The sequence below is a fragment of the Lonchura striata genome, chromosome 19 (assembly GCF_046129695.1).
Source record: "Lonchura striata isolate bLonStr1 chromosome 19, bLonStr1.mat, whole genome shotgun sequence".
In the NCBI taxonomy this organism is placed as follows: Eukaryota; Metazoa; Chordata; class Aves; order Passeriformes; family Estrildidae; genus Lonchura; species Lonchura striata.
The window spans coordinates 6,342,956-6,631,313 of record NC_134621.1 but is presented as its reverse complement, the minus strand read 5'-3'; the positions used below and the strand labels follow the sequence as shown (position 1 = coordinate 6,631,313).

At 39.3% G+C, this 288,358-nt stretch overlaps 1 protein-coding gene across 1 annotated transcript; it reads left to right on the top strand.

The window, feature by feature from the left end:
• Positions 1–76,925: 76,925 nt before the first annotated feature.
• CA10 (carbonic anhydrase 10) lies at positions 76,926–261,364 on the top strand. Its single transcript, XM_021555308.2, has 10 exons — positions 76,926–77,172; positions 77,725–78,228; positions 115,213–115,287; positions 156,089–156,231; positions 222,402–222,587; positions 249,326–249,421; positions 250,978–251,050; positions 256,707–256,861; positions 259,113–259,287; positions 260,165–261,364. The coding sequence occupies exons 2-10, from the start codon at positions 78,168–78,170 to the stop codon at positions 260,185–260,187; spliced, it is 987 nt and encodes a 328-aa protein (XP_021410983.1). The 5' UTR covers positions 76,926–77,172; positions 77,725–78,167; the 3' UTR covers positions 260,188–261,364.
• The last annotated feature ends 26,994 nt before the right edge of the window (positions 261,365–288,358 follow it).

Below are 288,358 nucleotides of genomic sequence, written 5' to 3'. Positions count from 1 at the left end.
AGCTTTGTATAATGAATTACAAGCCACAAGGGTTTGAGCAGTGTGATATTTGAACTGATACAGGGTGGAAAAGTAGAATTTGGGGATTTTTAGAATGGGGTTCAAGGGGGTAAGATGGAGGAATCTGGGTGTGTCCTAGCCTTATTCTCCTTTGTCTTGTCCTCCATGTCTTAGTGTGATGGTGGCACTTTTCTATTGGTTTAGGATATGGACACGCTGTCCAACATAGGTGTTAGATATTGGTGCATTGTTATAAACAGACTGTATGTAACTTTTGATATAAAAGGAAAACACCGCCCAAGAGGGTGTGGCAGCATGTTATGGCTTCCTTGCTAGCCAGAGCTCGGCAGGTCAGAGAAAGAATGTTTAGATAAGAAGAAATAAACCACCTTGAAAGCACAATCAGAAGCATTCCAGGCTCTTTCTTTGGCTGAGTTTGGACTAAGGGAAGCAAAGACTCTTTTTGCTCTCTTGGGGTCATCCTGACCTACAGAACCCCGAGAGAAATGAACACAGTCAGACCCTGACTCAACACTCACCACAGCTGGCTCAGCGATAGAGGCAAGAAAGGCTCTTTTGGCAGGGTTTTATTGCAGTGGAGGATATCAGATGTGGCTGAAGGGAACCCAGTGAGGTAAAAAAGCCAAACTGACCACATGGAGGAGACAGCTTGAGAAGGGGAAGGAGTGGGGGCAGAGCTAAGGGCTGGGCAGGGGGATTTGGTCTCCAGGGAAAGGAGGGTGGCCACCAGGGATACCGATCCAGTGAGAGGACAGGGAAAGGAGAAACCAGGGGAAGTTACACAGGGGAAGTTGCGGCACAGAAGTTCCAAAGAAGTCCAAAGAACTTCCACAGAAGTCCAAATGGGAGACATTTTCCCCCCAGGGGGACTGGCTCTGTGGTAAGTAGTTACTGCTGTTGCCAGGGCCGAGAACTTGAGAATTGACCGAGGTGGGAGAGTTCATGGGATGCTGCATTAACCAACTTCCCAAGGGAGCAGCCCTCCTGTAATGAAAGGCTCATCAGGATTCCTTGGGCTGTTTTGGTCATCAAATCTCACAAAGAGACAAATTTCAGAACACCAGCCTGTTCTCGCTATTTAGAATATAATCCTACCTACATTATCACACCTGCTTTCTCCCTGCTCCAAGTGTCGGTGAACAAATAACTACGCCAGAGTTTACAACAGACAAATAAAAACAAATAATGCTGCCCTCACACCATTACAGTCCCCAAAAGAGTCACAGCCAGGCAAAGAAATGGAAGGGAAATTTTCTGTGCACATTATGATCTGCAACAGGACCTCTTTGGGGTTTATTTATTTTTAAAGGACAAAGGATTCTGAGTACACAGAACGTGTTGGGACACCTTGGATGGGTTTCAGAGAAGCCAGCTTTACCCTGGCCATACCCCTGGGCTCTCCCTGAGGCAGTGAAAAAGCAGTTTATCCTGAAAGAAACTTGGAACAGGAATCCCTGGTCCCCAAATCCTGAAAGGTTCAGGATACTCTAGCTAAACCATATGCTGTTGTTTACCTGTGATTCCAGCACACCTACCCACACCAACTGTGCTGAAATGCTCAGCTTTCTTGGAAATGATCCCTCACTCTTTGCAACGTGCAAATCCATCGCTGGATGCCTTTACCCAGCAAGCAGAACCTGGATCCCTGGAGCCTGGGACATGACAAACGGCACAGAGCACATGTCACTGCCTCGTCTGCCCCAACAGCACAGCTGCTTTCTGGCTTGCAAGAAAAATAAATATTTGCTCCTTTCATTTGTCCCAGTAGGACTGGGAATGTGAAATATTTGCTGTAAGATTTATGATGGTGGCACAATTTTCTCTCCATCAAAAGAGAAAGGCTGATGCATGAATAATCTATAGCCACCACAAACTGAACTCCTGATTAGAACAATTCGGCACAAAATCAAGTCTCTTACATAATTAAAGGAGGGGGGAGTGGTTCTTTGTGGTTCATACAGTAGAAGATGTCAAATCACTACTCAAAATAAACCTTATTCTCCTGGAAATTATCCAATTAAACATCTGACAGACACTGACAAATGTTGTATCCCACTTCCACAGCAGCTGAATCTTATGAAGAAACTGTGTACTGGAGATTTGTACTTTTAAATGGTCTAGCAGAGACCTGAAATTCATCCTCATCACATTTCTTTCCACTCACAAGTCTATAACCTAAGGCCACAAATAAAGCTATAAACCAAAATATACTTTCTAACATTTTTTTTCTTCTTAATTTAAGTGTTGCATCTCATCCTCAGAACTGTACCAATTCACAGGGATGAAGATAAACCAATACTGGTACTGTACTACACACTAAGAGTCTTAACCCACATCATTCCTACATAAGCAATTCTAACCTAATTTTGGGCACAGCAAGGAACAGAGAGAGCAGGGCAGGGCAGGGCATGTATCCAGAACCTCCATGTACACAGGGTGTGTCCATCTGTCCTTTTCCTAGCACAGGATCCAGCCATGAAAGCAGATTAAGGAAAAAGCTCCATACCTGCTCCACATTTTGAGCTACGATTCATGTTCTACTGCTGGAAGCATTCTCTTGGCCCATGGTATTTGTTGTAATTAATATTCCTTTTCTGAGGGCCAGCCACTGACCATCAGTGACCATCACTGTCCTGCAGTCCTGGGGCTGGCTACAGGGCACAGTAAGATCCTAATACAAATTTTTGATACATATCTTTTGTACTAAGCAAAATCTCGGCACAAATTGAAAACATATATCCTTCAAGGCATTTAATTTCGGTCATGGAGCCCATGTTATTCCTAAATGTACTCATAAAACTCAGAAAGTGAATTGCACTGAAATGTGACGATCCCCCCTGAGTTCTGAAGCTGTAAAGAGCACCCAGTTTTCCATCAAGCTCTTCCATGATCATCCCAGTAAAGACCAGACCCTCAGGGAACTTCTTCTATGAGTTGTGGCTCCTGAGGAAATACTTAATTTTGAACAGTACAGATAAGAAGGAAGTGGGAACTCCTGTAAGCAGCAGGTGTTAATTATTCTACTTGTATAAAATAGCAGTAAATTAATCAAGTCTCTGGGTACTTCAGCAAAGTAGTGGCCAGCTCTAACAAGACTTTATGTGCCCTGAAAGCTCTCAATGCATAATGTTAACCTGAATTTGAAACTGCCAGTTCAAAAGGCAGCCAGATTGAAAAAGCAGCTTCCTGCCATTTTCCAGTTTCATTAAAATCTTTGTCTTTGGAATGAGACATTAGAAATGAAATGCTTTATATATTCATGAAATACAGCCCAGCTGTTTGCCATGGTGACCTTTTCAGCATTCTGTGTTTCATATTTTGATAAGCCATGTACTGGTAAGAAATCTCTCCCACAGCTTTTGTCAGCAGCCCTGACTCTGAGCCCTCCATGCTCCCATATAAAGAAAAATAATGCAAGAATGTCAACAAGCAGCTATTTCAAAGCAGTAGGATCTCATAGGATCTCACATTTCCTTAAACTCTGCAGAAGGCTAGTGTGCAGGTTTTGCAGTACACAGGGAGTCTTGACTCCTGCAGTTTTATTAAAAACTACTCCACCAAAGGCAGTATCAAAAAATGGATCAAAAATAAATTTATTGGGAAAACTAAAGGTACAATGCACCATGTTTTTATGCTCTTACAAGGGATTTTGAACTTGGGAATGTTTGTACCCACTACAGCCTCCTCTACATGCACAGGCAGAAAAGTAAGTGGATTAGGTAAAATTTAAGGACTGATACAAAAGCAGGAAGTGTACCTTCAAAAAAATCAATAGATTCTGACTAAAAAAATGTTCCAAAAGCTTTTGGTGTAGACCACTGTGATTATTGAGAACAGATAATTGCTTTAAGCTCACATAATGGCATTATGTCTCAAAGAATTGTTAAATCTTTTGCAGATGATTATAGGAAATTGAGGTGTAATCTGGACTGTGGCTATTCTGTTTCACTATCCATTCTATTTTTCAGTTAAATGCTTATTTTTAAAAACAAACAAACAAACAAAATCCAAACAACAACAACAACAACAACAAAATCCTAGGAAAAAAATCAGTATTTTTAAGACATTTATATCAAATGCAAAATTTAATCACTGAAATAACCAGAAACATTGAAAAGAATATAACAGCTATTTCACAAATTGACAGAAGACATTGAAATCACATTCAAAACCAACTTTGTTACTGATGGTGACTTTAAAAGGCTCTGCCAGTTCAAAAAATTGCTATTCTAAGCCTGTTGAAGAATAAAGAATTACAAACACACTCTGGCCTTAAAGTTAAATATTTGACAATATTGCTCCTTATTTACAAGCCAAGAATCTGAGCCCAGAGCTGCACCCGAAGGGCTGAGCCTTTTCTTGGCCTAGCAAGAGGCACCCAGACCAGGTTACCCCCAACAAGAGCTGGGGTTAACACAAGGTCAGGAAAGGAGAATTTTTGTTTAGGTGCAAGTAATGGGCAACTGAAGTAATCTGAAAATGAGTAGTCCTGCTCAGTTAGAAGACAGATTTTTAAATCCTCAGTTTCAGAATCCATCACTCCTACTGATATCCCATTCTTAAAATTCTGTTTTCATCTCCACTTTATGGGGACATGTTCAAAAGACTATTCTGTATTGCATTAAATATGTGAATTTCTATTCATAAATTTACATTTCCTCAACATGGGCTACATCAGCCCAATACAGAAATTATTATTGCAAAGTTGGGTTGTCCTACTCACTCCATGTGGGATACATGCAGTTTTGGTTGGGGTTTTTTGGTGTCTTTATCCTTTCCTTTTAAAATAAATCTCAATTTCTAAACCTGTGTGCATTTAAATTCATACCCTCATTATTTGCATCAGCAAAAGTGTTTCATATTTAATTATATGTCATAGGCTGTCAAATATACAGACCCCTTTGTAGTGTCACTACTTAAACATATAGATGGCAACCAAACTAAACTACCACTGGAAGAAATTCTAATATTGAATAAAAGACTTTCTTATCTAACACAAGACTACATTATGAAGCCACAATTTTATTATTTGGTTTATTGTTTTAAATTAAATAGAACAAAGTGGCTACTTCATCTTGCTGATTTAATAAGTTAATAAAGTCTTCTGGCAAACATATACTTGATGTATTGTGGAACACAAAAGCTCCTTCTCATGTTGAGGAAAGTATTAAAAAAAAAATCTTCCAGGGTGATGCTGCACTCTGCACTGCACTTTATGAAGCCAATATTTACCAAGAAGAGGAACTTAAGTCATTCTCTGACACAGCCTTTTCTCTTGCTTTACTTGTGTTTTTACTGTAATATGATAAAATCTCTGCATCCTTACAAATATCTTCCTGCCTATCCCATTTTCAGGTGGGGCAGGGATTGTTTTTAAGCATTCCATTTGATCAGCAGTCAGGAAAAAACTGTAAGTACAGCATCCCATGAGGAATGAGAGACATTTCCTACTCTCAGGTGGCAAAGGGACCAAAGTGCCCAGTTCAGGTCTCTGCCAGCTCCACCCTCAAACTTTTTCCTTCCCTTACAGTCCTACAAACACACTGATAATTAAGGTAATTAAAAGAGTTGAGCTTATCAGATGCATCTGTGAAGCTGTTACGGTTTTGGTTTGGGGGTTTTGTTTTGGATTTTTTTGGTTTGGTCATCAAAACATGCAATAATTCAGAATGTCTACCAGGCTATTAACACAGCCAAAAAACAGGATAAAATTTTGGGAGAGAGTCTGTTAAGTGGCACTGGGTGATCAAATTATTGTCAGTGTGGATCTGATAAAGTTTTAATATAAATAAACTATGTCTTGGTATTCTCGCAGTTAACTAAACATTTCATAGATGTGCTCCTCCTCACCAGGGAGCTGAACTTCTCTGGTATTGTAGCTGAAACCAGTAAAAACATCTAGAATTATATTTATTTAATTCAAAAATGACATCAAATTAAAAATGGTCTCTCTTAAAGACTGCTCAAAAATGAGAGGCTGTCTGTCCCCAGACTCCAGCAATGTACATGGTGCCTGTGAAATCTGAAAACTGGAAAATAACCTTGAGCAGCCTCTGTACCAGCTGGTGTTTGGGGAAATACTGAGAATTTCTCAAAAAAGCAAAGCCCACCTTGACTAGGACTTTTTCATATGTAGTCCTTAGGGTCTTCATTATGCACAGCCCTTAGTATGTGGTGGAAACTAATCAAAGTGAGACAATATTAGGCCAGAAATGTAAAGCTAGGCAAAAGGGAAGAAAAATAGAAACAGACAGCATTATATGTCCATATGAGGAAATTAAAACGTGACTGGAAAAGAGCAAAAGTCGATTAAAGGGAAGATAATCAGAAAGAGAATTTGAAACAAGGGCTTTCATTTTCTCTGACATTGATTCTAAAATCTTGAAGAAATGAGCACAGTTCTAATGAATGTTATTTTAAAATAATTAATATATCACAACCATGCATGTCAGAGAAAGATGAACATTACAGCCTTAGAAGTATTTTTTTTTCACTACCTGCAGAGAAGTGCCTCATATAAAGGAAACTAGAGCTGGAGGAAATTGTAAATATGTTTGCGATATATGTAATAAAACAAGACTATAAACTCCTAAGTTTAGGTGAGATAAGGCAATACAAACATTTGCCTTTACAGAGCAATGACATAGAATTATATCTGCTCAGTCATCTCAGGAAGAAATGCAATGTGCTTAGGCTATTTTTTGCATAAATGAGAATTAATTTCTTTAATGACTTCAAAGAGAGGAAAAAATTAAGATGTCCTATGTACTACTCAGCCAATCAACAAAAAAAAACTCACCTGGTTTGGTTCTTCAAGTCATAGGATTGGATGATGGTTGAATGAAAACAAACCCCAAAATACCCTGAAAGGAAAGGAAGGAGAGGAGGCTGAGGAAGATACTTCCCACTAAGTTCACTTTGAAAATCTTTTCAGCTGCCATCGGACACCAAAGCAAGAAACACCCTGGGAAGATTTGGATTAGTCACAGAGCTCATGGGAAATTTGCCACAAATCACAAGAGATCCAAAAGTTCAGCCCCCATGAAAGGATAAATGAACTGGGAGGGGGCAAGGAGTGTAGGAGTGGGCATTTCAGAGAGCTGAGAATGACTATTTAAATATTAAAGCCCAGGAAAGCAGTTCTTACAAATTAAAAACCTCACACAAGTCCAATAACCACACTGTGAGAGGGCCAGTAGATCAGAGCTACAGATAAGCAAGTTAAGAATGCTGTGAAGACCACATCTAATAAAAGTACACTGGAAAACATATACTCTTATCACACACAAGTTGAAATCATGATTTCTGAAATGAGCCTAAAAACACAAAACTAAGATTTTTGTATGGGTTTCCATAGGCAAGGGATTAGGTCTATTTTGGGAAGGCAGGAGTGTGGTAGGGGGATGGTGGGAAGGGAGTGTTTTAAAATTTTAATTTAATTTAATTTAATTTTACTTTATTTTATTTAATTTCTACTTTTTTTTTTTTTGCATTTCCATCATGGCTGCCTGATTTGGTTCCATATAAGTAATTATGGAAATGGGCTGAGGAGGTGACATCTGAGATTTCAGAATTAACCTAAAATATGCACCAAACCTTCCACTTCCCAGAGCAGACAGCATGGGAGGCTCCCCACAGAGTTCCTGTGAGGCATGAAGATACCAGAGGACGAATAAAAAGTACATTTGTAGCAGCTATTGCAGCCCCTTTCCATGTCAGAGGGAAAAATCATCCCTGTGCAAAGGACCAGCACAGGACCTTGGCAATCCACCTGAGCTTTTGAGCGTGGTGCTCATGGGGCTTCTCCAGAGGCAACAGCACCAAGGGCTGGCACACAGCTCACATTTACTTTACAAAAGCCAGACTAATTTCTCCCCCTCCTCCTCTTCAAATCATGTTGGTTTTTTTTGTTTTGGTTTGGGTTTTTTTTTTTTTTTTTTTTTTTTGGGGGGGGGGGGTTGGGGGTTGTTTTTTTGTGTGCGTGTGTGTTTTTTGTGGTTTTTTGGGGTTTTTTTCTGGGTAACTACAGAAAAACCAAGCAGCGCAAACAGAATTACACAAGGCAGAACCACCAGCTGTAAGCAGGAGCAATGTCTCTGTACTTAGGTGCCAACACAAAGTTCCTCACACCCTGTATTGCACAGAGACACCTGAAATGTGGAACCACCAGCAGATCACAAACACTATAAAAATAACTTGTCAGTATTTATAAGTGACCGTATGGGATGCAGTCCATATCTCCTTTTGCAAGGAATTTTTGCATGGGCAAACAGTGACAGGACGAGGGGGAAAGGCATTAAGGTGCAAGAGATTACTTTTAGATTATGTACAATAAGGAATTCTTTACTGCAAGGATGGTGAATCCTAGAACAGGTTATCCACAGAGGTTGTGGACTCCCCATCCCTGGAAGTGTCCAAGGCCAGGTTGGAGCACCTGGGATGGTGGAAGGTGTCCCTGTCCATGGCAGGGGTTGGAACTGGATGGACTTTAAGGTCCCTCCAAACCCAAAGCATTCCACAATTCTATGATTTCCTATTTCACAGAGTTCTACTGTGTCCATAGCAAGTCCCTAATTCAAAATATTATCGTTGCATAAAGCAGCTCCTCTTCCACAGCAACTCCAGTTCAGAGCCAGAAAAAAAAAAATCCTTAAAATGCTTGTCTTGAAGGAAAAGAGAAACCCAAATATTTTAAGTGGGGCCAGGATTAGTGGACCCATAACTATGAAGAACTATGTCATATAATCCTACACTCCTTCCAGTGTTTTCCTAAATTAAGGTCTCAGTGAGTGTGAAAACACTCAAGTTTCACATTAGATGTCACAGTAAATAATACTGAAATATATCAGATTTTTTTGTTATTCTCGAAACACTGTAATAATCTTACAGCTAGAAATACTGAAACTTCAGTAAGAAATTAAAATCAAATATCACAGTACTCATTAAAATAAAACGAGAAAGTGATTGAAACTAAACCACAGTAGTTTCAGAAATAAGAAAACTGTTGGAGAATGAAATAATACAAAGGAAATTGTGATGTTAATTCAGTAACAGAAGGGAATGGTTCAAATTATCACCTGTTGTGTCAGATTTGGTGCTTGAAAAGGTAAATGTTGATGAGCCAGACCCAGACTGTGCTGGGAACACAGAGGACAGCCATTCTGACCATTTTAAATGGTCACTTAAGAAACGGGCTGGGCTGTGTCTGACATATGGGGGATTCAAGTATATAAAATAAAATATATCATAATAAGGAATTATTTAGGATGACCATATCAGCTGCAGCAAAATCTGATGTAAGCCATTAAATCAATAACTTCCCAGCACTTCTCTTTTTTGGAGAGCACATCTTTGACCTTTCCTTCCCTGATGTGAAAAAACATTACTTGTGACATCCTGAATGTATCATTTTTAATACATGAGAGTAGTTTTGCTGCTTTTCTGCTGACCTCAAAAAGCACAAATATTTTTCAAGTAATTTGAATTTAATCAGCAAATTTCCCATTTTAAAGGCTCTTTCTAAATATTTTTGTGTTATGTCAGTTATTTTTCACTCATCAAGTCCTGTAGCTACTTCTGGATTAGTGTGTGTTTGTGGAAGTATCCTCTTGCAGACAAATTAAATTGCATCACTCATTGCACCAAATACAGGAAACCAAAACATAAAATATCCAGAAAGGAGACCAAATATTTTATCACTGAAAGCACACACACACACACACAGAGATATAGTTGTCTTCTTCTAGACATTTGCAGAACTCAGATAAAGACCTTATTACCATTTTTTAGGAAAAAAGGTAATTTTACTGATGAAGGACAGAACAGGTGTTCAGATCTCACACAAAGAGAGAAGAAAGAGCCTGAAGTGAGAAACAGGACAGAAAGAAAATTACTATGATTAACAGGAGCACATTCTCTAAAAAATAGATTTTAATCATATCTATTAGTTTATGTGAGCTTATTTGAGTCTGAGATAAAGCCCCTGAAAATTTAAGTCCTGTCACAAGTCTTGAAGGTTTCCATTTTTTCATCTGACTAATTGCTAGATGGCAGAACTTTTTTTGTGTGTTAATCTCAAACTGAGTAACAAAGTCACTTGGCTCAGTGGAAGGAAAACGTTTATTTGGAGTCTAATGAGAAAGGAAAGCTGTCTCTCAGAGGAAATGCCAAAAAAGTGCCAAATTGGAACATTAAAAATATTTCAGGAAGGATACAAAAAATCATCTATCCTTTCCTTTTACATGTGTTCAGTATTTCTAACCACAGTTACACGCTTAGGTGGGATAATTATCTAAGTATCTCGTTCTGATGAATTCCAAAGGTGCAGGGCAATGACTCTCCTAACCTGCATATTGAGTCCAACACACCAGGGATGGACCAAAATCACCCCACCTGCAGCTGGAGACAGCCCTGCATAGTGACACATCCAGGATTTGCCAATAATTGTAGAAAATGCACCCAGGAAAAGCAGCAGGGCCCCGTATTTCTTCTCCACACACTGCCACCCACAGAGTTTAGTCAAGGCATCAAAACTCCCTCAGGCTTAACAAAGACATTACTGGGCTCAGGATCTTCTCATCACTAAAACTATGTTTTCCTGGATTGGAATTGTGAAATTTAAGTCATCATTTCTTGGAACAGCTTGGCTAAAAGGAACCAGAGACTCAGAAAACCCAGACTTTGAACTCGTGTTGGTGCCATCCAACCCCAAATTCTCCCTCACTTACAACAGGTGAGGGCTCTCCAGAGCAGCTCAGGTTCCTCAGGTGTTGGAACTCAAAATGTCCCTCAGACATTTTTGGAGGTTCTGGGTCCAGGTCAGAAGCATTTGAGACCCTGGCAGGCAGCTGCAAACAGCTGTGATTTTGGGTTTGAACCATAGAATGATTTACCAACCTTGCAGGAAGAGCAAGAAGTCACAAAAGTTTAGATATTATAGTAGAAGTAGCCACAAAGTAGAGGGAAGAATTTTTGAGTGCTGTACAGGGGGGTTTTGGTTTTGTACATAGGGTCAGAGGTTTTAAAATGGATTTGAGATTTGGGCCTGCCCTGTCCTCCTTCTTTCTCCTTCCTGCCCTCCATGTTCTTGGTGATGTTGGCACTCACAGCTTGATTTAGAGTAAAAAAGCACCATTTAATATAGGTAATAGGCAGTGGGGAAAAACTGTAAACATGTAATATGTAATGTACCATATATAAGATAGAAAAGCACCATTAAATATAGGTAATAGGCATTGGGGAAAAACTGTAAACATGTAACACATAATGTCCCATATAAAAGATAGAAAAGCACCATTTAATATAGGTAATAGGCATTGGGAAAAACCTGCAAACATGTAACACATAATGTACCATACAAAAGACAGCAGCAGCCCTGGGCGGGGAGAGAAGAAGCAGTCGGGGTCAGAGAGGATGTCAGGGTGTGTGTGTGCCTCTGCCTGAGCTCTGAGCAAACCACAGCAGCCCCAGAAGAAAATCTTTTAGATAACTTGCAATAAACTGCCTTGAGACTGGACGACTGAAACTTCTGAGCTTTTTTTTGGAAGCAGAGGTTGGAGGAGAGACTTTTCCACCACACGGAGCCCCCCTGACCTAGGGTGAGCTCCAGCACTCAGGCACTGCAGGAGCATCAGGGTCACCCAGGGCTTTCCAGGGCTGCATTTCCTCAGGGGAGATTAAGAATGACTCACAACACAGCCTGTCCAGATTACCCACAGACATTTTTAGCAAGATAGCCAAATTCAGTTTGATATCACTTGAAGGGAGATTGAGCTGCTTGCGCAAAATTTTGTCTGCTCACACCTACCAAGTGAACCCACAAGTCAGGGTGTTACAAACAACTGAGATCTTGAGTCTAATACCTTAATATTCTGCTCAATTCAAGAAGAATTTGGGATAGTTTGAGCCTGAAGTTTCTCCTTTGCTCACATAAAGAGATTGTGAAAACCAGTTGTCAGAACAGAGCAGCCAAATATTTCTGCAAGCTTTGGGGATTTTCCTCCTTTTTGTGGATGATTTTATTGGGGGTTTTTAAATAACCACAGCTCACTGATCAGTAGTAGGTAATTTACACTGTTAAACATTTAATTCTCAAATGCACTCTGGTTTGTGTTTTGTTTGGTTTCCCCCCCGCCCAGGGAAAGCTTGGTTTTCACAAAGATTATTGCTACAAATTTAGATTTGAGACAGGTTCTGCAGCCAGCTCTTCTGCCGGGTAAATTTGAATAATGAATATCTGCCTTCTAAGGGAAAACTGGACAGGACATTTTGTTTGCTAGGAAAGTGACAAAAGGGCAAATCTATCTGCTGGACCAAATGGCCTTCAGTGGAAGCACAGTACCTCCAAAAAGAGAGCAGTGAGCAGATCTGAGCTTATTAGATACTTGTCAATACTGGGGAGCTGCACCTGGTGCAGGTGACAGCAGGGAAAAGGATGACTTTAATATCGCTGCCATCCCAGCAGCAATCCAGTCTGGCAGGGAGCAGAGACATCAGAACTGCTGCACACTCAGCTGGCCTTCAGCTCTCCAGTTTTCCTACAGAGTGCAGAGTTTTTCATATTTTGGCCACATAAATATCATGTGGTACAGGCGAGATACCCCTCCAACCCCCACAAATGTGCTTTTTGTACATGAAGTTCCTTTAGTCTAATAGGAGCCCCTAAAAAGAAGCTGTATTCATTTTGCGTTGGCATTTGTCAGAATAAGCAATTAAAACTATAGATGAAAGAAGATATTTTAAGGCCATTATTATTGTGGAGTTCTTTGGCAGTTACTTTTCCCAAAAATTTTACCCTCTGTCTTGAGCTACTGGAGTTTTTCCACTCTTGTCTCTATAAAAGCACAAACCACACTTTTTTTTCAGTAATTTGTTACAGAATTTCCTCCTCTATAAATGGTCATTCAGGCCCAGTCTCTCCTGTACCTTTTTAACTAATTCAAACATTTTTGTACTGTTCCATTAGTTTAACAGGGTTTACCAAAACCCACAAAACATCAGCCATTAGGGAACACTAATTTATGAGCAAAATTCACACGAAATGTTGAAGAGAAAAATAAAATACTCAGAAGCAGCAGATTTCCTGGTTTTGATTTATGTAATTTAAAAATACAGATATTTATAAATCTTATAACTGTTTATAAGTATTAGTGATAAGCTGTTAGATTATAAAGGGCACATTACCAATAAAAATCAATATTTGAGTCTTTCATTTCCAAAAGCATAAAACTAGGGACAACCAGACTGGTGTTGCTGAGTTACTCAGCACATTGGTCTGGTATTTACTGGAGGTAAAGACAATGAAACCACCCAGAAAACAGGGTAATAATCAAACAAGCTAGAAAAATAGATTTTATACTTAATTACGCCCATCTAATATTAATTGTGAAAGGCATTTTCAGCTTAATCAACTTGAATGATTAATCTTCATCTCTCAGCAATGATGCTACTTATTTTTGTTCTTTTTTTCCATTGATAGGAAGATTTTACTATGAAGGAACATGAGCTTTTCTGAATGAGTGACACAGGAATGGCATTTAGAGTTGATGCTTAGAGAAGAAAAAATGATGACAAATATTTCTTTAAACTTCACTACATTTCTGCCTTTCATGTAAGTGAACTGCCTTTCTTTCTCATTGTCAGAAATCTACATTTGGAATTGTGCAGCGACTGCTTTCTTAATTATGATCTCGCTCAAACTCAATTGAGTTTCTCTCTGTCTCTATTTCTTCCTTTTCCTCCTGCTGCTGCTAATTAAGATAAATATATCAGAAGTGCTATTGCTGAAGGGAAAGCTGGAGCAAGTGTCATTGGTCCCCGTGATATTTCCCATTTTGCCATGAGCTGTCAGCAATGATTTAGGACCAAGTGCCAAGGATTGTATTAATCTTGATAAAATTAGCAAATGCTCTGTGATGTTGACGTCCTTTGGTGCTAAATGACATTCCCCTGGCTGGAACATTACCACTGAGGAAAAAATATTCTTTTTTCCTCTGAGGACAGCAAATGAGGGCAAAAGGTGAACATGTATTTTTTTCCCTAGAAAGGCTGAAGGACAAATTCAAGTGTTACTTGCTCTAAACATTTAGCCTTTGTTTCAGTATCATTGGTGAAAATCTGTGACAGACTCTTAAAGGATATAAAAAAGCTCTTCTGAAGCCAAGGGATAAAGGAGGAAAGAATTCTATTCTATTTCTGATTGCTGAAGGAAACTGTTACACAAGGAGGAAGATTATCTTCGTACACAATGTACAAGAAATTAAAACTTTTTTTCTATAAAAACACAACCCTTCCTGCAAACAGACATATGCAAATGTCCACCTCTTGTACATCTTCCTGGACACAGGATTTTCCTAAGACTTTCCAAGCCTGGCTCTGTGCAGCAGCCACAAACAAAAAATCACCTCCAGAACAAACAACTGTGTCAGCCTGAGCAGGGCTGTCCCATTCCTTCCCTCTTTTTCCACATCACCCAAGGCATCTGTACATCTTTTTTTCAGTTTGAGGGAGAAAATCTTTTTTTAAGTCTCTGTGTACAACTTACCCCAGCCCAGGAGACACAGTAAATAAGAGTTTTGTTGTGCTTATATTAAAAGCTTCATTAACCAGCTATTAAAATCTGGGTTTTTTGCATCCCTGGGCAAGCAAGAGGTCAGCTTGTGAGATTTGTTCATGTGTGTGATCATCCACACTCATCATGGACATTTCCACTCCTCACAAGGGCTTTTTTTTGACCTTACACATGACCAGAACCACTTCTTACAGGACCAGAAACACCAATGCTGGCACAAGGTGCTAAAAACTTATCACACACTTCCAAAACTGACCTGAAACCTTACAGTGTGGCTCATATCTGACCTGACAGCTGAATTAAGCTCCAATGAGCAGCAGATCTTGACTCTCTTTGAATAAATATGCTGATATTTTAGGAGGGATAATGCTCAGGCTCTGTCTTCACAAGAACCTGGTCCCTGCTCCAGAGCTCCAGCCTGAGCGTGGGCATTTGTAGGATCAGAGTTTGCCATGGCTGTGCTAATGCATCTTAATGCTGAAGCGACCCTCAGTAAATTCTAGAGTTTATGGATTTGCTGCCACTGCAATTTAAAAGTAGACAGTTCTCAGCAAGGTTGAATTAACACGTGTCAGCACAGATTTACACAAGCTTAGCTGATAACTTCCTGGAGGAAAAGGAGGAAAAAGTTATTTTTAAATGAAAGTCTGGAAGCTGTAAGGAAAATGTGGAATGAAGGGAGAGGTGCAGATACCTTCTCAAAAGGAACCCAGCTCCAAGTGTCATTTTTACACATCTGATTTTCATCTGGAAGGATTCTCTCTGGAGCTTTAGACTTTTAAACATACATAAAATAATTGCTATATAAATGCTACAGAATGTGATAATGAAAACATTAAAGGAGATCCATTATGTTTGGTAAAAAGTGTCAGACATGATTCCATACTCTCACTGAAACTGTTGAATTAGACTACATATGGTGTATGAAATCATTCGACAAGTTAAAAGCCCCATGACTTTGCCTATAAAATTTATGTAGTCGACTGACTGGCTGTTCCTTGTTTAACTTTCACTTTAAAAATAGAGAATGTGAAATAGAATCTCTCTCACCCTATTTAACGCTGGCTGCTATGACTGATTAAGGATACTATGTTTGCTTCCTGAGTACATTAAAGCCAGGGATGATAATTCTTGCAATACTGATTTTTTAAAGCTTTACATTTGCATGGAAGAGAAATCTGTTAAAAAAACCAAACCAACAAGTGTTCAGGGACATTCACAGACCGACAAAAATGTGCACATCAGTATTTAAACTTGAAGTAAACTTATGGATGGCTTAATACATATGCAGGAATGTTTAATAATATAATTATCCTATTGTCACACTTCTTATTTTCACTGGAAAAATGTGTGCATATAGTTTTTATAATCCCTGGTCAAATAGGAATTAATGGATCATTTAAGATTCAGATTTTGAGAGCAAGATGCTGTTGGAATAAAATTTCTGCCTAAGAAAAATAATCTCCACAGAAAAGCAAATATCTAAAAAGAGCTTATCAGTGAGGGAGGGGATGTAGGAGCTGGCTGTTCATACAGAATATCTCCACCAAATCCCATAAAATGATGATCATAGGCTCTCCTATGATTTCCATCCATTGGATAAGGCCACACTCTACTAAATAATATTCAGAAGACAAGTTGTCTCCTGTTTTATGGTGGCAAATTTAAAGACTGTAACCCATGGCCAGGGTGTTGCCCTGATTCTTAAGATTTTCTAAAGCCTCCTAAGCTTACATTCTTGTAGAGAACTTTCTCACACAACTTTCTGTAAACAATCTATTGTTTTGCATTCCTCCATAGAGGCAGAGAAATTTAATGTACTAGTAGTTTGTCCAATGTCATTGGAGAACTAACTCATTCACCCTCCAATCCACTGTCACTTTTAAAAAAGTATAAATACTAAAGTCAAAAAATAAACTTCCTTTTTTTCACCTTTACAATAACAGCAACTCACATCGTGTTTTCACATATCCTATAGTAACACCATGGCCTTTAATGTTGACTATTGAGAAACTCTTCTGTAAAGCCAAATTCACTCTAGCAGAGTTTTCTGAGCAGAGAACTTTGGGAATTGCAGCTTCAATCCTTAGCCACTTTGGAAAAAAACTGCTATAAATTTGTCTTCTCTTCAAACTATTGATGATACTTATTTACTTCAATCCAGGACTATTTCTGCTCCAGTGCAGAGATTATAAGAGATACTTATGGGACAAGTTACTTTTTTTTTCCAATTTTTTTTAAGCATAATAATTTCTTCCTTGTTCTTGCATAGGACTTAGAGGCAGCTAGAGGTTTCTTACCAGGAAATTGTTTCAATCACCCAGCACAATCTTTGCAATAAATAGCACATTTTTATAGAAAGGACAATGGATTCTGAAGCAGGATGAGAGAATACTAAAGAAAAAATTTTCAGTATAGGAAGTTGCCCTAATATCTACAAGTGACACAGAGTGTCAACTGTTACTCAAGAGGATTTTAAAGACATTTAAAATGTGCTTAACACTTTCTAGCAACATAACAAAAGCTAAATGCTTTTAAAATCTAAGCTATTTCTTCTGAACTACAATTCCTGTTGTCAGTTCTCAACAAGACATTTCCTCAATCATTCTACTAGAAGGAAACTCTGAGTTTGAAAACACTACTGAAATAAGTGTCTCATGTTTCATTCATAACATTAATATTTATACTAAAGCTCTTCTTGTAACCGTGACAAGCAATTAAAGAAACTAAAAGGTATTAAGAAATCCAGTTTAAAAGAGAAAGTTTGTCAGCTTCTATTATCTGTGCAAGAGTGCAGCTGTCATGGAGCAATTCAGCTCTCACAGCTCTCAGTCCCATCCTGGAGTCTGCAAGTCCACAGGGGAGGCAAAGGGAGAAAGGAATAGGGACAGGAATGTGCATCACCTTTTCTCACCCATTACAGGATGTAGTGCAGGCTCTACCATCAAAACAACAAGTAAAAAATTGTAATGATGCTGGAACACTGATGAAGTGCTCACCACTATCAAGGGCAACTTGCATTTCTTGTTAATTAAGAACAGCAAAATCACCTCACATGCCTGCCTAGTCTGGATCCATTCATGGCAGGAGAATGCAAAATCTTTCACACAGGTTTGGGATCATCCAGCTGTCAACAAGAACACAGAAATATTTAAACAGTTCTCAACCACAGTCCAAACCCAAACTTTGGAAAGCTGAGTGCACTTGAACATGAAATCTGGACTGTTCTACTGTAAGGAGAAACAGCAGGAAAAAAGAATCACTGAGACCAGAAGCGAAATTCAAAGTCTTCAATTTGAGTCAAATAGACTGTTCATTTCACCAAAGAATAAAATGAAATATTGAACTATTTTGATTAATAAGGTCATAAAATCAAACCTGTGTTCCACAGGTAATCCAGTCATTTCAAAATTCAAATCAGTATGAAAAGCCTGAACTAGAATTAAGAAGTCCTATGGACAGTTTCTTGGTTTATCTTAATAACTGTAACAAGAAAGGAATTCTGAAGGTATTATTTTAACTTCACTCTGCTAAAAAAAATAATTCAGACTTTCTGAAAACATTCTGTATTTGATGAAATTGCTATTTGTGATCAAAAACAGTTGTTGAAATTTCCATCCAGCTCCAACAAAGATGTTTTCAAATATGTTCTCTATATTAAGCTCATTACTTTGATTTTATGAAATGTCAGACGGTAAAATTTAGCACAGATAATAATGTAAATGAGAAAGCCTGTAAAGCCTAAATTGACATGCTATCTTGGAGTTGGAAGAGTACTTTAAGCTTATTCTATGATAATACCATCCATTTTTGAATACCATCCATTTTTCCACTCAGTTTAATGTAACTATCAAGCAATTAACAAACCAGTCAGAATATTCTGAATTTCAAGTCATTCTACCAGATCTCCACTGAAATGTTCAATTAATTTAGTTTACAGATTACTATGGGCTTAGAAGCCCACTCTGATACCCATGTTTCTGTTTAGCCAGGAGGAACTGGCTAACAAAGAGGAATGGGAATGATGAAACAAGCCCAGAAAATAAAAACTTGAATAACAAAAATAACAAATGTGTTGCAGGTACAGAGACTAGATTCCAATGACCCCTGGGTGAGACAAAGCAGCCAGGTAGAGGGGCACAGGTCTAATCACAATGTGAATTCAGGATATTACATTTGAACTAGGATGAAGCCAATTGGAAACAAGAAACTTGACCAAATATAGGATGGTTCTATTAGCAAACTGGCTGCCAAGTATTGTAAATGCAGGTGAACATGGTGGGAAGAAATGACAATGTCTGACTCAGTTCAGAAGGCTGAATGATTTCTTTATTATAACTATGCTATAATACATTAATATACTATATAAAGGAGATACTAAAATTACAAACCTACTTTTTCTAACTACCATATCTAACTCACAATTCATGACTTTCTGTCGCGACTCCAGCCCCAGGTGGGTTGGATTGGCCATCAGGCTCAATCCTCACCAGAATCCAATCAAGCAACCACCCCAGGTAAACAATTCTCCAAGCACATTCCACATGAGAAAAACGAGGAGCAGAAATAGAAATTGTTTTCTCTTTCTTTCCTCTGTGCTCCTCTATGAAAAAATCCTGAGAGAAGAATGTGCCTGTCACACCCAAAAATCACAAAAACCACTGGTTCCCACTGTGACCCCACTAGGTGCCCCCCTCAGTATACTGTCTGCCACAGTCTGTAGCCAAAGCTCTCTATAAAAGCATCTGTGGTAAAGATCTCAGCAGGACAAGACTCCACAGATTAATATTAAAAAGCCATTACATTTACCATGGGAAAGACTAGTAGAGAACAATTCATATATTGAGAACACCATCAAAGTTCAAAAAAATGCAACTAATTACTCTATTTTATCAAGAGTAATTACTATTTGCAACCACTGTGATGGGTTTCATAAAATTATTGATTTCTACTATTTTAAGAATAATTGTACTTCATCCATTAGACATCACATATGACCAGTGAGTCATTTGGTTCTTTCCCAACTGCATGTTCTTAGCAAAGTTCCAGTCTGTTTTCTTCCAATCATGTAATTGTCCAGTTTGTACAGCTTGAATGACTGAAAGAAACACCAAATTCTTTCCTACATCTCCTCATGTGGCAGCAGCTCTCTGGCCACAGAGAGAAATACAACTTTTGTGGGAAAGGCTGTGAGAAGATCAGAGAAAAGAATGAGAAATGATTCTTATCTTAACTTGCTGCACTTGGTATTGTAAACATGTGGAATGTTATGGAGGCTTGTTTACCAAAAGGTGATATCTTAATTAGCCAATGGTGATGTTGTTTTGATTGGAGGACCAATTAGGTCCAGCTGTATCGTAACTGTCTCTAAAAGTATGAGTTTCTTAATAAAGATAATTATTCAGCCTTCTCTAAATGCATGGAGTCTGTGTAACTTCTTGCCCGATCCTGGCTCGTTGCTTGGGTTTACAGCAAATGTAAGTGCCCAAAGTATGCAATTATGAGTTAATGAGAGAGACTTGTACTTTATGCACACAGTCATCAAACCCCCAGTCGATACTAAAGACAGGAATTCTTGGAGGAGATAAGGATTTGGAACACACAGATGAGCTTTACAGATAAACCAGGAGATAGCTGAACCACTCATTGATTTGACCTTCTCGCCCTGCCCTATTTAAAACGTGATACAAACATGATTTTCAGAGAACCATCATGCCAGAGAGGCACTGCTGCCATCCCACAGCTCCCAGCACAGGATTCCTGCTGGGAATTTCAGAGGTGACAACACTCAGAGGGGGAATGTTGCTCTCCAATCAATATTTCCTTGTGAACAAGGAAATATTTCCTTTCCTGCTTCCCCTACATATGCACAAAGACTTTTCACTGCAAAAATGTAATTGTCAATGCACACGTAACGCCTCTGGGGAAAGTAACTTCTTCCCCTCTAAATAAGAAACACTTAAACAAATACAAGTTGCTTCACAGGGAATTTGAGAGACTTCAGAATAATGTGTGTGGAACAAATGAAATATCAAAACATTTATTTATGTGAAATCAGTGGGATCTGGCATCAGGCTTAATTTTTTTTTTCTTCTCTATTCTTTCATTCTTAAACATCACCTGAAAAAGCAAAGAACTGTCCATTTCCCATTTCCTACATGAGGCAGCTAGAATGCTTTCTTATTCACAATTAAGACACATGAGCAATGCACTTTTACTCCATTTTTATTAGGATAGAAAAGAGTGAGAGAATTGCCTGTAGGAATACTGACTGGAGAAGAAAAGAAGGTGGTGTTAAATCAAAACCAGTTTTTAAAAATTCAAATCTTCCTTTTTTCTTTTTTTTTTCTGACTTGCAAATTTCTTTACAAAAACCCAAGCATATTGCTACACTCCCAGGTTATGGTACACTGTGGTTTTACTTTTGAGACCCAGATTGTCATTGCTCTAGGAAAAGAACAAAAAACCTAATTTTCAGAAGGAGTGAACACACAGAATTTTTGCTGGAGTCAAGTATAGCTGTAGGCATTCGAGATCTCTTGAAACAAAGTGTATCATTGTTCAGAGTTTTGTGCCTGTTTATGTATAAACAAAAAAGAAAAAGGGTTATTCCCTTAGGTTGGACTAGATTTCTTTTTAATTATTTTATGCCAAGCATAGATATTTTGCCAAATTCCAAAGAAAAGTCAAAATTCCCTTGAGCACAGGTTCTCAGGTATCCTTTCAGCATCAGGTATTATTTGAGAATCTCTTTAGTAATTCCAGGTGTGTCTCACACTAATTAGGAGAGAAGTGAGGTGTGAACGCTACATTTTTATGATTATTAATTTTTGGGAAGATGCTCCAAGGGCTGAGCTCCTCTGCTTTGGAGCCAGGCTGGCAGAGCTGGGGGTGTCCAGCTGGAGAAGAGAAGGCTCCAGGGAGAGCTCAGAGCCCCTTCCAGGGGCTAAAGGGGCTCCAGGAGAGCTGGAGAGAGACTTTTGGACTAGGGATGGAGGGGCAGGACAAGGGGGAATGCAAAGTTGAATAAAACAGAACATTTAGATTTTAGATAAAAGTGGACACAGAATCACTAAAATCAGAAAACAATTAATGGGTCAGTGACTATTTCTTGAAAGTTCACCCAATATAATACAAAATATTTTTCTGGCCATTAAAAGAAATAATAGAAAATCACCTGGAATATTTTTCAAGGCAATAAAAGAGGACTTGGTGAACATGATTTGTATTCATCTTCAGCTGCTTGAAGTATGAGGAACACGTGCCTTACTTTTCTGCAGGAATGTAACATGTTCTGTTGGGGATAGGGGAGATATGAACACCCTGAGCCCCTTCAGTAGGACTGCTCAGGGTGGGGCAAAGCATCACAAACTGGGCGAGATATAAGGTGACAGACTGGAGCAAGAGGGATTTTCCACCTGCCTCTGCTTTCCTTCCCCCCCTCTCCCTTCACCCTCAGTTCAATCCACAGTGGGATGCCAAGGCCATTGTTGATCCCAGCATCATCCCAGGTTGGCAGCAGCAAACAATGAGATCTTTTTAGAGTTTTGTTTGTCTGTTCAGTTGGCATTAAATGATGATATAAAGTAGAGGTGTTGAGAGAGACAGGCACGAAGAGTGCAGGTTCTGTTGTGCTGCAAGCTCCTGGCTGGAGGAGGGAATGAGGTGCTGCCCTCCCAGCACCCCTGTGCACATCACTCAGCACTGGAAGGACACAGGGGGACAAGCAGGGCAAGCTTGTCTCCCTCACAGCCACACCAAGGAGACCCTACCAATGATCCCATTGTAGAATTATTTCTATTCCCTTGAAATAACAGTTTATAAAATAAGTAAAGAAGCCTTTCAGAAGCTTTTCACCATCCATCATTCACACACATCATCCACAACAGCTGAAAGAGGAAAAAGGTAGGCCAGACTTTCATACATGCAGGATCACATTTCAGTAGTTTGTCATTTCAAACAGTTCAGTAATTTATGGGAAAAGCCTTCCAGGAATCTGTGCCTTCCCTACAATGTGGCTACTGCATCATCACCACATCTCTGCTCCCCATTGTCATAATTGCACTTCCTTTGCTAATGAACCTCCGAATTTAAGCCATCCTGAGATCCAAAATAAAGGTTGAATTAGTTAAAAATAAAAGAAGAGCTGTTAACTTAAATTAATGGAGAACAATCACTGAGCCAAACAGATTTCACTACAAGCAGAAATTGCAGGGGGTTTATTATATGTTTTAAAGCTACTTTCAGAAGAATCTGGGTCACTAAAAATTAGGAATTAATATGGAATGGGTGTGAAATGCAAGTGGGAAATCAAAATATTCAAAATAGAAAAATAGAAGTTAGTACTTGTCTTATATGATGGAATTCCTAGTGGATTGCAGAAATTCATTGTATTTTCACTTTCTATCTTTAGCCAATTTTTCTTTGAGCTTTGGAATCCTAAAATCTCACTATTAGAAACTCGTGGAACTTTCTTTTATTTGCTTTCCTCCTTTTGCCATTAAGTGTGGGTGACAACTTCCTGTCCACAGAACCAGAAGGTGTAATCTCTGCTGATTGCTTGGCTTTGATGACCATTAATTACACTGTCCCTCAGCCACCTGTCACACAGCTGCCATGTACAGAGGGTGCCATACACTGAAAGATTAGGATCCTTTGCAAGGAGTAAGAAAGATGAACAAAAATAGTTCTTGTAACCAAGGGCTTGCAAAGGAAACCCTGAATTTTGCAGCCAGAAGTTCCCATATGATATGTATTAATGGAAACTGCCACCTCAGTATATATGCTCTGTTTTCTTTCATAATGGGACATTTTTTGCACCTTGACCCTCTCTGGAGTGTCAGCTTTTCTCTCTGAATATTAATAAACATGGTAAACTGAGCTGGAATTCACTCTGAAAGGTGCAAAATTAACAAAAAAAAAAAAAAGCCAGGGCATGTGTTTGGATGAGGACAGAATGTGCCATGCTTGTACCCTCAGCAAGGCTGGTGGGAGCCCAGTGCACACAGAGCACTCTGATGGGTGTGGAGAGCTTCCCCCGTGCTAATCCTGGAAATCTTTGCCTTCCAACCCATCCCCTACAATCATTAGTTTGTGTTTTGTGTGTGTACAACTCCTAATTGAAAGAGCAGCTTACTGGAACTTTGAAAACACAAACATCAGGATTTCAATCCGATCAAGCGAGCTCTGAGCTCTGATAGACTCTTGCCTGGGGCAACTCTGATTTCCAATGATTAACAAACAATTGCAGTGATTTCTATAGTTCAGCATTTGCCAGGAAATGAGGGAGCAAATATTTGTCACTGTACCGTGCATAGGCAAAAGGAGGTCTTGTAATTCCAGCATCCATCTCCCTTACACCTTGGATTGTATCCTCCTCAAAAGGCACAAATGCTTGCAAGCAATGGTGCAGATAGGAGCTAATATAAAACATTAACAAAGGTGTAGTTTTATCTTGCCCTTCTCTGTGAAGACTTGCAGAATTTCATTTCCAAAGGGACTGAGACAGTAATCAACTCGTGTCCATTTACGCTGCCCAGTTATGAACACTCTTACTGTACCCTGTTGAGAGAGGATAATTTAGCAGACTCCAGGTCACTGCTTCAGAGGACTCTTATTTAATGCTGGCACTCAAAAATACATTTGTGTTGAACATCTCTGTTGGATTGAAGAGTCTAAGAGTGTGGTCCTGCTGGCAAGATCCTTCCAGACTTAAAATGATTTTTCAGATATATGTGCCTCAGCTAATTTATACTTTTCTGCCTGGCTTGCTTAAGGGGTTTATTTCAGTGACTGTGCAGTGTGCTCCAGAAGTGCTGTTTGAGGCTCTACAACTGCATCATGTTGAGGAGATAATTTTCTCTCCAGCTCCCTGCTCTGCTGGGAGCTGTTTTACACTGTTAGTACCAGGAGCTCTCCCCACTTTGCTCCCAGGCTCTTCAGTACATTAAGCCCACCTGCTAGTTAGGGCAGAAGGTCCAAGGTGTCACAGGGATTAATTGGATAAACCATGTGAAATTAAGATTTGCCTAGACAACTGCCAGCTCCTGCCCTCTCAGACTGAAGCCCTAAGCATCCTGATTGTAAATTGTGATTGTGACTTCAGCTGTTTGCTGCTGGAGAGCTGTGTTAACTCTGGCTCTCTAATCTAGCTGAAAGAGCCAAGCTAATCTCCCAGTCTGGTGCAGGGTGATTCCCACACATGGATGATTTGATTTTTGGAGCTTGAGGTCCTAAAAATTGGACAGCATTTTCTTTGCAAGTTCAGCTGTTAGGCCAGATCTGTACTGTCAGCATCAGAAAGCACAGCCCCATGGTGTACTGCAGTTGCTGACCTCAATATTTGCCAATCCAAAAAAAAAAAAAACCAAACCCAGCAGTTGTGCTATAAGCACAGGAGCTCCTGGAGGTAAATGTCAGTATTTCCATTTACAACCCAGAGAAGTACTGATGTGAAATCAGCTCATTTTGGTCACAGTGCCAGTTGCTGTCCCTCACCACCCAGCATCAGCAGAAGCACATTGGACTCAATAGGTTTAAGGATTTACCTTCAAAAACCCAACCAGAGCCAAGCTCCAAGCCCAGCAGGCTCTGCTGAGTTCTGTCCAGCTTGTTGAAAGCCTACAGGAGCCAGAAACATCACACCAAGCTGTTCTAAAAGCCCTGGCTTTGCACTTTGAATATTATCAATATTTGGCAGCAAATGTCACTTAATTAACAATCTCCTACTTTAAAAGCAGATATATTCTTTTAACAACACTCCTGCTGCTTTGAAGAATTCAGAGAAAGATGAAGCTGGGACCTGATGATAATTCCAAGCTGCCTCATTGCACCTTCTTGGCAAAACTGTTCAAAAGCCCTGTTTCACTCCTGCACTGATCAGTGGATTGGGTGCTGCTTTCAAGCTATAATACACATTTTGCTTTTTCATGATGCAATAGAGAGGCTGATGTAAATAAATAAAAGAGGATGTCTTTAGAAACCAAACTTTTGAGGAAAGAGGATAAGATCACTTTGTAGCAAGCTGGAAAGCATCTGAACTATATCACAACACACTCATAATGAAATCTAAGATATACATAGAGTGTCAGATATTCAGATTTCAAAGGGGAAAAAGTTATTAGAATTATTAAAATGTTTTTAAGAGATTATGCAGCAATGTTACAATGTTTTTGCTCTCATCAAGGTGTCATTAAGACATACAAACTATTCCTTAGTCCATCCATCAGCACTGATACCTCCAGCATGGCAGGAGCCTTGGAAGGGATGAAAAAACAGCTCTGAGGTACTGGAAAATCTCAAAGACACACAACAAAACCAACAAACCACCAAAACCCAAATACCAAACAGCTACCATCACAAAAATAAAACAAGTCTGGGTTTAAGAAATGCAACTCATGAGATGCTGGTGAGCAGGGACACATCCAGCTCTAACATCCAGCTTTCAATATGGGTGAAAATTCACTAGTCTAATCTCTTTAGGAAACTAAATTATCACAGCTTGCTCTCATCAATGTGGCAGATGGCTTGGTTTTCCTAGATAAATGACAGCATTAGAAACATTTTGAGACTCATATATTCACACATGAAGCTAGCACATATATTCACACATGTAGCATTCTTTATCTAAAGAAGTTTACATTTCCTCTACAAGCTGCTAATAGCTTCTCATAAAATTAAAGACATTAATTATTAGCAACTGATCGCTAAAGGTAAATTACCTAAAGTAATTTCACTTTGATCCACATTAAATCCTCCACCGTGCTATTGATTTCTCTTAGGCTCCACTTACAGAATTTATGTTTAAAAAATGAGGAAGGAATGATTGGTAATGGGTTGGCATTACACTGAAATGGCTTAAATTCTCATCACCACCCACAAAGTTTTTCCATACATTATAAATATAGTGATTCCAAGAGATTCTAAGAGTCAGTAATACACACTGCAAACCTCCCTCCATCCCCTCAAGGAATTACAGCTGTGGCACCAAAGGTTTGAGGGAAAGGATTTGGTGTGAGATGGGGAAAAAGGGTTAACTAGCACCCTGTCAGTTTGACAAAGAGTTGGAAATTGCTTTTCACCTCCTCAAGTTAAAGAGTCTCAGAATTAATACAAGAGATTTGCATAGACACAATTATATGAGAGTTTAATTTTCAGCTTTTGCTAGAAAATTTGATAATTCACTATAGTTTCTTCTCATGGGTATTTGCTTTATAGTTCAATAATGTCAGGGCACAGGTCAGTCACTAATGCTCTCCAGAACATTTACCATGAGACTGCTAATTAAATTAAACAATTTACATCATCTCACTTTCCAGTCCTCAACCCGAGCACAAAGGCAAGGCAAAGAGAAAAAAGTGCCACATAAATAAACTTGAATTTTCATAAACATGGAGAAAGTTAATGGCACCCACTATCCCAAAGTAAGAAGTCAGTCTACTGCCTTTGTGCACCCTTGCTCATTAGCCATTAAAATTTAATGCAGCAGTAGCAGCTCTCATATGCAAGATCTCTAATCCTCCCTCCAAAATCACCTGCTCCAACATGACACTGTCTACCACCAGTCAGCAAGGTTTGTGCACCCGTTGCACTTGAGGAAAAGAGGGAAGTGAAAAATTAAAATTTAATAAAGCTCAGTTAAGTTGAGCAGAGATAAAACACACCATTATTCTCAAGCGTTAATTCGAATTAAGAGCCAGGCTGCATCAAACACAGTGATTTGCATTTCTTGCTTCCTGCACACAGTTTTGTAAGTAGGTTGCTTACAGGAAAGTTGCTGAATGACAGGAACAGGAAAGCATCTCTGCAAACTGCAATAGCACAGTGTAAAATTCAACAGGGTCCCTCAGCCTTGGACATCAAGTCCTGCCTGTGGAAATGCCTGCTGCCAGAGCAAGATATTCTCTAGTCCAAACACAGTCCTCAAAGCACTGTTCAACTCCCCACTGCAGGTAAAAGTTTGGAGCATCACCTGCCTAATCAACCAGCTCATGAGAGGATGAGAAGAGACTAAATACACCAGATGCAGTTTTCTAGAAGGGCAGCTCTACTAATATGCTCACCCACTGTAACTCTCCAAATCAATAAAAGCAGCCAGACAGAAAGCTTTTTGCTGCAGAGAGAGACTTTCCTTGCAGGTCAGAGCCATGAGCGTGGCACAGAAGTGAAATACCAAAGAGCAGAGAAGCAGACCTGTGCAGAAACATTTATCTTGTTGAATACCATCAAGCTACACTCCAACGGTGCAGCTCTGTCAAAGTTACTGGCTCTGTCAAGCCCGTTTGCCCAAGCAGAAAAAGTCAGATCAATTAAGCCACAACTTTTACTGCCCTCAGTTTACAAACGTGTAAACGTGGACTAGAGCTCCCCGGAGTTTTGAAATCCTCAGAGCATTCCTTTATTGATACAGGAATGGGAAAATGAAATCTAAAACCAGTTATAAAATTCCAGTGCTTTTTTTGTGTGTGTGGGATTAGGAGATGAACTGAGAACTCCCTTAGTTTTGTACAGAACTCAGAACTCTCTCACTGCTGGCTATATTGACATTAGGCTGCCATGAGACTCAGTAAGGATTAAAGCAGTAGGAGAGCATTTTTAGCAGTTTGATTATTTTTTTTGATTACAAAAAATTAGAAGTACTGCTCCACTTCACTAAGGAAAAAATAATTTCAGGCCAAAACAGCAGAACAAGTCCACCAGGAAAAGCTGTAACAAAGGTCAAAATAATTCCATCATTAAATATTTTGAGATTTTTTTTTTATGCAAGAATCATACAACAAGTAATTCCATAAAACCTGAAATAAAATTTATTTCACTTATTTATTGCACTTCTTTCAATGGTTCAAATATTTGGTTTTTTTTTCTTTCCAATTAATTCCATTAGGACGATTTGAAATTATGGTTAATAATGTGCTGCAACCCTTGGGGATGCCCAGTTATGTATTAGGAAATTATGGTGTAATGTTCTCTGCTGTAGACTCCTGCAGCAGAGGAGCAGTCCTCAGCCTTTTTTGTTGCCCTTATCTATTGCATAACTACAGCTCCCATAGAATTCTGCATGAGTCCTTGTTAAAAAATAGCAGCAATAAATTTTCCTCCAAAATGCAGGTAGGATTCCAGAGTCAGCTGTTTTAAAATTTATGAAAAGAAACAGTAATTTAAACACAAGATGGGAGCAATTTTATTTCCATTTCAACTAATGCTAATGTTCAGATTTTAGTGATTAAAATTAATTTGCTTCAATTATATTAAAATCAGTGGAATTGTGTGCCACCGTATTGATGGATAATAGCAATAAGCACTAAGTATCACTAAGTATGATGTTTGGCACATCTACTCACTGTCAGCAGGAAGCATAAATGCAGCCACAAAGGCAATAGAAAATGGAAAAGAAAACTCATCCCTTTCATAAGACAAAAGCAGAAAACTATACACAAAAAAAAATTGCTATCCAAAACCTAAACATCTGCCTGTATTTTAGGTGAATCTTACTTTGATACTGATCCCATATTTGTGGACTCACTGAAGCCTGGACAGCTCTCAAAATTCATCTCTACAAAGTGCTCCTGTGTTCCCCGTATGACACACAGTTTATCAAATTCTCCTGTGCACTTCCTTTACATCAGGTAAAGCCAAAGACTCTGGTTTTCCCTCCATCTCTGCCAAAATCAGAGATTTTCCTTCCCAGTAAAATGTATGGGTAGGGCTGCAGAGCAACGCTTGGAAAAAATATCTTCATCGTCTTTGTAATCTTTAAAGGAGCTTTGATTGATCTTATTTACAAAAGGTTCACATGGATCTAGTTTTACTTAAGATGGAGAGCATGTAATAGAAGACCATAAGGCTAATGGAAGTAAAATTCTTCAATATTGCGATCAATTACCAGCTACCTTACATTTATCACAAGTGACTGTTTTTCTTTGAGCTGATTCTAACCCCTTTATCTTCTAGATTTCCCTTCTTGCTTTCTTCTTTTTTTTTTTTTTTTTTAATGAGCTTATTGCATGTTTAGAAAACCTTCACTAGAACACAGAAAAGAAATGAGTTGGCAAAGTATCTGTGCATTCAGGCAAACCCAAATCCTCTTCTCATGGATGCAGTGATCCTTCTCAGCTCTAACATGGAGCAGAACAGAATATTAGGAAAGACCTGCCACAGACATAATATTCCTAAAAACACACTTAATGCAGTGACAGCTGGAATTCATCAGGGACAGCCTGTTTGAGGAGGATGATATTATGGGACAAGTACTCGTATCACCTGCAGCATTCCATCTTGCTCTTGTTTGAGCAGCAGCACCACAGAGATCCACAGTGCTGGGAGGTAGGAGCAGAACCCTTCCAGATTTCACTGGGATAATGATCCCAAACCTTACTAAAATACCTGCAATTTTGCTGTTGAACAGGGTTTTTTGTGATTTTTTTTTTTTACACAACCCAGAAAATCTCAGCTCTGTTGTCCCACGGTGCTGCACCAGAGGCACACCCGTGGTTTTGTGCATCCCCACGTCCATCACCCAGCCAGCCAAGCAGCAATTCCTCAGCCTTCCAGTGCTGCAGCCCCAGCAGTTCACTGAGCAGCTCCTCACTGTAGATTTTGCATAAAGGGAAGAACAAGCCCCAAGGCTGCTGGATTCAAGGCAGGAATTATTATTGTCTACAGCTCAAGAGACTCTGGAGCCGTAGAGACAGAACCAAATGGTGACAGCTCAGTTACCCAATTACTTACACAGCCTTGAAAGAAGTTGTGGTACTTAAAATACTCAGGGATGCCACCAGTTGGAAAATCTTGACTGGGAGACAGTAAAATAAAGATAGTCTGAATGATTGATAACTTGCTTTTGTATGTTTTCATATACTTCCAACAAAGACAGACTTTAGAAAAGACAGTAGTGTAGAAATTAGAGTTTCAGAGCTTGGCATTCATTAACTGGATTATGGCATTTTTGTTTAAAACAGTGTTTAAATATGCAGGTTGTTCCTAAGCAACAATATTCCCTTAGTCCCTAAAGCTGAGGAAAGATCTGCTGGATTGTAAAAGTCCCTTTTGAATGGATCATTCATTGCACCAGGGTTTTCAGGCATGATAAATTATTCCAGCCCAAAAGTTTGCATTTACCTCTGTTTTTTGTTGCCCTTTACTTCTCCATGGCAGCATTAGAAGAGTTCTTTTTAGGGTTTGGGTATTATATTGCAAACTAATGTGGACCTTTGCTAACATTTTGGTTTAATTGTAGTGTGAGTTACAGACCCCTTCAATGATACTGAATGGCCAAATGATGTGAGTTCAAACAGAATTTGCCAAAAGCTAATGCATCTCATACTAGACTGCATATGAAACTTGTCTGCTATCATTCTTCCACCATATTGTTATTGTTGTTGTTGTTGTTGCTACTGTTATTATATTTATCTTTTATCTTTAGAGAGGACAAGACAGTATGGGGATTCATCACACAATAGGCAGGACTTTTCCAAGCAAGGAGCTGGTTAATGGAAGTATTGCAGAATGGTCTGTACATTTTAATGGACCTTGAACAAAGATTTGAGCTTTTCTTTTTCATTTTTTTTACACACCGCATGAATTTTTATTAGTATATTACTCCAGACTTGTTTTGAATACTTAAGGGTCACCTTCCTTGTTGGAGCCTGCATAATGGCAGAGAGGGCAAAGTGGAGTGGAATGAATAAATAAGGAAAGATTGCACTGTACCTTTCAAGGACAGGAACTACAAACAAAGTTTGGGAGGTTGTTTGTTTTGGTTTTTTCTCCCCTTTCCCCCTACTCAATTTTAGTCTTTTTTTTTTTTTACCCTTTAAACTTGTCAACACCTCATACACTGTTAGGAATGACAAACATCTGTCATACTTTGGGACTGGTAATTAATTTTTAAAAAATAATATCATATTTTTCTGTCAACCAGAAGCAGTCTTGATAATTCAAGCTTCAAATTAGCTTTTGCCTAAGGGTACCAAACAAGAGCTAATGACAATGTCACTATAGATGTCATTAAACATTTAACCTGACCACATTAAGCAAAGCCCACCCCACATTCTGCAGTAAGCCAGGAGGAAAAAAAAAACTTTTTTGAGGATAAAACCTAATATATTTCAAAAAAATCTGGGGTTTATGCAAAGAGAAGTTAAGCTTCAGCATTGCTAGAGTGTAGAGTTGTAAGCCCTGTTCTTTGCACTGAAAGGAGAATGCAGAAACATGAATTGACCCCAAATACAAAAGCCTTGACCAGCACTAATGTGTGGATTAATGTCCAGAGCACCCTAGACATGAATTCCTGGGGACAAGGGCACATAAGGCTCAGACCTAAGCACTGGGGTGTGCCCAGACCTCAAAATTCCTCCAACAGAAAGGAGAATTTAAAAAGCCAATTCACTGCCAAGAGCAGGTTTCATGTTCCATGCCTGATGGGATCTCAGGATCAGGGAAGAGGAAGCAGGAAGCACACAAGGAAGTGGTTCAACTTTTTGGATAATAATCCAGATCACTAACATCCTGACTGTCTCCATGGCAACTAAACTGGATTGCTTTGGAATGAAAATTGTGAGTTGCCAGTTTTGAACCCTTGTGAATAAAGGGGCATCAGAGAAGCCTGCTCAGGTGTGTTTGAAACTGATATTCATCAAGGAACTGGTTTAATATACATATACTTTTTGCATAAAAATATTAAAATTATTTTTATTCATTGTTGGACTCAATAAATGTAGACGAAGTATTCCTAAAACTTTGAAATAAAATATTCTGCAGAACCATTGGCAGTGGAATGTGAAAGTTCCAGTAAATATGGGCTTAATTGTAACTTCCCCAAGAATTTTTAGAAAGTATTTTTGCAGCCACCTAAGGAAAATACTTTCTGCATGACAATAGACAACAGAACCAGATAAATATGTTCCCTCACCCAGCTGTGTTGAGTTATTCCCTAGATTTTATTATCGTATCAAAACATGGACTTCCAGAGGAACAGAATAAAATGCAGAGACATGCAGGGATCCACAGCCATTAATCAACAGAAAAACACTTTTAATTGTCATATTTGTTGCACAGCGAGTTAAATCAGAGACCTGTAACTCTTTTCAAGGTACGAGTAATGGAGCCAGAAAAAAACAGAAAACCCCCAAGGCTATGACACTGTAAACACTGCCAGTGCTCCTCTGGGTGTTCAGTCCAGAGCAGGTTATACAGGCCCAAAGGAAAAGAAAAAAACACAGTTCAGGGAACTTCTTCACCTCAGCTAGCTAAAACTAAGTAAAAATCAAAGGAGAGCTCTGTCCCACTGCCTGCTCATTCAGACAACACAGTCCAGCAGCAGGAATGTGGAGGAGTGAGTGCAGTTTTTGAAAACAAACTCCACATTTCTTCTCCCCCCTTCACTCCTGGAACAAGTCTTAAAGATGCAAAACTTATTATTCAGCATAAACAGAACAGACTGGGGATAAAAGCATCATACAGTCCACCCAGGACATTGCTGAATTGTGCATTTTACTGTTCCTTTGTTAAACATTGTATCACGGATTTCAGTAAATGCAGGTCAAATTCTGAAAGGTTCTGAGCACATTTGGTGACAAATTACTTATCCTTTGACACACTCAGCTGAAGAGGGCAGTAGATTCTTTATGAGATTCTCTGTGAATTTAGGTAAGATCAGAGTTATATCTGATATCCCACATGAGGGGTCCCTCACCTAAAACAAGATCTTCTAGCTTTGCCAGAAAGTTTGTTGTCTGTTTTCTCTTACTTCAGGGACTAAGCCAACGCATTCCTAAATTTCTGGTGGTGAGGAAATTGAGACCACTAGAAGAACATTTATTGTATTGTATTGTGGCAAGCAGAGCTCAGGCATATCTATACCAGAATGCAGCCCCAAGTCAGAGTAAATCTATCAGCAGCAGGCCAGGCTTTGCTTTGCTCTGGCCATGAGTTAGCTATTGGACACCTGCTCTGCAAATGAACATTTTCTCCTCGAGGAGAGAAAAGTAGTCTATTTTTATCCTTTTAACTGTCAAAAAGAACTAGGATCAAGTTTCTGATTTGCCAGATTTTTATTTTAGCAGTCCGCTGAGCGTCTCTCCACCTCAGTCTCGTGGAAATAGTCAGGATTTTTCTGACCCATGGACATAGTCAGGATTCATAGCTATCCATCTTCACTTGGTCTTGACATTGATGGGAATTGCCTGATTTTGCTCCACTCGAGTCAACATTTGTGCAGTCATTATAAAATCGTGTAGGGACCTGTCCTCAGGTGCAGTAACAGACTCCTGTTTTATTCCTGCAGTGTAAACCAGACTCATCTGAGTCCCTTATTCCACATCACAATTTATGAATTCATCAGTCTGAAAGGCCATTATCAGAAACTCCACAGAAATGCCGTGGGCTGTGGTACGTGTCAATGCTGAGGTAATTCTGCCATGATTATTTTATTAAGTGCTTATTAGCAATAGCCAAATTTGCCTCACAGTCAATCCTTTGGGCAAAAGGCAAGAATACAGCAAAAATGAGAACATGCTATAGGCATCTTGCCAATCTTAATGAACTGTCATTAGCAAAACTGCCTTTTCTTGCTTCAGAGGTGTCACAATTCATGCTTTATCCAGACACATTATTTGAGAAACAATGCCACTGCCACATGGCAGCCTCTCATTTTATAAAAGCAAAAACCTCCTTTAGCCTATGCTGAAGGATGGTCAGCTGTGAGGGTTTGTGCTGCTCTTGCATCTCTGCAACTTTACAAGAAGTCTATCTGTATTAAAAGATTTTAAAAATCAAGCCCACTTCATTGTTAGACTGAAAACAATTCTATTAGAAATAATTGAAGATGCCTCATATAATTATTTAAGGTTTTATTTCTCTTCCAATTATAGTTTGATAGATTATGACATCTATAGACAACCTTCCTTTTCATCAAATAACACCTTAATTATGTCACACATTACTTTTATTTATCTCCCAATTATAGTTTGATAGATTATGACATCTATGGACAGCCTTTCTTTTCATCAAGTAACACCTTAATTATGTCACACACCACATAGAACCTACTCTAGGATTACAGTCACCCCAAAACTGCACTTATTGCTGCCAGAAAAGGGCACACTTCTCTTAGGCTGCAACAACACTGTCAGCTCACAGCTGCTCTAGATTTCCCCATCATTTTTCTGGCAGCTTTGCATATTCATTTCTGCTACTGACTGTGCAGAGCACTGGGGTGTGTAAAGGTTTGCTTTGAAAGTGGAATCTATTCAAAATATTTAAGCAATACCCATCCCTTTTTAGCTTCTATTTTACTGTCCAAAGTTGAGCATTTCCCATCAATTTTTTAAGCTTCTCTTTTACAGTCCAGAGTTCTTGCTTATAATATTGATCATTCTGTGAGTTTCTGCTATGACTTATCCTTGCCGGTCTCTAAGACCCATGAAGCAGGATAGGATTCTATCCAATCCCACATAGCAACTTTCTAATGCCTGCCTTCAAGTCTTGCTCATCAAAAATTATAGATCTCAGGTAAAAATGCTTGTAAAATGTCATTCCCAATTATTTATTTGTTTTCAAGTGACTTTTAATTAAACATTGATGTGGGAAAAATGTCAAAACCACCTTTTCACAGATCCCTGAATGCAGATGTGATTAAGTTTTAAATAAATAAATAGTTGTCATTTTAATCAACAGCACAAACTCCCAAGAGCTGAGGCAGGAAACAGTGCAGGAACACATTCAGAACAAAATACAGGTTGTGTTACAGGTGTCCCAAAGATACTGCTGGCAGGCTCTTCTGCTCTTCAGGGGTAAAGAGATCAAGCATTATGAGAGCTAGAAATCAGCAGCCTAAGAAATGGTCTAAGTTGCTGGTTTTCCAGAAACTGTAATTCAGTAAAAATTTCATGGAATATCTAACATCTGCATATTCTTGTCAGAATCTAAACTGATTACAACTCAAGTCTGCCAGCAGCCTGAAACCACAGATATATATATATGATGGATGTGTGAATGTATATCATTTTAAAGCTGTCAAGAGGACACAGAGTTAAAGAACTGCTTTATTAGGTTTTCAGCAAATAAAGAAAAATAGCAATATCTAAACAGGAGTCTTGTGTTCTGTCGCGGGTGGGTGGAGCTTGACAACGTTCATCAAGCCCTCACAGCTAATTAGCAGAGATAATGAGCAACCCAGGGTGAAGGTGGCATGGGGGCAGACAGAGCTGCAGGAACAAATTCATCTCCTCCTCAAGTGTGTGCCTAGGACAGTGTCAGAGGCTCTTTTGCCCAGCTCTCATTTCCAGCCCTACAGCACAATACTGCAATAATCAGACAATCTTTCAGACCCAAATCCCCCGTCCCATCTCTCATTCCACTCATTATTCTACAAAAACCCTTAAACCAAGGAGCATTCAAGTCAGTCAGTTAAGTGTCCTCTACCAAAATACTGTATTGTAGCTTGAATACAGATATGCTGAAATTTACTCCAGTGGCATTTTGCTTTAATTCTACAGTGTCTTCTGAATTAATAAGTTCTTGACAACATGGGCTCTGTTCCAAATAGATCTCTTAATGCCACCCATATGAATGGCAGAGGTATTGCCAGTGATTACTGTTGATTGGTTTGCCAATTATGTTCATTTTGTTAACATGCAAGAACAACTGGCCTTATTAAAGTACCTGTTTGAGTCTCTAACTTCAGTTGGTAAATCAATATAGAGTATTTTCCAGCACTGAGAAGTCTGCAGTGTATCATACAGTTCTCATGCAAGCAAATTAACTTTAAATAAGCAATTAAAGAAGACTATCAATTAAATATATTAAAAATACCCTTCTTAAGCCCAGTTTTAATATTTTTTCATTTGGCTTGTATCCTAACATGCAGGTGATCAACAGCTCCATTAATAACACAAGTGCCATGCTTGCATTGGTACGATCCCACACAAGGAAAGCAAATATATTGTAGAATGATCTAAGAAAGGTGTTCAAAAGCACAACTTTGATAGTCAGAAATGAATTAATTGTTCCTACAGTATTTTAGAAAGCATCCCAAAATACTCAAGTTCAATTGAGCTGTGGTCCTGTGCAATAAGCAGAGCACTTTACATTTAAAATGACCACTGTCCCTTCCAATAGGAACTATTGCAACTAAAAAGGTGTTGAGAACAATCATGATCTGGTTCAGAATTAAATCCATCTTCACACTGTGGTTAAGGAATGTAAATTAAATAGAAGATAACTTCTCACCTCTGAAATTTGTAGCAGTATTTCTGATTAATATGAGCTCATTAATCCAAGTGAACTAGAAATGCCCTGAAATCCCCATCACCAGATATTTCCTGTAGGTGGGATGTTGCTCTGTTAGAATGAGAGGTGCAGTGCATCCCAGGGTTGCATACAGGCTACAGCAGCACTGCAGCAGAGCAAAATGGTCCAGAAACTTGCACCTAACTGCAGCTGAAGAGGTAAAAAGTTACAGAGGATGCAAAGGACACAGAGATGTCATTTTTTCCTGGGAAAATAAGATGTGGTCAAAATAAACATTAATTACTCAGTTTACAGGAGAGCAGAGTAGCCAGTCTGAATGTTCTCTTTGGCCCAGGATCTACACATTTTGTCATGCTTACATTCAGTTTCCTCTGGCTTATATTTAAGCTTTCAAATGGGTTTTCCTATGTCAGTGATCACACTGATCAATAGGTACAGGGCGCAGGATAAGGTCTAAAGCATATTTATTTATAAGAGTTCACAAGACTTGAGTTTGTGTAGCTGGAGATACTGAAATATCTACAAGACATTGTCAGAGATTCCTAGGATATTCACCTCTCTAATCAAAATGGAGCATAGGTGTCTTTACTAATTTTGATTATAATTCTTGAAAACCCAGCAAATCAACCATTCTTAGACATGGCCTGAGATTGTTTAATGCTATAAAATTGAAAGGATGGAAGCAGCCAGAGAGAAAATGGAACAGCAATTCTGAAGCCAGAGCAACACAAGGGCTCTGTATGGAAAAGCAAAGGAGCTCAGGGTATGCTCAGTGCAGTCAATGCCTTCTCAGAAATATTGGTTAGAGACAGGCAGAGTTTGCCTTTGGATCAATGATGGCTACAAAGCAGGGGAATGAGGAGAACATTTACTGAACCATAAGCAGCTGGAAAAAGCATTATCCTTTGTTTAAGCCTGCTTTATAATTTTCATGGAAGGGTTTGGATTGGAAGGGACCTTAAATCTCATCCAGTTCAACCCCCCTGCCATGGGCAGAAACACCTTCCACTGCAGCAGGCTGCTCAGAGACCCATCCAGCCTGGCCTGGAACACTTCCAGGGATGGGGAATCCAGAATTGCAGTGGTCAGCTTGTGCCACGGCCTCACCATCCTCACAGTAAAAATTTCCCCCTAAGAGCTAATAATAAATCTACCCTCTGTGAGTTTGAAGACATTCTCCCTTGTTCTATCAATGCATGCCCTTGTAATCTTTTTATCCATGGGGAGTAGCCTAATCTGCAGAGCACACTCATCAGACCAATTAAGACTCCATCAACATCACTCTGAGAAGGAGCCTCTCCCCAGTAAACATCCACTCTAATATCATCACATCTCAGTGCAGAGAGGGAGGTATGAAAAAGAATGCCCATGTTCGATACATTTATGAATTTACATTTTAAAGAACCCTGCTTAAAAGGCTGTAGCTCCACAAAGAATTTCAGCTGTAGGGAACAAACTGACATACAAAACCTTTCATCCCTGCATAGCTGGGGGTCATTAACACAGAGGCCTCAAGATAGGACATTAATTTCCCCAGCTATCTAAGAGTGAGATGCACAAAATAGCATTTCATTGCATATTTGAACAGTACTAGACTGTTAGACTGCACCAGGGCTGAGATTTGGAGTCTTGGCTCAGAGGGGTGTGTATGTGTTGTAGGTTTATTGTTGGTTTTGATTTTGTTTATTATAGTCTAGCTGGTTTTATCTAAGTGAATATGTCCTGCATTCTAAGTCACATGTGGATCTGAAATACAGACTGGAGTTTAAGTTATGCATCTTTTAAGAAACTTTAAGGATGATAAATTCTCCAAAGCATATTCCTAAATAATCCTTGCCCTTGTTAATTCCTCAGAAATACCTTCTGTGACAAAAGATTGTCAGATGAGCCAAAACTTGATACCAGACAGCTGTATATTCAAGTCATTTGACTTCCTATTGCCATCCATTCTGGATTTGCCCCACAAAGCCCACACAAATTTGGGGCATAGGCACTCCAATCATGCAAATGTAGACAGGAGCATCTATTGCATCTGGAAGGTAAAGGAGAAACCAGAGAGCTGAGTTCAAGCACCACGATCTCTGTCTCTAAGTGTTAGACCACCCATACCCTGATAAATATGGGTCTGACAGCCCTGAGTCATTGCCTCTCAGTCTACTTGGCTGAACCAGCTCATTATCACAGTTTATTTGAGCACCTAATAAAATCACATCATTTGTAAAAGGTACCCTGTGTCTGCATTTCTCACAGAAGGACATTTTTCAGTCCAAGAAAAGGCTATTTTATGAAACCTAATGATAACATGAATATGAAGAAATCCTTTACAATTTCAACAGGAGCAGGGAAAAAATGCGTAGGTGATTTTATCAGCTTAATTTTTCTTTTTTCCAAGACTCTCTCTGAGAGAAAGAAGTTGCAGTGATATTTTGAATGTGTTGGCCAATTGAGTGGGTTCACAAAATAAAGCCAGATGGCAATGGATTGCCCAAATGTTTCACTGTGGGAAGCCATTTGCTGTGCCTCCAACAGGATTGTTTCTCAGATCCCACCCAGCTCAAGGCTCCCACAGCTTACACACCACCTGCTGCCCTGCTGTGGGGTTTGTGGCATGAAGAGCAGCTGGCCAGTGGCCAGGTACAGGTGGCCACTGCTCCATCAGCTGTGGGACAGCAGAAAATGGAGTGGAGATTCTGCCACATACAGCTTTCAGTGCAAGGTGTGGGTACCAGTGGCCAGGTCCCACTTGCTTTGAAGAAGCTGGCATGACAGTGAAAGCATCAATTTGAAAAAAATTGGTGGTGCCCTGGGTAATCTATAATTTTTTGCAAGTGCATAAAGAATCAGGTAAACTCAGAACTGATTCTTCACTCACAAAGTGCTGCCAAGTGGATAGAGATTAAGCACAGGAAAGAACAAAACTATGGCCTGTGCCTGCCTAAGACAGAGCGCAGTGCAAATCACTGCAGTAATAAACTTTCCAGGATAATCATCACTCAAAAATGCACTCACTACCTGGACAAAGAAACTCCCAGGCAATAACATTCTGGGAAACCAAATTTTTGTTGCTCCTCTAAAGCAGCCTTTTAAAACAAAAGTATTTTCAAAATTAATCAATATTGGAACATCTGTTCATGTATCTGGTTCTCTTCCACTACAGCAAGAAATACCAGTACTCATGTATAATACTCAGTACCAAAAGGCTCATTTCCATGAATGATGGTGTAATTCAGATACAACTCTGGAGTGGACTGTTCTCTCCATCAGTCTTTCCTGTAAGTAGACAGACCAAAAGACAGTCAAAGTTCACAGTCTCTAAAGCCACATTTTATTACAAAATACAGAAATAATAAAGTAGAAGATAAGTCCTTAAATATGAAGAATTCCCAGGTTTGCTGAGGGAGACAAAGTAAATAAAAGGCTCAGAAACAACCCCCTTCAACAACACCAGGAAGGATGACTCGAGTTCTTCGTGCACCAAATTTGTGTATACCTTGTTCTGCAAATTTCTTCCTCTAACACAGCTCTTAACTTTGTCAGGCAATGCTTTTATTTTTTGAATGCAGTTAATCCATCCTCTCTCTGCTTTACACAGCCATTGCAGGTCACACTCAGGCACCTTAAATTTCTCCCCCATAACAGGAAATCATTCATATACATGCTTGAAAGCTTTGGGGCTACTTATATTTTTCAGTCCAAGCTGTGGACAAACCACATGGGACATTGATCCTCATGTCCCTGTCCTTTGCCACCACCAAATTACAGCAACCAGCTCATGGTGAGCCATGGGATGTTCAGGGCAGGTGGTACCAGTGCCCTGCAAGCCAGGGCTCTGTAAAACATCCCCAGGCATTCAACAGAGCTTCCTGGGAAAACAGCATTTTAGTACCTCTTAGTACAGATAAGCTGAAGCAGATTTTATCTTTTTCATAGTACTGGTATTTCATGCTGTCTGTAGCTTCAGACAAAATTCACACAAACTGTACCCCAATCTCTTCTTCCTTATATTCACACATAATAATGAGGGAGGAAAGGGGCTGTCAAATGGTATAGGAAATCAGGAAAAATAGCTTCACATTTCAATTACTTTTACATATCATTAGGACTGCTTTGCAAATGTCTCCTTTGCAATTTCAGGAAACCATTTTAATTCAGACATTCCTACAGCCAGGTAGCCCTAGAGTGACTATCTTTGCATTAAACCACTGAAACTCCGAGAGAGGAATTTAGAGCAGCTAAGTTATAATTCTCTTGTTGCATTAAAGGGTTTCTTGTTAAAAAAAGAAGAGGCTTGTTTCTCTCTTGTGACATGACTGAGCAGTGGAATCTTTTAGTTTAGGCCATTAACACACCAGTATAAATCTATTTCTTACCGTTCAGTGTCACTCATGATACCTGTGACAAAATAAGAAGATCAGGGATATTTAGATTAAAACTGTCAGCCAGTTCAAACAAACTCATGAAGAATTACGGAATAATAAGAATGCATAAAATGTTGGATTATAAAATTATTTTTTAAAGGAGTCCTGAAAGTGAAAACATTATTAAAAACAACAAATGTGCAGCTATTTTATGCAACATATAAAACATTTTGCCTTTGACAAGATTAATGCGAGGGCTGAGACTTTCACACAAGCCTCACTATAAAAATGTCTCCACTTCAATAACAACCAAGTATCTGAAATACTCTGTTTTTTGGGGAAGAACAGAACAAAATTGAAGATGCTGAATTAACCATGGTCAGTTTTAAATTAGATGGGAGTGAATGAAAAACCTTTCCCACAGTGCCTCAAACTTCTCTGCCTTGTGCCCTTGTGCTCTTGAACCACGAGGTCAAAGCCTCATTCAATGCCTTTGATCTTTACCAATGGTATGAGAGGCCACTATATTCTTACCCATTTGCAGTTAATCAGATTAAACCAAGAGGATCATTGGGTTAATTAGGTGAACAAGGCTCACTAATGGTAATAAGCAAGAGAATGAATAGAGCAGGCTTCAGTGGATAGAGTGTAATGGCAGCTACTGGCATGAGGCAGCAACAATTATTTAAATCAGTTTCTGTTGAAGAAAAAGTAAAGTCTGGTCTAGCAGAGCACAAAACCCACAGCCAGTCATCCTGGCCTCAGTACTCACATGACAAAGTCAGGTCTGAAACAAATTCTTGAAAAAAGAGTACAAATTGCAACCTTGTTCTGTGACTCTCTTCCTAACTTGGAGACATTTCCATTAAATTTCACAGGCAAAACTTATAGTCTGGATTTATGTCAAGGAGAAAGTAAAAGTTGCCTAATTTACCATGCACAGCTCAGCTTTGACTCAGATTCTATTCTTGAGCATTACATTATGCAAACTACTTCATAAAGCTCCATAATCTCCTTATTGCAGCCCACACTGGTTTAAAAATTTAAAATCACTATTGTTTCCATTATCCTTTTAATTGGATGATGGCATGACTAATATACAATATAAAAGTAAACTATTTAATCACACATAATCATCCTGTTTTACATTTTATTCATGCCAGGTATTTCTAAATTCAGATGTTATAATGCCAATCAATATAAAATTTATAGCCTTCAAGATTTTCCGACTCACATTACCTCTGCGTCAGTAAAATATTGAGGCATGACTGAAATGCATAGTAGGAATGCAGTGTAAAAATCAATAATTGCATAGCAGAGAGTGGATGTGCTAAACATTTCATGCCAGGTTGTTGGGATTCCTCTGTGCAGAGGGAGAGCACAAGGAGCATTAGCCCCAATAACAAGGCTTGGTGCATTGGCATCAGCTGCAGCTCCTGGGAAACCAGAAATTCCACTCTGCTTCTCTACCAGAGGATGAAGGATGAAAAGAATGAGGTGAGCACATAAGCCCCTGCCTTACTCAGCAATTTGATGAGCTGATTCCTATGCTAAATTGAGCACCATACAGGAAAAAAAAGCATCCAAAACTCCTCTAGCCATGCTCACTTTTCAAGAGAAATTCTTTCTCACTGAATCAATGCCCCATGCAGTGTTACATTGATACTGTAAAGATATCATCTGGTATTTTACAGTATTTAAGCAGCTGACTACCTAAGTTATTTGGTTAGAGGAAGGACTACACATGGATTGTGGCAGGCAATATCAAAACAACAAAAATATCCAAGATTAAGGTACACAAGCAGCTCTTTCTGATTGCCAACAGAGAGGCCAGACAGTACATTCTTAGTTAAGGATGGTCCAGTGGTGTTGTCCGAGTTATTTTCTAAAACATCTCCACTAGAACTGTTCATTATTTTAAAGTAATTCTTAATAAATAATGATTTGCTAATCATGTTTGTGGAAACAGTTAGGCCATTTTTAAAATTTATTTTCTTGTCATGCAGATGAACTTTCTCTTCTGGCAGAAAAAAAAAGCAAATAGAAAACTATTAAGTTGTTGAAAAGTCATGTTTTGACATTTTATAACCAATTTCTTCACACAGACTTCAGAATTACAGAATGTTTTGATGTTTTTAGGTTTTGTTCTAAATGTAGGACAATAACTCAATGAAGTGCCTGGATTAACTTAGCCCATACTTTTTTATATTCAGTTCACAAACCATTCTAAGGCTTGAACTTTACACTCCTGCCTCAGAAATATTTTTATAAAAGATCAGATGTTCATTAGACAGAAAAGCTTTTTATTATTCATTCCAGTTCCAGCCTGCATTCCCTCTTTAAAGATAGGCACATCTGTTTTCCTCATGGTGAAATATTAATGGATCATAATTTATACAAAGGAATTAAAGAGAATTCTTCTAAGTCTCCATAAAATGTGGCACCCACTTCAGTGGTGGAGAGCACACTGGATCTATAGGGGATGTTTTTTGGGGATGTCAGTGTATGAAACATCTGATACACTCCAGTACTTAATAAGAGAAAGTTGAGATTTAGGCATTAGAACAGAGTTCAGAGTAAAGGAAAGAAGGTAGTATTTTTCAAAATAAGGTAAGAATAAGTTACACATAATTTAAATTGCAAACCCATTACAGAAAGCAGGACTTCTTAATGACTATATAACAGTGCTATTACAAAAAATAATTAAAAAAAAAAAAAAAAAAAACAGTTTGCTGTTATTAGAAATAAATAGTAACTGGCTGAGCTGTACAATTCCAGAGCTGTCAGATGAAGTCACTCTCTTCCTGAATAAAATAGCTGCCACCTACAAAGCAGATACAAAACCACTTCAGATGTGCAGAATCAGTGTAATCTGAAACAAAACAAAGAACACCAAAAACACACTAGTGAGAAAGTAAGACTGCTGAAAACTAGAAATGCCAAGGCTCTGCAATATTTGCCTAACAGTTTCTAGAATTGTCTATCACAAAGAGGAATCAAGAAAGCTTAAATGTTACCAGATCTAAAAGACTCAAAATAAACGGAGCAACAATAAAATATTTGATTGGATTTGGGAGTTTTCTGAGGGCTGGGTAGGTTTTTCTAGCAAGAATTGCACATGTAGTTTGTTTTGGAAAGGTTTTTGAGAACTGCCTTGAAAATAAGAGATTTATCCTTCATCTGTAATGTATTACAGCTGGCAGTAAGTCTTGCAGAAACTATGAAAGTTGAAATTTATAGACTGATTCCAAAAATTCCTATATGGAATTTATGGCATGTGTTAGGCAGGAGGTCAGGCAAGATGATCACAGGGATGTCCTTGGTGCATAAACTCAGGAGGAGGTGTGCAGGGACACTGGACTCCAGGAGGGTTTGAGTGGATGGAGACCAGAGATCTCTGAAGGCTGCTTTCAGAAAATCTGGTTTATTAGAGAGGGTGGAAGGCCCTGCTTGGAGGCACCAGACTGACCCGTGGCAGCCCCAGGGCGTGGCGGGAGGAGAGGCAAGGGGCAGAGGGAGATAAGAGAGGATCCCAAGAGGATGTTCCAGGAGAGGGGCAGCTCCAAGAGAACAGAAGTTCCAAGAGGGTGTCTGGCTCCTCAGGGACTCCTTGCCAGGGGTTCAAGGTGGGCTGGAGCAAGACTTGGGCCAGTGGGGTCACAGACTCCTGATGTTCCAGGGGAGGGTTACAGGTGTGGGGTGAGCCACACACTGGGGTGAGATCCAACAGTCCATCTGACCCTTGGACCTCCCTGTAGGTAAGGGCATTGTTCAACCAGAAGGGGGATTGTCCTCACCCTGGCTGTACTATTGTCTTCTACTTGTGCAGTAACTGAGGTTTGGTATGTCACAACTTGTTACCATCTCAGTCTCTGTATTTTCTAAATCTTTGGCCACGCAATCATATTTATAAGGCTTTCTTGTTTCATCTTCCCCAGCAGAGGTGGGAATGGGAACAACCATGGGAGTGTCAGTGCTCAGCTTTTCCCCTGTCACAAACATGGAACAGAGCTTGTGTCCAACAGCACCAAGGCACAGCAGCCCCACTGAGACACCTGAAACAGGGCTCAGCTGAGGGGATTAAATTCCCCTGTTACACAGCAACAAGGCAGACCCAAAAGTCAGGATTCTCCTTCCTTTTTTATCCCAGCACAGAAGGTTTCAGATTTATGTGCCATAACAGAGCCCAGGCCCTGGTTCCAGGACAATGTCAGTGTGACTGGTCACAACTTCCCACAACAGAGAGATTACAAACAAGCAGATCTCCAACCCCCTTCTGCCCTGCCCTCCGCATGAAGGAAAAAAAGGAAATTTTCTGGTGCTTCTATCTACATGTTTATTTCTTCCTCAGCCTGGTGCACTCCCTTCTCCCCATGTTCCCCATGCACTTCTTTGATCATTTCTGTTAAGGGAGGTAGAATAATTGAACTTTTGAGCTTTTACCCAGATCAGCTGTTGAACAGGCCCCTGAGTATGTCCTCATCAATGCAAAGGCAAAAATACCTGCTCAAAATATTAAAAAAAAACAAACCCAAACCTGCTGCAACAGGATTACTGTCCTGAAGGTAAGCTATAGAAGCTTGGATGAAAAGTGTTACTGTGCCTAGGAAGGAAAAATTCTGGGGAGACCCAAGTCTTTATGAATACTCATTTTGATTTATTGCATGTACAAAACACATTAGCACTCTGAAAAGGACCATACCTACAAAAGTAGATGAGCAAACAGCAACTGTACACAAATGTACTTACAGATGCTGTGGGCCACTTTCCACTCACTTGAAAGAGAGGAAATACAAGCAAACAATTATGTCTTTTTCCTGCCATTGTGGCTCTGATACTCATTTGTTTCTGCCTCAGGAAAAGCAGACACAGTAAATATTCACGGCTCTTTAAGAAATTCCTTATTATGCCTAGCACCACTAATTGCATTACTCATCTTGCATCACCCTTGCTCACTTTCTAGATGCTTTTCCACTCATGAAGATGAGTGGAAATTCCCAAGATATTCCCAAGTCTGGTTTCAGTGCTAAGAAATCTCATTTCTTTATGCCTCCTTCTGAAAGTTTAATTTCACTGGCAATATTTGGCACTATTTCCCACAAAGCATCAGAAGATGAAAGCAAGTGAGTGTGGCAGGGTGGATTTAATCTCTGCTTCTATGTAAACTTCTGTGAAAGCCATAAAAATACCATCAGAAAAGCCAAAGTTTCAAAGGCCATGCTAAGATAGTTCTTCTGTTTCTACTGGAGAAAAAGGAAGGGAGAATCTGGGGTCATCTCTAAGACTAATATTTTCAAAAGGGCTTTTCTTCTTCTGAAAGCAAAAGACTCCTTTGGAAAGAACACATCTTGAAATTAATGTATGAGTTTTCAGAGCAACAAGGGTTAATTTTTCCATTGATTTTTCAAGCCAAACTGACCACTCCATGTATTTGGGATGAAGTCAACGATAGAAATAAATATTGTTAATGAAGCTTATTAGAAATACATTTAGACACCATTGTGCTGTACATATGGGGTAGAGAAGTAGTTCTGCCCTGAAAATATTTGGCAAGGTAGGAAAAATACAATGCATGAACTGATTCAAACAAACATTAAGACTTTTTCTATGCAAGGAGTTAGTAATGATTAGGTAAAGGAATGTGAAAAAAAAAAAAAAATCAAGAGAAGACTAAGTGAAACTTAGAACTGAAGAAAGAGCAGGTGGTATGAAGTGGAAAATATTAAGGAAATAGTCAAGCAAATTGAGAGGAGCATGGTAAAGTCCTGCCTGGTTGCTTCTGCTACTGCTCCTGGCAGCAGGAGTCTGGCTGGCTTTCCTACAAGGAAAAAAAAAATAAAAAACTGAAAGGAGCCCACACAGCCTCCTATCAAGGACGGATATTCCCAAATCAGCCTTAGGAAATCACAGAGCACTTACATGATAAAAATGCCACATATGGTCCTCTTGTTTATAAACTATCTTTACTAGTAAGAGACTCTGAGTAGCATGAGCAGATTTAAAAAAAAAAAGATTGGCTTGCTTTCCCACAGAACTGCAGTTGCACAAATATTCCTTCACAGAAAAAGAACAACTCAGAAAAAATAATTTAAAAATGAAGATATTAACCAAAATGATCCTCCTCCCTCAGTGGATCCCAAAGCATTGTACCCTGAGTGCAAACCCCTTTCTCCATTCCAAGGATGAGGTGTTTGCAGGCAGACGAGGGCTCAGTAACTTGCTGATGCAGTAAATTGTACAGTGCAGGGAAGTGACAGTGACAGCACCCAGCTGTGACACCAGGCACACAAAATGTAGGTAAACAGTTTAATTACCCAAACCTTGTCAGCTCCATAGAGAAACTGTGAAAGATTAAATTTCTTTTTTTATCCCCTTACATTTCCCCCACGTGAACATTCCCCTCCCAGAAGTACAAACCATCTGCTCAGTTAAATAAACACAAGCACAGCCTGACCATTCCTTCTCAGCCTCACTTCAAATCAACCTTGTACCACCCCTAGTCCTTCTCCTTGTCTCCTGGGTGAACAAATGTGTTTGTAGTAAATCAGATTTTCCTTTTCTTGGTATACAGTCAAGTCAAGGGGAAATCATTCTCTGTGGAAGACTTTTGCACCTCATAAATAGGAATTTAAGGCTTTAAATAATCACATATCCTACAAAACTTCAAAGTGGCACATGACCTATGGCAGCCACAGGCTCCAATTTGGGGTTTGGTTATGGTGGTAACAGCAAGGCTGCTAGAAACTTCAGCTGAAACACAACTGATCCACTGCCCCTCTGTCAGCATTCAGGAACACACAGAATCACAGGATGTGATTATCTGCAGGTGCTTTTATTGAGAGCTCTGGGAATCAGGGGTACAGACCCAAATCTGACTCCAACACGGCTTTCGAGCTGAACATATTTTATATTCTATCGTTATATAACTTACATATTAATTATTAAACTTATATTGTTCTATTGTATACATTGACATGAGTTTCTCATGATCTTTCTTAGGCCCCTGACCAAATTTTCTCATTATTATTCTTACAATTAAACAGTAATTATATTTAATTACTAAACAACCATTACATCTAACAATTATATCATTTATCATGTACTAGCTACCCAGGTGCAGTTCTAGCAAGGTACAAAGTCTTCATGTACTTAAGGTATTTATTTTTCTTTTCAGGGCCTACTAAGCTTAATTTTCCTTTTAACCCTAAATCCCCATGATTTTAAAACCCTTTTACTATCACCTCCAAAGCCACTGCCACCTCCAGGAGCTCTGTCCCTTGCTCACAGCTCCCAGCAAACAGCACCAGGTTGTGCACTGTGGGTGAGCAGAGCCAAGTGCTGGGAGCAAACCAGGCTTGTGGCAAAGTCTCTCCCAAGCTGAAGAAGCAGACTTTACTATGCAAATGGCAATTGCAGCAATCTTTACAGAGAAGCTGTTGACAAGCTCTAGGCAAGGTAAAAACAGACAGAAGAGAGCAATTAATTTATTATTTTCCTCAGTAAAGAACGGTGTGTCGGTAATGGCCCATTGTAAGCATGAATAATACTGAAGCTGGGAGCAACATGGTATAATTTTAACATTCTACAGCCTTTTTTAATCAATCTTATTGATGTTCATCACATCCATAAAGCTGAAAAGAATGGGTTTACTAAACTTAAGGAAAATGTAAGATCTCATTTTGCGCCTTTCAGTTTCTTCATTATGTTGCCATAATGTCATCTACATAATATATTTCACCCTTTGCCTCTGTTTTAGCTTTCATATTTTCATTCTGCTGTGATCATGCCTGGTTCTTTGAAGCAATGAAAGGAATTATTATATATTGCTTTTACTCCACTGCCACATCCAGGAAAGGAGCAGGATGTGCTGAGAGGAAAAAAATGTGCCCTGCTTTAGGACTGGGAAGTCAATACTAAAAACCAGGATATCTCCTGACCCTCCATACTGTGAGATCTACACCTGGCACCAGTAGAGCCACCTCCTTCTTTGCAGGAAGACTTTAGCCAAAGATTGGCCAGTTTAGGAACAAAATCACAGAATTGTCAAGGTTGGAAGATGTTGGAGTCCAGCACATCCCTCTGGCTGCCCTGGCTGGTTCAAGATCCTGGCAGGGAGCTCGGAGACCCTGGCATGAAGTCAAAAACATCTGTGGCTTTGATTTTAACCCATGGAAAACTGCTATCTGTGGATGAGGAATTACAAGTCTCAAGGGTTTTAGTAGTGTAATAGGTGAATTGACACAGGGTGGAAAAGTAGAATTTTGGTGTTTTTAAGATAAGGGGTTCAGGGGACAAAATGGAGGGATTTGGGCGTGTCCTGACCTTCTTCTTGTTCTTCTTGTCCTGCATGTCTTGGTGTGGTGCTGGCACTTTTCTATTGGTTTCAAGTAGAGATTCACTGTCTAACATAGGAGATGGGAATTGGTGAAATAATGTAAACATAGACACATAGGTTTGAGTATATAATGTGGGAGCTACCCAGGGCTCGAGGCCAGACTGCCATGGCTTCCCTTCTGGACAGACCACAGCAAGAGAGAGAAAAAATGTATTAGATAAGAGAAGAAATAAACAACCTTGAAAGCAACTGGAAGCATTCCAGGCTCCTTCTTTGGCTGCATTCGGGCCAGGGAAGCAAAGACTCTTTACAATCTCTCTTGGGGTCACCCTGACCTAGGAACCCTGAGAGAGAAATCATCAGGAAGAGACCTTCAAGATCATCTAATCCAACCATCAGCCCAGCAGCAGCCAGGGACACTGTGCTGAAGTCTGTGGTTTAAAATGAGATCCAGAGAACTGCATTATTCCCAGGGCAGGGAAGTCAAAGGCTCTGTTACCTCTTCCAACCTCAGACCCTGGGGCAGAGCTGTGGGACAGCCACATGGTCATTGCTGTCACAGTGTCCAGAGCCCTGCGACTACCCCTGGACAAAGACTGCAAGATGAGGTTTATTTAAGCCAGTTCTTCCACAGAAGATAGGCAATGTCCTAGTCTAACATGGTAGATCAGCAACCTGTAATGGGGAAGATCAACACTGCATATTCCTCTGGGCCAGCAACTCGCTCTGTACTTGATGGTTTTAATTAGATAATTCAAGATGAAAGCTCTGCTGGAGGCACAGAGGTATTTTGGTTATGAATGGCTCATGAAAAGTCCAAATAAGGCAGAAAAGGCATTTAAACTGAGACCCTTCAGCTACTGTGGCATAAGGCACTCTTGCCAAAGTCTTTCAGAGTTGACTGGGACAAAAAAAAAAAAAATTATTGTGCTAGGGCTCATCTCATGTTCTTAGGTTTTCTTTCCAAAGGCCACCGTCCTCTCACAAAACCAAGAGAGTTCACTGCACAAAGGCTGAGATTTAATTAAGAAAATAAACCAAATTTGAGAACTGAAATACATTGAATTTCTAAAAATTTTCTGCCTGAATGACATATCAGAATAATTTTAGACTTTTCTTGCAAGAGACAGAATAAAAAATGTAAAGACGCAAAACAAAATGAAGATGCACACACAGGGAATTGTTATCTGAAGGATTTTGCTTTACTCAAAAAGTTTGTTTTACTTGCAAAGTTTTCAAAGTCATTACTGAGCATCTTAAATTAAATTATTCAGAAGTTGTTTGTAACCACATGCTTGCCCTCAATCTGCCTCATCTTAGTTTGTAATTCCTTGGGGAGAATGACACTTTTTTTAAAAAACAAAAAAGCAGAAAACAATGTATTGGAATCTTGCCACTTAATAGAATGAGCATCTACACCCAACTTGTTGTGTGCAGACAAAAAGAAATCTCTGAATACATAATTTGCAGCACGACATCATGTAAATACATTCAACAATTCATTTTGCTTCAGAAGCCTGAGGAAAAAGGACACAAAACAAAAATGTGTGTGAAGCATTCCAAGTGCATCCTGCTGTTTGTAGTGATCCCTTAAAAACAAAAAGGGCAACGAATGGGAATTGGATCACCCATTTCATGATGAATCTGGAAAATGGTGATCCAAAGAGAATGAGGCCACAGTGAGATGTTCACCATCAGTCTGATTGCAACAGCTGGAGCAGCAGCTGCCCTGCCCTCTTCTCCAAAACCCCCTAAATTAAATCACCATGTCCCCTGAAAGGAGGGATGAACACCTCAGAGAAGGAAGGCTCGTTTAGCCTGACAAAGAAGTTCTACATATAACTATAGGCTAACAAACTACAAATAAAATATTAAACCTCTACATTCACATTTGAATATTTTAAGCCATCTAAATATTTAAATTAATTTACCTCCATCTATGTTTCAATTAATATGATTCACTAGTAGATTTCTAACATTGCTTAATGAGTTTTAAGGAAGCACCATGAAGCTCTGAAGTTTTATTTTGTTTGCTCAATCAGATATTTAGCCTACTTTTCAACTGATAATATAGTGAACTATGTAGAATTAGAAGCTTTCCAGGTAAGGCAAATAGTATTTTACAGATTAGCCTGCTCAGTACTGGAAGCACAACACTGAAACAGGCACAGTCCAGTATTTGTAGTGATTCACACACTTATCCAGACAACACCCCACAAATTTACACAATAGTAAATGCCAAAAACAGTGCCTAGCAAAGCTCAATTGAAAATCCAGCTTTGGACATAGCCTTTATACAAGTTTATATCCTGTTCAATCTTTCACTCGCTCTCAGGAATCCAATTATTGCATAACATTTATATATCTGTTTCCTTTAATAAATAACCAAGTCCTCAGGGACCTAGGCAGCAATGGTCAAATGTGCACTACATCCACAATCTTATCAGTGGGAAGGAAATCCCAAAATGACCAAAATCAGGGAACTCCTGTGTCTTACATTCCATATCCTGTGATCATATTTCATATGATAATGAAATGTTCCCCAAACTTTTATTATTTTGTAAAAATGAATCATACTGCTCAAGACTTAAACACCCAACCTATGCTTGCAAGAAATCTCTCCCACTTAAGGCAGATGTTTGTAAGAAGGTTTTTCATTTGGATAAAGGTGACTGACTACAACTGGACAGGTCTGTGCCACATGGCAAATTATTTCTTTGACTCAACATGAGATTTAATATCCTGTGAATCAAAGCAGAACATGTTTTTTGTTTGCTTACAAAGATGTTTATTACCACACACCAGCAACTGCTGGCAGAACAGAGTGTAACCAAAGAGACACACAAACCTCTCTGTCCTAAAAGCTCCAAGCACTGGGCAGCACTCAATAAGTGGTCACAGCACAGGGAAGAAAAGGGATGACTGACCATAACAGCAGGGTGGCCTTTCTCTGTTTCTCATAGCATCACTTTTGGCCCCCAAGATTTGTCACTTTTCCAAAGAGACAAAACCAGAAGCACTCAGCTTCCAGGGTGTGTTTGGACCAACATCTCCCTTGCCTTCACCAGTTCATGGCTCTAACCAGAGACTCATTCACAATTTCAGTGACATTGGGATAGCTGGCTCTGGAGGTGACACAGGTGAGGTAATCAGGCACAAGATGCTTCTGGAGTGCTTCACAACCTTGATGTATGATTTTAGTCAGCCCTGACAGCATGAAAGCATATCAAGTTAGTCCATAAAATGTAAATAGGTTTCTTGTATGCTTGGATATTTTCCAGTCTGAATTTAGGGTAAAAGATACATTTAATACTCCACAAAAACCTCTCTACTCTGAATTTTACTGTTGGGATTGAAGTAGAAGAGCTGCTGTGAACAAAGGAGAGTTTGTGCTGCTCTTCTACAATATCTCAACACCAGCATCTATTTTCATGATTTATCTCACTTTTCCTTATCTTTATTGAATGGTTACATGGAGGGTAAGATCTTTCTCTCCCATATCATCTATCTGAACAGCATGAAATGAATGAGTAAAACCCATGACAGTGACATTTGTGGTGTCAGAGAAAGTTCAGGACATGAGAGTTTTATGTAATAATAATGGCTGATTAAACGCTTGATCTCTCGATTATTTTTACAACTGATAGCAAATGAACACAAGAACATTGCAGAAGCAGAAGACTGAACTCATCCCCAGGTATTCTAGATCCAGTAAAAAGCTTCCACTATCTTTTACTGCCATTTTTTTTGTCCTGTTTCAGACTTCCACCCCCACCAATAACCCCTGTGCTGTGAGCCCACCTCATGAAAATTTCAGGGAAAGCACACCACTAGAAGAGGCTGAGTCTATCCATACAGAAAAGCCCCAAGCTTAGATATTTATTGTGAGGTGTTATCAAGCCTTTCAATGCATTAACATTTGGTTTAGATATTAGAAAAGACAAAAATATAACTGCAACAGAAGCTTTTCTAAAAACAGGCAATTAAATGCAGCAGGTCCTGCCTGTCAGCAGCTGCAAATCCCACATGTATGGCTGCATCTCCCACCACACTTCATTTGGGAGCCCAAAACTGTGAACATCAAGTGTCTGCTGTGAATCTGAAGGCACAGAGGTCTTCAAGAGCAGAAACCAGAGAGAAAACCCTTTCGACTACTGCCAGGTGCCCCAGGGTGGGAAACCATGGCAGCATCAAGACAAAGAGATGGTTTAGAGCAGGAGAGTCTTAGAGGATAATTAGCCATAAATCATTTAATCACAGAAAACACCCAGAGAACAAAGAGACTTATTTTGCAACAGTTTTTCAAAAGATTGTAATAATAATCCTATTATCCAATTAGCAATGCTTTTTAATGACCTTGTAGTTGGTTTCAAGGTCTTACATTCACAAAGTATCTTACGTTCAATCTTCCAACATTTCATCTCAGACATTTTACAAGCAATCACTGATCTAAATTCCACTTGAGTTATTCTTTACAGCATACTTAAAAGGTATCAAAGTACTAAACATAGTACAACAAACACTGGTTATTTAATTTGGTTATATAAAATATTTTCATCGCCATCCAAAAAGATAATGCAGATAGCAATTATGATAATAGTGCAGATTATAGACTACAGCACTCATGATTTACCTGCTACAATTTTACTAAGGCAAGCATTCTGTAGTTTCCATACTGCATGTCTATTTGCAAATTCACTGTTCAACCTGCTCTGGCCGATGTTATATGAATTCATACATATTCAAATGAAAACTGAGAAGAGTAAGTATATGACTGTGAAGTGCTTATTAGAATGCAGGTCTCCCAGCAGATATATTAACAAGTAGCTTTGGGTTATTAGCATTGCCAGGGCAGGGCTGCAAAAAGGAGCATTGTCAGCCTTGCTGCTCTGGACAGCTTCCAGGGCTGGTAATTGCTTTCTGCATGCTGGAATCATCCCTGCATTCAGAGTCAAGACCTCCAGTTCCCAAATACTGTAAGCTGAAGAAGACTTTGCACCAGCTGGCTGGAGGGACTATTGTGTTAAATGATTACAATATCACAACAGAAAGCAGTGTCACAAGCCACTGTAATGTACACTGCAGAGATCAGAAGCATCTAAGTGTAATTTAAAGGTGGCAGGCTAAAAGGAAAAAAAAAGTAAAAGGAGGAAAAGAAATAAGGCAAAAAGTCCCTTCAGATGTCACAAAGAGCTTCCTTAAAATCTGTACTATTAAACTAGAAGTAAACCACAGAGAAAAGGGATTGAAAAAAACAAATCCTTTCCATTCCTAATGACTTGGTGGACACTCATCATATTGGTCTTGTTGGCTCAGGTTCTTGATTAGCTTATCCTCAGCATGGTAGAGGAAAACTAACAAACCAGAGAAAGAGAAAGATTTCACACTTCTCTTTCAAGATCTCTTGTTAACCTCAGGATTTTGTGTTGGGTGTTTTGGGGATTTTTTGCCTCAGATGAAAAGAAACTAAGAACAAAGAAAATGTCCTTACTCCACATCATTGTGTAGGCAAGAGATTCTGTCAAAGTGATGTGCCTCTAGGATTTGTTACAGAAGCTGACACTTCAACAGGTTTTAAAATAAATTTTAAATAAAATGAGCTGGAAAAGGAAGAAAGAGATTGCCAGGAATGGTCCTCAGATAGATGAGCGAGAGCAGCAATGCTGAAGATTCCAGAAGAACTAAGTTTCATTCAAGCTAAAGATCTCACATATTTCTTTAAGGTAAGTGAAATTCACTGCTCAAAGGAAAAACTTTGTAAGACTATTTACAGCAGCCCATCTAAGCCATTTGCTTGCAGTGCAAGCAGCTCAATGCAGTGCATCTTTTCCAGGCTAATCCCAGAAGGCAGGACACCTCTTAAAAAGGAAAAGCAACACCACAACTTAATATACCTCATGCAATTATTAAGCCCTCTTTGTTTCCTGTCTTAAACTACTCCTTTTCCTCATTGGTATTTGCCATGGTATTTTTATTATTTCTCCCATCTTTTTGTTATCTCTAAGTTCAGTTGTATTGACCCACTGTGTTTACACATCAAACATCTCCTGCAGGTACCACAGCATCAGTTCAGCAGAAAACCCCTGTGACCTCCCTGTTTATCCTCCTGAGGCAGCCCCAGGAGGAGCAAATTAAAAACACTGAAGGAATTCAGTTCCCTTGGCTGTGAAAAGGAAGGGAACAACAGTGAAGGTGGACATTTTCTGGTAGTTTTTTTCCTTCAGAAAGATCTTCTCCTGCTCTTTTCCAAAGAATCTTGACTCTATCCCAGGCAAGGAAAGAACTGCAAATATAAAACTAAAAACTTAAGAAAAAAAAAAAAAAAAAAAGAAGACCCAACTGTTTTGTTTTTTTTTTTTTTTAATCAGTGTAAGACATGACCCTCATCTTTTAATTCTGTTTGGAGCAGCACCAATTTGGGAATAAAAATGAACAAAATAATCCCTTTTAGAGCAAGTATGTAAACATCTGCAGCCAGTTAAACAAATTGAGCAGGACCTGGTTTTGGGAGCTCTATCACAGAGCATTTAAATTTTAAATTTCTAAGGAAATGAAGCTGTTTTCTAGATACAGTCAATGGCAACCTGAAACTACACCTCTGAGTAAGAACAGAAGAAAATTCACCTAATTCTGGTTATATATAGGATGATTCAATGTGCATATTGACAACAACTATGCTAGATGCACGTCCCTTCCATTACTGGCAGAATGATTGATATATTTTTCTCTTAGTTTATTTCATTTTCTTCCAACTGTATTTAAAAAAAAAAACAAAAAATTATTATCCAAGTTAGACAGCTGCTGCTCAGAGCAGCAACTGGAAAAAAGCATCTAATTTCTTACTAAATATTCAGGATGATAACAATCACCCAGACAGCTGCAAAGGGAAAAAATCAAGTGTCAATATTATGGGAGAAAATGCACATACTCAGTGACTGCCAAAGTAGAACCTCTCTGTCCCCTTTCTGAGATTATTTTACTTTTATTTTCTACAGAAGAAGCTGTGGAGACCAAGCAGGGAGCACCATGGTGAGTTCCACACTTAGCAAAGCCTCCACAAGGACCAGCAAGGGCTTTCCCACAGAATCCACCACAGGACAACATGCACCTGGATGAAAAGAATACTGTGAAAGGAGAGTTTTACATTTCAGTTGTTATGACATGAGCCTGTACTTTTAACTTAGGTGTTGCTGAGCAGACAACAATTGAACCCTGAGCAATTTTCTCTCTTTTTGAAATGCAAAAAAAACCCTGTCAAACTATTAATTAGGATTTTAAATATCCAAAGAGTCTAAATTTCCTTCCAGCACAACCAAAATAAGTACCTAACAATTTCTTGAAGAGTAAATACTTATATTTTCTTCTCGAATACAAAGATTGAGCTATTCTAACTCATTATTGAAGTGGTTTTCACACTAGTAATGAAACAATGATGAACTGAATGTCTATTTCCTTGTGCCTCATGAAACAGCCAATTCCTCTTTCCAGGAGAAAACATCAGTTGAGGGATGCATAGTGAGAAGAATGGTTCCAGAGCTTATAATAAGTCCAGAAAATATCCAGAAAAACAACTCTAGTTTTATGGCCATGGAACTGGGCCTCTCCTGTAGGATTTGTACTTGCACTGAGTAACATTCACAGGCAGGAGTTGTTTGAACACACATCTCAGTGGAAAACTTCTAACAGCATATTCCAGGTGAAGTCGCAGTGCAGTATCACCCAACCATTCCTTTACCATGTCAGGGCTTCCAAATTTCTTCCAGTCATACTCAGAGCAGCTGCAGTGAAGCAAATCCCCTCCATCAGGAATAACAGTTTCTACAGCTGCCTGTGGGATCCAGGAGCTCTCATAGCCCTGGGAGAATCTACACCTGAGAAGCCAATCACTGTCTTGCTTCAATAGAACTCAATTCAAAAATAAAATGGGACTAATGTAAAAAAAAAAAAAAAAAAAAAAATATGAGGGCAACATTTTAATAAAGATTCATCCTAACATTTAGGATTGGAAACTATTTAAAAAATCTTACATTATAATGAGGGCCATACTGTAAAATGGCTTCACAATGATTTTAAAAGGGTTACTTTGTGTCTTAAGTATTGCAAATACTGAAGTTGAAGCTTAGACTGCAAGGGAAAATTGAACTCATAAGGATGTAGGTGGGCATTCACCAGGGACTGATGAAGCCACCTCAGCACATGAGATGCTTGACTCCACAGGGAGCAGATTCCCAAAGTATTTATGCAAATTGTATAAGGTACCTGCCTGCATCTTTTCCTGTTTTATAAACACCTCTGTGAATTTAGTCTTGCGTATGGTACAGGAAATAACCCCCCACATACTAAAAGATAACAACAAAGACAATTAAAATGAGGCTATCAAGTTGTATTTTACTTTTTTTTCCTTTCACATAAAAATAGGAGATATAACAATTTACATTCCTCAAAGGAACGTGTCCCAGAAGGGAAGGACAAAACATTATATCCTACACATTTATTGGGCTGGATCTCAGAACACCCTCCAACAATAATTAATGAACATTGCCTCACTCCTGCTCTTTAATCTAGATAAGCATCAGCAATATTTTACACAGCAGGGACTAGAGAAACACAGGTGTGAGGTGCCTTGCCCAAGGTCACAGAGCATGGCTGGACCAGAGTTAGACACCCATTCACCACTTTCAAAGATGCTGCTGAAGTGATGCTGCTGGTCTTCACTTACAAAGCCTCGCAAGTGCTCATGTGCAGCCTGTCAACATCCTTAAAATCCTTCTGCAGAGAAGACCCTTTATTTCTCTGTTGTGCTGCCTGAAGTGGGGAGCACAGCTCAAGGGCTGTACCTTCCCTTTTGCACCTAAGGGAGCAGCTGACTCGGCCCAGAGCTGTGCATGGGAAGAAGGGAAGGCCAGGGGGAATGAAGCGTGCTGAGGTGTTGCACCACTCAGTAATCCTTCAAAAACTAAGAATTCTGGACTGTATTAATCTTCCATCACCCATCTTGCTAGTTAGGCACCTTTCTTAAATGTCAAAATAACGACCACAGAGCAGTGAAGGGTCAGTGGATGTTATGGGGATGTGGCAGATTTGGGGGCTTTGTTCACATGTCTATTTATTGGGAATGGGAGAACAATCTACAGCAAAAGAAGGAAAAAAAACAAACCACCACCTGTATATTATATTTTTTCTCTCCTAGACAGCTTCATGATCTATATTGTTAATATAATGACATAGCTTGTTCCACTCTTCAATTGCTTGTCACCTGAACTTGGCAGACTTCGCAAGGCCAGAAATGGAGAGAAGGCAGCCAGTAATTACCCAGGGCAACCCTCTCATCTTACTGTAGGAGAGGAAGAAAACATTAATTATTGTATATCTATCTATCTATCGAAAGAAAGTGACTACAGTTTCATGACAATATGCTTCTGTTACTATGTCACATCAAAAGTTATCAAAACCATCAATTTCCATCAGTATTTTTTCAGCAAAAATATGGAGTAAGTGTATTTTTTATGGTCTTCCAGTCACATGCTTTCTTAGCTGCACTGTCTCCTGTTACCCAAACAATGCTGTATCAATATTGTGTGTACAGTTCAAATGGGATTAAAGCATTTTGTTGTACAAAGGCAAAGCAGTAGGATTTTGTTTTATCTGCTTCCCAGCTACTAAGAATTTTTGATACACAGATTTATCCTCCTTTTGCAGTTCCATAATATCTTCCCTTAGTTTATTAAAAAGTAACAAGACTAATTAAGCATCACTTTGCGAATTCATCATCTGCTAAGAGGAGAAATGTTTCCAAATATCATGGAATTACTCAGTTTTCCATATTAGAAGTGACAGTGCCTGACAGAGAGATGAGTTTTCAGGTCTTTTGACTGCTATAGCTGTAACCACACTGGAGCTGTTGGCATTATTTACCATTGTTTACCACAAGCTAATGCTTCATTCACAAGAATAGTTCTTCATAAATACAAGCAGAGACGCAAAAAAATTAGATTTAAGGCCCTATTACCTGTAACTGAGCTCTTTATGAATAAAGATTACTTGCAAGAGCAGAAGGTGCCCAAGGAGATCACTAAATCAAAACACAGACTCAACCCTGAAAAGGAATGTATTATAATGAGAACAGGAGAAAAGTAAACAGGGTAAACATTTGGAGCTGGAGGAGAGTGGTAACACAGAGTAAACTGCACCTCCCACATCCTCACTAGTGCAGAAAGAATCAATTTTGCCTGTTGCTCATAGCAAAGTGGGAATATTGCTCCATTAGCACTCTCCCATGGCCTCATGCCTTGTCCCCTCCAGACTTAACCCCTCTCCTCATCTTTTTAGAAACAGGGGAAAGGGTGGCTGCAAACAGCTTGCTGCAGCTTTCTGATGGAAAAGATTTTCTCTCAATCAAGAGGATTCCCCAGAACACTTCTCAGATCACTTAAAACAATCTTTGCACTGTGTGATTCCACTTGCACCACATAAATTTGCCTAGTAAACTTAAGAATTTGGTGCTGTATTATGAAAAGATGTGAATCATCAAAATGAAATCCTGAAAAGCCTTACAGGTATAGAAGACAATAAAAATTCACCTTGTCAGGCTATATTAGCCTATGTAACATGGCAAAATAAACAGAAAATAAATTGCAGGTGTTGAAAATGGGATCTCTAAGAGGATATTCTTTGACAAGCAGCAAGGGGATTAGAATAACAAATATGAGGTTAGGGTAGTTGCATTTCAAGCCTTCATAGTTTTGGTGAAAGGAAAAATCTACAAACTGACCCTGTGGCTGGATTACTGGGACAGGTAATGGATCTGAGGTATAATGATCACAAAATGGTTTTTACTGATTTTTACTCATTACCAAGACCCCTGGAATTTGATCATCCATGTTAAGAAACCTCAGGAAGTAGAAGTGTGGGAGAGAACAATGTGGAAAAAGTGGGATGCTGCTGGATTATCATTCTGGCTGACAATGTGTCATACCCATTCTTTAGTCAACACATCTTAATGACAAAAGGGCACCCTTCACAGTGAGAACAGCCTTCCCACAGCCAAGCTGGAACACTGGACTAAGTCCCAGCTCTTGCTCTATTTTTGTGTTATGATTTTCCCCTTCAAAAACAGGTTCATGGAATAGAACCCAAGTAGGAGAGTGGAGAAATGTGGCTGGACCTTTATATTATGAGTTATTCCCAGATCCTTCAGTTCAGGTGTAGTTTTTGATAATGCATCACAGGCCCCCAGCACTAAAAAAATGCATGTATGCCTTATGTCTGATAAAATATTTAATAGGACTGTACTAGAAATCCTAATTATGTGTGGAGAGTTTAAAGAGAACCATCCAGATTGGCTAGTGACAATTAACCAGCTGTGATGAGGAACAAAGGAAAAATAGCCTGGACTAAGGAGCAAACAGCAAAGGCATTTACATGATTTGCATACCTCCTGATCATTTGTAAATCAGGATTGGGAAATACCAAAGCTATTAGCCACACACAGGGTCAGCAGGCATTTGTGTTTCTATCCAACACTTGATGCTGAAGCAATATACACAGGTGTGGGTAGAAATGAAAGTCATCCAGAACTCAATGAACTCCAGATGTCATAAAAATAAAAGAAAGCAACCTTATATTTATGAGATTAAAAGTTTCCCTTCAATCTGTAACCACTCAGACACAGTATATAATTTATTTTGGTTATATCTTGAAAGGACTCTCTATTGATACTGAGTATTTCCTGAGAATTTTTTTTTTTTAATGGTCTCTTAGCTGTTTGATTACTTCCCACTGAGACAATTCAAAAATCATAGTTAGTAACAGCACAACAAACTTTGTCTGAAAGAGTAATCAGAGTGGAACCATTTACCCACTCCATATAAAGAATATTTCTTACCTCTCATTGACTGTCCAACATTTGATTTAAAGCAGGATTTTTTCCTCAATTTGATTGGCAATTGACAAGATCAAGAAAGAAATTTTTTATTCTTTTTTTTACTCCTATGTAAGATTTCTGCCTTTCTATTACCTTCAAATACAGGATCATATGCCTTTCATCAATTCATAATTCAAATAATGCACCCTTTCTTCTCTATAGGCTTACACTGCAACAATGCACATTAGTTAGAGATGTCAATGTATGCTTTATTACAAAAGTCAAACTAGGCTTTATCCATAATTTTCTAAATCTCATTAAAGGGTCTTTTATATTGCAGATAGGATAAAATAGCACTTCATAACTGGTGCAGAGAATCTATTGCCATCAGTAGTTCCAGCAGCTGACAAAGGAATGCCTTGGGGCTGAGCCTGCTCAAATGCAGATAAGGTGCCCTGCAGTGAATCACTGTCCTCTGCAAGGGACTGGCTTCTTAATAAAAGGTCAGGGATCACAGCAGCACTATTTTTCCAGAAGAAAGAGAAACAGGGACTGGATTTTCTTTATATTTTTTTTTTTCCTTTCCTCCTCACTGAAGTACTTTCAAGCATCCATTGGTGTTCCCACTGTCTCTGGTTTGCAGATGAGCTCTGCCTTTTGAGGCAGCACAATTGTGTGATGCATTTCTAAGCAGCCAGGGCTGCTACAGCCTTGGACTGCACATATCTCAGGCTGCTTTGCAGGGTGGGATTCAGCTCTACTTGTTAAAAACACACGTTTCTCAGTAACACAAAGCCTCCATTCTTAAAATTTGACTTATACTGAAAGCTATGCCTTGGAGGACACTTCTAATCAAGGATTATTATCTAGGCCTATCAATTATGGCATTTTTATTACTCTTGACTAATTCCAGAACATTTTTTGAATCAAAACATAATAATAAAGGTTTCTCTATGTAACTTACCAATCTATATCTGGCAGTCAAGGTGAAGTTTCAATTTGAAATTTCTTTAGCCACAGGCTATAATTCAGCAAAGAAGTTAATATCATGATCAAGTGCTTTGCAGCACCAGCATTTTGGTGGGTGCATCTTGGCTCCACAGTCATTTCACAACCTAAAATTCCATCAACACCAGTCACAGCTAGTTATTTCTTCTCATTTAAGTTTGCATTTGGCCAGAAGTCTGCCCAAATACCCCAATATGTTGTTATCATAGTAATTTACCTAGTGAAATTCGCAGTTAAAAACTCCAGGGCAGACATTCACATATTTAGACTGAAAAGATAATACTGGCATAAGAGCTTCAGCTAGCCAGGAAATATTTCCCAACAACATCATATATAGTTGGTAATCCTGTTTAAAATTATCAAATACACTCTAGGGAGCTTGCTCCCAGAATAAAGCAATCCAAAACACATAGACAATCAGGTCCCAGAGATAATCCTTTTTATTGCATTTTGCAGCAATTCTTTTTTGAAGCGATCCAAAAGCAGCAGGGCTGCAAAAGTCAACAGGATAAACAGGGAACCTTCCCTGAGAAACCTTCTTGACTGACAGATAGGAGTGAAGGGGAGATGCAGCAGAGCTGGGATTCCAAAGGAAGCATCTGGTCACTGCTAAATGGATTTTATCAAGAGTGGAGGATTAGATTTCATTAACCTATACAGATACACTGGGTACAATTCACCTGAGCAGAGCAGTACATTTTACACTGTAGCAGACTTGCAAGACTCTTGAAGTGTTGTGTGGGTCTTGTCCTGATATGAAATTCTGGGAAGAAAGGGAAATAATAAAGGAGAATCTTGAAAGGCAGCTTCCCTCACCTGCTTTTCAATTTTCTTGTTAGAAACTTACATTACAGCCCCAGCTCATCTGACCTCATCCTTCCCCTAGAGAAATCTCACCATTTCAAAAGGACATTTCTCGGCTAGCTATTTATTATGTAAGTAGAGAACACAGTCCACATGGTATTTCATGCCTTCTGATACCCAAGAATTGCCCCAGAATCCCAGCCTTGCAGTCTTGAAAGGAATGGCAGAGGGAGTCTCTCATTAAACCTCCTTTGGTCTCAGCACAATTGTTGGATTAATCACTTGGAATGGCAGTCGTAGACCCTAAACCAGACAAGAAGGGTTAAGACTTTTTTGAGGGCTGTGTTTGTCCTTTCTTTGCTTGGGACATTCCCCTGAATTGTTCTACACCAGGTAAGACAGCACAGTCTGACTCTCTCTTGCAGTCATAGATGACAAAAGTGGTACAAAATTTTAACAGAAAAACTTGACAGCATTTCCAGCACTCTTCTGTGGATGACCACACCTGTGGGAAGGGGAAAGGTATACAATGAAGTCCTGTGAAATTCCCCTAGATGCAAAATGTTGACTCTGAAATGCATGCATTTCCCACAGAAGGAGGGAGATATCCCTGCTACCTTCCCTACTTAAATTTTTAGAATGTACTGGAAATTCAGAGGAACAATCTACACCACACTGAACTCAATTCTCATTTATACAATGCTCCATTTACAGCAGTCTGTCAGCTCCGAGAACCTCTGCAGCAGGAGTAATTACAGATATGCACACTTCATGGCCCCATTATTCAACAAAGTGGCGTAAAGAACCTCTGATGCAGAAGTAAATCAGGCCTGCTTATTTTTTAATACAGTGACTTTAATATGGTTGTGTTTTATCTTCAATTCTGTCTATATATTTCAGTCCTCTTGTGCATTTGCATGGTATTGCTTGATGCTATAGGCAGTCTTCCTGGAGTACTGCATGTTCAATAAAATATCAGAACGCTACAGGTGAAGAGTAAGCTCCTAAGTCACATCCTGAGTGACAGGGGAATGAAAGCTCATGTGTTTTGAACTTGGGCCATTTTCATTCTTTCAGATATATTTGCAGTTCTGCTCTGACTTCAGCTCTACTCTCAGTACTTTATTCATCAACAGCAGCTCCACATTCACAGCATGGTGGAGATTTCTTAACTCAGCCCCTGTAACATCTCAAAGTTTTGAGCTGATTTGATTCTCCTTTCTGGTAATATTCTTTGCTCTTGTTTTCCCCAGCTTTAGTAGCTAGCAAACTAAAGGAAAAAAAAGTTATTTTCTCCCTTTTAAAAATCTTTCTACCATCAACCAATTACAGGGATCATCCTTGTACTTAATAGAAAAAATTCTGGACTTCTTTTGGCATTTATTACACCATGTTGCATTTTGGAAAGTTCCCTAAAACTGTAAGATAAAATACAGGTATGCTGGGACAGGCTGTAGCTAATCATACCAAGGGACTGAGATACCAAGGGACACTTTCTAGGTAACCCTCTCAGAAAAGCTCAAAGTGTCCTTGGGGTTTTACATAACATAGCAGGGATTCTGGGTAAACATGACAGGGATACATCTACCAGTTCTTGGAAAGCCTTTGGGATATCTCTGAAAAGCTTTACAAAATTCCTAGAAAAATTCTAGATCAGCAACATCCTTGAAAAAAAAATCTATAGAAATTATTAGAAAGCTCTGGAGAAATTCTAGAAAGGTTTTCAATTGGGAAGTTACCAGAAAGCATGAGGGATCTCCCCAAAAGGTTATACACTAAGGAATTCATGAAGGAAAAAAAAAAAAAAAAACAAAGAAAAAAAAAATTAATGGCAAATTCAAAGAAAGCATTAATTCAAAGAATTCAAAGAATTAATATATTTTTCATCTTCTGGAGTGCCATACGTCTGAGTTTAGGCATCTTTAAGGAAAAGGGAAAAGTTATGCAGCAATGAGAATAAGGGAAAAGTTATGCAGCAATGAGAATAAAGAATAAAAGCGGATAGAAGGGTAAATGATGCATTAAGAACAGTTAGTTAATAATGCTAATAAAGCATTCCTCATTGGTGTAAGATAAATCCATTACTTGCAATCATCTCCAACATGACTTTGAAGGATCTTTATCTCTTCTCACCACATAATCCCACTGTGTTGCTGTGTTTAATCCTGCTTTCCAGTCTCTTTGGGGGAAGCTTGCAAACCCAGTGAAGTGTTCCTAAATTTAACAGAAGTGTAGAGGGGCTTGAAAGTTCTCTGACCATCGAGTTTTTCATTTACACCACCTCTGTGCCAGATCTCGTTCATAATGAAGATCAATATTATGTGTTGTGTAACCATGTATAAGCCATGGTTTATAAAATCTTATCATGGTCTTGGTGATGATGTAGACAGAAAGGGACCTTTTATCAACAACTGTGCTGAGGAAAGAAAACTCAAAGGCGAGGAAGGGCCCTACTTGAAATATCTGAGTTGGCAGCATAAACTGTTTTAAAAATAAAATGTGAGGGCAAAGCATCTTGGAGAAAGGATCAAGAGGGAGGCAAGAAGAGCAGGTGGTCTGAATTAGCCTTGGGACATGGCAGCCCATGGATCCCTGCACACAGTGAGATTTCAGGAGTCTGAACTGCTGCTGAGTGAGGCCCTCTGCATGGCATGACCTGAAGATTGAATGATGGCACAAGGGAGAACTCCTGACCTGAAACAGAGGTCAATAAGAGGGTAAGCATCTCCAGGGGGAACAAATTTCCCCTTCTTGGAGGCCAGCATACTCCACCCAGGTGGTGAACAGGTGATTCACAAACTGGAGCACACCCGAATTATCACACACCTCAGTGAACCCCAGTCAGTGTCATCCACCCCTCTGGAGGGGAAGCTGCTCACACAAACACAGCTCATCTCTGCTTCCATGGGGAAATTCCATCAGTAAGACCTAACACTGCCAGGAGACAGAACATTCACCAAGTGTTTGTCAGGGAAAAACAGATCAAAGGCACAGGATCTCTGATTTCAGCAGTGGAAGCTGTATTTCCTACAGTGTCAAATGATTTGGGGTTCAGCTGTGCTGGACTTTTTCCTTCTGAACCCATTACCCCAGGGGATTTGGATGCAAGCAGAAGAAATAAAGCACAGGTGAAAGAACTGCCTCAGCCAAGCAGAGCAAAAATGCCCTGGCACCAAGGACCAGGTTAGTTCTGCAAAGCTGAGTTATTTTCTGGGTGGGGAAAAAAAAAAGAAAAAAGAGAAAGAACAGAGATCTTTTAAGATTTATTTTCCCATATAACAATAAGTCTTGTGCTAGAAGCCCATTAGTACCATCTGTGACTTAAATGTCTATAGGAAACAGATTCGAGAATGAAGGACTTGTATTCTACAAGGCATATTCATTGAAATCTTTTTCTGTGATGCAAATAGAATGCATGTGAAAGCTTTGCTTCCTGCAGCATCTAAAGCCTCATATTTGACAATTCTGCTAAAGAAAAAGGTAATTAATTGTCATACCAGAAAATACTGTAGTGGGGCTGCCCTTCTGCATCTCATCTATGCAGGCAGTTCCACACCAGTTGTTCCAGTTGTCCCTGTGCAATATTTGATTTTTTTTGAAAGCAGCCTCACAAATAAAATGAGTATTTCAGCTTAAAATTAAAACTTGAATGGAAATGTATTGTTGAAAGGCCACTGTTTAGAAGTGACTCCAGGGTAAAAAGCATTATGAAGGTTAACCTCATAGTATATGAAGAGATAAAGATATTTTTCCTGTGGCCTGGTCCACTATGGGTTCCCTTTTCCAAATCTTGCTAACTGCAACCTGGGAAATAATTTCCTGCATACATACACATATATAGATGTGTAAATATATTGCACTTTATGAGTAAAAATTCAGGTCTGTGCTCCCAGAACATCTCAGAAATCAGTTTTACATAGTAGTTCCTTGTTCTGATTTGCCTTAGGTCTCAATTACATTTAAGTATGTAAATGATCTATGACTTCATAGACATCTTCATTTACATCTTCTAATGTCCATCTCTGAAAGGACATCTATGAGGCAAAGTGGTGAGGAGTTAGCAAACAAAAAGAAGAGTAATAAAAAAATCCAGATTTACCTCTGTTAAAGCAAACATAAGTTCTATACACAGTACAGATATTTTACAAGTATATCTTAGGCAGACAGAAAAAATACACACTTCCTTGCACGTTTCATGTTCTCACATCTAGACTGTTTCTCAGTGAAGAAAAATCAGGAGCAATTACCTTGACTGTAGACATTTCAACAGGTTTGAGCTCCCAGTCATTCCTTTTAAAACTGATAAGAATTGATAGGAATTTGCAAGGAATTGCCATGACAATTCCAGAATTTCCTGTTGCACTTAGGAAGTCTCTCATCCTGAAGATGTTCCTAGTCCAGGCTTTGGTGCTCTGCTGTGCTGTACTACTGTGGACATGATCAACCAGCACAAGACAGGACGCAGATCAAAAGATTCATGTTTCAACTCTTTATAACTAATTTAGCAACAAAAATATGTTACCAATTCCCTTACAGAAGGCTGTCTAAAAGTATGACTTCACTGGTTGCTGGACCATGCATGACACATTAATAGGTGGGACAAAAAAACCACAGGAGTGTTGAACAAGAACCAGAGGATTTGGATGCATGAATCGCACTGAAAATGGTTGCTGTTATAAATCCTCTACTGCCTTTTTCTTTTTGTCCCCAAACAGACTAAATATAGAAATGTTTCACTTACTGGAGCACTATTAATACACATGGCTGGGATAACAAGACCTGCTTCCTTGCCCTGGTCTTCCAGTCCCCTTCTTTACCAATTCTTGTCACTACAGCTCAGTTAAATTGTTACAGAGCCTTCCCCACAATACTGTAATTTCAAAGTAATTCCCAACTACATCCATAAATTATGAAGCCCTCCACTTGCTCCTGGATCTCTGGGGGAAAGTAACCAGTGAGTCTATGTAAGAATGCCTTGCACAGGGGAAAACAACTGAAACAAATGGGTGTAACTTAAACTTGTTGGTCAATTCTTGTTTGTTTTATGTGTCTGAACTGTTCAGCTCAGACAGAACAGCAGCTGCAGGCAGAATTTTCAAGGAGAACTCTGCCTGACATCTTAAAGATATCCCTCCTAATCTCAACCTTTACTTTTGCATTGACATTGATATTGATGAAGTGACTTGTCCAGTGGTGGAAGTGCTAAAATGGATGATTTCTGTGTAACATGCCAGAAATATAGAATATATTCTCTTTGGTGTTTCACAGAGCAATACTGACACAGATTACAAAGCTGTTTCCTTCATGGTGGCAAGTAGTGTTTTAGGTGGAGAAATTCACACAATGGCAAGACCACAATACCAAGGAATTACTAATGAGGAACATGGGAAAAACAGATGATAAAGACTGGGAAATAAATGCAAAGATGGATTTATTGCAGTGTTAACAGATTGAATGAAATGTGGTGGAAAATACAACAAATTGGGAAAGAAATATTGAACTCCTAGATGCTCAGATAGATATGACTAATGTTTATAAATTGGGAATGTATGTAATTCCAGTCAGCTGACAGAAGATAAAATCCTATAAAATACAAGGCATTTAGTAACCTTTTCACCAGTTAGCAGGCTACTTATATCTGAGTTCTTTTGCCTTGATTTGTTAACTCACAAAATGCTGTGATTTAGGAATTTACTTCATTTTACTTTTTACTAGTGACATTTTACATTTTTGTACAGAAGAGCAAAGAGAGAGTTTAATGTGCTTTCACTACATGAATATAAAAATTTTAATAAACTAATTTATAAATTATTGTCTGTAATGCTACTGTACAGTGCATAAAGAAATCTAATTAACCACAGTGAGTCTAGTAGCACTTACACTGTCAGTCAACAGAGCTGCACTACATTATGAAGTTATTATGTGTCCTATTTGCTCTATACACAAATTAACATTTTGGATGGTTGCTACCATGATCCTTTTACAGGCTGAACTTCAGATAAAGTAAAATACATACCAAATGGAATTAAATCTAATTGAATAATGTGATCCTAGCCTCAGTCCATTTCTTCCCAATCAAAGACATAATAGCATTTGTAATACTAATTATTAATGACTTGCAACTTGTCAAACAGGTTTTTAATAGTTGAGTTAGGATACTCACCAGCCTATAATTTTAAAATTGTCTTTTATTTACTGGGATTACAGATTTTAATAAGTGATGAACGCCTAATGCACTTAGTAAATGTTGGCAAAAGATGTTTCCTGTATTCTGCACCTGCAGCTCAACTGAAAAATCATTATTATGATTCTATTTAATAGCAGAGCACTTAAACAGTACAAACATCTCTAACCCCAAATAAAAGCCTAATATATCTGCAGAAAAACCCATGCAAATTTACGTGAGCAAACCACACAAGAGCAGATTGGTTTTGGTAAAGGTAAGTGTATAAGAGGTGATTGAAGAAGTAATAAAGTCCAAAGATAGTGTGGATAGATAATTTAAAACTCCAAAATACTGCTTTTCTCCTCCCCAACCCCTGGGATTTACCTCGTGTACATAAACCAGGCAGCTCATTCTCCCTGTCCCACAGCAAGGGGCCGGTGTGGCAGGGACGGGCAGTGCCAGCAGCCAGAAACCCTTGGGCATCTCGAGCTCTGGGACCTCCAGCTCCCCAAAACCAGCCTGGCTGCAATCGTGACTGTCCTGGCACCACGAGGGACCACAGGGGAGGGCTAAGGGGTCAAAGGCTGTCTTGACATATCTGGTGATCCCAATAATGTAATTTTCATCTCTTTTCCTCTCAGCAAAGTGTTCTAAGTGGCCCAAGACATAATCAAATGCTTAATCATAATCATATGCTAAAGTATTTCACTGAATAAAGACTTCTATTGGCGCCAAATTAATCCATACATCTCCAACACTTAGTTTAGTTTACCATGTCTATTATTTTAATGAAGAGGAAAAAATTCATGCTATTGCTAATAGAGTGATTTACAATGTTATGCATGTTAGTTCCAAACATTTTCCAAGTATTTTTTTTTTCCTTGATGCAGATTATAACTGAAATTCTACCCTGTATATCCAGCTTATTCATGTTAAATGAGATTTTTTGTTTCGGTGATTAAAGGTACAAGGACAGAAAGCAAATTGTGGAGCATGAAATAACTTGCTCATGAAGAAGTTAAAAGTGTTCATCAAAAGAAGCACTTTGACAACACAGAAAATTCTGATTCATCACTTAGCTGTGGGCTTATGTGACATTTACAACAAGCATGTATATTTTGAGATAGTTGACAATGACATCTTTATGTTTTTGTTATCAAAGCTTCCATCTTACAATCCCCCTTGGTCCTGAGCATTGTAAAAAATGTGCCAGGGTTATGGCTGTTCATACCTTTCCACTTCTAAGTGGTACAATGATCAGAGAAGAGCAAAGTTTTATGATCCCTTCAAGGTATTTGAAAATGACATTAAATGATGTTTATGAAGATTTCTAAAAGTCAGAAGAGTCTTCTTTTCTTTTTGTGGGCTTGTTCTCATCCTTTTGAATTGTGATAGATGTCAATTCCTCCACTCTCCTTCTAGAAAAATACTAAGCATAAGTTTCACATGTCCCATAAATTCACTGGTAGCACCTGCAGATCAGTCATCATGGACTTCCTTCAAATAACAGCTTTTCTTAGGACTCACATGGTATTTATCACCAGAGCTTACTGCGAACATTATCTGCTGTATTTTTACATCTTTGTGAGGAGTAGCAGCATTTTACAGAGGAAAAGTGAGAGAGATGAAGCCGATTTAGAAGCAAACATCACCACAAGAAATTCATCTCAGAACCTGGAAGATTTAGAGGAAGGAGTTAGGAGAGAAATGTTTTCTTCTGCAAATGAACACACAAGTTCAGGTCACACAGGAGCTGAGGATGTGCCATTCCAGCTGCAGTTATTCCAGTTATTGACTATAAACTGCACTTGTGCTGTGTGAGACACTGTGCTTCTCAAAGACTTAAAAACCCCCCAAACCTGAATGCATGGTGCCTTTTAAGCACATGAATAATTCCATTTGCTCAATTACTTTTGTGATAAAAGTGATCCAGCCAAATTGAGGCTTAATTTCAAAGGAAATGTGCCAAAAATCAAAGGGTGAATCTCCCACTCACTTTAATGGGGAGAAGCTCAGGCCTATATTTGCTGCTTTATGGATGTTTGCAACGTGTAAGAAGTTGCATGGAACAATATTTAATGTTGAGCATGTTAATCTCTGGTTTCACAGCACTCATATTAACTGATTTTGCTTAAAAAAAGATACTGGAGATGTAAGGCATTTTCTTGCAGAATAAAAATCTGTTTAAAGAAAACCTTGACTACAAAATGTTAAAAAATCTAGAGACAAGAAGGATGCTAGCTGCTAAGCATGCTTCTCTTCCTTCTTAATTGCTATTTATAACTGCAGAAAAAGACAATGTATTTGCCAGAAAAAACCAAAATGCATTAATATAGAAAAATAGCAACTAGAAACAGGCAACAATTTCAACAGGATTGTGCCTCATTTTGCACATGTGTACAAACCAAACCTTCCACACAGAGAGAAGCCAAGGAAAGTGACTTTTTTCCTAAATGTTCCTCCTTTAGGTTCTAGAACAAAGCTCAGGAGAGAACAACTTTGAATGAGTTCATGCACCTCACTCTGGGCAGTCACACAGGAATCAATGTGTGCTCAGAGTTTACCTTTTTCCTGACAAATGTCCTGGTGGCAAATCTTAGCACAATGGGAAAAGTGGCAAAATACCTCTTACCTCATGTTCTAGTGGAACATAAGCATGCCATTCAACCCACCTCAAAAGCAACATCTACTTAAAATTTCCAGCACAGCTACCCTCACTCGCACATCCAGAATATTCCTATGATACCACAATCACAATTTCTAATTATGTTAAACAGGCACCAGGTGACAATTGGCTGTCAAAGTGTGTAATGTGGAACCAGTGAGACCCATTTCAGAAAATGTTTCAAGATGTGCGTTCTTTACTTTTATAGTGAGATGACAAAGGATTCTCAATATCAGAAAATGCATATTGCTTTTGATCTTTTAATTAATTCAAGCTTGTGAGAGATAAGGAGGAAGGCAGAGAAGCAGCAAGCAAAAAGTTCTCTTGTCTGTTTTGTAGCTACTGCAGGTGGTTGTCACACCAACAGAAGTTGCCTGAATGTGGCAGAAATGGTCTTGCACAGTTTCTGGGGCAAGGTGCCACACAAGCAGTGAGGGACACCAGGCACCTGTGACTGTTGGTAAAAGAAAAGGTCATAGAAGAGGCACCAAGACAGGCCAAATAGCCCTGATTGCCTCAATGACCCTGCTGGAACACTGGAGTTTGGCAAAACTTCCATGTGCCCATAATCTCTGACGTGAGTCAGCCAAAAGCTGGATTGCAAGAATGCCCCTTCTCATCATCCACCTCTCTTGGACTGTTCTGCAGTCAGTACAAAAAACAACTCAATCCCCAAACCCTATTTTTCCATCTTTTTAATTATTTTGTACAGGCAACTTTCCTCATCTACTCCCCAGCCGTGGAAAATAAGAAATATGATATGAAATATACTACAAGGATTGTAATCACTGTACCACCTAAACCCTAGGAAAAAAAAAAAAAAAAAAAAATCAGTTTCCCACTCTATGTGCCTACTCAGAAAAATCTGTGGGTGCTAAAGTGAAAAGAATCCCAGGTTTGTTGAGGAACTGCAGGATTGCATGACATTTTAAACACCTTTGTGACTGACTTCTCACAGAAAAACTAAATCACGGAATTTTACACATGACTTTTTGAATTTGAAGAATGTTATTTTACAAACACTTGATGTCTTAGCACTGTTTGCTGGAGTTCAGACATGAAAAAGGGGAGTTGGACTGAAAATAAGTCTTTATGATAATGAATAGACTGACTCAAAGGAAAAACACATTGATTGACCTCATAGTTAAGTGTCAGTCATCTACCTTCTTCCCCTGTTGGAGTTTTTTTAGTTTCAAATAAATTGCATCATTATCTCTACGAGCAAAATGGAAACAACATCTCAGTTTTGATAAGGACTATCAATACAAGAAAATAATAACTTTAATGCTCATTGAACAGATGGGTTCATAGGGGGCTGTATTTTTATAATCATATGTTAAATTTTTTATCAGTTTTCTTAGTGAGATCAGCATTATTTATAAGCACTGAAGACATCAGCAAATACAATCATGGCAGTAACAAAATGTGGAACAGAAGCACTAGAAATTATGTGGCAACATTCCCACTGAGTATAGCCACATTCTCAGCAATTTACCAGTGGCTTTTCAATAGTGACCTTCTTAACCTCTGAATGAAGAAGTTATTTAAGCATCTTTGTCATTTGAGTGGGGCTACCTAAAAGCTTAAAATGAGACAAGTGACTAAGAGGGCTGAGCTCAGACACAGACAGAAAACTCACAAGTTCTTCCATCACCCCTGCCATGGGGCCAGAAGCCCCTGGGACAGGGGGAAATCAAGAAAGAGTGGGAACTGCTCCAGCTCTGCCAGCTAACTGCTGGAAACATGCCAGACTCTTCAGCCAGCTTCAATGGAAGGCCCTTGCTGATGGGACTTATTTGAACAGCATTGAGCCAGGGAATGCACAGGAAAACTCCTGGACCTGACTGGGGGAACCTTCAGCAGGAGTGAGGAATGGCAGCAACCTCTTCCAGGACACAGGGAAGCCACAGCTGAACCTATCTTGCTCAGGAGCTCCCCAGTTCAGAACAATTTCTACAATTGATCTTTCCTGATCCAAACTAATTTTGAGTCAAATGAGTCAAGTGCTGGCTCCTCTGAGCAGCTATGCACCTATGTTGGTATAAAAAACCTTTCAGCATATGGAGTTAGTAAGTACCTTTCAAATTCTGTTTACAGAGCTAAAAAGCTGTTTCTTTGTAACTCTGGCCTGAAGAAACTTGGATGTCCAGCTTGTAGCTATATTGAATATATATTGAATTAGCTAAGCTACCAGAAGTCCCAGCCAAAAATATGATATAGTAAAATCTTCACAACTGAACTACACAAACATGCTTCAGAAACCTGTCTGAATCCACTTTTAACTTCCAGACATGAGTAGTCAGTCCTATGACTCCAGTACAGCTTAAAGGTTGCCAAGATTAAGTTTAAGAAGTTTAGCCTATTGTATAAATAAGAATGGAATTCAAATAAGGGCAGTAAATATCAACCCACTTCATTTTAGTGAGTTACGGAGTTTTGAATGGAAACACCCACAATAAAAAAAATGGGTGCTGCAGCCAGAATTTTCATCTGTTTGGAATGACCCTGCAATGTACACAGCAGAGTGATGTTCTGCTCCTGTCTCAAATGCACCCTAAGATATTAAACCATTTCCCTTGGGATCAAACAGACTGTGCCAAATTCTGCAGAGAAAGCCTGATCCAAACATCATCTCAGTCTGCAGAAATATTCCAATTGATTTCAGTGGGCTTTGGAACAGGCCCATATTGGCATCTATTCAACTTTATTGAACTAAGTTTTCCTGGGGAGTTGCAGGAGCCAATATGGGCATAATGACTTCAAAAGCAAACATGAAGGCCGTTGCCAGTCAAATCACATCACAGCGAGGAAATGACAGCAGAATCAATTCATTATTATTTATCTAGATTTAAAAAGACCTCAAGTTTCCAAGTTCACTACTATGTTTTCCAGGTGAAGGAAACTTCCAAGTTGCCTTTGATCCCTCACAGATTTTTCAGTCTGAGTCATGAACTACTTATTTATCACAAGTCACTGAAATAATTATAAGGTTTGCATGAGGATGATAAGCTTACTAAAAACATGCACAAAATTTAATATATTTGGGAATTTTGGCTATCTGCTAGCAGCCAACATCAACTACCTAATTTTTTTCTGCCATTAAACTTATATTAAAGTCCAACTGATCATGAGTAGGAATTAAACATGAGCTTGCCCTTAGCATCTGGCATTCTCTCATCATCAATTCAGTTCTTTGCTGACCTAGTGGTCAACACACCCTTTTACAACAGGTCATCTCACTTGCTTGAGACATTTATTTCCCCACAGGTAATGCCATAATTTCAAGGAGACTAGTTTGGGAACAGGGATGACTGTGTAAATATAAATAACAAGGTCTCTGTGGGGGTTTATTATGTTCTAGATTGGGATGGTATTGTAACAAATTATTTGGGAAAACCCAAAAGAGAATTCACAGGCAAATCCATGGAAAACATTAATCTGTTTGAGTAAAGGAGTTTAGTAAACATCAATGGAAATCTTTACTGATCATTTCCTAGGTGTGCTTACATACATCTAGACTAGAGATAGATCATGCCACTCGTACCTTCTATAATCCCAGAACAGGAGATATTAATCTGGGTTTTAATAAGGCCTAAAGAAGATAATTGCATAGAATACTTAAAACTTAAGTATTAAAATGATACTCAGCATTCTGCAAACCTGTCAGGAAAAGGATTCCCTCCTGCTGCACAGCCCCACTGCTTAACAAAAGTCCATCAATACATATGGGAATTCTTGTCCATAAGCCTTGAATGACAATGCTTCATATCCAGCCTCACTGTTCTCACTGGGCAGATAATAGCAATTAATTTGATAGAATCCTGAGTGTCTTTTTGAGCCATAAGAAGAGATGGAGTAAACATCAGCAGAGACTGCTGCAGTGCAAAGAGCACTTGCACTACCCTGGGAACCAGCAAAATGAACACAAGCATCACACTGACTATTAAGTGCCTACAGTCTATTTCTTCCTTTCAAAACAGTGATGATTTTGTCCCATCCATTTGCTCTGAAGCACTCAAGGGTTTCTTGATCTGCCACAATTAAATGCCATCAGGTATATTCGAAACCTGGGAGTTCCACACGTTTCTCAGAGAGTATGGAAATAACATAGCCCTGTAGTTTCTTCTCTTCAAGATGGTTTCCTTCCCCATTCAGAGATCAGACACCTTCCTTTTGCTAGGATCCACACAAAGGTGCATTTTACAAGTCTGCCCTTGTTTGCCCCAGGTATGCCCAGGTTTGAGAACGGTTTACAAACCAATCTGTTTTCAACCTATTCTGCACGCATCCCCCGCTGGCGGGTTTGTAATATGACCTCCGCACACCTGCCAGGAGCTGGGAGATCAGCTTGATATCCAAAGCATCTTTCTTCCTCCCCCTTGTCGTGATCATCGAAGGCATCCGCAGCCGAAGCGGCTGCACCTTCTCACACCTGCCCTGGGCCCCCGTCGCCTCCCTTCTCCCACGACATCCCGAGCATCTCGCCGGGCGCCGCGGCCCGGGGCCAGCGCTGCCTTGCTGTGCCCACTTCCCACATGCGCAGCCAGGGAACCAGGCTCTCCCCGCGCCAGGTGCGCCTCTTTTTAATTTTTTTTTCTTTAATTTTTTTTTTGTGCCCGGGGTAGCCGGGGAGAACAAAATCAAACCGGCCGCACATTTAAACCCGAGTGAGCATCATCCTCTGGAATGATGCAGGAGCGAGCCGGGCGCCCCGCGGGCGCTCGGTCGGGCGCGCCTCGCCGCGCTCCCGCTCCGGCCCGGCCCGGCGCGGCCCCGGCGCGGTCCCGGCGCGGCCCCGGCGCGGCCCCGGCCCCGCCGCCCGCGCAGGCACCGCCCCCGCGGCGGAGCGCGCCCCCGCCGCGCCCGTGCGCGCCGCCGCCCCAGCCCCGCCGTGCCCGCGGCTGCCGCTCGCGGCCCCGCAGCACCGGCGGCAGCCCGGGGACGTGGCGGAGGAGCCGCGGTCCGGGCGAGCAGGGCGAGCTCCGGGCAGCTATGGTACTTCCCGACAGCTGAGGTGGAGGCAGGCGGTGGCAGCCGGCGGCTCGCAGCTTGACCTCGATTTGTTTTTGGGACTGTAGGCTGGAGCGGCACGTCCGGTGAGCTGGGAGAGATAGAAACCAGGAGGATAATTGGGGGTAAGTGAGGGATTGCCCCAAAAACTCCGCTGCCTTTTTTTTTTTTTTTTTTTGGTTTGGCCGGGGGCGGCGGGAGTGGGAGCGATGCAGAACTGTTGTACCCGGGGAATGCCATCAGATACGCACTGCAGAGCGCGGGCGCTTGGCTAACTCTCGGTGGGAACCTCCCGGTGTGCCCTTCCTCCGCCGCCAACCCGACAGAAGTTCGGGTCTGAATTCTGAATCTCTTTTCCTTCTTGTTTAAATAAGTTTTATAAAAATACTGGCGTCCTCAGCCAAGCCGCCGGGCGGTGCGCACTTGATGCGGACGCCGCGCTGGGACGCGCACCCCCAGACCCACTCGCGCTGCTCCGCTGCCGTGCATCCCCGTGCTCTCCGCGGCGGCTGCGGAGCATCCGCGGGCCGGGGCGGTGCGCGGGGCAAGCCCGACCCCTGCAGTCGCGCGGCGGAGCGGCCGCGGCGCGCCGGGATTGCGGCGGGGCCGGAGCCGGGCTGCGCGCTCCGGGCGCGGCGGGGATGGCTTGGATTAATCTCTTTCCGCTCATTCCGTAGCAGCAGCAGCAGCAACAGGAGGGGGAATTCCCCCTCCCTCCGCCGCCTCCTTGCCCGGCATGCCGGCACTGCCCCGCTGAGACGTGCCAAGAGTTTTGGGGTTCATTTGCGCCTGGCCGCCTCTGGAATTGAGACTCTCCGGATATCGGATCGGTTGGGTTTGTTGTCTATGTCGTGTTGGGAAATCTGGTGGAATTTTTTCTCGCTCGAGGAGGAAGAGCCCGGTGTTGGCAGCTGGCTTCGTGGTCTTTTTTGGAGGGCGAAGGAAGGGAAGGGATCTCACTTCAGCCGTGTGGAGAGAGAGCTCGGACATGTGTTGTCAGCACATCTGGGGAGTACAGTCTGCAAGTCCGAAAGGAAATTTGCTGGGATCGTTCGAACTGCGATATTGATCTTTGTTATTTTTTTTCGCCGAGGGATGCACTTGGCATGAGAATCGGAGGATGGAAATTGTTTGGGAGGTGCTTTTTCTTCTGCAAGCGAATTTCATCGTCTGCATTTCAGGTATGCAGCAAGCACAGAAAGGGCGAGGGAGCGGGGGAGACACCGTACAGGGTTCTTGGGTGTCCCCTTATTAAGGGGCAAGGGGAACAGTTAAACAGATCAAAACTGTAGTTGAAAAATCCATGAATGATGTACTGTGAGTGGGTTGCGACAGAAACTGACTCTCATCACTTCCCTCTCCCCCTTAATTCCAATACGTGAGTCTTAATTATCATTCATTGGTTGCAATAGATAATACGGTATACTGATAAAAGAGATGCTTGTAATTCCCGGTGTACCTGCTTGTGATAATTTGCAACATTGCCGTGATCCCAGAATTTCATATCTCTTGAAGTTCTTAAACTTGGCTGATGTGCAGATCCTGAAGGGTTTGTGGTTTATTGATGGAGTTGTCATGTTCTGGTGCCACAGTGCAGTGTCTGCAAAGGGAGGGATAACAGTAAAATGTCTCTGCTTTTAAAATGAGCTTTATTGTGTCTATGCTCTGAAAATTAGTTTTTTTCTTAAAAAAAAAAGCCCGTTCAGGGAGCTCTGTGCTGGCTGGGATTTACAGCTTTATTTTAAGCTTGCAAAGATCGCTTTCCCTTCAATATGTAGAAAGTCAGGTCATTTCAGTTGTCACCAGAGCTTGTCCAGTTAATGAATAGGCATGGCTAGGTCTAGCGTAAAGGATTCAAATAATTTATTATTGAAGAAAACACTCTCTTTGACTGCAAAAGCCCTAGCTCCCTTGTTAATTTGTCCTGTTGGTCATGCTGGAATAATTATGTTGCAGGAGGCAGGTGGCCAGTTTTCTAGTTTGGGACACTTCAGGGAACCCCATGGGGGTGCAGGCTGCCTGCATCTCCCACTGCTCCACTTCCCGCAGGCTGCCTCTGCCCTCCAGCCATTGCATAAGTCCAGAATGGGAACAGAAGCAGCACAGGCATGGCACTGCTGGAGGGAGATCCAGGGTTCTGGTGGCCATCTCAGTGTTCAGCCTGGATGTCCGTAGGGAAAGGCAGCTCCAAAACTCTCCTGGGACCATGCAGGGCTTGGCCTGGGCTGTGTCCCACCACAGCCCCCAGGCAGTAGCACCTGCAGCATCCCCCTGGCAGCTGGGAGCCCCGCTGCACTTCCTGCAGCACCTCCCAGTTTATCCACCCTTCCAGCCCCTGGGCTGGGCACACAGGAACGCTGGGGGCTCAGCATCCCTGTTAATTTGTCCTGCCTGCACCTAGCCCAAAGCTCCTTTATTCCCGAGCAAATAGCATCGCTGTCAGCCACGGTGTGCGTCAGCCTTCCTTTGATCCCTGCAGACTGGCACCATCTGCCACCAGGCACCCGGTGACACTGCCAGCACCCCGGGCTGACCTTCCACTCCTGCCCATTGGTACCATCAGAAAAAATCGCTCTCTGGCTTTTTAGAACAGCAAAACTTGCTGCCTCTTGTCATTGAAATCTCACACTTGGCTATTTAGCCCAGTGTAATGTGCCACCTGTCCAGTGCTCCTCAAATCAGGTACATTTTAAAGTACCACAGTGAGAATAGCAAGCTGCAGCTCATTGCTCTCCTGGCCATGGTGACAGTAATATCCTGAGACAGAAAGAAGCTGTCCCGTTGTGTGCATTTAGCTGTCGGCGTTCCCTGAGCTCCTGCCCTCCTTTCCTCTTCAGACAGGGGAGCTCAGGCTCCTGAGCCAGTGGGATCAGTCCTGCAGGGGCTCCCATCGCTCTCCATCTCCCTCTAGCACTAATACCTGATACTGTGCACACTCACACCATGTCTGCTTGCTTTTTCTCTTTTTTATTCTTTTTTTTTTTTTTGGAGGGAATAAAGGGACTAAGTGAATGGTGAAATGCTTCTGCCTCATGGTTAAAGCTGTGGTTTCAGATAATTTTGACCACACAGAGGGTGTATACATGCTTCAGCCTTGTTTTCTTTCTTCTTTTTCCTGGGGGTTTTTGGTTTTTTTCAAGAATCCTCACTATCTGTCGTCTTAGTAAAAAGGATTAAGATCTGTAGATATCTGACTGGCACTAATGCTCTGTATGTTGCCTCTGCTATCCTTTTTACACTGGGTTTTGTAGCAAATTATCTAGCTGGAATGTCTGGATAACTGTGCAAGTAGGAGCTGTCATGAAGCCTGTTAGGGGATTGCCTCAGCACAGGATTGCAAATGTATTTTAGCACTTCAGCACTGGTCATTCATTCAACATGTTACTTTAAAAACCCACTAGTTGAGCAGTAGTGTTGCAAATTACTGGAATGTGAATTGAGGAGTGTGGCAGTATTTTCTATTTTTTTTCCCTTTCTTATTCATTCAGCTGTTTCAGCAGTGAAGACTCAAGACAGGTCTGCTGTACATGGATCTTTCCTGAACATTAGCAAATGCTTGAATTAGTGTCTATTTAAACCTGTGATCTTTCTCCTGCTAATTCCTGTGGTTATTTGGATTAGGACCTATTAGGGGCTGCTCTTCAAAGGGATAATGTCATTCACTGAATTGAACACTATTAAGTTTTTAATCATTATTAATAAACTTATTAAACACAGGTTCAGTGTTATGTATTTTGCTGTATATTTATATAATATTTAAGTATAAATTATGCTGAATGTAGCACTTGTGCTGGTTTTTTATTTAAAATAAGTAATGATGACGGTATACAGTTGACTTTTTGGTGTCATTAATTTCTTGGAGACTTAGTATATGGAAAGTAATTTAATCTATTAAAAAGAGGTGTATATATATATTTATAAATCAGTTACTTGTGTGTGTGAGAGATTGACTGTTTTGGAAGAAATGATACTGAGATTTAGAAATTGTGGGGTTTTTTTTTTTTCATTACTGGCTCTTCCATGTGTTTGGGAAATAAATTGTCTGTGAACTTTGGGAACAGAATATTTTTATTTTCTTGCCATACTGAATTAAGGCTTTTGCTACTTGGAATTGCTTGTTTCTGCAGATGCAAATGAGAAATGCAAACAGGCTGAAGGACCACAAAAACCATTTCTGTCCTTCAGACAGAAAGCCCTTGCTTTCCTTCAAAGTCATATTAAGTCCTTTGAGTTGTAGTTTCTGAGAAAAAGTCATTATTTTTGTTATGACTTTTGAGGTTTTGTCCTTTTAATGATAGTGTTCAGCATCGAAGGAGCACAGAGCAGAGGAAGTGAAGATGTCCTGCAGACAGAATGCTGGAATAAGCCCTCACTAGATGTTCTTCCTTTGAAGATGCAGATACTCCTGGCACAGGAATTAAATTGTTTTCATACAAAGAAAATAGTAGTTGCTGTATGATGTCCAGAATTTCCTTCCTGAGTAATAATACCACTGAATATGAATTAGCATCAGTGTTCTTCGGTGGCTGTCACCTCTGCTTACACAATCATTTGTATGAACCTTAAGGAAGATTTTTTGTGAATTTAAATATTAACAATTGATTTCAAGAAAAAAAAAAAGCTAGTAAGTTGTTTTCAAAACTTTGCTGGATTCTTGTATTAAATAAGAAAATGAAGTTGTTTTAAGTATTGATTAAGAAGGTTTCCATGTACATTTTTCTGTTAATGCATCAAGAAAATTATTTCTAAAACATGCATGGTCAACATATTTGTGCCTTCCTGTGAATTGATTTACTATCTCTTATTGGTTTGGCTTATGAAAGCTGTCTGTTATTTGGAAGTATTTCATCCTTTGCCATATTGTCAGGGCACATGGGGCCAAATCCCTTTTAAGTTGCAACTTCTGTGGCCTATTTGGCAACACACAAGTGCCATAAATCCTGTATGGTGAACAACTGAGATGGTGTAAAAACCTCCTCATCTGTCCAGGAATTTCACTATGTATTGAGCATCTGATATGGCATCTCTGGCACTGAGGACTAGAGCTGGATTTGGAGTACATTCGTGCTTGATTTTCTGTCTTGCAGCTTCTGCAATCTCTGAGCTCTTATTACCTGGCATAAACCAGAGATGCCCTATAGGAACTCTAAATTATGCCAGAACTGGGATTACATGGTCTGTAAGGTCTGATAACTTCTTTTCATAGCGTCACACAATCTGAGATAATTCAAACAGAAGTACTCTTGTAGACGAGAAGAATATCAAAGCTCTAATGTCCAACATTAGAACAGTGAATGGTTCATTATGTTAGGACAAAAATGTTGAAACTGTGTTAATTATCCTCATTTAGTGTCACAGAAATAGCTTTTTCTGTCACTTTTTAAAGTAAGATATGTAATATTCTAGGGGAAGGAATTATTCACAGCATGCATATATATATATATATATATATCAAAGCGGGCACTAGGCATATAGGAAGGTGTAACATATAGAGGGTTTCTGGTAACTTTTAAAAAATTCTGGTTAGAATTTTACCCATTACAGTATTTTTTCCTGCTTTAATACCAACTCCAGAGCCTCATATCTGTGGGCAAACCTTCATGCCTGCGTGGAGTTAGTAGATGTTATTGAAAAATTCATGTGGATTCAGTCTGTCTGCTCACATTCACAGAATGGAGGGACCATAGCTTTGATACAGAGACTCTCAGTTCTTCAGCTCTGGAATGCTTTCTCACTTTAGTAATTTTTTTCCACCTTCTTAAAAGGTCTAAAGATGTTTCTGCTTGAAAATTCTATGGAAATAGCCTTTGTAGTCTTTTGTAAATGTCTGCTTTTACCTTTTACTTTTTTTTTTGCATAGCTTGTATATTTTATAATTTTATTTATTTTCATTGTTAGTTTTACAACTAGAGCGTGACCAGATAAGCTAAAAATATGTGTGCTGTTCCAGCACTTTAGTGCCTATGTTAAGGTAGTAGAAGGGAAGGTTTATGAATACTTTTTGCACATATTATGCTGAGCTATTTTCCATCCAATAAACTGGTGGAAAGAAACTGGTTATTGCTGCTATTCTTTTCTAAATGTCAGTGATGTAGGTACCCAGTTTTCAAACCTCTTCACTTTGTTCATTGTAATCCAATTGAACTAGATACCAAGCCTCCAAGACAAAATTATTAAAACAAGGACTCAAACCCCACTCAAATTAAGCACTCTGAATTTAAGGGTGTTCTTTAAAATGCAACTGAGGCTATCAAGAAGTTTTGCCCTTGACATTTTTTGAAAGTTCTCCGTTTTTAATTCTACAGCAGCTAGATTTTAAATATAGCAAGGATTGAAATGGGTTTGCATTTGCATTTTGAATATTCCTTGCATATGAATGAACAAGGAATTCTTGCTTTCTCTAAAAGATTGTTTTTATCTCTGTTGCTGTTGGTCAAAGTATCACTTTCTTGGTTGAAAGGTGGTAATTCAGCTGAGGAGGAAGTTGCTGTTTTCATAGTTGCTGATTGTTTATGGCTAAACATGGCAAAGACTGAAGGGGATGATTGGCCCATCTGGGCTGTTGATAGAGAACTATATAAAACTGTTCCATCATTATCTCATTACCAGCTCAAGCAGCAGACAAAACTAGATAACAGTCAGTTATGGACAATACTGAAATACTGTGTTAAGTGTTATTTTGCTTCTGCCTTGCTTTTATCTTTACTGCACACCATATTGGGAGGAATAGGAAATAGGGATCAAATTGTAATTGACTTGTTTAAAGGCAGCACTGTGCAGTGGGACTGCATTTCCATTGTAATGTAATCAGAAAGTACAGTTAGCAAAAAAAATTGCACTGTGGTAAATGAATTGAAACATTATTAGTAAATAAATGGGAAATAATTTTTTTTAAAGGATAATAATCTGGCATTTGAGAGAGGGGAGGCTTTACAGCCAAACCGATTTACAGTTGAATTCAAAGCAATAGAGTATTTTATTGCTGGCTTTAACCATTGATAGTTAAAAAGCTGCCAAGGGTCTTTTAATGGAATTTCTTGGAGATAAAATAGCAAGTTATTATTATAATGAAAATAGAGGGCTGAGACATGGTAGACCTATATCCTGTGTAGTGCCTTTCTGATGATGTAGTGCCTCATTCATGCACGTGCACATGGGTATTCATAAATGCAAACTTCCAATTTGCCAATATGGCAAAATTTTATCATGTAGTGCTTAGCAGGTGACAGTTGAGGTAAAGGTAACCTATATTTGCACCCACCCTAAAAGTCCTTGTAACTCCCAAAAATGTTGTAAAGGGCTTTGGGGTAACTGGGACTTGGGCCTTAAAAATTGCAAAAATTGAACTGTCAACGATGAGAAAAGCTTTAGATGGCAGGTGTCTGTGCTCCTGTAGGCTGCCAGGTAAAGCCCTTCAGGATCACAGCCCTAAAATATTTAATTTACTTTAACTCATCTTGGAAAATGGAAGGTGATCAGTTTCCACATACATTGCATTCTGAAATCAGTGGTCAGAACTAAATTAAATAAATACTTTCATTGCCAGACGTATGTTTCCACATGAAAACATTCCTGTTTTGAATTCATGAATCTGTAGCATTTGTATTTCTGTAGTAAAAATAGCATTAAATTTAAATGCCCCACAGCTTTTAACTTTTCTGATATTGTTGCCAGAAAAATACCACAGCCAGCTGTAAGCCACAAATTACTAATTAGGATGTAACTTTTAGAAAAATAATAAAATAAACATTCAGTCTTTTTCTCTCCCTTTATCATTAGTCCTTAACTTGGTCAAACTTTAAGTATAGAATGGGAAGAATCGTGCACTGACTCAACCAAAGGAGCTTCTAAGCACATGCATGGAGGAGGCAGCTAAGCAATGTTATCCTTTTTTTTTTCCCTCTAAATGCATTGACATCTCTATGTTTTGGAAATAGCATTTGAGTAGATAAATTTAGAGGGAAATGTGGTTTCTGAAAAATCATCCTCTTGTCATTTTTGTGGGTTGTTTCCAATTTTAAGTTCCTTCCTGCTGTTAACTACTATACAGCCCTGTTCTGCTTCAGGAATAATCCTAAGAGGATTTTTTTGCTTTGCCAGCAGGACTCCTATGGATTATTAATGCTAAAAGAAAAAGATAATGAGTGCCAGTGGAGGATCTTTTGTATGTGTGACCATGAAAAACAAGTGTTTGAAGTGACTATGTCCTCCAGCAAACCCTACATTCCCAGTGGGATGGTGTTTGGGAAGCAGAGGGAGCAGGTTGGGAAGAGTTCCTGCTGCCACAGCTGAAGTTTATTTGGCAATATCACATTCTCATGCTGCTAGGAAGAGCATTAACTTGCATTTGCCATCATGGCAGAGTAAAGAAACTTCAGGAAAAAATAGTGCTGCAAATTTATACCTGCTGGTAAAAAAGGATCACAGTACTTCAGTAGTGTTCCTGGGAGTGAAATTTTATGCAGAACGAGCTGATTGTTTCTACATCACTGGAATGCCACAAGGCTTGGAGTTGATGCCTGCTATTTCCCACGTGGGAAGTGGCAATTTTGGAAGGGAAGCACTGCTGCTGGAAGGGAAAGGTGTTTGAGTGACCCTTTGATCGTCACCACTGCTGGAAAGGGAAGGATTTTTACTGACCCTATGCAGGTTTCACTCCTACTGCTGGGGCATGTGTAACCATTTACTGACAGGACAGTTCTCTGAATGGGACTGCTTGTCTTGATTTTTCTAAGAAAATGAATGAATGAAAGAGCTTTGCATTACATTTCAATTAAAAAAAAAACACATATAAAAAGAATTTTGGTGTCAGAACTTGGAGCAGTTTGCGGGGAATACACAGTGTTGGCCACGCTTTCACAGATTGAGAAGCTGAGGTAAAATGTCATGTGGAAACTCAGTCAGCAAGACTTCGAGTAGCTGCAGTCCATTTTCACTCTTATTTCTGCCTTGTAACACAAGCAGAAATGTGTTTTTGGTCAGGGTGTGGGGCTGGATCCCCTCAGTGAGTGCAGGCCCTGGTGTGTCCCTCATGACCTGCATCCTTCTTCTCTCTTTGCCTTTCTATTACAAGGTGTTTTTTCTCCTCATCCTACTTGCAGTGAGATACAGTTATGGTATGCATAAGAATTAAATCAATTAGAATTAAATTGGTTTCCAGGAGTTAGCATGATATTAAGGAAAAATTCAGATCCAGACAAGGTTCCTCCATAAATGCATGTTATTTAAATTCTGTTTAAATTACTAAGATTCACTCAGTTGGCCTTTTTCTGGTTCTATTTGGGCTGTGAGTAACGAGTGGGTTTCTCCAAATGCAGCACTTTGATGCCTCGTGTTTCACATCCCCTCAATGTGGGTGTAGGTGACAACACACAGTAAAGGGCACCATAGATTTTGGTCCTAAATTTTCTCTCTGAAATTTGCTCTCAGCAGCCCAACAGGTTCCTTTCGGTACTGCTGGAATTCTTGGATACACTGTGAACACAAATGTGAATTTGTTTTGCGGGTGAAACCTCACCCCAGGGCATTTTGTCCATCATGTCTAAACTCCTCCCATATTTTATTTTGCATTATAATCACCTGAATTCAACATTTGTGGTGTTCTGGGGTATTTTTTTGTTCACATTTATATTTATAAGCATTATCTTACTGTCATACTGTTTTTTGTACCTGCTAGAAAACAAAGAAATCTATAAGGACTCCGCTCTCCTCTTGCTTGCCCAGACAATTCTGAGGGTACTGTGTGGCAGTAATTCCAATTGGAATTTCAAGTTATCTGCAGATGCATAATTTTAATCTTCAGTAGCCCCCCTAGCACTCTCTCCAAGTTAACAATTCATCTTTGCCAGTCTGTAATTGTGCCTTTGCTCTTGAGTCACAGGTATTTAGCTCACTGTGAGACAGGATGAAAAATACAGTAATAAATAATATGATTTATTTTATTAGGTAGCGTAAGTATAAAAGCTAAAAACTGAGTCATCCTCTTTACATTTTATTTTGATATATAACAGCCAGATTCAGCAAAATGCAAAACTTTAAAGATATGTTTAAGTGTTCTGCTGAATCAGAGTCCTAACATGTAATTGTATAAAACAACTTAGATTAAGGATGTGCTGAAGTGCTTTGCTGGAGCAAAGAGTAGCAGTGGTATAATACATGAATAATACAAAATCTTAGGAAAAATCCAGCTAAGATGAGTGAAAGTTTTCATAATCTCTCTTTAAATTATACAGTTGTATAGAAAACAGGTTTTTATCTGGGTAAAATAATCTTTACCCAGTTCTTTATGTGGTAAGGCAAATATGCAGGCTTTTCTAGGGTGATGAACACGGCAAAAGAAACTGTACATGCAGATTTCATATAAAGTAGATTGTATTTTGCTAATTTTCACTGTATGGGTGCCCTGAAAGAAACAAACACCATCTTCCACAATAGTAAACACAACCAGAAGACTAAAAACTGAAATTACAATATGCAATGCTTTTTATATGTGAGTTTCTGTTCCACTTTCTTCCCAGCACAAATACTAATTTTCTCTTGATTTGACCTCAAGTCCTGATATAAAGAGGACGTTCAATGGAGTGGGGACTCACCTTTGGACCAGGTGGTGCCTGCAGAGATGGTTGGGACACTTCATGCTAGTTCTGTGCAAGCAGCTGGAAGGTTTTAGGTTGGATAAGCAGAGTTTAGTCCGACTGAGAGAAAACTCTTTGGGGTGGAAAAACAGAATATTTGAGGATCTGTTGCTCTGTGTTGGGACCAAGCAAGGCAAACACGTCCTCTCCACTGCTGGTGGCATATTCAGGCTGTGTCAGCAGAAAAATTCCTTAACATTTTAAATGAGGTAAGGCTCATTTATAGTAGTATGAATTCATTTCTACCACACACAAAAAAGTTTTGTACTATTTCTAAAAACAGCCGGGTGTCTCTGCAATGCATTGACATCATATTTATGTATTTGGATTATATCTACCAAAGGGCACACAGCTTGCAGACTTTCTCCTTTATCTCCTCCAGTCCTTGTCCTACTTTGGTGCTACTTAAAGCTTCAAAAACAGCAGCAAGTAACTCCCAGAACTCTCCCTTTTTTAGTACCCTGCTCTATGTAACTGGGACCTTCTGTGTCTGCTGTGTTTTTATGTTTTTAAATATTTATTTACTCTGCAGTAATAAAAGAGTGTTTCTGATTACAAGGTAGTCAGCATCTTTCTTTTAATGCTTCTGTAAAGGAACCTGTGGCTCAGACTTCAAGCCACAGGAAGCAACAGCTGAATTCAAATCCTTTTTGCAATGTGTCTCTTTCAATGGCTTCTTTACTGATATGCTGATAACTGTTGTGGAGGACTAAATGCTGAAATGTGTCTGGATTGCTTAATATCATCACATTGCTGGTCATTTAAGAATTTATTCTAGTCACTGAATACTCCAGAAGTTAATATCTTTGAAATAATGCATTCTTCTATTTAATACTAGTACATTATTTTTAAAATTCAAGTTTTTTGTATGTAACTTCTCCTGATATTATATAAACTGTACAGAAATAATCTCCTGGCATTTGCCTAGGATGACAGTCATCAATTCCTACATGTTATTTAAAATCTTATGTAGAAAATGAATATTTGTTTTTGACACCTTTGTTTTGGACATTTTTCCAGGAAAGAAAGAAAGCTTTGCTAATACAGGCTGAAATGAAATGCAAAATAAAATCTTTAAAATCAGCTGTTAATTCAGGGAGGTAGTGTGCAGAGGAATTACTCAGCCATAAATGTTGGCCTAGAGTTTAGTTAAACATGAAGCAGAGGTCCCTGGGTAAATAGTGCCATTAGAAAGGTGCCATGACCTCTGCAGTGGGGATTAAGGTATGGGAGAGGACCGTACTCAGGAGCTTTACAGTCACGTGTCAGAATGATTTTCAATCACTTTGGTTATTTCTGGATTAAAATTGAGGCTGCAGAGATTAATGGTCTGTTGTTACTAATCCACTAAACCCCTGTTCCTGGATCTTTTAAATTGACTGAACCTACAGATTGTTAAGTAACTGAGAGATATGGATTTGTAACGGTTTTAACTGTCTTTCTTCATGTTTGGTGTTAGCAGTATCTTATTATTTATTGCTTTTTGAGGCTGATCTTGGCTGTTCTTGAATGGAAGTGAACTTTATGCTTTTTTATTTCCCCTATTCTATAGCACACTGAGGGTGTGTACCATTTCTAATAAATGTGGATGAAGAAAGTGTTGCATTGTTTAGATATGAGCTGACAGTAGAAGCTAAAATAAGAAGTACAGAAATTAACTGTTGTTTTTACTTTGTGGTACAACTCTCCCTAACTGTTAAAACAGCCCCTATGTCCTTCCAGTCTGTCTGCCATTAACAGGGGTGGTTGTCACCCCAGGTGGGTTTTACTGACATTTGAGGATGTGGCCAAAGTCAAAATGGATGTTCAAGCTTTTGCAAATTACCTTTTTCTTAACTAGCAGAGTATTTGGAGTGTCAGGGCCCACAGCTTTTCGCAGAGATCTACCACAATGAGACAGAATGTCTGGACTTATTTTCAGTACTTAATTTCTGTGCAGGTATAAAAAAAAAAAAAAAAAATCTCCAGGTAAAAAACAATGTACAAATTTTAAAAACCTCAAAAACACAGAGGAAGAAAATAATGAAATGAGTAATCTGTCTACTGAGACATGAGGTAATTTTGGACACTACAGAGCAGTGGTTTGGGGTTTCAGCAGGGGTCTGTAAATAAGAGTTTTAATAGGTCTTCATCAGTACAGGTGAGACAAAAGTTAGGGCAGAGGGAATAGGCTGTGGAAGAAACCAGACTGTGGTTGTGGCTGGGAGAGTTTGGGGGGCATTTAATCTATAGGAATGTCTTTACATGGGGCAAGGAGAAGGATGGAGCACCTTGTGTGTGTGTTTTGGGCGCTATTTACCACCTCTATATGAAAAACTGTGAATTGGAATTTTTTTGGCTTTCTTGTGTTTGCAGCTTGGTGCCATGCCCCATACTAAAAGTCAAATTAAAGAAGAATTTTATTTTGAGCTCTAGAAAAATACAAAATACAATCTTTCAAAAATTATTTCCTTTGATGAAAGGGGCTGAATACCTGCTGCCTGCCAGAGTGATGTGGGTATACACAATGTCTCTATGACATACAGATGGGGTGTTTTATTTTTGTTTTGATTGAATAAATAATGTTAGTCTATCTCTAAACAATAAGGTTTGGTGTTTAAATGAACTTCAATGTGACTGTCTCCTTAATAGGAAACATGGTTGAATTATCACCTAATTATGTCTTGCTCTGAATGTAGTTTTGATTCTTGTCTTTCTGGATGAAACAAGCAGGGATTTTTTGCCTTTGTTTTCACTGCAGAAATTCTGAAACAGAATAAAGTATAATTTTGCGTTTTAACTTGACATAATGTGCTTAGAAAATGGAAGGAATCTCTCTTTGTAACTTGCATAAATTAATAACCCATTAAAATCACTGAAAAATAATGCATTTCTGATTCAAAGGGTCAATATTTAATAAAATTTGATGATTATTAAATTGCTACGAATGTATTCTACGTCTTTATACTAGCATACATCAAGGTAATGTGCCTTTAACACTATAATTGACTTAAACTCTGCCAGGGAATTCCTGGGATTAAAATAAACCCTTTATCTCATGCAACCATCTTTGTTTCTGAGCCCTGGTGACTTGGCTTATTCTTTTGCCTTCTGGTTAACTCAGATAATAGTATGTCTTGATTAAGGACTGCAAGGCGCTTTTACATCTGTTCTTGTCACAAAGCTTTGTAGGATAAAGTAGGCCAAAGATACCTCATCATGCAAACTATGGACCTCCAGTTATGTCTTTCCCTCCAGATTCAATATTGTGTTCAGATAAAACTGGGACCATGGAAGTAAACCCAAAGCATTTAAATGAATTTCTGGCAAGCTTTCTTGATAAAGAAATTAATAATAAAAGATTGAAATGTGTATTATTGGATGAAGAAAATGAAGTTTTTGTCCTATCAGCTATGAGAAAATATTGTCTTACTTTCTTGTATAGGCTATACTTTATGTTAATCAGCATAACTCAAAAAAGCTGTTCTAGTTCATGAACAAGGGAGTGAGCCCAGAGCTTGGATCCTGCAGGTTCAGGTCCTGAGATGTGGTATTTTTCCGGGCATTTTGGTGAGCTTGATGTGCTCACTAGCTTTGTTAACCTGAATGTTTATTGCCTGGTTAAATCCAGGTTCAAGGCTGACTTAAATATTGTAACTCTTGCAAAATAAAAATACAGTCTGCTCATTTTTGGGGATTTGTTTTTATAGCAGTCATACATAGAAAACCTGATTATCGATGGTCCATTTTTCTGAAGCTTCTGCCATCTCGTGCACTTTTGGTATTCCTGGCTTTTTTTCTCAGTTGCTCTTAGAGGCAGTATTAACAGATGGTAGGCATTGCTCATTAAATCTGCATCTACACCTCTCCAAGGACTGCAAAGATGTTGGGAAACAGATTATGTTACTGTAGTGATTGCTTAGAAGCCTGGAACTTACTGTGCTATTCCTATACAGTTTTCACTATCAGTGGATTTGGAGCTATCAATACTATAAATATATTGGTGAAAGGATTCTAACTTAGCCAGGTATGTATATCCATTTCCCTCGTTTTTCCTTCTGCATCTCAAATGAATTTACATTCTCCTAGTGGCCACTAGTAGTGAATCTGCTCTCAAATCAGCCCTTTCTGAGAAAGCCTTTTCTAGTTCTTTTTTCATTGGGATATTAACATGTCATTTTAAACACCTTGTCTAATTGTCTTCAACAATGCAGAAATATTGAGCCCCTAAATGTGGTTTGAGATCTATACTGCCACTTATAACTAAGCAATTCTGTAAAAGGGATTGTTAAACTCATCATAGACATCTTTTTAAAAAACCCTCTTTTGAGACTGATAAAAGAACAAAAGCAAATTCTCACAGATTGAGTAAAATGTCTTTGTTTCTTCCATACTTGCTGTATTTGTGCTTTGGTAGTGTCATAGTCAACAGCTCTTCCTTTTTACCTAAATGACTTCATGCTGGACATAAAACCTATATATCTGTAGCTTTTAGTGGCCCACCTCCATTTCCATGTCACCTGAGCTGCTTTTCTGTTGCCTTGAGGTCACTTTCTTTGTAATGCTGAGCTCTTCTTGCTGTTCTGTCCCCAGTTGTGACACTTTGAAGAGATGAAATACAGAGATGTTCCATTGAGGCTGTCTGACCCTGGATGTGTCTTTGCTGAAGAGGCTCACTCTGCTGAGTGAGTCAAAAGGGCTTCATGCCAGTGTGGAATTCACTTTCAATATGTTTCTAAATTGATGGGGAGAGATGCAGAAACCCAGCTAGCAGATAAGAATTCTCATTTTGTCTTCTTGTTTGCTCTGATTTGCAGCTAATGGGGTCTGACTGGAAATCCCAAACACATCAGTATAACCAGAAACTTGGTGCTCCCTTCTTGTTTCTCTGAAGCTTTTCTTTTCTTTACTAAAAGTGCTGGATCAGAAAGGTTAAGTTATTGTTGATTCCATGGTTCATGGAGAGGTAGGATTTAGTTCACATTCATTTAATAGCTGACCTGTATTAGGGATAAGGAAGCTCAAATGTAGTAGTGCATAAAGTGGGAATGAAATCTACCCCTGCCATTTTTACAGAACAAAAACAACCCTTCTGTGTTTGAACTACGCATAGCAAGGAGTAAAAATCAAGTAATCTATCATAGAATTCTGCATTTGTTGTTTATGTTTTTCTGTTTTCTAATGTTCTGAAAGCAAAGGCTGAACAAAAAGATATTTTTAATTAAATACCACTTTCAATAAAGGCCTACAAAATAGGCAGGCCTAGGATGAATTTAGCCTGGTTTGTATTAATTTAGTTTGTTTATTTGGAAGATGCTGAAGTGAATCCAATTAAACCAATCTAAATCTCTCCAGTAAAATTTCTGAGCATAGACAAGAGGATTGTCTACCTTATATGCACATTTTTTCCTGGCAATTTACAATATAGTCAGGGAGATTTGCAATATGAAGGAGCCATCTAAAGTAGCAACAAGAAAACGAGATTTTTTTTTAGGTCCCCAGCATTGATAAAATGAAGAATGGGATAGTAAAGAGTGGAATAAAGTGTTCCTTCATGAACAGTTAATAGAAATTGTGTCCCTAAGCAGGATTAATACAGAATTAGTTGATATTAATTGTTAATTATTGATATGCCAGTGATGAGGTTTTTGTCAGTACCACAGCAGGATTGATCCTGTTTCCTAAAGGTGCAGCATAGGAAATGTATCAGTGCTCCATAATTTCAAATAGTAAAAATCAGAATTGAAGGTGCTTCACTGAGTAACTGAAATATTTAAGCTGTGCTTAATTCTTCCAGGAGTCTTGCTTCTGATCCCAATAAAATCACTGAAGTTGTCACCACTAACTTTGACTCTACCAAAATTGGACTGTGAGGCAGCAAGTGACTTTCACCTAAGGTATTTCAAAGCTTGGGCAGTTTGAGGTCACTGACTTTCATTCCTGAGCATAATTTTCTCCTCACCCTTGTCTGTCATTGCTTGCAACCCAATCCTCAGTTCTGAGTTAGGAGAGAAGGAGGACATGGGGAGATCAGTGAGGGATCCCCCTTACTGAGAAATGAAGAATATTTGGTTGTGAAGGTTGGAGTAGAAGAGTGGAGAAATAGATAAAACAACAAGAGACAGATTAATAGAGAGAATGCAGGTAATGGAAGATAGCACTGAGATTGGGTGTTCCATATTGTACTTTGCCAGAAACAAATGAGAAAGAGCATTGATGACAGTCCACTTTCCTACTTGCTTTTGGTTCTGGTTCTAAATAGTTAGGAATTGGATTGGTAGCTCCCAAAGGAACAAGACAATATCTTTGCTGAAGAGTCACAAAAATAGAGATGTAGAGACCCTGACTGTTCAGTCATCAAATCTTGATTATTTTTTTAAAACCCTTAACTTAGAGCACAGAGGCTGCCAGAATCCTTCAAGACAGAATTGTTAATAACTTAAATGCTGAAGTTCTCCGCTGTGTTGCTGTTGACCTTTGGAGAGTCTGACTGCTTACTGAGATTATTTCATTAGTATTTGCACATTGACTTCCTGCCAAAAAGTCAATCTGCTTTTCCTTTGCATGGTTTTGTTATTTTGAAGGTCTTCAGCTGTGGAATAAAATGCACTATGTAACAAAGAGCTGGCAGAGTCGGATGCTTGCCAGTAAAAGCCTTCCCAGGTACAAGTTTGGTGAGGCTGAAATATTACAAGTGTTTTACGTGGCCTCCTTTCCCTTGTGCCTTACCTAACTAACATCTCTGTTCCTGAAGAAAGGCAACAGTTGGTTTTAGTTCCCACTGTCCCCAAGAGAATCATTTGCTTGTTATCTACAGGGTAGAATTTAGTAGAACTTGGGACTTTGAGTTTGCTTTTGTTCTTTTATCAGCCTCAAAACAGGTTTGTTTGGGGTTTTTTTAAATATGTCTATGATGAGTTTAATGATCCCTCTCATAGGGTTGTTTAGTTTTAAGTGGCATTATCGACCTCATGTCATATTTAGGTGCTCAGAATTTCTGCATTATTGAAGACAATTAGACAAGGTGTTTAAAATAATATGTTAATATCCCAATGAAAAAAGCATTAGAAAAGGCTATTTCAGAAAGGGCTGATTTCAGTTCATTTCAGATTCAGAACAAACAATGAGGAAGATGGATGTACGTCATATCTTCTTTTTATTCTTTTTCCGTGGTTTCCTCCCAAAAAGGAGAGAAAGGTCAGAATATCAAGAAAGATCTGGATGGAGCTATCAACTTCCCATAGGCAGTTCAAGATGTCTGAATCATGAATGTCCTGTTTATTGAGCCTGCAGGGCTGAGATCAATTTTTTTTTATGGTAGACAGAAATTGATGATCCTATCAAATATTTGGAGCCTGGAGGACAAAGGTATGTTTTATAACTTACCATTAGGCCTGGGTTCTATCCTTTAGTCTACTGGCAAGGCCTGCATTCCACAAGGGATGCACTATAGTAATTCTCATGTTCCAGTCCAGTGAAGTAAACAAACAGCTGCAATCTGCAAATGTTGCAGAATCGGGATGAGTTTCAAGGAGAGCCCAATTAGAAGCATATGAAGGCAGCCTGGCCTGTCTCCCTGGAATAGGGCATGCCTGACTGTGGATATTCATCTGGTGCTTGACAGGATGGAACTCTCCTCCTAATTGGAGCTTTTGGATGCTACTACAGCCTAAATGATATTCTGCACAGTAAGTCAGCATAGCTCCACTGATCTTTCTAAATATACACCTGAGTTGTCCTAGCTAGTGGCTGCCTCTTCCTAGAGGTGAGAGCAGTTAGGATTATTACTCTATTATTTCTAGGTTAATGCAATGGAACCTCTGGCTCCATTGCTAAACCTCTACCTGTTATGGCAAGAATGCTTAAAATAAAGGAACTCTCTTTGCTGCCTATTTTTGTGTTCTTTTTCCAACATTTTGCTGCTTACTAGTGCAGTTCCAAACTTGTTTCCACCTGAATCCAGGATGTGGGATAACTGGAGATGGAGTAGCTTTGAAGAAAAAAAGCTGAAAAAGCAGGTGCTCAGCTCAATACCTGTGTCCCCTGGTTCTGTCCATGCTCCTCAAGTGTCCTTTCATTGCTGTAACTGCTGGCCTAGGCACTCACTTTCCCAGGCATAGCCCCTCTCCTACTCCCAGGAGCTCTTCAGGAACCCACTCTTAAAGGAAGCACTCATGTCTCATCTCCTGGGTTTTTCCCAGGTTTCTTAATCTCATCTGCTGTTCTTTCATATAAATCAGATTCACATTATTATGGTTGCAAATATCATGCCCACAGATGCACACCACATCACACATATGCATAGATTTGCATATATGAGTGTGATAAAAATGGAGTCGGCATCTGAGGGAAACAGATTTCTTTGGTAAACTCAAAATAAGTTCCAAAGCCTACGTCTTATCAAATGAAGGGCTTTAGGCTAGATTTTGGGATTTGCTATAACTGGGAATGGCTGGGTGAGGACAATTGTGCTGGGGTGGGCAGATGAGCAGACATCTGCTGTGGAGGAGATTGTGCCCAAATAAGAAGCTATGGAATGGTAGAAGCAGAAAAACGGGAGAAAATTAGTTTGAGAAAGTTGTGAAGTGAGGGACAAATACTGGAAGGACTTCATTTTTTAATCACCTTGGTAGGTACTAAATCAGGCTATTTGATAAAGGGGTTTTTTTTAAGTTTTCTTTAAAAATGAGAGGAGAAGAAAGTGAGGAGTTTGTACATCTTCACAACTAAAGTTATCTTAACACTTTAAAAATTCCATTGCAAAGGTTGTGTGGGTAAAGACACTAATTGAGCACATTATTGTTTTAATGCAGAGGTTGGTGGGATGCAGTGAATAAGGCAACAGATTGCAGGAAGAGGAAAAGATAGTCACAAAGGAATTTAAGGCTTATCTAGAGAATAGAATTTTATCACTGTCTCTGGCAGAATTTGTGTTGCTTGGCAACACACTTTAACCAGGTTTTTTGATGGTGGTCACTAATTGTGTGTTCCTAGTTTCCTCCAAGGCCTGATTTGGAGAAGTGCTAAGTATTTACAGCTGAAACAGGTCAATGGGAGAAATATTTTATATGTATCAAATGACCTACCAGTCTAAATCCTGTAAAAATGTTTATTGGGGCTATCAGTTGTCTAGTTAAAGGTAGAGAATCTTTCTCTGACTCTGGCTTTCATTTGCACGTCTGAATAAAAGGGACACCACCTCTTCAGAAAGCACCTCTTTCATTCAGGGAATGAAACGGAAACATTTTGGGAGTTTGAGTCGTGTGCTAAAAATCCATTAAACTTGTAACTTGAAGTGCCAGGAAGTTTGGCTGACATGGCCTTTCATGGCACTGCTGGTTGGCTTCAATTAATGAGCCTTTGAGGGTTTTCTTCTGCACTGAGGGTCTCAGCAGCAGCCCTTTCTCTCTAAGCTCAGTCTGAGTGACAGGGTGAGGGGAAAAACCTCAAACAGCCATCTTAAGGAAAGCATAAAACAAAGCCAGTCCCCTCTTTTACTCAGCTTTTCTACTTCCAACTACAACCCTCAGCTGAAGTTCTAGCAGATCATCTGACCTAGGAATCATTAGGTTCTTTCATAATTGTTGGAAGCAGGTCTGGATTCAGATCATGTTCTGTTGAAGTCATTGTGGATTTGACCAGATGAAGTAGAGGAGAAAGAAGATCAGACCCTTAACAAGACAGCTTTTTTATCCTGCTCAGCAGAGATATCACAGCCTTGTAAGGAGAGCAGTCTTCTTGTTCACTGTGCTTTAGAATGAAGTTGGAAACCTTTTCCTTTATGAAGTCCAGACAGGTCTTTTTGAGACCTTTTTTAGAGGAAAGAACAAACACTAAAATTCATCTCATTTTCGTCATGTTACTGTAGGGTACTGTTAATGTGACTGTGGACCATAAGTAACTTAGGGGCTTCATCCAGCCCTTAAAGTGCTGATTAATTTGTGTATTGAGGATTACAGACCATCCAGCTCTACCCATGCATGGAAAAGTGTTAACAAATTTCTATATTAGCCTTTTATAAAAGGATAGCAGCATGTGTAGGAGGTAAGTAAAGCATCCATTAGGATGTTCTGTTCTCATCCATTTAGGAATGACTGTGTTTCTTATTTCAAAGCCTGGAGAAATGTAAGCTATTAAAGCAGGACTTTCTACTTTTACAATACCTTTTAGTCTAATATCTCCAAATATTTTCTGCTACTCATTATATAGAAATAAAGAGACACTGTTGCTCAGGGTGTATAAACCTCTCAGGGTAGGTCAGAGACGGCTGACTCACAGTTCACTGCCAAATCAGAATGGTCATGCTTTGCACTGCATTTCACAGAGATAATTGCCTAGACAAACTATAAAGTAATGAAAAAGCTGCCTTGAGGGTCTGGAGGCTCACAGGTCCAAATCTTGTATTATTCTTAATGCAGATTTATGCGAGGCAGGGCAGCTTAGAGCTAGCTGATACTCAAAATAGGGTAAATTACACCAGTTTTTATTACTTTATTTAAACTCAATACAGATGTCTCTGTTAACATTTTAAGTGGATTCTGACCTTATTTATGCTGATTTATGGTTGAAATTGTGTTTGGAGTTGTGACACCAACCCTGCTAGTACTGTACTATTTTCTATTGACTGACTTCACATGGATTGATTGCGCCCCTCTGGGTGTCCCCACAAGACTCTGACTTCATTGAGGAACAGTTCTGGGGAGAACGATGATGATGAATATCCAATGAATGATACAAAATGCCTGTTTAGGATGACAATTAACCTAAGGAAATAGACCATTTTATGCCCCTCATGTAATTTATTACTGTCTACCACATTTCAACACAGTACCAGTGCAGATGATGCCACATTAAATTCAAGAATGTTGCCGAATGCAGATGGACAGAAAATAATGCTATTATTAAGCAGGCTTTTGGAGTCTAGGGTTAATTTCTTTTTCTTAGTTAGTCTGTCTTTAGCATTTCTTGTCACTTTTTGTATAGCTGAGGTGAATGAAAAGTTGTTCAGGGGAGAGCAGGAAGACTGGCACTTGAGATCGGCAGGGGTAGGATTTTAAAATTGTCGTGCTTTTTGAGACAGTTGAAATTTGCTGACCTTCCAGAACACCTTGACATTTATTCAAATTCCAGCAGAGTTATCTGTGGATTCCTGCTGTGTTTAATAGCAACAGGATGGGGAATGCCTAACATTTTAATGTGTGCTTAGCCTCTGATCTGTGACATGTCTATAATTGTATATTGAAAATTCTTTAAAGATGTCTGATGAAAAGTGATTAGTGACCACTTTTAGATTATCAATTTAATTTCCAAAATGGAATGTCTAATCTTTGGGAGTTTGTTTTAATACTCAGTAATGTAGCTTGATGGCCCACAAAACCTTACTTTTTTTTTTTTTTTTTCCCTTTTACTCTTTGATGTAAAATAGCTACTTAAGGAATTAGAGGAAAGACTATATTGACATGCTTATGTGGTAAAGGTAGAGTTTGCTAAATGCCAGTCAGGCCAAAGTGTCATTTTACTTATGCCAAATACGCTAAAAAGTTGAGCAATTGAATTAAATACTGCCCAAAGAAGAAAAATTGTTCTTTTGCTGTGAGCTGTTTCTGGGATAGGGGAGAGGGAAGTGCGTAGATCTATTTTCCACTCAAATCCAATCTACTGTTATCCCTGCAAAGACTGTTAGAATAAATATTGCCTTACAACTGCTAGGATAAATATTGAGCATTACCAGATTGCCATTGAAGAAAAGCATCTTTTAAGAAAGCCTGAGCCCAAAGTTTATTATTTTGGGGTAGTCTCCTGGTTCTTTGGGAGTAAACAGATACTACTTATTTCATTACTACCTGAGTTTGCTTTGTGCACTGTCCTGACATCTCCCACTCACTCAGGCTGTCTTTCTAAGGACAGAAAATAATGAGATAGAGTAAATATCATTACCATTGTGTGAATGTGCTCCTGGCATAGCCTTGCATCCAACCAGCAGAGCTGGGCAGCAGAAGCACAAATCCAGTGCCACATTCTTCAGATCTTCTTCCACCCAGTTGAGGGTTGAGAAAATCACAGTTAAAGAAATCCCTCCTCCTCAGAAAGATTCTGATGCAGATGGGTCATGAAAAACCTTGTGTTTGTTCTGTACTGGTACTCAGTGCATATTTGAAATCATCAGGAGAATTCCTTACAGTCTGAGTGCTTTGGAATGCCCCTGGTGTAAGCTGCTGTGAGAGCAGCATTTATCAAAGTGTCGTGTTCGGCAGAGTGCTGCATCAGTCTTGTTAAATCTGATTAATCATCACTTGGACAAGAAAACTCTGGGAGTTATACTGGTTGCTGGCATTACTGAGAGTTATAGACTCAAGTTCCTTATGCTGTGCCAATAAGAAGACCATAAAAACACATGAATTGGAGAGCCAGGGAAAGAGGACATTATCTAACTTTGGGAGCTGGAGACAGGCACAGAAGGGATTTGGCCAAAAGTCTGACAATAGTTTGAAGTAGCTGCAGCCTTGGTTAAACTGTTTGTTCTCCAGTACAATAATGGGGTCTCCCAAGTCACCTGTATTTTAAACTTGCTCTACCCTATGACAACAACAACTTCCTGGGGGCTAAAAACTAAAAAACCACACAGTCTTATCAACGTATTGCTGCACAAAGTTGTGTTGGGAAAAAAACAAACAGATGCCACATACACAGCAATATAAGGGTTTAAGAAAACACGATTCCTTTTAGGTACATGGCTGGACCAAATCCAATCATGTGTGCAATGGTGGGGATGACTGAGCAGTGTAAAGTCAGTTGGCATCTTCTGGTACTGTGCTGAGTTTCCTGTGCAGCTGGGGGAAAACCTGGCTTTGCCTCCTGCTGGTTGCAGTGAAACTGTCCTAAAGTTGAAAACTGGATAAATGACCCTAGTGTGAGATCCTTGCCAGTTCTGTCATTCAGGTTTGACCCTAAGAATCTGCCTAACAGGTCTCAAACTAAAATTTACAGAATCAATAGTAATGTTTGTTGCATAATTGTATAATCACCCAGCCAGGGATGATGGACTTTGCTTGTGTGCAGGATTCATCAGCCCTCACTGGGTTTCCCTGGTGGTCACTGTAGAGTTTCCTGAACAGCTCAGCAGATATTTGTGCCAAGGACAGAACCAAAATGAATTAGTTCAGTGTCTCCTGACAATTTTAATATCTGTTTTAATGTCAAACTTTCCTATTTTGTGTTGACAGAAACAATATTTTATTATAGATTAATTTCAGTATTCCGAATACTTTTTTAGAAACTGCTAATCTCCTGAGTAGTTTGCCTAGCATTCAGGAGGTTATTTCAAGTGGACTTGAAGATTTCTGAGGCTGGCTGAGATATTATGCATAAAATTCAGTATATTCTAATTTGAAGATTAAAGGACTGGAAGTAACTGGAGTCAGACTTCTCCTGTCAGCATAATTACTGACTTCTGCGTGCCTTTCCACCCTTTCTTTGGCTTTTTAATTTGTACCTCCAACCTTTTCTTCATCTGTAAATCTAAGGCATGAGTGGGAAAGGCTGAAAAATGGGGAAGGAGGCGAGTACAGGATACACTGTGTTTAGGAAGTAGACCTGTAGATATGCATTGTTCTGTGTTCTCATCCACAGTGTTCAGCAGATGAGGGAGACTCAGCAGGCATTTTTTTATGGATAATCAGGTATGGGTTGGCTGCGTCTCCAGGGTTTGCTGTGTGTCCTGCAGGCAGCTGCACAGCCATGAATTTGCCAGGGTTATTATCCTGCTTTGTTCATTGAAGCATTTTCTGATCAGAAGTGAATACAGTAAGAATCTTAACTGAAAGAAACAAAGCTACTCTGAATTAGCCTCAATTCAAGGACATTTCCCTCTGTTTCTGGTGTTTTGAAAGCTGGTGTACTGGGCCTTTAAGAGTTACTGCTGTTAGAGTATATTGTTTTGTACTGTTGCATTGTGGTTCTGGTTTTTAAGGTTAAAATCTATTTCTATTAATAGATGGACAAGTGTTTAGTATTTTTATAAATTAAATGAGGTAGCCAGGGAGTATTATTGATGGGCAGGTGTCAGAAACTTGAACAAGGGGTATAAACCTCTCTGTTTTTCAAAGGACCTTGAAAACTGCTTGGTGTCTCTGCTTTAGATACACCACACTCATAAAAAAGGAAACATATACATTTAAAATCTGTGGCTTCTATTTCCAGTTCTTGGTTTTGCCCTCACAAAAAAAAAAAAAAAAAAATCTTTTTTCTTGCTACTGTAAGAATAAAAGATTGCCTGAAACTTTAGTGGATTTTGACTTGGAAGAAAAAGGACCAAACAGATGAAGAGAGGGAAAGCTTGGAAACCCCTGATGATATCTCTACAGTGGCATATTTCTCCTTACAGTTCTTTTGAAATAGATACATTTTTTAAATTCCTACATTTGGTAGCTTCTAAATTTTTTTCTTTTATCTGTATCCAAAGTCTCATCTCTCAAAAGACAGGTAGACAAAGCCATGAACAACAGGTACTTAAATGAAAGTGGGGTTTTTTTTTCTTCCTGGGATTTCTGCATCAGTAATTTAGAAAGCTATTAAAATTCCAGACCAGAAAAATGAAGCAGGCAGGTTCATCACAGCCAGCATGAAACATCTTCCATCTTAACTTCAGAACTAAAATGGAGAGAGAGAAGAAGCAAATCCAAATTACTGCTTTTGACTCATGGCTTAAGTGGTTGAGAAGGATGAACAGAGGACACCCTTGCAAGGACCAAGAAGCCAAGAAATGCAGTTGGGTTCAGAAGGAACCCAAGGTGCACTATTGTTAGTCAGGAATATTGTTAGTTGGGATAGGATAACAGAATAGCTGCATCTAAGTGCCAGAGTAGCTCTGCTGCCTCAGGAGTGCCAAATGAGAGGGAAGGAAATTATTTCTTCTGTGTGGATAAACACAACTAGATGGATGGTAGAAATACTCTCTAAAGAATAGTCCACAGAACTGCAGGGAAGTAGAAATCGTTGAGGGGGAGGTATGTAGAGTGATTTTTCTCTTGGCAAGGCTGGGAAAATGACAAAGTAAAAAATAAAGTATTTTTAAAAAGTTCTTTCATATCTTTATCTGACAAGCAGGATAAACAAACAGTGCTTCCAAACTGGTACAATTTTTAGGAATGTCTTTTGAAAATAATTGCAAATATGGGACTACAGAAGCTGTATGTTTGGGTAAATGCTATGGATGCCATCAAAGTAATACCTAAGCAGTAATTAATGAATTGGAATGTTGACACACAACATGGCTGGCAACTGGGATGAACAAAACATGTTATTTTCTTATCTGTCTTGCCTTATCCTGGCAGCTGTTCTGACTAGAATGTCTTTTCCTCTTGCTCCTCAGTTTCTCCACTGCAGGTTCAATTTTTCCATAATTATTTCCCATCTCTCGTTTTAGAAGTCATGCGGCCATGGCTGCACTGGGGCTGTGGCTGATCTGTGAGGGAACAGCGGAGCACTGGCCATGGCTGCTCTGGGGCTGTGGCTGATCCGTGATGGAACAGCAGAGCGCCAGCCATGGCTGCACTGGGGCTGTGGCTGATCCATGAGGGAACAGCGGAGCTCCAGCCATGGCTGCTCTGGGGCTGTGGCTGATCCATGATGGAACAGCGGAGCTCCAGCCATGGCTGCTCTGGGGCTGTGGCTGATCCATGAGGGAACAGCGGAGCACCAGCCATGGCTGCTCTGGGGCTGTGGCTGATCTGTGAGGGAACAGCGGAGCGCCAGCCATGGCTGCTCTGGGGCTGTGGCTGATCTGTGAGGGAACAGCGGAGCGCCAGCCATGGCTGCACTGGGGCTGTGGCTGATCTGTGAGGGAACAGCGGAGTGCCAGCCATGGCTGCACTGGGGCTGTGGCTGATCCATGATGGAACAACGGAGCACCAGCCATGGCTGCACTGGGGCTGTGGCTGATCCATGAGGGAACAGCGGAGCTCCAGCCATGGCTGCTCTGGGGCTGTGGCTGATCCATGAGGGAACAGCGGAGCGCCAGCCATGGCTGCTCTGGGGCTGTGGCTGATCCGTGATGGAACAGCGGAGCACCAGCCATGGCTGCACTGGGGCTGTGGCTGATCCGTGAGGGAACAGCGGAGCACCAGCCATGGCTGCTCTGGGGCTGTGGCTGATCTGTGAGGGAACAGCGGAGCGCCAGCCATGGCTGCTCTGGGGCTGTGGCTGATCTGTGAGGGAACAGCGGAGCACCGGCCATGGCTGCTCTGGGGCTGTGGCTGATCCGTGATGGAACAGCGGAGCACTGGCCATGGCTGCTCTGGGGCTGTGGCTGATCTGTGAGGGAACAGCGGAGCGCCAGCCATGGCTGCACTGGGGCTGTGCCCACCCTGGGCAATGCAGCCATGGCCGCAGCTGGGTGAGGCAGCGTCCGCTCCGCTGGGGAAGTGCCTGAGCACCAGGGCTGCCAGGAGCTGCCTCGCGGAAGTGCCAAAACAGGGCACGACTTGTGTGGACAGGGAAGACAGCCAGGGAAGAAGCAGCATCACAGAGAGAAAAGGCAGAAAAGGGAGAAGGGCGAAGCTGACCCTCCAGGCGAGACCCCACTCCATCCAAGGAACACGAAGAAACTGGTTCCCTGCTTGTGTCACAGTTAGCTGGTTTTATTTGCCAAGTCTCCTCCATTTTTTCCTGGGCATCCAGGCATTTTTTTGCCCCACCGGCCAGTGTGGGAGTCACAGCCACATCGTGGGAACTTCCTCTCCCTGGACTGGCTGCCAGACAAAGCCTCCCCAGGGACTGGACTAACAGCACATGTACAGTCTTTACAGGAATTCTTCACCTCATGTGTGGCATATGTTGAGCCATAAATAAAAATCAGATTGGTCCCACTCATATGGTCGGAAAAACATTTTTTTTGACTTGGTGATCTCAGAAAACTCCAGGACATCAAGTTTAAGTGCAGAGGATTTAGGTTGTCCAGTGAGCTGTGAGATGATCTGGATTAGTGCCCTATCAGCCCCAGGATGACTGAAAATCTGAGACTCTGAATCCAGGTCAATATAATCAAAATAATTCTGCCTCCCCTTTGCCATGAGCTTTTGAAGGATGGTGTTGTTTGTCACATTGCTTTTGCTTGGGTGTCAGCCAGGAGAAAAGGACTTTGCCTGTTTCAGGCATGGGCATCAGTTTGTGTTGACTCAAGTTGAGTAAAATTTAATACAAGACCCACAAACTGCCACTCCTAGTTCTGCTGAGTCCTCAAGGGACATTGAAGGCACCTTTTCCCCTTTTTCAGTTATGTCCCTAGTCAAAACCATGGGAAATGGTCATAATAGCATTGCTTAAGCATTCTGAATTCTCTGTGTAATATTAATCTCTTTGAAATGTTTCCATATCATGTTATGCGCTGCAAGATCCCATGTGCTGTAGTATTCTGTGGATTTGAGGCTATGTGTATTTTCTAGGATCAAGCACCTGATACTGATGCCATACCATTATTTTTGAGGTTAATTGGAAGACTTTGAATTTTACCCCTTGAGTCTGCCTAAGCAGTGATGAATGCTTAAATTCTGGACACAATCCTTTCATGGGAAGTCTGGTGAAGAAGTAATTTCTCTTTCCTGAAGTGAGAGATTTGGGAAAACGGGGAAAAAAAGTGCCTGTGGCTGCTAACAGGACAGTCCCCAATTGTTTGTGCTACTCCAACTTTGTGTTTAGAGAGTGCAGAGAGCAGCTGGGGGCAGAAACCCATTGAGACATCGATACTGGTATGTGCTGCTCAGGAAGGAACTTAGTGGTTTCCTTTTAGAGGAAGCCCTATTAATTTAGCATTAATAATGCATTGAACTTTAAAGCCTCAAGGATATCGAGGGCCATTTCTTTGAAGTTGCTGAGTGTCCCAAAACCATTCTGAAATTGATAATTGGTGGGAGTGGAGGGTGTGCAGTGTTATGGAAAGTATGAGCTGCTGTGAAGTTGGTATCACAAGATACCTTGCTGCTTGTTATTGCATTATTTTATAGAGCTTTTCAGATTTTATATCTAGACATAATTAAACAACTCAAGGGAGAGGAATTAACACAGAATAGGCTACTGGGTGTGCTGATGGTCCCATCAGAGACTCGGGGAAACACCAAGACAGCCAAATTGTATTAATGTGGTTTGGGTCCCCTGAAGCCCTGAGTGTGCCATCAGTGACTGAGGTGAAAGATGCTGAATCCCCCATTCCTTGCAATCAATATTATGTTCCAGTTGCTGCTATACAGCTGTAATTTTTTTCCCCAGCAATAATTTAATTGCTTTTATTTCTTACAGTACTTCAGCTCTGGAGGAATTTTGACTCTTGTGCCAGAGAAGAAAGAGAGCAATATCTCCTTCAAAAGTAATGTGAACTCCATAGATATTAATGGTTCCTGAGGAAGCAGAGGCTTACATCCCTAGTTGGTAGTAATTTCTAGGTAAAAGCTTTGGTGTTCTTTCACTCAGAGCTGCTCAGCTTCCCCAGACAGCAATACAGAAGTTCCCTGTCTCCCAGTTGTTTCAGAAGTAAAATTTTGCCAAAGAAGAAAACACAAAGCATGTATTATTTTAAAAAATGAAGCAAATAACATTGTGTAATGCTTCCTTAGTACTCCATAAAGTTCTTGTAGAGGGCACACACCATCTTTTACATTATGTGGTCTCACTCCTGGACACATGTTTTAGTCACATTAAAAGGAAAGCAGCTTTATAGGGATGTTTGATATTCTACAAATTGAGTGAGTGGTGAAGAGTTTAATATCCAGTTGGGTGTTCTTCATCAACATTATTGGGCATTATTCCTGTTTACAGATAACCTTATTTCAACACATTTGATAATATTCAGAGGTCAGAAGAAGTTGTTAAGTAGTTTTATTTCTACCCTCCTCAAAAACCAGCTGCAGGGGACCAGTAGGTGCAACAGTTTGCTTTGTTATAGTGTAAGACCAGATTGTCACTGCTCCCTGCATCCATATCAGCCTGCCTGTGTGAAACTAACCCTTTGGCCAAGGTTTATAATTGGAATATTATCAGAAAACAAAATCACAATGACTAGAAAACGGACAGAATAGTCAAGTCTCTATGCCAGAGCAGAGTTCCAATGGTAGTGCCTTACTTTTGCTCTCAGATGTGATAAAATCAGGTCACATCCACTTTTCTTGTGTTGAATACTGCTTGGAATTCACAGCAGCAGTGAGAGCTTTTACACATGGGAATGGAGGAAGAAGGATTTATGGAATTGGAAGGTATTAACTTAATGAAAGAGCATTTGCATGTTTTCTGAGCAAAATGTTATCCAGAAAAAAAGGAAAAAAGAAAAAAAATCTGGCCTAGCTGATGAAAGCATTTTATTTATTGGTGCCTTTATAATCCTGTGTTTTGTTTTTCCTCCCTCAGCGTATGCTGATGCTCACAGTGTAGGCTGTGAGATTCATAAGCAGGCCAACCTTTCTTGTCCTGTAGCTACTCATCTATAAATGATGCTTTATTTAGTGCCTGAAATGTCTGTTGTTAGGGTCTTTTAATATAAAAAAGGCTGCATAAAATCATCTTAAATACAGCTGCAATTATGTACAGACTTGTTTTAAGCAAACTAAATATTAATTACAGAGGGCTGAATCTTCAGCTTATTGCATCTGCTTAGTTCCCCTACTGCTAGGTCCACTTGTACATGTGTATCCTATTTGCTTTAAGAGGAGTTTGTTGGTGTGGGCCAAAAGCTGGTACTTGTATGACTGAAGGTGTTGAAAGTTATATTTTAAATTAAGTCTGTCTTCCCTCCTCTTTAGGTAACCTACCCTTGGGTTTAACAGTGCACAAAATATCCATGTAAAATTCAGTAATCAGAACTACTTACAAATTACAAAGCAGGTGTTGCATAAGATTGTGGAAGTGGAGTTCAGCAAAAACAGCTAAAATTTTTCTTACAGCTTTTATTTTTATCTTGTTTTAAACTGCCTTGTCCTGTTTTCTGCTGGATTACATTTCTGGTAGGAACTGTAGTCTGTCAGGACTCATGATCTTCTGAACCGCTGCAGGGAAATTCCTCTAATTTTAATCTCTGCCATTAGGCACTACTGTCTTAGATTACTTGTCAGTGACTGATTAAGACACCTTGAGCATGATGAAGCTGCTCAGAGTGAACTGTGGAACTCTGATGGAAAATCAAGTAGCATTAAATAGCTAAAGCAATAGGCTTATGCTGGCTGTAAGAGAAGCAGGATAAGGTTTCTAAGTGAAGATCACACCAGCATCTAATACCATGTAAATACATCTTTCACTTGAAGTGTTCACCATTGTAATCACAGATTTGAGGATTTTTTTTTCTTATAGCAGACCCTCTGCCATTTTTCTGTGAGTTTCCTACTGAAGCATTAGCAATGACTTAATGTGTTACACTAAGTTTATTATGAAACTAATGGCTCATAGTTGCACTGGTTTTATTTTTAATCTCATAACTATGCAGAAGGGGTAACAATGATAAAAATGTTGTCATATATTTACTGCCAGGGCAATAGCAGTCAGGTTATCACAAGCAAGACTTCTATGATGCAAGATGAGATAAACAGAATAATTGATACAGCAATCAGAAGAGCTCAGAACAATAAAATCCAGGTGAAGAAAAATCTTTTCCTAAGTGCTGCAAGCCTGATTCTCCCCTGCTTAGCATTTTTCATCTGTGTGAAGTGGCAGTAAAGTGAATGGAGAATTCTGATCTGGCAGGGTTCTATGCTTGGCTCGGCCTCAGATGTGAATGACATAAATGGTGCCATCAGATAAAAGTGTTTCTATGATTCATGTAAGTATAGAACGTAAATAAGTAATTGTAGAATGTCTTTTTTATATCTTGCAAATAAGCATATTTACTGAGGGGCGTTCTGTATTCGCTGCAGCATTTTATAATATGTCAACGTCAGCACTCCAGCAAGATAAAGACTTCTTGGCACTGCAAATGCTGTGCAGGTATTCCAGCATCTGCATTGTGGTACCTGATATCCAACACAATGCTATCTGATAATTTTAAAATACATTTACTCACCCAGTAATAGCTTTTCTTTTTTGAAACATGAGGCTACTCACTTTAGCCTCTAAGCTAGGAGAGTTATCTACTGACTTTATGGGGCATTGGCACCTTTGCTGTTTGCATTTACTGTGTGTTTTTATGATCCTCTACGATGCTGTTTCCCTGTACGTGGAAGCCACTGGGAAACAAGAATGCACAACAACTTACAGAATTTAGCCTGTAATTTTATGCTCCACAATGAGACATACCTAAAGTAATCTGACAGAATGAAAGCAACACATGTCATATAAGCACCAAATAAATATCCTGTCTCCTCTGCAGCAGCTTTATTGAAAGAGATCTGACAGAATGGGTGTTGTATCAGCAGAGCTACTAATCTCAGATACCAGAGATTGCAGTGCTAGAGGAGGAAACACTGCACAGATGGAGGTCATTCAGTATCCTCGAGCACTTGGACAACTTTGTCATTTTGGACTGTTCCTGTTAATGGCAGAATACAGTGCTGCTGCTAAAAATGGTTGTTGCAGAGCTCCTTTTGCACATAACCTGCAGTGTCTGTTCAGAGTGGCTTGTTTAATTCATGCCTTGGAAAACCAATATTTCCTAGGAAGCAAAAGTCATATTCTGGGTTTTAGTGGTAAAAGCAGGAGCCTCCGAGGTACCACAGGTGGAAGTTATGGGTTTTTTTTTCTTTTTAAGATACTTAACCCTCTTCAGGAATACAGTATTACTTTCTAGACCTTTTGTCTCCTCCTGCCAACAAGAAGCTGCCATGGAGGAGCTGCAATGTTCTGGTAGGACCACAGCAGTGTCAGAGGCCACACAGAGAGACCACGTCTCTTTATGTGGTCCTTGGGTGGGAGGATTGCAGGAAGAGGTACAGTAGTTTAACTGAAATCAGAAGGAGGCTGAGAGAATTTTGCTATTTTCATGTATCACGAGATGGCACATAGGAAGAATCCATTTCCTTGGCAACAATCCTTGAGCCATAAGGTTGAACCTGTTTACTCAGGCACAGAGCCATTCTGTCAGATGGGCATTAATACACCAATTGCAGAGAGCCTGTATTGTATGTGCATCAGGTGTGAGTGTCCCAGATAGGATTCCCAGCAAGGATTGTCCATATGGCTGTTCATTCTAATTTTATTTTCCCTTGTACCATTACTAATCCAGGTATGGGTCTGATTATGTTTCAAAAACAGCGAACAGCTTTTTCCTCCTTTTGTTAGTCCTCTTGCCCACTTGCATAAAACAGATTGGAGTGATGGTTTAGGAGAAGTTTCTGGAAGACAAACTTTCTCCCTGGCCTTACCAGACCTCTTCCTTCTTCATTCAGAGAAATGAGAGTTTTATAAATCTTTTCCCTTTTTAAGTAAAGTCCTTGTAAACTTCATCCAAGTAAATCTTTGGCACCAAGCTGGATTTCACCTGCACTGCAGAGTAGAAATCTGTGTTCAGTCACTCTCTGCATTACCTTTCAGGATGTTTTGCCTGGACTGCTATAAAACACTGAGGTTTCAGGGTTCAGGAAAGAGCACAGCACTGGAGATTGTCACCGAACTGCCCCCTCACAACCCCACCTGCCTTGCCTCTTGGTTTCCTCCATTAATTCAGTTCTCTGTATATCAGCAGTGCTGCGAGCATTGCTTTTGCTCTACCACAGATATAGCTTGGGCACAACATCTTAGTTTGGGATTGTACTTTCTGTGTTTCGTTTTCATGTGAATTGAAGAGATAAGGATCTGATATCTGAGGAATGTGTGGAGTGATGCCAGGTCATGCTCTTGTCTGATAGCTGAAGCAACTGCACTGGCATCCAATTATTTAGTACAGAGCTTTGATAATCTAGTTTTCTTGCTCATTTCATACAGCCTGTTCCATACTAATGAAGCAGATAGGAAGAAATGTCATCAAAATATTTTTTTCCTGCTATTCCTTTTGGAGTTAACCGTTGTAAATATTGGGGTAACACACTGAAGCAGAACTGCAGAGCCAGCATATTTCGATTTTGGTTTAATATAAACTCCAAATAATGGATTTACTTCACTTCTGGACCTGGCATGTATCATTCAGATTGCCCCAGAGTGGGAAAAAGCAATATATTTTTCAATTGTATACATTTTGATGAATGCTGATACTACGCAGCTGCATTTGAAAATACCCATCCTACCCAAATTCTTAGCTTGCTTTTATCTCTATTTTTCTATATGTATATGATTTTTTCAGCTACTTCTAAAATGCATCTGCCTCTTCCTGGCTGAACTGATTTGAGCTGTGTGTCTGACTACGAGATGCACTTTAATGCAATGTAATTTCATGGGAAATTTTAAGTAGAAGAATTATGGCTGTATTTTGTTGGGACTCCTTAGTATCCTCTCCTGCTGCCATTTTGAAATCTTTAAGACCTTCTCCTGCTGAGGACACGAAAGCAAGTATTGAGATAAAAAAAAAAAAAATTGCAGTTCAGACTGGATAGGAACAATTTTCTGCTCATATATTTTGATTGTGCATTGGGATTTGCCATTTTCCAAATGGTTGTACAGTGCGGTCTAGCACAACTAAGCCATACACAGTTGGAGTTCTCCAGGCAATGTTATAAAAACTAAAATATGAGGACAATTTCATCTGCAGACTGTAAAGGGTGCAGAGTGGAACAGTCCCTTCAGTGTAACACATGACTACTCAGTTAATGGAACAACATCAGTCCTGCAAGGAGAAATCTGCATCCCAATGTAGCCCATCCCACTGGCATGGCTGGGTTTTGGTAAGGCAGTGTGTTGGTCCTTCTGTCAGTACATTTCATTATAGTACGTTTAATTAACATAAGTTTTACTTTTGTTTCTGCAATATACAGTCAGTTAAATCATAAATACTGTTTTGTAATCTAACAGAACAGTATGTAATGGTCTTTATCTTGTATCCCTTTTAGCCTGAATTTCACATCCTCTTCATAATTTTTAATGACAGCAACAATTTTTATTACAGTGCTGGAACTTTTCCCAGGGTAGTTGTGTTTTTCATAAATAATATGTGATTTAGAATTTAAACTGCAGCAAAAAGCTGCTAAATCCAGCATCTTCTTTGACTGCAAATTTATGTAAAAAAAAAAAAAAAAAAAAAATTCCCCTAGTGAAAGAGATTGAAAATGTCTTGAAAAGAAAGCAACCTCAAAATCTTTAGGTCAAATGATGCACAAGGTAACTGATCTTTCTGCAGCCCAGAGAGAGTTGCTCTAAATAGGAACATAACAAGCAAACCACAGGTGAAGGCAGAACATATTGGTATATCAGCTCTTCTCTCTTGAAGATCAGCTGAATGTTTTTCTTGCTGTGTGTCTGTGTGCCATTTGAAAATATTTCCAATTAATCGTGACTTTACGTTTTGACCACAAAATTTGCTCAAATTCCCATTGAAAGACAAAGAGAAGTGATGACAAAGAGCAGCAAACGTGACCAATCAAGACCTTTCTGCTCTTGGCTTTTCAGGACTTTGAAGAAATCATTTAGGCAATAAGTCTTATCAGGGGCAAACCTCATAGAAAGCTTAGGCTTTTTGTTGCTACAACCTTCAGAATATTGACCAAAGAAATTTTGTGTTTCTTGTGTTTCTGCACTTGTGTTTCTGCACTGTGCTCCCAAAGCTCTCACACTGTGAAAGAGCTGCATGTCAGAGACACCAGTCACAAGCAAGTTTTTGCCAAGTTACCTGGGTGGCTGAAGAGGGGGGAACAGGCATGGATTCTCCAGAATTTGTGAGTAGAAGAATTATGTGAGAATTTGTGAGTTGAAATATATGAGAAAATCTTTTGCCAAAAAATGGCTCACAAAATGGAATGGAGCAAAATCAAGTGTTACACTGGTGCTGGCTAGCTTTGCTTACTTCTTGCAGTGCAGATTTGCCTGTGGAACAACCAAAAACAAATGTTTAGGTGACCTTAGCCAAGGCGTCAGGCTCGGATATCATATGCCTGTCCAATTCAAACCCAGAAAAGCCTTTTTCAACCTGTCTATTCAGTAAAAGATTGGCCAATACCTATATATTATGATCCCTTGACCAAAAAGCAGGTCAATATTAAATTCATATTAAATCAGGTGAGGTTGCCAGCAGGAGCAATCCTGTAGCTGACTGGGACATTTGGACCAAAGAAATTCATAAAGCACATTCTGAACCCCAAGAATTGGAGATTCTAACAATGGATTTCTCTCTTACGTTTTCAGATAGCAATTGGCAAGAGAATGATCCTCTGAAATACAATGTCAATCCCAATTACTCTGCTTACAGAAACTCGAGTTTTTGGTGTAATTACTCAGATAGTTGGAGTGGACTTTCCAGGCTTGACCAATATCCACGACAATTACCAAAAGGATATTAGTTCATTTGTGGAGATAGGGCTTGAAAAGATATTCCATCACACCTTGACGGTGATCCATACAGAATTGGACAACTTACTGTACTAGCACCTAGTCTTAAGATGGTCATTAAGAAAAATCATAGAGGAAAAAGATTTGTCCATCAATATGAAGAAAATTGTAACAGTGATTTTAGGCCCTGGAAAGCTGTGAAAAGTTTCAGCAGATTTACTTCTATCCCAACTTGCTTCTGCCATGGCATTGAAAGAGTTAGATGGTTAGGTGTTGGCTGAGTAAACAAACCAATGCCACATCCATTGCAATCAGTGATATGCTGACAGATGTCAGTGGTGTTAGACATGCAACCCTTCAAAATAGAGCAGCAGTTGGTTTTCTTTTACTGGCACATGGACATGGTTCGGAGGAATTTGAAGGATTGTGTTGCATGAATCTGTCTGACCATTCTGAATCCATCCACAAAAGTATACAAAAGCTGAAAGATCTAACAGCTCAAATGAAAAGATGGTGAATCGTGGTTAGATGATTTGTTCAAATGATGGAGCTTTACACCTTAGTTAAGGGAACTTTGTAAAATAGGTTTGTATATGTTAGTAGTTTTAGTGGTGGTACTAGTAATAGTACCATATATACTTCTGTGTGTGCAAAAAATGATGGACAACTATCAAAGAAGTTTTTATCACACAAGAGAGAGATGTAGGAAATAAAATCACAGAAAGTTCTCAAGATCTTACAGAGATAGTGGATACAAGTATAGACATATGTGAAGGCTTTGAATTAAGACCTTGGAATGGACAAGACTTACTAGAACCATAAATAGTGACTGCTATCAGATTTTACTTATATCCTTTGAATAGACCAGCTCTTTTATAGCATTAAAAATTGCTGTGGTGTAAAATAGTAATGCTTAAAGCAAATAAGAGAGGTGCCTGAAACAAGCAAAAAGAAATACATATTGTAGATGTAACACAAGGTAGTTAATAAGCAACAAAGTTAAGGGAGTTAAATTATGGTTGTACCGAGAGGGGGGAAATGTGGGAAATAGTAAAGGTAAAAAGACTTTGAGAAAGCTGTAAAAGCAGGCCTTAGAAACAGAAAGAACAGAAAACTTGGATCTAGCTGCAGCTGCAAAGTCTGAAAGCAGAAAAAATTACAATAATACAGTAAGCAAGGACATGAAACAGTAGCTTGAGTTTTAGGCTTGGCTAAAATAGACCTTAAGACTATAGAAAAATATGCTTAGCAAGACAGTAGAAGGTTTTAAGTTTAATAATGAAGTATTGTGTATTGTCAATAGAGAGCATACAAGCAAGCATTGTGTGAAGCAGGTGTACGTGTGCTTTTAGTGATTGGCTGGAACAATTGTCTGTAAGCTTTAGCAATATGCTGTTGGCTAGGAAGTTTTTAAAGTGCTCTGTAACAAATAAATCTTTGGCTGCAGCTGTCAGGATGTGAGCCATTGCCATCTTTCTATTGTCTCAACCATATCATGAGGCTGATGCTGCAATAAAATCTCAAGGAACTTATCCCAGCATTCCCATCCTGTTTGTGAAAAACCACCAACACCGACGAAGAAGATGGAAAAAACCAATTTCCTGCCTCAGCACTGGAACCTGAGCAGTGTTGGGGAATCTGTGCTGTGTCTTTCTGGCCTGGTTTTGGAACTCAAAGCTCGTGGGATGATGTGAAGCAGTGACAGACACAGATATTATTGGCTGTGGCTCACTCTGCCACTTCTTCACATGCAAAGTGAGAGATCATTGGAAAACTCAGAAAAGGAAGGGCAGAAACTGCTTTTCAGTCGGACAACTTGGACTCAGTATTGACTCCTGAGCACTCTTTTTCTCTGTATTTTTAACCCATATTGACCTTATAGGTGGCACAGTAGCCAGTGGTAGTGCTATAAATCCTCATTTTCTACCAGAGCTGCTAAGTTTCATGATCAAATCTTCCAATGCGGAGTATATTTTACTGTGTGGTAAACAGGGACAAAGTTATTCAAGATACATATGCATAGAATGATTCTATGGATTGAATAAAGATCACCTAGGAATTTTAGTCACTATTCTGTAGAGGATAGTACCCTGTTTAAAGTTCCTAAAGTTTAGCTAATTAAATCCTATGTTTGGCCCTAATTTTATAGTTTCTTTGATTATTTCTTTCTAGCTCAACAAAATTCACCAAAAATCCATGAAGGCTGGTGGGCTTATAAGGAGGTGGTCCAGGGAAGCTTTGTTCCTGGTAAGTGTAATTTTCAAATTTTAGACTTCTTTAATTTTTTTTTCACTGGAATTAATATAGTTGGATTTGGGGAAGATATTATGGGTTGATTTGTTTTCATTGCAAAGATTTTTAGTTGACAAGTACTCAACATTACATTATTGTGAAGTGCAGAAAGGTTTCTGTTAATCCATCATCCAAAAACCATGGCTGTTTTTCAGGGCAAAAATCACTTTAATGACATTCCTGGTTTCTCTCAGTAAAACCAACATAATGCTGCTTTGTGAATGCGTAGTTCTGTGTGTAGAAAAGGTAAAGGAACTGAAAAGTATTACTGCTAACTGGATGAAATAATTTATCTGTTGTAGCACTTCTAGGTAGTAGCATTTCTACAATTTTAACTTAGGTTTTAGAGTAGATGAGGACAGGAAGCCACTACATGCAGTTGTCACTGGTTTTTTGTTTAGTAAACAAACTATGAGTGAAAAAACTAAATAACTGGGCTTCATTGTAAATGTAAATTTAGTAGATTTAGTAAATGATAAATAATCAAGAAGCAGCTAAAAGGATTCTGTGCAGTTTCTTTTCAGTGTGGTTGAGATTAATATGCATTAATTGATGTATATTAGCTATATCTTAAAAGGTAAAGTAGTGCTTCAAGTTTTATCATGAATGCATCAAGAAAACTGCTATGTGATCCTTATTTTCTCATAATAGTAGAAAATATTGGCTGTTGTGTGAGCTGTTCCTGAGGATCTGTAGATTTGACCTATCATCATCTACTTGCACTGTTGTGAGAACTGTTACAGCCTGAATGTCATTTGAAATTCCCAAAATGCTGATTGTCTTGTTAAGAAATCTAGTGCAAATGAGATGAAGTATTTCAGCCCACACATTTCTGGCACTGAAATGGTTGTGAAAATCTACAGACCTGGAGCATAATTACATATTGATGTAACATAAAGTAGCTTTTCAAACGTACTTGAGATTGGTTTGGGCTGTCAGAGACATTCCAGTGTATTGTGCCGTTATTAGTTCCTCAAAGTGACAGCAGGGGAAGAAACCTGGAGAATATAATCACCTGATTTCAGCCTTCCTGAGTTGTATAACTCAGGTAGATGCCCAGCAGAAAATGAATGAAAAAAAAATATTGGCTAAACAGGCCTAAATTTAAAGTTACTGAGAAAAATAATATAATTGTCAGAATGTAAAGAAACCTGTGATCAGTTCATGCTTGTGGTGTTCTAGTCTAATGCTGTGAGACATTTAGGCTTAGGAATATCCTTGGAAGATGAATGAGGAAACAGTGATGACTCAGAAACTTCTGGGAAGGAAGACCTTTTAGAGTGATGTGGAGGGACACCTCCTTTCTGAGGGAAACCTGAATAACCAGGGTGTTGAATAGCTGACTAACCCAGCACACATTCTCAAGAACTGGTCCAGAAAGTTGTAATGAACAGCACTGAATCAACCTTGAAGAAAGCAAAGGGAATTTGGGTGTATGTTTCTTTCAAATTCAACTCTGCAACATGCAATGTCAGCCTCAGCAGAAGAGAAAAATCCCATGAGACTTTACAGTTCAAACAACTGATTTTGTCTCCTAGATTTGGGAGCCTTTGAAAACCATATTTAAAGTCTTTCAAGGCTGCATTTGTGGCTGTGCTCTCAGACTAACACATTATAAAGGAGCTGTTGGTGCATATTAAGTTTATCTGTGTTGGTGGCAGTCCTGCATCAGATCTCACGTGAGATGCTAATTAGCACCTGAGAGGTGAGAGCTGCCAGGCAGACTGAGGAGCTGTTGCTGGAGCTGCTGATGTGCACTGAAGCAAACAGCTACAGCCATCTGCCAGGATGTTTTCTTCCCACAGCTGCTCATCCTGACCCAGGGCTGGAAGTGAACACCCCCAAAGATATTAGAAAGGAGTGTTTGTCCAACAGCCTGTCACTGCAGTTCAGACCTGGCATCTCAGCTGATATGAGTGACATGAATCCAGCTGCTTGGGGAAGCAGCCACAAATGCAGAGATGATTAATTAGGGGCAATGTAATTGTAAAACACTCCAGGAGGAGTTGCTGTGGTTTGTCTATCACAGCTTTAGCTGGGTGAATACTTTTCACCCACTTCAAAGTAAAGTCACTGTCACTCTTTGAACTCTTACTTCTTCCATGGAGAGCTGTGTAAGAATGCAGTTAGGAGTGTATCACAATATGCCTGGTTTAGAATGTGCCATTCCTAAGTTTTTCTGTTTAGTCTGTTTTGGAAGCATTTAAGCCAAGTCCTAAAAACACACTGGATCCTGTACAGATTTGCCATTGAACAGTTCATAAAATCAAGCCATATTTCATTATGTTCCCCAAATCCAGACTCCCTATATTCTCAGATAGATTTTATAAAAAAATAACTTAAATTCCCTTCTAATGTCCGTCTGGACACAGGTTTTTTCCTGCTATAAGCCACCGAGCTGCAGTCAGTGATGTGTATCTCACAGAAGGGAAGGATGTAGGCAGAGATGAGGTACAAGATCCCTCACAGTGTGTTGCCCACGTTCACTTCTTTCAGGGCTCCAAGGGAAGGCAGCATTGAGAGCTGGCAGATTCTCTCAGCCCAGGAACTGTGGCTCAGGTCTGTCTTGGTGCCTACCCTTGAAAGAGAGATGCAGAGTTCTCAAGTGCAGGAGGGAAAGTTCATCCAGGCTGGATTTGTGTATCTGCTGCTGGAGCAGAAAATACTCTCCATCTCTCACCTGTTCTACAAGCAAAGAATTGCTCTTATGATTTAAATCATGTAGGCAAACAAAGAAGAAAGTAAGTAGAACTTTAAAATGTTAATTGAATGTAAATTAGCTTCCAAATTAAACTTCAGGGAATGTTCAAGAATGAAGAAGGAATACTTTCCTTTATGCATGGTGATTTGCATAATAATAAAAAATTATATTATTACAAATGCTTACTATATAGACTTTTTCCAGTGTGGAATATCAAAGTAGTTCTTGATGGGTTAAAACACCTTTAAATAACCTTTTTCATGTCTTTTCTTTGGCTGTGACTATGAATATTTGGTATCGCTGAAGTGATGCAAGCAATTTCCAGGTGACCAAGACACTCATATTCCAAATTCATTGGTAACCTTGTTGTTTCTTCAAATAGATGTGTATAACCTTTGATAATCTTTGTGATTGAATTGATTATTTTCATACTGGTCCTGTTTTTTCATACCATTATGAAAGTGGGCTTTGATAAGCATAAAATATAAAGGTTGTTAAATCTAATTTGTGATCACAGAGCACACTTGGCAAACCTCCTTCCTGTTGTGGAAACTCTGGACTATGTGATAATACAAGCACATAAGTGTTTTGTTCCCAGGGAAGACATTGTCTTTGGGCCCCCCTACTGAATTATACTAAATCTAAAGTTACTTTATAGGGTGCTAGTGTCAGCCTCAGCTAACAGGAGGAAATCCATCAAATAATGAGTGAACAATGCTGAGGGAGCAAATTATGTTTTCCTTCCTTGTAATAAATGCTGTAAATGGACTCTAATTCCAGATAAAGGATCCATTAGGATTCATTATTGGCCACAGATCACCAGTCAAAGCCCACCTTTTTCCTTGAGGTTCTGAGATGGGAAATCCCTTGTTCATGGTTCCTTCACAACTTATTTTACACTAAAAGGGAAAAGACTGCTGGAGTTCTGTGATGCTGTTCCTGCCTTTTGCAAGAATCCTGTTGGGATTATACCCTAACCTTGACCAGCTGGCAACGCTCTACTGGTTCAAAACATGGGCACTGGTTGGGAAGCACTGAGAAACTGCCTGCAAAGAGCTGCATGAATTTCATAACAATTTACAAAGGAGAAGTCTGAAACAATCGACAAGCGTGATCATGAGTGCCAAAACCTCATTTTAAACTTCTTGCTTTTGTTATGGCCCACAGAGGCAGTTCTAGTGTCCCTGGTTTGTCCTGACTGGGCTTCAAATTTATTTTATTACAGCTTTGAGCTTTTTTTAAAATTAGAAATATCTTTATGTACATGTTCAAAAATAGCCTTTCATGGGCAGGTCACTGTAAGAACCACAAACTGTTTGTCCATGGCTTGAAACTGAGTGATGAAAAACTTAAAACCCACACATTTGTTAAACTTTCAGTTCTCACTTTGTGCCACCCTGCAGTCACAGAGGGGTCAGTGTCATACACTGAGATGGTGATCACTTTGTGTGGCTGCCTGAACAGCAAAAACCAAACCTGCTGATTACTACTCCTGCACTGCTCACTTTTCTAACTATAACATCTCTCCTGGTCTTATTTTGAAACTTCAGGAGGCTGCAATATCACTCACCATCTGGTGCATTTTGCTTATCAGTGAAAACAGTGGTGCTGTCTGAGCTACAGCAGTATTTTAAACAGTCTGCACACTGTTTCAAAAATCATGCAGTCTGCTGCTGCCTCCGAGGAATTAACCAGCTATATATAATTATTTATTGGAACAATAATAGCAGTTTTTCTTTTAGAAAGTAATATTTTGGAACAGTTCATTTCTTCAGGGTGATAGAACATAGATACTGGAAATCATTCACTTACTGATTTGAACTTTGGTTAGTATATATAATATGTCAGCTTTGGTTGTCAGTTAAAGACAGCTTGAAGGAAATCTATTTCATAACAGATATTTTCCTGGTTTCTCACTTCCTTTGGTAATTCTGCAAAAATGGACTGTTTACAAATCACGCAGCTAGAAAGGATACTAGATTTAAAAACATTTTTATGTGGGAGTTAAGTATTATACAACATATATAATACAGCATGGACTTTTTCCCGGTTACAACACCTGATGGAACTGTGATTTGGTTCCCACTTGGCCAAGCCCCTGTTCTCACTTGACCAAGGAGCTTGGGACTGGGGATCACCCTTTACAGGTGCTTTTGTTGCCACCATGAAACTCAAAAAGTTGCTGTGTTCAGATCCTTCCCACTCCTTTGAACACCCATCTATGCAGTCCTTTCTAAAAGGACCTTTTCAATAAAGTTACTGTTTTACATACAGCCTGTAAATACAGCCATTTTGCAAACAGATCTCTAAATGCTGTTTTTCCCTCTAATTTAGTCCTTCCATTAAAGGAAAAAAAAAAGTTTTAGGGAGCTAGCAAAGTGAACTAACAGCAGTAAAGAGCTCTGGAAACCTAAAATTTTAAACCTTCACAAACTTGTGACTGAAACACAGTTCTTTGCTAATGGGATCTCAGATCCCTAATTATCTTAGCTGTGGCTTTTCCTCCTCAGTTACAATTTGTATCCACGAAAGGAAAATTTCATGTAGCAGATGTATCCTGGCCCTTGCTTTGTTATCCTGACGTGACCAAATGATTCAAATTGTCTTCTTGCCTGTTCCTAGTCCCACTACAAAGGTCAAGCTTTGCCTTGTTGTAACCAACACATGAAGTGCCAGGTTGGACCTTGCTGTGCCACCAGCTGTCCAGGGCCTGTCCTGCTGCACCCGCAGGCTCCCCTGCCAGGACCTGAGCAGTGTCCCTCTTTTGCTTCAGGAAACTGCAAATAAGGAAAACCTTGAAGGCAGTGCCTTGCAGATCCTTGTCCATTATTGTCCCTCACACTTGCTGCTAGGTTAGATAACATTCTTGGTGTAGGAGTACTCCAGATACTTTCTGATGAAGTTGAAAATCCTCTTTCCCACTGTCCTGAAGGCAGATAGTTACCTTGCAGTGACACTAAATATGGATTATAAGCACAAAGAACAATTAAGTACCAGGATTTTTTTGTACAACTGTAGCTCCCAAAACCTGCATGGATGATGGCTTCTAGCTGGGAAGAAGTTCAAGAGGTAAAAACTATTTGGGCATATATTCAGAGAGCAGTATCCAAAACGTGCTGTCCTACACACTGTGTGTTTACGGTCTCTACAAAACCTTGAAGTGAAAAGCCAGCAAGCCACCTGTGTGCTCTTAGAAGGGTTCATCATTACATGATGAGCACATCCTCTTAAGCTTTTGCTTTAGAAAAGAAGGATCATCCCTGTGCACTGCCTTAGCTGGACTAGCAAAAATTGGGGTTTGGGATAAAAAGGGTAAGACTAGTATTAGGAATCTTTCTTTTTTTAGGTTCTTCACTGTGACCTGAAAGCAAGGGAAGGAATCTCAAGGATAAACACTGGTGTATACAGGAAAGGGGGTGTAGCTGGATGATCTTTAAGGTCATTTCCAACCCAAAGCATTCTGTGATATTCTTGACAATCTGAGTATAAAAGCAGTTGGAACAGTGGTCTGTGACTAAGTCATTAATAACTGAAAGCTCATAGCTACTTACTTGGAAGGATTATTCAGGAAAGTTCTAAGGGCCAAAAGCAAGGCTTCTGTACAGTGCTGGATGTATGTATTGATATATTAAAAAAAATTTATCTTACCTTACAACTTGACAGGCTAATCTTCGCAGGGTGTCTAAGAAGTTCTTGACATCTTTGGCACTGGACATTTTAGTGGTAACCATGACTTAGAGGAGTAGAATTGAAGCACAAAGAAATCTGATAGAAGAATTAATTGCTGCTCAGATACACAGGGACCTTTTTAAGCTAATAATTCAAGCTGCAAATTAGTAGACATCTGCCACAGTTCCTTATGTAAGGAGGGGACTTGGAGCTCTGGCTGTTAATTACCATGTAGTAGTAGTTTTCTTGTGGGTGTGCATGTGTTTTTGTACAAAACAGTAGCAATCATCACTTCCTACATAAAAACCGTCTTTATAGATTTTTCATGGTATAGTGTAAAAGTTAGTGTCCTTTGGAGAAAGAAGTCACTGAGAATAATAAGGAATAATATTTTTTTGTGCTAAAAGTGTTCTTCCCTAGTGGAATGTAATTGGACTTAATCAGAGAAGGGTTACAGTGCTCCAGCTTATGTTTGCTTGGGTACTTCTGCCATAAATCTGTGTAGGATGAGATAGAACTGGAAGGGATTGCAAAATAACATGGAAACAGGGATAATGAGTGGCATTAAGATGTTGCCCACTGCTACTCCTGTCATTATCCCACTTATAAAAATTACTCTTCTAAAATACCTTGATGAAGAATTTCAGGAGTACTACAGTTACAGTTGTGACTGTCAGATAGGAATTCAGCTTCTCTTTCAGTGAGACTGTTCACATCAGGATATTATAGTGACTTCAGGAAGATGATTCTGATTACACTGGTGATGGACCCAGCACCAATGGGGACTTTATATAAACACAGTGTGCAGCTTTTAATTTGTACATATCATTAGTGCAAGTTAGTGTAGAATTTGCCACATCATACGGAGGAAAATATGGTCACTACAGCTACACCCTCATCTGTGGTTAAAATAAAGATCACACCACTGCTCTGTGCATGGTTACACTGAGTAACTCTGCCTGTTGGTTATTGTCACTGAAGCTTCACTGGTACTAACAAAAAACGTCTCTGACAAATCCTGTCCCCTTCTTAATTAAAAAATCAAAAAGAAAAGGAAATTAGACGGTTACCTAAAGGTGGATACATCCTATGGTATGCAAGTACTTTCCTAATAGACAGCTATGAATTTACTTGTAAATATGGATTCACAGGGTTATTTGATCACAGCATTTCTTCAGTAACCTGCTGACTTTATTTCTGAAAGTCCATGAATGTGTATGTGTAGGATTCCTCAGACTCCTCAAATACAGAATTGCTGGAGACTTGATAGTCTCCAACTGCTCATTTGTACTTAGTGAAAATTTCCTCCTATCATAACACCTCTCTGAAAAGGTGACTTTTTAATTCACTCAACCGTGAACATTGAACATACTCAGGAGTAAAAATCCATGCTCACCATGAGGTTGTGGAATTATTATTTGGATAAGTTTACATGCTGTTACTTACACAGATGAAAATACAGATATTCTATACCATTCTATACCATCAGCCCATCATCCCATATCTGGGCACATACTATTTGTGGTCTGTGAAAGATTTATCCTCTCAGAACTCACCACAAAATAGTCACCTACTTAATGCATTTCTGGATACCTGCTGCCCCTGTGAGCTGTAAATTGCATTATTATGGTTAATGACTCTGCCCAAAAAAGGAACCTCCCCGAATAGTATGGATTTTTTTTTTTTCCCTAGCACTGAAAATATTACTTAAAATTGTCACCTTTTACCTTTCTGAATAGAGGCTGATTTTATATTAGGGCACTTGTTCATTTTTTATTTATAAAACATATCCAAAAAATGCATCAGTGTTTCCAGACCAAGAAGTCTCCAACTTTATAGCCAGGACATAAACCCTGAAAATAGCAGCATAACATCATAATGGGAAACCTGACAGGTCGTTAACTACAGCAGTGCAAGTGGCGTGTCTGTAATTCACAAGTGCTTGTAGACAACAGCCTGGCCTGCAGCCTTCCAGAGCCTGTATGACTGATAAAAATACTCGGGGATGGAGCACAAAATAACCAGGTCACACTGGAAGTTGTTCATTTGACACCAGAGCACGTAACAGATGTTCTACCCCAACACAGAGGTGGTTCTTTAGCACCCTTTTATGACCTCCTCTAATTTATTCTTCCTGTGTCTTTAATCTATGAGTTTGTCGTGAGGCTTTAGGTGAAGAATGAAGGTCTTTATTCAGAGAGGTCATTTTACAAATATTAAATGAGATGCAGAATAAATGGAAAAATGGATAGGCTGAGTTCAAGACAGCAGTTGGAGGCTGGGAGAGAATCATGCAGCCAGTTTAGATATGCCTGTGCCATCAGGCTGGTCTGCCTGGCGTCCCTGTGCCATTGATTAAAGAAGAGAAAAATGTTCCTGCGTGCTTTGGCTAACTGCATGAAGCAGAAGAGAAGCAGCAGGATGGGCACTGAGGGCCTGGCACCTCTTGCACAGACATTTACCAGAGTTGCCACTGCATTAGAGCCGAGGAATGCTATAAATTATTATCTGCAGTGACATTTTGGCACTATCTCATACTAGAACTTCAGAGGCAAAGCAGGAAGGAGGGTGGATAAGTCCAGGCCAAGGAACAGCCCCATTCCACAGCAACTTGTTCCACTTCAAAATGAAACCCAAAGGCTGAAAGTACTTGCAGCAAAACAATGACATTTCAATCGATAGTTGAAGAGATCAGATTTTTCCTCCTTGCTTATGAAATTGGTCAAGTTGGGTTTAGTTGAGTCTCTGAAATCCAGGCATCGTGGTTCCTACACTAGAATAATTAGGATACAAGTCTGGTTGAAGTAGTTGCTACAAAAGCAAGAGCTGCTGCCAGTTTAAAAATCCTAGGTTATTACTTCTGTCTGAAAATAGGTCACACTGGAAACAGTGGGATTTGCTTGTTGAGACAAATGCTACAGCCCTTTAATAAAGGCCATCAGACACTGATTCTTTAAAAAAAAATTAAAAATCAATATTTACAAGATTATATTCCCTTTACAATGGTTTTATTTAAAACCATCTATCTCCAAGTTTTTTAACTGCAGTGAAATTATTTATTTCCACAGCTGTGCAGTGAGCCTCCACCTCTTTTGTCCTAGAGTGTTCACACTGCAATTCTGTTAATAATGTGCTTTTTGAGGAAATCACATTTTCATACTTTATCCTTTGCTTCTCATGGAGGAGAGGTGCTGAATGGGAGGATTAAACTTATGCATTGGGGTAGTGCTGGTGTTACCACAGCAGTAACAGGTATGGGATGAACAGGATGCTCAGCTGTGAGAGGAGCTGCTCCTCCAAATCTCAGTCAGGTGCAGTTAAAGCCATATCAGGCTGCAGCTGGGAGTGATAGCTAATTCCCAGCTTTAGTCCCAATTTAGAACTGTGGGATTTAGCTGTTCTGTATGACTCATAATACAGCATATGACATTGGAGAGAACATCTCAGATTATGGAGTCAACTCAGTATTTCCAAACTGGGCTACATAGGACATGGCTACAGAATTCCCTTTCACGAGTGTATGTCAGGGCATTTCCCAGAGGGAGTTCATATTCCATTTTGCTTTTTCTATCCTGCAGTTGGGCATCTTCAAATGGCTTTTCTTCCTTCACATTAGACTTTCCTAAAATAAAGAACAAATTACTAAAGTCTAATAGGCTATGGCTGAAACACTTATATTGCATGACCTTGGCAGGCTCTATTATCCACACACTGACATCTTCAGAATTACTTAATATTTTAATGCGCATTTAAAATTGGTTAACAGGAGTATAAATTAAACTAATAGCGAAACTAGTCTCTCAAGGCTTTATTGCTCATTGTAATTTTATGTTTATGGGCTCACTGCTTGGTGGCAGGACTTGTGTTGTTTTAGTTTTAGAGAGTGCAGTAGGGAGAAGGTGGTGCCTCACCCAGAGCCTGGTGAAACCAATGGAAGTCCTGCCATTTAACTGTCTAAGGGCAATGGTCATGTCATTCTCACTCCCACAGACTTGGATTTACTTTCCCAGTTAAGAATATTGTCCAGAGAAAATTCATATTTAGATAGAATTTTAAATACTTTCTCTCAACTTATTTTACATGATTCTTCATGCAACTCCTGTGCCTGGTTTAGTAAACAAAGAGTAACCAAGAGGGGAAAAAAAGGTGAAAATTACGTATTTGTTGAGCTGTGACATAAAAGTTGTGTGTTGAAGCAGCTGCTCCTCTTACCCTTAATAAGCACCTTTTTCCCATGAGAAAGTGCATACCAAAGATCATCTGCAGCCATAAAAATCCATGTGAGTCTGCTTCATTTAAGCAGCCCAGAACACTGGACTATGGAGGCTGTGTGGTATTTGTGAGAGTGTCCAAGATAAAAGAGCAAGAAACATCTGCTCTGCCATTTCTTTGAGTGATTGGTTAGTCTCCTAATCACTGTGGCTCCATAGTTTGATCCTAAACTTGTACACTGAAAAAACATATAAATACTGGTATGTGCTCAATAAAGTGATTCTGTTGACTTAAAACAGGGTCTGTGTTTTTTCCACTCACTACACTGTGTGTAGAGGTATGACAATTCCTACACCTCTCACAGAAACCACAATGGAATTCTGAAAGGCCAGAGGAAAAGTACTAATTAAAGTGGCAAAAATTTCATTGAATTAAAAGACATGAAGCTCTTCTCCTGTCTATTCACAGGTTTGTCTGCCTTACCATTATTTGTCCTTTGTTGCTGATTCTGTAACTAGTCTTTTCACAGCCTTCTCTCAATTAATACATTAATAAATTACATATGGGCAGGGTCAGATATTTGCTTAAGGAAGTAATCACTGTAGAAGATGACTCAGAAACTCTCCCGGCTTGTTACATCAAGTCATTAATATTTACAGTTATTGGTATCTGTTTCTCATAATTAACACTTTTCATTTGCATAGTTTTTTGCATTAAAACTGTGCCTAAAACACCATTAGATTGTAAACATAAAGACATGAAGGAGCTCCAGAATGTGAATATTATAAAATACAGAAGAAAAAGAAACTTTCTTGGTTTCACATACAATACATTTAAATTTAGAAAGTGTGGATTGAAATAAGGGATTTTTTTTTTTTTTTCTGTCAGTTCTCACTTTCAGAACTGGTTTAGTGTAGCAGCATGAGTAGATGGTGAATTGCCACTACCTTCCTGAAAACATCTCCACTGGCAGGCGTTCAGGCAGGCACATGAACAGCACACTGTCTACACACACCACGGATAGCTCAGCAAACAAAAAGCAGGAAGGGTCTTCTATTTGGCATTCCAGCAGGGTTTCTTGAAGCCAAGGGAGTCCAGGGATAGAAAACAGGGAACAAAAGAGGGTCCAGGTTTTATAGGGATCAATGATCTGCGGGCATGGGGGTGGTACATAGGCGGGGCAAAGGGCAAGAACCTGTTCTCTTAGGTGTTGAAAGTGGGGTAAAAAACCTGAAGAATCAGTTAACCCCCCACCTCCTAAACCCTGCCACAAATGGAAATCCAGAGAAATGTAAATGGCTTTAAAGAACTATAGGCAGCAGAAATGGGTTCAAGTGAAAGATACTATTGTTTCTTGCCTGCTTTTAGAAGGATTTCTGGTAAACTTTTTCTAATGTGCCCTTCAGGAAGCTGTTACTGAGATAACTGGCATTTAATTTTCAATTTCCTTCTTGACCTTGTTCTGCAACATTTTGCATCAGTTTTCATGCATAATGTACATTTCAGCTACTCAGTACATAATAGTGATGCTGGGCAGACATATTTACATTGAGGATTTTGTGGTGCATGCTGATCCTAATTGGAGGAGAGGGGATTCTGAGGTTGCAGGCTTTTAAATACAAAGCTCTTGGAATAATGTCAGCTGGCTTTAGTAAGAAAATGTTTTCACAAGTGTTTTAAAGATGTGTCTTTGCTTACTAAGCACACATCTTACAGTTTTCCTAAATTGCATTAAGATCTACCTCTGAGAGGAACATGGCACTAAATCCTGTACCATGTCCTGTCTGCAGACTTCACCCCTGTAGGACTGGGCAGAGGGGTGCACTGGGTTCTTCCTTGAATTCCACACACTTTTATACACTAAAATGTTGTCAGCAACTCTGCCTTTTGCCATACCTGGGCAGAGAGAGGCAGTGAACCTTTCTGTCTTGTGTCAGTAAAACAAAGCTCCACTTTCCCTCCAAATGTCCCACTCTGTGGCTTGACATATTTGCTTTTACAGCCAGAATATGCAGTCAAAAACAGTGCACTGGGCATTCCAGCCCAGAACATGCTCTTCTATGGTTATGCCAAAGCTCCTACTGATGTGACTTCTAAAACTGTCTTGAACTTCACAGGAGTCCTCCATACTGTAGTGTTAAATATGCAGGAAATAGGTATTTTAGGAAAGTGATTTTTATTTAAAGCAGGAGTTTAGCAAATAGAACCAGATTCAAGTGTCCTTATTCAGAGACTCGAAATTTGGTGTGTGTTTCCACTCCTTAATTTGCCTCTTCACTTTGTGACATATTTTAAGAGAAGTCAGGATGATACTGTGCCTCACCTCTGTATAGCTGTGGGTAATCTTGTCACAGAACCACTTGATTTTCCATTCTGTCCCTGCCAATACTTCACAAGAAAGTAACTTAAATACAGAGAGAATTTCATACCATGAATGGACAGAATTGCAGATACATAGAGAATTTCACATTATGAATGGACATAATCCCAACTATATTTACATCTCCTCACTGGCTGTCTGAGCTAATGCCCAGATTTGTTCATTGTCAGAGTATGAATTCACCAGAAGCTTAACAGAAATGATGAAATTTTAGCATTTTCATGAGCTCAGTTGGATATTTCATCCTTTAAACCCCACTGCTTCAACTGCTTTGCCTGCAGAGCTCCATAAAACCACCTGCTCCAAAGAGCAAGCAGAAATTCCTGTATCTTTAGGCATTGCACTAATAAATGATCAAATTCTGCTTCCTATATTTGCAACCAAAACCTCCAAACAGACCTAGCCATTGTGTAGTGCACACCAAAACACCAACAGCCAGAGAAGAAAATCACAATATTACATTTCACCAGCCTCTGACACCTTAATGTCATTGTCCTCTTCATGCTGATATTGTTTTGGGTTTTTCAAGCCTCTTTTTTAAAACCATCTTTCTTCCCTTATGGCTCTCCAGTTGAGCTTCATACAGACGCATTTATATTTGTATATATACCTACAACTACAGAGAATTTTCACATTTAAGATTGAAATGTTTGATATACAAAACATTTATCTACAGCATCTATGCCTTCTGTAATACCAGGAAACAATATATGTGTGGTAAAAATTAATCTAATGGTTGAAGAACAGGAAATATGAATTATTTTACAAGAGAGAAATTAATTAGTGGAATTTTATGATGTGTGAAGATGGATAAAGTGCTCCTTGAATGCCAAAGTCTTTGCATGAAGATGCACAAATAATTTTGGGTTGGATTTTTATTTTTTCAATTGCTTTTATGAATTGAAACAACTATTGGGATGCAAAACATTTTGGAAGTCTGTCTCTTTATTTTTTCATTTTTAGTGGTTTTTAACATTAAATATTTTTTGTGGACATGTGACTGATAAGATTTGGGCTTTTAAAAATCAGTTTTCTAGATAAAAGCCACAGGAAATCAGGATATAAGGTTTAATTCCAAATTAGTATCAGCCAGCGAATATTGGGAAAAGCCTATTGTATTATTTGTAGATGCAGAAGGTGGATCAACTTGGTAGTTTCCAATGACTCTCTGACTTTTTTACCCCATTTCTTATTGTTCCTCAAGAATTTTTACTCTGCTTTTTTTTTTTTTTTATTTTACCACCCCAGGTACTACACTGTACACAATGCTCAGCTCTAGTTTCTTCATACACCTTTAGAATACTCTTGTTATTATTTTAAATAGCTTGTACCCTGTCATTTGCAAATAATATAGAGTATTTTTTTCCAAACCAATGTTTCCAGTGATAGCTGAACTGGGGATTTGGGCTTATTTTAAATTTCAAATACAATACCAATCATTGAACCCTCAGACCAGCCTGATTATACTTTCACTTACAAAAAATACATCCCAGTTTAACACATGTGAAATTTTTTCTAGTATGGAATCTACTGCAGGTCATGAATTTGATAAAAGATCATAGGAGTTTGGGTATTTCATTCCCTCATTTATGGCCTGGTGAACGTGCAGTGTTTTGTGCAGACACAGAAAGCTACTGGGGCCAATCAGCAAAGGAAGAGGATGTTTGGAATAGAGGAACAACATTTCCAAATTGTGCAATGTATAGCAGCAGAAGAGTTTCACTCTGATTTAGCAATGCCACTTAGCACGTGCTCAATCCAGCATCTTTTCCAGTTGCAGTATCTAAAGTTAGGAATGTGCTTCAAGGAGGAACAGCAACCCACAACCAAGCTTAGGTTTAGACTTAGCTCTCATTGCAAGGTCCATGAGCAGTGGTTTTATCCAGAATTGGTTTTTGCTTTGACCAAAATAAATGCAAAATTCTATTTCATAAAAACAGTGAGACCATAATTCTTCAACAAAACTGGCAGCTGAATCCAAGAACATATGTCCAATTTACTGTGTGGGCAAGGCATTTCTACATACTTCTAAAAATAAGTTGTTGTGTGTATTTTCTGAAGGTGGGAGTGACCTTCTGGAGATACTTGAGCTTTTAGGAATCATCTTCAACAGGAAATGAATCACCTACTGAGTTCACCGTGTTCTGTAGGTATTTCTTGTTCTAAATTTAGTGTCTCCAGGACTGAGCCACTTCTCACCATTTTTACCTCAGATCTGCCTCAGTATAAAGGGTGTAGAGAATAATCTGGGTGTGTGGAATTGCTTCCACAACCAAAATTATAGTAATGAGGTAAAAAGTTAAAATTTGATCAGGAAGAATTACAAAATGTGTTTGTAGGTACACATTATGTGTAATTATGTAAGACTGGTATGTAGCTCCTGTTCGAATCTCCATTTTTATAAGTTTTTATAATTAATTGAATAAAATGAAGTAAGATTTCCTTGTTATAAAGCATCCCAAAGCATGTCAGTCTTAAAGCAATAACCAACATCCTCCATGTTTGAGGTTTTAGTTCCTCAGCTCTGCGCAGTATTGCCATTCAGTGTTAAATGTTACTGTAAACAAACAATAGGGAACCTCAAGGTTATTTTTTGCTTCAAGAAAGAAGAGGGTGCCATTTCTCTTTACTAGATAAAGTTCTGTTTAACTGAGAGAACAGAAAGGTAACAGAAAAGTCGTATGTTCGCAAGGAACAGAAGTGATTCAAGAATATGGAAAATTATTTAAATAGGGTGTTCTTCAGCTGTGGTCTCTGAAATAGGTCATGGGAAGAGTTCATGTGGGCAAGCCAAGAAGATGGGAGTAAAGACAAAAGTCACAAGTAAACACTTCCATTTCTGCTGCAGTGACTCTCCTGTGAGTCACACAGCCATACCCCCACGACAACTGGTCACGAGAAGCCCTGGAACTCTGAGCTTTTGAAAGAAAATCTGCTGCTCATCAGCTTTCCTAGTGAAGAAATACCAAGCGATTCTTGTTTGGAATGTGTGCTATGATTCCATGGGCAGGCTTCCCAGAGACTGTTTGGTGGCACAGAGAAGCCTTGTGGCAGCAGGCCAGCTGGCACCCCCAGCAGCACGCCATGATCTCTGGAACCCCTGAGAAACAAGCAGAGCTTCCTCCACAGATGGCTGTCAGCCTCCTCCCCATCCGTTCCACAGCCTGTGACTCCCAAATCAATATTTTCATAGGCAGTTCAAAATTCCAGCTGTGTTGGAATGCCAGGCTCTTTCTTGCTCCAAGGTCAGGGCGAAGAAAACTCAGGAGATGTTTTTGAAGTCTCACTCTGAAGTTTATTATCCTTATCTATTACAAATTCACAAAATGTGAGCTTTCTCTAACAAGTTGAGAAAGTGACCTAAAATGGTGTCTGTTCAAGGCTATTTAAGTCCCAATTATCCAATAAACAGTTGACATCTCTATTATTTGTGCTTCTAACCCAATTATGACCACTCGAAACCTGCAATGTGGACATCTTTCACCCAGTTAGAGAAAACCACCCAGATTCATGAAGAAGAAAAAAGAAGAAGGTGCAAAAACGACAACTAACCCACACCCAAAATTCTCCATCTTGGCTCCCATCTATCACCATATACTAAAATCCCAAATCTAAGTTTTTTCACCCTATGAGATCACGCAGTACTATCCAAACTATACCCACAGTTTTTGTGCTGTCACTCAATTTTTGACACCTTTTCCAAAGTCTATGGTCAACTGAGGTGTTTACTTGAGGGTTGGCAGGCTTAAATTCAGAAAGCTCAAAGTTTTCAGCCATCAGCGTTCCAACACAGCTGGACCTTCTGTGGATGTGCACCCCTCCAGTCTCTGCTGGTAACCATTTTCTTCCATTTTTACATGGCTTTAGCCAGTGGTGTCTGGTGTTGAGAGTCTTAACCCTTAATCATCAGGGGTTGCACTTTCCAAAGGAAGTTATGGAATCATCCACTTTATCTTCAGGGAACCGTTCTCTCCTCTAAAGATCTACCAAAGCTAAACAAAGTAACTTTGCAATGGTAATTGGATCAAATTCTAACTTGAACAACAAATAAGTTTCTAGCTTTAGTTTCTGTCTTTGCCCTTGGCCCTTGTTCTGAGTTACTTGAACTCATCCTTCAACATACAAAGAGAATCAGGGCTTCCAGAGAGATACCTTCTGTGTTCTGTTAATGAACATCCTTAGTCTTAGACAGGATTTTAGTCTGGCATCATACTTGAATAGAAGAAAAATCAAGACTAATCCTATCTATAACAGTATTTGCACACTTGAAATTTTGTTTTGAAACACCATAATTAAAAGAATACCAAGGGAAAAGTCATATGAAAGCAATACTGGAGGCCTTGCTGTACCTTCAGATCCTAAGTGTTATAGATGAGTAATGAGATGGTTGGCTCTCACAATTAAGGGGTGAAAATTATATATATGCTAAGAAAAGTTTTTTAGATGTATAGTTATGATACTGTAATATGTCCTTCCCCCACTCCCCCACATTGTTACCAGGAGATGGCCTCGGTAGTCCGGGCATTCGGGAGCATTGACTTGTTACTGTGGGAACACCTGATCTCCAGTCCAGATGTAAGAAGGTGAACTCCACCACTGGACAGCAAGGAAGGAGTCTACTGACAGGACTGTAGGAGGGGCTAAAGATATAAAATGGGGGAGCAACTGAAATAGAGATTTTTGGAATTCACTTACGTTAACAAAATGAATTAAGCATGTATATTTTAGTTTGTAGTTATGTGTTGAATTTAAACCTTTTACTTAAGAAACCTCTACCATGGTACAAAGGGCATAGGAAAATTCAAATTTCTGAAGCTTATTGCTCAAAGAACAATGCCTAGGGATGCAAAGAACCTGGATAAAGAGGCTCCTCTGTCTCCGAGCCCATCAAGACTGACAGACGTGCTCAGATAAGTACCGAAGGACCAAAAGCACATGCACAGAGAGGAAAAGTTCAAAAGTTCAGTCATGATGAAGACCAAAATCTTCAGCCTCAAGAGACCACCAGAGACCCCCTGCAGGACCACCACAGCAAACCATGAGTGCCCAGAAGGGCGTGGAGCTATTTAGTATGAGAGGCAAGGACAGGCAGGGCTAGGGGCTGAATATGCATGGGAAAGTTGTGTAATGTATTGCATATGGAACAGCTTTGGGAATAAAGGTGTGGGTCAGACTAAAGCTCACCACACAAGTTTTTGGAGAGATATCTCACTTGTGCTGGGTGCTGACATACATGCCCACTTCAAACTACGCCAGGTTGTGGAGTCTATTTATTCCACGTATCACTTCACATCTATTTTAAAGACAAGCCACGTGGCTGGTAGTCCCAGGTGGGGGGTGGAGGGGAAGTCCCAGCCCAGTAGTTTCTTCTTATTTAGTCCTTTTGTTGTATTTTTGTTAAGGTTTAATAAACATTTAAAAGTTTAAAAGTGAGTGGTTGTTTCTCACACTAACTAAAGGCATTCTTGCAGTTCAAGTTAAGAAATACCTAACTCACTATCATTAAACATTGTTTTATAAGCATTTCCTTCACTGATTCATGTTGCTACATCAGCTTAATTGTAATTTTTATTTTTTTTTTTTATCCTGGGGACACAGAAGTGTAAGCAATGAAAATAGAACAGAGGTCCCAAAACATCTATACAAAGGTACTTGATCTGGGCTTTGTATTGTCCAAAGACATTTTCAAAATAATTGTTCCTCAGTTGTATTTAATAAATAAATGGATTACAAAATGGAATAGTAGATATGCAGCATTTCTGTGTTCAACTTACCAGCCTTGATCTCTGCTGCTGCTGAAAACCTCTTACATATGGCCAAACTAGAAAGCTTATTTTTAGAGTATTTTAAGGCTGATCCGAAAGGGCTCTTTGTCAGACCTCCAACACTGTATAATTTTAAAATGTTAATCATCATTTTTAACAGTAGAAGCTTGTGGCCTTGCACACTCCACATATTCCATATTTTTTAATATAAATGTTAGTACCAGATTTCACTGTTTAGCCAACTCTTCACACAGCTCAGCAAAGAATGAAAGAGCACAGACCTGGCTTTGTGAAAATGTGGCCCAGCAGAAACCATTGTCAAGGCTTTTGTTGTACTTGTTGCTAAACCACTGCCACTGTCCTGATAAGCTTTTGTCATGTTTGTCTTTGAACAGCTAAATAACTGAGGTCTCTTACAGTTGTATTGTCTTTGAGATTAATTGTGAACATCTGCCAGGTGGTGACAACAATAATTCTTGTAGTTGTTCAGCAGAGATCCTGAAAGGGCACTGGTTTATTTATTTTGTAAAGCCCTGCTTTGCAATTTCTTTGTAACTTAAGATTATGTGTCTGGATTTTTCCTTTTTCTTCCTCATTAGCAGAGATTTTATGTACAATTTTTTAAAATGTTGTACAAACTGGAAGTAGAAATCATCATCAAAGCAAAATGAAAATTACCCATTTATGCTTAATTTCATTCTGGAGATGGCATCATTCAGAAGTCTGTGTCTATGAAATCTGTAGAATCCTATTGTCAATGAGAAAAATTAATTTAAAAGTTTCAGTGAAACTTGTTCTGTAAGGAAATAGAACTTTTATACTATCACACAACCATTAGTGAGAAGCAAAGATGGTTATTTCAAAGGCCAGTACAAGCAGGAATAGATGTGTACATAGATAAGCAACCTGAGCAGATGGTTAGAAAAATGAAAGTAAATGGCTGAGAAGAGGTCCCTCTGACATTCACTATTAGAGACAACAGTGACTGTTAATAAAGCAGAGTTAATTCTATAGCAAGGAGTGAAATATTTAATCATCAGTACTTCATACATAATTCAATTAACTGCCTTCACTCATCAGTATTAACAAGAGCTGGAGCTTGGATTAATGTGCTTGAGCTTCATCACAGCACTCCCAGTCTGCTTAAATGCTGCCAAAACTTAATAAAGTGCTGCCAGTCAAATTATAGTATCTGAGCCCAGTGCATCAATGTGCTGCTATTACAAATCATCCTCTACTCACAGCATTGTTTGCTAATTCCTTATTTATGCTGATCTCTGCACTAAACTGTTTAATTAGGGCACAGTGGTAGAACAAGTTTAATTTCTTATCCCTTCCTTGATGACATCTTTAGTATCATCCAAGTTACTGAGCAATAACTATAAATGGTGTATCCATGTGTTTTCAACACCCTCAATTTTTAAAATAATTACTTTAATCAGATATATGGATTGCCATAGCAGAATTTCTACCAGTCTGAAAAGGATAAATGCTAAATTAATTTCTGTTTTGGTTTTAAGGAACATTCCTATTGAGGTCTGTGTTTTTCTTTGTGTAAAACACAGACCTCACCCTCAGTTCCCATGACTAGCCCTGATTGTGCCACTTGCTGGGGCTCGTATTCCTTGTGCTTTCTGTGCCTCTGGGAAGGGAGCAAGGACCATGAAGGTTTCCAAAGTTTTTTTCTTTCTGCCATTGAGGGACTTGATTCTCAGAAGCTGATAAACCTTCCTCAGTAGAGGCTGAGAGAATGGTGCTTTGGAATTACATCCCATCCTGTCCTACCTGTGGCCAGCCTCACCCAGGAGGCTTTGGAAGAGCTAAGCCCAATCTTAAAAACTGCTGAAGGGGAAGGGAGACAGTCTGACACTGCTTGTTCCACCTTTAACTCTTCTGAAATAAATCTCTGCTGCTCTGCAAAGTCCTTGGCTACTTTTCAGCTGGGTGAATTGAGGCCAGACCCTGGCATCCAAAAGGAGATTTCTAAAGTGCTTTGAAACGCAAGTTCTGGAAGTATTACAAGCTGTCATAAGAATCACAGCAAGATAAATGACATTACTGAGAAAAGGCAGAAGAGAATGCTGTTTTATATATTTTTTTTTTTCATCTTACCAGAAGGAGAGAAATGAAGATGTCAATTGCAGCTTTTGGTTACAGCCAAGAGCCTGAGTTCAGGAGTCCACAACATGAGTTTGAGGGAGATTTTGCTGGAAAGTAATTTAGAATTGTAGAACATTCAGAAACCTGTTTTGGGGGGACAGAAAGGCATGTGCAAGTCACACTTGACTGTATTCCACCTATGAATAGGTTGGCTTTTTGATTCCTGTCACCCGGAGTATGTGAAAAACAAGGAAATCAAAGGTTTCGTAACCATCCAGTCCCTCAATCCACAAGGTGAAACCAGTGGAGGCTGAATTGGAAGTGGTGTCATTCTTTTGGGACCTGTATTTGGCATCAAGTCTCTTGAGGACAACTGAGGACTAGAGAATGCAGCACAATACATGAAAGGAAGAGACAGCAGCCAGAATTTCTCAGAAGAACAGAGAAACTGGGTCAGTCAGGAACTACATAAGGAGGAATGCTATTTATGCTCTATGTTCAGCAAGTAGTGCCATCTGAGGATTCAGTTACTCATCTAAAAAATATTAGAGGTTAAGGCTAAGTTGGTTATGTTTTTAAAAGAGAAAACAGTGGAGAATCAAACCTCAACTCTTAATAAAGTCAGCATAACTCCATTAATTTAACCAGAGCTCTCACCAGCTCAGAACCTGTTGCAGTTAATATTTGTCCTTGATCATGTTTTGATAGGTATGTTAGCAGCAGCAAATGAAATGCTAAGTTGACACCAAGTATTTCCTGACCCCATGTGCTAATCAGAACCTGTAAAACAGTAAAAGATTTCCAGGGGTTCACCTCTGTGCAGATGCCTTGCAGGTGGTAAAAGTTTCTCTCTTAGCATAAAATGAGCTACATCAACACTGGAGAAATAGTTTGAATCTGCTGATAAATTTGCAATAATACTTTATCCTTTTGAATTCTATTTAAAAATAGAAGATATAAAGATCATCCAAAGGGACAAGTACAGTGTCTACCCAAAATCTGGATTAGACTACTAAAGAGGCATTTAGGCTTTCAGCCTTTTAACAGAAGAAGGAGAACCACTTTCTAAATCAGTTTCTAAGTTTCAGACACTGTTGGTAACATTGAAAATAAAAAAAATTATCCAGAAAATCAGCAGACAGCCCCATGATGTGAAAGTGCTGGAGCAAGGAGTGTTGCAAAATGGAAATAGTAGAGATGGTTATGAATGGGCTGCACCAGGATTTTTGTGTGCAGTGGCTGCGTTTGTCAATGAGATACAAACCCGGCAGCAAATATAGCACTATTGACTTACAGATGATTTGGACAGACTCAGTTTAAAAACAACGGATAAGGATCTCATGCAATTCACTGTAGCAAAAGAGAATGTGGTGCTTGCAGTGAGGGGACATTTTAGAAAACTGTCTTGTTCCCACATCTGTAGTCCTGCTAGTTGCCAAAGCCCACCCTAGGTCAGGGGTGGCTCCGTGTGGTGGAAAGTCTCTCCTCCAGCCCGAGCTTCCCAAGAAAGGCTCAACAGTCTCTGTTGTTCGGTCTCAAGGCAGTTTATTGCAAGTTATCGAAAAGATTTTCTCCTTGAGCTGCTGTAGCTTGCTCACAGCTCAGGCAGAGGCACACACACACCCTGACATCCTCTCTGACCCCGACTGCTTCTTCTCTCCCCGCCAGGGCTGCTGCTCTCTTTTATATGGGACATTACGTGTTACATGTTTACAGTTTTTCCCCAATGCCTATTACCTATATTAAATGGTGCTTTTCTATTCTAAACCAATCTGTGAGTGCCAACATCACCAAGAACATGGAGGTGAGGAAGGAGAAAGAGGGAGGACAGGGCAGGCCCAAATCCCAAATCCATCTTAAAACCTCTGACCCCCATGTACAAAACCAAAACGCCCCTGTACAGCACTCAAAAATTCTTCCCTTTACTTTGTGACTACTTCTACTATAATATCTAAACTTTTGTGACTTCTTGTTCTTCCTGCAAGGTTGGTAACTCATTCCATGGCTCAAACCCAAAATCACAACTGTTTCCAGCTGCCTGCCAGGGTCTCAAATGCTTCTGACCTGGGCCTGGAACCTCCAAAAATGTCAGAGGGACATTTTGAGTTCCAACAGCTAGTAATTGTCAAAAAAATAAAAAAAGTCAGCTGTTTTAATAGTATATATATATATATAGGTCTTTCTGACAACCTTTTCTGCTTGTGAGCTGTCTGCCCTGCACACAGGGAGTGACACAGGCTCCGTGCTGAATAGCCCTGTCGGCTAGAGCTCCGAAGGCAGCTGTAAATTCACATCTCTCACAGCAAGAAGATGGTGCCAGATAATGGGTATGGATTTTCTGTCCATCATGACTCTGTGTCATCCAGCTACCACCTGTACTGAACCTAATGATTTGTCTGAAAAAAGCAGTACTCCATAAACTTTACTGCTGAGCAAACAGCACGCTGTTGGCAACATCATACTCTGCTCTCCCTTTCAGCCCACCAAAAGATGACTCAATTACCATTTAAAATTTTATGCTGCCTATGAAGTCAAGGACTGGAGAATTAGTGGTCAGCTTGAAGGTATTTTGAAAAGAGCAGATATATCTTAATGTGAAGAAGTAACAGGTTTGCATGTTAATGTTAAAAGGAAAAGCCAGTGTAGGTGTTAATTTTTAAGGATGTGCACAGTGAAAATGGTGGATCCTGTCAGCATCTAAGAGGGGATGATCAGAGATGCCCAGATTCAGGGATTAGCAACAGAAGAACTAGAAATTATAATTTCTTTTCCTTCTGGAAAAGTCAAGGCAAATGGTAAAAGGGTTAATTAGAAATAGGCTTCTGAAGCTTGGCATATCTTCCTTTCTTAAAAGCTGTGGTAGGTGTTTGGCCCTAAGTTGTTTTTATTTCATAGCTGAATTTCAGGGAAGCTGCCTTAACCTTGCATCTTATTTAAGGCTGAGTCTAAGTCAAAAATATGGGTAACACCTTATTTAAAACTGGAAAGAAACTTACTTAATTTTATTGTGCTCACTGCCACACAGTCTTGTATAGTCAATGGCCAGAACAAGCTCTGCCAATTTCAGGAATTCATTTTCTAATGCAAAATTTTATAAAATTTCTATACAATTTAGAAATGCTAATGTACAAGGGATAACAAGAGCTAGAAGAAAAATAAGGAAGAATTAGAAAACTTCTGATAAACTCAGGAGTTTCCATGCATTTAACTAAACCTCATTCATGATAAAATATGAGGATGCGTGAGTGCAGATTAAGAGGCTAAATGTATTTCTGAGTTTTCACACTTCTATATTGTGAGGGATTTTTAACTTATGAGTTATTAAATTTGAATCATGGAGCATCCTATCAGATACTGCTTCACACAGCTGAGTTAGGAAAGAGATGAGTATGGAAATATGAGAACAGATAGAATGAGACAAGCTATTTGCACTCATCTGACATCAAGGTAATGCACCAAAACTCATCTAATAGATGCTTTGCTACAATCAAATTTTCCTGCACCTTAGACTACAAAAAGAAGTTAAATACAAAATACTCAGTTTAAAAACAAACCAAGTAAGTATATGCTGCATATCTCAAATTATAACGGGGTTTGGTATTTCTGCTAGCAAGTTGCAGTAATCATCTTAAACCTTAACTGGTACCTAAAAGCACTTTGTAACAGGGATCTGGTGGGCCATGGCAATTATCTTCTCCTGAGTGTCCTCATTAGGTGATTTTCTTATTGATTGGATGTCCACAGGGTTTGTAGTACCCAAGTAGGTTTTCAGGGATCCCAAGGTCTAGGATTTACCATCCAGGTGATTCTACCTGAGGGTGCAAAAAAACTTCCTACAAAAGATTTGAGGAGAAGCCCTTTCTCCTGCTTGGAGAGGAACCAATCGTGTTTTTACCAGAAAGTGCAACTCCTGAGCAGGTAGGTAGAAGTGGATCTGTCACCTCACACTGTCCACATCAGGAATAATTCCCAGCAGAAGACTGAGTCCAACAAAATATGCAGGATTTTAATACAATTAACACCTGCTTTGATTGTGAGCCCAATGCAGCCTCAGCCTAAGGAGAGCAGCAGTTGCCTTGGAAGTTGATCTGTTTGTTTTGAGTGCAGAAAATGAGGCTCATCTGCTTAATGAGTTACAGAGTATTTTCAGACTTTTAAGGAATTATAAGTGTTACCACAGAGAGACAGAGGCCTTTAAAGAAACCTTGCTAGGCTGCAAAAACTCTGCTTCCTACTTTTTCAAAGAAATTTCTGGAGGCTTCCTAATCACTGGCATCTGTGGAGATGCCCAGGCAGGTCTGTGATGAGTGCTGGGGACTGGAGCATTGGTCAGTCCATCTGAACTGCTCCATCCACACAACATTTCATAACAACTTTTCATTCAAAATGCATTGCAAAAACCCTTCCACCAGCAGAAGCAGCTTCAGATGGTATCAGGGAAGAAATTTCCCAGAGGTTGAAGTTTATGGGGTTTTATTTCTGGCAGATTTGGAGTGCATTTTTTGAAGGACGAGAAACTGAAAACGGGCCAAGTCAATTGTGCGAACAAAACCAGATATTCTCCCTCAAACCCCCAAAATTATCCCCTCTGTTTAAAAGGTTGTGCCCATTTTGATGTTATTATGTGCTACACTGCAAAAACAGAACATGTGGAAGTTAAAGGGGAAATTTCAGGGATTATAAGAGATATCAGACATAAATTTGAAATTAGATGTGGATATCTTATTTAGTATCTTTTGTCAAGTGCTGTGTATTCAGAATGTATCCGTGGTTGAGGGAAGCACTTAACTGTAAGCACTAAAATTGTATTCTTCCCTTCTAAAGCTGTTAAGATTATCAAATTTATGATGTGGTGATACTGAAGGTTTCAAAGGACTGATTATTACTAAAAAGCACAATCATAGCAAATCAGTGGTGTAACAAGAACACCAGGCCTTGCGAAGTTTCTGAAACAACTCACACACAAATAACAGCAAAAGATTTTATTTCACATCATAAGACTGATGAGCAAATCACTGGGCCAAATCTTGAGAAACTATGTATAAAGACCTTTTTTCTCCTATTAAATTGGCCACAGTTAATGCTACAGAAACTAAATTGATACTCCTCTTGTAGTAGGCTGGTTGTAAGTGGTCCAGGAATTGTCATTCTATTGCTCTGCTGGTTTCCTTTGGCAGCATAATAGATATATCTGTTACTTCAGCTGACAACAGCAAATAGTGCAGAACAAAGAAAAGGCATCACTATTGATGGAGGCAAAGCCTCCAATGACAATTGCCTGCCTGAGAGACACAGACTTTGCCCTGTTCCTCTTGCACAAAAGTTAAATAGTCAAGGAAACTTTGGGTAGTACAGTCCAGACTTTAGGAAAATAATGCAGCTAATACCAGCCATGAGAGTATTTGTTTTGCTGAGGTTTTGTGATTCACATTCAGCTTTCTGCTATTCTGAAATACACACATTCCATTTTCCTCATAATGTGTTCATTCTTTTCTGTTCAAGAAGAAAAGCAGAGTGGAGCAAGTTTAGTCACTACATGTAGTTTATAGTTGCTAAACTCCTGCTGCTCTTCTGCTGAGATGACTTCAGGCCAAGAGGGATTCCATTTCCACTTGTACCACTCCAGTCCAGTAGCATTGCTACAGCTGTTTGAAAAGCAGGGTAGGAACTTCTTAAAATACCTTTCTTAAAGCTTAGATGAAAAAGTTATTTTATGTATTGTCACAGATCAAGATGGAGAGCTTTTTTTAAAAGAAAAAGTTATCTTTTTCCCAAAAATCTCAAAAATCCATTCCATTTCCTCTCTGCCTGGGGCAGTCCTGAAATGTGGCTGAATAAACTAGAAAAATACAATTTTGTTTGAGGTTCACTTTTCTTTGGACAGGTCATACTGAAAAAGCCTCTTAATAGTAAACACCTGTAATAAATGTGCATATGGCAATTTTAATGGGATTTATGATACTGACTTCAGTAGCTTTGTGTTAGAAGTTTTAAACAGAAGTAAGAACACTAAATAGAGCTAATCTGTACTAACTAAGCCTTCTGGATATTACTTCTACTAGAAATGTATAAATAATAAAAATAAATCACATTGCCAGATACCTGAAACAAGGCTCTTATAGAAAAATAAACATTGTAGCCATGAATAAGAGTCTGTGTTTTCTTTCTCACTGAGAGGACGCACTGAAATCACATCAACTAACACTAAATGTATTCAGTTAATATAATTTGTGTTTAAAAATTGCCCTTTATTTTTTGCTTGTGTTAAAACCAGACTGGTGCACTAATGGAAGGTACCGGTCAGTTTGTGGGGCAAGTTTGTTCTGAACAGCCCTTTGACAGGTGCAGAGAAACTGTAGGTTTATTCAGCTAATTCAAATTAAACCTAAAAAATCAAGTGGAATCGTAAGTCAGAAGATATTTTTTTTCTTAATAAAATATTATGTAGGAACAGTTAAGAGGTGGTAGTTCCAAAGTCCAAGGAATTACCATGAACTAGCTTAGTTAGTTCTGTTTCCAGGATTAATCTGTGCATTGATATCTAAAAATATTAGCCTGTGACACAGAGGTGAATTGAAATTTATATTTTCAGTGGTTATGAAGCTACAGATTTTGCTTCTGGGCAATTTTTTTTTATTATTACTTGGTGTATTTGATATTCATAATATATTTCAGAGTTGATTTAGAACCTTGGGTCCATAAGGTAGTTCTTGAAACCTTTGCAGTCTTTTCCATGTGCATAGTTATAAATTTTCTTATCAATCTCGATGTAACCATTTAACACTTTTCTTCCTAAATGTCTTTTCATAAGGCAGGTGTGATTTTATTCCTCTACTGCTGGAAAGACCATCAAATTTTGTATCCACAAAATAAGACGTATTTCTGGGTGAAGGTCACAAGTAATTAAGCCTCCAAGGCACTATCTTATATTGAATTTTGGCAGCCAAAAAGGCAACAGTCATTATCTTTTACACATCTCCCTTGGAAGCAATTGATGCTGATTCCATCTGAGCTGTCAGGGTCTCTGGCAGGAATGGGCTGTCGGGAGTGTTCAGAGCCACATTCCTCCTGTGACACGCTGCAGAGTAGATTCTTCTCTTTGTGCTTCCAAGAGATTTTAGAATTCTGCATCCTGGCCTTGCCCCTCTGAGCAGTGTCCCATTGCACTGCTGGAGGATGTTTGGTGCTGCTGAGATGTTCTTCGAGGTGGAGCAGTTACCTTGCAACTCAAAATGTGCTCATTCACTGCTGCATTTCTCATATAAACAGTGTGCTGGGTACTTGTGGGAACCCAGGACATCCCTCTGGCTGCCCTGGCAGGTCTGGGACCCTGGCAGGGGTCAGGAACCCCAGAGACACTGACTGTGATCTCTGCCCATGGAAAAGAGTTTTCAGTCTTACAGGATGAATTACCAGCTCTGAGTGTTTGATATAAGTAATAATTAAGTGTGGCACGGGTGCAAAAGTAAAATTTTAGGACTCTAGATTAGGGGTCCAAAGGGGACAAGATGTAGGAAATTGGGTGTGTCTTGTCCTTTTTCTCCTTCTTCATGCCCTCCATGTCTCACTGTGGTGTTGGCATTTTTCTGTTGGTTCAGGCTGGGGACACACTGTCCAACGTAGGTGACAGATATTGGCACGTTATTGTAAATCCAGCCCAGGGAGTTTCTGGTATTTAATGTTTGTCACATCCCACTGAGGGCAGAGCCCCACACGCTGCCCTGCAGGACAGAGCTGGGCAGGGCAGCAGAACATGTGAGAGATAAACAGAATAAACAACCTGGAAACCAGCACAGACCAATTCTGGCTTCTGCTTTGGCAGCGGGGCTGACAGACAGAGACTTTCTACAATCTCAGAATCATCAATACCTCAGATTCCAACAGGTACTGGCACTTTTTACAAGCTGAGGTAAGTCCATTCAAGCCACAGAAAGAAAATTTCACATGGTTACTGCCTTACAAACTCAGGCCCCTGCCAGCACTGGCCAGATGAGCAGCATTTTTTGTGATGCCACATGATTGACACTGAGCCATGCAGACACCCACAGGTTGGGGACACAGCTGGATAAGGAGGGCTCTGAAAAGATCACTGCTGTGCTAAACAGCTTTTCAGTCAGACTTTGTGGAGTTGCTAGTTGGAAATAATAAAGGGTTCTGCTTGCAGTGCTGTTGGAACTAACCTTGAGCACACACCTGACATCCACAGCTCAGTCACTCCTGTGTCAGGGTGTTTTCGTGCACTGAGGGCAACACAGAGGCACAGTCCCGAGCTCTGTCTTACTTCATCCAAGAGGGAGCATCCACTCCTTTCTGTTCACTGCATCTATTCCTGCTGCTGCACTCAGAGCAGAGCTGCTCCTGTGCCTCGGTTGCTGCTGTGAGTTGTGCTGTTCTGGCTCACATGTGCAGCCTCTTGGAGCTGTGTTCAAGCCATCCCCTGCTGGAGATTGCCCTGGGTCAGGGGTGGCTCCATATGGTGGAAAAGTCTCTCCTCCAGCCCGTGCTTCCAAAGAAAGGCTCAGCAGTCTCTGTTGTTCGGTCTCAAGGCAGTTTATTGCAAGTTATCGAAAAGATTTTCTCCTTGAGCTGCTGTGGTTTGCTCACAGCTCAGGCAGAGGCACACACACACCCTGACATCCTCTCTGACTCCCAGCTGCTTCTTCTCTCCCCGCCAGGGCTGCTGCTGTCTTTTATATGGGACATTACGTGTTACATGGGTACAGTTTTTCCCAATGCCTATTACCTATATTAAATGGTGCTTTTCTATCTTTTATATGGGACATTATGTGTTACATGGTTACAGTTTTACCCAATGCCTATTACCTATATTAAATGGTGTTTTTCTATCTTTTATATGGTACATTACATGTTCCATGTTTACAGTTTTTCCCCAATGCCTATTACCTATATTAAATGGTGTTTTCTACTCTAAACCAACCTGTGAGTGCCAACATCACCAAGAACATGGAGGTAAGGAAGAAGAAAGAGGGAGGACAGGGCAGGCCCAAATCCCAAATCCATCTTAAAACCTCTGACCCCCATGTACAAAACCAAAACCCCCCTGTACAGCACTCAAAAAGTCTTCCCTCTACTTTGTGACTACTTCTACTATAATATCTAAACTTTTGTGACTTCTTGTTCTTCCTGCAAGGTTGGTAAATCATTCCATGGCTCAAACCCAAAATCACAGCTGTTTCCAGCTGCCTGCCAGGGTCTCAAATGCTTCTCACCTGGACCCAGAACCTCCAAAAATGTCTGAGGGACATTTTGAGTTCTGACAATCCCCTGAGCAGCCTGTCCTGGGGGTCTGCTCTGTGCCCTGAAGCTCAGCCCTGCTCTAGGGCACAGCCCCACCATTGTCTGGCTCTGGCTCCTTTGTGTCAGCCCTGGCCTGTTCTCCCCCATCCACCCCATCAGCCATATCCAAGCAGACTGCAGACCCTGCTCTCATGGGAAGCACAAAGCAGGATCTGCCCATTTCAGAGCCCTGGCACAACACACAAATACTTTTGAGAGCACATGATCTGCCCTCTCTTGGCTAATTTTTGGTGGAATAGTTAAGGCGATACTTTGGAATGGTTTAACTCAGCACTTTTTATTTAATGAGAGGACTTGAAAAGGTCTTTTCTTAAATTCAAGCATGAGAAATAGAAAATCATTGACATCCTGTACAATTTGTTGGCACTCAAGATCTAGTTCTTGTAATAGAACCAAAGGTAGATAGAGACATGTACACTTTTACCTGTTTTTTGCAGAGTGAGTTTTAAATGTAGACAGAAAAAGGATGTAGAGCTCAAAATCTGTCATCTGTGCTAAGTTCAACATGAATTTCAGTTCTGCAGTCTGAATCTTGCTGCTGAAATTTGTAGGTGATCATTTTTTTCAAAGGGTGTGGTTCCCACCCTCCTCACCCCACACTGCCCTGCCTGCACTGTCCCATCACACCCAAACCTCTCCTCCCTTTCTCCACTCCCAAACAATGCCTTAAGTATTTATTTGCTTCCTTCCCCAACCCATTCTAGTTTTTTGGGGGTTGGAGAGATTTTGGAAGGGTTTGGTTGGTTTGTTTTCAGACAAAACCATCTTGAGAACCTTGCCATTTCTCCTGTCCAGTGGGATAGCTGCAGAACATTCCTTTGTGTTCAACTGCCAAGACAGAAATTTCAAAGTAAATGAAAACTCACTTGGCTGCTATCATTTAATACACATTTTAGTGAGTATTTAAGAATCTTCAAAGCCTTGTGAAAACAAATATATTTTCTGAATGTTTCCTCACTGACAGCAGAGCTCAGCATTTGCTGTATCTCTATCCAAAAGCAGCCTCAGCAAGATCAGCAAGTTTGCTGGGAAGTTCAGATTCACAGCACAGTTTGAAACTGAATGCATTAATGGACCTAAAGGTTTGAAATGTGACCTTGTCAATAAAAAATCAGCAGTGTATTTGAGTATCACAGATGGCAATTAATCCAGTGGTAGAGGATTTTCTAATGTTGGCAAGTTCGTAAAGGATTAAAAGCAGAAAACTTACTCAAATATCATGAGTAAAACATGAGTAAGCATGTAGTATTTGCATTGCATTTTCTAGAAAAGCAAAGAGGGTTATGGATAAACCCACCTGAACAGCTCTAATAAGCAGGTTTGAAACTTAAAGAGTAGGTTTACATGTAATGTGAGATGTCTTTCCATCCATGTATCACATTTTAGCTATTTGGTGAAGGTGATTAATTTCATTTGTTCTCTAGGTTGCAGATAGCAGTGCAGTTTCTTTTCCTTTAAGAAGTTTTTCAGAATTTATGTTGTTTATAAATTATTTTTATGGACTAGTCACCACACTGACAGGCTTTTTAGACTATGCAAGCGGTCCGTTTCTTCAAGAAAAAGTGCATCCTGTCTTCCCTTATTTTTTCCTGATTTCAGAGAATTCAGACAATACATTTCAGTCTTTCTGAAAATTAAGTAAATAATGATCAGCCTTACACCCGTCATAGGATTGACCATCTGACATTCAGCTGATTGATGATGCAGGAACTTCTTGGGTGAGAAACATTTCCATGTCCTACTCAGTGTATTGGTTCAGAATACAGAAACCAGACAATGTGGCACGAAACAAGAACTACCCTTGCACTCAGCTATCCCATTAGATGACAGAGAGTAATTCCTGTGCAGAGTTTGTCAGATGCTTCAGAGACCTGCAAGATACAAACATTGCTCAAGAGAGAAGTGAGACTTCTCTAGAGGCTCCTTAGCCCTTAGGGACTCCCATAAAAACAGGTTCATCCCGAGTGAGAGGGACCACAAAGTGCTTCTGCCTTTTGCACACAGAAAAATGCACAGAAAAAAGTATTTCAAATTAATCTCTGGGCACAAGAGATCTGGATTCTCCATGAACATGGAAGATTTCCTAGATTTTGCTGGCTGCTGTGCTCAGCAGCCTGTCTGCAGGGGCTGGCTGCCACATGCTGTGTGTACAACATCAGGGAATCAGGGACTGGATTCTGCCCCAGAAGAAATATCAGACTTTGAGAGCCCTCACCACAAAAAGGAAAATGGATTATTCAGTGAACAATCAATCACTGCCCATGAAGTACCTGAATAATTTGATGTAGTTGCTGAGGGGAAGCCAGAGTTTCTTTATATTCCAAAATATTTTGTAGTTATGACTGTATTTAGAGTTTTGGCTTGGCAGCACTGGGTCAGACTTCTAGGAGATCAGGATTGCTCAGACATTTTTTTCCAGCCCATGAGTAATTGCATCATCAAGTCAGCTGTGCTCACTTCTGGCCTTTCCAAGAAAGAGTTTTGGTAATCTCACTGCAGAAGCAGCATCCCCAGGCAGAGCCAGAGCCCTGTGGGATGGGGTCAGAGAAATGTGATTACTCCAGAACACACCAGAGCAGAGAACATCACTGTTCCTGTCTTGAACTGTCATTACAGATACAAACTGCAGCACTCAGTGCTGAACTCTGTGCTGGCTCCTCACTTGTCTTTGCAAGTCAGCAGAGGCTGGACATTTCTGCCTCCCCACTGCCATTAACTGCAGGAGTCCTGTGGGAAACCAAAATAGTGCAGAGCTACAAGTAATTCCCAAGGGGTTGCTATCACACACAGAAATGCCTTGGAGAATGGGACTTGTTAACCCCTCCTGACTGCTCCTTACACCTGAATCTCCAAACTGAATCCCCTAATGTCCTGCAGTTCCAGATTGAGATGCTTAGTAAACCCATTCTAATAAAGGATGCACCAGCAGGCATTCACTGGATTTGGCAATTAATAGTTAAATTCCAACTTAATACCTGAGTGTTATGTGTATTTAGTACTGTGTGGCACTAGAAAAAGCATGTTTGATAGAATAAATATGCTGTCTTTTGTTACTTTTTTAATGTTCCTACTTTAATTTATATTTTTCAGCAGAAGGATCGATAGTAACCCAAAGACATTAAAATAAAGCTGAATCTACAGAATAGAGCTCAAGGTATCTGCTGGATAAGCAGTCTTTTCCCTTAAAACAATAAGTTTCAAATTAATTTTCTCTGTACAACTTTTTCTATTCAATTTCATCTCTTTGAGGCTTTCTTCACCTTTCTTCTGGATCTTCTTTAAAGTCTTACATCTCACTCATCCTGTCTCAGAGCAGTCACTCATTTTAACAGCACAGCCATAGTCCCCAGTTCTACAGCATAAGACAAAAAAATCCCAAATATGAAGAACATGAAGAGGAAAGAGTGGAGATCACAGGATAGCTCAGAATCTGGGTTTCCTGCATTTTAATGCAAAGTCCCAATTCAAGCCCAGTGCGACCAGAGCTTTTTTGCTGCATTTCAGCTTTTTCCCTTTCAGTCTGTGCTTCAACCCCAGGCCGAACTCTCCCCCTTTTCCACCCCCCAAATTACAATTACTGCCAGGCAAATGCTCTCACTTGTGTCTGTGCCTGGTTCAGGGGAAATCTGTTGGACCCTGCCAGTGATTGATGGCTCAGGGACTGACCAGACCTGGTTAGAAATGAGCAGCTGAGTGGCAGAAATCCACGGCAGCTCATCAGTCATGCCCCCAGCCTGGGCATGGAGGCAGAGGAAGGGAGCCCCATGTCCCAGTGAAAGGCAGCAGGGACTGAGGGTGGGAAAGGAGAGATGCTGCCTTCCTCCCTGTGGCAACCACATTTTTCTCAGGATTTTTTCATAGAGTAGCACAGAGAGAAAGAAAGAGAAAACAATTTCTATTTCTGCTTTTTTTTTTTCTTATGTGGAGTGTGTTTGGAGAATTGTTTCCCTGGGGTGATTGCTGGTTGGATTCTGGTGAGGATTGTTTGAGCCTGGTGGCCAATCCAACCCACCTGGAGCTGGACAGAGAGAGGGTCACGAGTTGGGAGTGAGTGAGATTTGGTAGTCAGAGAAAGTAGGTTTGTAGTTTTAGTATCTTCCTTTATATAGTGTATTAATGTATTATAGTATAGTTATAAAAAAGAAATCATTCAGCCTTCTGAACTGAGTCAGACATCATAATTTCTTCCCATCAGATTCACCTGCATTTACAATACCTCCCCTTTCTCATTTTTAGTTCATTTACCAAGAAGGATTTCCCTTACCCAGGACTGACACTTTAATGAGCAATCTATGCCAGCTCCACTAAACATCCAGCTGCTTTTTAACCTTTAAAAAAAACGTTCTTTAATCTGTTTTCATTTCCATTTTTTTGCCATAGTTGTGCTAAATCTTTCACCAGCAGGACCTTCACTCACATTACATGGAAAAGCTCTTTTTCCCCAAAACTACAGTATCTTTGTTTAGAATGAGAGAGAAACACATTCTCTTTTCAGAACTTTAGTAACCCTGACCCTAGAAGATTGTTACTTGCTTCGTTTTGGACCTGGATATACCTCTCCCTCTAGGTTCCCCTTCCTACTCCTGCCACATGAATAATGAAAAAAGTCAATATGAGAAGCATCTGTAAATACCTCTACAAGCAGCTGACCTATATTTTTCAGAAGCATTAGTGTTTGATTGTATATCTTTAGTATGTGTGAACTCACCAGAGGGTGGCAGAGAAAAATGTAATTACGTACTGTTGTATAGCTACTCTTTATTCCAAGCTTAGCATAATTTATAGAAGTGAATTTGTTTTGTTTAATCACTATAATGAAAGGAGTGTTCTACTGTGTTCTAGACTTCTAGCCCAGATTTGTAGATAAAAATAAGCAAAAGCTTTGCAGAGCTAGAGGTCACTAATTTTGATTGCTAAATACTTTTCCCCAGGTAATTTAACTCTTAATTTAAGAAAATGTTTAATTAGGCATAAATAAGCAGCTATAATTCAAAAGGTAAATTGGAGAGGGTATAGCATGTCTTTATTAAAGTCATAGCAGAAAATAGCCACTTTTTAAAAGACAGTATCATTCCAATCCTCATTTTCCCTTTCCTGTTTTCTGTTATCTCTCATTTAATGAGTGCAGTGGTTGAACTTTTCTTGTAATTGAGAATCCTTTGTACAGAGGGAAGATGACATTTGAACAGACCAGTATGGAATTATGAGTATGGAATAGAATATGATGTTGCTGGAGTTCTTAAAAATGCTAATTTTTTTATATGTTTCAAGATTTATTGCTGAAAATTTTTAATTTTTTTACTATCTCTTGAATAATGGCAATGCTGTCTTATTCTGGAGGATATATTTCAGCTGCCAATGCTTTGCTGCTTAAAAAGAAATCAGAACACTTTCAGTTCTCAAATTTGAAGCCATTGTGATACTGTCTAATATTACTGCAGTCTGGAGATTTCTGTGACCAATTACTGAAATGAATGCCATTCTATACTCTGTCATTTCTTTGGTGTCCCTGATTTATCTCTCAAAGCCTTTATGACTTTACCTTTGGCTTTTATGCAGTGGCAGAGCAGGTCATGTGGTTATCCAGAGGAATTGGTATGATAATTTGCTTCAAGCTGAGTAGGTGGAAATAATTAATGGACTGCTTTATTGATGTACATAGATTACTGATTCTCTCTATGGTTCCAATTCCCAGCCTCAATAAAGTAGCTTGAGATTTTATCTGAGGTACCAGTAATTACACAGAGCAAGAATAATCACTGCACAAATACAATCTTTTATGGTCTTTTATGCCATTGCCAGGGCCAGTGCTAAGGCTTAAAAATATAAACAAAGATGTGCTGCATGGATAAGTTGACACCTTTCATTTAAATTCATGAACTCTGGAGAAACTTAAATTCAGAGAATCTGTTCTTTTAGAAGTTGAGCAAACTTCAAAGAGGAATTTACAGGCTTGGTGCAGTAAAACAGAAATAAGCTGACTGTCCTGCCTAGACTCCACTTCGTGTCATTGACAGGGATCAGTAGCAGACACCTTGGGAAAAACAAGCATCTATGAAAATAAACACCGTAAAAATTGGATCACATTTGCCACTTTTTGTCTCTCCAAGCCTGGTGCAGATTTTAAGCAAGGATTTCGGCTGTTCACATCACTGTGATATTCATCCTGGAGTTCTGTTTGACCTGAATGAATTTGTTCATTTTATCTGTTTATACTAATAGTCACTTTCCTGATGCTTGATTCTGAAACATTCTCAGATACATTCCTCACAAAAAAGCCCCTTTGTGGGAACATTTCTTTACACCATTTTGTAAGCAGCAAGGAAAAGAACTCGTATAGCTTTACTGACACGTTTCCTGTACTGCTCTTACAACCTGATCACCAGCTCGTCCAATGTCCTTGCTTCTCATACTCTTAATAAAGTTATTGATGGTTTTTAAGACCTTTGGAAATTGTTCTTTGGTATCTTCTTCTGCCATGTATTATTTTAGTTTTTTATTTAATTGGGCAGAGTTTATCACCTTTTCTATTTTTCTTATTTAGACAGCATTTTTTGAAAATGCTCCCTTACTGCCAGCCACCCTATGTATTTCCTGTATTTGAAGTTTCTTGGCTTCTATCCCCTGTTTATACAAAGGCTCAAAACAACCCAGAACACCTTAATTATGGTAGCAATTTAAATTAGTGTCTTCATTTCTATCTAGTTCTTCACTGGGTTACACAAAAATCAACTACACAAGGCTTTTCATTCCTAAAGAAATGTGAATTAATTATAGTGGGATACTTATTACACAATCATCGAATCACTGAGGTTGGAAAAGACCTCTGAGGTCACAGAACCCTTAACCCAACACCCCAGACCCACAAATAAACTATGACCCCAAGCACAAAATTACACATTTTTTGGATGCAAAAAGTGTTGCTTCTATAGTTGCTGCTAAAGCAGAGTCCTTTCCTCCAGTCATTTCACACTGGATACCTGTCCACAGCCCGGCCAGGACCCAGACCTTTGAGGCCAGCATGATTTTTTATTGCAGTCAGGCAATGCAGATGTCATACACAGCACACCTTTGTTCCCATCCTGGGAAAACTTTTGGCTCCTCTCAGCACTGCAAACTGTTCCCTGCAGGCAATGCCGTTCTGCTTATCTGCAAGTTTGCTGTCCCTATGGAAGGACATCCCTCTGGGACACCTTTCTCTCCTTGCTTTCCTCTGGAGAGGGGAGGCTCATATTTATTTCAGCAAATCCTTGGTACTCATCACCAGAATAGCTCTCAACCCTTCCATTATTTTTCCAGCTGCTTTTGTTTCACTGCTGTTTAGCATAGGTTTGGTAAACACCATCAGAATCCCTCATCATTTTGTGTCATGCTGATGCTGAAGCATCTTCATCTATCTCAATATAAATTGTTCCCAGTAAATTGAAAAGAGAGCAGCTGTAATAAGATACAGATTAAATAAAGAAGTCAGAGGTTCCTGCACAGGTATAAAATGTAAGTAATCCACCTCACCATATAACACACACACACACACACAAATCTTTTGTCCATAGTGTACCAGCATACAGAGGATATAGATTCTGAATTTTCTGTTAGGAGAAGATTGAAGGCATTGATCAGACACAAACTTATGATCAGATGTCTGTGAAATATGTTTGCAACAACTCAGCTCCCAAGCAGTGCAAGTTTAGGGGGATTTATAGAGGAAACAGAGATAACACAATCACTATATTTGGGCTTTGGGTACAATAACCAGGAGATGGAGCACCTTGTTAAATGATATTTTGAGCTGATACTTGGCCTGCATGCAAACTAGAGCTGCTGTACACTACAGGAACTGTCTAAAATGCTTCAGAGGTCCATACACAAAAAAGCAGCATATTCCACACATGAGTAGATTTTTATGGAAATACAATATAATTATGGGAAAGGAGATACTGTTTCATTAATGACTTAAGCCCAAGCAGAACCTTGTCTGCTAGTTAAGCTGGAATAAAAAATGATTACTATTTTTATATGTTTTCCTACAATCATACACCTGAATTCTTCAGACTAAACAGTTAATTGAGTATCTGTGTTTAATTTAAGCCTTGGCTTCCTACATGAATCTTCTTAGATTTTTCTGTTACAGTTCTGAATGCTTTTAGATCACTTTGGGCATCTAAGCAGCAGCACTAATTACTTTGATTAAATGTAATCAGACATTAATATTGCTTAATATCCCCATCCTCTAGTCAACTTTGGTGTGCAGTCCTAAATCAGTGATCTTAATTAACTTTGGGCTGAAGCAGCAGTACACTCTGATCTGTGGGGTGAGTGCAGCAGTGGGGAACTTTTCTCTTGGTGTGCCCAGAAACAGCAGCAGGACTGGAGAGGTCCTGGAGCTCCAGTCTGGGGTGTTAGAGAGGAATCAAAGATTTCAGCTCAGATTCACATGCCTGATGGCAGCCGTGACCTTTGCAAGGCAACACCACAACTCTGCAGCTCCCCATCCTCAAGTTCCAGGCTGCTGTGACAGGCAGAGCACAGAATGCAGGGTTTCCTGGCAGAAACAGGAAATAACATTACAAAACAACCCCTCCTAGCAGCTCTTTTCCAGTGCAGCTCTTCTGGGTCAATCCCACTTGCATCATAAATTGTTTTGCTATCAACTTCAAGAGAATGGGCTGATGTGTTTGGTTTGCTGTTTTATTGCACTTAGCATTGTCTGGGTTTTTTATTTCTTTTAAAAACTTGCTGAAGACTTGTTTTTTACCAATTCTAGGAATATTTCTGACCAGAATGTTTGGGGGTTTTTTAAGTAATACTAGATACTATTGAAGCAACAGACTCCGCATGGAATATTTCCCCCCCCTTGATTCTACAGCTCTACAGTTTCATTAATTCAGTTTTTTTTTTTAATAACACAAATAACACAACAGGGGAATTAATCAAGGGAAACCACGCTCTCTTAATTACCCTAAACTTTTATTTTAGGCCTCTTTATAAAAGGGATTTTCTGTCTTACAAAATCTGAAGTGAGCTGCTATGGTATTTCTCTTCAGAAGAAGCACAACTATTTGTGAGATGGCTTAGATTTAATTACACTACTCTTATTTTATTCAATTTCAGAGCATTAGCACTATTGTTTAGTATATTTTGTGACTTTCTCTAATAACTTACAATTTGCAGGCCAGTTAGGTTGCCTTTGGTCCACAAACTGTGCAGTTGACTTCTGAGGTAGAAGGGATTGAACTATTGATGGCTTTTAAAATAAAGCATCATAGAACTCCAAGTGCTAACACAATTAGGAAAATAACAACAAAAAAACAACAGAATTGTTTTAACTATTGAAGTCCACCACCCCAAGAGTCCCCACCCCTTGAACAGTCCTCTGACCCAGTCTTTGGATTTATTTGTCCAATCAAGCTTTTCCCTTCTCGGAGAGCTGCGTGGATGTTGAGTGTTTTTGGGTTGAAGTTCAGGAAACAAAGTCCTTCAAATTCCTGGCACTTGTGTCCATGCTACTTCCCTTTTTTGGGTGCACATCTGGGACAGCAATGAAGCCACGTACCACTGGCAGGTGAAGGAACTGCCCTTCATGACCTGAGGCAATGCTCTCCAGTGGTAGTGCTTCACTGGGGCTTCTCAACTGATGGTAGGAACTGAGAAGGCAAACCAGGGGGCATCTTCTGGGTGTAGGGGAATTTGGAAGAAACAGTCCTTGGTGTCCAGGACAGCCAATTGTCACTTTTGGGGAAGCATTGCTAGGGCATCCCTAGTTGGAGTGACTCCATGTCCTCAATAGGTCATGGAGGAGCCGCCACTTATCCTTCCCTGGCTTTTTTTATCACAAAGACTGCAGAATTCCAAGGGCTGGTGGTCTCTTCTGTGTTGCCTTTGGCCAATTGCTCTTCTATGAGCTCCTTGAGCACCTGAAGCTTTTCCTTGCTGAGTGGCCACTGATTTACCCAGACTGGGGTATCTTCCAGCCATGTTAACTTGTGGGCAGGGCGCTCCAGTGTCCGCCTCTAAAAATCCTGGGGTTCTCAGGAATAACTAATTTGACCCCCACTGGGACATGGTGTCTCTCCCCCGTCGGGGGAGCTTTGTAGTCAGTGACAAACAGAAGGACACTGGCCAATTTTCTGTCCAGCCCCTCAATTTGTACAATGCTTTTAGAGATTTTTGCCAATGTGACTCCCCCTACACCTTGGATTTTGCCAGCCACGGATTGCAAGTCCCAATGTGATGGCCACATCCTTTGGGTATGATTGTCACATTTTCCCTGTGTCAAGGAGCCCTTCCATGTGGAGATGATAATGGGTTTGTCCTCAACAACCACTTCTGCCCAGTAAACACCAGGTGCTTTGTCATCTACTGGGATTTCCACTGGAATGGGAATGGCCTGGGCAATGATTTGCCCCTTGGCCAAAGAGAAGGGTGGCTGTGGACAGAGCACCAGGAGAATGAGGTTGGGTATGTGTCCCTTGATGGTCATGGGAGCCACCTCAATCTCCACGGGTGTGTGCAGACAATCAGACAAGTTTAATTACCTGGCCATCTGCCTGGCATGTACTGCTCCAGTCTTTGCAGACTTCCATTAAATTTGCACTTTCTTATATTTTGCAGTGCCCTCCTTTTGGGGTTTGGTGAACTCAGCTTGGAATCTTTGCTCTGTTGGGAAAAGACAGTCACCTGTCAATATTGAAACCAGCCATATGATTTTTGATCCCTTCCTAACTCCTCTTCGCCTAAACACAGGGGGAAGAAAGGTAGGTGGTCTCTGTTCTGGTGTATAAAACAAATTGAGTTAGTAGATTAAAAAAAAAAAAAATGCTACATTTTATTTTTCTAAAGCATTTGCTTTTATCTGTCAGTTCCAATGTAGAATAACAATGTAGTGTGTTTTAAAGATAGTCCTCAAATAACTGACCTAATCAATTCTGTTTATCCAGCTGAAGGATTGATATTTCAATTCTGAAATTATTTTATACATAAAGCATCTTGAACCTTCTAGCACTCTTGACAATAGTCATTAGTTTATAATGGTTTTGTGTTGTTTTTCTTATGTTGGGGTGCTTAAAAGGGTATTTTAAAGTATTTATTGCTTGTTCCATGCAGGCAGTTGTCTCTTACCCAACCTGTGTTACAAACCAATGCAGGTGAAAAGGCAGTGTGAATTATAGTATCAGAGCAAGCAGAGACTCCAACAAAAGGTTATTTGAAAAATATTTATCTTCCCTTGTCATGACAAATGAGATGTCCACTGGAAACAGCGTGATATTCTAGCAATTTGCTCTGTACTTCCCATGGAGATTCTGGTGGCACATGTGCAAATCCATTGGAATTGATGTGGCCTTTATCACAGAAATGCTGAAATGGTGGTGTTGGTATTGGGGGACAGCAATGGTTCAAACTCTGGCCCAAATTTTAGGGCAATATTTACATTTTGCTTTTTAAATGGAAATGCGTGGAAGTTTTTTGTTTTGATTAAAAAAAAAAAGCTAAAAAACCAAAACTCAGAGTTTTGATGGTTCTGCTATATACATAAAGGCTTACACATTTCCTGTTATTTATAAGTTACAGAATGACAAAACATGAAATTCAAGAATGTAGAAGTTGTCAGTGAGTCAAATGCAGGAGGTTCAGAATATTCAATGTCTTCAGCAGTTCTAAGAATTCAGCTGGGTTTTTGTACCAGCCCAGAGTAAAGCGAATGTCTGATTATTGATAAAATTTGGAGGCACTGACAGACTGGAAGATGCTGTGTCAATTATGAGGTTCTTACCATGCTTGCAAATACTTCTGCTGATGACCTTCTATCATATTACAAGAACATGATTTGTTCTTGATGTGATTTGTCTTAGAGAGACTTTCAAAATGTTTAAATCAAAATTCTCCTCTGAGAAAAAAGATTGCAATTTTGATGCCTTAATAAAAATTCTTTGTTCATAGCTAAGGCTTCACTGAGGATTTGATTTGGCAGGTAGTATATTTGTGTTCACTTCCTCAGTAATGTTTTTTGTATGTTAAAAACAGAGCTATGTTTAATATGGGCTGAAACACTTCAGCTCTCAACACTCACAACCAATTGCTGTGGCAGCCAGGGAATTTCTTGGACAAGCTTTAGCTGTGATTATGGTGTATATGAAAGGGTTTTATAGAACTGATCCTAAGAAAAATAATGAATAAATAAAAAAGGGATTTTATGTGGTTTCAAATCAAAGTTATAATAAGCTCTCTTACATGCACAGTGAACAAGAGAGACAGCTACTTGCAGACAGTCACAATTATAAACCTCTTTTGGAAAAGGGGCTGGGAGCACACTCAAGCTCTAAGAGAGAGCAAGATGGAAGGAAATAGTTCAGTTGTTCTTGGAGCAATAACTTCAAATTCTTAACAAATTTTTTTGCTATTAGTATAGAAGTTCAGTTTTATCTGAGTTTAAAAAATTTTTATTTCATTTTAAAAGCAAGATATCTCCTTTGTGTGCTTCACTTTGGAAATTAACTTATGAGGAACAGAAGTGGCTCACACACAGGAACAGAATCCAAGACCAATCTATGATCACTGACTTAATACCTCCTCTTACCCCTTTCACTCCTTGCCACTCCTTTCCCCTGGGCTTTATTTTTAGTGGGGAGCATTGCTTAATTTCTGTAAACCAGTTACCTGTTTAGTTTAGTAAACAGAACCTGTTTAGTTCTCCTTTCTCACCTTGGCGGACCAAAACTGTTCCATTCCACTACAGAATTTGTGTCTGAAGTTTCCATTTAAGCACATCTCTTTCTAGTTCCTTTAGATTATTTTATTTCAGTGTTAGTAGTGAAAGCCTTTTAGTAAACCAGATTGAGACTTTCCTACTATTTTTCAGACTGCTTGGAAATAAAGCAATATTTTTCTTTCTCCTTAAGAGAATAAATGATCTGATAGGAGAATATGAAGGACAACATCACTGTTTTCCTACAAGGGGAGAAAAGCCCAGTGTGTGGCCCATCACACAGCAGGCAACTTAATGGTTACTTCTGGTCTCAGGCTGAGAAGAAAATTCTTCCCATTCCATTCAGGGGATGACAGTGCTATTTGCCAAATATTTATACCTCTTTGATCTAGTTTTTTTGCAATAAGGTTGCAGTGAACAGTGATGTGTTGCTTTTTGTGCTGTCACACAATTTCAGGGCAGTATCAGGTCACACATTTACAATTCAAGCATCATCAGATGTCATTCTGAGTTGTGCTCTTATTCTGTATGTGTGATTCTCCATTTCCTGAGAACAATTTGCAGGTCCTGAAGTCTTGAGTGTCATTGATTCAGATACTTGGATTTCAAGATCCAGAACCTCAGCACAAGATATTTAATGAGTTTACATGCAGAAGAAGAAATGCTGCTTTTGAGGAGATTCCCCAGTTCTCTCTCAGACCAGCTTGGTCTCTTAGTTATCCATTTTAATGAATTTAGCAAACAGCCCACTTCAGATAAACAGCCCTTTCTGATAAACAATGGCAACACTTACTTGCTTGTAAATCACACTTCTCCATGTCACAAAGAATGGCACCCTTTTACCTTTTGCCTTGGATTCACTTAAGCACCAAAGCAATCAGGACAATAGAATATCTTACATTTAGGCAGGAAGAACTTTGGGGTTCAGTCTTCAAAGCAGGGATTTCCAGCCTGTCATGGGTGATTGTGGTGGATGAACAAACACCAACCTTCCCACTGACCTGGTCCTTTCCTGGGAATCCTTCCTCACTTCACCTCTGCAAGAGCTCTGCCTTTGGTCCCACCAGTTTTGTCTCTTGCCTTTCTGTAGCCCATCTGACTTTGGTCTCCTGGTTTTCTGTGGGCTTAATTTCAAAAGCCCCATTTCTAAAATTCTTTAATACTCAGCTAGACTTCTTGGCCAAATTTTTTTCCTTTTTTCTCCTAAGAACATGTTGAGAAGCAGCATTTGCTTTAGACAGCAAGTGCATCCCTGACAAGTAATTAAACCTTGCCACATCAGTGCCCTTATGTCTTATGAGTTATTTTAGGTCACACTCAAGGACTGAAATTGTTACCTAAAGCAGGTACAGTTATGTTTAAAACCACTTTATTTTTAAGGCAAGCCAGGACATTATACCTGATGTTGACCCCTGGGGAAATAAAAGGAATTGATGTCTGCTGGCCAAGGACTGTTATTCTATAGCTCAGTGTGCATAAATGGAAGCTAATCAGCAAGATCCACACATCTGCCTGCTGATATGGGGCATTAATGAATACAATAATGTATTACTTAAATTAATATCCATATAAATAATTGGTTCATTCTCTGCATCACAAAATAATAGCTACATTCAGCAGCTTCTAAACTAAAACATGCTAGGAGAAAAGAGATTTATGGATTGAAATCAGTTAAATGGTTTCTCTGCCAGTTAGTTCTGATTCCATGCTGTTCAATCAATTCAGGGTATTACTAGCATTTTTCTCAAGAGTGCAATATATGACAACTGCCAAGCTTTGCTTTGGTGATTACTAAAAGGACAGATACTGGTATGAACCATATTTCAGCACTGCAGGAATATAAAATATGAAATGTTAGAAATGGTCCAGGAGGAATGGATAGCAATAAGATATCAATGTCATCTGTAAACTGATTTGTGATAAACTTTTAGAGGTCTTAATAATGATTTTTGATGAAGAGTAGCTTTGGAAAGTCAAAAGTCTGACGCAAACATCAAAAACTTTAATGAATAATAAATGAAACATAGTACTGCTGCTTAAATGATTGTTTACTATTTCTAATGTTTCTACAGCTCTGCATGTTCTGAGATGTGTTAGTAAGTAAACTTGCAGTGGAACCAGCAGGTTAAAGTAACTTGTTTATTCACCCTCATAATGGAAAAAAAAATGCTGTTTTTTTCAGAAGTAGACTGCAGACTTTGCTGTTAGTAGATTGTGCACAGTGGAAAACAAGTTCAGGGTCTGCAACCTAATCTATATCAGGACCTTTCTTTCCTTACTGCTTCAGTTGTCCATGAGATTGCATCAGTTTGGAATATGTGAGGTCTCAGATGGGCATTTTGGTGTGTTCTCAGTTTCTGGTTGTCTCTGACACAGATCACCCATGAAATGAGTCCTGAACAGGCACAGGAATATACTTCTGCAGCTTCTTCATTACTCTGCTTGACAATTAATCTTGTCTGGTGCCATAAAACAAGCTCACTTGTCTGCCATGGGAAATTTCCTGGAAGATCCTGGAGCTGGAGAACGATTCACTCCATGAACACACTGGACTCTGCTGTGAGCAGGGGATGTGGTCTCAGTTTGGCAGGAGCACCTCTCCAACCATGTTACTGTCAGCTGCAGCTGTGCAGTGATTCAGAGCAGACCATGGTGTCCTTTCAAAGGTGGCTGTGCTGTCCTGGGAAATGCACTCACTGGATGCAATCAGAAACATCAACAGGATCTGCTTTTCTGGACATTGGGCAGCAGATCCATCCGAAGGGTAAAGATGTCATTGAAGCTGGGCTAACAGATCCCAGCCAAAGGCTTTGTCCATCCTTCCTCCTTCCTCATGTTTGTTTCAATAAGTTGCTTTCCAGTTTTCAGTCCTTGATGGTGAGACTTAGGAAAAAAAAAACAAACTGGATCAGCAGCTGGCCTCCAGCTACAGTTTGATATATTCAAAAGACTTTTCAAATTTGCCCACATTGTTCTTAATGCCCCATTCCTATTTTCTGCATTGATAGTATCTTCTTTCGATTTATTTCATCCTGCACTTAGGTCTATTTATAAACCTAGATACATATTTCAAGCCTTGCAGAAGTAGAAGTAACATATCTCTTGTGTGTGTACATTATTCTCTACTTGGGGTTATAGTCACTGGCATGCAAAAGATTTTTTTCTCTCACAGTGATCCTGCTGTTATAGTAAAAGTGTGCAAGTCTCCTCACACCATATGCTTTAAATGAAATATAATTTTGTATTTCAGCACTGTTAAAAAATATATCCTAGACTCAAAAATGATGATTCTTTGCTTTTTTTTCTTTTTACAAACATTAATAGATGTATGACATATTGAAATGTAAAAATATATAATAATGTGTTATTTAAAGTGTATATTTTTGGCACAACATCAATGAAATATTGTTAACTGAGCGCCCACTCTAATGGATGGGGATGTTCAGTGTCATTTTGTACTCAGAATTTGAATCCTATTACCAAGGTCAGGATATCTGGGGAAGGTGCAGGCATGTCCAAGGTTGTTGTTCAGCTGCCACCAGTTCATGAGCTAAAAGCCTTGCCATGCTAAACAGAATTGATAAGAATCCATGTCCCTCTCCTCCTGGTAAATCCTGACCTCTGTGTTTGCAGTTTAATGTTAAAAGGCTACAATTTCTGTATAGCAGAGATTTCTTTTTCTTCTCAGAAAGCAAATGTTAATTGTGGTCAGTCCATCCTTTAGGAAGGACGTTCAGCATTTTAGTAGCTACATTGCTACTCAGGTTACTAGTGGCTGCCATCCCCTGTGTCTGAAATGGCTCTGGAATTCTGTAAGTGTGGGTTAGGACGTGAGTGGGGACTTCAGAATGTGTGTAGGGTGTCTGCTGCCCATCTGGCAGGTGCCACACTCTGCCTGAGGCTGTTTGTGGCAGCAAGGTGCTGATGCAGCTTTCAAAGATGCAGCTGGGAAGGGGGAGCTGTCAAGGCCTCAGCTCCTGACAAACTGAACCTAGCCATTAAGGAAGTGAGGGAAAAAGTTATTTTTTAAATTTTTTTCCTGACTTTCATCCAAAATGGTTAAATGAAGAAATCTCCAGTTATTCAGCAGGTATTTCTGCCTTGCAGCTGCAGTGGGTACTGTGTGAAAGACGTATGTCAGTTCTGCTGTGAGATAAATGACACCAATGCCATCCCCAGTTCTGAGCAGTGTTTGATGCTGGAGAGAAGTGCAAGTTCAATGTTTCTCATCCCAGAAGTGTTAATCTGTGATGGTTGAAAGCTGAAGCAGGCAGTTTGCTTATCGATGGAAGAATTAAACTATGTATTATAGGATTAGATGCTAGAAAGGAGCTTGAGGGGGAAAACTGAAAAATTGTCATCAATGAACTCTATTTAATAATCAAAAAACAAGTCTGTGGATTGGCATGGGATCTAGAGGGTGGAGGAGTGGGAGCATTTAAGCTGCATGCCATCCAACAGGCTGAGAGAAAACATCACTAGTTGATTCTGCAGCAGAGGAGGAAAATGCACATAAATTTGAGGTATAAAATTGTTCTTACTATAAGGGACAGTGTGGATTACAGGGGTTTATAGGAAAATGGAAAGATTAAATAATCCTTTTGCATGTACCCTTTTTTATTGGTATGTGTTGTTCCTGTACAGAAAGTGACAGAAACTCAGAGCTCATAGTGGTGCTGTTGGTTTGTGGTAGCTGTGTCACTTAATAAGTGTTTGAATCAGTAACTCTTTGTATGTGTTATGTGATTTCCAACAGAATCAATTAGTACTGAGCACTTTTACCTACAGCAAGGTATTTTTTTATCAAGTCATTCATGTATCCCTGAACAACAACCAGACCCAAACTACCAGGGTAGGTCTGACAATGGACATTTTAGCTTTTAAGCTGGGAAAATAAGAAAATAAAGTTTAACTTGACTGCTAAAAATCACTGGGCAGTTTGAACTGGAAAATGTGAAGAACATGAGGAAAATAAACATTTTCTCTTGTAAGCTTGCATAGAAGAAGAGCATGTACTGCATTCTTATTCATTGTAAAAACTCAGTGCCAGCTGTGTCAGGCAGGCTGTTCAGCAGCAGAGGATGTTCCACAGAACACAGTCATGTCACACTGCCACAGAGATGCATGTGGGGTATACACTGGGATGGGGAGGAAGGGGAAGGAGAAGAGTGGGCAAGGGTTAATAAGAACAAATCTCTTTGCTCTCAGAAGATGTTTAAAAAGAAATTATTAAAAAGAAAAAAGGAATGGCTTTAGCCTTTATTCTTTTATCCTTTCTTCTGTGTCCCAGCTAGCAGCTGGAGGCAACATATCAACACTGTAATTTGCTGCTGATGATATTAAACCTGTGCACTCAACATTTCTGCAGTCCCCCTTTCCCTGCCACTCTGTAAAGAGTGCAGAGAAACCTGTGACAGATATGACTTTAAATCACAGCATCTTCCAGGGCTATGCCAATGGCAGCACAGCTGTGCTGATGTGGCACTTAGAAACTCCTTTGAAGTTCCTTTGCCTTCACTAAGTGTTTAGCTTTATCTATGCATTTCCTCTAGTCCTGTATCATACAGGACTAGTTAAGACCTCTACCAAAAACAGTGTTCAAATTACTGAGCAAAGAAGCCTCTGAGGGGGAAAAAAAAGGATTAAAATGTGAATTATTTTTAATCATACAAATGTACTTACGATATTGTCACAGCCCTTCCAAATAACTGTATTAGTGTGGTTACTTTGGTAAAGCATATTATTTATGTGATGGACATTAATAGCTACTTTTGAGTGACTGAAGTGATGCAGATATACATTTGTGATCTCTTCCTGAAAGAAGAGATGGTACTAAAAAACCACAGAGCTGCTGTTTTTTGTAGCATGAAGACGGATTGGGATGTAAATCACTGTTGGACAGATACAGGGCTATTTACTGGGTATTGCTCAATGAGAAGCACAGAAACACTGTTAAAGAGCCCTCCTGGTTTGAGGTTCCCCAGGGATATATTGAATGCTGGAGACAGAAATTCTGCCCTCAGGACCTCCCTGCCAAGAGAGATTTGGCATGGACAGAAGGCAGTGATATTGGAGATCCTTGGATTCATCAGCCACAACAGGAAATCCGTGCCTCTAAATCTCAACTCCAGACTTAAAACTTTGGCACTTTGTCTTGCCTATTAGAAACCTTCTCAGTAAAAGTAAACCAGAGGCTACCCATGACCAGATGGATGTTTCATCCAGATTTTTCACAGCTTACACCACATTTCTATTATAGATGTATATTTACAGAAGAATATTGTTTGGAAGCACAGGGATATATGCCAGTTTTGGACAGAATATTCCTCTTATCATGCAAAGTTTTGTGCCATCTACTTACCCATTTGTCTCAACTTAATCTCCCAAGTCTTTGAACTAGCATCATGTGATTAATGTGATTTTTTGTGTCTTGTTTGATTTTTGAGAGGCCTTTTTGTGGCAAATCTTCTGCTAACACAAAGCGTTCCATAAGCACAAGAAATAATGTAGCATGGTATTCTACAGAATCTCATTTTAGCTGCTTTCATTTCAGCCTGTCTCTCATAATCACTTCTCCACTACTCCACAGATCCCTTCATTAAAAGACAAAGGCAGAAGATGCTGTGGCTATTTCCAAGTTCTTTGTGCCAGTGGATGCTCCTGCTACTGCCCAGTTGCCTGCTGCTGACAGGAGCTCTGTACTAATCTGTATTATGGAGTTTTACCTGCCTGGTCCTCAGCACAAAGTTTGCTCTTTTCTTACAGCCAATTTTCACAAAATACTGATATTTCTTCTTTGTCAAAGCTGGATGAAACTGGCCAGGAGATAATGGAGTTAGTGTGGGGAAAAGAGGAAACTTTTCCCAAAGCAGTTACTATTATAGTGAATTATTTGCAGTATATTTCATCATAGGCACTTAGTAAAAGCAGTGTCTGTGAAGGCAGGAGCTAAGGAATTAAGTTATAAACAGGGAATTTCACAGTTAGATGTATATTAAAGGAAGAAATTGCATATCCTGCAGATTGCCACCTATCACATCACCACAACAGTGTTTGGCTGCTGTTTTCTCAAGCAGAAATGCATAATTTTCAATACATTCCAGGGAGCACTGAGGACTCATCCTCATAAGCAAAATGAAGTTAATAAATTAATAAAAATATTACATTGCTTGGATAAAAACCTTACAGAGTCTCTCACCCTAAGGAGTTTTCCTTCTTGCTTTAGAAGATCCTGCAGCATTTGCTTGTTGGTCTGCTATTTCCTTACAGTTGTGATAAATGTCAGTCAGGGAGGAAAAGCAGCACAAAGCCTTCTGAAATCCATTCAAACTGCAGTGCAAGGACACTGTAAGGTCTGTGGGACTCAACCTGAGCAAGGGCACAGCCAAAATCCTCCCCAGCTCGTTGGTCAAGGCACAAGGGAATCTGCTCAGAAGTACCAAAGCCAGCTCAGAGAACCAGCAGAGGAATCAGTGAATTATGAAAACAGGGTGTCTGAGCTGGCACTGCACAGCTGCTGTGGAGCTCAGCCAGCCACAGTGGCCATCTCTGCATTGGTGTCCATGGCTTGGGGGAAACTTCTGCCCAAACAGGGGGATATTTGTATGGACTGGTATTTTTCCAATGTCTTGTTCTTTAAATGCTCTTTGAAGTTGAAGGTTTGCTCAGTTCCCCTTAGAATATCAGTGTAAATATCAGCAAGATGTTTATATGTGTCCAGCTGCTTCATCAGCTCCTTTTCCTAATCTCCCAAAACAGAGCAAGGAAAGAGGCAAAATTATTTAGCAGAGAGAAGTCTGAAGCCATTTTCATGATGCATGCTCACCTCTGCAAGTAAATGGATAATATCCTTATGAAAGGACCAATCCTTAATTCTCATTGACTATCATGGTGTGTGTATGGCTGCCTGGACTGCTGATAGTTACCCCTCATCCCCTACAAAATAAGCCAAAAATATAATATCAGAAACATATTTAGGAATATTTTCCTCACAAACTCCAAAATATGTTTGCTCACTGAAGGCCGTACTAATGAAAATCTCTACAAGATTGTCTTGGTTTGAAAGATAGGTGTCTGCCAAGGAAGGCAGAAACCTCCCTGGGAATAGAAAATGTTCCCTCCAAATTACTGTAACTCCAAAATTATGGTGCTTTCAGGCAAAGATATGGGAAAAGAAGTAACAGTTATATGTATATGTATATTGTTATAGGTAAAATTGACCAAGCCAAATTATTAATTAATAAAAATAAATTTTTATTCAGCCATCAAGATTCGGTCTAAGACAGCCACAATCAAAAGGACAGAGCCGAGCCTGGGTGAGACACAGATCTGACCTCTACAGCGTAGGGTCTGCTATGTTCACACCAACTGTCCTGTCCAAGCAGTTCTTATACAGTCTGTTCTGCCTGAGGAAGAGTTCATTTTTTTCATTTCAGAGTCCCACATATTCATGTAGTTTTTTTTCTCCACGTTGAGCTGAACAAAACTGTGTCCGGGAGCGATGTATGTCCATGATTGAGTTACTGGAACTCAGCATTGAGATATATCCTTCCAACGACTCCAGCTGTCTCAATCTTAGATATTTATCGATTATTCATCACTTGGGAGTTCCTTGGATCACCTTGGAGAACAGCCCCTCTCCAGCTACATTCATTCTTTTGCAAATGAGCTCCTCCTCCCTCTTGCCAGCGGTGTTTTCAACACACCATGAAGCAATCTCTCGACTCTGGCTTGTGTGCTTAAAAACTTACAAGAATATTTCTCACCAACAGAACATATTTTATATATGGGACGAAAATTCCATGAGAGAAAGAAGCAAAAGGAAAAATCTAACCCTCAACAAAGGTACTAGGTCAGAACCCAGAAATCATCACAAGTCAGGAAGTGTTTCACTTGCATCTCCAACATTCTTTGGGTGAAAACCTGTTTCATTCCCAGATGTCTGATAATGCTGTTAATAATGAGGTATTTTGCAGTATCTTTTCTCAGTTAGTTCTGCGCTGATTTTGTAATTTAAAGGATTATGTTTTATTTTGACTAACGGATTTTGCTCGTCTCCTCCACTTAGATTTGTCTTTTCCTGAGATCCCTTTAGCTATAAAACTACATATTGTTTCAACATCTAAAATCCTTTGTCTAGTAATGTTGGTCCTTTTTTAATGCCTCACTGTAACCTGCATAAATAATCACAAGCAAAGGGATGTGCAGTGAACTGAAGAGATTCCTAAAAGGAGGAACTACTGGGAGGAGTGAAAAACTTGAACTTTTCTTCCTGCCTCTGGGAGATACCATCTGTTATCTTCAGAAGGTTTGATACTTCTGTGGAGGTGATTGCTGGAGACAGAGAGCTGTGCTGGTGTGGGAAAATGCAGCAGCCTTTGACTGAACATTCCACACAGAAATTATGAACAATATTACAGCATCTGGTGGATGTAATGGGAGAATAAACCAGCTGGTGCTGGATGAAATATTGAGTATGTCAAATTATTACAACAAACTTTATAAATATTACTGTTAGGCTGACTGCAATCATTTTTTAATAGCATGAGAAGACAGAGAGGGGAGTTCTGCACATCAAATGCTATGAAAAAGAATTATGTTGCTGTAGAGAGCAGGAGAACCAGCTCCCAATTAGAACAGACAGAAACTGGCTGCAAACAAGAAGGGAATTGGAGCAGCAATTCCAGAATGAGAAGATTTGCATTGAATGCCCCATCTTAAAGCCTTGACATGGTCTTTGTATGTATCTGTTTAGAAAAGGCTCCTTGCAAATGCAGGTAGTGCTTCTCTGTTGCCAAAGAAAGTGCTCTCTGTAATATCAAATTTTCTCATTTAAATACTTCCTTAGTGTTCTGCTCTTTTATGTTTGCAGCTGTTTTAAAGCACCTTAGCTAAAGCCTTTTGAAGTAAAATACACACAAATGCTCTTTTGGAGCCTTTCTGTCTTTGTCTCTCACTATCCCTAATAATTTTACTTGGAATACATACATCTTCCTTTGGCAGTTGCAGATGGGGTTGTAGAGTGGCTCTCAGTAAACAAGGGTGCATTTTAAACAATCAGCAGAGTGCTTGTAAAATCATTGCACTGCATTATTATTCTTATTTTCTACTTCCATGGTCTGTAGTCCTCACATGGATTTATTTCATCTGTGCTTGCACACAGCTTTGATGGTGCCTTGCAGCCTGCCCTGCTTAGTCTCGCCAAAAGCCTCATACTTAAAGGATAATGGTCATGATGAGGGAAGTATACAAGGCAATAAACAGCTTTTGCAGGTGGTTAAACACACTGAAGCAAAGCTGAGGCATTGGAAAACCCCGAAAGCTATTTATTGTAAGCATAGCAACGCATCAGCTGTGTTCAACAAACCACAACATTAAATAAAAGCTTCTGCCTTGTCTTGCAAGCACTGGGAGGTTTTGTCCACCAAATAGATCTTTGCTTCTCATTGTTAATGCTTTGGGTGGCTTTCTTTGTCTCACATATGGTTTAACAGGAGATGGTTCCTGAGTAATTGCTTGGGATAAAAACAGCAAAATGTCTTTTTTCAAATTACTGTGGAGGTTCTTGATAACAGTCCTTTCCTCCTCTCCAGCCCCACAAGAATCCCCCTTCATTCCCAGCTTATTTTTCCCCTCTTGCTACTACTTCCATTGTCCATTTCATAATTTAATTTATTTGCTTTGTTTTTATTTTGTTTTGGTTAGGTTTTTTCCTATTCAATGGTGTCATCACCTCCACTTGCCCCAGCACTTCACAGAGTTTTCCTAACAAGAATGTCTGAGGCTAGAACATGCAGCCACTTCAAGGAAGAGGTTAGGGGACAAGTATTATGAGTTACAACATTTGTAGTGCCAGGGGATCTCTGTTCCACAAATAGCACTGCTTTGGTAATGATGAGCTATCTAAAACCAGACAGCCTTTTTTAGCAATTATAATTTACCAAACTTTGTGATCTTCAAGAGTATTTTCTTTAAAAAAGCATGAGACTTTTTATTCCAATGGAGCAAAATTTGATAAATTTGTGCAGATTTTTGTGGGTCTTCCTATCAAATGCAGTGAATAAAGCTGCATTTATTATTTTCCAGCCCCAATTTTCTGTCAGTGATAGTAGTAGATACCACTATGACTATTAGTGTGAGTCAGACTTCAGTTACCTGCTGACACAAATTGCATGGCAGATAAATATGTCACAGGCCAATAACCCACACAGAAGACTGTAATTTTCTGTGGATGTCTGATGGCAACTGATAGAAATGAGGACTCCACGGTTTGCATGCATGGAGCTGATTTATTGATTACAAAGCTCAGTATATGTACCTTTTCAGTTATAGCTAAAAATAGCACTAAACAACATTTATTGCCGATTTCTCTCAGGGTTACTAGGTCAGGGTGATCCCAAGAGATCAAAAGGAGTCTTTGAGATTGTGTGAGTCCTTGTTCCCATAGCCAGAACGTTGAAGAGGTCTGGAATGCGTGAAGTCAAGTTTTTAAGGTTGTTTATTTCTTCTTAGCTAAACATTCTTTCTCTGACCTGCTGAGCTCTGGCTAGCAAGGAGGCCATAACATTCTGCCATGCCCTCTGGGGTGGTGTGTACCTTTTATATAAAAGTTATGGATATTGTGTTTAGAACTATGCACCAATATCCAATACATATGTTTGGACAGTGTGTCCCCATCCCAAACCAATAGAAAAGTGCCACCATCTCACCAAGACATGGAGGACAAGAAAGGAAAGAAAGCTAGGGCACATCCAAATTCCTCCATCTTGTACCCCCTTGAATCTCATTCTAAAAATCCCCAAATTCTGCTTTTCTACTCTGTGTTAGTTCAAATATCACACTACTCAAACCGTTGTGACTTGAAATTCCTCACACAAAGTTGGCAGCTTTTTGCACAGGCTAAAATCGAAGCCAAAGATGTTTTTGACTTCATGCCAGGGTCTCTGAGACCCCTGCCAGGTCTCTGGGACAGCCAGAGGGATGTCCTGGACTCCAACAATTTATGTCTAATAGCAACATTGCTTAATCATAGCTTTGCACAGACTCGCACAGGCACTTACAGTCCTGCATGATTTCCCAAAAACAAAACATACCACACACACAGTTACCTCTTGCTTCCTCCTTCAGGGTTCTGCCTTGACTTGCAAGGCTTGCAGCCTGCTAGGCTTAGCACATCTGCTTCACTCACGAGCTGAGCAGTGCTCTCAGTCCTGCTCTCCAGCTGTATTCTGATAGATGTCAATGGAAGAAAATTTACAGTCTAATGAAAGAATATTTCACATTTTGCATTGGTTCACATAGACAACATTTTTGCTGTTTACTGCTGAGAATTGTAGCACAGTCTTTCTCATTTACAAATTAGACCTTGAGGCAGTATCTTCTATGAAAGCAAAATATGAAAGGAATAATCTATGTTTAGTAACCAGCTGAGACTGAAGCTATATGCTGTGAGACAGAATTAATAGATAAAGTGATCAGAAAAAAATCTAGTTGGTAATTTTAGTTAGGAGTTGGCTAAGGCATTTTTTTCTTTCATCTTGTCCTTTAATAATTTCAGTGTTTTAGGGAAACTGGTATTTACTCATTTATATGTGGAAGAACATCGTAGCAGCATTATAAAAACCCTGTGTACATTACATTCTTGTCTCAGATAAACAAAAATCCAGCATAATTCTGGATTTGCACTAGTATTACTGAAACGCAGATTTATCCTTGAATGTCTTTATCCATTGTGCCCTGTTAAGATTATCTAGGGCAGATCCTGAACCACTAAAATCATGGCTCAGCGGGGAGAGGGGCATTCCATACCCCCATGGGGAAGCAACCAGGACATTCCTGGCACAGCAGTGGGAAAATGCAGGAACTGCCTGTAGATATGGGCAGGGCTTGTGCTGGCTCCTTGGGAAGGCAAAGCAGAGCAGGCATGGGTGTGATAAGGAAAAAAACACCCAAGGAAAAGATGCTGCATCTGCAGTTGCTGGAATGCATCCAGGGTAACTGCTCTGCTCATCGTGGATTGTGCTGTGCCTTTCCAGGGAGTGCAGAGGAGGAGTCACATCCTGAAAGAGGAAGAGTACAACTGATGCTTCCTGGGAAGGTAGAAAATCCTCAGGTATCACTTGAAAACATGCCAAGGATTTCAGCTGTCACATTCAGAATGGGAGTTAAAGCTAATGATAGAGAACATCTTTTAGGAACTTCATTTTTCTTTAACAGGGATATGAGCTGTTCCCATTTCAGGCTGGAAAGAAGCTCTCAGAGAGTGATTTGGATTGTTTCTCACAAAGGTTAAACATCAAACTTTCTTCTCCATTTACTCCTCTCTTTTTGGGCTCTGCAATGAATATCAAGTAAACAACATCCTTAGGTAGCTTTTGATATTTATTTGTACCTTCAAATAGAGAACAGACGGTAAAAATAAAATAGGATGTTTAGTCTTCTAAGTTTTCAATAATTTTGAGTTAAGCGAGATCGTTTTTTTACATAGATGGGGTTTTTTGCCAGATATGTTAAATTTTTGATTCATTAATTTCACCTGTAGATTATATATAACTAAAAGAATGTTTTCCTGATGAGCATTCAGTAAAGCCAGATGTTTTTAGTGGGAGTTCTTGTGTTGAAATAGATTTGGTGGGGTTTTTTCCCCCTATTGTACTTTCCATCAAAATGTTTGTTGCTCATTACAATTAAAAATATAAATTCTGTTGTTTTCTGCACTATAGAGATAAATGTCACAGTAAAGACTAATTAAAGAGAAACAAAGCTATTCCTATTTTTTTGTTGTTGTTGTTGTTGATTTTTTTTTTATCTGATACATAAAGCCATTCCTGTTACAGAATTTGCAGAGAAAACTTTGCAAGGCTCCTTGGACCACATTTTCAACATAGTCCCATACCTAATGAAGATTTACAAATGTTCTGAATTCCATTTTCATCAACAGAACTTAGTGCCAGAATATACTTTTGCTTTCAAAAATCACTTCAGGTGTTTATTTGCTTCTCAAGAACTGAATTAGTTTTAAAACTCTGACTTAACTTCTGTGAAGTAAATGATCACTTAGGGCAGTGTTGTCCTCCAGTAGATTAAATATACTTTAAATATTGCATCTTTATCTAAATAGATTTTCTTGTCATCCAGAGTTAATATGAAATATACTGCATTTGTATTTGCTACATGAAAGGAAGATTGATTTATTTCAGGTACTTTATAGGCTATTTTATTATTCACATCAAGATCTCATCTATTCCCTCTGCATTCATATTTTATAGTACTTTAACTGATTGAGTTGATTTGACTCAACATTTTGATGGCACCTTTGCTTTGGAGGCTGCACACACATAACACAAATAATTTACTTGATTCTTTTCAAAACTATTTTCCTTGCCCTTGGGTTATTTTAGGAACTTGTGGCGTTTTGGTTCTGACCAGATTAACCAGTAGACAGAGGCAGGTAAAACACAGGTCTCCAGTCCCCAGAGGTAAAATCCTTACTTACTCACTTATCATGTTTGCAGTGCTGTAAAATACAATTGTTTTCATTCTAATGCATCAAAGACTTAAAAATTTAGCCCTGAATTTGTCAAATTTCCAAAGGATCTCTTGGTCCTTTTTTTTTTTTTTTTTTTCTATCTGGATTGCCAGGTTTCATCCCCACTGAAGTCACATGAATGATAGTGACTCACTGCTGTCTGAATTTGCTCATTGTGTGACACAGGAAGGCAAGATAAGTTTTTATTCCCAAAACCTTGGTTTACCTGCAGTATCTGAGGTAACTGTGATGGTGAGGCAGAAGCAGAGCCTGAAACTCTGCTCCCACAAACAGGCATTCTGCATTATCCTTCCTCAATTTGAAACAATTTAGAACTCTAGTGTACTGATTAGCAAGAAGCCCTTAATTAATTAATTGGAAATGGGGCATATATATCAATTATTTTAAAAGAAGGGAAAAAAAGTAAAAAAAAAAAAGAGTTTCAAGTATTTTTAGAGAAAATAGAAAATAGCAAATTAAGTTTGGCTATATTTTAAGATTTCTTTCCCTTTATCTCTTTTGTTTTCTGTTCTCCATGTTCCTGCTCCACAGTGCAGGAAAAGCCAATGAAGAGTTTTGTTTAACGTGAGGATTATCACAGGATTTGGTCCTTCTGGCAGTAAACTTCCCACTGCTTTCACAATTGTGAATGTGTTTCTGATTTGGATTATGGCTCATTCAGAATGTTCACTAAATTTACACTAAATTTATGTTTGTGGTTGCTCCCATACATTTACTTTAGGATTCCAATATAAATGCAAAATTCTGTCTTAAATATATTCCTATAGTAGGTCATAGTCCTGCAACCCTTGAAGCAAAACTTGTTTAATGGCAGAGTTGCAGAGAAAAAAGCATCAGAAAGGCAAATCCATCATCTTTCATTAGGAAGAGAAACACCTGTCCTGCACATGTGTGTAAAGTCCTGCTCAGTGACTCTGGTTAATTGCACTGTAATTCTAATGTCCTGTAAAAAAGAAGTACTGGAGGAATTCTCTAATAGAAATTACTGCTATTCTCAAAGGTATGATCAGCTAATAAAAAATCACATTATTAACCTAAATTTCAATGTAAAATTTGTATCTCTCTGGTTTTATGGTTTTAAAACTGTTAATTCACATTTGTTGTAGGTTGACTTTGTATTGGCGAGGAACTCTGCTCCAAACTGTTACTTTATAATTCTTCTAGTTCAGGTTTCCTTTTTTGGCTTGTTTCTGTGTTTTATTTTGATTTTTTTTATCCAAAAATGTAAGTGATGTTATACATTCTTCAGCCAAAATCTTTACATTACAAGGATGAAAAACTGGTGGTGATTGTGGGGCTTTCAAGTGACACCTTTCTTTGCAAATCCTATTTTATGTTTCATCCTCTGACTTCACTTCGGTTTACAAACATGGCAAGACTGTTTTAAATCTCAGAGAAAGGTAAAATAAAGTGTCCAATTAACAGGTTATAAGTGGATGACCTATTTCTCTTTGGCTGGAAAGCTTTCAATGTTTGGCTTTGGCAGACAAAGACCATTTTGAAATGGTGCTTGGGCAGTGACTGAACCCACACAGAGGTTGTATTTACAGCATAGGATTGTCAAATAACAGTCAAAGTCATTTGGGCATCACAGGAAATAACAGGAGTGATTCTCGTGCTTTCTGGGAAAACCTTTAAACTCCCATTTCATTAAAAATTCCACTCTGCAGCTGGTAGCAGAGATTTACTGGGTTTCACCATCTGTGCAGATTAAAGTTTCCTAAAGGAGAATGAATGCAACAGATGAGATGGTTGGCTTTTCAGATCAAACAAAAGTACAATCTCTTCCCTGACTCTTGCATCTTACACCTGTTTCCTTTTAATCACATGACTGAATTGTTTAGGAGAAACAATTCCAGTTTTCCTTAAAGCTGATTGATTTAAAGATTGCAAATCACCAAGATTCTTGTGAGCTGTGGAGAATTGGTGATTTTTATTGAGCAGATTTTTTTGCAGATTGGTTGAACGCCTTCTTTAGATGTTCATATCCAAGAAAAATGCCTTCACCCAACAAGCACAGTGATTTAAAGGCATTCCAGTGTGTGCTCCTGGCTGGATTAGCAGTGACAACCAATATGGGGAAGCTCAGCTACCTCCAACTCACACCCCTGTTGTTTTCAGTCTCATCCGTTTCTTTTTGACTGGCCATAACTAATCTTTCCAGGTGATTGAGCATGTGATTCATTTAAATTGAGATTATAAACTAATTCTATGTCACTATATATCTTACAATGTTACAATTTTAAATTATATTCGCTTCACCACACATCAAACCCCAAAATAAATTCCTGGCAGTGATCACTGTATTAGGATTCATCAGTAAAATTAATAGAATTTCTGGGTTTGTCAGGAAGTGGGATCATTAATTTAACTGTTTCTTGAGGGCAAGAAAGGAAAGCGCAGTACCTGCTTATCAAACCAGGTATCAATCCCTGCCTGGGTTTCCTGCTAAATATTCCTGGTTATTTCCCTGAAATGCAGGATGTTTTACTCTATTCTGATGGTTAATACCAGACACTGGTGCTGAGGGAAGGCAGATCCATGGCAGGGTGGTCTTAGCAGCCTTCTGGAGAGGAGAAGGCACCAAGGGTTGGGACATGGAGTGGGGCAGCTGCCCCATCCAGGGCAGAGACTGCCAGAGCCTCCTGTTCCTAAAACAGACACTGCATAAAGAGCAGCAGCAGCACAGGGTGTTACCATCCCCAGGGATTGGGCAATAAAAAGTCCAGCAGCCCAGAAAGCACTTGCTAGTACAAACATGAACGTGGGTAATTAAACCCACTGGCAACATTGGTCCTTGCTCTCCCTTGCATTTTCCTCCATTGAAACCCAGCTGTTCTCTGGCTGTTGCCAGGGGTAACTAGCAGTAATATTCAAGGTCATCAATGAAAAGCAAGCCTTTGTCCCCTGGATATTTCCCACTCTCTTGAAAGCCTGCATCCTAGAATAAATTCCTTTAAAACAACAAATTCTGGTCAGTGTAGCGCTTGGGTTTGTTGTTGTTTAATTTCCATTCACCGCACTTCTGTGGTCAGTCCATTACTGCTCCTCTGTGTTAATTGTAAGGCACAATATCCCAAAGAGCTCCTGGTTCAAGGAATGGCTCAGAAATGTGTCACAGTGTCACCAAGGCTGCTCTGTCCTCCTTTGGGACAGGCTGGTCCCATGCACAGCACCAGAGTGCAACCAGCAACTCTCCTCTATCTGTGTTCCACCTGAGCAGCTGCAAATGTGTTCATTCTGCTATTTTGAACATCTTGAAATTGTCTTTTCCCTTTTCTGTAGCATCGGTGATTCATTCATGGAGTTTTCTGCCAAGGAAGTAGTTTATAGAATTCATTAAAGCACTTTCAGAGGTAAAAAGTCAGAGTGCCATGAGAAGATAGGAGAAAAGTCCATTCTTCTAAATGGGAATTTTGTGGTGATTCATCATGCAGTTCTACTTTATATGATTTTCAAATGGCTAGCAATTTTCTGTATGGTTTAAATTGGGTTTTATTCTGGGTTTTTCTGTTTGTTTTGTTTTGTTTTGTTTAACCTGCATTTGTCCATTGCTTGGTTTATACTTTTTTATGTAAATAAGCTGCCTGATTGTGAACTAGAGAGAAATTAATATTTTCAAATATGTTGGTTGTTGTCTGTGAGCTCCCCTTGCATTTTTATTATTTTGTCAGCTTTCCAAACCAATATTTTTCTCTAGAAAGATGGTACTTAAGAAATGAATATCTGGAAACAGAAGAGCCAAATTACAGCTTTGCTTAGGTGAACATAACTGCTTTTGATGCAAGTGGGAGTTTCCCTTGTTTATCCGGTGTGTAATTTGGAAAAGTGCATTTTATATCTAATTTGACCCAGATTTTCCTACACCATATCTGCAGGATAGAGGCAACAAGCATGGAAGGCATCAAGGTGTTATTTGGTATTTACCCTGGCCTGAGAGTATAAACCTAAAAGTGTTTTGCAGCCAGAAACCTGGAGGTGAAGGGAGCTGTCAACTCTACTTCAGAGGGAATTTCCTGTCCCGGGCTCATTTCAGCTTTTCCAGAGGTGCCCAGGTGGTATCTAAAGGCACTGAAGGGTTTTAGGCTGAATTATGGAAGGTGCAAATGACAGTATTTACCTATTTTACAAGCAGATGATGATGATGATGATGAAGTATTAATTACTTACAGGGTAGATTTTAAAATTTACCAAGATAGCTTTGCAGCTTCTCCATGGAAGTTTCGATGGATAAATGTCAGCTCCATCTTAGAAGAACAGCTGTTATCCTCCAAGAATTCCAGGTGCTGCTGTGACAGGTGACGAGGAGGCAGCTGGAGTGGAGCTGGGGCTGGAGCTGGGATGTGGCTGTGGGATCATCCCTGCTGGAATGGCTGAGGGAGGATGGAACCTGCACTCAGGTGGAGCAGGAGCTAAGAAGGATGCACAAAACCAGGCATCCCACAGCAAGAGCACAGGATGGATGGGGTTATCATCCTTCATAGGATGAACGCTGGCATTTATCTGTGCTGTGTGCATGTTCATGACAGGCTCTCAGTGCTGAGGATGGGAAGGTGCCTGTGTGGCTCCCAGGCTGTCACAAACATTTCTGTGAAGCACAGAGCAGCTTCAGGGACCGCTACAGAAATTCAAAGTGTAGAGCTTAATTGGAACAGTGTTTATGCTTCACTGCCACAGTCAAGGCTGCTCCTCTCTTTTGTTTCATCTCCCCTCCTTTCTTCCTTTCACAGCCCAAACACTTGCAGAGGATTTCAAGTCAATTTACATCCTGCAGAGGGTAAATGGCAGAAACTGTTTCTTACAGTTCTGCACTAGGACTGACTTCTGTAAGTTTTGCGAGGAAATTATTATTCCATCAGGACAGATATATTCCTTTGGAAGGGAGTTACCCTTTGTTACCTGTGAGGCAGCATTTCTCTGATGGGCCTCCTCTTCCACTACCACCTGGGTGAGGTGGATGTTTGTACCTGTCAAAATGCACTTGGTTCATGCTGTGAAAAATAATTAGTTGGACAGTGGAGCTGCTTTGAATTTACATGTGCGACTCATCCCACAAGCCTTTCTGTGGTTGTGGGATTGGGCCTTGGATTTGGGAAATGACTGATAAATATTCTTCTCAACACCCATGATTTCAGAACAATGGATGTTGCTGAAATGTCAGCACTTGTGAAAATGGAAGTTTGTTTACTAGAAAATTAAAAGAATGAGCAGTTTTTGATGGTCAGAACAGCAACATCTGTGTGCTCTTGAAATTTCTGAAAAATATATTCATATTCTGTTCTACTTTGCCTGTGGTTCCTACACACATGTGACACCATTGGTAATATCTCTCTGGAGAACTAGTCCTCTGGGTAGATTTTGAAAGGGTGGGCCCAACATTAATATAAACTCCATTAACTCAAGCATATTTTGATTTGCAGAAGTAATAATAGTGATAATGGTGTATATAGGGCCGAAACGACCCTTTTTCCTTCCTTATACAGATTATTGCATTTATTTCAATGCATTTTTCAAATGAATAATGAAACACCAGGACATGACCCAGAAATATTTTATTGTTATCTATGAATAAAGTGTTGTGCTTCAGCATTACAGATGAGTAGAACTGAAATGTTCCTGTAACATCCACACATAATTTGACACCAACTAAACATCTTTGGTGACTTGTGAAACACTGTGTTTCTACAGACTGTGCCTTTTGTGCCACTAGCCTCTTGTTAGCAGGATTAAGTTGTGCTGTCAAGAGAATGTAAATGCTTCCAAAGATGCTGTAGGATATTTCTGCCCAGTACTCCATTAAGAAATGAGGAGTGTGCTGACTGTACTGTATGTTCATAGTGAGGTGGAACCATTTCAATCTGTGAAATTCAGGTAAAAACTGCTAAAATACAGGTTGTACCTAACTAAATAAAAAAAAAAATTAATCAACCCATAATATGAGTTAAGCCTATTTGAAATCCCTTAAATATAAACATGTAGTGGTGTAAATCCATGGATATATAACTACAGTTTTACTCTGACACCACAAGTTTACATTGTTCATTGAATTAATACAGTGCTAAAAAATCCCCTGTGCAAATGTTTAGAAGTGTTTGGGTTAAACATGTCACATTGCTGAGCTGACAGACTTCAGCTTTGTTAAACATTCACAAACCAAACCTATTTTCTCACAGCTGTCTAGAATGCCAGAAATCTGTGGTTTTAAAGTATTCCCATAAGATCCTGTTCCACTTCTCTGTTCATCCTATCACTGAATGCATTGTTTTATGCTCAGCTTCTCTTTGGTAAACAACTGACTGATTTGCTGATCAGAGAGAGGCACTTGCAAATCTGTCTTCTTGGAAATACAGTCTAGAGCAAATTTCTAGAGCAGCACATTCTGCCCATGTTATACTTTTTCCTAATATTCCAGTCTAAAATTGGTGAACCTGATGCGCAATCCCTACCATCTAATTTTTAGCCCATGTAAAAATAGTCACACTGATGTTATGAGCTTGAACAGGACAGATTTGCAATTTTCTGTATTGAATATGGTGAAAGCTCTGTCAGCAATAAATATGTTGTTCTAGAAGAGATATGTTCCAGACTAGAGAAAGTGGGACCATCAAAGAAAGGGCAGAATGTCAAGGCAGTGTTTATATTTCACACTCCTCTTGTTTATGTTTCAAATGAAAAGGCTATGAAGAAATCTGGAGAACAGATGTAGTTCAAGGAAATGCAGACAAAAAGCAAAGGAAAGATAGTATGGGTTTTCAGATAACTACAGAAAAAGTTATTTTAGGTGGCCAGACATGCTGACAGAAGTGCCCATGAAAATGTTCTGCTGGTTGTGTGGAGAACTTCACTGAGCACTTGGAATTGTTTCTCAGGGAAGAAGCTTGACTAGCAGAGTAGTCCAGTACAAAACTTCTATATCAAGTGTCCTGCTGCACCTGTGCTTGTGTGCAGCCTTGGCAGGAACCTGTCAGGGTGGAAATCCTCCTGCCCCTGTGCCAGGTGCACTTTGAGCACTCCGTGCAGGGGTTTCTGCCTGACTTTGTCTTGGAGCAAGGTTAAAGGCACAATGCAGATCTGGAAAAGGCAAAATAGGCCTTAATCAGCAATTCAGCTTTTAGAACTCTGGCCTCAAAAGCAGAACAATATAAAGAAGATCTTATGAAAAACAGAGGGGAAATTAAGGAAGAGCAGTAATAGACAGATTTGGGAAAACAGAGCTATTACAGAGCTATTACTCCCCTTTTCCAGCATTCAGGTTTCATTCAGGCTTATCTGCTGTGCAAAGAAACATCAGGAGAAACTCAGTAGAAAAACCGTCTGTGGGATAATTGTCCATTGTCCATAACTGTCCTTCATTTCACCCATTTTTAGTGAATCTTAGAGACCCAGGACCAACACTCCACTAGTAAGAGGCTTCCCCTTAGATCCAGACCTTCTGGCAACTGGAAGACAACTTCTGTCTCTCTGCCCATGCTCAACCACATAATGCCAACTCCATTTCCCACTGCCAGAGCAGAACACCACAGGTACCAGTGAATAACTTGGCAAGTGAAACCCCCTTGTGAAGCTCACACCCAGTTCCCTGGGCAAAGGGGAGCCTGAGCCCCCAGGGTCTCACCAGGTCTCACAGCTGGGAATGTTCTGCATTAATAACACACTCCCCACCTGCACAGATGCTCATTTAAGGTGCATTTCTTATTGTGCTCTCAAGTGCTTCCTCAGACCTCTCTCCATAGATGCTGAGCCCCTCACTGGACTCTAAGAATTTTCCTGATAAAGGATCCCTTTTCACCTGCATGATGAGCCCCTTAGAATACAACCAAGCCAAGAAAGTTGCTCATATTTGTAAGGGATAAGGGAATCTTTAGAAATAAAGATGTGAGTTTACACACTACACAGCTGCCACAGTACGTGCTGATAGCAGATTTAAAAAAAAAAAACCAAAGGGAAAGAAAGAGAAGAAATTAAGATTACTGGGAACTTTTCAGAGCTGAATTGGGAAAATAAGAGCCACCACTATATAAGTTTGGCAGTGTAAAACTTTACAGGTAGTTGTGGAAGTTCTTAGAATGATGAAATGCTGAGCTGAAGCCATAGGCCTCTCCCTCTGGGGTTTGCCATGCTCATGGCATTTCAGCAGCAGCTGAATATTCTTATTTTTATCCATTTTAAAAACAAGTATTTAATCCATAAAAAGCAAAATTAATTGGAATTCTGAACATAAAAATGTCAGCAGTGGTTCATCCAGTAGCCTCCTGTGGAAATACTCCTTTCTCAGTAGAACTGGCTGTGTGTTACCTGTGTAGCCCTTCCAGTTTCATCTGAATTTGTTTCATCAGACTCTTTATGAAATGCTCTTCAAACAGCCAAGCAGATGTTCACAAAGGCTTCATTTCTAATTACTGGTTTGAAAAGCAACATATACTCAGTCATGTATTTTAGCCATTGCAGCATTTATGTGTATTTTTTCATCAGTGGTCCCTCAGAAAGCCAGCTTTTTTTTATCAAGGTTATTTTTCAGTATACATTTATATTGGGATCCTTTCCTATGCATTTATATAGGTATAGCTTCTTTATATATGCACAGAGTATTAAAAGAAGTTAAATAAAAAAGTTGAATTTAGCCATGGTCTTGGTTTTTGCAGTGCTGTTAGAATAGTCCCATTAGCAGTGTTGCTGCCCAGCACGTTCAAGGAGAGCATTGGGGGCTGAAATCATTTACACACCAGTGTGTGCACAATGGATATTAAGATTACTCCAGGTTTATACTAATAGAAAAAGTAAAATCTTCAATCTTGTGATCTCTGATCACTTTCTTTGTGCTCTTCTGCAGGCTGCTGGCATCCTTTAAAGCTGTCTGCAGCATCAGCTTGAGAAATGCATTTCCAGAGTGAGCTGAGATGGCAGATAGCTACAGGAAGAACTTTAACAGTTGTTAAAAAATAAATAAATAAAAAAAGATGATGGAAGCAATTCTCTTTGGGAAATAGCTTTATATATTTCATAGCACCTGGCTTAATAGCTGCGTTGCCCAATCCATGTTAGCAGTCCCCAGGCACAGGAGAAACACAAATAGTGAGCAGCTGCTTTGTGGAGGCCACAAACACATCATCAAAAATTAAAACAGGGTTCAGGGGTTGTATAATGGAGATTTACAGAGCTAACAGCAGTATCCTGGCTGGTTTCAAAACCCCCCTGCAGTCAGGCTCCCTAAGGCTGCTGCTCAGCCCAATTTGATTCCCATAGCTTCTCTTGGACAAAGTAAAGCACCCAAAAGTTTTAGTTTGATATTCTGGGAGGGTTCTCACTTGGAAACAACACACTCTTACCCTGGGAAGCCTGAATAAAATCTAAGGGTCACAATATGTCATTTGGAGTTGAGGCTAAAAGAGGGAAATATGTGAGAAAAAGCTGTCCAAAACTGGTTTTGCCAAATTTTTCCCATTCCCTCTTACAAATAAGGAACACGGGCCTGTCCTTCCATCTCTTTTGAACCCAAAGCTTTATGGATTATTTGGTTTTTTGATAGGAGGACCTTTTGAGATGCTCAGAAATTCCTAAACTGGGGCAATCTATCTTCTTAGGAGGGTTAAAATAGAAGCAGCAGCTCTGCCTGCTGCTTTTGTCTCCTCCTGCATCCTCGGAGCACATTAATGCAGATAATACAAGAGAGGAGGAGCAAGCACAACTTCCCAGATTTCCCCATTGTTTCCAGGCTGCACCTGTTCCCCAGAATTATAAAATACCAGCATCAAAGCAGTAATGCTGTTTTTATTGCCCTGATGGCATTTTTCCGTGGGGGAATGGGAGAGGGAGAGGGATACACAGCAGGAGCAAAGGAGAGAGCTCTGCTCAAGGCTGACATCCTCAGAGCTGGCAGGTGAGTTCTGCAGTGCAGGAAAACAGTGCTGGGAAGATTCAGTGAGAAGTAAACTGCTGATGGAGCACACAGGTTTGGAGCTTTGGAAAAGTTGAGTGACAATGTGTTGTCTGGAGACATCCGTGGGTTCTTCTCTTTCAGGTAGAAACTGGCCCCAAACCAAATTGTCCAGGTCAAACAGGCCAAAATCTTAACAGGTTCAAATCAAATCTAGGTTTAATAAGCAAAAAGTGTAGCTCATCTTCACTGACCTTTTCTTTGCTGTTTGTATAAAAGAATTGGATTTTTATGGGACTGTTTTTAACTTCATTATCTTATTTGCTTTTTAAGTATGGCTGAATACAGAATGCTTGAAACATGCACTGGAACCATATTAAACTTTAACTAATAAAAGTGCTGGAGTCTTAGAGGTTTAGTGTTAGGCTAAAAATGTTAGGTCTGGAAAAAGGAACCCAGGTTTTCATTTTTATTTATTCACATAGCATTAATAATTAATCTAGGTTTTTATTAAGGAAGATTTTGTTGTTGATGGAAAGGATAAAAACAGCATGCAGAGGGTCAGTGAGGCCAATGTGACATGGTGTACACTTGCTTAGTCACCAGCTCATGTGATAATACAAACTTCAGAAAAACATACAAGTTCTGCACAAGAATCTTACAGGTCTTTGGCTTTAATCCCTGATTTCTATACTTTGCAAGCAGAATGAATCATTGTTACCATTCTGCTTTTGTTTGTTTTTCCTTGTAATCCAACATACTCTGCACCATCAAGATGGGATTCAAACAATAAGCAAGGAATCAATGAAACCTTTATTGTTTCTGTGATTTCATCAGTTGACACTGGATGGGTGGGACAATATAAAGAAAAATTGCCACGCTGAAAGTTATGAGGGGAAATTCAAAACTTTCTGAGCATCTGAGTTTCTTTCAGATGCTGATTCAAGTTTAAGTCAAATGAAATGTTGTTTCTGCTCTGAGCCATCCCAGGTACTCCTGCTAAGTGTTTTTGTTCCTAACATACTCAGATAAAGGGAACCAGAGTCCAATTTAGCCCTAGATGTGTCTTATAAGAAAAAAAAAAAAAATCATGCTACTCCTGGGCAGGGTTATAGAGGCAGGATGGCAAATCCTGTGCCTGGAACTACATCCTACTCAGAGGAGCAAAGTATCACAGGTTCTCCCTCCTCAGGTAACAGTGCCAAGGCATGGAAATGCCTCTTCTTCTCCAGCTGGTCACTTGAGTATCTCCTTAGAGAGTTTTTCAGGCTGTAAATTATAAGAAGGCAGTAAAATAGTAAAAGGCAAGACTAAGACTTTGATCCTGGATTACACCACTGAGCCATGAGAACAATATACCTAGAATTATGGGAAGAAATAAATAGAACATTGAGGCTGAATATGAGGAAAACTTTCCAACAGTGAGAGCTAGTAGGCTGTGAAGGAATCTCCCTCGTGAAGCAGTTGATCCTCTTAGTGCTTAAGAGTCTCAAAACTGAGCAGGGCAAAGTGTTCTGTGAGGAATATCCTGAAGAACTCTCGCAAGATGATCTTTTTTTCTTCATGTACATAAGGCACTATGGCCTTGAGAGGAAGCCCCCATTTCCTTGTCAGCAATGCTCTTTAAGTTTGTTATTATGTGAGGTTAAAAATATTCAGCTGAACTATTTAGTTGCTCTCTCACTATATGAAGTCTTCATCAATTAGTACCTGCCAGTGTCTGATATACACAACAAATTTATTTTGCAGTCAGGAATTTCTCTCAGCCCCACTTCATATGTTTGTCCTAGAAACAAAGGGCTTGCAGCATCCATCTCAAATGTTTTAAGTAAAAATGTTTAAGTGGGCTCTGTGTCCTTTTCTAGAGCAGTTTAAAACCATCTCCATTTATTTGCAGCTTGGATTTGCAGGTTGAGCCTCCATAGCACAGGGTGTGTCAGTTTTTATTTGGTTTTATTTTTATTACTGAATACAAATGTAGAGTTTGTCTATAATGCTACTGCTGCCCTGCAGCTCTGGTAGTTTTTTATCCTCTGTCTTTTTAATGATTTTGTGTAGTTTTTCTTCCAAACACCTCTTCTGCTGTTTACTGGAGTTGTGAAGTATTTGCCAACTTCATGAGATGTGACTGATGAATAAGGAGAAGAAGGGATTTGATTATTTAAATTGCATGGAAAAATATGCACACTGTCAAAACAAAGAGTGTTGGATTGTATTTTCTCTTACACTCCACAAATCAGGAGTAACTGCATTGGAAACAGTGGAGTAATATCTCTGCAAACCCAATTTAAATACCAGTAAAATCAGATTTCCCAATCTGATAAACAAGAATACTGAGGTTTAAAGATGACATTTTAATTTGAAAAGTATTTACCTTTTACTTGCTGTCAGCAAGGCTAAAAGTAATTTAAATTGGCATAAAATCTTTTCCAAATCCTGGTTATTTTCTTTCCTTTCACTACACTTCCTATGATCAGTTTTTCTCATTTTATGTGGACTTTTTTGCAGTAGTGATAGCATTTTGCTGTTGTTGCATTTATTACTCATTACTTTGGATATGATACTGCACCAATTGGCAAGGATCTCAGGGAATGTTTTCATATCAAATCTGCTTTTAAAGTTTCCTTTCTAAGCTGGGTATTTGGAGCATGCTGAGGTTGGGATTGGCCTGGGTGAATCAGCATAAACTGAGTAACCATAAACTGAGTAACACAACTCAGAGTACTCCAGATTTGTACCAATACAGCTGAGTTAATAATCTGATTCCCAAGTGGGATTCAGCTCCTGTGATTGGAATTGTTGAGTTTCACTGAGGCTGCATCCATGAAGAGAGATGGGCATTTCCAGAAGCAATTTGATCAAAAAAGATGGGTGAGCAAATTGTACACTACAGGTACCCTTTGCTCTCCCCTAAGTGTAATGGTACAGAAGACCATTAGTTTAAAGCTAGATAATTAGGTATTAAACAGGAAAAATAAGATTACTCAGAAAAAAGCAGACGACGCAAACCATCTCAGAAAAAAAATATTTTAACCTTCATTTGGGTGCTATTTATGCCACTGGAAAAGTATTTATGCTGTAGATGAGGTAACTGGTGGGACTGGTTATTCCAGTCCAGGTGCATTGAGCACAGTGCAGGACATGGTCACTGCAGCCCTGTGCTGGGAGGTGCTCCTGGAACTGTACAGCCTGGCCTTAAATCCTGACATAGAAATGTCTCTGAAATATTATGTAACTGAGAAAAAGGCCATAGGTTGATGCAGTTTGATTTCTAAAAGATCCAGATTTTGTTTATTAATAATTTTATGTTGTTGCTGATGTACAGTGCAGCTTATAAGAAGACAAAGACAAACTCTCTTATGGTTATTTCAAGAAAAGAAAAGACAGCAGCATTGAGGGTCATCAGATTGTATTATATTTCTGTAGTTTAGAAGATTTTCCAATTGTATCTATTGATAAAATTACTTGAAGCTGAGGATTAAAGAGAAAGGTTTAAAACAGAAAAGCTGATTTAAGACTGAAGATCTTTCTTAGCAGCATCCATTTAAAGTTAATCTTTGATCATCTGTGAAGCTGATTACCTAATATATAAAACCTATAAAAATTATCCTCTTTTATTACACAATAGAAATATTGTATTCTTTCAAATTCAGTTGATCATGAGTAACAGTCAGAAAATCTGTTAAGAAAACATTAGTGAGAAATGCAAGAGAGAGTTTTAAACACACCACGAGCATGGAAGGAGGGGAAGGACAGAGGAAAGGTTTGTCACTGTCACTCTCAGAAGTGAAATGGAATCCCAGGATCACAGAAAGGGCTTGTAATGCAGAGAGTTCCTGCTCTAAAGATAGTGAAGGGTTTAATATTTAAACATACAAGAGGATCATGATATACTCTTACAGTCTGTCTATTGATTACACATCCTTTTCAGCCCTCATATGAAATACCCCAGATATTCCTTGATGCATCATGAAAGTGAAATCAAAAACTGTGTTCAGCTTGCCAGAGTTTCTCACTGGGCCTCCTCAATATTAACTTCTTGCAATCCCCTCAGTAACTGTGTGATCTCAGCTAACTCAGTGTCCCAAATCCAGTTATCCACACCAGCACCAGCACCCACCTGAGCATCCCTGCAACCTCTCAATAGCAGAGCTCCAAAAATTGCTCCACTGCAGGGTCTCTTGTGAGCATTTCTGCCTGTCAGGAGGTTTACACAGAAAGCAGGAGAAGTTTCCTGAAGTTTTCACATCCCCAGACTGACTGTAAATGGAGGGGTTTTCACAGAATCTTTTTACTGACTCCCCAAAACCAAAGGGGATGGGGGTGGAGGAAACAAGATGGGCAACACAGGCAGCACTACTGATTAGCAGAATCCAGGCAAAGATTAAACACCTGAAGAGTCATTTCTCAGTTTATAAATCACTTTGTCTCCATCCTTTCACTTTTTTTTTACAGGCTTTGAATGATAGAGCTTTAAAGTCCTCTCTGCTCCCATCCTGTTTGTATTCCAAAGGTTCAGCTAACAGTGCTCTGTGCCAAATAAATTTAAGTCCAGAAGAGTCTTGAGCAATTAAGAAAGCTGCTGGAGTATCCCATTTTCTATACCTTCAGAGTGTTATCTGTTATTTCCATTTATAAAACAAAACAGAGGGCATAAAACTGAGACTTAGGGTTACTTTAGCTGGAAGACAAAGTCTTGCTTGCCAAAGATCAAGATTTCCCATTATCCACATGTGAAACCTTTCCATGTGATTTCTCTATGAAGCTGTGACAAGGTGTTTGTCATGCCTTCTGTCACACAAACCCATCACACATTTGTTTTTCATGTCCATTATGTGGCCCTTATCTTGAAGTGAGCGGGCAGGCTTTATTAGTCTTACATTTAGGCAAGCTTTGGATAAGCATTTTGAGGGGAAAAAAAATCTCTTTTCAATATCTAATTTGGACAAAAAAGGTTTAAGTGTAGGATATTTCTGGGTAAAATGTGTCACTGGCAGATCAGCAGTGCTTTTTGCAAAGTGTTTTCATGTTGTCAGAAATTGCAGCTTTTGAGATGATTCCAGATAAAACCATTTTGCTCATTAAATGTGGCTTGGCTGACATAAAAATTTGTTCTGGGAAGTGCATTTTCTGAACTCAGGTATGATTTAAAATGGTGTAGGGGTGCAGAGATCCAGTCAATGGAATCTTAATTGTTGGACATGAGGATAATGTACTGCTTACTGGGCTTAATCCCATTGAAAGATAGAACAGGGGTTCCCAGGCAGGAATTACTGCTTTATGTACTGAATTTTCTCTATGAGTAGGTTACTTCTGATTTTTTTTTGTTTGTTTGTTTGTTTGTTTGTTTTCATGCTTAATCTTGGCGGATTTTTTTTACTTTAGGAGGCTGGGTATCAATGAGCACTAAATTCAATTTCATGGCATTTGTGAGACCTATTTTCACAGAAAAATGATCCTCAAGGCATAACGTTACTGTCACATCAGAACAAAGATGAAAACACTTATCTGTTTTCTAAATGACTTGGACTGTTTAAAGAGTTCCTGTTTTAAACAGCCCAAATAATTCCCTTTGCTTGCTTAGAAAAATAAAATCTAATTTATAGTAATTAAAGCACTAACCTGATTAAAAATTATCTCCATCATCCTGTATTTAATACCCAGCAGCTTTGCTGCTGGGGCAGTGTTGGTTTACGCTGAGAAGGGATTGCTCTGTTGAACAGGCAGGTTCAGCAGCAGATAAAATAGGAGAAACAGGAGCAGCTGAAAGTGAAAACAAAGTTGGTAATTTTAGAAGTAGTTTTTTAATTCCCTGTGAATTTATTTGACCAGCAACAACAGTTTCATGGTTTAAAAAGGGAAAATGTACTTCAGAAATAGCTCGAAGTGCTGGAGGGTTTTTCCTCATGGATGACATGGAACTAGGGCAAACTCCTGGAGGCTCAGAAAGCTCCAGCCTGTCCTGGTGCAGCTCTTTCACAGTGGCATTTGGGGAGGATGCTTTTGGCTCCAATTCCCATGTCTGCACTTGCAGCCAACAAAACCAAAAAAACAGGAACTGCAGTTGTGCCAAGATTTTCCAAGAGTGTTGACTCCCAAACTCAAAAGGAAAGGAAACATGTTAAAATTTGCTTCTGCTGTTTTAGCATATTTTTGAAATTGGAACAAACAAGTGGAAGTTGTGGAATACAGCCCTAGAATTCCACTTTTTAGAAAGGGATGGTACTATGGGATCCTTCTGGAATTAAAGTGTATAAAAACTTAATTATGAGACGTGACCTATTGAACAGAAAGTTTTATAAGTAATGACCTATAAGTAATGACCTATTAGCACAGAGAGTTTTAGGTAGACAAGGGGTATTAATCTTTGTTATTTCAATAAGGAAGGGGGGGGGTGAAACTCCTTTTAACCGTTTAGATTTCCATTCTAATCTTTTGTATTCCTTTTAAAATTTAGATTTAGGCTTTTTTTCTCTTGAACACTAGTAGAAACTGTTGGAGCAGAATCACTACTGCACTGCACTGTAGTGTTGCATGCAAGTTCTTACTATTCTTTCCAGAGGATCAGATTCTATGAATTAGATTTTATGAATTACAGCCTTGCAGTAACCTTACAAAATCAGAGGCATTTCAAATATCTGATTGGAATTCAAACTGCCATCTCATTAAGTTGTTAAAAAACTCTTCTTGGAGAAAGGACAGCAAATAGGTTGAAGATATTTTTACCATCTACAGTTATCTAATTGTAGCTCATGTTTCATGTTTCAAAGGAATGTAAATGATGCTTTTTTGAGTGAATTGGGAGTTCATTAGTTAGAAACACTATCCCATTTCCCAGAGTCACAGATCCTACATAATACAGAGAGTAAAAGGAGATGCATAACCTCTGAGGTACCTATTTTATTCTAGATTTCAGTTTCCAATGAGTAAAAAAAGCAAGTGCAAAATATCATATTACATTATAAACTGGAAGTATATTAAAAATAAATCATCCTCATGCATCATATCTTGCTTTTTAAAGGAAAAATATGCATTTAAAAGATTTGTTCAATCATAAGTCTGCCTTCTAGCATTAGAGATCAATGTGCAGTCTGATTAAGTTGTGCTCTATAGATTTCTGCAGTCAAGTTCATCAAAGAACCCATTTCTCTTCCTCTAATGATGCTTGAACCCAAAGTTCTTCTCTGAAGTACTTTAATTTTCACTTGGTCATTACAAGAAGACAGTAACTTAATGAACTGCAAATAGGAGACGAAAGTAACATAAATCATTTTTGCATCCTTTTTTGTGAGATTAGCATAACACTTCTTTCATCATTTAAATGCCTCCAGTGTTTTCTGCACATATGATGGTAAAAATTAAATTATACTGCATTTTTTTGTAATCCAGCATACCAATAAAAACATCAAATCACTAACATAATCAAGATAAGTTAATGCTAGAAAACTGTAATATTATTTTACATTGTGCTACACTAAGTGTTAAGAGTGAGTTTCCTGCTGAGATAAAAAACATTTACCATTTATCATAAATAATCAGTGAAAATTTGTAAACTATTCTTCTGTGAAGATTTGCTCCAAAACACTTATCTGAAAAATACAAGCCACTTGTGTCTTGCCTTGCTGCTTCTGAATGAAGGGCTCTAGAATGAAATAGTAATTTAAGATATTTTTTTTTCTGGCCTCCTGTTTTTTGCTTCTCACTGGGCATAGTTTTGTATAACCTCAAAAATCATGTTGCCATTATATTTTTCTAAAATAGCAACTAACTCAATCATGCCAAAGAATACCAAAAAATAGAAAATAAAAAAAAGAATACTTAAAAAAAAAAAAAAAGCATGAATCACATCCAAAGGTAGTAAATAGCAGAGTGAAAGGATAGAAATAATTGCTGATGTCATTTTTCTGGGTGAAGTGCACTGGTTTGGAATCTGTTACACTGTACAGGCAGTTGGGAGCCAGCAGAAAATGAGGATTCTAGAGGATGTGCCTGAGAACAACAGGCTGATGTGCTTTGGAGACAGCACAGGAGCAGTAAAACCTGGCCACGTTTGGAACATGGTGCAGCCCCAGCAGCAAAACCCCCGGGATTTTTGAGAAAGTCCCTTTCTTTCGGAGTCATTCAAACATTCCTGCAAATTTCCCACTGCACTTCTGTGCAAAAATCTGTACCAATAGCAATAAAGAGAAAAATAGCAATGCCACATGGTAGGGGGGCAAATATTGCTTAAAAATAATGATATTAAAATAAAATAATGAGTGTTATTTTTATTCCAAGGGAGTTCTCCCTGGTCTCTCTGGTACTTCCAGAGAGAGGAGCCACTCCTGCTGCCACTCTTCCCCCACCCTCCTCATCCCCTCTGTGCTCTGAAACCAAAGGTGAAATTTTCTCTGGCAGTCTTTATTTTTTTTAATGCTACACTAATTTTGCATCCCTATTTTTGTTCCTGCAATCTGCCTATTAATGAAAAGTTCTCAATATATTAAAATGGGATATGTTCTCAGCACTGAGGTGCCTGTTTTAACTCCTGGGGATTACTCATAGGGGTTGAGGTCCTTGCACTTGTGTTCTGGAAAGGCTCTGACATATATATATATAAATAAAATTAATATTTCTGGTCACTGGAGCCTCTTAACCTTGTTTTGTTTTTAATGGAATTAAAAGATGGATTTAATTGCAAATGAATTATTCAAAATTGTCATTTACACTTTTGCAGTGTAATGGTTTGAAAACAGTAAATATTTTTAGCAGAAGTGCTCAGTGAAAACTGAAGGCAGTGGCTAAAAAGGGATTTTACATAACTTCTGGAAAATAAGAATTTTCTGAATTTGGCACTGCTATATTTCACCCCATTTGAACAGCATCCTTATAAAGCCAGAATGAGAAGAAAATCACTGCAGTAGCTCTGAAAATGGGTCCCCCAGTGGCTTTAGGAATTCGTTATTAAACACAAACTTACATTTAGGGTATTGAGCATCCTCAAAATGAAGGAATAAATCCCTAACAGGCAATCCTGTGCAATCACATATCCAGCTAGTTCTCCAACAATAATAAACTGTTTAGCTTCATATGTTTTAATGTCTTTTATGCATTCCTTTATTTATTTATTTTAGAAAATTATCTTAGTAGTAGCTCCAATGGGAGCTATTGCACAGTATTAGGCAACAGAAGCAGCTTAGTCCTGGTAAAGCACCTTTAAACATTGTGTAGTATTTTTGAACTAACATAAAGCTACTTGAGATTTCACTTCAGCTTCATGACACTCTCTACAAAGGCAGGCTAAAGCAGTTCTTTATTAGACTTCTCAGTTGCAAAGAGACAAATGCTGTTACTCCTGGTCCCACCTGGGATTTGCTCTAATAACCACCAGAGAAGGAGAAGATTTTTCACCTTTAATTATATACAAATCACTGATATTATCCACTGTATTTAGGACTGGGTCTAATCCTAAAACATAAATTCCATCATTAAAAAAATTACCATTATTCTTTTATGTATTTTTGCAAGTGAAGACTTTCCTTCATTAAAATTTTATTTTCTGAAATGCATGCAGTAGCAACTGCAGTGGTCACTGTTACCCAAAAGTTAAGAAATTGCAGTTCTCTATGTCACTCTGTTGTCATTATCATAGAATTATAGAATGGCTTGGGTTGGAAGAGACCAACAGAATTTCACTTCTGAAATGCAAGTTAAGTGGTAAGGATTTAGTCCAGATTTAACTGTATTTTACTGATTCTGTAATTTAATTACATCAATTATTTAATTTTCCTAACCAGCCCTTGTGGAGAGCTGGCTAGGCCTGTGGCTGTCCAACCACTGTCCCAACCCCATGTTCTGACAACAAATAAATGCTGCTGTGACTCCAGCTGATTCCTCTCACACATTACACTGAAGAGGACTAATATTTTCTGGTAGTAATTCAAAGTATAATCTATGGAAAATACACTTTCTCATGCGTAATTGCAGACAGAGCTTGTTTAACCACACCTGCACAGTTTGCAGCCACATGAAAGCAGAAGAATTCATAGAATCATAGATAGATTCAGGTATTGTCCTGGATCCTGGCCAATATTCTTGGCTCATTCTTATTAAAATACCATTTTGCAGTGAAATGGGAGATGGTGGAGTCCCAAAATATCCAATGCACTTGCAAAATAAGTGATGACAATTCTTCTGTCATATTTAATTCTGCAGGACATGGCCTTGGTTTGAAACCCTCTCATGTCATCCTGAGGAGAAACAAAAGATGTGCCTAAAAATTACCAGCTAGGATAGAAGGAGGGGAAAAGACCTCTCCTCATTCTTTTATATCCCTCTTGCACCCTCATCAGGCAAGTTAGCAGAATTTTTGAGCAAATAACTCTCCCTTATTTTTTGTTCATCCTTCCTGAGAAAAAAATCCCAACCTCTTCTTTCTGGGGAATAGAGTTTGCATTAATTGCTGCTTCAAACAGCATATACTTAAACATGGAAATTCAGTCTGAGATGAGACAGTAATGGAAATCTTGCCCTCAAAAAAGCAACAACTTACCTCATAAAGATTCTACTGCAAAAGAAAAGAGACAGAGAAAATATGCTATGGGGCACACAAAGAATCGATTCCAAACCAAATGTGTTTCAGAGATTTCCCACAAGACATCAGCAACTTCTTCATAGAGCTCATTCCCAAATTGCTCCAGGGACGCAGGAAATAAAGGCAGCTCGTCCTGCATCTCCACAGCTCCAAGGGAAGGAGAATACTGGAATGCTGGGGCTGCAGGGAGGTGCCCCCACAGCAGCCCAGGCACTGTCTCTGCCCCTGGTGCTGCTGGGGACCATTCCCAAATTGAAATTTGGTGGCAGCCGAGCAGCTCATTGCCCTGGATGCCCAGGATGGTGAAATGAGCACAAAGAATTCTCCTGTTCGCTCACCTCTCACTCCCATGTCTAAACTCATCCCAGCCCTCCAAATTCAGCAGCAGGGCAGGAATCCTAATGCGCTGCAAGGACTCTGCAGCTGAAACCAGGCTGTAACAATTACTTCACATTTGGAAAAGGTACTTTTCTATTTTCTTTATGCTTATTCATTCGGTTTTGAACAGCTGTAAAGAGAACCTGGAAGAAAAGAGTGAGTAAGAAGGGAAAGGCCCAGTGCAGGGCTGAATCCAACTACATTAAATATTAAATTCTTTCTATAATAAATGGGTTTTGCAAGCTCTGTTACAAACTCTGGAGCAGAAAATCTTATTTGTCAAGATCATCCACAAGAACTCATCAAACAAAGTGGAACATAAAGAAAAAAAGTTATTTTTTTAATAAACTTCCTAACATGGAAACATGAGATCATTCCAACTCCTGTTTTCTGACAGTTTAAAAAAAAAATACAAACCCTGTCCTAAATTTAAAGACTTTACACTGTGAAACAGCTTCTGAATTTGAAAGGTAGCAACAAAAAATCCATACAAATTCAAAATAACACAGTCATTCCAGACTCCTGCAGTAGTAACTCAATCACCCACACACATTTCCTTAAATCTCTTCTAGAGGTTAGGGCTGATTGTAAATATTTTTATTCCTCATAGTATTCCATATCAGGCAATCACACAGTGACCATGTATCCATGTGTGTATGAAAATCCTAAATGCACTTTTTTGGTGCAGAACAATGGACAATATTTTTAATGCCAAGAAAGATGGCAAGGGAAGGACAACTAATGAACATCTGTAAGTGACTAATGTCAGTGACTGCACACAAGTCAGGATGGGGTTTTTCTCAAATGAACAAGGATAATATATCAGTATAAAAGAAAGGTTTGTGAATTAGATGTGAAGTCCAAAAGGAGAAAATACTTCAGAGGAAATAATTATGTTGGAAATGTTCTCTATGGTTTGGAGAGCATTCAGTGGAGTGATTACATCGTTCCTGATGCTTCATATTGATGATTCAAGGATATTACAAAATTATATTTTTAGGATAAAAGAGATGCCTGTGTTTCTTATGACTTCTAACTCAGAAAAAATCATATGTGAAGGTAGATTTAGGTAGATCTTTAAAAAATTGGGCATCAAATCCCTCCTGAAGTTCAATAATTTCCTAATTATTCTAATTTCTTCAGGCTTCCCTGAAAAACTCTGCTTGGTACCTGTACAGCTGGTTAGAAATTCTAAGACCATGAAGAACTGAAAGCAACAAAAGACTTGTTGACTTTCTTGGCCTAACACTGACCTGTTCTCTTACTGAAAAATGAATGAAAATTCACAGACTGATTATAGAATTAGTCAACATGGAGCCTGCTAGGCTTCATGAGGACATTCTTTTATGCCATAGTCATTCAGCAGAGCAGTGAGCAGTTGTGTTTACCTTTACTGTCAGTTAAATACCAGAACATGGTATTTCCTTGAAAATCCCACAGATGGGTTGATATCAGCACTGAGCTGTGCTGTGTCTCCAGCAGCCATAACTGCAGATAGGCAATGCACATAAACCTGAAAAATCCCTTTCCTACTCACAAAATGTCTCTGCACTGGCAGCCTGCAGCTGCTGCAGCCTCAGCCCAGCTCTGGCTGAAGAAATGCAGCAGGCAGGCGTGCAGAATCCAGAATTCCAGCAGCATCCAGCTGCCAGAACCCATTCTGTGTTCCTTTGCAACCTGGGCAACCAGCTGTGAGACAGGGATTCAAATGACCTGGAAAGAAAATTTGGCTGCACTGAAATCCATGCTAGAAGTCTCTTTTTCTTCAGCAGAACCAGGATATCACTCCTGGCAGTTGCCAAGCTGCTGCTTGTATGGAACTGTTTTCCTACCTGGTTTGGGGTGGAAGGAGGCTGTTTCTCCTGGAATTGATTCTGTAACTGAGTCCAGACCTGGAGAATTCATCTCAAGCAAACCCCTTCCACCTTTAATTGCCAAAGGAAACTTGAAAACTTTCCTTGCCTAATGCCAAGGAAGTGAGGCTTCTTTTCCAGCAAAAACCCCTCAACTTGGATACAATTTTCAAGCCAAACCAAGCTGTTGGAAAGGGGAGATTTGATGAAGTTGTGCGCTGAGCTGTCGACAGTCCCTGAGGAAAGGGTTTGCATCCAAACCTGTGAGAAGTCAGTGGTCAGCTCATGCTCCTGTTAACCCAAATACTGCTACCAGGCAGAGCTGTGGGTGCAGCATTCAAACTGGAGAGCTCCTGGTGTGCAGCTCTGCGTGCTGATCATTGAACAGCTGCCTGGAGCTGGAGCTCCCTGGCTCGGGCTCGGTGCCGTGGGGTGGCACCAGCAAAATCCCAACTGTCCCATCCCTCCTGCAGCCCACGTGTGACACCAAGATAAGCAGCCCTCAGACACGAGGAAGGAAGCAGGTATGTATCTGCAGCCACATAGAAAAATGCTAAATGTTAAGAAGAAAATCCAGTTTTCTGTGCTAGTGAGAAAGTAGAGGAGCCTGTTATCCCCCCACAGATGCTGTGGCCTTCTTGCACCTGCACCCTGTAGCTCCATCCAGATTACAGCAGAAATAGTCCAAAGCCACAAGGAGAAATTACATTCCTAAGGACCCATTTGGCATTGGAAACCTTTCTTCTCTACTGGAAAAGCCACTTGTACGTGTCAAAATTCAGCTGGCGTGTTTGGTGACCAAGAGCTGCTTTTGTGCCACCACAATGAACTACCACAGCCATAATCTTCTTTTCTGTCTATTGTATGATGTGTCAAGGGGTTTTCTGTCATGATGGAATAAATGTTGTGCAAATTTAGAATCTGAGAGGTTTTTTTGTAATTTCATTTTTTAATCGTTTCAGTTGGGGAAAATTAATCCCTATGCTATTGGATGGGGTTAAAAGGATAATAAATGTTCTAATACCTGGATTTGAGTTTTAATTTTGTAGGCAATCACTTTACTATTAATAGGCTACTTTTCCCTATTTGGGCTTTAATTCTGAAAATATTATTAAAATAGGCAGGAATTTTCCTTCCTTAGGCCCTAGTTTGTCTTTCACATGTGGTTTCATGTCTGTATGTAACAATTCACAAGTACATTGATATGAATACTTATTATTCCAACAAATAGGCTATTTATTTCTGGATAGAGTTACCCAAACCTAGTAGACAATGCATCAGACCAAATCACTGGGGTTGAGTTGAATTTTATTAGTGTTAACCTCTGAGCTTTCCAGACACCGTGTCATCCTTGCTGAGAAGGAAGTAGCAGAGATTCAGCCTCTGCCTTTATTTAGTTGCACCCACTGTGTATTTTACAATAAATGTATTTGCTACTAAATGCAATAAAAGAAATCTACAAATTTATTGAAGAACTTAAGGCACCCAGCACTTCTCTGTAAAAATAAATTGTCTATGGAAAAACCAAGCACAAGTTTAGAATGTGGGAGCAAACTAGTTGATTGCTGCTCTAATACTTCAGTTGTCATTAGAATAATAATTAGAACTTTAGGGGTATTTGAAAATGGCTTGACCAGACTTTAAAAATCATTAAATTGATGAAGCACACCTTGCCAGCGAATATAATGGTGATGCTGGCTTGGCATAACATGTGCAAGCAGAGAATGGGAACACTCACTAGGCTTGGCTCTTATTTCTCTTAGTCATGTAGGTGTTTGCATAAGGGTTGGGGGCTTTCTGCAGTGCTGCTCAGTTGGGACTGAAATTTATTGTTCCCTTAGTTCCTAAAAAATAATCACATTTTTCAAACCAAGGGAAAATAGCGTGAATTATTCACTTTGCTTCATTATTATAAGATACTTTATGGTGACACCAGAGAAGTCACTATTTATAAGGTATGGGATTATCTTTAATCAAATCTTTTATCTTCTTGTAAATGTCTTGAAGCAATGAAGTAAATTTTGAATCGTCCAGTCAAAAGTGCCTAACAATGACATATAGTTGCATTATTTGCACACAACTGCAGTGTTTAGCTCAAAATTGTGTATTAACTTTTACTTCTGAAAAACAAGACTTTTGATAGGAATTTTTCCTTAAGTGCTTCACTTTATTGTAACACTGAATATCTACCCTGCAGTTTAGAGGCAAATGGAACAAAAATTAGGACTAGGGAGACTGTAGGCTTCTTCTTTTGAGAAAGAGTGAACCAAAATTAAAACACAAATTTAAATGTAAAGGAAAACCTATTATTTGCCAGAAATAAGCTAGAGTAGTGTGAGGGAGATAGAGAGAGAGAGAGAGACTCTGTGTTTGCGTGTGTGAGATCAGTTGTGAGTTTACCTGCAGCTGTCCAACTTTGGCAGATTAATGCAATGGAGAGAAGGTGACTTTTAAAACACCAAACCCAGATTTTTCTTCTGGAATGAGGGCTAGAGCACAGCCAAGGGTACTGTGACACTGAGCTGGACAGCTCATTTTTATCAAAGATAAAGTGCTCATCTGGTATGTTACAAGATGTGTCCAACTCAAGAGACACAGGTAAAACCTGGTAAAATCTTACTATTTAATTGTTGTTTTTACATTATTCAGGTAAGATCAGAAGTAATTTTCCTAGTTTCTGCAAAATATATTTTCAGTTCATTACATGGTGTTTCAGAAACAATGCATTCCTCATACCATTAAAGGCTTTGTCTGGAAACCAACCTGGCAGTTGAGTCAAGTAATTTCTCACTTTTTACTAGTTCAAGTCCCATTTTGTCATTGTCTCCACAAAGATATCAAAATTACAACATATTTCTGGTTCAAGTCTTTAAAAAGATACACCAGGCAAAATGAAGCCATTTTTTATGTTTGTTATGCTTTACCATCCCATCTTCTTTGCAGCTGTAAAATCCCTGAGGAACATCAATACAGATTTTGTATTTGTTTGGAGGCTGGGATTCCATTCTTTGAACTTCCAGCCTTTCTGCATGTCCTCAAACATGGAGAAGGCCAGAACACCACAGTTCAAATTAATGCTGTTCTCTATTACTGAGAGCAGAACCAGGAGCAGCAACAGCAATGAGCCTGAAATGGTCTGAAAGCAGAACCAACAAGGCATAAACAGGAGCAGAATTTAGTTCATACCAAACAAAATCCTCTGCTGCAGTAAATGATGAGGGGATGTCTTGCTGATTTATGTCTCAGAGGAGCTCCAGAATGGTGACATTGTGTGCTGTATTGACAGATTTGTGCAAAATTCAGCACAACCTGTTAAAACACAACAGCAAAGACCAGCCCATCTTTACTGCTATTAACAATCTACTTACTGCTGAACACATGAGTAGGGTGTGCAGGAAAACAAGGTATTAAAATGTTTTGATTCTTCTCCCCAAGCACTGATAAAGCTTTATTTACAAACTATTTTTTTAAGATGGACTAAAAATGCCTGTCTCTAACATTTACATTTTATAAATCAATAGGAAGGAAGGTAAATTAGTGCTCCTTCTCTGACATCCCTGTTATTATGGTCATGATGGGGTCAAATTAATTAGATTTTCAAAAAATATCGGATGGCTTCTGTATGATTCCCCTGGCTGTTTATGCACCTCCCCAGCTTTTTAAATGTATTTCCAGGTGATCAGTCATTGATTTTGAGGAGATTTAATAATCCATTGGTAACTGTATAATCACCTGCAGCTGCCATGATTGCACTGGTTAGACTTTCTAATGGCTGTAAACAGCAAGTCAATATTTCCAGCAAAAATATGCACGTGTTCACAGCCTAGTCCTGAATCATCTGGAGTTCTGAAAATGTGCATCTACTTCAGAATATCAGTTCAGCTCCCAGGTGTGTTGTCAAAGCAAATTCCTCATCCCCACTTGCTGAGACTCAGTTCATATCTGGGGAGCCACACAATGTGAGAGCAGAGGTGGAAAATCTGACATCACTGTGTGTGTGGGCACAGCGTGGATGGGGACATGGAGGGGTGTGCAGGGGATTTCAAAGGCATCTGAAAAACACACTTCTCACAGCAAGATCCTCATCCAGCAACCCAAAACTTCTGGTATTTGGAGCAGTGTCATCTCACCCAAGGTCTTGTTCCTATCACTAGTGAGGTGTTTCAAAGGCAGAGAAAGAGAGAATCATTTTTGAAGTATTCTGATTTCTCTTTTTTGGCCATCATAATTCTGTTGCTGACATTTTATCTGGGTTGGTTTAGTTGGTACCTGGCTTTGGATTTTAACTTTATGTTGAGGATAAAATAGAAACTGGAGAGCAACACTTTAAAATAACCTTCCTATGGAGATGTTGCTGTGGCTGGACAGTTTTCAGAAGCCATTTTTGGGGATGTCTGGGCAAGGTGCTGAAGTTTATAATACAGAGATGGGCTCAGTTTCAACCTCCTGTTATTTTATTTGCTTTCCTTTTGAGTGTGGGGAAGCTCTTCCAGCAGGCAGCAGGCAGAGCACAGAGACCTGGCATGCAGTTTGCATACCTTCTGGAGGCATTCCTCCAAATCCTCTTATTATCCTTAGGTGTTTTGCCATTTATAACAAGGAGTTAGAAAATTATGACTTGCCTGGGTGAAAGAACACCCTGGAAAGTGCCTTCAAAATGCCTGTGATCCTGGCCAATTTAATGGCGTTTGCAGCAAAAATATTTGTTCTTCAGAAATGCATTCATAGGTAGCAGGGAAAAGCCTTTGGCTGTTTAGCTGAGGAGCATCTGGAGCACCAGGAACTCCATCAGCACTGGGGAAATCATCCTAATCTTCCCTTTTGTTTGCACTGACATTTTTATAGGGGCCCTTCTTTTAGCACATCATTGATTGAGCTTGAAATAGCATAATCAACTCAGTGGGAATTCCCAGTCACAGATTACAGCCAAATTCTGCTTCCAGTTATGGCTGGCTGAGTCCACATAATTTTTATGCAGTTATTGTGTATTTACCTCAGGTTATCAGGAATCAGAATTTATGAATCTGTATTTCCAAGGCAGCATGATATTTAGAAACACTGGATAGTAATTCTAATTGAACATTATTTAATTGTAGGTTATTTTCCTCCTGAAGAGACCTACCCATTATTATTAATTAACATTACTTAATCAGGATCTTGCTTTCCTTCTGATTTCTTGGAATACTTTTTCATTGAATGCTTTCAAAACATAGTTTTGTTTCCTTATATTCAACTTTAAATATATCCTATAGTTTATAACTACTTTTTCCTTCAGTCTTTTTATTGCTTTCTTCTCATGGATATTTAATTCAGCTGTGCTGAGCTTGATTGGCTTTTGGGAAGAGGAGATCTATGCTTGGGGTTGAATGCTTTTCTCTCAGTTTACCAATTATAATTATGGAAGTTGTGCTTTAAATTCAAGGGTTTATTCACACCCTTTCTCAGACTTTTATTTTAAAGTTAAGCCCTCCTTTATGGGAAAGTTTTCCTAGTAATATCTGGAGTGAAAACAGGGATTCTGTTATTTTTTATCACTGCCTCAGTGTACAAGCCTGATTTCCAGTATGATAATAACATGGCTTCTCAGTTTCTGTAATTGCTCCAAGTTCTGCAGTTTGGTTTAAGAAATGAAAGGCTTCTCTGTATTAAAAGGGAAACCTTCTCTATATTTAAAAAAAGTACTTGTTCCCAATGGATATGTAAGAAAAATATGGAAATATGACATAGAAACAATAAAAGTCGGTAAAAAATAAATCCCTCCATATATTTGTTGAGCAACTCATTATTTCTTGGAATAATTTGGAGTGGCCAAAAAATGAAAAGAAACAGTGATAGCTGCTTATATGTCTCTCATTTTCCTTATTAATGTGTAAATGAGTCCTTTGAATGACTGATGTTTATTATCAATCATACCTTAACAGATAATAACAGATATTATGGATGTACTTTGCTTTTTTAGTCAGATTTTCAGAGTAGTAGTAGGTGGCTTGAAAACCATCACTCTTTTTGAAACCCCAGCAGATTTTGCTGTTCTCAGGTTAAGTTCCAGCATTCAAAACACTGCTGCAAACACAGCCAGGGTGTCTTGAGACTGATCAGAGCACATATGGCATCCCTGTGCTGAAGGGGACATAAACATGACCTTGAACCTGCTTTGGTTGAACAAAGAACATCCCAGCATCTGAACTCTGTCCCATGGAACATCTTGAGTGGGACATCTCAAATCTGCTCACTTTTCCTGACTTCTTGAAGAGTTCCAGGCTACCAGTGGTTGCAATGAAAAGCAAAGTGCACACAAAACCTGCCCATGTCTATCAGGTTGGTGACCAGGAGGGTGTCTGGGTCTCGGATGATTCAGAAGCAGATGGGAACCCAGGGGGTGGATAAATGCAAACTTCACCTTCAATGAGCACTTGACAAGGAAAGGTCAGAAATTAAATAGGAGAAAAGTCACAAGTGAAAGGGAGTGAGTGTCTGGTGACATCAGGGAGGATGAAACTATCTTTTCTCCACAGATAGACTGTTTTCATATAATAATTTACCTATCAACATCTGTTCAGTTTTTAAACTACTTTAATACTGACTGACATTTCCTTTAAATTATAACTTTTGCAATTTAATGATAACCACTAATTTTCTTCTACCTGTGTAATGGGAAGCAGCAAAAATAGTAAGAACTAAATTGCAGACATTAGAAATACTTCCTATCAAAAGAAGGTAAAGAAGTGCATTCGGGCACTGTAATGTGTAAGAAATTTAGATGGCTTTCAACATTTTCCTTCCTACAATAACTGCTGTTTGGCACTACTTTGTGCATTATTAATATATTTATTATTGTATCATGGAAGATCTCTTCTACCCTAGACTGGAGACCTAGTTTTTAGAAATTTTAGGACTTTTGATGTCCTGCTGACTATTTCAGTGGGAAATTTCAGTGGGAATTGAAATTTCTGAGCTGTCTTGTACAAGATCCAAATGGTTGTGAGTGTGACTGGCTCTGCCACTATGGCTGGTGCCAAGAGTGGGTCACACCCTGGCAGCACGATGACCCAATGTGCAGCTAGAGCAATTCCTCTACAGCCTTTTTGGCTGCCAGTCTGCACTCTGAGGAGGCAGGGATGAGGGGGAGACCTTTGCATAGGATAAAAGATGATTTTTTACTCTGGGGAATCTAGGGGCAAAAAGAGCACGGGTGCAGTAACTTAAATATGGGGGAGGTTCAAAGGGAGGGCACAAATCATCAACTAATCAGGGATATCGTGGGGAGGAGTAAAAGGCAGGGTTCACAAAAGCATCATCCAATAAGGGAAGTAGCAGGGCAGGGATTGGGTCACCTGGACTAATGGGAGGTGGAATTTTAGGGGATGAACTTCAGGGGATTTCCAAGCAGGGGGTTGGCACAAGGTAGGATTGACAGGGAACTCACTGGAGTAAGGGACAGGTATCAGGATAAATTAACAATAGGGATGGGAGGGTATCGTTTGGACCAAACCATTAACCTGGGCAATAACAGAACATGCCATTAACAAGAAACACACTGCAACATGAGTGCCCATTTGTCACAGCTGAGATGGACACGACACTTCAAGGTTCATGCAGCAACAGCAATATTTATTGTTCACAGCTCACTTTTGCATGGTTTTCAAAAATCGTGTGTTCAATCCCAATTGTCTGGTAACTTGTTACCACTGGCCAATAGCTGCCTGTGTGCATGTTTGCCAAAGGTTGGCCAGCATCCATTCCCTGCTTTTCAGTCCTTCCACTTTTCAGTGGAAAATCTTCCTTAAAGGTGTTTTACCTCCTTTCCTCATGGGTACAGGCTGATCAAGTCAAGGTCAGGGTTACTTGTGTCTGTGAGGCCTTCAGGCCGGCTGTTAGCTGGTTTTAGCTGCCACACCCATTTACCCATCTGGTCTATCAACACACATAAAAAAAAGTTGTCATAGTTTCTTATGGGTCATTTCCATCAGTATGTTTGATGATATGAGGCTTCTAGCTCTCTGTTTAATAATGTAGTGCAGAAGATATACTGCAGAATTGATTAAATATCTACTTCGAACACTAGTGCAACTGCTTTGGATTCAATTTATTATAAATTGTTTGCATGTTTGAAAAACAAATCATTCCTTAATATGGAGGCAGTGTTTGCCATAGCTCTCCTTTTTTCCCCTTGGTCCAGTTTTTATGTGTTGCTGGAATGTGGCAGCTCTGATAACAGAGTCTCAGGAACCTGGAACTTCAGAAATAAATCCAAGCACTGCATTACAGTAACTAAATTTTGCTGCTTTTCAAATTATGCTGCTAGTCCTGTCTCCTGTTGTGGGAGATAGGAAGGAGCTGGTGGAGGAGGTTTAATTTGCACCCTGCCTTCTCTTGTACAGGCAGGGAGGTTCACTAAGGTGAAGACTTTGGTTTTTAGGTCTAATGCTATGGTTTGGCTGCATGAACTCTACCAAAGGAAATAGTTTTTTACCATGACTGCATTGCCAAGGCTGATACCAGGCCATCTATGTATTTAAGCTTGTTTTGTTTGTATTTGCCAATAATCCCCAAATCTCCTGTACTACCAGAAGAAGTTTCAATTAAAAAAAAAATTACCAAGGAATTTTGAATCATAAAGAACAAAAAATATTTAGACATCATTAAATACTTTATTCCAACTCAAACTTTATGCTTGTGTACTAAATTGCTATGTGATCTCCATAGTTTTTTAGCATTTGCCTAAATTCATCATTCCTGTGTGCCTGTGCTAACAAGGAGTGAGTGGCTACTTGACTTGTACTAGTAAATACACCCTCATTTTTCAGCCATGTTGTTTAGGGCAAGTTGAAAATTTTCCCTAAATCTGATTAATGCCTCATAAGCCTGATTTATATGTGCTCTGCTATTGACTGGGTATTTAAAGAAGGAAACCAAGTGATCTACACAAAAGAATGAGCACTGATCTCCACAGGGGGCCTTTCTCTATGCATTCTGAATGTTTTATTTGGTACAAATCCTCAGCTGTAACCTCCAGGTTTGATTCTCCTCTCACAACAGTGTAAATCAGAAGTAGTAGCTCTGCTAAAGTGAAGTTACTGCAGTAAAGCCACCACGAGAAGAGAATCAGTCAATTTCCCATTGGTATCAATAAAAAGAGCACCAGGCTCCTTATAAACAAATGGCAAGAGGCTTCCTTGAGTCCATTCCACTTGACAGAATGTATTTGATATATACATTTTAATGAGGTCTGTTTAGGCTGTGTTACATTTCACCTGAGGTTTATATGGTAATGCTTAGAAACTGGTTTACTGCATGAAATGTAACATACTTTGATGTAGTCATCTATATGTATATGAGAGGAGGTTGGATGTACCACATATGGAGAAAATTTACAATTCAGGGTTCCCAAATGGCATCTTTACATAATTGCTAGAATACTTAGATGAGCTGAATAGCTGTAGTGTTGAAAAAGAGAAAGAGACTCATAAAGCTAATGATAAATAAATATTTGCACATACATGCCACAAAATAGTCACTAATTTGATGTTGGAAGAGAGGAACAGGTGCTAGCTGCATTTCTCATAATAATTTTTTTTAATCATATGAATTTAAATATGGCACAGATTTGAATTCTGTATTTTGCAGGTATTGTTAAATACCCCCTGAAATTATACTTCCTACTATATTCTTTAGCAGTAAGCAAAAGTTTTTCTCTTTAGAAGTGACAGATTTTGCTGTAAATAGAATTTTGCTTTAGAACAATGAAGAGGTAATTCCCTAATTATCAATACACCATATTGCAGGGATTGCAGAGACCTCAGACACTGGGGCTCTTGGCATAGATAACATCCTTTGACAGCAGTTTGGAAGCAGCTCCCTTGCATGTCAGAGACAGTGTGAACCCACAGCTGCACAGGTTTCAGCAAAGACAATTTTAAAACAACTTTCTAGATTTAACTCTCCATCTAAACAGATTTAGCCAGTTACCTGCCAGTGGCATCACGTTGTTTGTGGCTCCAGGGCTGTCTCTGCCAGCAGCAGCTCCAGGTTTTCTGGCTGGGAACATCAGGCAGTGGGGACAGAATCACTGTTGATCTTATTTTGTTTTCCCTGAGATGTGTTTAGGTGGAAGCAGAGCTGGTTTGGTACCAACACCTCATGGAAACACAAAGGTTTCAGCACCAAGGCTGAGCTGGAGATGTCCTGCACATCCTGGTGGCAGGAAGCCAAGCACAGGGAAAAGGGGACAGAGGCCTTTGGCACCTGAGGGATGAGTCAATATTGATGCAAAAAAGCATCCTCCTTCATTCCCCCAAAACACTGCACCACAAGAGTTAAAATAGAAAAAAAAATTCAACTCTGCACTATGGAAATGTGGGAACCTGCAGCTGAAAATGAAAACTTAAACAACCCCTGAGATGCTTGCAAGAAAGGAGAGGCTCCACCTGTGAATTTATGCTGAAAAAGAGAATGCAGTAAATTCCACAGGCCTGAGCATGATAGCTCTGTGGAATTATTCCTGTAATAACATTTTTTACAAAGTCAAAATTTATTTTTGATTTTTTTCTAAATTCATGTTGAATCATGTTGCATCTTATAGTAATAACAGTAATTTTCAGATACCATTAGCATTTTTTGAAGGAACTGTTTAATATTCAGAGCTTCTTTTTTGTCTGATTTACCAGTATCATGAGTTTAGGAGGGCTTCAGGGGTAATTTTTGCTTGTGCTGGAATACATACAATCAGGAAAAATCGTTTTGTTTGAAAAACCAGCTCCTCCCTGCTCACTTCTAGAGTTTTCATTTGAAACCAAACTGTCTAATCTTTTTCTAAAAATTGTTTACTGCTCTTTTTTGTCAGTTGCTTTCAAAAATGCTGTCAGTGCACATGATACCCTCTCTACTTCAGAACGTGCTTATAGCTGTTTATTCACAAAGGTGCTAAAATACATTTGATTTACACTGAAATAAACTTGAGGGCCCTGTTTATAGAGTATCACTTACAATCACATTAATTCCATATTGTAGAAATTAAGCTGGGAATTCCAAACAAAAAAATAATCCCACCTCCAGAGGGAAACTCCATGAGTCTCCATGAGTCTACAGGAGCACTGCTGGGACAGAACCATATCTGCCACCACCAGCGAGTGTCAGGCTGTATCTCTGACTCTGTCAGTGGTTCTTCTTTTGTGCTGTTGTACATATTTAGTTCTTTGTTCCCTTTTTCCTAATAAATTGTATTTCTGACTTAGAACCTCTCACTGGTTTTGCTTTTCAAACCAAGACCCTGTGTCAGGGCTCTGCTGCTCCTCTGGAAGGGGCTGCACCAGCCCCCTGCAGTGAGACCTCATCTCACCTCTGCCACCACCAAAGAGCTGCTGCTCCTCTAGTGTGAGTCTGGAGAGTTGAGCTTCTAGCCTGCAGCTCTCCCCCTGATCCCTGCAACAGATCTGCAAGTGTGGAACTGGAAAATAAACCCAAACCACCGAGCTGCAGCTCTTCCTAAAGCTTAATAGTAATCCTTTGTAGTGTTTGTGGTTTGAACTATCACTAACAACTGCATCAGTAGCAGAGACCCTGAAGATAGGCTGGTCACAGATCAGAAGGATATCAGGAAACATGAAGAAGCTCCTTAATTAATTTCTAATCCTTTTTCAGCCTTAATCTTCTTTTTTATAGTAAGATCTGGCATTACACATTTTCTGCACACATGCTTTCTCGATGATGTAGATTAAGTTTTAGATCTCTGGATTGCTGGAAGCAGCATGTCAGTAGGTTAGCTCTTACTGCAGCCTCGTGCTGGAATGCCCAGGATTATTCTCTGTGGGCTGATATATTCAGCTAAAACATTCATTAAAAGTACATGAAGTCATGCAGGATTTTAATCCATGCTCTGTTCTGTGTTTCACGAGGGTTTGTTAAATCTCTTTGCCACAGCTGGGGCTGTTCTATTTGTGCATTTATTCCAGAATTAGACTTACAAATAGCAGTGCTGGGATAGGGGGCAGGAGGGTACCAAGTGAATATCTTGTTTCAAGGAATAAGAATAAATTATTCTGCTGATATTTTGAGTACATATTGTATAATCAAGAGGTGGGGCTTTTTTTTTTTTCCTTGCTAGAAAGTGATAAAATGTCTTCTGATTTATTTTATGAATACATAAAACAAGTGGAGAGGCCTTTTCTATGACCCTAACAAATAGAGATGTAAGAAAGGCAGCCACAAGCACCCCCCTCCACCCTTACCCTGAAGCAGAATCAGAAGTCTCCCAGCTTGGGACATTTGAAACATATGTTAGAGAATTCTGTCCCTATCAAATTCTGAAGCAAAATCTTTTCAGGATCCTAAAGAAGGACCATAATTGTCTTTTTTCCCATGCTGTCTAGAGAAGCTTCTAAACTTCCCTATGGTTAAGCAGGAATCTTCCATTGAGATAGAGTTTCTTTTTAATAAGGAGTTAGTCAAATTTAACATCTATCTGGACAACTATCACTGGTCTTGCTTCTGACACTTCCAATAGGAGAGTTCCCACAACCACAGTAAAGAACTGAATGTTCATCCCTTCAAATTCAGCAATGAAGGTAGGTCAGTGCTGACAATGTGTTTTAAATCGTTCCTGCCTCAGATGCTCTTGCAGTACTACCAGATCCATATTTAGATAAGAATTTATGATCTGTCCCACTATCTTGATGGGGAGAAAAATGTGATCAAGTAGCTGGGATAGTGGGTAGCCCAGTACTGTGGAAGTGAAAGGTTGGATGTTCACTGAGCATTTCCTGTTGGGTAGAACACACACATCCCTGTGCTGCACACTTCTATCAGGATTTAGGTGAGTTTCAGCTCACAGAAAATATTCAATTCTTCTCTATGGTTTTGTTGGCCCCACGTTGGGTCTCTCCCTGGGGACTCCCCTGACAGGGGAAAACCCTCCTGGAGCAGTTCTGTGTCAGGAAAAGGAGATGCACAGGACTTTTTCAGTCTTCAGCTTCTTGTTTTGTTATCAAAACTTCCACATTATGTCTGCACCAGACTTTGCATGCAGGAAAACAGCACAAAAACAGCCAACAATCTTATGTTACAAGGCATTTTAAGCCTAATCAAAAACTAAGTTGCCCAGTTAAGAAGTGGCACAGATTATTTTCCCTTCTAACCCGATAACTGACCCCTAAAGACTGCAATGCAGATTTTTCTACCCAATTACCAGATACCACCCAAACCCAAGAAGAAGAAGGAAGAAGGAGGAAGAAAAAGGAACACAAGCCAGCACCCTATACCCTCCATCTTGTTCCCATCTACAACATACTAAAAATCCTAAAACCTGTATTTCTTACCAAGTGACATACTATACTACTCTCTATAATCTGTTTCACACTTTTGTAGTCTCTAGTTTATCTTGAGGCTTTGGAGGCTTTCTCCATGAATGAGGATCAAAGTCAGTGCTTCCCTGGGAGTCAGAACCCCTCAGGACAGGCAGAGAAATATTTCCCTTGTCCTGGGTTTCCACACTTCTGCAAACACCAAGAAGAGAGACAATGAGTTTACCCAGAAGAGCAGGAGACACTTGAGATTTCCCAACATGTGTTTAACTTCCTGAGTAACACAGGGACAGATATTACACAAAAATTATGACTATCCCCTATATATAGAACAGTTAAAAAAAGAGATTAAACTAATCAATTCACTGAAAGATGGAGGAAAAATCCCTTTGCACAATTAAAGATAAAAACATTAGGATCCACATTTTTCTAATAGCCTAAGGGAGGTATTTATGAGTTTGTGAGGATTATTAGAAACCTAGAATGTTATGACTTACAGAATTCTGTTTACTTAGCACTTCAGAGAAGGATTTTATGTCAGCTAAGGTGCCTGGATAGGAAAAAAGTTAGCCTAGATCAGGATTTCTCTGCCTTGGAGCATGTGTGGAGCACTCTTGGTCTCCATGTGCTTTTAGCACAGGGCTTCATCCTCTGGCAGCTGCTGGAAACAGTTGTGGGTCAGGGGGAATTAAATCACTGGCATCTGTCACTTTTTGCCTCATTTCAGGCTGGTGGGCCAGACTTGGAGGAACACTCACCTCGAGTGGAGATATTTTATCTTCAAGGTTGTTGTTTTGACTTTGCTTTGCTTTTGTGAATCAGGATGTACAATGAAAGGCAGGGATTTAAGAGTGACAACCTTTTTTTTCAATATATAAATGAAAAAGACTACAAGCAACAGTATTTAAACCAATCTGAAATCTCCTAAAGGTGATTTGGCCATGATATTTCTATTCAGGTTTTTACTCAATACCTATTACTAAGTTGTCAATTATCAGCCTGTGTGTATCACATAATATTCAGTAATCCCTCGGTGCTTCTGTTATGCTCTAGGCTCTAAAAATTCACGTTTCAAGCTGAGGTTTTTCATGCTGTGAAAGCATAAGCTGGTGTGGAAAACAGAAAAATAACAGGGAAAAAAGCACCAAAACTAAAACCAAAACAAAACCAAAACCAACAAAACCAAACTAAACAAACAAAAACCAAGAAATCAATAAACAAATACACAAAAAACCCCAAACTTTTTTTAAAAGAGCTGGAATTATACCCTGAATATGTATCTCTAACTTGACATGCCAATAGCTACGTATGTACTTGGGTAATTATATAGATGCTTTGAGTCTCTGAGTGGATTCATATATATACAAACCCACAGTTTTAATACACAAGCTACACTCAGTCTTGAGGCGAAACTTTGGAATGAAAAAGTCTTTTTGATATTCTAATTGGCACATTTTAGGATGTTTGCCCCTACATGAATTTTGTTATAGTCTGAGGTGTTACAAGAATTTTCTGTTGTTTCCATTTTATTTGTTTGGTTTTTAACAGTTGTACCATCATCACATGAACCTTCTGCCCAGAGAAACCCACAGCCAGTGTAAGGCAGACTGATTGAACACACCCTGACATTCCTGAACATGTGTAGACATTCATATTCTCAGAGAAATGTAAATTCCAACAGTGATGAAAAATATTTCTGCAATTAGAGGCAGCTTTTTCAACATTCTAATGTTGGCCCAGCCCTGAGATTCCCACCACCTTTTCTCTGTGAGCCAAAATGTTATTTTGAAGTATTGGGCATTTTGGCCCAGTGAATGTCAACAATGGAGAGATAATGGATTAGAGCTCCAGCAAAAACTTCCCTTATAAATTCAGCCCTTTGCCAAGTCTTTTGATGCCCTACTTTCAAGACTGCCATAGCAAGCAATTCTGGACACTCTCTGTTTATTAGAAACAGAGTGCTAAAATCGATATAGCAATATCTTGTTGGAGAAAATTAAATTCATCGATAGATTTGTCATTTTAAAGATGATCAAAAGATTTGTTTATTAGGCATTATCTAGGCTTTAGTAATAGTTGGTATGAAAGTAATAAGACATAAGCCATATTAGACGTACAAATCTTTAAATTACATCAGGGAGTGGAATTTTTCTCTAAAGGCTGGGAGCATTTCCTATCTTTACTTTAGTCTATATTAGTCACCAATTACATACCAAAACCTGGTACTGCTCACAGATTCCAGCAGCTCAGGGCAGCAGAATCTGTGCATTTAAAACAATTAAAAATACCAACTGTGCTGAAATTTCCACTGGACTCTTGTAAGCAATATTTATTCTGATCTGCAAGAGTTAATTTCTGAAAGCTCCAGTACAGCCTAACTAATTAGTATGAACATAAGCACATTTAAAGTATTTTCCTCTTGTGCAGGCAAGAACAGCAAACCTGAGTATGAGAAGGAACTCTAAACCTCATCTTCATTAGGGATAAAGAGAGGAAGGCTGTCTTTGCACTGTCAGTGAGATGTTCAGCACCTCGCAACTCCTCAGCTTTAATTAAGCCCAAATAGGACAGAGAAATGAGCACAGAAATGCTTGTGCAAACACCCAGAGCTGGGGAAGATCCTCGTAACAGTCATTGAGAGCATTCAGCCCCAGATGGCCGCAAAGAAGGAAAAAAGGTAAAAAAAAAAAAAAAAAACCAGGAGGAAAAGCAGTTGCTGATAAATAGGACTGTAATCCATAGCTGAGTATGGACTGTTGAGTCTTCCTGGGAAGATGAGATGAATTTGTCAACAGGTTCAAACAGATGAAACATTCCTGAAACTCTTAGAATTTAGGTGATAAAATACTTCTTAAAATTAACTTTTCTTTGTGCAAAGCTGATCCTCTCTCTAGTCTAAATGGTATCTCGATTGGAAAAGCATTTTAATATGATGATTCCTAGCTAACTTTATCCCATAACTCCTTCCCTCTTTTTATTAGGGATACTTTTGCAGAGCCAGATAACTCTCTACTTTGTAAGCAAAGCAACCAAGAAAACAGAGGGGAATTGGTGGCAAATTGTCACACTAGTAAAATTTGTTTTATAATAGCTTTTTCCAGAATAGTTTTTCACAATTTCTTTAGGATTTGAGCTAATGGAAAAGTGTCTTCACTCTACGTGGAATAAGGCATATGTGGGAATGATCTAAGAGGGCAAAGGTTCTTCTTGGTGTCCAGAGTCTTGGTTTTGGGTACTTGTAAAAATACTGATTTATGCAACTGCTGCATACATGGAGCTTTATAGGAGATTGGTACGTGGAACAAAGGACTGGCTCTTCCCCTGTAGCCATGGAATCCATAAACAAGGCAGAAAATGGGGAAAAAAGCAACCAAACAAAAAAACCCAAGCCAACCAAAAATAAAAACAAAAGAGGAAAGAATTAACACAAAATTTCTTGACCAAGTTAAGCAGAGGAGTGCTCCTAAGTGAACCTGGAGCTCAAATTTATGTTGTAACCCAAATTTCCTATTCTTCTATCCACCTTGCATTGTGCATTGTCAGGGGAAAAGGTGAAGAGTTTTGGAAGAGAGGGAAGTGTCAAGAAAAGCAAAGATAGGTTCAGGACAGGAATTGGTTGTTTGTTTTTCTTTTATTTCTACCTCTTCTGCAGTTCTGCTGTTTTTTCAACATAAAAAGTATACTGATGCTTTGGAGGCAGACAAAATGAGAACAGTAAAACAATTCTCTGTTAAACTGGAACAGTAATAATTTGAGCTGGAAAGGCTAATTTATTCACCTTCTTTAAAGAAACAGAAAAAGCAGGCCAGGACAAAATAGCTCTCTTCTGCTCCACAAAAAAAAAAAAAAAAAAAAAAAAAAAAGAATCCCTGTGAAATATGCTACTAGGCAGAATAACTCACAACTTTTGCATGCCACAAAGGATTTACCTTGACACATAAGGAATTTTTTTGAGGTCATATTTCAAGTTATCTAAATGCTAGTTTACCTCCAGAGATACAGGGCTCAGGAAATTATACTGCAATAATTATGGATTTTTTTTTTTGTTGGCACTGATTTGAGAAACAGTGAAAATTGTGAATAACACTATTCTGAAAAAGTTTCTAAAAAAAGCTAATAAAACTATTGCCCTTTTCATGGCTAAAAAGCTGAGTTTATAAACTCTACATTTCCACTCATAATTTCATTAAAGCATCACCATGCTTCCTTGGCTACACCACAGCTCAGACACTGCAGTTTTCCTTAGGATCAGTTCATGGAGTGTCATGGCTGGAGGAGGCACAGGATCACAAAATACAGCAGCAGTCCTTTCATTATTTTAGAGAGTTTATGAAAACTTAATAGGCCTAGAAATTCGAACATCCTGGTAGCAAAGGAACTAGAGAAATAAATAACTACAACAAGTGGTGTTTTCTAGCTCTTGTAAAATTGAATCATTAACTTTAATAATGGTGTGTTTTGACTGTGGTGTAAAACAGATGAGCTTTGAGGGCATATCCTTTACCCTGGGCAGGAAGCTCTGTGATTCTCAGGCACTCAGATCTGCTGCTCTGCATGCACAACAACAAGAAAGGTTTCTTATTAATCTTGGCCTGTGTGAGAGGACATTCTTCTCCTCCTTTCTATTAATAAAGCTAGTAAAAAATAAAATACTTCACTTCTGTAGATGCATATATAGAGATACATAGATATAAAGATATATAGATGCAGGTAAATAAAGCAGTGAGTACATTAATAACCTACACAACACTACAGTGTTAATTATGTAACCTGAAAGAGACTTCTCTAATTAATTTAGCACAGCCTTTTTGCTAATACTATGCACAAGCAGTAAAGTAGAAGATGCATGAACAGTTTAAAAGAGAATTTCAATCAATCAACTGGCTATATCTCATCCTCTCAGCAGGGAAGGATGTGTTAGGGATGAAAGTACTGAAGAAAATGTGGAAGCAAAATCAAGATCTTAGAAAATTGGAATGTATTTATTAATATACAGTTGATCAAATGAGATTTAAGCATCAAATGTCTAATTCTGTCTTGCTAGATGGTAAACATAAGGAAATGAAAACACATTAATTTCGATATACATCCTATAATTTTTTGTCTGATCTGGAGTCCTTTGGAAAACCTCTAGCTTTTCAAGACAAGACCTCTCTGAAAGAAGAGCTCTGAAATCAGGCAGCTCAAATGGTCAGTGCATCTCAGTGTAACTCACTAAAAATGAACTCGGGCCTCTGTTTTTTAACATACTTAATTTTACATTTTGAATCCACATAAAAAAGGGAACAGCAATTTTTCATTGATCTGTATTTCTCACAAATTTGTTGGCTTCTCTGCCATTTACAACCTTTTAATATTTATGTAAGCCTTCAGATTTTGAAAAGGCAGCTCTTTTGGCATCCCTTTAGCAGAGACAAAAATTATCCTTAATAAACTTTTAATGCAGATTCTTCAAACAAAACCAAACTAAAATCTCTTTATAGACTGCACAACTACATTAGGGTAAGGCGTTCTCCAAAACCCAGTTATTCCTTTAATTACTTTTTGAATTAGCCTATTTATAAACTAAGGTTAATAAAGTAAGAGGAGCATGCAAATGCAATTTTTCCCTCCTTCATGTGATGCTTGTGACTGTCACAGCAAAGGATGAGGGTTGCTCTCAGTGGTAAAAAAGTGGCAGGGGACACACAGGATTGTGACCAGCTGAGTTCTGCAGTCAGCGAAAGTCTGGCTTAGAATGCCCCAAAATATCTTTTTTACTCACAATGGGATGCTTTGTTTTAAGGAGAGCACAATATCACTGCAAAGCTGGTGTCAGCATGCCCAGCAATTATTAGTGCAAGACACCATAAATTTGACTGCAATTGCTATGGGCTTTGTAGTTACTAACAATCAGAAATCATTGTATTAATGGAGTAGTGGAAACACAACTGATGCCTCAGGTTTTAGCTTTTATATTTTTCAGACTCTGTGCTGCTTTAGTGTGTGGGTCTGGGCTCCATACAAGGGGACAGTGAGCTCTCTGCACAGAGCAGGGAGACAAAACAATTCCTTCTCTAGCTGGGGACCAAGGACAAATGATCCAAATCTCAGCCCAAGAGCAAAAACAACGTGGGCTGGAGAGAGAAAAACAAGGAGGATGGGACTGCCTGGGCTGGAGCTGGAATGGGACAATTAGCTACAATATGCTAATGGATCAAAACTTGTAAAAGTGTGAGACCTCGAGACCAGCTGTCCATTTTTGTGACCATTTTGGGTTCACCTGGAGTACAGCCCTGGCTGGGTTCTTGCGCTGCCCAGGGTGGATCTATTGAGGCCTCCTGTCGGAATCTGAGGTATTGATGATCCCGAGATTGTAGAAAGTCTCTGTCAGCCCCGCTGCCAAAGCAGAAGCCAGAATTGGTCTGTGCTGGTTTCCAGGTTGTTTATTCTGTTTATCTCTCACATGTTCTGCTGCCCTGCCCAGCTCTGTCCTGCAGGGCAGCGTGTGGGGCTCTGCCCTCAGTGGGATGTGACAAACATTAAATACCAGAAACTCCCTGGGCTGGATTTACAATAATGTGCCAATATCTGTCACCTACGTTGGACAGTGTGTCCCCAGACTGAACCAACAGAAAAATGCCAACACCACAGTGAAACATGGAGGGCATGAAGAAGGAGAAAAAGGACAAGGCACACCCAATTTCCTCCATCTTGTCCCCTTGGGACCCCTCATCTAGAATCCTAAAATTTTACTTTTGCACCTGTGCCACACTTAATTATTCCTTATACCAAACACTCAGAGCTGTTAATTCATCCTGTAAGACTGGAAACTCTTTTCCATGGCCAGAGATCACAGACAGTGTCTCTGGGGGCTCTGTCCAGGGGGGTTCCTGACCCCTGCCAGGGTGCCAGACCTGAGGGATGCCCTGGATTCCCACAGCCTCCTAATAAATACCTACTTTATTCTTTAGCTTTGTCTAGTCTCTATTCTAGGTCAGCCTTCACAAGGCATCACAATGAAGCACTTTATTATCCCTAAAAGGCAGCATGTGGCACATGTGCTCTGTGGGGTGTTACCAGTGTCCTTGGAGCAAATTCATTCCTTCACATCCTGTGGCATATAATTATCTCAAGACTAACCATGACCCTGCGGGTCCTCTATTAAAATTATATTTTGTTACAGAATGGAGTATACATTATTGAAGCACATTATTTTGATCACTGAAATTTGACATATTGTGCTCATTAGCCACTAAGCCTAAATATTTAATTTATGAGGTTAACTCCGCATTTTTTACGGACCAGTCTCTTATGGGAAGTAAACCAGCAAAACTGCAGAGGAGTGAATGGGAAAGGTTCCTACTGAAAATAGTGCCTTAAAAGCAGAAAAAAAGTGTGTCATGCCATATACCAGCAGATGACACCTTACATTAGGCCAGTAAATGGGTTAATTAGGCTTATTAGCATCATTTCCTTTTTAAAAGTGTTCGACTGAGAAGATGAAAAGATTATGTTAATCTTTACACTTCTCTCTTACATTTTACATTTTTCACACGGGCCTTTTTTAATCAAATATTGATGATGGTGCCTGTTGTTCTTCAAAGCCCAGCAATTAGATTGCAGCTCCCTCCCAGTAAGTGGTGTTTTCTTATCTTTATTTCCCTTCTCTCCACTTTTTTTTTTTTTCATAAACACAACATAAGGTCCATTGAATTCTTGTCAGAAAAGCCACTCTGGGTATTTTATCTGATGACCAAGAAACCTACAGAGCCTGAATCCCCCAAACCCTTCCAGATCCCACAGTTCTGTCCCACAGTTGAATCCACCACTCCTGAATGAAAGCCACAGACTCCAGCTATGCCATATAAACCAGATGAGTTTTCCTTTTCTTCCTGGATGTGGCTGTCCCTGTGGGATGCAGGTAAAGGCTGTGTGGAATGGGTGGACACTTCTCTCTGCTGGCAGCAAGGAAAGCTTGCAAGAAACAGGGAATTTCCCCTAAAATTACTTTCAAAAATAAAGCATTTCCACAATTTCTGTACATAATGTTGCATACAGTGATTAAGCATAAAGGCAGGGGGAAGGTAGTAGGATAAAGTAACTCTTCAAATGTACCAATACTGATTGAAAGCACCTAAATAAAACTGCATAGCCTGTAGAAAATAATTGCTTAAATACAGTTTTGAAAACTCTTTAGTACATGTATCTCTACACACACAGAAAATTCCTCAGGACCAGGATCAAGATCTCAAAAGTTTGGAAAATCTATAGAACAGATGTCTCCTATCTGAACATGGCAATCTCATGCTTTTCTCTTCTTAAGAGAAGACTTCAAAACACTTCTTTAAAGAACTGTTAAATAACAACTCTATAAAACCATTTTATTTTCCAGCTTGGGCCCCCTCTAGCAGCAGCACGAGGAATCAACACCATAAAATGACTAAAATTAACCATAAGCACAATATTAAGAGAACGAATGTTCTCATGTAGTAGCCACTGCTGTGAAATAAATATAATTCTGCTGCAGAGAGAAAAGCAGGTTGCTCTGGCAGGTTACCTTTGAAATCCTGGTTTGGTGCAGTGCTTCCACACTGCCCCTAAAGTCAGATTTCAGATCACAGACATGAAGTCTGTGTAAACTTTGCTTTCAAGCCCTGAAGCAAAAGCAGCCTCTGCTTTGCACAAGGGAGATGAGGGTACTTTCTACAGTCCAGTCAATTTAAATCAGGGAGGACAAAACCTTATATCACAGGACATGGTCAAGATACTGTGAACAACCACCAAAATAACCCCATTGAATGAAAGGAATTTACTTGAGGGACTCAAAAGAATTATGCAGTTTATTATTGCACATAGAAACTCAAGTTCAGATAACATTAGTCAGAGAGTGAAATTTTCCATGGAACAATTCTTTTTAACTGTCATAAAATGAAGCAACCTGGCAAAGATGTTGACGTGTCCCAGTGAAACAAAAAAACGATTGTATACTTAATTTTGCATTTTTTCACCTTAAGATGCATAGACAGGGGATGCTATGACCAATTTAATATTGATGTTAATGGTTTAATGTTTCATGGAGCATCTGTCCCTCCATGGAGCTGCTCAGGGAGAGGAGCTGAGCAGAAATCTGGTGCCACGTTCCTTGGGATCCTCATGGCACTGCTGCTATTGCTGAGGAGCAGAAGCCAAAGGTAATGGCAAAGTGGTTCAGGTGCTGCTCAGAGAGGAGGAAAGTCCACAATTCCCACCTCTCCCAGAGTCTGCAAGGCTGCTTTCCTATTCTGCTGCAAAATGGCACTCCAAGAGGAAAGGATGGAAAAACCAGGCAGCAGATGATCAAAAAGTGGTTATTGCAGCACATAAAACCAGAGCACTATAACTCCTTCAAAACACAATTCAAACCTTGGTGATGGCACTAAGCCTTCTTTGGAAGGCTGTATCTATTTTTATCCTAAAGAAAGGAACATCTAATATTGCAGATAAGATCCAAGGACACCAGAGCAGGCAGCCACACACAATTGATTTTCCTGCTCCCTTACATTCATTGCTGCTCCAATGGCAGGTACTGATACAAGTTTAAAAATGTTCTTGGAACTAATCTTCAGCCCACTTTTAACTTAAATAAATCCAAAAGGTAGTATTTCACTATTTGTAAAGGCCCCAGGAAGCAGAGGGTCTGTGCCACCCCTTGAAGGTGACAATGAACTGCAGATGTAGAAAAGAATTGAAAGGCAAAGCATCCATCCCCTTTCCTCTGGAAATTCCCTGCTCACATTTCTAGCATGGCTTCACCTGAAACAGGTTTTCTTTTCTCCTACTTGGGGTTTTGAAGGCTCTTTTAACTGAGGCTATAATGTAAAGATGTAGGCCACAAAGGAAGTTATGAAAAGTGTTTTGTTCGGTACTATTTGTGAAAGAAAAGATGAAGGGAACAAAAAGCAGAGTTAGCTGGGACAAAACAAAAATGCTTCCACAGAGGCTGGGTTAAAAATCATCATTTCTGGGGGGAAGTGGGGAGGAAAGAATGTTTCTGGATTGGTTTTTATGTGGATTTTGGTTTGGTTTAGGGATTTTGCTGGGGTTTTTTTATTATTGTGGGGTTTTTCCTAATGGCCATAAAGTCTGTAGCATTTTGAGATAAATGTGCAGCAGAGAGATTGTGTTTCTTGGGTGTGCATTTTTACTGACTTTGCTTATGTTCCACCTTTTAAAGAGCAGAATTGGGACTTTTTTTGTGGTCACAGGGCCAAGTTATAAAGAGCTACCACAAGATATACAGATCTTATTGAGAAATGACGTATGGAATATATCAGCAGCCTATGCCCGTGTGGATGTCTTGCATCAAGATAAAGAAAAATACTGCTGGAGAATTATGTGCACAAAGCTCTGTGAAGCAAGAATTTAAAGTAATGAGATTAAACAGAAAATAACTACATCAGGAACATGTTAATAAATTAATTAAAACCTACCAAGGTTGAAGTGTTCCATAATTAAGATTGAAGCACATGAGAGTGCTCTCTTCTACTGGGGATTTTGCCACAGATAATACTACCTGTTTGGAAATGTTTCTAAATCTGTGAGGAAAATTAGGTCAACTGAGATTGTGGCCTGATCATTAAATTACATGATTTTGGACTTTTCTGTTTCCTCAGACCAGCTTTATGGATGATTCAGTATGTTTTCTCTACTGCAGTCTCTTTTCTAGTACATAAGATAAATGTGAATATTGATCTTTTTTAAAAAGAGGAGGTCAAGATTTAGTGCTTATTTCTTCCCCAAGTTTGTTTGCTGAGTCTTCATCTTTGTTTCATTTTCAAGCCAAAAATGCAGAGAACAAAGCAGAGCAAGAAGCAGCACAAAGGCCACCATGCTGAAGCACCTGAGATCCATCTGACTAATTAAGGAAAAAGTTATATAGATCTTAACAGGTCTTTTTTTATGAGCCTTTTACACCTATAAAAATGAAATACTGTGCTTTTTGGAGTAACAGAGACTGTTCACTGTGACAGGAAAAGGCAACATCTTTCCCATAAGGTGCCCATTATCCATACCCTTTAATTTGTAATGTACAAAATGTAGAAAATATTTCCATGTTAACTTCTACACCTGCAACCTTTTGTAAGGCCACATGCAAGTTTGCTTTCCCCAAAACCAACTTAGTTTGCTGTTCTGAAATGAATCACTGTCACTTTAAAGGCTCAGTACTATAAATATGGAGAATCCTTCTCTTATCAGTAGTGAACAAGATCAGAACCTCATTTTCCTGCAGTAGCAGTTAAAACTGCACATAGGGAAAAGAAAATATCTTATTTGCTCTGAAAAAAGCATTTGTGGGTATTGAGCTCGCAAACAGAGAGTGAACACATTCAAGTGTTTCTGTGTCCTAACTGTAAATGGTTATACTTGAAATGTACACCTGTAAAGTTGGAATTTTGGGGATGTGTAATAAACCAGACAATATCCTGAACTGCAAGAAAGAAATTCATATATGATGGTCCTTCCCATAATCAAGCACAGTCAACTACAGAGCCTGGGCAAGTCACAGTATCTCCTCACAAAAAAAAAGTTCCTCAATATTTCAGCCTTTTCATTCAGTTGTGATCTCAGTACATGGAAAATATAAGACCCTACTTCATAAATGGGCATGTCCTGCAAGTGCATTTTGGTGGTCTCTGCAGCTCCTCTTTCTTTGGGCACACACGACAATAAAACCAGTGCTTTCTTTAAACCTAAGAAGGCACAAAAAAGGGCAAAGCCTTGTGTTTTTCATATTGAAGATCTTGGGCATTGTTCTACCTAGTGCCCAGTCTGTGCCCGTGCAGGAGAATTTCAGTCTCACTTCTAGGGTTCACCTTCAGAAATGAGGTACCTCAGATGCTTCACTTATTTACTGATATTCCTGATCTGCAGCTAGACAGGAAGATTCTGGTTCCAAAAAGTCAGTACCATGCAGTTTTATGAAGTGGGAAATAAGAAAGACAAATGTTACTCTTGTTCATGAATTTGCCTCTTATCATTTCCCCTCCCTGCTCTGTGGAGAGTGATTCGATTCACACTGGAGATTATTTGGGTCACTTTTACTTGGAGAGAGAAAATAAAGGTAGCCTCATTTGATATTTATGCCAATTTAAGTAAGAAAATGGATTCTGAATATTTTTGCATAGCTGAATTTAACTGAGGGTTCAGTGAAGCATGAGCTTCCAAATGTGAATAAGAGCCTTTATCTGTTTTCCCCTGTTTGTTTTTAAACTACATTTGTTATTTATGATTAGCAATTTTGTGTCATTTATATGCAGTGTACTGAAACTGAGTTCAATAAACTAACCTTCTTTGACTTATTAAGCTAAACTTGGTATTTAATTATTATGCATGCAAGTAGAAAAAGTAAGGAGCAAAATCATTGTGGTTTATTTGCAGCAAACAGGAATATCTGTCTTTATGACTTTTAATAAAAAAATTATTACTGTTTATTTTAAATTGGAATAAACACCAAAAAAAAAGAACATCTGTATCAAAGTGTAAAGAACCACAACAATCAAAATCTGTTTGATCTCCTCCATTTCATTCAAGTGCACAATCTGTTCCATGTAACTTTTTACAACGTACTGTGAAAGAAAATAAGTCATTTAAACTCAGTAATTAGTATTATAGATAAAATGACACTGCAGCAATGTTAATTACCATAACACTGATGTAGTATAGGATATAATACATAATAGTCATATCTTTAATTTTACATTGAAGTGCAACAAAGCATATTGTTGCTACACTTCTGCTTCTTAAATTAAATGAATGTTATTCAAGTGTACATTTGTATCCATGCAGAATATTTTTAAATAAATAAAAACTCTAATTCAAACTGGTATATTTGACTTTCTAATGGCTTAAATTAAAAACTTCTTGATCTAGAAACTTTTTCTAAGACAGTGGAAATCATGACAGAATTATATTCCGTATGAAAAATTTCTGCAATCATTTTCTTTTTCCTTACAGCAGCTGTAAATCAGTTTGCAAATGAAGCACAACATTCAGCCTTTTAAAAAATAAAGATTAATCTCAAGGAGCTATTTGATGTGTAGAAGGAACTAGACATATATAATCAAATTGGAATTAATTCTGTACTTCTCTGGCTAAAAGACCTGACAATTGTTCACATAAAATATTTATAATAAAACAAAGAGACTTTCATGGAAAGGCAGTGAAAGTTTTTTTCTATGGCTCTAGGAGGCATAGAGTTCCCTATTAATGAAAAATTGCATCTCAGCTTCTTGCACCACCTTTATTTTTGGGTAACTTTGTTATAAATATTAGAAGAAGGGGGGAAATTAAATTTCAGATTTGTTCAAGTGTAGTTTAATAACTTATGTCAGCTGAAATGTTCCCATTTCCTGTGCAGAAATTTTCAAATGAAGCCATTATTCAGACCTGGCAAGAAAAGTACTCTAAAAACCTACTTAATTGGAAGTGCAACAGTCCTATTTACCACGTCAGCCCAAGGCTAAAATGCGTATGTAGGGTTTTAGCAAAATATTTGAATACACAGTGTAAGGTTCATACAGAAATTGAAGTGTGACCTGAGGTTGGTTGTTCCATCTCACAGCCACAAGACGCATCGCCGTATTTGAGCGAAAAGCAAAATCGCCAATCAGTTTGTAAGGTTTGCAGATTATTTTGAAAAAACACTTTTTTTTTTTCCTTTTCTCCGCTTTGTTTAGGTCAGTGGGACGATGTACAACACGGGGAGACACGTGTCCCTGCGGTTAGACAAGGAGCACCTGGTGAACATCTCGGGGGGCCCCATGACCTACAGCCACCGCCTGGAGGAAATCCGGTTACACTTCGGCAGCGAGGACAGCCAGGGATCAGAGCACCTCCTCAATGGCCAGGCCTTTTCTGGAGAGGTATGTCACCACTAGGAATTGCCCACCTCTTATTTCTGCCTGAGGGGATTTGGGAGTTAATCTGTAAAAATTGTTTTCTTGTAGCCATTCTGAAAATCAGGGAGTTGTTTTGTTGTTTTTTTTTTTCTTTTTTAACCAAGCACTGCAAATTTTGTGACTCATATCCACAAATGACACTGCTGTGTTTATTGTATATAGAGACGCCCTCTATCCTCATCTGTGCTACTTACAAAGTAATCAGGTCTCTTTGGATGGGGCCTTTATGTCTCTTGTGAAGGCAAGTATGAGATTAACTACAAAGTAATGCTTCAAATTCCCACAGAAGTGCTACTTTTGCTTCTTACTGGTGCATAACACTTCAGATTGAGAACCATCCTACCTTTGATTCATGCATAAACAAGGCAATACTTGATTCTAGAGATTACTCCACAGAATTCTGCTCAAGAAATACAGTGAACTGCACACATAGTCCCTGGCAGAATAGTAATGTTTTATGTTAAATATGTGTCTATAACATGTATTTCCTGTCCCAAGAAAGACCATAATTTCTCGATCCTGTTACCTATTCCAGAATGGCTCATTATTCTTGCTGGATAAATATTTTAGTGGCTTAGATGGGACCCTTTTTCAAGATTTACAGTAAAGTTTGCAGACTTTCTGGGACAAAAAAAAAAAAGGAATCCATCCATTTTCCTTATATACAAGTATTTTCTCATAAAAAAAGATGCATGAAGTTTGGAGTACCCCATCCTCCTCCAGTTTAGGCTGTGAACGACACAGTGTCCAACTCTACAACTCAAAATAATGTTTCACAATAATTCTCTGTTACTTTAGGGATTATTTTTAAAGCCACTCTGCTGCCATTCTTTCAGAATACCAAAAAATAACAGCTTTTTCATCATAAAGCACTTATTTTCTCAGAGATGAGTAATCAAATTAACATCTGTATTATGCATCACAGACTGCTGGTGAGTCACTTAATGTGTGGTATTTTCTTTGGCACTGAGCAACAGCAGTTATTTAAGAGTAAGAAATTAATTGCAGCATTGTCATATGATGATTTTATAATTGATAGTAATCATTGGCTTTGTTTTATAAGCTACATATAGCCTGTGGCAGCTTTTTTGTGAAATTACTAATGTCTTACGCAACTGATTTTGGTTGCCTTTGTTCAATTCTATAAGTGAACCCATCATGTATTGCTCCTTTAAGCATTGAAAAGTAAAGGATGCTGTATTAAACAAGGTCTTTGCTTTGCTGTTCAGACAATATTCAAACAAAAAAAAGGTGGACTGAACATGAAAGTAAAAATCTGGTTGAAACATACCATGACACTTGTGATGTAGCACCACCATTTCAGATGCTTGAAAAAGAGTTTTTAAGATTTTAATTCATCAATCCTAGACTATAACAATGTAAAAATGTAGAGCATTGTTTGTCAATACTTATATTAGCTAGGCTCTTCTAGTTTTGAAAGTTGGAGTTCTGAAGTACTATTAATATTTGGTGTTTTTTAACAGAGACCTCAACATTTTTTAATAAAAGCAGACAACTGAGCTTAGTGGAAGCTGCTGTCAGTCAGGCACAGCTGGATCTGCAGTGTGTGCAGGATTCATCTTGTTGCCTGAATCCTCCTGCAGTGAATAGAAAGAGCCCAGCACCTTCGAAGGATTAATCAGTCCTGACAGCCAGAGCTGCATCTCTCAGGACAGGGCAAATCACTCTGTGGAGATGCATTTCCCTTGACAACAGAGCACAGACAAACAGCAGGCAGAGGGGTTGGGATTCAAGGACTCCCTTTCAGATACTCAGATGAATTCTGTCCTTTGAAGGTGTGTTCTTCAAGGTTTCAAAATCTGTTTTGGGCAGGTAGAAAGGTCAAGCATTAATTACTAATTTGAGCATATACCCACACAGTTAAGTGTTACTTCTAGAACACACTAATCCAAAGTACAAGCCCAGATGCAAATCAGCTGAATGGCTGCAGATTTCCAGGGAAGGACAGCAGCTGATGGAGTTCTTTGAGTGTCCATCCACCCATGCAAGTGCTGCCTGCATAAATGAGAGCTCTTCCACAAGCTCTCAGCACTGGGGGATGTAACATCTACATCTCCCAGCAGTGAGAGGGGCAATGCTGTAAAGAAGCCAGCTGACTTCCCAGGAGAGTGTGTCTGTGATCTCACGGGTGCTTTCAAGGCTTGATGCTAATTACTATTCACTCCTGCCTTAGATAATGGTGTGAGTGGAGATGGGATAAAGAAAAATAACTGCCTAGGTTCATTAGTCTAATTTAGCTGGTGCAGGTAAGAATAGCAATGAATATTTGCTGGCTTAGGCTGTAGGAGCCAGGAGTGCACTGTGTGGCTGCTGATTGCAGACTGAGCTGCCAGGGCTGGCCCTGTTACTGCTGGTTTCAGCTGTGTTGGACAAACCCTCTGTGGGCTTTCCAGAAACCTCTGTGTCACTGGGGAAACACTTCTGGTTTTGCTTTAATTGAGTTTTAGTGAGGAGGGAATGAGCCCAGGCAGGGAATTGATGTAATAAGCTGTTAAGAGCTTCCTACTGCCTGACAAAAACCAATTGCTGGCTGGCTCTGAGAACTGGCATGCTAATAAGCCAATTAAAGAGTAAAACACACCCCTGTGAGCTTCACATTTTAAAATTAACAAACCCCAGGAATTTTTTTTTTAATTCTGAGTACACGTAGCAGGACAGGCTGGCCCCCTCCACGTGGCCAGGTCCCTTCCCAAGGAGCCTGCCAGATAATTGAACTGATGTTTAAATAGTTCAAACTTAAGGGCTTTAAACTGTGGATCAGATTATCAACATGTTTGGCACTGGTAACATGGAAAGGGGCAGGCTTTGTTATGCTTAAATAAATAAATGGACTATTTACTTGTCCCTGTGATATAGACTCAAGTGGGTTTAATTCCCTGTTCTTTGCAGGAGCATCCTACTGTATTATAATGATTAAAAGAAAATCTTGGCTTAGGCAAAGTCTCCAACTAAGACACCAATCATTTGTGTCTGCTGCCTAATGCCTCTATGCAAAACAGGTTTTAATGCATCAGAGTCTCTATCATTTAATAAAAAAGCCCATTTTCCATATAATCAGCAGAATTGGCCTGAGTGCCTTAGCTAAGGTCCTGTCTGTCTTGTTAAAATAAAATGGTAACAACTTCCAAAAGGTTCATGGTAAAAATGGGACCCTTAAACTTTACCATGTGGCAAAGTCATAAAAAACTTTTATGGTCAATTTTTTTTCCTAAGCATAAAAATGAAAAATATGCTTCAGGAGACCTCAAATCACTTTGCTGCTGTGCATTGTGACAGCCTTATCACTGCCAAGGCAGAAAGTCAAGGAGCTTAATTATTTGGGGTTATGCACTTTTCACAAACTCAGTGGCTGGACACTTTCAAACAAGGGACCATAGTCCACAACACATGAAAAAAAAAATTCTTCTTTGCCCACCCTTCCAAAAACCCATAGATCAATTATAAACACACAATTATTTAATTTGCTACAGAAGAATTAAAATGAAAGTGAGAGCAGGATCTGAATAAATGGACAAGTATTGCTGTACACACAGTTTGGAGCTGAGATTTACTGCTGCTAAAAGCTGCTGAGAAAACCAACACAAAAATACAAGAAAATGAAGATAAAAGGAAGAAACTTGAAGTTCTGAAACACCAGTCTCCTCTTGCTACTGCCATTTCTTTAACTGCAGGAGTGTTCTGTGTGAGTAGGGGACTTGTAGTGGTAGTAAAGGATTACTTATAGGGAAATCAGTGTTGTAAATCCAACTTGGGATATTTTTAGATAAGATGTAAGATAGACAGTTTATGAGAGCCAGCCAGCCAGCTGGGGTAATTTAATCCAGCCTGTACCAGAATTAGAGTATTCTGAATTGTTACATCACAAACAGTGGCTCAGTTACTGAGACCTTCTGTACACCCCAGACTTGCCTGTGAAGTTCCAAACAACCTCCCCAAAACACCTCATGGTGGTGTCATTTATAGAGGAAAGCTTGAAATCAGATTGTATTAGCACATCATCCTTCCTCTTAAATCAGTGGATTGAATCAGTGATGCCACTGAGGAGGGAGGGCAGGAATCACTACTTCTTCCTAACCCCACTCCTCCAGGTGCTCAGAGAGCCAGCTGTGAGCAGCCCCTACTACACCCCAGCATTGCTGCCAACAGCTCGAAGAAGGAAGTTCAAAATTCTGATTTTTCAGTTGTCACAGGCCACTGGTATTACATTTTGGAGCCTCTCTTGGAAGTGGAGCAGGTCATTTTTAAGTATTTCATCCATAAGATAAATGTACAATATTCCAGTGCTTATTAACGTTGAAAAATCAGCCTCTGGAAAAAGTATCAGCTGAGGGAACATGTGTCTAAAGGAAGGGAGACTTAGTAAAATCTCTATAACCTTAAGATTAATGTTGAGCTTGAAAGGAGAAAGTCAGTAGATAATGAGTTAAATTGCTATAGGAACAGAATATAAATCAGGGAGAGGTGGTAGGATTGTCATCTCTAAAGTATAAGGAGACTGCTCACATAAGTAATTCAAAATCACTGGGAGATGAATATGTGCTTCAGTTGTTAGAATGCACCTCTGTCCTCACAAAAGGTTACAGATGGGTTCACCCAAAATTTTATACAATCTCAATAAAAAGCAGGGTTGAAGTCCAAAAAGAGTTATTTACAGAATATTCTTCATTGAAGGAACCCACAAGGATCATCAAGTGGAACCCTTAAGTGAATGGCCTGTACAGGGTTATTGAGTCTTTCTAAACCAAATTCCATTTTATGTTTTAAGTTAAATGGGCTTTTACTGCTTGTTAATATAAGAAAATGCAGCTGGTGTTTCTTACCAAGAAAACCTCTCCTTCTGAACCAGTCTGTTGGAGCCCACAAGGAGGATTACTTTCCAGAAACAGGGAACTGGAATTTTTGTGGTGTATTTTACATCAAAAGACACTAAGTGCTAGAAATACATCTTAATCCTTACTGACATTCAAAACCTTTAACTTTTCATGTTTAACTTTGTTGGAGTAGTTGACTTTTAACTTATGTTCCTGTAATTTTTTGGCTAGACAGTCATCTTCAAGCCACAGGTAAAATACACTTGTTAAATAAAAATCCCAAACCTCAATAGCCATGAGAAGTTCTATAATCAATTGAAGGTGTAGCAACTATAAATCATTGATCATAAATACATAAATAGCAAAAATAGACAGCAAGTACAGCTCATTTTTATAGAAATGGCCACACTGCCAGGCAGCACCAGGGTACTCTCACAGTCACAGGTTTACATTTAGTGCTACTGTAGCCACGATGCCATTTTCAAAGGAAAATTAAGTTTTATCCCTCCCTTGGGAAAAACCCTTAATTACACAAATCAAGTTATATGATGACCAAATTTTATAACAGTAATAAAGAATTTTACTTTGAGTATAATCAGCTTCTCCTATAATAAATAGCATTCCTGTTATTTTTTCACCTGTCCAGAACTTGATTAGCAGTAGAAATACAAATAAGTCTTCATTTTTTTTTTCCAAAGGGAAGAAGTTACAGTGCATACTACAGGCCTAAGTGTGCATTTTATGATAGTTCAGGCAAAACAGGAAAAGTCAAATGGTTTTATTTGTAGCAAGTTGTAAAAGGGTGTTTCTCTTGGTGGATAAATCCCAGAAATTCAATTATTGCCCCAACAGGAATTGGGATTGGACCTGATGCAGCTATAGTTCTTCATGGATACAAACTAAGAAAAAGACACAGGGGCAGAATTACATATTTATGTCTTTTAGCAGAAAGACTGACAATAATATATAATTGAAAGGAACAGTAATTTAATTTTATAATCCCAAACAACCATTAGAAGCCATTTGGAGAATGAATGATGTTCAGAACAAGTTCTAAAATATGAGACTGAATTTTAGGTATCCAAGTAGGAATTTGATCTTTGCTTTAGGCTTTATTTTACTCAGATTACTGAGGTATTTGCATGGTCACTGGAGATGAAAAGTTATAGTTCACATCAAATGAAGAACCTTTACTGCAGTCTTTTAGTACATCATCATTCTGATTATTCAATCATGCTAAAATTGCACTAAGTTTTTTTGGAATAATTTAATACATTAATTTCAGACAACAAAACAATACAGAGGCACCTGATTTCTGTAGGTCATTAGCTGATTTCTAGAAAGCATCTTTAAATATTTGAAAATTTTGTGTATTGTATTTAAGGGAGTTTCCCTTCAAGCACTGAATGTCAGGCTGTTGAATTTGGGTACCAGCTGCTACTACACTGATGTTCTTTGTCATTTCCACTGACATGCAACAGGACATTCCCTTCCAAATCAGTTCTAGTAAGAACCAGAAATGTTTCTCTTTTTGCTCACTGGAGCCTGAAAACATCCACATTCCCTAGATTTCTTCATGCTTTACTAAAGCACATGATTATTCCTGGATTTTACATAGCAAATTCCAGGTGCTTGATATAAGGAGTTCCATTTCTGGCGGCCAGAATTTTTTCTTTCTGTCTTTTGCTTTCTGAGGATTTTGGGATACAAGCCCTATAGATGCTGTCTGCTTTACACTGAATTTCAAGAAACTCTACAGGCAGATTTTTAGAGGGGTTGTATTCCGTTATCTACACATATGTGGGCATTTCTTGCCAGAAAACCTTCCTTTGTTGGAAATTACTTTTGTGAATCTTATGAACTCTCCATCCATTAGTAAAATTGCAGGAACCATTCAAACAAATGCCAAGCTTTGTTGTGACAATGTCAGTTCCTTAATGTAGCATGTGACACAGCAAAATATCTGCAGGGAATAATAAATATTGAATTTCTTAGATACCAAGTGAAGCAGATTCCGTTAGTAATAAATACATTTTTGCACATGTTTACTTTTTGGTTACCAACTGTTCTCCTTTTTGCAGGGAGGGAGAAGTGGAAGAGATTGTCCATGTACTGAGAGCACAGTCTGTCACTGACTGTAATCTAAATCCCTCCGGTGCCTCAATTTTAAAATCCAGCATTGTAAAGCAATAAGGTGGAGTTTTTCTGCTTAGAGTAGCAGCTGTAGGATTTGCTTTTTTAAACCACTGGAACATGAAAACATTCAGCACTCTAAACCTCCAGTGTCACTTTTGAAGTATTCACTTTACCTCATTCCAAATTATTATCATTTGTCTGGGGTGACTTAACTTGCTACAGGATGACTCTTTAATTAAAGAGCAATTTATCTCTGCAGGCAAAAAACAGTGTTCATTTTGAAATGGGTTTTCTTTTATGTCACTTGGTAATCAGTTTTCCATTACACCTTTTATAAGTTTTAACATTTTCCCCAAATATATTTAATGTACTGTTCCAAAGAAAGGAGTAATCCTACTAACAACCTGTACAAAAGCCCTTGCAGCTACTATGGGCAACCACAAAAGAAATTAAAAAGCAATGAAAGACATTTTATTATTATAATTTAGCAAAACAATAAAAAACAGTGAGCAGTTACTGTAAACCTTACCTTGGGCAAAACCCTCATGGAGACTGGTCTGAGGTAAAAATATGATTTGGCATTTCTGTACTAAGTGTGGACTGCAAAAATCCCTGTTAGCCTCATCTGTCCTCACTGATAGCACCCCTGGGATGGATGAGGGATGCTGGGCATCAGATAATAAATAGGAGAGCCCAGGGTTAATGACAGATGAGGATCCACTGAAGCTCCTGAGCCTGTTTGGTGCTGAGCACTCACACCCCACGCAAATTTGTCTCAGTAAATGCTTAAGTGGGATCAAACCCAGCTAATTCTGATAGCCAGCCCAGCCCTTGCACTCAGACAGTGGGGAGTCAATTTGGAAACTTACCTTTAGTAATTTTTATTTTACTCCATAAAAATGGAAAAGCTTCAGACAGCAAATGTGACCCTAATTGCCAAGAGTGTGAACTCAATGGCACAGTCCTCTTGTGGGAGGTGGGAATTCCAGGCACAGGAGGCAGCCACAGCAGGTTTTCCTCATCCCAAATAGATGTGCTAGTGACTGTTCCTTGAGAGACAAGGCCAGTGGGGATTGGGAGCACCACATCTGTCTAGGACTGAAGGAGCCAGGAGCTGTTCCAGCTCCCGCTTTTCTGTCCTCACCAGGAATAATCCCTGTTTCCTAAGACACAGCTCCCTGAAATTCAGATTATTTCTGTAGCTTCAGCGACTCTTTTGATAGGTCTTTGTCCCTTTTTGTTTAACAGTTTCTTATGACACATTTCAATATTGTAGCAAAAAGCCAACTAAATCATGTCATTTCCAGCTGCCTTTTTATTACATTTTCACGGGTTGCTGGGAGTGGCAGAGTGAGAATTTTCATTTAGAATACTGACTTGACTTTCCTCCATCACTGTAGACCTTTCCTGGCATGCACTGCCTTCCAGAAAGTGAAAAATACTTTAAATTTGAAGTATTTTATTTTAGTCATCTCTGTAATTTCCATAAAGACTAGGAAGGAAATACTGCTAAATTTTGTTTTCTTTAAACAAAATTGTGATAGATAATGGACTGGGATGTTTTATGAACAATAAAGGGAAGGAAATTCATTTTTGTTATAATTTCAGAAGGATATATTTCTAAAATTATTAAAATTAGAACATTTTTTCATGTATAGCTATTTTAAAACAGCATGCAAGTGGTAGCAGCCACAATGGCATCCGTGCTAACACTCTGAAGAATTAAAATTGACACAGTTAAGCCACATTTATTCCAAGTCAGTTTTCTTTCCATTTATCTTTTAATATCTCACATTTATCTGTCTGTATTCTTCTCTTTGTATAAACTAACTGGATGTTACAGCATACACCTGCCAAACTGTGATGGTTTAAAATTCAGTAGGAATTAATTAATTATGTTCAGCTAATTTTCAGTGCTTTGTTTGGGGTTTTTAATGTATCTGCCATGAAAACATTTTGTCACTGATGATTTGCCATAGGCACATTAGAAAAGCACCATATACCAAAGCACTGTAACTCTGAAAGTTCTATCAAAGGCAAAGAGAGTTCAGAATTTTAACTAAAAAAGGCAAGTCCATTACTGTCCATCTCCTTCTATCATCTCAAACTTTATTTACTTTTACTTATCTCTAAGTATGAACTTGCCACTACTATACTACTTTGCTAATAACAGAACCAGTTGGCAACACAGCCTTCATCTGCTTAACCTTCAGTGTAGGACTGGCCAGAAACAGCTGACACATCCTCTCAAATGCAAAATTCTTATGAATAAAGAAAATAGATTTTTTAAAAAATTTTTTCCAAGGCGTGTTCGATGTGAACAGTATATTTTTGGTGGTTTTTGTTATATGAATCTTTGTTCTTCTCCAGTTCAGCAATTTCTTTCCCATTTCCTCTGGCAATCAAAGCACAGAGTGATCAAGGCCTGAGCTATCAGTCCCATACAGCACCTCCAGCCCAGCCTGAGGCTTTGAAGTCCATGTTCACAGCACAGCGTGGGGGGATGCTCCCATGCTGACACAAGAATCAATCTGACAGCATCCATGGCTACAGGAGCTCAGCCACCCAGTTCTCATTACCTGCTGCTCTTTTGCCTCCCTCAAGACTGAAGTATCCTGGGGAGGTTGTGCAGACCCAACTTCTTCCTGCTCCAATCCACCAAACTCTCAGTGCAGCACTTGCTCTGCACTAAAATTCATTAAATAATGCATTAGAGGAGCATGGCTTTCAAATTGGGGTTCTACTAAGATTCTCCAGAAGAAGCAAACTTTTAGCCTCTTTTTTATTTTATATTCTGGGAGAACAGAAAAGCTTATGGTAATGTGCTTAAATGATAAATTAGCATACTTGCCTGAAATAAGGAGTTCTGATTCAGAAAAGGATAAAAGACTTCTAAGTACTACTACGTGTACCACTGTCAAGTGCTTTAGAAGACAGGTTAGTGTTCATTGCTTTCTCTCTTCACATTAAAAAAACAGGTAAGGATCAATAAAATATCACCAAAAATGCTACCAATAAAAACATCATTAAAAATTCATAAAGCATTTGCAGAACTATCCACCATGGGCAGAATGTGAAGCCCTCTTTACCACACACTCCTTTAGCAGGACGTGCCTGTATTTCAAAGACAAAAACTAATCATGAAAGGACCAGACAGAGCTCCCATTCCTGGTCTGAATATTGTGGTTTTGGAGCTCATGGGCTGTTCTGAAGGGTATTGTGGCACTGACCTGCGGAGCCAGTTTTACTCAAATCACAAATTAGCACACCAAGACTGCTACAGGTATTTTATATTTTGTCACATTTCTTTTTTTTTTTTTTTTTTTTCCTTCAGAGCAGTGGAGGCAGTGAGTTATTTCCAGTGAGGTGGCTCATGGACAAGCCTGGGAGGGTGGTGCTGGTGTGGTTTCAGCAGTACAACCCATCCCTGACCCTTCCTGATTTGGGCATGTCTTGGTTTGAAAAGACGGGTGTCAGCTAAGGAAGGCAGGTGCCTCCCCTGAAATGGAAAAATGTAAACCCCTTCCCTCTGAATTGTTATAAATTAAGGGGGGCTCAGGCAAAAATATGGGAGCAGGAATAACAGTTCTTTATTCTGGACGAAAATAAAAAACGAGAAAAATAAAATAAACAATGCAGTGAACCAAACCAACACTGACAGAGTCAGAATACAACCTGACATCCTGTTGGTGTTGGCAGCAGTCGTGTTGGGAATTGTGGCTGCAGTCCTGGAGTGGCAGGTGTGGTTCTGTTGGAGCAGTGATCCTGTAAAAAAGGTCTGCAGACTTCCTGCAGTAGAAGAGGCAGCTGCTCCTCTGGGAAATCCAGTGCAGGAAAAGCTGTGCTTGTGTTCCAGAAACTCCAGATTATATCCAGGTAGGAATGCTTGGCTCCTCCCTCTGGGTGGAGCATCTCCCAGTGGGATGTTACAGTTTTTATCAGTCACACAGTGACATTCAGTAGCTCATTATCAGCAGATAATGAGAGAGGATTGGTTGTAGAAGAGATAAGGAAAACAGCTCACTTAACAGAAGACAACTGCTACACAGATGGTAATAGAATACATCTTGCTTCTCAGTCTGGGACAGGGCACAATTAATGCCATGAAAGAGGCATCAGGCAGGAATATTTCCATGTGCACCCAAGGCTGCAAATCACCGCCTAACCCCAGGAATTCCAGTGCAAGGCAGAGTACTCTATGGGAGCCTTAAAACTGCCATGCTGTTGGCACCCAGGTTGTCCCTATGATAGTCTGTCTATACCCACAAACATAATTTTATTCACACTCAGCCAGCTCTTCACTGGGGAGGGACATCACAGGAAAATCAGCCAGTTCCTGAAGGCATCTGGTTTGCAGGCTTTTCGATGAATCACAAGACAAACTGGCAGGGAATCAGGGAGATTTCTGATAGTCTCTGCTTGTCTCTTTTTCAGAAAAAAAATCTCTTTGAAATCAAGTTCCCTCCACAAGGTATTTTGCTTTTGACACATAAGCATTTTCCAGCGAAACCCTGTTTCAGCAAAAAAAAAAAATCCCAACTAGTTCTGCTTATGATTAGTGCAAACCCTTATTCTGTGTGAAGCCCAAGGGTGTGTTCAGTTAAGAGGATTTTCACTGATTTATAGCTCAGAGCCTCCCCATGTACTGTTCCTAAGTCACAAAAGGCACAACAGAGGAACTGTTCTTCCTCCTGACTGGTAGAGCCATTCCCTGGGGCAGTTAATTAGAAAGAAAAATAAATCATCCTTATTCTTCCAGATTCTAATGAATGACATTCTATTCTATTCTCATAGGATTTTCTTTCAGAAATCCAGGAAAATGATGAAAGGAAAAATGGCAGGGCAAAAAAAATCCCAAAAAACAAAAGCAACAATATCATCATCAACAACAACAACAAAACAATCAAAAAAAAACCCAGTTCCAAAAGCCTTTTTCCCATGGCCTATTTGAAAATACATCACTATTTTTTAGATATAGTCAGTATTTCAAAGAAACTTGGAAATCTTTTGTTAGAATTTTGAGCTGTCAGGCAGCATATTCAGGGTTTATTCCTACTAATCTTCATATACAGAAAAAACCCTGGAAATAAGTGAAGCCATAGGGACTATGATACATGTAATTTGGGATGTATGTTTGCTGTAACTGTCAGAAGCACAAAAACTATGGGGGTCACAATACAAGAAAAAACAGGATGCAACCTCTAGGATTCAAAATACTCAAATCCATCTAAATTTAAAATGCAAATTCCACTGTGAGCTTTTACATGAACTTTGTTTTTTCTTATTTTATATACACAAGGTATTACCAAATAATAAAGTATCTAGACATTGCAGATACTGTAGAAATGACCAAAAGATTAAGCTGAAAAGAGAATTTTTAAGACACAGGCTCCTCTCCTAACAAAGTATATCACATCAGTTTTTTATGTCATCCATCTTTCAAATTATCTTTTAAACTCATCATTATTTTGGTTGTGATCACAAACAATCTTTGGGCAGCTTGGAGTAGATCAATTTTATCTGTGTACTTCTAGAAAGTATACCTTTTTTGTACTCTGAAAGTAGCAGCTTATAAAAAAATTGAATGACTATTATCAAATCTGAAGATGTACATAATTTAAAATAAAATAATAAAAAAGGAGAATTCTAGAAAACCAACAGAATTACTGAGCTATATCATCCTATATCAGCTGAAAATCTGTCCTTTAATGTTTATGAAGAGGAAAATAAAAGTGCAGTGAGGAGCTGGAAGGGACCATCTGTCTCCTTTTGGTTCGTTGTTTTGTTTCAAGCTGGGCCTGCAGCAAAATCCTAATTCAGAGATGTCCAGTGCTGGAAGCTGCCATGTCGTGGTCCCCTTGGAAATTTGGAACTGCTGATGGCTGCACACAGCAGACACTAATGACAGCCCTTGGAATGCTTTGGGCTTCACAGCCATTAGCACATTTCCCCATTAACTACCAATTACCTCACAGGGTAATTATTGTGCTGAGTTTACAAATGACAGAGGATGAGTCAGCTGCAGTCAGGACAACAGGCCTGGCAGGGTGTAGACATGAAAGCTCATGGTGTTTGCAAAGACCCAGAAATTTTGGCCACCTGGTTTCTCAAAATTCAGTCCATTGTTATTCTGTCCCTTTTATATGGAACAGAATAATATTGGGCACCTTAAAGCAGGCAGAACAAGTTATCACCCCAAGGCAGTGCACTGTGCAAACTGCAATATCCAACTGCATCAAAGAACAGTCATGAGACTCCCATCATATGTGTATATATATATATATATATATACTGTGCCACCCAGAAAGCTTTTTATCATCCATACCTGAACCTGCCTCTCACCAGCTACTTTTTACATTTCCAAACTTGTAAATGTAGAAAAAGAGATAGAGAAAAAAGATGCCATATAGAGAAGATTGTAGTATAATAAATATGCCAAGCTAAGTAGATCTCAAAGCACTTCTGGACTGCAGGGCCATAAGCATTTGACAATATTAAAAATCAATGAAGCAGTGAAAAATAATTTACAAGATGTGTCTTTGAAGTTCATGGAATGCTGATGGGGTGAATACCTCTTAAAAAGTCTCTAAATGTATACTAATTTTTCTTTGTATGTATAGCTTCAGATTTACTGAACCATTTAATTATTTTGACATTATTCACACTTTGATTCTAATCAGGAGACCTGTAACTGAACAACTGTTTACCAAACTACTGTTAATGAAGCAAATAAAGTTATCCTTAGCATGCACACATTTCATCTGTACACCTTTCTTACACCATCTCTCTGTGGACAAGTGGAGCTGCACCAGTTTCTGAGGAGCAAACTGCTATGATAACAACAGCATGCTTCCCTTGTAATTTTAATTCATTTTGGAAACTTACAGCAGTGACATTATATGTAAAAGAGAAGAGCCATATATGGCACATATATATACATATATACATATATATGGCACATATACATCTCCAGCTAAAGACAGTAAAACTATTGCCAACAACTTGAGAAAAAAACAGCACAGCCTTTGTAATCTGAAATCTGTGACCTGCTGTGATGCTTCAGCCTTCAGGTTTTCAGGTCAAATGTTCTCAAATGATCAGCATAGTGAGAACTAAAAACCATATGTGTGTGTGCATACATATAAATGTGAGATAAAACCAGCAACAGGTGAAAGCTGAGTTGGTTTGAAGGAACAATCCACTATTTAACAGTAGGTTAGGTGAAAATATTTTCTTATGTTTATTAAGAAGTTGTCTTTGGTGTTTTGATTCATGAAAAATTTTCCTCCTCCTACTCCTCCTTCTCCTCCTGATCCTCCCGTTCTGAAGCAATGTGAGCTGCTGCTGCTTTAGATAGGTTGCACTGAATTCTTTTTCCCTTTATTGCTGCTGGCAGTTTACCCATCTCCCCATTTGTTATTAGCAGCAGAGGAGCCAGAAGGAAATGGGAGTCTGGGGAGCTGGCAGAACCCCAGCTGCAGTTCCCCTGCCTGCAGAGGAGTTTGCCATGGCAGCACCATCTTCATTCCTGCTTTTCATTGCTCTGGTGTCTTGTCTGGATTGAGATTAGAGCTTGTTTTTGTGATACAGATAGACCTGCATGGTCAAAGGTACTTTGCTGAGACAGGTCCTGGAAGGTACCAGCAGATCCTGCAGCAGTCACTGGCAATTGAGCTGCTCTGCAGCATCACTCACAGAACATTTTCTCATCTAACTGCAACAGTGACCTGTATCCAACCTCAGCCCCAGGGACTGTATGATTTTATCTGGGTCTTTTCAAGTAGTAGCGATTACCTTGTCCAATTAGATCTACTTTTATTATTAAATTGTTTATTTACCATGCCTTTAGTTGGCCAATAACAGTGTAAATATGATGAGCATATAAAACTGCACAGATCTGTGGGCAAACTACTCCAATCACCCCAGCCTGCAGAATAATCTGTGCCTGTCCCACCCATGAGATTCCCAATACCAGGATTTGTGACAGCTGCCAGATGCCCATTCCAAGGTGTTCCTCTATTACTGAATTTTGAGTACTTCATTTGTAAAGTATGGTGTAAGCATGAAAGGTGCTAAAAAAGATGTTCTGCTCTAGTGTTCCTTACTTAAAAATTAGAATTTCCAGAAAATATAATAAGAATATTAAATCATTTATCAAGAGTATAAATATAGTACTTTCTACTCCCTGCTCAGAGTATGAGCAGATGAAGCCTGTGCCTGTTTTCCCAGCTGTTTTCTGAGTTAAATGCAGTTCTTCTGTTGCCTTTTTAATTTTTTTTTTTTCCAAAACAGTGCATGTATTTTGTGGTGCTTCAAATAACACAGAATAAACCCAGGTAAAAATTTACAGAATGCACAAGTTTAAAGCTCCAGAGTTGGGAAGTGGGAGCAGAAAAGCTGGTTGTGCCTCTCTTAGTTTTCTTGCCCTGACAGTCTTTTTGTGCCTTCCACTTTACTGTCTTATCTGATCTGCCACAGAAAGAGGTCAAACAAGGTGAATCAAACAAATTAAAGTCATTCAGAAGGTCGGGGGTCTTCTCAGCCACAACATCAATTCTGCTGAATTGCAGCATCACTGTACATTTAGGTTGTATATTAATGCTGCTATCCTTGTGTGATAAAGTAAAATATTTTTAAACACAGTTAATGCAACATTTGGTGTACTTTTTTTGTTTCTAAAATGTGTTGATTCTAATTTTGCTACAAGAGGGCTAAAATTCAGAATGCAAAGACACAATTTAGCCGTACAAAGAAAAGGTGAGATACTGCAGCCTGCCAGAGCACTTGAATTGATTCTTCTGTGCTTCCAGAAGTGATGCAGGTGGTGGAGCAGCATCACTGCCCTTTCCCACTGTGACAACCCCCTGGAAAAGCAGTGGTCTGGTCTCAGACTTGTGTTCACTAACCCCTGAACCCCGAGACAGGAAACCAAGGTGTATTTAAGGACCATTTTGCCTCTCTAGGAAATGCACAATGGGGGATGGAACAGCTGGATGGCAGTGATCATGTTGGGAGGATGATAGATTTTAAGTGACAGAAAGAAACGGATCAGAAAAGGACAGAGGAGAGGTTTGGTGTTTATAAAAATGGGAATATTTGGGTCTGAAAACGCACAAGGAAAACACCACAGCTTGAGTGGCACAGGCTGTATCAAAAGAAAGGCTGGAAAACAGCAGGGCTCAAGGGGAATCCAGCTCTGCTGGGCACAGACAGCCACGGGCACGGCTTTGATTTCATCTTGGCACCTGCTCTACACTGTCCAGAGCTGACAAGGGTGATGGGAGCAAAATTTCAGTCCATTAAATGAAGGTGGGAAGCCTCAGTTCTGTGCAGAAATATAGATTGGTTTGATAAAACAGCTGAGTTTCATTGGAATGACAGGGGGAAAGTAGACAAACAAATTTGGACTGTAGCACCAGAGCCAACAGCAACTTTATATAATGTGGTTGAGAGATGTAATGCCCTGAAGTACTAACAAGTGCATTTTTTACATCTCATCTTGAGAGTCTTAGAGATTTTTTCAGGAAATGTCCTAAAAATCTCAACCTTGATGTTCAAACTCACAATTGTTTTCAGCAAACCTATTTCCCTGGTGAGTTGTCCTTTTTTCTTCTGCAGCAAATTTCTTCTACTTGACTCCCAGTTCTGCACAAAGTGATTCACTAGACAGATTGCATTTTTTTCCCCTTCTGGAAAGTGTCAGTTTCTGAGCAAGATCAAATAACCTTCTGCACTTCAGTATTGACTAATTTTAATTATTAAAACCCTTCTCCCAGGAAAAACTCTTCATGCTGTTTGCTGAGAAACCAGCAATCTTTAATAGGATTCAGGGACTTCTTGAGGAGATCAGGGAAATCTGGAGACAGAATTCTGAATTTATACTGGGCTCACACTTCTACAACATTTTTTTTTTAAAGTAGGAAGAACTAGATTTTTTTCTTTGCCTTTTTTCTATGTGTCTCTCTTTAAACTTGAGATAATGGGCTTTGCAAGGGCTAGAGAAAATGAACACATAATTTGTTATGCAGTAAAACTAAATCATATACATATTTAAATGATTTATAAAGCTAAACAATTACTTTGCATATTTATTAAGCTTACTAAAATCAGAAATAAATCTTTTATTATGAATCCTTCTAGTGATACACAGCCCCCCACTGACAGTTTCATATGGAATCCTTTCCTCACAACAGCCTGGCAAATTGATACTGTTAAAGTGTCACAGACAGAAAATAACAGCTACATTCCTATTTGAATTTCTGACATTTAAGTTCTCATGTTTTCACATCATTGACAAATAATCAGATGTTTTAGCAAGGTAATAGGATAATTACACAATTGCTCCATAACTCAAAAGCTAAAGACAGCACTACCTGCATTTAAAGTAAAACAGAGCTTTGCCTACAGACAGCACAATCCATCCTATCTCACCTCGACAACAAACTGTTTACTGCAGGATAATGAAATTAAATACATGCTTAATGATGTAAGATTGACAAAGTAATAAAGTTATAGAGAGAGTCAACATTATCTTCAATTAGGTATCTACTTTTATTGAAGAATTCTTAACCTTACAGTTCAAAGAGCTGGATTTTTATCTCTAGTAATTTTCAGCTCCATTTCATCTGTGCACTAAGAGAAAGGTGGTTTTTTTTATTAATTCACTGTGCAAAACCATACCAAAGGATATAGTACATAACAAAGAAATTAAAGGAAGAGGTATCAGGCACAGCACTAGGACTAACTGGAGGAAGTACATCTGGGAGAACTGGTGAATAGTAATTGCATAGGGGAAAGACTAAGAGAAAACCCACAGGAGACATTGCTTGTATAAAGCCATAGTTTCTTGTACACCTAAAAAAAATAACACATTTCCATCACTGTGCACAGTCAAACATTGGCATGATTTTATGGGATCGGCATAAATTCAAAGGCAACCAGAATATTTACCACAGCCCAGCTCCAGTACCTCTGGAAGCACCCAGCTGGGGCCAGCAGGACTGTCACCCACCCTTGGAACCATTCATCCTCCCCAGGGTGTCCTGGCAGGGGGAGGTGGCTGCGGTTGGGGTGGGAGAGGGGCAGGCACCACTGCTGCCTCTGCCTGCCCTCCTCACTGGCCACCAAGTTATTGAGGCTGGAAAAGAGCCCTGAGCCCAACCTCTGACTGCTCACGCCTTGAGGTGTTGTCACAGAGGGACACATCAAGGTGTCCCAATAAGAGATGGAAGCAGGTTGTACCTCCCACACCCCACTCAGACATTATTCTCCCATGGAAGCCACAGCATCCCCACTCCGTTGGTATTTCAGGGGTCTGCAGCTCTCCCAGTGGGAGCTGGTGGCAGCAGGGAGTGAGCAGGGGGTGTTGTTTGCATGGCATTCTTGCAGCCAGGCCCTTTGCCAGCCAAAGAGCTGCTTTCCCAGCCTGACTGAAACCAGGCTTCCTGTCAGCAGACAGAGTTTACTACATGGACAAAACCAATTTCAAAGACTTCTGTTTGAATCACTGCACAAAAATTATCTTTTCCAATTGCAGAAAGTCCAACAAACCCAAGACTGGTTCTTCAGGAACTCAGCATGTTAGAGCATGGCATGTTCTCTGATCTTCTTTCATTAAGGCAAAATATCTCTTTGGCATTTCAGGTATTTCCATTCCAGTATTTCCAGCATTTCAGCTGTATAAACTAACCTGCAAATGAATACAGACTGTGTTGTCGAATAGGGTAAAACAACTTTGACTTCTGTTGTCTGATGTAGAAAGTCAGCTGATGAAAAACACAAATGTGACTTTACTGCTGCCCCTTCCACCACCATCACATCCATGTCCTGCATTTGTTCAGCAGTGTTTGCCAACACCCTGCTTCTTTCACCAAAGCCTTCAGATTAAGCTAAAGGGCTGTTCTGGCTCCAGAGTGTCACTTCCCTACTGAGTTTAACACCATTTGACTCATTCAGAAATAATATCATTTTATATTTGTCTGCCTTAAGCTGTACTATCTCACATTCTTAGATAATCCTTGTCCTCTTGTGGTTTTTTTCTTGCTTGCTATTTCTCAACTTCAAATTTGCCTATTAAGTTACAAACATTAAACTGGCTCTTATGCAATTCATATGAATAGCAAAGGGCACTTGCACTTCCCTTAGCTTTAAAACAAGCTTCCAGGATATTCTTAAACAAAAATGAAAAAAAATCCACTTATCTTCTGTCTGCAGGGCAGATCTGTGCCAGCTTTCAGTGAATCTTAGACTCTACACCTCTGACAGGTGTTAGGTGGTAGATTTCTCAGAATCATTTCTAAAAATTTTACTCTAATTTATCATCTCACATAACACAGCATTAATATCCTAAAGGACCTCTGACAATTCAATAAAGCATAATTCCAGAAATGCTTTTGGCTATTTTGAATCAGGCTGGGCTTTCTCAAACTCTCCTGTTTGAGCTCTCAACTTACTTTCAAACAGTAACTTAACCAGCAATTATGTCCATTTCACTTTTTTTCTCTTTTATCAGGCTTTAAAAGTTTTCCTGTTGCCATATTTTGAGGTGCTGGAAATCAAGTGGAAATCCCACAGTCTTCTGCCAGAACTATTTGGATTCTGATCTTTTTTGTGCCTTTTATGGGTGATGTGTCACAAATTGTCACTGTCATGGATCAGTGACACAGGTTGAACTCCATAACATGACATTCATTATTGAGATGCTTTCCCAATACCAGAAATGTTACATCTGAGCCTCTCACAATATTGATACTGCAGAAAAATGCAGCTATTCCCATGTTAGATTTGACAAGCTGGGCTGAGATGGGAAACAGATGTGCTCAAAGGCAGAGTAGGACTTGAACATTTTTAAGTCATAAGTGAGCAACTCAGTCACTAAAGTGGAAGGAGTATCTTGAGAGAAGACCATGAGAAAAAAAAATCATAGAATTTTTGGAAAATACCTTTTAATTTAAACAAGTTCAACTGTTATCCTATAGCATGCCAAGGCCACCACTAAACCTCATCTCCAAGTGCCACATGCACACATCCTTGTGGGATGGTAACTCCACCACTGCCCTGGGCAGCCTCTTCCATGGCTTGACAGCCCTTTGGGGGAAGAAATTTTTCCTAAAATCCAATGTAAATCTCCTCTGGCATAACTTGAGGGAATTTTCGGTCATCCTGCTGCTTGTTACCTGGGAGAAGAGACCAGCCTTCACCTGACTAGCATATCTTCAATGGACAGTACCAAATGCTTCTTAAAATACATCCTCAGTTTTATTCTGTGCTTTCCTCATATACACACATTGCTGGCATCCTAAGAATATAAAATCCCATGCTTCATTTCTGGCACAAATAGAAAAATAACATTCTGGATTTACAATGGACTTCTGTTCTCAAGAGAGCAGGTAAAACTGATAATTGCCTTATTTCTGCTTCTGGTTTGGAACCCTAACACTAACCTTTACTTGTTAACATTAAACTTAGTTTTTCCATACTAGATGATGAAATGAGGACAAAAGGGGCAAGATCTAGATTCTTCACTAGACCTGACTCTCTTAACTTTTTTTTACTCATTTATTCATCGGTCTGTGATGTGTCTCTGTATGCCCTTGCCCATCGTGCCCAGCCCCTGAACAGAAATGGAACTACAGATGGTTCTTCAGCAAGGTGGACTGAGAGGTCTGGTGGATTTTGGACAAGGCTTGAACTACTAATTCCTCTGTCAGTGACCTGCTCTGGCATCCTTTGTATTCAATATCTCAGGGCAATGCAGTGAACAAGAGCAATAGCATCAATCACCACTTCCCCACATTCTTGACGTGCAGGAACCATTTTCTGCTGCTTTCTGGCCTCATTGCTAGAGAAACAGAATTCTAAAAGAAATACAGAGCACCATTATGTAACTGAATCTACCAAATGGAGCATTTATACTGAGTTCATCATCATGGTGTCTGAGCATCTGTTGTATTTAAAACGAGAAAACAATTTAAATGCAGTGTTTACTCAGAAAATCCTGCACGAATCCAGAAATGATGATAGACTCATCTAATAGTGTTTTTTCCCCTACATTACCCTTATTCTCTCTTAAGATACAACTTTTGTAGATGATGGATTGGGTCAGTGCCAAATTACAGCTTACAGTGAAATTCTGCATCAGCCAAAACATAATCAACATTAAGCATTTGAGCCTCAAACTTCAATTTTATCCTCACACAAAACAAATTGCAGAGAAGTGTCATTTATTTGTGTTTACCCAGCTCTTGCTCATCTGCTAAGGATGAGCGACAAGAGTGGTTGAGTGGCAGGTCAGCCAAAAATGCCCATCTTTGGAGCAATTGGCTCAGCAATGACTCCCCTGTCAAAACCCCTCCCTGGGTCACTCAGCACCCAGCAGACAAGGAACTCCTCTGTCCCCCTGGGGCTCAATTTGGATTTTTCCTTCCTTGAATTTTCTGAGAGTACAAACGGTTGTAACGCTTGCAACAGTTCCAGCAGCATTTGGATATCAGGAATCCATCACCACTCACTTTTACTTTTTCAGCCTATTTACTTAATTTTTTTTGTTGTTGGCACAAAGGTGAAAGTCCTGAGAGCAAATTCTGATATATGCACGGCACTGGTCTCTTCAGACAGTAATTTATACTTTTTACTGTAGTCCTGGTGATGCATAAGAAAAGTGTCAAGCTTTAAATATTACCTAAATTAGTCTTGTTTCCTACTTGCAAATAAATTAAAGTTAGACTTAAGAAAGTATTCAGAGTATATATAAATATTAAGGAGAAAGACTTAATTGTCTACATTTCATTTAGATTATTTTTTTTTATATTTCCTAGCTGCAGTGGTTGCATATAAACAAGAAATAAGGTTTGGTTAGAGCCTCATCAGGCTCTAAGATACCAGGTCAACACCCAAATGGCATCTAGAAATAACTAGAGAAAACTACTTCAACCCTAAAGCAGGTTATGGCAGAGCCTTTTATATATTTATTATATATTCATTTCTAGGAGCCACAATACATGCTGAAAATATCACCCCATGTTAACATGCTACCAAGGAGCACTGGCTAAGGCTCACTGTTGAACACCCTTTAATGCAAGTCAGTTCTTGTTACCAACTGCTCTGATGAAACAGTTAGACACCATTTGTAGCCTCAGTGCTAATTCCAAGCATGCCATTATTTCTAATAAAGTAGATTTTGCAGCCAAAAGTAGTTAACCCAACTGCATTTCCAGTTTACTGCACAATTATTGCATTTCTCTACACAGCTGTCTGCTCAGAAGCAGAAGAAAAATGAGTTCCTTCCATGCATTCTAGTCTTATTCTTTAAAGTAAAAAGTAATTCTAGTATTGTTTATTTATCTAGGACAAAACTGTTAGCATATAGCTATAAATGTGGATGACAAGCCTGTCTATTAAACCAGTTGCTTATATACAATTCTTTTAAATCAAAAAATAACTGTCAAAATCAGTAAAAAACACAAAACAAAGCACAAACCTAGAAGCCTAAATAACCTCCATTTTAATAAAGAGAACATCAAAGAGAGTTAGAGAAAAAAAATTATTTCAAGCAACTGTTTTTTTTGCATTTCTCCTTAGTTTAATATAGCAAAGTTAATCTTTTTAACAGATTTTAATGTTAAAACTGCAGTAGTTTCCTAAATGCAAAGGAAACTGCTGGAAGTAGTGATCATCTACAATTCATGTTATCAATTTATTAACAAAGCGAGAGCACTGCACTGCTGTGGGCTTACATAAAGAATAAAAGATAAATCTGTGAATTAATTAATCAGGGAATGGGTAAAACCACCTTGTCAAACACTGACATTTCATGGTTGAGTACCCTGGGCATGAAAAGATGGGTTTGTTCTTCAAAGATTAGAAAATTCCCCTGTATCACTGCCAGGGATTGGTCCAAGAAAACAAGAAAAATCAGGACCACAGAGCTGGTCCATGTTCTCTCAGCTGGTGCTATGCTTTTCCACAAAGCAGGAGGTACATTTAATTTAATTTAGGTCAACTTTAAAAACAGTTTTGTCAGTCATACAAATTGTACTGATCTCATACCTGTTCATACCTACAAAATTAATGCCATAAATTAACTCTTGGGTGATGCAACCCTGCTACTCTTTCCAAAGGGTTTTACAAGACCTGTAAGAACAATTATATTTTAACAGTGGAATAACTGTTGTTATTAATAACTTTTAACTCAGTAAAATTATTGTCCTCTCTGAGCACCCACCGTGCAGAAACTACATTTCTTTTGCTGTTTTTATTAAACTTTGGATAAACAAAAATGCGTAATTCTTTTCCTTAAAGATATCTGAGACACTTCTTACAGGAACTCTGAATCAAAACAAACATTTAACTTGTCTTCTTGAACAATTTAATTTGCTTTTGTTCCCTGCTGTGCTGGAAACATACTTTCTGCTTGCTCTCAACGAGGTACCCCAGCAGTTTCTCAGGTAGTGGAGCATAATATAAATATTATGGTTGCAGATGAGCTGTTTCCTGCTGCCATTTACTTCATGCTTTACTTCCCTCATCACTTACAGATCAAAAATGCTTATAATTCTTCAAGTGAGAAAAAAGGATATTATTCCCAAGAAGACTGTGGAAAAATGTATGTGAACTACCACAATATTCTAAATTCCCTCAGTTTCCTATGGCTCCATTTTTGGCTGCAGCAGAACATGGAGAGTCTTGAGAGGCTAAAAATCTGTTTCTGATTCTGGGCTTGGTCCAATGCACATTCTTGGGTGATGGAACAAGGCCACGTTCTGGTTATTCATCAGAGAGTAATTAATCTTAATTCTTTTCTTTCTCCTGCAAAATAGATCTTCTGTAGCTAGAGGAAAACAAAGAGGCATCACTTGTTCTGTGGCAAATTAATCTTAAAGGGGGAATCTTCCTAAAAAAATCAACGGGTTAAAACAAGATTCATATTGCCTTTGAGCCCTGAACCCCCAAATTAACTCAAAGGTGTTTTCAGCATTGTAAGTCTGCTCGTGTTGTGGTGTGCTTCTAATACAGTGCCATCATTTGAAAAGTGAGATTTCCATTAGGAGCAATTTTACTTTTGTGGCTTCACCTTCATGGAATAATAATTTTTTTCCAGTAATATTTTATACAGACCAAATGCTTACAGGTGTTTCAGGCAACTTAAAGAAATTATTCTCAGCAAAATTTAATAGGGAATTAGTTTTTTATTCTTTTGTATTCAGTGTTTAAGACACTTGTTCATTCGAATATTTCTAAATTAGCGTGTTCCATGTGACAAACTTTGAAAATTATGCCTCCTTACATGGTCAACCTTGTTCTAAAGAAAGATAAACCTAATTAATTTAACCATGGTACCATGGAAAAAAAATTCTAATTAATTTGGGTGCAGGGAGGAAGGATACAACAAGATACAACTCCAGCACAGAGAAAGTGACAGGTTTGAGAAGAAAAAAAAAAAATAAATAAATTAAAAAAAAAAAGAGTCTCAGTGCCAAACAAAGGCACTGAGGCCTTTGTTTGGGACAAATATTCTGTATGCGGCTGTATATACTTGAGGGGTTTTGTTTCTGTAAATGCCATCAGTCAAAACAAGAGTTTGATGTTGACTCAGGGTTCCCATGGGTGGAAAGAGAATTTGTCCCTTGCTTTTAGCCATTCCTGCACCTGGCATTTTGGTTTGTTATATAAAATGAGTTTACCTAATTCATTGTTATTGTGGGACTTTGTACAGAAGGAGGCCTAATCTAAAGTAGATTTTATCACTTCTTTCCTTGATAATTCACAAGTTACTTTGGCTGCCAGGATAAAGAGTTGTACATAAAAGACAAATATGTGACTAAGCCTAAAAATTTCAGTGAGTGCAGTCCCCAGAACAGGGATGTTATCAAAGTTCAGTAGTACCACAGAGTGATGATGAGTGAACATTATAACCTCTGCGGGCTCTATGAGACCTTCACTTGGCCTGCTTTCTGGCTGTCAGAATTTGGTAGAGGAATCCACTGGCTCCTTTGACATTTTTTAGATAGTTCCCAATTGAAACAGAGCAAAAGTAATTGAAATTAACACATCACATCAGTACTTTTGACCCTTACCGTTTTTTTTTTGGTCTCTGAACTGCTGGCTGTAAACAGCAAAGCTATGCACCAAAAACCTTCTGATCTAACCAATGCAAATTTTCTCTTTCAGAGTTTCCACTGTCTCTTTTTACATCTATGTCCAAGCACTAAAACAGCATCACAAAGGGATTTGGGGGGTGGTGAGAGGACAATGCTTGAGGACCTTTTATATAAAGCTTATAAGATTTACTTAAAAGAATGATACATTTTGCAGTCAGGGCAGAATGCGGGATATAGAACTGTTTGAATGCATCATTTATTTCTTACCCTGTCTTGGACTGAGATAATAATGGTGTAGGTTACACATAACTTGGGATATTGCTATAATTATAATCAGATCAGCACATGGATTGCTGGACTTACCCCTTTGGGTGGCAAAGTGAGGTTTAGTGTGTGTAACTTGACTGTGCACTGCAGATCCTGTAGTGACATCATTCCTGCAGAGAAATCCTCAAAATTGCATTTCAGTACTGAATAACCAGACCTCACATTCCTCCAAAACACAATTTCACCAACACAAGCATTAAACCCTGCTTCAGTGATTAGGGGTTGGTTTTTTCGCTCATTATAAACCTGGACATTATATTATAATGAAATTTCTTTACTGGTAGTCTTAGTCTTGGACAGTTACAAGGATTACTAGATATAAACCAAGTTAATTCTTGATCTTATTCACAGCATTTAAGTTCAGAAATTTCTCTGAACAGCCTTTAGAAGTATCAGCACATGAAAGATAGACCTGATTTTTAAATGTGAACATCAGGCTGCTGCAATTCTGACAATGCCAGAACAAGAACATTCCTTTTCTAATTGACATCTGAAAACTAAGAAAGATCTTTAGGCTAAGTAAAGCTGACTAGCCTTTCATCTGTTCAGAAGTACTTAATTGCCAACAGAATTCATTAAATTTGTTCACCTTTTTTTTTAAAAAAAAGTTTTCAATGTAAATTGTAACAGTGTCTGGTGATCCCAGACAAATCAAGTATCAAGGTTCTGGGTAAGACATTTACATAGGTAGTGAGAGAAGGGAACTGTGCCTTTGTAATTTAAAAGTTCCAGCAAATGATAAAACTAAAAAGCAGAAAAAAAGCTGCAGATGCTAAGGAGAACCTGGTTAACAGTAATACAGTAAGCACTTAACTGTAGGAGCCTCTGTAACCAAGTTTGCAGAATCTAGGGCAAATGAATATCAGTATTTTGAATTCTGCAAGTGGTGGTTTTCACAGTTCCAAACTCATACCCCATATGTTTCCTCAAATATTTCAACCCCTGACTCCTCTGTGCTTGGCTTCAGGCTGCAGAGTACAGATTATTTGGTGCCCATGGCAAGTGCTGCTGGAGCAGGGAAGTGATGTCAGCCCTGCAGTGCAATCTGTAACTGGATGTGGCTGAACTCAGTGGCTGGCAATTCAGAGGAAAACATGCTGGTGCTGTACCAGTTGGAGCCAGATGGTGACTGAAATTATTAAAATTATATGTGCTGCAAATGCCTGAAAAATTACCCTGCTACAAAGTACCCAAAGCAGAGATGGGATCCTGATACAAACCAAGCAGGGTGGGTAGTAATTGCAAACACTGCATGGGATTATTTGCCACTGGTTAATTGTAATCCTTCCCTTCACCCTTTTTTTTTTAGGTTCAGCTGATCCACTATAACCATGAGCTGTACACAAATGTCACAGAAGCTGCAAAGAGTCCTAATGGGTTGGTGGTAGTTTCCATATTTATGAAAGTAAGTATTCTGTACTACAAATTCCTAATATATAGACAGCAAACTTTTCCCTGGACTGTAAATGTTGGTGTCAGACTCCTCAGAATGCTACAGCAATGCCCAGAGGCTCTGATCTGGAATCCAGAGACAGATTCTTCCTGAAATGAGCACATCATCTCTGCTCCAAAGCTTTTACAATACAAAGAAAGTTAAAAGGGGTAAGGGAGGTGGGAAAAAAAAAAAAAACTTACATCATAAATATCACTCATAACACTTCAATGGCTATGGCAGAAGTCACTAGCTTTGCAGATTTATTGTTTCTTCATGAAATGTTATTCATTCAAATCACTTCTAATAGGCTGAGGCCCTGGGAAAGAGGGCATGTCATGCTGATGTGTCAAAGCCAGCAAAATCAGTTTTTCTCTGTGTTATTTTAAATATCTTAAAACTATGAAAACTGCAAGAATGTTAAAAATAGAACTTCTAATATCTTTCATTTCACAGAACCACAGACATGAATATTTTGGCTATAATTTATAGTGATCTAATACTGAACTCAAGACTTCATGGTTTTCCCAAACCTCTTTAATTACACTGGAGAAACCTTTTCCCTCATTTTATAGAAAAAAAATTATTTCCTTCCTCCAAATATTGTTAATATTCTGTCATTATGTATCTCTGTTTCATCAGTCTAAAAAAGTGTGCATTTCTGAGTAATGCTGAAGTTCACCTCATCACACCTTAGGTATGGGATATCTATTAGTTCCCCTCAGTCCTCTAATCCCATTTCCTAAGGGTCCTAACAAAGCATTAGCCTCAGATACAAAGTATGCATTTCACAGAGTAGACTGAATAATTAGATATAAAAGGGCAATTTTCACATGGGTCTATTATTTAAAAAAGATATTTAGACTACTTTTTTTTTTTTAATCCAGGATGTATTGTATTATGACGCAACAATCTGACCTGCATTCATGAAAAAGGGAAAATTAAAGAGAAGACAGAGGGAATTTTGTCAATATTAAGAAGTACCTGCAGGGAGATGTCAGAGGATGGACCAGACTCTGCTCAGGGCTGCTGAGCAACAGGAAAGAGGCAACAAGGGGGCAGAATCTGACACATGGAAAGTCCCACCTGAACATGAGGTGTTATATATTACATAGACAAAAACAAGAGGAAGAAAGCTTTAATTTGCAATTAAAATAGCCTGCTACAAGGAAATTATATTTATCAATAAATAAAATAATAGAATACTAGTGAAAATCCTGCCTAATATATCAACCACCTGCAAATTTCATCAAAGCTGTTGGAGAAGAAACCTGTGCTCACACTTTTATTGAGGCATTAATTTCTGTTCACCCTGTTCCTTGTTTTTTATTTATTTTACCAACTTTCTATCAAGCTTCATTAGAAAAACAAATAAGTAATTATTTCCTTCTCCCACAACAATGAAAAAAAGGCAGAATTCAGCTGGAGGAGTATCAGACCATGTCTGTGTGCACACATGGAAGAGCTGCAGTTCTGGCCAGGAAATGTCTGTGAGAAGATTTTGACATTGTGCATTTTCTCTTCTGTAGGTATCTGAATCATCAAATCCATTTCTAAATCGTATGCTTAACAGAGACACCATAACAAGAATAACGTATAAGAGTAAGTTTCTTTTCATTTCCTCTGGTAACAGCTGTGTTCTTTCGGTATCAAATAACACATTTAGTGATCCTGAAAAAAGAGGTACCTCATTATGGGCAGAAATTCCAGGTTTGCATTGCCAGGAGCTCTGCATGATAAACTCAGGAATGTGAAAAAGCTCATTAGGTCATCACTTTATTAAATGCATTTTAAACTTCAGAGTGTGTTTTATATCTGAAGGTACAACAACAGATTAATGAAAATATATTTGACACATACATATACTGTATTCACACAGAATGCTCAGGAGAATTTGTCTACTGTCAGCAGTAAAAGAGACATGTGGAGCAGCCTGGGTTATATTGGATCTGGTTAGGTCAAGATGCTGCATCATTTACTGGATTCAGTATTCATCAGTGTTTTCTTTTTGAAAGAAAAGTTACAACATTCCTATTCAACTACTGTTACATTTAACAGATAAAAAAAGAGGTCATTAACATATCTTGTATATTTGTTATATTCATATTTGAAAAGCCTTTAACTGATGATCCTCAATAATTCCATGTTCATATGTCGACCTTGTGGAAAATCAGAGCTTAATTATTGTATTTTAGAGAAAATAATGAAAAATATATATAACAAATTAAACCTCTTCTCCTGAAAACCTCATTTCCTTTGTCAAATATCCTAAGCTGCTATGAAGTTTGTAAGCTCAACAATAGCAGAATTTAACTTTCAGAAAGTACACAGCAAACAGATAACACAAATAGTTCCTTGTCCTCTCCTGCAATACACACACCTCACACAGAGGTTCCTCTGCTTTTACCTGAGAGTTAGCAAATCTTGTTACATCTTTAGTCCGAATAAGAGGCTTCTATGATCATGAAACTCAGTTCTCTACAATACCCATGGAAAGGAAGGCAACAGAGCATTCTCCTCAGAATGTTTTTTCCAGATTGTTCTATCAGTGTCAAATGTCATCTTCTCTGCATGGAGGAAGCAGATCAGTCCCATTTTTAAACTGCTTGTCCTGATTCCTTGCAAAAACACAGCAAGGCTGTTCTGCAAGAGCTTCCTGCCTTCCAGTGCTGCTGCAGCATCCTGGAAACAGGAAATCATTGTTAAGGCTGTGTGTGCTTTTTCCAGCTCTTTCACCCACAAATTCCATATTCCCAGCTTCTGTCTGGGACCAGCCAGATGCTCTCCCATGGGGCCCACCCTCCCAATACCAAATATTTCCTTTGTATGCTGCATTTACAGTGAAAACTCCTCCTCTCTGGAGCTCTCAGCATCCCACAACCTCTCACTGCTTGTTTTGCCAAAATTCCAATCACACCTAATTTGAGTATACTAAATGAAATTTCTCATGAAGGTGAACACATAAAACACAGGCTGTAAAAGCAGTGATTAACAGAATTGCTTTAATTTTTAACCACGGTTTCCGCTAAGTTTATCCATTAAAATTAAACCACTGCTAGACACAATGCTCATAATATTCCACAGGGCATTGGGTTACTTACTGTAGTAACAAGTATTGACTGCGAATTTTTAGTGTAAATTGGGAACATGAAAGTGTTATTGAAAGTAATTTTGCAGTTGTCCTGCATGATGGATTATAGCATCATTGCTGAAAACTAATTTTACCTCTTACACTGCAAGGATTTCTTGTTTGCCTTTAGTAGCAAGCTGGATTTCTGCAGCTTCTGCTTTAGGGCTCCACTCCTGAAGTCAATACTTAGCACAGTGCTGATAAAATGCCCAGGCCCCATGTGCTCAAGAGGAGCGTGGAGGGAATGATAAAAGGAGCACTGGTTCAGAGTCAGGATGGTTCATAACATAAATAAAAGGTTGTGATTTTTTTTTTTCTCCCAAAATTAAGTGCTGTCTCTCCTGCTGCATGAAATTTCCACATGCCAAGAGCATTAAAAGGGAAATTTCTACTCTTAGATATTAATGGCTACAGTGAAGTAAAGTGGACCCCAAGGAATTTTTAAGATTTGAAATGTTTCTTTTGTTCTGTTATTGCAGCCCAAAGAATCTACTGTGAGCAAGCTGAAATAAGGGGTTTTCAAGCAGGCTTTAGTCAGAAAGCTGTATGGATAGCTCAAAAGAAAACTGCTTTATTATTCCTCATTAAATGTGTCATTTGAGGGGATAAGTTAGTTTTCTTTCAAAACAGTTATGCTACATGAACTTTCATCCAGCGTTCGCTTAACATCAGGAAAAAATTAACTTTTTAGATTCCCAAAATTCCACATAAAAATTTGGTCTTTGTCTGGTAAGCAGAGAAACTGAGGATCTCTACATTCTTTACCCTGTAAATCTAACCTAGATCCTCTTCTAGATTATCATGATATAAACTTTAAAATTAAATGTACCTTCCTCCACTCAATAAACACTATATTCCCTATAAAAAGCATTATAATAAAGAGAACATGCACAGATTTTTGCTGTGAAAGCCAACCCCACACATCTATTACAAGCCTAGGGATAAAAGGATTTATATAATTTCCTAGGTAAATTGTCAGAGTCAAGGCCTTTATGTAAATTAATGTGAAATCTAATGAAATCTAATTTGTAGAGAGAAAAATTCCTGAGTTTGGAAATCACCATAAGGCACCAACAGATCAAGAGAAACACATTGTGGGCTGCAGATAGGAATGATGCAGAGGATCCAGGAAAGGCTGGATGGGTTTATGAAAGGAAGCTTGTGACTGGCAAGAGATCATACAGGGTGATTTTGAGCATTTTGAATGTATTTGCAGCAAATATAAGCAAGACTTTGAAGTGCTGCAGTCTGGTATTAATACCAACCCACCAGGTCTGCTTCAGCTCCAGAACAAGAAACCCTTACCAAGATGTGGGGAAAGGACAGACCTGTTCATGGGAAAAGTGTTGGTAAACCAAATTCTTACTGTGTAGTGTTCTCTCATGGAATCATCTGACTTCCCATGGGAATATAACTCATATATAAGGCATTAATAAGTACTGTGTTTTCTTGGACAAACCTTAATTTCATTCACCCCTATCTTTTCCTGAAGTGATATTTTACTCCAGTTCCTCATATCAATATCCCTCATCTGGATTAATCTTCAGTTACTTTTCCACTCCTAGTAAACATTTTAGGGCAAATTCTACCTGGTTGAAATAATTTTAGCCCAGTTGAAGGCAGTATGGCTGTGAGAAAGCAGATTTGGTCCTTAGAGATCTCTTCTGCTTGACTCTGCACCACTTGGTGTTAAAACACACCACTCTCCATGGCTCACAAAGAATGAACAGGATGTTCATGTGGGAAAGAGAAAAGTGTGTGGTGACTCATTGAAAACAGGCACTGGCATGAAAAAAAGTCCATCAGTTCTCTTCTGGTGCAATTCTAGCAAAATTATCAGTGCACAGCAAATAATATTTTTAATGACCAGGACACAGGTGTATTCAGTGTTCTATCTCTCCTTGTTCAAATAGAACTGCATTTTGCCTGTGTTTGCACGCTTCTGTCTGGAAGATTTGGGTTTAGAAAGAGGCTGCCACGGACCATGGGCCAGTGAAGCCTGGGCATACTAAAACAGGGGACAGCCAGCCACCTCCCAGCCACTGATGGCACTTCTTGAGGATCCAGCAGCCATGCAGCACTGCAATCACCCAGCTCAGGCTGCAAGGACAGGCCAGAGGGATCTTTTCTAACAAACATGAGAGGACCTGCCAAGATTTTGTTTTGTAAAACAACAAGCACATTTAAAATATTAAATAACAGTAAGGCCCTGGTCAATGAGGCAGAAACATTACACTCTCACTGTGGCATTTTAACTGATGTAGCTGCCAATATTGTTGCCCCAAAACCCTGTACCATGTTGACTCTGCTGTGTTAAAATAAAAAACAAGGTCACATTTTCTCTGCCTGTGTTCTTTGACTTTCTGTTGCCCAAGACAAAAGTCTGCAGGCCTTCTTATTTTTCCATTAGATTGTATAAGACAAGTCTTTTGCTCATCTCAGCTATGTCCTTCAGCTACAATATGTTAAATTCAAGTTAAATTACGTCTTTCTTTTTTTGCTCCTATACACTACCTTGATCATTTGGATTTCTCTACAAATCAGGGTCAGCTCATGTTGAGCACTGAAAGAGGGAACACACCTCAGCATCCACTTTTCCTTGTCTGCATTTTAATGTTCCCTCTACAAATGAGCCAAATTGGAGACGCAGCACACAAGTGAAAGGGTTCAAAGAGATCTCCCAATGTTACAAATCACAACCACCCCAGCTTTCTCTGAGATACACACAAGCAGCAGTGTATCAGTAATACAATATGTTTATCCCTGAGTGGGTGAACTCCTGCAGCCTAAGATTTGGCAGGAAAATCTGAGTTTTAGCTTTGACAGCACGGCCAAAAGTACTGCCAGCATTACCCAAGAGAAATACTGCAGATAGTACAGAAAACACCGAGGAACTCTGATGAATTTTGAAAGATATAATTGTATCTCATTATATTTAGGTACATATCCACAGAATAAATTCTGTTGCAGAGGAATACACTTCATTAATTCCCAGGGAGCTTTACAATAAGGGCAGGAATCCTGGTGCTGCTTCCCAACAAGCCTTCTGCCTAGAGTTTGTCTTTCTGAGGGAGCTGGCACTGCACCCACGCCAGGGTGCACATGAAAGGCCAGGAGGCTCCATGGAGCAGCTTTATTATCATCATTAACTTCAGCTTCCTCTCCTGCCAGAAGGGCAATTAAGTTTTAACTCTCTTGGCCTTCCTGAGGCTTTGTCAAGCAAAGATTGTTAATGACCCCAAAAGCTGGAAAGTCAGCATTCTCCAAAGGCTTCTGGATCTCAGTCAATAACAGCAACTGCAATCCCTGAATGTGACTCAGAGTTGCCCTCTGAGTGCCTGTGCTCAGTTCCCAGTGTGTTGTCCAAGACTGAAGACCAAGATGTTTCCTATGACCATCCAAGTAGGAGTTGCTTCTGGGCAGTTTTCCTTATCTCCTGTTAATGGGTCCATCAATGGCTCAGAGATAAACTCTCCAGGACCAGTTCTGTTTGACAGGTGATTAAGGACACACCTTGAAACTCAGAATAACATCAGCCCATTGTGAGATGCTCCGCCCAGGGGGAGGAGCCAGGCATTCCCACCTGGATAAATCTGGGGATTTCTAGACAGAGAGGCAGCCTTCCCATAGGTTTCTGAGAAGACACAGCAACCACATCTGCCATCCCAAGAGGACTGAAGCCACTCCAATTTGGACTGCTACCAGCACGCTGGCCAAAGGGGTGTCAAGTTGTATTCTGACTTCGTCAGTGGTCTTCCTTTCGTATCATTACATGTATTTTTGTCTTTTTTTCCCTTTTCCCAATGAATTATATTTCTAACTTAGAGTCTCTCACTGGTTTTGCTTTCAAACCACAACATGTGTGAATGGGAATCTCAGTGCAGATCCACCCAGCAGAGTCAGGAATATTACTTGTGTGACTTGTTCTTGTCTAAACTGCTGGAGCATCCAGCAATGTGCCTCTGTTAAACTTCATTCTTTGGTAGAACTGAACACCATATCATCATGTTCTGGAATTAGGAGACATGAAAAAGGTGGTGGTGTTTGTTTTGTTTTGTATTTTGTTTTGTTTGGGGTTTTCTTGTTTGTTTTGTTTTACCTGAGTTTTTTTCCTCATTTGTTCTCCAGATGATGCGTACTTACTACAGGGGCTTAATATTGAGGAACTTTATCCAGAGACATCTAGTTTCATTACATATGATGGGTCAATGACAATTCCACCCTGCTATGAAACAGCAAGCTGGATAATAATGAACAAACCTGTCTACATAACAAGGATGCAGGTAAAGCAATTTACAAATTACTCAATCTAGGATAGGTACAAAGTATTATTTTAAACATAATATTTAGAGCTTTACATTAAATTTAACTCTTGTGCTGTAGGGATCTCTGCATGCAATTTATACAGTTTGCAAAAGCATTGAAGAGGTTTTTGTCAAAATAAAAATACTGTTAAGAGCTCCATCATTATCCACACCTATGAACTTCAAGGGGTGCCCAGTTTTCAGTGAGGGTTTGAACCAAATGGTTTTCACACTCTCTCCACAGCTGCATCACTCTATGATGCTGTGAACACTTACTTGGAGATTCTAAAATAAGTGCATCAGTGTTGTACAATATAACTGAGGTTATTAAGGGTAACAGAGGCCATTCCTAGTTCTGAATAAACACATGTCAATAGCACATTAATGTGACAGAGATACAGTATCTGGAGCCTTCTGGAAATTAAATCACCCAATGCTTTCTGGTGTATAATAAAATTACAGGATACACACACCACAGATACCTTTGGAAAAATCAGATTGATGTATTGAAGCACCTATTAGAGAGAAGCAAGAGAAATGATGTAAGAGAAAACACAACTTCACACCCAAAAGGAAGCTGCTGAAGAAACGCACCTGTGGAGAAATCTCAAAAACTAAATTTCTGTACAATTTTCTTACAATCCAAAGCCTGGCATCAGAAAATAGCAAATTTAACACAAATTGGCCTCTTCTACAGAGTTTTCATCAGTGAGTTGCCTACAGAGCTGTGAGCTGAACTAAAACCTCCTCACTTGTATGCTGGAACACCAAGGAATACTTGAAGCACCATCTGCCTGCCCCAAGCAGGCAGCAGAAGAAATATTGCCCGTGAAATGAAATGAGGAACAAGAAAACAACCCTAAATATCACTTTGGAATTTAAAATCATATTAACATTGTAAATAAGATTACTTTAAAAAGCCTGAGATGTTTTCTTTTTGTGATATTCCTTCTGTCCAGTTTAGTCTGGAGGCAGTGAAAGCACTTTGTTTCCTTTCTAAATGGGTGATTTGGGAGAATGACACAGCTGAACAGAGGCAAAAATGCTCACTATTGTGAATTTTTCAAACACAGGATCTGAATATTTTCCTACAAGCAACATTTTTTGGTCCAACATTAATGTGCAAAATAAGGATTAGAATTATTAGAATTATTTCTAGTCTGTGCTCTTATAACCTCATGATACTTGCTCCTTGTCATGCTTTAATGGTTAATCACATCCTCCATTAACACTTAGTTATATCCTCCATTATTAATGCTGAAAATGGATTTTGTGAAATACTTGCTAATTATGTTGTGCACTCATACTGAAAAAGCAATGCCCAGCTCAAGTTTTTCCTAGAAGCTGTTAAAGACTTCCAGTACATAAAACCCAGCTACTGGATTTCCCCACTAAAGGCCATAAACAAACCTCGTAAATTGTACATTGATATGGAAGGTATTTTGGTTTTAGATCTTTAAACCAAAATATTGAGGGTTTCTGGTTTGTAACTTGAAACTTTTTTTTTTTTTTTTTCCCTCTCTGATTTTGGTTGACTTGAATCAATTAAGAGTTGCATAGTCACCATAAGAGCCATTTCTGACAACCAGCACTGCATGCACAGGATGATTTCCCTCTGTGCTGTGAAACCAGCTCAGAGGAAGGCTAGAGTCTGCTGTAGGAACACTCACAGTCACAGCACAGACAGTATCATGACAGTCCTGTCAGCAACAAGAGGCTCTCACTTTTTAACATCATTAATTTCACGACTTCAGCAGCATCACTGTCAGTTTTCCTTCCCATCCAGCCTGCCCCTACCTGGTTCTTGAATAACACCAACCAAAACTGTGGCTTCTCGACTGAAAGCTATACTGATAGCTACAAAATTCAGGAAATTAGCTCTTGTCATTCATCTAGTTCATTTGCTCTGTACCAGCTGCTGCCATCCAGCACTGTGGATTCCATTACTTTCCTGCTCACCCAAGGACACCTCAATTCTATTTTATTCACTCCCCACAAAACTGGTGACTCTCATTTAAAATGGGGGTCAGAAACAGAGGAACATACAAGGAATGGTTTTAAGTTAACTCTGACTACAAAATGTCAGTTAACTTAAATTCTGTTTCACTGAAATTCTGTTTCACTGAAATTCTGTTTTACTTCCATTTATTAACTAATCTATTTAATAATGTTGTATGTTTTTACTTACAGGAAAGACCAGTACTAAAACCCCCTTTTTTTGTCTTTATAGATGCATTCTTTGCGACTGCTAAGCCAGAATCAGCCATCACAGATATTTCTGAGCATGAGCGACAATTTCAGACCAGTCCAGCCTCTCAACAATCGATGTATCCGAACCAATATCAACTTTAGTTTACAAGGAAAAGATTGTCCAAACAATAGAGCACAGAAACTACAGTATAGAGGTACATTCCACCTCCAGAATAACCCTTTCTATGCTTTCACTGAGCTCCTTTCTTTGAGAAATCCAAGGGCATAACAAGGTACACAAATAAAAACAAATAGAACTCCAGATCTGGGGGAATAACCGTGTCAGTCAAATGCCACACATTTGAAATAGATGAGTAAATGTGCAGGAAGAGCATGACAAACAAAAAAAAAAAAAAAAAGCCTGGGACATTGAATATGTTTTTTAGAAGTAAGTAGGACAGGCCCTTGGTTTTCTAGCTTCATTTTAAAGTCTTCTCACCTTACAAAGTGCATTTTGCTCTGGTTTATTCACCCACAAAGGGGGATGAGCTAGTCTTGATGACAACTGATCTCAAACAAAATTAGTAATTGATAAGACTTAATTTCACTTTCAAGGTGCACCACCATAACAAACACCTCAATTGCCAAGTGTTGTGTCAAGCTGTGGATATAAACCATGAAGCAGCTCAGTCATCTGCAGCCAGAGCCTTACACTGCCACAGCTATGGCTCACAGCTGAGATTTAATGTGTCTCATGCATCTTTGAGCTCAGGCACACAACTGTGTTGCCTGAAATAATGGTGTTGAAGTGCTCTCACAGCAGTAATATCATTATGAAGGAGTAGCACTAAAGGAAAAGAAAGGACATTTTCAGCAACAAGGCAGATGACTGTGTTGTAATACTTCAAATAAACAGTCATTCAGACTTAGTTCTTTTCTAGAAAATAGGAGGAAACTGAACCTCCTAGCTTTTTAAAGACATTTTGTCTAAGTGCCTAATACAGTGTTAAATCAATTTGATCGATAGTGTTAAACCAGTTTTATATTTGGCATTTATTGAAGCATAATTGGTTTTGTTTGTTTCTCTTCCAGTAAATGAATGGCTCCTCAAATGAGACAGAGCAGGCAGAACCCAAATCCTCACTGGAATGCTCCTTCTGGGAATTGACTCATCTACAATGCACCCAACCTCCCTCTCTGGGCTCACGTGCACCCTGTGCTGTGGGAAAAGAGCTGCCACGCTGGAAAACTCCTCAAAAATTATTCATGTGATTGGTGGCCATTTAAAAACAAAACAAAAAAAAAAAACAAAACAAAACAAAACAAAACAAAAGTATTACAGTAAACGTGATTACAATTCTCCTGAACTAATTTGGAGTCACAAGGAAAGACTTTTCAGCCTTTGTACATATGAAATTCTTCCTCTTCTCCCCCTCTCTCCCTCAATTGAAAAAAGAAAAAAGGTGGCTCAGTACAGCATCAAAGTGGAGTTGTGTTCTGTGTGCCAAGTAATCCTTGGAAAGCTCTCATTATTTCACTATCATTAATGGATACTGACAAGACAGAACAAGACTACTGTAAAGGAAACATTTCTAGGTATGATCTTTCTGTTAATTTAATTTAAAAAGGGACAGACTTTGAGAGATAAGTATTGTAAATATATCACTGCAGAATATAAAGGAAATTGAAATATTTCCCTCTGTCACATATCTGTAGTAGGATTTGGCAAAATCAGAATCTATCCATTTTCTGTTTCTTGTTTTACAACAGATCATACGTTGTGTTGGTTACTATTAACAACTCAATAAATGTGTTTAACAAATTAATTTAGTTAAGTTGCTTTGATTTCTTTTTTTCCTTTCTGAAATAACAAGTCTCTACTACTTGTGGATGTATTATTTGTGTTTTTCTTTCTTTTTTCTTTTTTTTTTCTTTTTTTACTTAATTTCTTTGTTTGCAGCCCATTCAAGTGAGTTAATGACAATTGGGAATGCACTTAAGGTGGTATAACTTTAACTCCACTTTATAGTCCATCATTAACAGGAACTGGGCGCAGAAGCAGAAAGCACATGAAACATATCTCAGTTTAAAATTGTCATTTTCCTTGCTGAAGCCGTTATTGGGACAAACATTCAATCCTGTAAATTGGTGGTGAAAGGGATATTTTTTCTTTACAGATAAAGCAGGAGCTGGCCAAATAAAAGCAAATGCCTTTTTTCTTATTTATAATGGTCATTCACTGTGTTTGGCTACTGTCAAGAACTCAATAAATGTGTTTAACAAGTTCACATAGCACATGTTTGACCTTCTTGAATACTGAGGGATTTTTCAGGTCGGTTTTTTTTCCAGTTTGGAGAGGGGTCAGGCCTCAGGATCTCCCATCCCTAATGCTCACATCGAACCACATTTAAGTTCACAGAAAGCAAGATGAAGGTAAAAAGTGCTGTGGCATCAAGGAATTGTTTACTCCAAATGGAAGAACAAGCACTATGAGAAGTGTGAGGGAACAGCCTTAATGTGACCAAAATGTTATTTTATCTGTGTCTGAAGAGACCAGTGCAAGGAGCACCGGACAGGAAAGTCGAGAGTCTGTGGTTTGGAAAGATTGCAGCTTGTAAAGTGAGAAGAGACCAGGACTGGCCTTCAGGGGACCCTCAGGATGGAGACAAAAAACTGTGAGGAACCCAAAACTATCAACAGTTCAATTGCTCAGTGCAAGGTGCAGGGAAGGCTCAGTGAGATGGGCTGACACAAAGGTGCTCTGTCTGCAAAGGTCCTGGACTGTGGGAATCCAGGGCTTCCCTCTGGCTGCCCTGGCAGGTCTGGGACCCTGGCAGGGGTCAGGAACCCCCCTGGACAGAGCCCCCAGAGACACTGGCTGTGATCTCTGGCCATGGAAAAGAGTTTTCAAACTTACAGCATGAATTACCAGTTTGATATAAGTAATAATTAAGTGTGGTATGGGTGCAAAAGTAAAATTTTAGGATTCTAGCTAAGGGGTCCCAAGGGGACAAGATGGAGGAAATTGGGTGTGCCTTGTCCTTTTTCTCCTTCTTCATGCCCTCCATGTCTCACTGTGGTGTTGGCATTTTTCTGTTGGTTCAGGCTGGGGACACACTGTCCAACGTAGGTGACAGATATTGGCACGTTCTTGTAAATGCAGCCCAGGGAGTTTCTGGTATTTAATGTTTGTCACATCCCACTGAGGGCAGAGCCCCACACGCTGCCCTGCAGGACAGAGCTGGGCAGGGCAGCAGAACATGTTAGAGATAAACAGAATAAACAACCTTGAAACAGCACAGACCAATTCTGGCTTCTGCTTTGGCAGCGGGGCTGACAGAGACTTTCTACAATCTCAGAATCATCAATACCTCAGATTCTGACACTGCACCACTGACCCCAACCTAGGATCCTCTCAGCACATGTATAAATTACTTCATCATCAAGGTGTTTAATTTCCAGGATCCTGATTGCATATCTTTAAAATATGTGATTCTCAAGTTACTTCATTTGAAGCATTTGAAATGGCTTCCAACACCAGACAGTGAGAGAAAAATCCACAACACAACCACAGAAGTGTCACACAGCAAGTATTACACTGTACGTTAATACTGTCAAATTCTGTAATTGAAAAAAGCAAAATTTCCACCTACAGGTTTACCTAGCTAATAAAAACAGAAAAACAATGGAAGTCACATGCCTTCAATATTTTTGAGTGAACTTATAAACTTGTTTCTCTTACTTGTTTGGTGTCTTTTAAGTTTCACTTAGGGTGCAGAATAAAGTTACTGAGAATATAAAATCCACAATGCATCAATCTATATTTTTGAACAAATATCCAGCAGTTGTTGGTCCAAGTTTTTCTGTAATAGAAGGAAGATAAGCCAGGCCTCCATAATAAAGCTTGAAATAAGCAATGAACCCTATTTACTATTTTAATGAAAACTGATAGAAAGGACTTAAGGAGAGGGAGATATGTTACAGAAAAGAGTATTCCTAGGAAGGAATCATGCTGTGCTTTGGATTAACCTTGCAAATTGAGAAAAGGAACAATTACCCTGGGACACCACAAATATATTTGTCAACATTTCCAACTCCATTTTGTGAGTTAATATTTCATATCTTGACATGAGTTAAGATTCCATATCTTGCTTAGGTTTTTGTTTTAATCATAGTTTGCAGCAGAATTGGACCCAAATTCTTGCCTGTTTCAGTAGTGGTCACATTTAAACATCCAGCCCCAGCTGTTCAGATCAGGCATGGAGCTCTGTCAGGACACTGAGCAGCCAGAGAAAGCCCTGTCACATACCCTATCACAAAGCCTTCAAGCAAAAAGATAAATTCCAGGATCAAGCAGCTGGCACAGGCTGCTTGTTTTTAGAGCCCACACAACACCTGCCCAGAGTAATCCCTCCAAATAAGCACTTTGTCCACAGTGCTGAGCAGAGTCTGCCTGCACACAAGCCCAATATTCTTAGGAAAGGCTGAATGTGGCCTCACTGCCATCCCTGCCTGCACCATTCAGATCAGGATGAGGATTTTTTGCTGGTGATGAGGCTCAGCACAGAGGGGAGGTACCTGGCAGGTAATGCACACCTGGCAGCCTGCAGTGTTGACATCAGTGAACAGTCAGCACCACAGGCAGGACCAGGTTGTCATGCCACAATGATAATGGATATTAAGAGCCTAATAAAGGGAGGAAATGCTCAGATTTGTCCACTCACACTGAAGAACGTGATATCAAAACAATTTAGGTACTAAACTATCAAGCTCATCTGATGATAAACATGAGAAAATTCATATTTACAATACTCTAAAACCTTCGGTTTCAAGTAGTAGTCAAAAAAATGTAATAGTCAAGTTTTATAAGCTCAGGTTTATAAGCTCCATTAATTTAACCAAAAAGAAAAAATATTCCTATGCAGAAAATCAGAACTAAAGGAGATCTGTGGGATGAAAGCAGAAAGCAAAGACCTTCAACATAACTGTACCTATAGATAACATACATCTATCTATCTGTCCACCATCCTGTTCCAGCCTTCAAAGCTGAACCAGTAAGAAAACACCTCATGGATATGCCTTGAAGCTCGGATAATTTATTATAAAATAAACTCCTACAAAACAAAAAACATCCTTTCTCACCATTCACTCTCACTTATCTATCAAGTGGATACTCTGAAAGAAGAGGGGCAATGGAAATTGTGCTGAAAAATTGAGACTTGCGATCACAAGACCAGGAACAAAGATACTTGAGGGTGTGCAAGGTTGTACTTCTTGTACTCATCCAAACACTCAAACACAGACAAGGAACTCAATCAAAATAAGTTGGTCTGAAAAGATCAGAACAACTTCAAAATCTGTGAATTCTTGTTTTTATGAATAGCTCTGCTTGCTCTGAGTGTTCCACATCTTGGCCTTAGGAAATGCCAACACTAATTATTGCTCACATGACATTAGTTTGTCAGGCACCAGAGACATTGTGGACCTGGTGGAAATAATTTTTATATACTTTGTATGTCAAACAGTAGGATCTTTCAAGACATTTATTATAATACAAAGAAAAAACAGGATAAAATGTCAGAATCCTTCCTGCTTCTGACAGGACCTGCCTTTGCTCTCCCTATTTTCATTTTCTGGGGATTTCACTCTTCATTACTTCCACCAGTACTTCCTCTTACAAAAGAAGTTCTGAGGAATGCAGTAAATTAAATTCATCCCACAGAATCACAATGCTGCCATGAACATATGAGAATTGGCCTGTTTCTTGATACCCACTATCACTGGAATCAACACATGTCAGCAGCCACAAATAATTTTAAGTAATGATACAAAATGAGCTGGTACAGCTATTAATTGGTTAAGACAAGGTGGAAAGGAGGATCTGATTGTACCCAGAATGCCAAGATCAAAAGGCAAAGAAAGCCCTACCAACATTTAGGGTTCTCCTCATGATCTTTAACATTAAAGGAGGAGGAGGTTCCTTCATTTTATTTTACTTTTTAAAGTAGTCAGGGTTAATACTACCATTAACATTCCATCTCAATCTGAAATCGAAGTGTCTTGGGATGACTGTATGGTACTGCATTCCCCTATTGCCTGCTTTAAGCCCAAAAATGGGTCCTGTTGAAATAGAGATTTTTGGAGTTCACTTAACAAAATGAATTAGGCATTTAAATTTTAGCTGGTAAAATTATGTGCTGAATTTTAACCTTTTACTTAAGAAACCTCTACCATGGTACAAAAGGCATAGGAAAATGCAAATTTCTAAAGCTTCTGGCATAAAGAACAATACTGGAGGAGACTGAGGATGCAAAGAACCTGGATAAAGAGGCTCCTCTGTCTCCAAGCCCATCAAGACTGACAGACATGCTCAGATAAGCACCAAAGGACCAAAAGCACACGCACAGAGAGGAAAAGTTCTAAAGTTCAATCATGAGGAAGACCAAAATCTTCAGCCTCAAGAGACCACCAGAGACCCCCACAAGACCACCACAGCAAACCATGAGTGCCCAGAAGGGCGTGGACCTATTTAGCATGAGAGGTGAGGCCAGGGGTTGAATATGCATGAAAGGTTGTGTAATGTATTGCATATGGAACAGCTTTGGGAATAAAGGCTTGGGTCAGACTGAGGCTTGGGGTGAAAGTTTTTGGAAAGATACCTCATTTTTGCTAAGCACTGACATACATACCCACTTCATAACTACCCCAAGTTGTGGAGCCCATTTATTTATTCCGCGTATCACTTCACTGTAATGATGTGGGCGGTGGGGAAAACAAGCACAAACTCAATATGATTTAGAAGCAAGCTCCAACTTTATTCAAAGATACCTTAGCTTATATAGGTTATTCTACAAGCATAGTCAGCAGTAAGCTCTGATTGGTTCATTTACAAAATTTTTTTGTTTTACTTCTCCTATGTGTGGTCACAGATGTAGCTAAGTTCTCCAAGCCAAGTTTCTCATCTCTAAGTCATGTCTTCCAAGGACGAAACTTGTCTTCAAGGCTATGCATGTCCTTATTATCTCATTCCCACACCTTGTACAACTATGCAGTTTCTCAGGCCTCGAAACAGAGACTGGTTCCCAAGCCCAGACAAAGCCTGATTCTGGGGTCTTAAACAGAGATTTTTTGGAGCAGGTATTCCACAGAATCATGGCCTTGTTCCAACAACCTTTAACCTAGGCGCAGGGGAATTCCTTCAGTGGTCTGTGTTCAAACACAGATCCTCCTCTGCTTTCTCTGTTTTTCTCAGCAGAGAGAGGGAGAGTTCTGTGCTTTCCTTTTAGCTAGCTTCCTTTTGTTAGGTGAGGCTAGAAGTTTCCCAGAACTGCATACAGTTTCTCTGGTGAATTCTATGGCTTCTTCTGGAAATACTCAGCTTATTTCAGTCTGAGAACAGACCATCACTGGGAGCTGGCACAGAGGCACTGGGACACCTCATCCTGGCTCCAGACCTTGGGAGAAGCTGAACAGAACTCTAAAATCCACCAGCTTTCTTCACAGCAAGGTTTTAATATCTAACATTATTATTTCTAGCCCACCCCCATGCCTGCATGCACTCTGTGTATTAAATAAACAGGTTTTTTTGCACTTTCCTTCAAGAAATTCCTGTAGTATCAGTGGTGGGGGAGGGAGTGCCTAATCTTGCCTTCTTTAGAGGAGACATTCCTTTCAGGATGTTTCCTCCTAATTTGTCCCAAACTGACACACAAAGCTGAAAGTTTTACAGCTTTCATGAGGTGAACCTTCCCCAAAAATAAGGAGCTGAAAGGAAAACTGTAAATGGACAATGTATTTTATTGCAAATACCAGATTTGCAGCAAAAAGTAGATGTTTTGCACATTTTACTTTACATCTCAAAGCTTTACAACAACTGCACCCCAAAAAACACCAGGTATTTGGTTCTTAACCACAAAACACTGTAATTTTTTCAGCGAGATAAGCTATAAGTGCTCCATGTTTGGATTTTTTTATTAGATTTTATTCCCCAGATGTAGTGGCTGACAAAGCCTGGAGAGTTTACTGTACAAGATACTGATTTACTGGCAAATGGCTCAGCACAGTTCTTAACAACACACTAAAATTATTCAAGGAACCTGTTTGTATGGCAAAGAACAAGCACCATTTATAATATTAAATGTAATGCAGGCAAACATTTTCTATTTCCTACAGTGTCAGGCTTTATTCTAATAACTAAAGATGTGTCAAACACATACCCAGAACAGAAAATGAAAAACAGGATAATAAATCTTCTAAGGACAGGAAAATAACACTTAGGTTTTGAATAGGGGGAAAAAAATCCTTCTAAGTATTAGCAAAACGGCAAAAAATATTGACACAGTTTATGATTTTAGGCAGATGCTTCCACTCCATTAGGGTAGAAAGAGCTGGAGCCAAAAGTAAATCCAAGGGGAGCAAAGTTACAGCAGAAAATAGTGTAGTTGCCCCAGAAGGAAGGTCAAGGCTATGAAATTCACACTTGGGTGGGTATTCCCAGCATGAGGACACAGCCAACACCTCACATCCCACTTTCTGAAGCATTCAGGTATTTGCACCCATGGCAGATGTCCAAATGCACCAGGACCATGTTTGGACTTGGTCAAGGGAAGCTGATGCCAAGTCAGGGTCAGAATGTCCTTTCCAGTTTCTCAAGGGCCATTTTGGATCTGCCTCCTCAAGGATTTTCTGAACCCATCTCAAGGATTTTGTGAAACTTTCTCAAGGATTCTGCAAAGAAATCACCAGAAATACCTCATGCTTGCTTCATTTGCTGTCCTGCTGTGCCACCTAAGCTTTATGAGATTCCCTGGAAGTTTATCCCTGCAAAGCTGCCCTGGAGGACCCCTGCATAAATGCAAGATATAATGTGGTGGATGAGAAAACAATTGTAAACCCCACATGGTAAAGAGATGGAATACTTCAACATTATGAGGAGATACCATATTAATATTCCAATATGCCATTAAAATCTTATGAAGGAATGTTAAGACAAAACAGAAAGTCATAAGCACAATGGCAGAAAACAGAATTTGGCAGAATCACAAGGGGAAAAGATCGATCTTTTCCCTCTGCCCTGAATTTTCTCCTTAATATTGCAGCAATATAGCAGCAAGCTGATTTCAACTTGATGCCTCCCTTCAGACATAATTTGAATTTGACAGCACTAGGAGTAATAATGGCATTTTCAGACATTCATGCCAAAGTTTCACAATACTGGCGGCCTCTCTCATTAAACATTTATTTATTTATATGTGTGTTCCTCAAGCTGCAGAAAAGATACAAAAATTGAACTCCATTGACAAACATTTCACCCAACTGCTCCCCATGTTCCTCCCACACAGATGGGCAACTTAGACACTTAAATCACTGAGACTCTGCCCTCCTGCAAGCATCACCTCTTGAGATGTTAAATCATGTAGTCCAAGCTACAGACCAACAGGAGTTTGGCTTTTAAAAGTCTTGATGAATCCCTGCATAATTCCAAATACAAAGGAGGAAGAATTGTGGAATAATTCCAGGTTTCAGCTTTCAGAAATTTACTCTTTGCACTCCTTATATGTTGCTTGTCTACAGAGAGAACTTCTTCATAGGGGACTGTCTTGGTTTAGGGTAATTTTGGGAGAAAACCCTCTAAAAGGGTTTCCTTTAGAAAAAAAACATTAAGTGGCCCCTCTGCTAACTGGCTGGGGAAAAAGGTCTTCTTGGAGAAAAGTGGAACTTGGAATCAAGGACCAATTAGAAAAAACTGTATCAGACTGTCTGTAAGGGCAATGGGTTTCTTAATAAATATAGTATAACAAAGTGACTGATCAGCTTTCTGGAACCATGGAGTCAATGTTAATTATTACCCAAGGGGGACCCATGCTATGACAGTGTAAGCAGCACCATAAATACTTTGAAATTACTAACAAGAGACACACAGTAATGCAATCTGGTTGTTTTTATAGTGTAGAATTTGTCACTGTGAATCAGGAAGTGTTGTGAAAGGGCAGTAAAGTCCAGTGAGTGATTGTGACAGGCTGGAGCCTGGCAAGGTAAGAAAAGCCCTTTGTGTCTCAGGGGTGGGCTTTTTATCATGATGGGTGGAAGAGAGAAAGAAAAAAAATACTCAGATGACACTGACTTAAAGATGTTTCTCTTAATAAAACTTTTAATGTCACCAATCATTACAATGCTAATGTCAACAGTTTTTTGGAAGTAGTACCCTTATATGATTCATTAGGGATGTCATAAGCATCCCACAACATATGGTGTCTCAAATCCAATTACTTTTCTATTCAACCCATGACCTTGAATAGGTTATAAAACAAGAAAGAACACAAAGAAAAAGCTCCCATTGCTTATTTGATGTCTCAGTGGCATAGTACTGAAATTCAGAATTATGTCAAGTTGTCTTTCTGTTTGTTCTGCTTCCCAGTTTTGTATCCAATCTAAAAAAAGTGATGGAAGCTTATTATAGAAAAGCAAGTAGTGGCATCATCTACTTCCTGAGACTGTTTGCACATTGAAAGCACTGTGCACACAGAAAAGGGCATTTTGAAATACTTCAAGCAGCCTTCGCCTGGGTTTCAAGTATCTCTGATTCTGAGGGCTAATATTGGAGTTCTCTGTATCCTGCATGGCCTGGAGCTGAAATCTGTCTCTGTGCTGTGAAAACCTCCCAACCCAGCTGTGCAAGAGCCTCTCACCAACCAGCACTTGCCCACTGCAGCTGCTGCCTTGGGTTGCTGCATCCCAGGTCAGTGAGGGAGATGCAGACACTGGGATGCCCTGGGAGAACGCTCAGTTTGGAGCCAGGGCGACACGGTGAGCACTCTCCCACAGCTCCTGGCTTCTTTGTGTTAATGGCCCCAGTTCCATCCCCCCTGTTCCCCTCCCCAGTTCTAGAATGTTCCCTGTTCCCATCCCTGCAGCTCCTCCCTTGTATCCCTGCTGGTTGTTTCCCTCTGACCCCTGTTATGAACAAAACAGCCTGGCTGGGACACTTGGCTCGAACTAACTACAGACATTGAAATGTTAATTAGCCAATTCTCCTGGGAATCACCTACACCCCCACCCAAACTAGGACTGGGATGCAAAATAATCCAGTGGAATCATGGGAGGGGGTTTTGGGGATGAAAAACACCCCAAAATGAAAAAGATGGGCACAGTGGAGGGGGCTGGATGGGTGTGCAGGTTGGGGAAAAGGGAACCCCATCCCTAGTCTGTGTCTGACCTGTCACCATGACCTACAGTGGACCAGACTGGACTGGGCTGTGGGAAGCAGGCACAAGGAATCAGACAATCTACCTGGTGTTACCAGGAGGGAAGGAGAGGAAGGAGAGGGAGAGCTGCTGCTGGACCTTGGCAGCAGGCTCTGCACATCTCCCACCCTGTTGCTACCAGTGTGCCAGGAGGAAAGGAGAGAGGACGGTCTGCTGGGACTGCAGATACAGACTGGACACCTCTGCACCTCCGGCTACCAGCGTGCCACGGAGACTCCAGGGACAGACCCTGCACAGAGACCCCAGGGACAGACCCTGCACAGAGACCCCAGGGACAGACCCTGCACGGACACTCCAGGGACAGACTCTGCACAGAGACCCCAGGGACAGACCCTGCACGGAGACCCCAGGGACAGACCCTGCACAGAGACCCCAGGGACAGACCCTGCATGGACACTCCAGGGACAGACCCTGCACAGAGACCCCAGGGACAGACTCTGCAGCCTTCTCACCCTTCGGATACTGGAAGAAGCTACACCACCCCCCTGCCGAGGTGGCTTTTTAATAAAGAGCTGAACATGAATAAAGGCACAGACCCTGCTCATTTCTACCCCCCTTTGCACCGCCCTGACCGACCTTCGCCTCCCTCGGCCCGCACTGAGCCCTGGCCCTGCTTTGCTCTTGGCTCTGTGTCCCGGAGCCCTTTGGGTGTGCTGGCTGATGAACTGCCTCTGGAACCTGCTACAAAGAGCCCCTCCTGCCTCTCCATCCACTGAGCTGCTTTTCCACCTCTGCTGCTCGTCCTGAGCTTCCTGCCTTTCCCTAAGGGAGAAACTCTTGGGAAGGCTGTGACCCCGCCAGCTTCTGCCATGTCACTGCACTGGGTCATCCCTGGACATCAGTCATTCCAGCTCAATTAAAAAAACAAGAAGTGTTCCTAAGATGATCATTTAGGCCATTCACCTGGATAATCAAAGAAAAAACAAAAAACTTTTTCATCTAAATTTTACCTTTTGAAAGTTTTACACAAAGATTATTTGGTAACATTTTCATCAGATAGTTTTTCTTCTGCAACCATCTTCCTCTGTGTGATTTTAAGAAAAGCCCCCCAAGGATATTTGTTTATGTGAAGATCTAAAAATCAAATCCATTCTATCTCAACCATGTTATGCCTCCAGAAAATAAGTTCTTTATATTTATAAATGATATCTTACTGGAACTTCTCCTCTTACTACTAGCACTGTGCTGCAACACAAATAATACTGGTTATAGAAAACTTAAAATTACTTGCCATGTTTTTTGCAAGTTCTTCCTAAATCAGATTATATTGTTACAATATAAACACTCATGTCTTTAATGGTACAATTAAATCTAGAGCAATTACTGCATATAGTTCCCATACTTCTTCACTGAGCTTTGCTGAAATATCCAAATCATTCTTGCAGTTTAATGCATTTAAATATGTAATTATGTTTAGCACATTTATTATGCACAGTCACTAGAAATCAAGTTCACTTTGAATATATTTTCTAATTGCTACTTAGAAACACTGGCAAGCAAAATAAGTGCTGAGGCTACATTAATGCACAGATAAATACATTAACCTAAAACTCTGTTACCCTTTTTAATGACAAGAACATTAATTCAAGACATTCATTCATGAAAATATTCATAATTTTCCTCTTATCTTTAAAGTAACTTAAAAGCAAAAGAAAGATCAAATATGATTAATATTTTAGAAAAACAGATATTGATTTTAAAAAATCCAGGGGGAAAAAAGAACCCATGGAAAAAAATAAAAATATGAAAGAGCTGACTTGTCTCATTAGCCATCAACAAGAGGGGCCATCTTTTAAAATATTCCACCTTTGCACTGTTACGTACAATGTGAATTTTGCAAACTGAGAAGCTGACAAGCACTGCAGTAGGAAATATGGTCATTTAAGGGAAGTACTAATCAACTTTCTGAGATTTCCAGAGGCTGCTCTTGGAAACTGTGGCAAATCCCTGCCCCTCTTAGGTCTCTGTTCACACCTTAAAAAAAAAAAAAAAAAAAAAATTTTTTTTTTTTTTAAAAAAAGCCTTGGTACAATAGGGAAGGGCTGATGTAGGAACCACCCCAAAAACAATTCAGATGCTGCAGCAATGGAAGCCCTTATAAAGTTTGGGATGGATTTGCAGAACAGGCACAGCCACAACTGTGCAATATTTCCCATTACTGGTGGTTTGGGGTTTATTTAATGATCCCTCCAAGCACAAGGAGAGAGAAACCCCAACCCCTTCCCATGCCATGAGGAATTGTTAAGTCTGCCTGACCAGAGTGAGCTGAGCTATCAAAGCACAGCCAGTGATGTTTAGATAACAACATTTAGCATTTAGATAATTATGTGAATTTTCCAGATACCCTTTCCAGGTGTGTAACCATGGTGGGCTTCAGTGGCTGGTACAGAGGCTGCTCAAAAATATGTCATTCTACCCAAATGCCAAGTTCTGAGGCCAAGCTGCAACTTCAAATTGTTATTTTTCATTCCTAACCCATTTCACTCCTTGCATATTTTTCTCTGCATCTTCCCACTCCCCACAGTGAACACAAAGATAAGCACACTGAAAACCTTGCTGAGCAGGATCAGACTGTGTAAAAAAATATACATATAAAAGAAAAAAAAATATTATACCCAAGGTCTGTTTCATCAGTGCTCAGAACAGACTTGTATAAACTCCACAAACAGCAAGATAAACAAAATATTATGAGAAAAGCAAGAATGTAGGATTAAGGATTAAAAAAAAAAGAGAGAGAAAATAGTGAAATGAAACAACTGTAAAATAAAAACAGTAGGAACATTTTGTTTATCTTGTGGATCAGAATAACCGAAGTGAAACAGCAACAAATGTTTCTATCAACATTGAATACTGGCAAAGTACAGAGAGGGCAGAACTAACAGTGTCTGACAGCAAATAGAAAATGGACACAAATCCAATGCTTAACAAGAGGACCACTATAAGTGATATGACTCAGGCTAATTAATAATACTTCTTAAAATGCTGCAATGAGCTCCTCACAGGAAAATCACTTTCATTGCTGGATTTTTCCATCTTCCCCAAAAATCAAGCTATTAAAACCACCACACCTGTGTATTGTGAAACAAAGAAATCTCTTCTCGAGCCCCCTGCATCATCCTTCATGCCCTGAAGAGCCATTGCCTTGAGACAAATATTGCCAGATTTTTTTTTTTTTTTTGCATGCACTTGAAGGCCCAAGTTCATCAATGATCGATTTTTGCTGGTGACTTCAGAGACCACACAATATGCAAAAACAAATGACAGAGCAATACTTACTGGTGAAAGCAAAGCATGAAGCATCACACTCATTAGAGTGCCTCAGCATGAACAATTGCTTAACCAACGCTCTCCAGCATGTACATAATGTAATTCTAAAACAGAGGTATCATACTCTGTATAGTCACATCCCTCCCCAAAGCCCTAAGCATTATTTTGATTTTTTTTTATTTACTGCATTCTTCACCTGGACAAGACTGAGAAAGCCTTCTCTCACAAATTGTCATAATTGCTTTTGAGTTTCTTTTCTGTCAGCAGCTGTGCAATGACTATTGCTGCTTAAGCAGTGTCCTAACATTTTGATTCTTCTTGTAGCAGATGAAGTGCCCCTTCCTCCCAGATGCATCCCAGCACCCCAGGAATATCTGCACTGTTTTTTCTGGGAATAGACCCCTTCTAATTAGAAACTTTAATTAGTTACTAATTAGACCCCTTCTAATTAGTAATTTTGTGCTTCTTCAAAATGGAAGGTCATACAGAAATGCAAGACTTGGGCATGAGAGATGGGCTGTGAGAGAACCCTCCCAGCCCACCTGGAAATGGCAATGACAGAAACTGGGTGCAAGGCCCCAGACACCACACACAAATCTTCTGTGTGCCTATAGATGCTTGAGAAACAAGCTAAAATTGACCCATCTCATCTCATCTCATGCACTGCTGTCACTCTTGCTAAACGAAAAATAACACAGAATCTCATCATGGAGACATCCTGTATCACTGATACCTCACCAGCTGATCCCTGGGCATTGCACTGCCACATCCCTTCCCTTACAAACATCCATAGACCTGGAAAGGGACACAGATGTTCTGCACTCACCTTCTCTACTAACACAAGGGAGACAAATCAGGCAAGATCTTCTCTCAAGTTCACTCATTTAACACTTGAGAATGGAGCCAAAGCCAGCACAATGCTTGTATTTATTTTTAAAGTATCATAGATAAGCAGACGATGAAAGAGCTTGCTGAGTATAGGAATAAAACATAAAAAGCCTGTCAAGCCAGGACTAGCCAGTGCTCCCAGTGACTAGGTTACAGGCAATGCCTCAAACCTGATGCCACTTTCTTCCCTCAGATTTTCATGGGATAACTGTGGTCTCATCCATGTACAGGGAAATCCTAGACCAGGCCTTTCTTTTAGAAGAGATCAAAGAGCAAAGACATGATAACCTAATTGTCACCATTCACAGAGCACTGTGGAATCCCCAGCAAGAGGATCCTGATTTGACCTCAGAGTCTCATGAATCCCAGTGCCAAAATTGCTGAAAGGAGCAATGTTACTGCAGGGAGCTGAATCCTGATGAATCAGCATGGTATCCCCAGCCCTATTGTCTGGACACAAGGAAGAATCTCCTCAGCTTTCTGATGCTTTGTAATGATGAGCAGGAGCTTCAGTCCTAAAGGCAGAAACCAAAAATAAACAGAGGTCAGAGAGAAACACTTTTATTTCTCCACCTTTACTGAGTCAGCCAAAACTTATTTCAAGATGCTTTAGTGGACAGAAAAACCCAAGCACCTAAAAACTCTGCAGAATCTGTGTAAAGACTCAGAGACTTGGTGCAACAGAAGATTCTCACATCAGCCACCACAATATGTCTACACTACAGAACACAAACCCAAAAACAGTCCACAGTTGAAAAAAAACCTGAGCCAGACCAGAGTTGTATCCTCACATAAAGACCCTTGAGCCAGAATATTTGAAGTTTATCTGGGCACTGCAAGCGGAATTACATTTACTCATTTCTTTAGTAGAAAATTTTCTTCCCCTTGTATATTCCAATGTGTTTCTTTATTCCATCAAACTAAAACACCTTTCCAAAATTCTCCCCGCTATTTTCATGTACAAGATGAACATGTTTGTAAAAAGCTCATTATATTATGGCCTTGCACCTAAAGTACATTTAGGTTTAAACTGCAGCAGAATTCTCTTAATTCTGTGAGAGTTTCTTGTATTTAACTTTGTGCTCATTGCCCAAGAAACAGTGTCAATAAATGTATAGTTCTTCTCTCCCCTGCAGCTCAGAGCATTGTAACACTTATTTATACATTTTTATACACACATACAAAGTGTCATATATGTGGCAGCCATTGATTGTTCTGTAACTGTTGGTGGATTCATATATCATAGCTCTGGCATGTTGATGTTATCATCTTCATGTTTTCAGAGCCCTGAGGAGTTCCATTTTTTTAGGTCGATACCATAATTTCTCTTGTTGTCAGTTCCAAGCATGTATTGACAAGACTGTCAAGAATTCACCTTTTATGCATTTATTTTCTCTCCCTCAGTTAATTTAAAGATTTTCAGATTATAAGAAGGATAATTTAGCCTTTAAGGTGTAAATAAATCCAATGGAGACAATGCATTTAAATTTATTTATCTTACAGTACAATTAGCCATTCCTGTCCAACAAAACATTATTTTTATATGGCCTATTGTCTTTTAACTAATATCCAGCTTTTCAGTCCAGGACTGAAAACTCAATGGATTATTTTATTTAAACAAAGTTTCTATGCAGTTCCATGGCATAGCAAAATTATATTTACGTATTATAAATATCATATCTTAGCACTAGTACTTTAGTACTCTCCATCATAGATGTCACTATAATATAAAATACTATGGGTGAATTTCTAGAAAAAGAGCAGTAAATACACAGAAACTTAAATGACATTTCCTCAAACCAACTCTTTAGACTGACTGCAAAACGTAACCAGAGTCCAAATATCAAATCTACCTGTAAAAACCCACATCAATAGGATATGCAGGTAGAAGAAGATTTTAGTGTAAGATAATCAGTGAGAAGATTAGACCAGTCCTCAAGAATAAAAGCAATAATTCAGTAACAAATTAGGTATTTAATTGAAACCAAACTTGTCAAGACAACCACTAAACACTCGCAGTTTGTTAATAATCCTGATGTCTAATTAGCAATATTAAGGGCCTGTAGGATAAGTCTCCACATGTAATCAAATCTTCCTATTTCCCTTCCATTTATTTACTAAGGAATGGGTAGAGCTTTTCAGTCATGAAGCAATTTCTATGAAACAGCCTCTTCTCAGCTGCAGAATAAGCCCACTAAAAAGTGCTACTTGAAAATTGATCTTTGTTTCCAGTGACCACAAAAAAATTCCAACTCTAAAGAACATTCATCACCTCCTAGTGACTTCAACAGTCCCCATCTCTCTCTTGTAAAAAAAGCTGTAATTATTGTGGCTCACTGTCAGAAGCTGAACTGGGTAGCACTGCAGACCTCTTGGCTCTGCTACAGCAAAAGCCAAAGGAGAGATAAACTCAAGGCAAGAACAGAAGTGAAGACATCATGTCTGGTCACTTTGACCCTCTAATGCTGACCACTTGGACAAAGGAAAATGCAACAAGGACTTGACTGGTGAAAGAAATAACAAAGTACATTACTAGTGTAAGAACAATAATCAGAAGACTGGGTTTCTAAAGGGGACAAAGGGGTCAGAGTGGAAAATTTTGTATGAACATAGTGACCTTTAATACTGGTAAACTGTGTAATAAACTGGCTTTGCTTTGCTGGCATAAGTGGAGTCCATGTCTGACAATCCTTGCAGAACTTTTCTTACCATGTAACCATCAACCACTGCAGGCATTTAGACACATGTAAAGCAGATTGTACCACACATATCTGTGTTTGTCAAAGACAGCTGCCAATATTTATGAAGACACTTCCTAGGCAGCATAATCCCATGGTGGCAATCATTTGGTTTTTTTTTTTTCTGTTTAGAAGCAAGAGCAGTGGACAACTCTTTGTGAGTTCCTTCAGACTAAATGCATCCAGTTCAATGGGAATGATTCCATTCACATGTTGGCCCCAGCCCAGCACTGAACTATCATTTCTGGAACATTCCTAAAGGCCTGATTTTTCACCAGGGTTTCACATGAGTTTTACCTGGAAAAGCACATCAGGTTGTGTCTATCACTAACCTAGACAACTTAAGGTAGCCAAGTTATAATAAGAACTAAAATGGCTGAAGCTGCCCCAAAATGCATCAAGCATGCATTTTGATCAGAAGATGTTGAACACATTGCTGAAAACCAAAATTGTTTCCTCTAAACAGCAGCAAAAATCCATCCTAAAGGCCTGAATTTCATGCCAGCTGACACGTCCATGGGAGTGTGGGGTGGGCCAAAGCAGCATTAGGGAAGAGGATCCAGGCTGGGCAGTTTATTGGGATCAACATCTGCCTAAATCTCTTCTTTTCAGTTAAAAATTCCCCTGGACTAAGCTGTTCTCAACGTGTCTAAACAGTAAGTTAAAAGATTCCTTTAAAGTTACAGCTGCTGATGCCTAAATGTCTCCTTCCTTGATGACATTATGCACATCTATGAGAAGGATTACCATGCTCCCTGTGCAGAGCACAAAACTGATGTTACCATTAAGGCTTTTAAATCTTATGCCTCCAGAAAAGTTCAAGTCTCCACCACTAATACCTTTTCCTTTACATACTCTGAAAGTCTGATGAGCCTGACCTTCAATCTTCTGTGTTTTTGCACTTACCTCCTTTTTCTCCTTGTGATTCTGTGGCTATTCCCTTTCAGAAAAGTTCATGCCATCAATTTCCACCTATGACTCAATGCCCATAATCTTTTTAGTGTTAAGGTTTGAACACCATGGGGTGCAACGTTGATTCCCCAGCAAAAAATCTGGAGGATCAAAGAAGTACATTTTTCAATTTATTTTAAGGTAAGCACTTGGTCTTGTTTGTTTTTAGAGGAGTGGGTCACATAATTTCTCCAAAAAGCAGAGTCTATTGATTAATTTCATACAACTGAAGTAGGAATCACTCTTCCATTACAGGTACAAATATAAAAGTTTAAAAGGTGTTTAGGGAATAAGAGGGGATGATCACTGTAGAAGATGATCTCTTCTAAATTATAAAGATCTTAATTATTTATATTTACTTATATTTCTATAACATAAATTTATATTTTATCTTTTGAATACACAAACATGGTGTGGGATACATGTTTTTCTTAAGGAAGTTTAGATCTCAGGTATTAAGCAGTACCTATTTGTGTTGCCATAATTCAGCAGCTACACAATTCCTGTCACAGGCTTGTTTTAATTAAAACTAAAAATGAGTGATTTAATCCAGCTAGGTTGGTTATTTCAGTATATAAGGAAGATCAAACAATTCTAACCCCACATTCCTACTCACCAAGCAGATCAGCTGAGTACAGATAGTACATTTAGCCTTAAAGCTGTAGGGTATTTATTTATAGAAATATTTTTATTATAGGAAAGGTAATGGCAAGGTCATTGCCTTTCCAATTCCAAAAGTGTATACATCATTAAAATTAATTATTAACTATTAACACCTGAAGAACACAGGGTATAATAGTATGCAGACTGGATATTAATTTTCACATTCCGAATGCAACGTCTCTTCCTACTAAAGGATCTGAAGCACATCATAACTTCAATGTATTTTTTATTAGTACAGTAAGTCTATCTGACTGTATGATATAGTGCTGTTATGCTTAAGATACCAGTAAGTGTACAGGTAATACTCAACACAATTAATAGGGAAGGCAGCATTTCTTGGGCACTGAAGGAACCAGTAAATACAGCTGAGAGTGAATCAAAAGAGGCTGCAGCAAAACTGACACCTTAAAACCATATTCTGAAAGCTCTAAGTATTGCTACAAATGATTACTGGAGAAAATAAAACAGTTTGCTGGGATCTAATTCTTCTCTTCCACAGGAAGATGATGGAAGAGGAGAATCTAGGGCGTCTCTTCACCCTTTTAAAAGCGCTCTTCAAGAAGTAAAATAACTTTGTGTCCTAAAAGGTAAGCCAGCAGATAAAACATAAATATCACGAGCAATGTACTGATACCTAAAACCACCTTCTTTATCCCACCTGTTCTCACTTTCAGACAGAAAAATGTGGCAATACTTTTCAGAAAAAAAGCCCACACTAGATAAGCACCAACATTCCTGTTCTACCTCAAAGCACTAAGAAATTCCAGCACAGGATCGCATGACCAACTCAATTTTCAATCCTCAATTTAAATCCACCTGCTATATGGCATTAAAACACTATATATACACATTCCCTAAATTCAGGCCTTAAATTAACCATAATCTCAAATATAATCAATCATTGTTCATGCAGAACTCAAGGTACCATGCCAAGCATAAATGGGAATTTAAGCATCAAGGTTGTGTGTGCTGCATTCTTGTTTTGTATTAAACAACTATTGAAAGATTTTTCCAGCATTCCCTAAAGTAGTCACTGCTTCAGCAATTATGAACAGCAAAAAGAATACTTCTTTGAAAAATCTTCATAAACACTGATTAGATCCAAATTTTACTGAAGACCTCATCCAGCAAAATGAAAATAAAAGTGTAAACCATACATTTTGGCCAAACATTTGCAATGTGTTATCAAACATCTTGATTTCAAGGGCATTGGCAAATTCAGATCACAGAAGATTCAGACAGATATTGGAATACCAGAGGCAAGGTGGCTTGGGCTGATTTCCCAGGATCTCAACTCAGATTCCTGAAAACACCTGAAACACCTCCCTGGTGTTTCTTCTTGTCTGTTGTCACCTCAAAAAGATGTTTAAAAAACATCTGATGAATTCTGGGTATGGATCAACTTATGTTACACAAAGGCTACATTTTAATTTGCCAGAACTCCAGATGAGTATCTTTCATTCCAGCATGTTGGAAAACCCAAGTCAAGAACAGGAGAAAAAAAAAAATGGAAATAGGAGATTTGGGTGGCTACTGATTTTAAGCATAGATGAACAGTGAAGAGAAATACAGACACACTAACATTCCCAAAAGCCTAAATCTTTCTTCACTTGGAATATTGACTGTAGTGGTCTCTGCTATGCTATGAATAAAAACCTTTTTTGGTGGTTCTGTGGTTGAGGCAAAGACCTGACATTGGACTGATGACTAACACAAGCATCAGTCCCTTTTTATCTTACAATAAAACCTTTACATCTTCTCTCTTGGGCAGCACCACTCAACACTGACTCGCTCTCTACTTCTAACTGCATAACCAGCCAACTCCTTCCTGTCCCCCACACAACCATCCAACCCTTCCTCCTCACAGCACAGCCAGCAAATTTCACCCAGCTAACTCACTTTTTTGTAACACCCACCCTTATTGGACATAGCTGGGACCCACTAAGGGCAAGGCTGCATGCACTCTTTAGTAATTAGTACAGCTGCAACTCATCAGGGGTGAGATTGCCTGCAGCACTATCTCTGATCTCTTACAATCTGTTCTCACACAAAGACCTTGGAATAAGATGATTTGTGAGCCAAAAGATTGGGCTTCCAGGTACAGCTTACTTTGGGTTCATTGGTCAGCTTCATGTCTAGCTCAGGGTTCAGAAGGGCAGGACCACTTATCTACATTCAGCAAGGAGAATTTTTCAAGTTTCATATCCAAATTCACTGCTCAGGTTACAGTCATGGCAAATAATCCCAATGCCAATAACAGACAGTGAGTTACATTTTCACCACAGCTGACAGTTTGATGTCAAGTTTGTGGTCTTTTCACTTTTTTATTATTTTATGAAAAAAAAAATAGATATAGGTTTGAATTAATTTACTTTGCATTTGTGGTAGAGAAAACCTTTTTTTATTCCCTTTAATTACAAAGAAAAATGGCAGGATCATGAGGGAAGAGAAAAGCTGGGGAATTTCTATAGAGCAAGATTTTCACAAATGTTCATATTTCCCTCCTGTAGGAATGTGATGCTGGTGGCATTTGTAATTATACATCTATCAGCAGCAACACAAAACATTTTATTATTTTTCTGACACATTTATATCCATGCCCTCTGTTTCCCTCAAGTGCTAGATATACTCACCCTGCTGGACTCCCACCTGCTATAAATCACTTGCTCAGCATGGTTTATCACCTCATTTAAACAAGCCAGAAAATCCTCAGTAAAGCTGAAAGGACCAAGCCACCCTTTCAATAGCTTCTCTATGTCCTCTGCACACATCTGGATGATGTTAAAGCATCAATCATCCTACTGGGAATGCTGAGGCACCCAGAGCTGCATCAGTGCTCACACTCCCTGAGATTTATGCTGGGGAGGGTAAAGGTGCTCAGCTGTACACATCACATTTCTTTCATGTTTCTTTCAGGCTTTAAGGGTTTGGAGCCCACACAATAACAAAAACTTTCCATCCTTATTTCTTTGAGTTCAAATAGGAGAGATCAGCCCCTCAAAGCTTCCACTGAAGATAAAGTCTTTACATTTTTGTAAGTACAAGATAAGTGTATATTGGTTACTTAGAGGAGAATGTAATGGGAAAGTACCCAGCAGGGTTTGTTTTAGGTTTTTTAGAGAAGTTAAAACTCCAGGAAAAACAACACTATTTTCATACAATGTTTAGATAAGCAGTAACCTGGAAGAGGGAAAAGGTGGCTGCTGTTTTGGTACCTGTTAACACACTGTTAGTTCATTATCATATATTCATTACATTATGGTAATCCAGAAAAAAATTTGCTTACAATTCCCTTTAAAACAATCCATGTGGTTGTTGCAAGTGATCAAGCATTCTTTTAAAAGCTTCCTTATTCTTCCAGATTTTATGTTAAATTAGAATCAGATTTAAGCACCCTATAAAAGAACCTGTCCTCTACAGGGAATTACCAAGTCAGGGACACAAATTGTAATGCAAAGAATGAAGAAATTACCCTCTTACCATATAAATTGGATTAGATAATCACAAATTTATCATGCAGAGTCAGGGATGTATCCTAGAATTTTAAAAGACTGAGATTCTTTAAAGTCCACAGAAGAACAGGAGAGAATGGAAATGCGTATCATTAGTTGCTTTGTGAAACTCTCCCTTGACATCTCCACATTGGTTTTCTCCTCAGCACTAGACAATGTCTTAGTTTAGTCTTGAAGTCTGTAACTTCAAGTCTGGTCTCATCTAAATCCACCTGTCACATGCATTACTTTTGTCTCAGTGACTACGTTTATTTTGCCATTACTCCATACTCAGTGGTAAATCAGAAATGGAGACAATGATCCTGGACAGAACCCCCTGTAAATGCAAAAATGTATAAAAATCTGGTTGATTTTAAATTTGATTCCTCTCCTAACTATACAATAATATAGTTCTTGGAAGTTTCCTACTCTGTTGATTAATTAAACAAAAAAAAAAATAAATCCCACACACAAAAAACCACAAAAATATGCTTAGCAATTAAAATCATCTCACCGTAGAGCAAGAAATGACACAAATCCACAAGCAGGCTGGTTCACACAACAGCACTTTTAATACAGAAGTTCTTTTATAACTAGGTTTGACACATTCTACTTGATTGGCCAATTAACAAAAACATTTCTCTCACAAGCAGTCCTTGAGAAGAACAGAAGAACAGAGTAGGAAAACACCACCTGCAGGTTGTTTACACTAACAAGTTATCATCATTTCTTTACAACTCCCTGAAAAGTCTCACAAGTCCATTGTGAGAAAACAAATTCCATTTTCTCACTCTCTGACCAGGCTGTCACATCCACATCATCTCACTGAAGAGGTTTTTTGGATACTGTCTTGGACAAAACCATGAGTGAAAGAGCTCAGGCAGAACCCAGGTCCTGATGCCAAATCCCACGTAACACCTTCAAACGCTGTCATGCAACACACCACCCCTGCCAATGTTTTATCCCAAACTGTTTCTCTTCTCATTCAAAATCTTCATCAAAACAGCAAAAATTCGCATCAAAATATCGTGCAGCAGTAGATCTCCATCTGCATCCTTTGTGTCCCTGAGCACTGTTTGAACGGTGCAAGTGGAAATGAAGGGCTGAAATGAAATCCTCAAAATACACTGATAAAGAATAGGGTTGAAATGTTGTTATTTACAGAAGAACCAGGGTAAAAATGTTTATTTAACTTTACATAACTATCTTCATTGTTTGTATCCTATTCATAAACCATATATATATATATATATATATATATATACTTGATGTATATTTCACGTCAATAAATATTTTGCCACTAAAACCATAGATCTCAGCTCATGACAGGACTTTCAGGGCACGGGTGCTTTACTCCTCCATCACACTCAGCAGCAAACTCACCTCAGAGATCTGGGATGTGTCATCACAGAGACAGTGAACATACTAGAGAACACCACAAAAATAGTATTTTTCATTAAAGATAATGACTTTTTAATTCAGTGGGAGTTAGACCAGACTGTAACTAGGAACCAAAGTTCACAAGTTGAACCACAAGTTGAACTAACAAACACAACAGCCACACTGCTAGAGAACTCTGAAAATATCTTCCTTCACTGAAAAGTTGATGTTTATGCATTCAAGTCATCTACAAGACTGAAGAGCATAAATCATTCCACCACACATTGGCAGTAAATTTACACTTACTCAACTGGCTTCAGATCTGATTGTTTCAGGTGGCAGAACAGGAAAAACTTTGACTAAATCTGAAAGTTCTACCATCTGTTCACAAGAAATTTGCCAACAGAAAGATGCCAAAATTCTTTCATATTTATCAGGAGCTGCTTGCTCCATTATTGATTGTGCACGACTGTAAGACAAACCAGCTCATGACCTGCCTGGATCACAACTGACAAATAATCAGACTCACACATATAAGTCACGGAGGAATTCAAGTGGATAAAATAAATAATAAATAAACAGTCAATGTTGCCAGCCCTCCCACATAAATAAGCAGCAGTTTTATTCTTGCAGTGGATTGAACTGAGAATTTACCTCTTTTCACAATGAGGGAGCACTCAGGACAAGCAATGGTTTTCATTTTGAGCAAAATCTACCTGTCAAGTGCCTAAACGGAGCTGAATAGGGCTACCCAGCTTGGCTTGGTTTTTGTGATTTAAAATATCCTTCATTCACAAATTCAAGTGAGTCTCATTCACACTGGCTCTGCCAGGTTTATCCAACAGGAAAAACCTGAACAGGCAGCAGCACACCAGTGAGTTATGGATAGGACATACAGAGGTCATCCAGGAAAAAAACAAACAAGCACACAAGGGGAATACGGCCCAATTGCTGGAAGTTTTCCACATCTCAAATGTTCAAAATTCTAAAATGGGAAAAAAAAAAACCACCAACATTTCCAAATTTAAAAAGTGTTTCAATTAAAATGGCTTGTGCACTTTATTGTGGAGGAATCAGAATCCTAAAAATGCACCCAAATACAAGAGAGGGATTCTGCTGTTTCTAAGAGCATCATAACAGATACTCCATTTTTAGGGTTTGCCAGCTGGCTTATATGCTACATAATCTTCTAAGCTATTGGAGCATTTCTAATGGTTCAACATTCTTAAAATCAGATGAAGCTAATTGTAATAAGAACTGAAGTTATAATTTAGCTGTAGAACAAGATGTTACCAAAAACTGGATACAAAAAGGCACTTAGATTTCTAGGCTCAGGAAGAAATTGTAATTAATTTTGACTAAAGCGGTCAGCAAATAAAATGAAAAGCAGCCATGGAGTTTGAAATATTAAAGTATTTATTCAAAAGGCTTCCACAATGTGTTTACTCACTGAAGAAATCAGAGTCCCTCAGAAAAATAAGTAAGTAATTTTTATTTTAAGAAATTTATGAAGGAAATTTGAAAAATAAGGAACACTGGTAGTAATTACCTCTGGAGTTCCAGCCAGATTATTTAATTTAGTTGGTTGGAGAGTCCTTAATTGCAACTAATGCTTTCCAAAAAATAAAGGGTGAATTAAAACGGACACTTCTTCTTTCAAATGAGGACTTCTCCTCTCTTTAAAATTCCAATCAGCTTTACAAATTAATAAAAATGCAGACGGGACAAAGTATAAGTCCTGCAGCACCTAAATGAAACTCACTTCCAGGACATTTGCCATTTTGCAGGCAAGGGGCAGCAACCCCAGCATTCCTGTGCCCTGCTGCAGAGCCAGAAAGCCTCTGAGCTCGTAGGAATTGTAAATTTTACTCCACACTGACAGCGCTCCCAGCAGCAGGAGATGAGGAGAGCATTGTACACAGCTCTGGAAATTGTTCCTCTCAAACCCTCCTGGCTCTGCAGAGGGTACAAGGTAAAAATACTCGGGGGAATCACCTGCTGCCTGCACGCCCTGCTCTGCCCGTGGTGCTCCACCAAACTCCTGCTCAGCCTGTGGGCACTCACAAACAGGTAAGTAATTCTCTTTACACTTGTGCCATGTTCAGTATTAATCTACAGTACAGATTTGAAGGTAAAATAGGCTGCCAGCCTAATAAAGACTACATCAACATATGTCAAAATGCATATTTTAAATCTATAAATTCTAACAAAAAGCCTTTATGAAGATACAGTGCTCCTTTTGGCATTATTTTAAAGTCTTCCTCATGGCTTTGACTACACATAGAGCCCATCACATGATTTCAAATATTTTAGGCTACATGCACTACAGTGCTGTTCAAAAAAAATTATTAATTTTTATAGATATCTTTTTTATTATTATTATTACAATGGCTGCAGAGAAAGGGAGCTATTTCCATTCCAGCTCCAGCTGATTTAGACAGAACATTTTCATACAGCAGTAGTAGCAAGTACAGACAGAAAGGAAAGAAAAAATGAACAGTCATATCACATGCTTTTGGTTATGATGACAATCTATTTTACTGTGAAATCCAAATTTTGGGATGCATAGATGACGGTGAATATGGACTTAAAATAAAAGGCATAAATTACAAAGTTTAATGGTAAATTTTGACCAGGCACCACTGCTGGTGCTTATCTTGCTCTTACATAACATCCCAGAACACATATTTAAGACTTGTTCCAAGTTTTAAGTGTCCTTTAAACCACCAAAAACAACCTTTAGGACTAGGATCTCATAGACAGCTCCTCCTTCATCATCCAGATCCTACTGATCTATTGGATAGCACAGAAAGTACTTCTCCAAGTCTGAGAAAAATAAATTACAACACGCTGGATCAACACCAAGAGTGATGAGGGCTCACAGGAGCAAGCAAACCCTTCAGCATAAAATGATTTAATATTTTGTGGTAAGTCCAGGAGGAAAATAAAAATGAAAACAAAACACAAACACACACACCAAAAAGAAGATGTAACACCGAGAAGTCCTGGAAAGCCTAAAACTTTTATGCAGTTGCTATTCTTCACTAAATGCTGCCACTGCCACGTTAACAGATGACATATGGAATGCTAATTCACATTGGAAATGTACTATAAAAACATCTTATTTGTGTATTTATGGAAATGGTGTATTTTGGAAGTATGTTCTTCTACCTAAAGCCAAAATACAATTAGTAAAGTTAGAAGTTATATTGCAGCTCTTTATAAAGAAAAACGCCTCAACACTCAGAGTATGGACAGCTTTGCAGAAAGTGGGCACATTTCCTCTTCCTCACCTCTACAGCTTCAATTCTGATTTAGGAATAAAAATAAGAAAATTAAATTTTAAATAATTGTGGGAGAGAACCACACAATTGCCACTGCTGTTCCAATATGCACCTATGGCAATGATCCACTTTCCTAAAAGTATGTCTTGCCTATTTTTTTTTTTTTTTTTTTTTTTTTTTTTTTTTTTTTTTAATCTTTTTCCTCCACAGGCAGCAATTTACACACAGCTTTCAAACTGCTGGAAAATCTTAAAACAAACATCTGCACAGCCTGCAAATTGAGAACATCCTCAGTGAAATGGAACAAGAATGCAGTCTGGATGTAAAGCCTGATTTTAAAAGTAAATGACAAGGTCAGAGTCATTTACTAAAATGGTCTGTTTAATCATCCTCTCAAAGCACTTAACATTTGTTTAACTTACAGAAGATAAAAAATAATCTAGGCAGGAAAAAAAAACATGTTGTGTATTCGTTTAGAAGAGCCTGAGTATGAGCAGGATTGCTTGATACTCTCTAAATAGGAAATGTGACTTCAGTTCATTCAGCTGGACACAGAAAGCAAAGAATTAAAAACTTCAATAATAAGAGTGGATGAGAGAAAACATGAAAGACATATTTAAGTCTTTATTTTGGTAGCATTTGAGAATATCTTTGTCCCATATGGTGCATCAATAAGATCCACATTTCTGGTGATCAGGTGATGCTACTTCCTGGGAATCACTTCAGCCTCATAAAACATCAGTTTGTTATTTTAGGTATAAAGAATCAGTAGTACAGTGGCATAAAGTTTAGCAGAAATATTTATTAGAGAAATTAATTTTCCCAGCACTTACAGATTCTCCAAATTTCACAGTTTCAGATGGCTCATCAAGAACACAGACACCATGGATCTGCTCAGGTTTGTAGAAGGACTAAAAGAAGAGCAAATAAAGCTGGGACTTAAGGGTAGCAAGGAGACTGATAAAGCAAACCTAGATCTTTCAAGTCACTGATATTACTGCTCTGTTTTAGAATTTCAAGCAAAAAGGCAGAAATTTCTGATCAAATAATAAAAAGTTGACTAACTTGATTTTGCACACTGTTGTCATAGGTGTCAGTTGTTTATTATCAAGCAAAAATTATAAATAGAAAGTGGCCTCCTAAGAAATTATTTCTATCAACTGTAGATTTGCCTGTGCAAGAACAGAAGAACCTGTAAGGACATGGATGGCAGTATGAAAATCCACTTTCTTGTAACTGGCTGGTTTTAATTCACTTCATGCATTTTTCCTCACAGCCAGAAAATACAAACTGGCATTTACCTATGGGAAAGGCATTCTGTCTGAAGCAAGCTACAATAATTATTTTATTTCTTTTAGAC

Excerpts from the sequence above, each read along its gene's own strand:
- CA10 (XM_021555308.2), top strand. The coding sequence starts at position 78,168 with ATGGAAATTGTTTGGGAGGTGCTTTTTCTTCTGCAAGCGAATTTCATC. Across the intron at positions 222,588-249,325 it reads GCCAGGCCTTTTCTGGAGAG|GTTCAGCTGATCCACTATAA; the intron begins GTATGTCACCAC and ends TTTTTTTTTTAG. Across the intron at positions 256,862-259,112 it reads TCTACATAACAAGGATGCAG|ATGCATTCTTTGCGACTGCT; the intron begins GTAAAGCAATTT and ends TTGTCTTTATAG.